General features: G+C 42.6%; 1 protein-coding gene across 1 annotated transcript; it reads left to right on the forward strand.

Moving 5' to 3' along the window:
• Positions 1-17,926: 17,926 nt before the first annotated feature.
• On the forward strand, positions 17,927-231,382 carry LOC126144848 (solute carrier family 22 member 7-like). The gene is made up of 11 exons (XM_049915516.1): positions 17,927-18,064; positions 65,072-65,187; positions 120,429-120,616; positions 126,758-126,849; positions 152,484-152,646; positions 173,495-173,652; positions 184,550-184,718; positions 193,003-193,224; positions 207,543-207,757; positions 222,741-222,928; positions 230,902-231,382. The coding sequence occupies exons 2-11, from the start codon at positions 65,092-65,094 to the stop codon at positions 231,142-231,144; spliced, it is 1,734 nt and encodes a 577-aa protein (XP_049771473.1). The 5' UTR covers positions 17,927-18,064; positions 65,072-65,091; the 3' UTR covers positions 231,145-231,382.
• The last annotated feature ends 37,396 nt before the right edge of the window (positions 231,383-268,778 follow it).

Below are 268,778 nucleotides of genomic sequence, written 5' to 3' on the forward strand. Positions count from 1 at the left end.
GTTTGTAGCATTATGGGTAGAGCCCTCCAACCATCTCAAGATTTTGACCATCTAATGCTCCATTTGGACAGAATTTGGCACAATATCCTCATGATATGCAACAACTCTATCAACCAATGCGAAGCCGGATAATTGCTTTCATTTGGATCAGAGGTGGACCAATGCGTTACTGACTTGCTTAATTTGTGAAGCTCTTTCTCTTGAAAAAATCATCAAATTTTTCTGAAACCGTAATCATTTATTTGTCTGTGTATGTACTTCACATCAACCAACTGCCTTTGTAGTGCATTTTTTTTTCTTCTTGTAGTGTACAAGGGAGTAATAGCTATGAATAAGGAGCTGCACTACCTCAAGAAACATAAGAGGAGGACAATGTTGGCATTTCGGCTGGGCCATACATTGCTTTTCCAAGGATGTCCTCCGGCCATAGAAAACGTGAAAGCCAATTTTTGTTAAAGGCGTGCTCTCCGGCAATGCTGGGTGATAATGTTTCCACCGTGTTGACATTTTTCTGTGTTGCATGAGAATCAGTTGCCCCTTTCGGTTATGCCTTTTTTTCTGTTTTATGGAGGTGAAAAGTGCCAGTCTGTCACCGAGCCTGGGAAAAGATTTGGTTGCTTGTTTGTCTGTGCCCATTGGTTGACCCAGAAAATTTCCCTAGGGGGGAGATGTAGCTTTGCTATTGAACTTTTCATTCTACTGAAATTAGCCCTCGGACTGGCAGATGAAGGTGCACTAAACTACAATACCGCAGTCTGGAGCAGAGAAGCAGAGGAGCCCCGGGGAATTGCATAGTGGGCACTCTTGGAGTGCAGTTGTGTCAGTTTCTGCCTTTCATGAAGCACTCTTCGTAGTCACCCCGAACTTAGAAAAATTTGTCGCTGATGAGCTGCAGAGGCGGAAGAACGTCGGAGATGCGGGACATCAGGCTGTCCCACAATTATGTTTTAGGCTCGTCCGGTTGCGGCAATGCACGTCTTACAGCTGCAATTTCCAGTACACAGCTCTTAAGACGTGTCTGCGCCTTGAGGCTTCGAGACTACGATGAAGTTTAAGCGTGATCGGACCGCAAGTTGTTTCCAATCTGAAATCGTCATTCAGTATATGTAAATGTTGGTGTGGCTCATTTATAACAGCACAGTTAGATTTGTGTAACCAGCCTCCTATTACTAGCACATTCGTGCCACCCTTGAGTTGTACTGATTAACTGCCTCAGTGTTTGTGTGTGGTGTGATCTCATTATTCCACCATATGTCATGCGACGCTAAACGACAGGGACTAAATTTGCAAATTGCTATGCCTTGGTTATCTCATGTGAACACAAACAATCAAAATAAACCTTATAATTCCACCGAACCTTGAATTTTAATTTAAGTAATTAGAAATTTTATCCCATTTCCTGGCAGGTAGCTGTTGTAAATGTAGAGGTACCGACACAATAACCCAACTACATGGGCCTATTTTGATATCATTTATGTAACTAATTTTCATTGAAATAATTTGCGTTTCTGTTTATGGTGGCGCGAGAGTTATGGTGATGTATACCGTGAGTCAATTATGGTAAAATAAATGTCTTATTAATGCTGTGGAAGCAGATATGCCCGGTGTATCGCACAACATCATCGAGCCCACAAACAGCTTCAAGCTATAAAGTCTGTCAGACTCAGTTATCTACATTGCCGAAGCTAGTACCACTGTAATAAAGCTTTTAGTAGCCTTTGCTAGCACACATAAAAATATGTAATAAAGTTTGAGAACGTTGATGTTTCAAGCAGCAGGTAAGGACGTGATTATCGCCGATTGCCGAAACAGCAGCTGCTGGCAACGTGGAAGATTTTCTGCGGAGTTCCGTCCTATTCAAACGTTACGCTGTGGCGCTCGTTAGAAGGGAATAATTGTGCAGCATAAACTTTACCTGTGTCAGTGAAAGCTTCAAATGTACCACAGTGGCCTTTTACAAATAAAAAGAGCACAATGATAAAATCTTCACCACTTAAATAAGTACGCTAGATTATTGATCTCACACTCTTTTATTTGTCATCTCTTTACGCATTTCAGCGCTTTTACTATTCTCGCAGCAATTTTCAGGTATTGCGACATTTTTTATGTACTACTTCACACAATGTGCAAAAAAAAAAAAAAAAAGCTGCACATCCTTACACTAATATCAATCGGCTGGAATGGAATATATTAATTTTCTTGTACCATCCTGGTGAGGCAACTCCCCTATCCTTTGCGGCTGTTTGTCCGTGTAATTTATTGTGCCTTCGAGACTTCTTTCGTGCGTATGTTTGTTTATCGTCAGTTTATTGTGCCTTCAAGACTTCTTCTGTGTGTGTGTGTGTGTGTGTGTGTGTGCCTGTTCATCGTCACTGTCGCCATCTCGCCACTGTTTCGTCGCCGTTCCACCGTCACCGGCCTGCCGGTGTGGCCGAGCGGTTCTAGGCGCTTCAGTCTGGAACCGTGAGACCGCTTCGGTCACAGGTTCGAATTCTGCCTTGGGCATGGATGTGTGTGATGTCTATAGGTTAGTTAGGTTTAAGTGGTTCAAAGTTCTAGGGGACCGATAACCTCAGATGTTGAGTCCCATAGTGCTCAGAGCCATTTGAACCACCGTCACCTCCGCCACCGCCACTGCCACCACCGCTTTCGTTAAGCATTCAACGCCACTATGCCTTCTCCAACCACTATCATTGTTTACACTCCTCCTCCCAATCCCCTACTACTATCACTTGGAGCACTTCCTCTTTCCATCAGGACTATTCCCCTTTCCCAGTGCTCTTCTCTCTAGGCACAGGATACTCAGTAGCACTTTCTTTAGATCCAGCACAAGGACCAGCATCATTATGTACAACTGGGTCACGAGAACTGCTATCACCATACCTCGATCCACCTGAGCTGTCACCAATGACTCAGCAAGATGTTTCCGCAAGAGCTTCCTGTACTGTGGTACCCTCTTTATCCAAGCCTCCTTCCAAACAATACGATTATCTGTTACCCCCCCCCCCCCAGTTGTGCCCATCATACCCTGCTTACCCACATCCATCCGCAAGATCACCAAACCACTCAGTATTGTTGCTGCCCCACCCCTGATCTCAAAAAGCACCAGACGTCTTGGACTGCCAGGTCATCCATTACGTTTACTGAATTGCAAATCTTTCTTATCTCCCATCGTGAATCCACATTCCTCAAATCCAAAACCCTCCTCCTCGAAATCAGAAAATATATCCTTTTCTTATCCATCAATCAGCTCATCCTGAGAAGAGACTCCATCCTCATCAAATCCTCTGAACCAGAATTCCACAATAAACTATTTCAGAAGATCCTCTGTGTCACTTTCGTTCACTATGACTACCACGCGCACTTTCCCACAGCCACCCAGACCAAACAAGCACAACCTCTTTGCTATCCCCTCATCCTCACCACCATGATCAAAGTGATCGACTCTGAGAGCAGGATAGAGGTGGTGGTGTCTGAGCTCAACTCCTATTCTTATCTCTTACTCCAGAAAACACTCAATATCTCCAATGATTCTGCCTCAACCTTCAAAGTTCACATCTTCACTGAATCCCCTTCCACAGTCAACCACCTTCTCCTCAGTGAGACACTGATCTACAAATGATGACATGCTTTTGAGCCATCCAAATCCCATCCTCAGTCCTACCACTGGCAAAGAAGCCTAATCTATAATGACCACCTAACCACTGATTGTAAAAACCCACCCACCTGCCCCTACTGTAAATCCCACAGTTTCCTAAGCAATATCCTATCCTTGCTTCCCCTCTCTCAAGTAATACCTGTAGCCTGCATCAACCAACCAATTTTCCCAAGTGCAAGGCTCACCCTACACCTTCGAAACGTGAGTTGACAGTTCCCATCAAACCTACTGACAATCCCCTCCACCCCAACAACTGCCTCCATCCTCCTCCCACAGCTGAAGACATTATTTGCTTTACGACTATAGTTCTTCAAACGAGTCACCCTTTCCAGATGCCACACACCTTACACCAAATTTTCCTTGCTGCCCACACTGTCTTCCACCTCAACACACTAGTCACCTATTCCTGCAATGAGGTCCAGTACCTTTTCCCCCAACTCGATACTTTACTTTAAACCTATCTGAGCCATCCATCCTCACCACCCTTTCTCTCCCTAAATCAAGGCGCGACAGCAGTATAGTATCCTATTCCACAATATATCTGCACCTTTTCAGCCAAGGAACACCTCTTCATGCACACACCTTCTCCTAGTGCACACACCATCTCCTGAAACCATGTTGATGCTTTCATCCTGAATGAAAGCTTCCTCCAACCTCATCATAGTATCTGAAGTTTGCCATACATCCTCCACCAAACAGATAATCCATTTCCCATGGCCTGAGGTGGAGTTGCTATTGGCCATCACAAGAATCTCCCTGTTTTGCCACACTCCCTCTACAACACTCCTACTGAACACCTTATTCTCATCCTCTTCCTCAAAACCGTAACTATTACCTGCGCCGCTAACTATATCTGGCTACGCCATCCCACTCCATACGACTTCCTCACCTGCATAGACCATACCATTTCAACCTATATTATTGCTGCTGTCTTTAACATCCATAGCCAGTCCCATGCTGATTTCCAGTGGTGGTATCTCTCTCCCACTACATACCTACACTGAAAGCAGTTCCAGTGCTGAAGTTATCCTCGACTCTCCTACCCTCCTTTGGAGCATTACTGCAACAACTCTCGACCCCATTGTAAAGGATCATCTTCCTGTCCTAATCACCATCCCCCACACCACACTCCTTACCAGTGCACTCACTCCTCCCACCTCTCCCAGACGCATCCAGGACTACTCCTGTGCTAACTGGGATACCTAGAGCGAATGTACTGTCATCAAACTCAGAAGCTATTCCTTATCTTTCCAAAACTGCCATGACATCCACCATGCTGCCACCCTCCTCCAACAGACCTTGTCAAACGATGTAAATCAGACGCCATAACACCGACGAAACCATCTACCCGCACTGTCCTATACCCCCTCTATGTCCTCTTCTACTCCTATGCGAATCCCGTCGCATTTGCTGACCATTTCTGCAGACCCATGACCTAAACACACTCACATGCCGCTGGCAACTACTACGACACATCCGAAATCTGCTGAATGTAAAGAAACGACAACTTTATCGCCAAACATGCACAAACCTCAACACTACGCTGCCCATAAACTCTTCCAGATACTGGAAGGCATTTCACCACCACATGGAAACAGCTCTGCTTCCTCCTAACCCTCCTGCATGATAATCACCCTCTTCCCAACAGCCTAAGCCAAGACAACCACTTTGCGTCCTACCTCTCTGACACATTCACCGTCCCTGATGACCCCCACTTCGATTACTCCTTATCCCCAACAGTCTACGAGCGTAGCAATACCTCCTTCCAAATATTCGCTCCTAGCTTCCAGTACCTCAGTAATATCCCAGAGACAGAACTCAATACTCCATTAACAGCACATGACATTCAAAACAAATACTCCATTACAAACGCAACATGGCTCCCAGTCATGACTGCATCACTTACAGACATCTGAAATAATGCCCTCTCTCCTTCCTGGAAATCCTAGCCTCCTTTTGCAATGTAATCCTCCACACGGGTTTCTATACTGAGCTGTGGAAATCAAATCCTCCTCTTCCTCACACTTAATAAATCTGCCACTGACACCTCCTCCTACCGTCCCATCGTCCCGACCTCCATGTTTAGCAATGTCCTTGAGTCAGTTCTATCCTGATGTATCCATAAACACCTACAGCAACACCTAGCCATTCCTGTCCACCAAAGTTACTTCCTTCCCATTTTTACTCTGATGGACAACTCCTGTACCTTACTCATTTCATATCTCACCAAATGAACAACTGAAATCCGCCATTTCTTTCTCCCTAGATCTTGAGAAAGTTTATGATTGTATATGGCATTGTGAGCTCCTCTTTAAATTCCTGATCTATGCACTTCCTATAAATTGTGTGCGCCTCATCCTCTCCTTTCTCTTTAACCACGTGTCTTATGGCACCATCAACAACTCCAACTCCCATATCTTCTATCTCACTGCTAGTGTGCCCCAAGGTTCTGTCCTCTCATCTCTCCTGTATCTCATCTACACTGACGATATTGTCCAAGGCCCCTCCTCCTGTTCATATCGTCCAGAATGTCAAGGACACTGCCTTCATCGCCCTCTACCCCGCCTTCCAGAAATCCCGACGATTACTCCAGCTCCATGTCAATCAGTTCACCTCCTGGCGCAACCAGTAGTTCCTCAAAATCAACCCTACCAAAACACAGGCAACCATTAAAGGCCAAACAACCTGCAGCTTCTGTCACCACGACTTTTAACTCACCATTTACGAGCATCCTATCTTGTGAACCAACATACTAAAATACTTCAGACTAACACTTGATCGCCAACTTACATTGAAGCCTCATCTACTAACTATTCAACAGAAAGCACGCAATAGACTAAAATTACTAAAACCACTAACCAGCCAAACATGAGGATTGCATCCTTCTACAATCCTCTGCTCCACACATATTCAGCCCTAATCCAACCCATCCTCTTCTATGCTAATGTGGCATGGATTTTCGCTCCTCTCTCATCGCGCCTTACAGATCCTCGAATGGCATGCACTCTGCTTAGCCTTTTTGATCCACTTACGTACCCCCACCTGCGTCCTCTACCAATTTATCAAATTCCCCAGTCTATACTTCCGTCTTGAACACATCCAAACACCATTTCGTTATCTGTAAACTCGACAGTGCCGAACCTCTAGTTCCCCCACTGCTCAGGATCTGGTACTCTGCCACACCTCTACCACAGCACTCCCCCAACACTACACCTCCGTGCCCTCCACATCCTCTCCCAAAGAAACTTTAATTGCCTTCCATTACCCGACTGTGAGATCTGCAGAGTTATACACCCATCCTACCAGATCTAGAAGATCCCTACCACCCTACCTGTAGTTAGGACTCCCTTCCCTCCATTCCTCTCTGCTCACTTCCTAAGTCTGGGTTTGGAACTACATCACTCTCCACTCTTTCCCCATCCCTTTCCAGACATCCACCCACAAAGCCCACTCCTATACACTACCTTTAGGTACTATGTTCCCCTGATTCCCTTCTCCCTGGCAGTCTATTTTCACTCATATTTTCACTCATCCATATATCTCTTGTAATAAGTGATACATCGGCCGTTCCTTTTTAGTATAGGCAACTGTCTATCTGTTTTCATATTTTCATGTGCGACACTCATTGTCCATATTTTAATTAATCATCGAATCAGCCTTTTATCATTTAACATACGCAACTGACGATTTGTCTTTTTATTGTACAAAGCGTTTATTTTTTCAAACGTCATGTTCAGTTTTTACATTATGTTTTTTTTTTTTAATTTTCTCTCATGCCGCTGAAGAGAGGCAAATTGTATCCTCTGACAGCCCACCCCCTTCCCTTATGGGGCAGGGGGTTGGGGAGGGGGGCTGAGGGTGGGATGAAATTACAAAAAAGAACACACACACACACACACACACACACACACACAGTCTCCGCCATTATCCATCAGATCATTTGCATGTTTCGGCAACAGTAAGAGCCGTACAAAACTCTTGTTGAGTGCACCTGATGTTACTTTGACATATGACAATTTCGCCCTATATGTCTACTTTCAACAACACGATGCCCAACTCCCTGGCGTCCACATTATGTCAAAAGGATTCGAAGGAAGATTAGGAGTTAACATAGCGTCGACGGAACTGACATTTGTTAGCGTTCATCCCGTCGTTCGGCGTCCACGTCTTCGTAATTTGTCAACTTGTGTATTATCTGAACTTTGTAGCCGGAAGCCGCTTCCTGGCCTACAGACGTCAGCTAACGTAAAGGGGGTAAGAGGTGTGCGCAGTTGTGTGAGAATAGCTTTGATCAGTATATTGTTGTATTTAACTCTTTATAAGTTACATTGTATTTTCTGAGTCTGAGATTTGGGACCAACCGAGTATTTGCCTAAACGAGCATCGAAAACCACCTGCAGTAGATGGGCACCACTGTTGTGGGCCGGCCGTAGGAATCCAACGGACGTCCAAGACGTTCGAGTCCTCCGACCGGTCCTCACCGGTGGCCAGCCCAGTTACTGCTCGCACTGAGGCTGGCCCCTCACCTGTGGTCGAGTGGGAGATCGCACCGGAGCGTAGCAGGCGGCGAAACACTTCCCAGACGGTCGCACGTAAGGCCTCCTCGGTTTATTTGACAAATAGGTTCCAGGTAATGTCTGTGGCTGATACTATCGCTATCGCTGAGCCAGATGCTGTCGCCTGTCCTGTTTCAGAGGAAACCTCTCAGCCTGCAAGATCCGGACAGTCACAGAGGGTGGGATTATTGATAGTCGGGAACTCCAAAGTTAGGCGTGTTATGGAGACCCTTAGGGACATGGCTGCCAAGAATGGAAAGAAAACCAGTGTGCACTCCGTGTGTATAGCGCGTGGAGTCATTCCAGATGTGGAACGGGTCCTCCCGGATGCCATGAAGAGCACAGGGTGCAGCCAACTGCAGGTGGTTGCTATGTCGGTACCAATGATGTGTGTCACTTTGGATCAGAAAAGATTCTCTCTGGTTTCGAGCGGCTAACAGAAGTGGTAAAGGCTGCCAGTCTTGCTTGCAAGATGAATGCAGAGCTGACCATTTGCAGCATAGTCGACAGGACCGATTCCGGACTTCTGGTACAGGGCCGAGTAGAGGGTCTGAATCAGAGGTCAGACGGTTGCTGATTCCTCGACTTGCGCCAAATGGTGGTTGGGTTTCGGGTTCCGCTGAATAGGTCCAGTGTCGACTACACGCAGAAGGCGGTTACACTGGTAGCAGGGTCTGTTTGGCGTGGGCTGGGTGGCTTTTTAGGTTAGAGGGTCTCGGGAAAACACAAGAAGGACACGCCGAACACAAGAAGAACGTCGATACAGGAACCATCGGTATAACAGTTGTAAGTTGTCGTAGCTGTGTTGGGAAAGTATCAGAGCTCCAAGCGCTAATTGAAAGAACTGATGCTCAAATCGTTATAGGCACTGAAAGCTGGCTAAAGCCGGCGATAAGCTCAGCCGAAATTTTTGTGAAGGACCTATCAGTCTTCCGAAAGGATAGGCTAAACACGGTTGGCGGTGGCGTGTTTGTTGCTGTTAGAAGTAGTTTATCTTGTCGCGAAACTGAAGACGCTAGTTTCTGTGAGTTAGTATGGGCAGAGGTCATTGTTGGCAACCGACATAAAACAATAATTGGATCCTCTTACCGACCTCCCAATTCAGATTATACAGGTGCTGAAATGTTCAAAGAAAACTTGAGTTTGATTTCAAACACGTAACCGAGTGACAGATTATAGGCAGTGGAGACTTTAATTTACCCTCGATATGTTGTCGAAAATACGTGTTTAATTCCGGAGGTAGTCATAAAACATCATCCGAAATTGTGATAAACGCATTCTCTGAAAATTATTTCGAGCAGTTAGTTCATAAGCCCACGCGAGTAGTAAACGGTTGTGAGAACACACTTGACCTCTTAACAACAAATAATCCTGAATTAATAAAGAGCATCAAAACGGATACAGGTATTAGTGAATACAGGGCTGTCGTAGCGAGATTGAGTATTGTAACCCCCAAATCCACGAAAAATAAACGAAAAATATACCTACTCAAAAAATCTGATAAAAATTCACTTGACGCCTTCCTGAGAGACAATCTCCATTCCTTTCAAATTAATAATATAAGTGTAGACCAGGTGTGGCTTGAATTGAAAGAAATAGTATCGCCAGAAATTCAGAGATTTATACCAAATAACAAACGACGGAGCTGATCCTCCATGCTACACAAAAGTGTCAGAAAACTGTTGCAGAAATAACGAAGTAAACATGGCAAATTTAAACAGACGCAAAATCCCCAAGAGTGGCGATCTTTTTTAGAAGCTCGATATTTAGTGCGGACTTCATGCGAGATGCTTAAAACAGTTTCCACAACGAAACCTTGTCTCGAAACCTGGCAGAAAATCCAAAGAGATTCTGGTCATATGTGAAGTATGTTAGCGGCAAGAAACAATCGATGCCTTCTCTGCGCGATAGCAATGGAGATACTGTAGAAGACAGTTCTGCCAAAGCAGAGGTACTAAACACAGCCTTCCTAAATGCCTTCACAAAAGAAGACGAAGTAAATGTTCCAAAATTCGAATCAAGAACAGTTGTCAACATGAGTAACGTAGAAATAAATGTCCTCGAAGTAGTGGAGCAACCTAAATCACTTAATAAAAGCAAGTCTTCTGGTCCAGACTGTATACAAACTAGGTTCCTTCAGAGTATGCTCATGGATTAGCTCCATACTTAACAATCATATACAACCGTTAGCTCGACGAATGATGCGTACCCCAAGACTTGAAAGTTGCACAGGTCACACCAATATTCAAGAAAGGTAGTAGGAGTAATCCACTTTATTACAGACCCATACCATTAACGTCGATATGCAGCAGGATTCTGGAATATATATTGTGTTTGAACATAATGAATTACTTCGAAGAAAACGGTCTATTGACACATAGTCAACATGGGTTTAGAAAACATCGTTCTTCTGAAATACAACTAGCTCTTTATTCGCATAAAGTATTGAGTGCTATTGACAAGGGATTTCTGATCGATTCTGTATTTCTGCATTTCCGGAAGGCTTTTGACACTGTACGACACAAGCGGCTTGTAGTGAAATTTCGTGCATATGGAATATCGTCTCAATTATGTGACTGGATCTGTGACTTCCTGTCAGAGAGGTGACAGTTCGTAGCAAGTGACGGAAAGTCATCGAGTAAAACAGAAGCGATTTCAGACGTTCCCCAAGGTAGTGTTTTAGGCCCTTTGCTGTTCCTTATCTATATAAACGATTTGGGAGACAATCTGAGCAACCGTCTTTGGTTGTTTGCAGATGACGCTGTCGTTTATCAACTAATAAAGTCATCAGAAGATCCAAAAAATTGCAAAACGATTTAGAAAAGATACGTGAATGGTGTGAAAATTGGCAGTTGACCCTAAACAACGAAAAGTGTGAGGTCATCCACATGAGTGGTAAAAGGAATTCGTTAAACTTCGGTTATAAGTCAGTCAAATCTAAAGGCGCAAATTCAACTAAATACTTCACAAGCAACTTAAATTGGAAGGAACATATGGAAAATGTTGTGGGGAAGGCTAATCAAAGACTGAATTTTACTGGCAGGACACTTAGAAAATGTGACAGGTCTACTAAGGAGACTGCCTACACTTTGCTTGTCCGTCTTCTTTTAGAATACTGCTGCGTGGTGTGGGATCCTTACCAGGCAGGACTGACGGAGTACATCGAAAAAGTTCAAAGAAGAGCAGCATGTTTCGTCTTATCGCGAAATATGGAGAAAGTGTACTGAAATGATACACGATTTGGGCTGGACATCTTTAAAAGAGCGACGGAATCTTCTCACGAAATTACAGTCACCATCTTTCTCCTCCGAATGCGAAAATATTTTGTTGGCACCGACCTACTTAGGGTGAAACGATCACCACGATGAAATAAGGAAAATCAGAGCTCCTACGGAAAGATATAGGTGTTCATTCTTCCGCCCGATATGCCAGATTGGAATAATAGAGAATTGTGCCGCGCGGCTGCCCCCGTCGGAGGTTCGAGTCCTGCCTCGGGCATGGGTGTGTGTGTTGCCCTTAGCGTAAGTTAGTTTAATTTAGATTGAGTAGTGTGTAGGCTTAGGGACTGATGACCTAAGCAGTTTGATCCCATAAGATCTAACCACAAATTTACAATTTAGAGAATTGTGAAGGTGGTTCGATGATCCCTCTGCCTGGCACTTAAATGTGATTTGCAGAGTATCCATGTAGATGCAGATGTAGATGTAAAATCGCAGTTCGACTGGCCTGTGTGGCAAGTGCTGAGCAAGTGTTTGAGGTGACCAAATAGCTAAGGTCATTAGTATCCTATTCACTCGTTCCCCCAAACTAGGGCAACTTCCCTATACTGACGTGAAACTGATAGTTGTGAATAAAGCACCATCGCGCAACTATACAGCTTTTGGAAACAAGCCATGATTCTTGAATTTTTTTAATCGTAATAATTTTTATGACAATTTAGATTGTTAATGTTTGTTGAATGTATTTTTATTGTTATTCACAATTTCTGAGAGCTGTGGATGCCATCATAGAGCTGTTTGCTGGGAGGAGACGGAAAACAAAGATGGATACAGTAGGTCGTAGAGGGTGAAGAGAGACGGATGTTGGAGGAGTTCCGGGTTGAAAGGCACGGAGAGGTTACGAAGGCTAAGTAGTGGCTGCTCTCTCAAATCGCGGAGTCGCTGTGTCTCCTCCACACTGCTCACAGTACATTGAAGACTGTGGTAAGCATAGCTTACAGCTCCGGTATATCAGGGCAAGCAAGTGTGTATTGCAGTTCAATTGCAAGATAGCCATCACTGGATCATATTTGTCAGTGCTTTCGAAGATCTTCGGGATTATTGAGTGTTGGTTCCAGACAAAGAGTCACCGTGATTGTTATAGAGGGGTTGCTGCACTCATTCCGCGGATTTAGATACAAGATATTATGCGACTCCATCTGTTTCAGTAACTTTGCCAATTAAGAACATTATTTTGCAGTTCTTATAGTACGGTACATCTTTGGACGAGGGTCGTTCAATAAGTAACGCAGTACATTGTTTTCCTCTGGCAAATTCGGTTGAAAAAAATTCAGGATTTGTTGCGAGACATAGTGGAATATTTCACTTCATCTCCTGTAATTTCATGAAGTTTCGATACGTGGCAGAGCTGTATGTAGGCTTCAACATGGCGTCTGTGATGGGGGTGCGTTCCAAGCAGAAAACTGTCATTGAGCGTCTTTTGGTAAAAAAAAAATTAATGTATCGCAGATATTCACAGGCGCTTGCAGAATGTCTAAGGAGATGTGGGAGTGAACAAAATCACTGTCAGTCGTTGGGCGAGGCGTCTGCCATCATCACAAAGAGGTCAGGCAAACCTGTCCGAACCGGCTGCGTTGGCCGAGCAGTTCTAGGCGCTACAGTCGCAGGTTCGAATCCTGCCTCGGGCATGGATGTGTGTGATGTCCTTGGGTTAGTTAGGTTTAAGTAGTTCTAAATTCTAGGGGACTGATGACCTCAGAAGTTAAGTCCCGTAGTGCTCAGAGCCATTTGAACCATTTTTTGAAACCTGTCCGGTCTCCCCTGTGGCTGCCATCCGCACACAGCTGTGATTGCTACAGTGTTGGAACTCGAGAACACTCTCATTGGAGGTGATGGACGGATCACAATCAAAGACCAATGCTGACACACCCGTCCACCAGTTGAGGTGCCACCTAACAACAGACCATAAAGAGCAAAGAAGAGCCACCTGTGGGGAATCGCTTGCGCATTACGAGGCTGATCGTGGGGCTTTCTTGTCGAACACCGTCACAGGCTACGTAACGTGAGTTCATCACTTCGAACCGAAACAAAACGACAATCAGTGGAGTGGTTCCCTGTCACCTCTCCACCGAAGGAAAAGTGTAAAACTTCACCTTCAGCCGATAAAGCCCTGGCGACGATCTTCTGGGACTTTGAAGGGCTTCTTCTCTGTGATGTCCTCGCTCATGGTGCAACGACCAACTCTGAAGTGTATTGTGCTGCCCTCAGGAAATTGAAGACGCATCTTCATTGTGATCGTCACCACAAAAATACAAACGAACTTTCCCTCGCGATGACAGAGCGAGGGCTCAGAGAAGTCCGCTCACCAGAGAGGAGCTCACAAAACTTCTTCGAACTGTTTTTATTCATTCACCCTACAGCGTGGGTCTCGCAGCTTCCGACTTCCATCTATGTGCCCCAATGAAAGGGGTGCACTCTTACTGGAAGCAGTACGTGGATGATGGGGAGGTTAGTGACGCAGCAAGACGTCGGCTCCGACATCGACAAATAAGAGTGGCACCGTGCGTACCTACAAACCCTCCCAGTAAGGTGGTGTAAGGTCGTCACAATGAACCGAGGTTATGTTGAAAAATAGGATTTTGTAGCCAAACGTGTGCGGAATGGTATGGCGTATTGGAATCCTGAAGAACATGATTTCAGCAAGGATATGTGTTGCGTTACTTACTCAACGCCCCTCGTAAAGTTGTTGCCCACATAATTGCGTTATGTTGCATTACTATTCATGTATGTTTCATAATAAGCTACAGTATTATAAAAATGTTTAGTTAATTATCGCAACCTCTCCCTTTAAATGATAAATATTACGTCAATACCTCAGCTTTAGATTCATTTCTGTTGTTGTTGTTGTTGTGGTCTTCAGTCGTGAGACTGGTCTGATTCAGCTCTCCATGCTGCTCTATCCTGTGCAAGCTTCTTCATCTCCCAGTACTTACTGCAACCTACATCCTTCTGAATCTGCTTAGTGTATTCATCTCTTGGACTCCCTCTACTATTTTTAGCCTCCACGCAGCCCTCCAATGCTAAATTTGTGATCCATTGATGCCTCATGACATGTTCTACCAACCGGTCCCTTCTTCTTATCAAACTACTCTTCTCCCAATTCTATTCAAAACCTCCTCGTTAGTTACGTCATCTATCCATCTAATCTTCAGCATTCTTCTGTAGCACCACATTTCGAAAGCTTCTGTTCTCTTATTGTCCGAACTATTTATCGTCCACGTTTCACTTCCATACATGGCTACACTCCATACAAATACTTTCAGAAATGACTTCCTCACGCCGGCCGAAGTGGCCGCGCGGTTCTGGCGCTGCAGTCTGGAACCGCGAGACCGCTACGGTCGCAGGTTCGAATCCTGCCTCGGGCATGGATGTGTGTGATGTCCTTAGGTTAGTTAGGTTTAACTAGTTCTAAGTTCTAGGGGACTAATGACCTCAGCAGTTGAGTCCCATAGTGCTCAGAGCCATTTGAACCATTTTTGAACCTCCTCACACTTAAATCTGTACGCGATGTTAACAAATTTCTCTTCTTCAGATACACTTTCTTTGCCATAGCCAGTCTACATTTTATATCCTCTCTACTTTAACCATCATCAGTTACTTCGCTTCCCAAACATCAAAACTCATCTACTACTTTAAGTGTCTCATTTCCTAATCTAATTCCCTCAGCATCACCCTACTTAATTTGACTACATTCCATTATCCTCGTTTTGCTTTTGTTGATGTTCATTTTATAATCCTCCTTTCAAGACACTGTCCATTCCGTTCAACTGCTCTTCCAAGTCCTTTCCAGTCTCTGACAGAATTACAATGTCATCGGCGAACCTCAAAGTTTTTATTTCTTCTCCATGGATTTTAATACCTACTCCGAATTTTTCTTTTGTATCCTTTTACTGCTTGCTCAATATACAGATTGAATAACATCGGGGAGAGGCTACAACCCTGTCTCACTCCCTTCCCAACCACTGCTTCCCTTTCATGCCCCTCGACTCTTATAACTGCCTTCTGGTTTCTGTCAAATTGTAAATAGCCTTTCGTCCCTGTATTTTACACCTGCCACCTTTAGAATTTGAAAGAGAGTATCCCAGTCAACATTGTCAACAGCTTTCTCTAAGTCTACAAATGCTAGAAACGTAGGTTTGCCTTTCCTTAATCTATTTTCTAAGATAAGTCGTAGGGTCAGTATTGCCTCACGTGTTCCAATATTTCTACGGAATCCAAACTTATCTTCCCCGAGGTCAACTTCTACCAGTTTTTCCATTCGTCTGTAAAGAATTCGCGTCAGTAATTTGCAGCTGTGACTTATTAAACTGATAGTTCGGTAATTTTCACATCTGTCAACACCTGCTTTCTTTGGGATTGGAATTATTATATTCTTCTTGAAGTCTGAGGGTATTTCTCCTGTCTCATACATCTTGCTCACCAGATGGTAGAGTTTTTTCAGGACTGGCTCTCCCAAGGCCGTCAGTAGTTCTAATGGAATGTTGTCTACTCACGGGGCCTTGTTTCGACTCAGGTCTTTCAGTGCTCTGTCAAACTCTTCACGCAGTATCGTATCTTCCATTTCATCTTCATCTACATACTCTTCCATTTCCATAATATTGTCCTCAAGTGCATCGCCCTTGTATAGACCCGGTATATACTCCTTCCACCTTTCTGCTTTCCCTTCTTTGCTTAGAACTGGTTTTCCATCTGAGCTCTTGATATACAAGCGGCTCTCATTTCTCCAAAGGTCTATTTAATTTTCCTGTAGGCAGTATCTATCTTACCCCTCGTGAGATAAGCCTCTACATCCTTACATTTGTCCTCTAGCCATCCCTGCTTAGCCATTTTGCACTTCCTGTCGATCTCATTTTTGAGACGTTTGTATTCCTTTTTGCCTGCTTCATTTACTGCATTTTTTAAATATTTTCTCCTTTCATCAATTAAATTGAATATTTCTTCTGTTACCCAAGGATTTCTACTAGCCCTCGTCTTTTTACCTACGTGAGCCTCTGCTGCCTTCACTACTTCATCCCTCAGAGCTACCCATTCTTCTTCTACTGTGTTTCTTTCCCCCATTCCTGTCAATTGTACCCTTATTCTCTGCCTGAAACTCTGTACAACCTCCGGTTTAGTCAGTTTATCCAGGTCCCATCTCCTTAAATTTCTACCTTTTTGCAGTTTTTTTCAGTTTTAATGTACAGTTCATAACCAATAGATTGTGGTCAGAGTCCACTGGAAATGTCTTACAATTTAAAACCTGGTTCCTAAATCTCTGTCTTACCATTATATAAACTATCTGATACCTTTTAGTATCTCCAGGATTCTTCCATGTACGCAACCTTCTTTTATGATTCTTGAACCAAGTGTTAGCTATGATTAAGTTATGCTCTGTGCAAAACTCTACCAGGTGGCTTCCTCTTTCATTTCTTAGCCCCAATCCATATTGACCTACTATGTTTCTTTCTCTCCCTTTTCCTACTCTAGAATTCCAGTCACCCATGACTATTAAATTTTCGTCTCCCTTCAATACCTCAATCATTTCTTTTATCTCATCATACATTTCATCAATTTCTTCATCTGCAGTGCTAGTTGGCATACAAACTTGTACTACTGTAGTAGGCGTGGACTTCGTGCCTATCTTGGCTACAGTAATGTGTTCGCTATGCTGTTTGTAGTAGCTTACCCGCACTCCTGTTTTTTTTATTCTTTATTAAACCTACTCCTGCATTACCCCTATTTGATTTTGCATTTATAACCCTGTATTCCCCTGACCAAAAGTCTTGTTCCTCCTGCCACCGAACTTCACTAATTCCGATTATATCTAACTTTAACCTATCATTTAGGGACATTAAATTGCAGTCTTAGTAATTTCGTTGAGTACATTTTATTCAGCTCTGTATCTCAAGATGGTATCTCATTCTTGCTTAAATCTTGTTACATTCTCACACAAACGCAGTTTTGCAAGCTCAAAAAACTTGTGGACTCTCCTCCTCGTCGAATTTGAGTAATTATAAAAATCAGAGGCTGAGATACACGGCTTAAACGTGTCGTCTCCTGATGGTGACCAATTTTTTGACCACTGTGTTAGCTGCACGCATTGAGACACGTGATTCCAGTTTTCCTCTGCTGTCCTGAAGCACAATGCCGTAGACGCTATCGACAGAGAGTTATTAAACCCCGACAGGAAATGAAAAGAAACTTTCGTTCCGAGGCAGAATGCCTGTTTTACGGCGTGAGTACGGTTCTACGCGAAGAGGACAAAGCAACCATTCTATGGCCGCTTGGTGCTACCATGTTATCCGCGGCAGATATAACGAAGGCCGTCAATTTAGAGAAGAAGTGATAATGCGCTGCAACAACGTTTTAGTGCGTAACTTAACAACCAGCAAGGCGACCCGGGTATTGAGAACCGCAAGCGGACAAGGTAATACGGCTGTATCGGAGCAAGTCTGCCCGCGATAAGGCTCATAACGACAGGGGAGGTGGCGGTGGAGGTGCCTCGGCGCCCGCCTAGCGAGTAGCGCTCCGCCTGCCCAGTTAGTCCTCACCGCTCACCCAGTTCAAACCTGAGGCTGCCGAGGTCCACGCAGGTACGTCCCGCTCGCGTCTCTGCTGTTACGTTTTACTCTCTGTGTGTATGTGTGTGAGTGTGTGCGTCAGTCCTTTATTTTAATGGCTGTAGATAACAGCTCCCGACCAGAATTTTCCGTTCCACTTCGTAAAAATATGTGACGGAAGAGAGATAATAGAGTTTAACGTCCCATCGGCAACGTGGTCAGGAGAGAAGTAGCACAAGCTCGGATTGGGGAAGGGTGATGTAGGAAATTGCTTTGAACAATTCAACGAAATCACGGAAAACTGAAATCTGGATGGCGAGACGGAGAACTGAACCGTGGTCCTCAGGAATGCATACTGTATGTGCTAACCACTATAGGCTCCCGTCTGATTGATCAGTAGGGTGGCTCACATTCGTAGATCGCATTTGTTGCTAACAATGATCGTGTGCCGTTAACAAATACGTTCAGGTGCGCCGGATATAGAAAATTAATGTTGTTGTTGTTGTTGTGGTCTTCAGTCCTGAGACTGGTTTGATGCAGCTCTCCATGCTACTCTATCCTGTGCAAACTTCTTCATCTCCCAGTACCTACTGCAGCCAACATCCTTCTGAATCTGCTTACTGTATTCATCTCTTGGTCTCCCTCTACGATTTTTACCCTCCACGCTGCCCTCCAATAATAAATTGGTGATCCCTTGATGCCTCAGAACATGTCCTACCAACCGATCCCTTCTTCTAGTCAAGTTGTGCCACAAGCTCTTCTTCTCCCCAATTCTATTCAATACCTCCTCATTAGTTATGTGATCTACCCATCTAATCTTCAGCATTCTTCTGTAGCACCACATTTCGAAAGCTTCTATTCTCTTCTTGTATAAACTATTTATCGTTCACGTTTCACTTCCATACATGGCTACACTCCATACAAATACTTTCAGAAACGACTTCCTGACATTTAAATCTATACTCGATGTTAACAAATTTCTCTTCTTCAGAATCGCTTTCCTTGCCATTTCTACATTTTATATCCTCTCTACTTCGACCATCATCAGTTATTTTTATTCCAAATAGCAAAACTCCTTTACTACTTTAAGTGTCTCATTTCCTAATCTAATGCCCTCAGCATCACCCGAGTTAATTCGACTACATTCCATTATCTTCGTTTTGCTTTTGTTGATGTTCATCTTATATCCTCCTTTCAAGACACTGTCCATTCCGTTCAACTGCTCTTCCAAGTCCTTTGCTGTCTCTGATAGAATTATAATGTCATCGGCGAACCTCAAAGTTTTTATTTCTTCTCCATGGATTTTAATACCTACTCCGAACTTTTCTTTTGATTCCTTTACTGCTTGCTCAATATACAGATTGAATAACATCGGGGATAGGCTACAACCCTGTCTCACTCCCTTCCCAACCATTGCTTCCCTTTCATACCCCTCGACTCTTATAACTGCCATCTGCTTTCTGTACAAATTATAAATAGCCTTTCGTTCCCTGTTTTACCCCTGCCACCTTCAGAATTTGAAAGAGAGTATTCCAGTCAACATTGTCGAAAGTTTTCTCTAAGTCTACAAATGCTAGAAACGTAGGTTTACCTCTCCTCAATCTTTCTTCTAAGATTAAAATTAAATTAATGTGGGTGCTCTAAACTGCAGTTCACAAATGTGTAAGTGAGTGCTGGGTGCTGGGTCAAGCGGAAAAAAAGTCTGGCTTAGAGACGATCAGCAAAATGTGTATAGGAGCCATACAGAAGCAGTGTAAACGTCGTGGGTCGCGACACGAACACAATAACTATACAGGTTTCATTAAACGAATTCGCAATTGCGAATGACAACCATCAGCTGTAGAATGAAATGACGACATAAAAATGTGTGCCTGACTGGGAATCGAACCCGGATTTCTCCTTTATCGCGAGCTGTCCGTAAGGCTATCCGAAAAACGGCTTATGGCCAGACCCCAAACACCTACATGTCGTGAATCTACGACCTGTACTCGTATACAGGTCAGACGTTGTACTTGAACGTCGTTTACCAGGTATCGGCAGATAAATATGATATTACAGTGGCTATGTTATTCTGAATACGATGCAAAGTTCCTTTATACATGTATGCATGTCGAATGGAACTTCGCATCGTAATCAGAATAACAGAGGCACTGCAACATCGTATATACAGGTTTCATATCATATAAGTGTTTTTATTCTACGTTATTAGGTTTAAGAGCAAAATTATACAAAATTTTAAGAAAATGAAACGTTCTATATTCAATGGTCTTAACATAAATAACAGTACAAGTGCCGTCATATCCATTTTCACTCGGTTCACAAGATTCTTATTTTCCTATTTTACAAATGGAATCAATTTACCAAAATCCCTTTTTGTTTTCTTCAGACATCCTAAGTTCATGGTGCAGTGTTTCCAGCTGCACCTGTTGAACATCAGAAGGCTCCACGTTCCTCTTCAAGATTGTAATGTCCTTGAACTCGTCACCTGCATTGAGAGTTGACCGAATTTTCAGGATCTCTAGCCGTTCGGCAGTCAGTCTGGTCCGCTGTGCTTTTGAAATACTCGTATTGGTGAAATTCATGTGTTGTGCGCGTAGATTCAGCGACGAGGCTAGCTAAATGTTTCGAAACGTCACACGTGCTTATCCTCTTTCGTTTCTCAATGTGAGAAAAATCACGATCGCAAGACATAAAAGGGTGTCCTTTCGCCAAAAATATATATTCCGTTCCCGTAAAGTAACCCTTTTCTGTTAGGGAAGTAAATGAACCTGAACAAGTAGTTAACTGTAGCCCCATAGCATTAAAATACTTTAGATTTACTTGCGTTGATTCCAAGTTTTATAAAAAAACATTAAAATGACGGTCAAGGTCTCCTGGTGCTTGGGAGACACATTAGCTGAAACCACAATATCGTCATTTCGGGTGTATTCCTTTCCTTCGCTGCCTACTTTCTAGTTTTCACTTTGAGCACTACCTTCGCTTCTCTTCCTCCGTTCTGGCGCACTTTTCCTTTCCATATCGTGCGTTATTTACATATAATAATTACTTCACAAAAGCCCTGTTGCTACATACAAAGCAGAGAGCTACTTCAGTTGTCATCAATTCACAGAAGAGCAAGCCAAGGCACTAAGAGAGAGTTGGTGCGTGACTCATTAACTGAACATCGATGTTGGTCTTAGACACGAGTACAGTATTTAGACAGCTACAAACACTGTTTCCCGCTGTTTTGGCGCTTGTGTCGGAACATATGTTATTGGCCTTGGCATTTACATCGGAAATTCACCGGTAACTCGCATATTACTTTTTTGGCGCTTGCCACAAATCTTGAAAACTAACCCCTTCTCAAAAACCTGTTTCTGTATTTTTGAATGAGCACCGCTTGATAAAAGTAAACAAACTATTGTTCACCACGTTGTTTTTCCACAGTAGCTATTTAACACAAAAATAATCCACACTATACATATAATTGTTTTATTTTTTTCAAATCTTTGTGTAATTTCTAACTCACAAACAATGTGTTCCTACTAATAGTGGATCGTTCGACGAAAATGTTCGCCACGGTTTTATGCTTCTTGTTTATGGAGATGCACGATGGCGTTGTAGTTCAGTTTCTCTTGCTTCATGGTGTTGGCAAGTAAGTTTTCAATCTTCTAAGGGGGGCGAAAGAAAGTTTTGCTGTAAGTTTTGACACTCGTATAGGATTAGAGCGATCTTTATCAATTCACCGACGTGCAATGTTTAAGGAAAAGGACCTCACTAAGTCTTCCGTATTTTCAAAGAAACAATTTTTAAATTTACACTCATTTAACGTCATATTTCTGTGCAAAGTAAATCTTTCTAGGCCAAAGTCGGCTTTATAAAATTCTGTTCCGTATCTGCATGCAATCTTTAGTTTTGGAAAGAAGAAAAGTTTACGTTTCTTTGAAGTGACTCAAAGCAGCTTTAGAAATTCGATTCTTGAAACAGTGAATCAGAATGTCTGAAACCTCAAAATAAATTCTACGGTTATAACAACGGAGGCAAGATAAATCTCTCGAACTTTTGGAAGTTTCGGATCTTCAACATCAAATTTTTTGGCCAATTCCAAGCGAAAGCTCCATACCTCATGGAAACTTTCTTCAGTTCGAGATAACTTCACAACAATTAAGACTCTACTGATATTCCATGGCCTTTTGGAGCTGAATTTTACAGAAAAGCGTTCACATATCCAACTGGCTCTAAAATTTCAATAAGATTTGTACTGACAAAGATAAATGCAAAAGAGCACATAAAGTTTCAGAAACCTTTAGCCTTAATACCTGTATCGGATTTTTGGAGCTCGAGCTCCTCGGAGAACAAAATGACGCTCGTAATTCTGGAAAATAGTTTTCAGCGGACTTATTCAACAGCACCGAATGACATGGCAAAAAGGTCGAAGAACTATACGATGCACAAAGCTAGCACTTAGGACAGCTTGCAGAGATTTAAATATTGCCAGTCGCTTGGCTGGGCGAGTACAAAATTGGTCATTTCTTTCACATTTGCGATTCTCGCCATGGTCTCATTCGAAATTGTGTCTTGAATCACATGGTTCAAAGAATAAGCCAGACCGTGAACATGCAGAACTGGTAGCTCACTTTCCCTGATTTCTGCTTACAACCCAGAAAAAGTTCCGGTCATATTTGCCTCTCCGTCAGTAGCAATACCTCTGCATGACATGATATCTAGAGAAAAGCGAGTGAGAACATCCATTACAATTGTCAACAGTACTGCAACTACAGTAGATTCAGTATTATAGAAACCAAATAAATAATTCATTAATTTGAAAATCATCACCACTGAGACGTCTAAAGCAAATCTAAACTTTCCCGTGTTGACAGACGCCGCTAGTTTCATTTAAATGATACCGTGTTACGCAAAATATAAACTAAAACTTACTACTCCACAAAGGATGGTACTGTGTGAATAAATATCTATCGACGCAAAGCAGGCTGCTTAAATTTCTGTTGGCTGTTTTCCGCCAGACAGATAACGCTGATCACTTATTAATTGTTTCTGGAGAACTGAGAAGCCTGATTGCATGGGCCAACGTGACGTCAAAATTGGCATAATTGACAGATTTGAATTTTTCCTCAGTTTTTCTCTTTTTTCATTTATGGTATTTTCCTTCCACACTTTGTGTGCGTGAAAAAACTTCGGGGTACGATCATAGTTACGAAACTTCGTGCTCATTGTTGTGTGCCGGATGGATTACCCGAAACTGACGCCCCTTTTATTTCGTGAATCTTTGGAAATATCGAATCGAAGTTTTTGGCTAGTGGTAGAAGGCAGAGGGCGGGTTGCTTTCGTTGTATAGGCAGTATTCTCACCTCTTGTACCAACCGAGATACTGAAGCAAGAATGTTATTTTAAGTGGAACAACGAAGTGTTTTAGTGGTATTCGAAAGCTCTTGGAAACAGGAATCCAACGATGTAACCCAAGTCACTGTCGACGTTGAAACTCGTAGCACAGATATCCGAGAAACGTGCTGAAATGCCGCCGGATACGGCTATTGTCACACCTCGAAGGGTGGCTCCCATTCCAAGCTCCGCTATTGTTTCAAGGACTCTGTCTATTCACCTTGTTTCCACATAAGCTATTCACTTAAACATGAGTATAAACACACAGCTGCAGTAAATATGTTGTGTAGGTGGAGATGGTGAGATTTCTTTTGCTGTAAACAGTTCTCTACCTGCCTAGATGTTCTCATTCTAGTTCTAATGTATACCATCATTGTTGTCAGTGACGTTAATAGAAAAAGTTTGTTACGTTTTTTTCTAGAAAACAATTTTCTGATTTTTCAGTCGTCTGATGTAAGGTACCTCATTTATATTACTCTTCTTGCCTCAGTTACACTTAGAATAATGCTACTTTTACATATTAGATGTTGAAAACACGTATTTTGGGCTAAAAGTATAGTTCCTTGTTGTTTCTTTCGATCTGATAGTTTCATGTGCCGATAGGAAAAGTGGTCAGTGACTTTCATATACGATACGTAATACTACATGCATCAGGTTTACCCGTATACCGTTGTATATACAAAATTATCATGCGTCATTGTATACTTTTGTGACGAATTTGAATTAATTTATCAATAAATGACTCATGGAACCAACCGCTTGCATGAAGTCTATGTAACTTTTTGGCTGCATAAATCATTTATCGAAAGTCTTTTTTTATGACTGTTGCTGTCAGACACGTTTAAAATTGCAATTAATTTGTATTATTTAAAACCGTCTCTGCTCTGTTGTATTCGACCTAATACAAGTAAGCGACTGCAAACGGTCTGCTGCAGTCACTTGACGTTGTTACACATACTAGAGCAAGAAGGTGCTTAGAAAATATATCCGGAACTCAGAACAATCAACATGGAGGGGGGCCCCGGCCGCATTATCCCCTTACGCAGGGAATGTAAGCCTTCGGAAAAATGCACATAGTTCCTATAAATTATTTTCTTTTTCACTTAAAATATTTGGTATGATACGTTACAATATGTAGATTCGAAATGTGTAAGTGACAAATGTCTATCAGTAATCATAGTTTGGTAAAACTTCAGTCTCGCTTAGGCGTATCGGAGTATCGTCTCAGTTGTGTGACTGGATTCGTGATTTCCTCTCAGACAGGTCACAGTTCGTAGTGATAGACGGTAAATCATCGAGTAGAACAGAAGTAATATCTGGCTTTCCACAAGGTAGCGTCATAGGCCCTCTGCTGTTCCTGATTTACATAAATGACCTAGGTGATAATCTGAGCAGTCCACATAGATTGTTTGCAGATGACGCTGTAATTTACCGTCTAGTAAAATCATCAGACGATCAGTTCCAATTACAAAGTGATCTGGAGAAAATTTCTGTATTGTGTGAAAAGTGGCAATTGGCACTAAACATACAAAAGTGCGAAGTAATCCACATGGGCACTAAAAGAAATCCTATAAATTTTGGGTGCACGATAAATCGCACAAATCTAAGGGCTTTCAATTCTACTAAATAACTAGTAATTACAATTACGAGCAAATTAAATTGGTAAGACCACATAGATAATATTGTGGGGAAGGCGAAACAAAGACTGCGCTATGTTGGCAGAACACTTAGAAGATGCGACAAACCCACTAAAGAGACAGCCTACATTACACTTGTCCGTCCTTTGCTGGAATATTGCTCCGCGGTGTGGGATCCTTACCAGATAGGATTGACGGAGGACATCGAAAAATTGCAAAGAAGGGCAGCTCGTTTCGTGTTATCGCGCAATAGGGTTGAGAGTGTCACTGATATGATACGCGAGTTGGGGGGGGGGGGGGGAGGCAGTCACTGAAACAAAGACTTTTTCTTTCGGCGAGATCTATTTACGAAATTTCAATCACCATCTTTCTTTTTCCGAATGCGAAAATATTTTGTTGATACCCACCTACGTAGTGAGAAATGATCATCGTAATAAAATAAGAGAAAACAGAGCTCGAACGGAAAGATTTAGGTGTTCCTTTTTCCCACGCGCCATTCGAGAGTGGAATGGTAGAGAAGTAGTATGAAAAAGGTTCGATGAACCCTTTGCCAGGCACTTAAGTGTGAACTTCAGAGTAACCATGTAGATTTAGATGTAGATGTAGATGTAGGGGCACACTTCACCCCACATTCCCTAACAGAGTAGTACTTTTCTGAATGTTCTGAATGAGTAAGCATTGCAGTTGTGGAATTCACAGTTAAACAGGTCTTATGACCCGCCGGTTGTCTGAAATTAACCGAAATCAGTAGTCAAAAAATTAATTATGTGGTACGGGCATGTGTTGTATAAAGCAGCTCCTAACAGTTTAAATATTTTTACTAACACCATTCTGATAAGCTAATAGTTAACAGAGTTCCGTTTACATGATTGGTAGCTGACCCTTTATATGTGTCGTGCAAAGTAGAGGCCAACAGGATACACGTTTTATCTTGGCAGCGAAGGCCCTATCTTTTCGTTGTGTATAAGGACAGAACCTTGTCCCACATGGCGGAGTTTACACCGGTTTAGCCGACTCCGGCAGTCTGTCCTTTCAAATTTAGTATACTTCTCTGACAATTTTGCGAAAAACATCAACGAGAGTTGTGTCACCTTACGATGCGCACTAGCACACCACTTCCGGGCCAACTCGCTTCAAAACCTGGTCATTATAAAAAAAATGGCTACAATATTCTATAAAACTGTGTTTTTATTAGATCCTTCGGGCTGCTTATTAGGAATTCGATGTCTGAATTATAAAATTCAAAATGACATCTCCAGTTTGGCAGATCAAAAATTTGGATTTAGTGGATTGGAATAAAACTTAGGGTATACAGAATTGAGATCGCTGACAACGAATCAGGAGTTAAATTAGCCGTATTGTAGTATTTTATTCGATACTTCCCGTTTTTCAGTCTAAATCACAGTCACATTCGTCGCTTGTGTCTTTATTACTTCCGGAAGGGCCACTGTTGGATTGTCCACCGGGAGAGGTCCGAACAGCAGGTGTCATATGTTTATCTTCTTCAGTTATTATTTTCTCGACTCTCGGGCTGAGTCGATATGAAGATGCCAGAAACCGATGGAATGCGACATCCATCGTTTTATCAAGGGAATATTTGCGTGTAAAATCCCCTTGGTAAAGTTGGCTTCAAATGGCATTGAGCACTATGGGACTTAACTGCTGAGGTCATCATTCCCCTAGAACTTAGAACTACTTAAGCCTAACTAACCTAAGGACATCACACACATCCATGCCCGAGGCAGGACTCGAACCTGCGACCGTAGCGGTCGCGCGGCTCCAGACTGTAGCGCCTAGAACCTCTCGGCCACTCCGGCCGGCTCGGTAAAGTTGGGTATCCTATTCCCTGCTTCCTAGGCATCTTCAGACGGTCGATCAAACGGGAACGGAGCAACTTCGATTAAAGCATATCGGGCGTCAAAACTATGTCGACTCATGTCGCCAAGGGGCATTACTGCAGAATGTTGTGGGTCCGGCGATGCTGGCACCCGACTTTCGAGAAATATAGACTTTTTTCGTTCTTAATATACTTACTTTAGTTTTAGATTTCTCTTTACAAAATTTCAATAATTCTGCAGCATTTCGCGAAAAAAAAACAATATTACTCAGGAAAATTTTAACCTTGTAAAAAATTATTTGCCAATTTACGAAAAAGTATGATTACAAGAATTACGAATGTCTCTCCAAGAATTCTACAGGAAACCCTACAGCATTTTTTGTGCAGAAAATAATTTACGGGATGAAACTTCCTGTCAGATTAAAACTGTGTGCCGGACCGAGACTCGAACTCGGGACCTTTGCCTTTCGCGGGCGCTATACCAGAAGAGTTTCTGTGAAGTCTGGAAGGTAGGAGACGAGGTACTGGCAGAATTGAAGCTGTGAGGTCGGGTTGTGAGTTGTGCTTGGGTAGCTCAGACGGTAAGAGCGCTTGCCCGCGAATGCCAAAACTCCCGAGTTCGAATCTCGGTCCGGCACAGTGTTTTAATCTGCCAGGAAGTTTCATATCAGCGCACACTCCTCTGCAGAGTTAAAATCTCATTCTTTACTTTACGAGATAATTGCAATAATGAGGGGCCCATTTTTACCGTGTGGCACTGCTGCACGGTCGAAGAACGACCGTCTCCTAAAAACGTGAAAAATGTGCACACGAATACATTTCAACTCGGTAACTACACTATTAAGGTAGCAGGACAGCCATTCACAAAAGTGGAGCAACGTAGAGGAAATTTTGTAGCCAACGATTCTGAATATCGGCAGTAGTTTAATGTCGATATACGCCACTGCATATTATAAACATATATTTTGGAGTGCTATGCATCCTATTTTGACAACCAGGGAGGATCATAGTCATGTATTAAACAGGCCACGCTAACAGTACCTGAAAAATGTGTCGCTGTCCGATTCACTGTTCGCTGTCCAGTGCCACGGCAAGTATTAAATCGACTGGAATGACACCACAGCATTGGACAAGTACGCACTAGTGCAATCTACACAAGACTTCGCGGGACTAAAGTCGAAAGGGGCATATTTTTTTTTCCTAATCTGTCCATGATTTGAAGCCGGTTGGCCCATTGCGAAGCAGATTAACGAGTAGGACCAGCGTGGAGGCGGTTTTTAGGCTGTTTTCCACATCCGACTGAGTGAACGTCGGTCTGGTACTCACGTCCCACCTCATTTACACAATTCCCAAAAGTATCGAAAACGTTCTCACAGTTTCACGTGGGATACCACTAGACGTAGACAGATGGGGGAGGGGCGTTGGTGACATGAACGGCATCCGACCAGCATCTTCCCCTAAAATTTTCAAATGCAGTTCAGAATGCCGGCCCCGTGAAGATAAGGGAAAGGCCAGGAAGATGCTTGCGAATGCCATAACAAAGATTCACTTTCCTTTGCTGGTGATGGAAAGGAGTGGAGCCCGCGGCAAGAGATTGTAATTGTGCTGAGATCAAAAGTGGGCATGTCACTGAACAGCAGTTTTGAAATATATTGATAAAACTGAATAATCATGAACAGTATTATTCTTAAACCTTATAGTTACACCTACAGGCTCATCAGGAAAAGTACAATCGTAAACCAAAATAAGCAATCATACAGTAAAGGCAAATAACAAAAAATGGTAATATAAAATGACTGACATGTTTCGTTTTAGGTTTAAAGAACATTCATTTTATCATAAATAACATGTAACTGAAAAAATAGTAGATTTCCAAGTAAAATATTCTTTTTAATCATGTCAACATATTCATAAACATTCCTATTATTTGTATAAACGTTCATACTTAAACAATACACATCAAAATAGACAAGATAATGGAAGTCAATATCATTTTTAGTGCCTTAGCTTCTAGCATGGGAGTGTTAAGTTCACATTTCATTATTTGTTAAACAACCATGTCTATTTTGACGCACACAGGTATGTTCATATCTTGCCACTCTCAATCACTGTCCCAAACTTCTATTCGAGATTCATTCTCTTCCTCTCCACCAGTCGGTTTATTAATGACACATGTCTTTAGAATATTATCAAAATACTCACGAAACTGCAAAGTGATAACGTCAGTCATGTGTGAAGCATTCTATAGTGTCTATAGTTACAGAGAAATGACGTCCATGTGTGCTTTCAGCACATTATGAAGACGAGGAACTATCCCAATCTTAACTAGAGGAAATTCAATTTTCATCATTCCACTGCTGTTGGATCAAAAGAGGAACATTTTGGCTGAATAGTGTATTCAAATATTTTGTATTGTGTAACAGGCCAATTCCGTCCATTCAGTGTTACAGATTTCTTGAAAAACGAATCTAGATGTTTCTGATAGTAAAGAAATGCGTCTTATGTGTACACTTCAACATGCATGTGTTTCCTTAATTTCTGTAGTGGTGTAGACCGTTGGGGGGCGGGGGGGGGGGTGAATATATACTGTTTCCTGTTTTCTTTTTCATAATTCCAAACTTGTCATATCCCTGTCACAAGCATTAAGGAAATGTCCACGGGTTGGAAACACGTGAGAAACGTTGGAGAATCTTCCACTATGAACTAAAGTGTGCCAAAAATGGATCATTGTGTGATTACTGTTCTGTCCTGTACAGGAATCTGAAAATGTACACAAAGTTTTCACACCAGAGGCCACACGTTTTTGTTATGAAGTCCATAAAGAGAGAAACCACTGCATTAGGACTCTTCTTTGAGGTTACTTCTTAGTTCATGAAAGCTTTCTTATCAGAAAATCTATGAATGCTTAAATCATGTAAATAGTCCCGACTTGTCTGACGGTTCCATCACCGAAGCCATTTTGAAATCTTGCAGCTGTTTACTGCATCCCGCTACAGAGATTTCGTGCAATGTAATGACTTGTCTCTGTGTTAACTCCTCTTTCTGTACGAAGCAAAAATTTCAACATTGGTTTCGACAGCAAAAAAAATCACTGAACAACTCTCAATGTACAACCAACAGATGTGGAATCTTGCGAAAACAACAACTAGAGTAATAACTTATGTAACCCAAAAATGATGAAAAGTCCTGTTTTTGATCTCAATGCCTCAATTGCACCTGTCGCCCTCAGATGTTGCCGCGATAGGTACATGACACAGGGTTATTCAAAATGATCTAGCCACTTTCAAATGATTGTGTCGAAACGTTTGTATTGAGGTTAGGTACTATATGGGTACATGTATGGAAACAGCAACTCATGTTCAGAAATGTTCAATGTTTGAATCGTCATTCTCAAGGCAAACGTCCAGTCGATCAAGACCCGCGTCGAAGTGTCCACACCTCTCTTTTAAAAAGTATTACGTGACTCTGGCTCAACGTCATCAAAAACTTTTAAGTGTCATTTTGTTTCGACGCGACTACCATTTGTAACATGACAAACACTCCACCAGTAATCTGTTTCTTCCCACACTCGTTGCTGCAAATCGGGCATATCTTATGCAATGGCAGCGTACAATCCATTTTTCAGGCCTGTCTTTAGTGAAACACCAAAGAAAGAAATCTAGTGGTGTCAAGTCCGAGGAGCGAGGTGACCATGCGACTGGCACTTCACTGCCAATACACCGATCTCAGAAGCGATTATCGAGTAAACCGCGAAGAAATGAGGTGGTGTACCGTCTTTCTTGTAGTACACCATCCCGGCTCGGCCTTCTTCATCGATATGTGAAATTAAAAAGTTTTCCAGCATATCCAGACACGCAATACATACAGTTTTCTTCATGAAGAACAAAGACTCGCACACTATAAATTTGCTAAGGGCACAAAACACATTACCTTTGGGGCTGTCACGAACGTGTTTCAGACTTGCATGTGGATTTTCGCTGCCCCACATTCCGCAGTTCGCCATGCCACTGTTATGAAATGTTGATTTTTAGCTGGAGATTAAGCTTCTGACAATGTTGACTGGAATACTCTCTTTCAAATTCTGAAGGTGGCAAGGGTGAAATACAGGGAGCGAAAGGCTATTTACACTTCGTACAGAAACCAGATGGCAGTTATAAGTGGTCGAGGGACATGAAAGGGAAGCAGTGGTGAGGAAGGGAGTGAGATAGGGTTGTAGCCTCTCCCCGATTGTATTCAATCTGTATATTGAGCAAGCAGTGAAAGAAACAAAAGAAAAATTCGGAGTAGGTATTAAAATCCATGGAGAAGAAATAAAAACTTTGATGTTCGCCGATGACATTGTAATTCTGTCAGAGACAGCAAAGGACTTGGAAGAGCAGTTGAACGGAATGGAAAGTGTCTTGAAAGGAGGATATAAGATGAACATCAACAAAAGCAAAACGAGGAAAATGGAATGTGGTCGAAGTAAGTCGGGTGATGCTGAGGGAATTAGATTAGGAAATGAGACACTTAAAGTAGTAAAGTATTTGTATGGAGTGTAGCCATGTATGGAAGTGAAACATGGACGATAAATAGTTTGGACAAGAAGGGAATAGAAGCTTTCGAAATGTGGTGCTACAGAAGAATGCTGAAGATTAGATGGGTAGATCACATAACTAATGGTGAGGTATTGAATAGAATTGGGGAGAGGAGGAGTTTGTGGCACAACTTGACAAGAAGAAGGGACCGGTTGGTAGAACATGTCCTGAGGCATCAAGGGATCACCAATTTAGTATTGGAGGGCAGCGTGGAGGGTAAAAATCGAAGAGGGAGACCAAGAGATGAATACACTAAACAGATTCAGAAGTATGTAGGTTGCAGTAGGTACTGGGAGATGAAGAAGCATGGACAGGATAGAGTAGCATGGAGAGTTGCATCAAACCAGTCTCACGACTGAAGACCATAACAACAACAACAACAGCTGGAGATTATTGTGTTCAGGAATGTGTCGCCATCCTGCATCTGACGCAACATTTCCGCAAAGGATTCCCCAGGAGGAGCCTAATCTGCATCACTAATGTGCTTTGCCATTGTGGTTCCGTATGATTTCAACTGCAAACTTCTACATTGTACTCCGCAAATAGTCTTTTGTGGAATGCCAGTCTCGCGAGACGCACGTCGCGTTGATTTTTGTGGACTGAGGGAAAAGCTCTCCCTAACCTGTTCAACAAAATCATCAACATGTGGGCGACCTGGTGATTTTTCATGTCGTCTCAATAAAGTTCTTGCGCCAAGAGTCAACTGTAGGCCTTCTTGGAGGTTCTTTAACATATTCGGCGCGAAACTGATGCCGAACAATTGTTTCAGAGTTCGTATTATGAAACTAAAACAAACAGCTAACACGCCCAGCACCAGTGAATGTAGTAGTCTGGCGCTCCTGGTGGCGTAATGGTGTACTTACGCGCTACGTGAATCAAACTTAGGGTGTTTGCTGCAAAATGACATACCTACCGCTTCTGTAAATTATCTCAATAAATTCCTATATCATTCCAAAGTTGTGAAGTCGGTTTTGACTCGCCCTGTATGCCATTTTGGCACAGATAGAAATCTCTCCATTCGAACAGGTCTCGGAAGGTCCAACGGAACCGACCGACCTCCGTGTCACCCTCAGTCGATGAGTGCAACTGGGTGCGGATACGAAAGAGCATGTGGGCAGCACACCGCTATCCCCGGCAGTTTTCAGCTTTCGTGACCGCTGTTTCTCACTTAAGTAGCTCCCCAGTTGTCATCACAAGGGCTGAGCGCACCCCGCTTACGAACAACGCTAGACAGACCTGGAAGGTCACCTATCCAAGTGTTAGTCAAGCCCGATTGTGCTTAACTTCGGAGATCCGACGAGAACCGGTATCACCACAGCCGCAAGGCCGTTGGTTGGTGGAGACCTAGGGCATTTTAAATATGGTGGTAGAAAACCACAGACCAGCTTCTTGTAATATAAACCAACGGTTCTACGTTGACTTTGTCTATTCCGAGTCTGAGAATTAATAATTAAATCTAGTTTTTGTAAGAGGGAATCGATAAATTCCCTAGTTAGCAGAAAGCACTACGTCGTTGACCAAGTGTCGAAATCGAGATTGGAAACGACCGACGAGGCCACTGAGCCTTGTGGTAGGCCGATAGAGAGTGACATGGGCCCTGTGGCAGTCCGATATAGAGTGATATATGTGTCGAGTGATGGTATCAACAGTGAATGCAACCGTCAGTGTTCTCGGCACTCATGGATGAATGCCGATATCAGTCCTCCCCTTGACCCACTCTCTTTCATGTCGTACATATATGTCCATGAAAACTTCTATATTTTGTGGTCTGGATGAAAGGAACTTATAGCTAGTTGTGCGCTGTGTTGGTGGCTAATACATCCCACATGAGGGTCTCCAGACACAAAAAGTATGATGAAGCAGATACAATATTCCAAATCAAAAATATTTGTACTTTTTAAGGTCCCAAACGTGTATCTGAGCATTTATGCCACCCTTAAATCATTATCTTTGTTTAAAGTAGTAAAACTTTGTATCAGACATCATTTGTAGCTCACCACACAGATTCATTTCGTATCCTGAGTAAAAAATCTTATGTGTTGTAGCAAAATGGGAAGGTTTCAGACATTTACATATCTTACTGACATTTTTGGTGCGTAACAAACACAAATAAAACGATATTCCATGCTTGCGAAAGAATGATCACGTGAAAAATTTCTGAATTCGTTTGTCACAGTTACTGCATTTATAAATATCGGGTTACAGTTTCATTATAATCGTAGTCGTTAATGATATGGTGTATAGCTAAGAAATGCTGCAAGACAGCAGTTTGTTGAAGCCAGATCACGCCTATACCAAAGACGATGATGGTATGAAGGTGATCAATGTCTGTGTTGCCGGTTTCTCAGTGAATCGCAGCGACCTTTCTGAAACCTGTTGTAAGCGTTTTTCTGTGTCCCAAGCATTCTGCTTTCATAATGCTTGAAAATGCCCATGTGTCGGAACTGCAATCTCATTAAATAATGGAGCCAAAAATAATAGCCAAGAGTGGAATGATTTCATTTAAAATTATGCGATGTGCTTTCAAGACCATGTCGCCAGTGCCGTATTGATGGCAATGGTCGTATATGCAGTTTAGCCATCCAAGCCCAATAGAGGCAAAACGTAGAACACAATGTCTTACAAGAAGATATGTCTTTTGTCTGTAACAGCTTTTGCAAACTGGAGAGTACTGATGTCTGAGGACGATTTGTGTGATGAAATGATCGTATGGCACTGATAGCCGGGTGTCCCCATTTGGGGAGTTCGATCGGTGAGTTGCAGGTCTTTTCTGTTGGCGCCATATTGGACTGCTTGCCTGTCGAAGATGCTGAAATGATGATGAGGACAATACAACACCCAATCCCTGAGCGGAGAATATCTCCGACCAGGCCGGGAAACGAACCGATGCCCTCTACCTGGAAGTCAGACACGCTGAGCGTCACCTAAAAGGACGGCCAATTCAGATGATAATAGACTTGAATAAAAGAAACAAATTCTACACTTCCTGGGTAACTGTTTTTTATTCACGACAATGTCGCAGCTTGTGAGAGAATATTCATTCTTGGCAAATTTTGTAATAAACTGACGCAAAGTCAGTCTTGGTGCACTGTCCTTGGTGAGACACGTGGGAGCCCACTTGCCAAACCCCATGGATCAACAAAGATTACCTGTATCTCTATCCATATCATCTCGTTAAACATCCTGACTACTCTTATTACCATACCAGAACGCTTCCAAACAGCATCTCTTTCGATTATCTGAACCGGAAGTACCTAAGCTCTTTTACACATAGCGATGTCTTATCACGCAATACTTCTAAAGTAACTGCCACAAAAGTTCTCTAGGCTGGGCTGCACAGCTGCGCGTTCTTACTCTTGAAGCAACTAAAATGCCTTCCATTCAGCATTCTTCGCCGGAATTCTCCAACACATTGGAAAACCACATTCAGCAGTTGCCCAGCGACCAATTGCGTTGCTTGGAGGTTTAGCTTTATAGTTTCCTTCATCACACTGCAATTACCATTTCATTCGAGCCAAACTAAAGGTGTTCATTCTGTAATCTTTCAATGCTCACAATTCACTTGTCCTTGCTATGAAGTATAGACGACAAGACCTTTAGCATCAAAACCCATTGTTATACCTCAAACAGCACCTCTGCATTCTGCTCAACCATATGTATAAAATAAATAATGTGAAGTATTGATGTGTCACGTACCCAACCGGATAGCCCCGTATGTTAGAATGCTACTTTCCGGGATTCAGTGCCTGGCAGATTAACTTCGGAGGTTGGTCGGCTGGCCAGCGTAAATGTGGTTTTAAAGCGGTTTCCCACATCCGAGTAGGTGAACACCAGGTTGTTACCGACGTTCTGCCCCAATTACACGATTCCTAAAATTTCGAAAACGTACACACATATGGATAGGACGATACTAGATGCAGACAGATGGGGCACACAAATCCCGTGCCTGAGCACCTAGACCTTGAGGGGCTATGAGCACTTGTTCATCTTCACAACCGTGCAACACGTCTCCGCTATTGTGGTATGCATTTTAAAGCCCCAGTTTACTGAATGTTTTTTCTTGTTTTGGCCGTACCATCACCTCTGAGGGATGCTTACCCTACAATCTTAGCAACAGCAGTATCTATACATGTATGCCACTGTCAGAAGTATAAGAGGCATTTTGCTTATACATTTCGACTCCTCCGTTTTTCGAACCAGTGCCCCCTACCTCAAGTAGATTCATTTACCCTTCTATGTTATTCCTGACGGTTTGTTACATCATCATAGATTCACACTGTACGTACATATACACTATTTACAGGCGCTGGCGCCTATAATTTCGACGCTCTGTAGCGTCACTGGACGATGATTCTGGACATGATTCCTGTCCCCATTTTGTTCCTTAAGACACCTTCTACATACACCTTCTACATACCCTCGAAGTTTGTCGGTGTAATTTTTAACATCCTGTATAATAAAACTTCCTGGCAGATCAAAACTGTGTGCCGGACCGAGACTCGAACTCGGGACCATTGCCTTTCGCGGGAAAGTAGTCTACCATCTGAGCTACCCAAGCACGACTCACGCCCCGTCCTCACAGCTTTACTTCTGCCAGTACCTCGTCTCCTACCTTCCAAACTTTACGAAGCTCTCCTGCGAACCTTGCAGAACTAGCACTCCTGAAAGAAAGGATATTGCGGAGACGTGGCTTAGTCACCCTGTATAATATATACAATATACAGGGTATTTCAGCACGGCTGTTGTCCGTTGAGCTTATGGATTGCACATCGCTATCCCCGCCATTTTTATGGCTATCTCAAACCAGGACCGGTATTTCCCCTTCAAGCATCCACTAAATTGTCTTCATGAGGTTGCGTACACTTCATTTCAATAAACGGAACGCAACCTATGAAGTCGTTTTAGCAACGGAAACGCGATTGCTTTTGTAGACCTGTCGAGCTTGCGTAACGCACGAGTAAATGGACAACCTGTTTGTGAAGCCATCACTCGCGAAGCTATGAACGTCATTATATGTTATGTACATGTTGCAGTGTTATCGTGATGCAAGAGTAATAAACGGGATCCGCTACGTGCAATACTCTACCAAGTGCGTTTTCGTCGCATTATGGTTATTCGTCGTTGTACCACTCCCTCGACGCGGTGAATCTATAATTCTTATACATAACCTTGTACGTCTCTATATCAGCTCGTGAAGTATCTCCACATCCGCTCCGGTAGAATCGTCGTCCAGTTGTCCGGTCCGAAGGCTACAGTTATCAGCGAATATTCATGGTCACACCTGAAACTGTGTCGACACTGTTTCGTACCTTGCGCGACTAATCTTAGGAACCAGTTTGTGTTCACTATCAGCTTTTAACTCTTTCTGACCAATGGATACTTCACGTGTTTCGACTAATGGTGACGGACAAGGAGGAGAGGGGGTGTGTCGAGTAAATGTACATGAAGTATTTCGAACATGTTTTTATGAAGTCTAATGGCCTAACTTAATTCAGAACATGAGTGGAATGGTACGGAACATCGACATCGTTCCAGAAGCTTATGAAGTCTTTATCGATATCATATCACCGATGCATCCTATGCGGATGCAAACCCAAATGGTACAAAATTTTGACATCAGTGCTATGGAACAGCTAGAGGAACATACTTTGATTTATGAAGAAATTCTTTCGGCGAAGAGCAAAGGAGGATGGCTAACAATTCATCCAGCCTATACACAACATGAAGAGGGAATATTGAATCTAGCTGATGATTTCTGTAGGAGATGCATAGAAGTCTGGAGACTGATGAGAGATTGGACAATGACCCTACCAAATTGTCTGTCTACATTGGCTAATCATCTAAGCCATCAATTACTGGTGAGTGGTTAAATAAAACGCTAGAAACGTTCATCAAACCTTGTAAGAGATACAGATGAAGAAACCTCTGAACTATCGCAAATATTTTTACTGGGCTCCAGGAAAACGTCATTAGAGTATATGGTTATGGGAGGCATCAGATCTGGACAAAATTCTTGTGGAATAGAAGGGACATTTTAGAAATGTCCCTAAAAGGTAGATACTGCAATCTTTTATCTCTGTAGAAGACCATTAAATGCTGGAAGTCTTCATAAAGACTGTTGGAATTTCTATGAGATTAGAAACAAGGGCGTTAATCCAAAGAACATCCGACGATCTCGCTCTTACATCATACGCAGAAGATATTTGAAATAATGCACTTTAACCCTATAACACACTTGAATGAGACACTTCTAATCCATCTTCAGACCAGAAAGATACTAGCTAAGAATCTATTAATATAAAATCTCCCCCAACTTTCAGAAGCTGGTTTCTAGTCATGAAACATCACCGGAGGGGTCTATGGTACCGTATAGCACCAATTTATTATGTACTAAGTTGGTCGTTATTTTTGACATGAGGTTTCGACAGATATAACTATAGTATTCTGGTCTGTAATATAATTCATATGCATGGTATGTATCTCTTTTTATGATCTGCGAGGTAATATTTGACAAATTATTTTTACGACATTACAAACAAGGGAAATGGAAATGGAGCATTTACATGCCTTCAAATATGTTTTGTTACAGTGTGATTTGGAACCTCATACCATGTTGTCATTATGGTGGATAAGATATAGCACGTTATACAAAGATTTGTCAGAAATAAAACATTTACAATTATAAAGCGCCTTGGCACATGGCCATGTACGTCTACGTAGCGCTCACAGATGATTGTAAATTCTAAAAATCACAATATACAGTAAAATGGGCATTTGCACATTTGTCTACGTTGCAGGATACGTTCCATACATCGAGCCAGTAAGACGCTGTACACGCTTTATCTTTGCCACACTGTCATCGGTTTGCAGCATATACTTCCTCTAAGGTTTAACCTCAATGTATGGAACATGTCACGCAAACATATGTGCAAATGCGCATTTTACTGTGTACTATGATTTTTAAGAATTAATTATTATCTGTTCAAAAATGTGTGAGAAATCTTATGGGACTTAACTGCTATGGTCATCAGTCCCTAAGCTTACACACTGCTTAACCTAAATTATCCTAAGGACAAACACACACACCCATGCCCGAGGGAGGACTCGAACCTCCGCCGGGACCACCTGCACAGTCCATGACTGCAGCCCCTTTGACCGCTCGCCTAATCCCGCGCGGCTATCATCTGTGAGCGCCAAGTATATGGACATGACCATGTGGACATTGTGCTTTGTAATTGTTAAGTGTTTTATTTCTGATAAGCCTTTGTACAATGTGCTATATTTTATCCACGATAAAGACAGCATGGCATGAGGTTCTGACTCACAATCATAATGTTTTGTAAAAAAATTGAAAAACTTTTCTGAAGGACGTAAAAGCAAAATTTCCATTTCCGCTCTTTGTAACGCCGAACAAAAATGTTTTTGAGAACGAAGTCTTTAGTACTCCATACAAATACTTTCAGAAAAAGTCCCTAACACTTAAACGTAGCCGTGTATTGAAGTGAAACATAGACGACAAACAGTTTAGACAGGAAGAGAATAGAAGCTTTTGAAATGTAGTGCTACAGAAGAATGCTGAAGATTAAATGAGTAGATAACGTAACTAATGAGAAGATACTGAACAGAACTGGGGAGGAAAGAAGTTTGTAACACAAGCTGACTAGAAGTAGGGATAAGTAGGAATCGGTTGATAGGACACATTCTGAGACACCAAGGGATTACCAGTTTAGTACTGGAGATAAGTGGGGGGGGGGGGTAAAAATTGTAGAGAAAGACCAACAGCTGGACACAGTAAGCAGATGCAGAAGGATGAAAGTTGCATTAGTTATTCGGAGATGAAGAGGCTTGCACAGGATATGGAAGCATGGAGAACTGCATCAAACCAGTCTTCGGACTGAAGACAACGAGCAACAACAGCATGCATTATGTTACAGACGAGCAGATGACAGATTTGTAGAAACCGGTTGTCAAAAATAAAGGCGAATTTTTGTGATATTGTCTTTTGCAAGTTTTTTTACCCATTGAAACATAGATCCCTCCTTCTAATTTCTCAGCATGAGAAAATTCAATCATATTATGTATGAACTTCGCAGCCTAAGAAAATATTTCAATCTGTTGCCACCATTTTAAGGGACCTTTGTACCCTTGTAGTAAGGGGAGAGGACTGACGAACAGCCTACCACAGAACAGTGTCCTATTTTTTCCTTTAGTTAATTTATATGCCAACGATCAGCCACTTCTCCACAGTTCCTGTGCGTCAGTGATCAGTCGCTTTTAGATCGGAGCGAGAGTTTCAACAAAGTGATTCCAGGTTTATGGGCTTCTCGTGTATAAGACATCCTGAAGAAGGCTGCCTGCAATGGCAAGCCGAAACGTCGGTAGCTTTACCACACGCAGTGGCAAACCAAGGACTCCGGCCGCGAAAGCCTGCGGCTTCAGCTCAGCATAGTAAACCTGATTATTGTAAGGTTTACCATTCAAATTAAATCCACTGAAGAAACAGATACGTGTTTTGCAACTGAATGAAATTAGTGACGGGAGTGAAGTCGGTGGGGAACGACCCGAAGGAAAGCGAGTCACTGAAATATTTGGGTGCAAACTTGGACATCTTATAAGAGACAGTCAAACGGAAACAAGACAGATGGAAAAAAGTATGCAAACTGTTCATTATTTCAAAAGTAATCCCCATAAGTGTTAATACACTTATTCCATTGTGAGACAAGACGTTCAATTCCTTCATGGAAAAATGTTTGCGGTTGCCTACGAAGCTTATGACAACACCCAGTCACGCACCTCTTCGTCCGAAGCAAATCGATGCCACGAATGTCTTTCTCCAGGATTCCAAAATATGTAAATGCTTGGGGAGAGATCAGGACTGTAATGGAGACTGTGCCAGACCTACCCAGCGAAACATCTGCACTGGAGACAAAACAGCCTTGTAAACTTGAGGGCAGGCGTTATCCAGCAAAATAATGAAGCCGTCCGTCAACATTCCTGGGCGTTTGGGCATGATGGTGGGCTTCAGTGTTTGCAAAGCGTCTACATACTACTGCGTTTTAATTATGGCTCTGTATTCCAGGACCTCAAAGTGCAGTGGGCTTTTGCAGTCAAAGAGAAAGGCCGTCATGACTTTCCCAGAGCTGCTGCAACTGCTGTTTCGACAAAGCTGCTGAAGTTTCGCTGGGAAGCCCTCACACATCCTCATCCAGTCCTGATCTCTCTCCGTGCGATTTCCATATTTTTGGAGCCCTGAAGAAAGATATCATCGATTTGCTTGGGACGAAGAGACGCCTGCCTAGGTATAATCATGATTCTACATCTACATCTAGATCTACATCCATACTCCGCAAGCCACCTGACGGTGTGTTGCGGAGGGTACATTGAGTACCTCTATCGGTTCACCCTTCTATTTCAGTCTCGTATTGTTCGCGGAAAGAAGGATTGTCGGTATGCCTCTGTGTGGGCTCTAATCTCTCTGATTTTATCCTCATGGTCTCTTCGCGAGATATAAGTGGGAGGGAGCAATATACTGCTTCACTCCTCGGTGAAGGTATGTTCTCGAAACTTCAACAAAAGCCCGTACCGAGCTACTGAGCGTCTCTCCTGCAGAGTCTTCCACTGGAGTTTATCTATCATCTCCGTAACGCTTTCGCGATGACTAAATGATCCTGTAACGAAGCGCGCTGCTCTCCGTTGGACCTTCTCTATCTCTTCTATCAATCCTATATGGTACGGATCCCAGACTGCTGAGCAGTATTCAAGCAGTGGGCGAACAAGTGTACTGTAACCTACTTCCTTTGTTTTCGGATTGCATTTCCTTAGGATTCTACCAATGAATCTCAGTCTGGCATCTGCTTTACCGACTATCAACTTTATATGATCATTCCATTTTAAATCACTCCTAATGCGTGCTCCCAGATAATTTATGGAATTAACTGCTTCCAGTTGCTGACCTGCTATATTGTAGCTAAATGATAAGGGATCTTTCTTTCTATGTATTCGCAGCACATTACACTTGTCTACATTGAGATTCAATTCTATTCCATACAATATACAAAAAATATTCGAGTCACTTCCTACTGTAAACATTTCAGCACTACAGTTCTTCTCGTTCGACCATCCCCTTCGTCAGTAGATTTCACTTTCCTACGGTATGACCGAATGGCTTTATTGGCCGGGAGACGCCGTCTAGGATTGTTCGGCCGTCTGGCTCAAGTCTTTGTATTTGGCGCCACTTCGACGAGTTGTGGCTCTATGAAGATGAGACGATATGATTAACACAGACACACAGTCCCCGACGGAACAAAAGCTCTGACTCAGCCGAGAATCTACCGCGTGACTCTACGAGTTGGAGATGATAGACAATAGGCCACGAGCTGCGGACACACATTCGTGTACTGTCTATTGTACGTTTCATAAAGTATTTGATCTTGCCTCTTTCACTTTACAAGACGTTCACACTGTTCTCCCACTTCAGTATCACTATCTTACACGTCTAAAAGCAATTTTCGATAAATTGCTATCTCGGTACTGGATTCGACACTAGTACGCTCGTCTCTGCGCCATATACAAGCTACATGTACCTAAGGTGACATCGCCTAACTCATATGTTTGGGGAGTATGCGCTCTTCCTCCTGAATGACAATTTCCAGAATTGGAGTAGGGGATTTAGAGGATCCTTTCTCTACCTATTCTGAGCTACTCGACCGCCTGGCACGGCCTGGAATGGAATGACCACCTAAAACTAGCTGTAGCAAAAACAGTTGCCAGGTTGACATGCGGTGGGAGACTCTGAAGGAAATGTAACTCACCCACAAAAAAGGTGATTTGTAAATTCCTCGATTCATCAGTCTGCAACCCTCACCAAGTAGGCGTAGTAACAGAAGGGCTACAGAAAATCCAACGCAGAGCAGTTTGTTTAGCAGGCGCGAAAGCGTCACAGCGGGTTCAGCGAACTCGAGTGTCGGACTCTACAAGAGAGGCAATGTGCATCACGGTGTAGTTTACTGTTAAATTTCGAGAGCGCATGTTCCAAAAGTTATCGGACAACACACTACTGTCACCAACATATGTCTTCCGAAATGACTGCATTTCTCCCCTGCATGATTACAGATTGGGACACGGATGAGGAGAAATAATTGTGATGTCAGTAGTAACCCTTCCTGCCCCCTCTCCTCGTTCTCCTCCCCCCCCCCCCCCCCGTCCCACCAAGGGACACATCTCAATGTAGCTTGCGGTACAAACAGGGTGTTTCACAGAGTTTATGTTACACGCAGGAAAAATGTACTGTAAACACGGGCCATAAAATGAATGCCTGAGGAGCTATGAGCAATTGTTCATCTTCGCTACTGTGAAACATATCTCCTCTATTGAAAAAGTGCTCAAAGCTCCTCAGATATTGTTTTAGATCTCATGTTTACTGGCCATTTTTTCTTATTTTGGTCCATACTGCCACCTGTAAAAGTTGCCTACCCTACAATCATAGCAATAACTGTACCAGTACATGTCAGAGGTATCAGAACGGACTTGGCTTATAACTTGCGACTAGTTCGTTTCCGCTACAAGGGACTCTTACCTCAAACTGACGCATTTATCCTTCTCCACCGTCCTAGTAAGTTTGTCACATTATCATGGAATCACGCTGTATATAGATTTACAGGCACCGGTGCCTGTAACTTTGACCCTCTATAGGGCCATTGGATGACGTTTCCGTACATGGGTTACTATGTAAAAGTTGATGTAATAAGTCTCCTCGACAACGTTTAGCAGTGTGTAACATGAATTGTGAAGCACCCTGCAGATGTAAATAAGCTCATGGTTTGAAGGCCAGTGATGACCGATATGGAACATACAGATTAATTACAAGGTCTCTTAAACCAGACTAGACATGCAAACTATATTGCCTTTCAGGGATTGCTCCATTTGACATTCAACGTGATATTGCTGCAAGGTACCTCATTTGATCAGTTCCATTCCACATCTGATAATGGCCATTGACCCCCAACACACTGACTGATGTAAGGAACTCTTCTCTGCGCTTTACAACATATATGGGAAAGAAAACCAGTGTCTCACTATGAAGCCGTAATTTTTCCTTTCGACCGTGGGCCTCGAAGGGAGACTGCCCCTTGGTATGAATCACAGGTTTCTTGGAAGTGACCGTGAACCGGAATTGGCAGAACCTAGATCAGTCCGTAGCAATCTAGTACCCTAAGGAGACTTGTTGATATTGTGGTGGTAAGCCTCAAAGAATAGCGCACACCATAGGTTGAAAAGGTGCGCCTAAATAGATGTACAACGCTTGATTAAACTCTGGCTGGTACCGGTGACACTAGCGCAGTCAGTGTTCTGGCTGACTCATTGTAAAAAAGATGCGAGTACGTAAATAACCGGCACCCGTATAATACTTTACATTAGTAAGAAAACATGACTGATTGCCCAATTCATACAGTATAACAGGCGTTTACATACAGGTATTAAAACTACTAAAATATAAAACTGAATGAAAAGTTTAATAGTCTTCTGTAGCTATATATATTTAAGTCAATTAGAGACACAAACAACCGGTTTCGTTACTTTTGAGTTGCACCTTATGTTGTGTTCAAATAGATCAAATGGCTCTGATCACTATAGGACTTAACTTCTGAGGTCATCAGTCCCCTAGAACTTAGAACTACTTAAACCTAACTAACCTAAGGACATCACACAAATCCATGCCCGAGGCAGGATTCGAACCTGCGACCGTATAGGTCGCGCGGTTCCAGACTGTAGTGCCTAGAAACGCTCGGCCACCCCGGCCGGCTTATGTTGTGTACCTGTACAGAAAATTTATAAATTAATGCTTTAATAATGGGGAAATGAAGTTATCTCAGATATCTTAAAGTGCTTAGTGAATTGACAATGAAGGAAATATTACGCATCTAATTAGGAAACTAGGTGTGGATCACTTACGCCCCACAAACAACGGGCCTAAACGTATTTAATAAAGAAGATTTTTAATTTCATACCAAAAGAAGCATACTTACAATTGCTGTATCACAGAGTACAGGGAGCAGTTACAGAATGCCGCAGAGTAAAATCTGACGTAACTAGGCAAAGCTCTCAGCCTTCCTCAGTTAATAAAAACATAGGTTTGCACATGAATATACAAAAATTAGTTAAATTGTCGTCTGTTGCATTGAGTGAAAGATTCGTTCCTCGGTCTGTTGTACATCGTTCGTTAAATTGTTTCCTCTCGTAGCGCACAATTTTCACAAAACGTAGCGAGTTTGTTTCGACATGATTACTTACAAAACTGCCGCGCGGGATTAGCCGAGCGGTCTAGGCGCTGCAGTCATGGACTGTGCGGCTGGTCCCGGCGGAGGTTCGAGTCCTCCCTCGGGCATGGGTGTGCGTGTTTGTCTTTAGGATACTTTAAGTTAAGTAGTGTGTAAGCGTAGGGCTCTAATGGCTCTGAGCACTATGCGACTTAACTTCTAAGGTCATCAGTCGCCTAGAACTTAGGACTAGTTAAACCTAACTAACCTAAGGACATCACACACATCCATGCCCGAGGCAGGATTCGAACCTGCGACCGTAACGGTCGCGCTGTTCCAGACTGTAGCGCCTTTAACCGCTTGGCCACCACGGCCAGCTGTAAGCGTAGGGACTGATGACCTTAGCAGTTAAGTCCCACAGGATTTCACACACATCTGAACACATCTGAACTTACAAAACTGTCGTTATTCACGCTGTTACTCCTCCACCTCTTGTCCTCAGCTGCTCACAATTTACATCTCATAACAATACGTTACTGTGATTCAGTGGAATGTTGTGAATACGTACGGTTATATCTTGACTGGGTCAAATTCTTTTGGCGTTAGTGCTAATAAAACCTGTCTACTGACCGTACATAAAATTCTATTGTTCTCAGACTTCAGAAAAAAGACTAAATAGCGCCTACCGTTAAAGTTAGTAACGCAAAATGCCACTATCAGCTCACCGGCTGGTACTACCTTCTCCATGACAAACATGTGCCACCAGCTGCGATAACTGAGTCGTGAATATTGTTCGCAGCGCCAACAAGCTCGCTTTTGAAGGAAACCTATAACTATTTCACGGCCAGGTTGACATTACACGTGACGCAACGAGGCAATCAGCAGTTACGCAGGTAGTTTTCGTATTAGGACAGACACAGGTAATACAAAAATGTAGGCTCTTCCGTTAATTGTTGGAAGTGCGGGATACAAATTGCAGACTGATTGTTCTGCTCCGGTGCTTTCTCAATATCACTTCAAGTAAATGTCTGGAAAGTTCCTCGGCAAAAAGCGTCGTTCCTCGTGTCTGATGATGTAAGCTTGTGTTCTGTCTTCAAAAATAAACCTTAACCTTGATTTTTTTCGTCCTCCGAATTAATCAAATCACGAACTTTTATCCGTAAAGGCTCAGTCAACAAACACGACATCTGTGTACATCAAATAATGTAATATAGTAGCATGGAATGACACTATTAACAGCTGCGTCAAGTATTCCTCTAAAAATCTATAAAGTGAAGTAAATTCGGTTAAATACGAATATAAGATGTTCAATTGAGTTTACTTTTGCCATCTTGGAAGACATTAGCGTATACACTCAAAAAATCGCTTCCCAAAGAAAAAAAAAAAAATCTGACAGACCAATTACGATCTTAGCTGCGAACGTAGAGCGTGAACATGAGTCCGGACATTGGAGCAGTAAGTGGAATATTTGACAACAGCGTCGTGTACGTAATTCACTCAATGATAGCACCGCTCATTCCCAGAACCCTTCAGTCAAATCTAAGTTTTCTGCCTTTCTTACCTACTACCGATAGACATGATTCGTCTGTTTCACACAGTTTGATAGTGTAAGCCATAGAAATTTAGAAATGTGACTCACTTCAGACGTTTACTGCTAAATTTGAAATCGTTCACTGTCGGCTTCTTTCTGTGCTTGTTATGAGGCTACGTCACATGTATCCAAAAGTAAAGAGTGCATCGTTGAGGACACCAAATGATGAGTCTAACTCGTTAAGCACCCCATTGGAGTTATTCGGTGATGACATTTTCCCGTAGACAGCTAGTTTCTAAACTGTGGGTATTATGAGTGACAATTTCGTTTGTATTTTAACTCAAAGCCAAAACAACATAAAATAAGAAATTAAGAGACGTCTTGGAATGGAGGTAAAATTTGATGTGGAGTTTGAGAAGGTGAGTGAACAGTAGGAATGCAACGGCAATTTGGGACCAAATAAGCACACCAGCCAGTCCTAGGTCTATGAGAGGTAGAGGCAGGTCAGGGCGTTGGAAGCAGATGGCATTATACCCCTCCTCTCCGCCGTCTCCCCTCTCCACTGGCGTCCTGTCCCTTCCGCTATCCTCTCCAGCAGTCAGAGCCCTGTGTTCCTCCGACCATTAAAAACGAAATAGCCATCAGTATGTACTCCTTCTTGTTCTCTGCTCTCCACACCTGAATCTATTTTTCTATTCCATCTTAAGGTATGCCTCTTTCTTGCGAACACATCAACAAGAATGCTTGTAAGCCAACAAATGATGTTTCCGCTTTGGAAATTCAAAAATGAATGATAGGTCTAGCTAAGTAGAAAAAAACACAACCTCGACCTAAATCCACAGATTAATTGCCATTTTCAAATACGACAGTATGTGTAGGACGCTATAGGTGGACTGGACTGTATTCCGAGATATGAACAGAAACGATCATTTCAAGCAATAAAATCTAGTAAACGTGGGTCCTAAAATGCATAACTTAAAAGCTATCAACACTTCATCTTCGGTACTGTAATACACATCAATTTTAATGAAAACTTGCTTATAGCTCTTCAGGTATGCGTTTTAGAGCCCATGATTATTAGACAATTTTTCCTTGTTCTGGTCCATACTGCCTTTTCCCAGAACAAGGAAAGCAAAGAGCTTTCTATAGAAGAGATTTGTTTCACAAAATCGAAAGTGAGGAAATGCTCATAGCTCTTGAGGAAGCATTTTAGAACACACATTTACTAGACTTTTTGTTTAGAATGTTAGTTCCCATCATATTCCTGAATATCGACCATTCCTCCTGGAACAACTTGCATAGCAATCGCTATGGAATATGAAAGTAATTCATCTCAAGGTAGCATTTGCATCCTACATCCTCAATTTTTGTGTGGTGTATTCAAATCTCTGTCTTCCCTCTAGTGTATTAATACATGTCCTATCATCCTGTCACTCTTTCTTGTCAGTGTTTTCCATATCCTTTCATCGCCAGTTTTGCAGAGGCCCCCTCATCTGTCTCCTCTTATCTGTCTATATGATTTTCAACATTATTCTGTAGCACCACATCTCTGACGTTTCGATTCCTTTCTATTCCGGTTTCCCCACTGTCCATGTCTCACTTCCATACAATGCTGTGCTCCAACTGTACGTTCCCAGAAATTTGTTCCTCAAATTAAGGCCTATGTTTGATACCAGAAGGCTTCTCTTGGCCAGGAACACCGTTTTTGTCAGTGTGGGTCTGTTTTTTATGTCCTCCTTGCGCCATCTGTCATGTGTTATTTTGCTGCCTAAGTAGCAGAATTCTTCAACTTCATCTAAATCGTAATCACCAATTCTGATGTCAAGATTCTGGCTGTTATCATTTCTGAAACTTCTCTTTAATTTCGTTTTTCTTCAGTTTACTCTCAATTCATATTCTGTATTCGTTACACTGTTCACTCAAACGGCTCTGAGCACTATGGGACTTAACTGCTGAGGTCATCAGTCCCCTAGAACCTAGAACTACTTAAACCTAACCAACCTAAGGACATCACACACATCCAAGACCGAGGCAGGATTCGAACCTGCGACCGTAGCGGTCGCGCGGCTCCAGACTGTAGCGCCTAGAACCGCTCGGCCACTCTGGCCGGCTACACTGTTCATTCCTTTCAGTGAAACTTATAATTCTTTTTCACTTTGACTGAGGATAGCAACGTCATCAGTGAATCTCATCATTGATATCCTTTCACAGTGAATTTTAAAGCCAGTCTTGAACCTTTCTTTTACTTCTGTCATTGTTTCTTCGATGTATAGATTGAACAGTAGGCGCGAAATACTTTATTACTGCCTTCCACCTCTTTCAATACGATCACTTCGTTCTTGGTCTTCCAGTCTTATTTTCCTCCCTATTTCTTGTACATATCGTATATTACCTTTCTTTCCCTATAGCTCTTGAAGTATTTCTTCTGTTATACAAGGTTTTTAGCAGTTATTCTCCTCATGACTATGTTTGTCTATGCAACATCTGTGATAGCCGTTTTACAGATGTCCGTACTTTTTCAAATCAACTGCCTAATCTGATATTTCTCATCGCAGAATCCACATCCTTAGCGAGCTCAAATGCGTCTCATCATTCCTCAGTATTTCAGTATACTCCATCCTTCCACACTTATTTTTCTGTACGATGCTCTTAAACTTCGGTCTACTCTTCACAATTACTAAATTGTGTTATGAGTCTGTATCGGTACCTCGGTACGCCTAGCAATCCAACATCTGATTTTGGAATCTCTGTCTGTCATGATGTAATTGAGCTGGAATCTTCCTGTGTCTCCAGGTCTTTTCCAAGTATACTTTCTTCTGTCACGATTGTTGAACAGAGTGTTCGCTGTTGCCATCTGAAATTTATTGCAGAACTCAATTAGTCTTTCTCCTATCTCATTTCTACTGCAAAGCCCATTTTCTCCCATAACCCTGAAACGTCCCCTTGGAAAAATTATAAATGACTGTGCCTAAACTGACACACAATATTTTTAGCGCAACGCAATCTGTCTTTCCGTAATCCCTACAAAAGAATGGCCCTGATTAACAATAACCTATACCTTTCATGAATTCTTACCTCACAAAAATCTTCGTTACTCGAACAACTGCAATACAGCGAGCGCCAGTACTGCCAGCTAAATAAAAGATTCTAACTAGTGAAGACACTAACTACTGATAGCCATAGTCAGCAAATGAAAGATTTGGATAGAGAACAAACAACGTATTTACCTTAATAGTGTTCAAAAGTCATAATGTATATATCAATTCATGACATCCAGTCTTACAAATTTACTGTCTCTGTCCAGATCATCCGCTCTCAAAACTCCGCCATTTCGCTCCCCACATCCACCACTGCTGGCGGCTCACCTCTAACTGCGCAACGTTACGCGCTGTTAACAGACGACTGCTCAACACTACAATAGCAAATTCCAACAATGCAAACCCAGCCACAGGCTGCACACAGCACATTCAGTGATTTTCATATAGAGCGCTACATGGCGTTACCCACATAAAACCATAAACAGCCTACTTACAACCCTTTCTTCTATTCGTTCCCCTACGACTGGGTTCCAGTCCCCCATGACTATTATGTTTTCATCTCCTTTACATACTTAATTACCTGTTCAGTATCATCATGTACTTCCTGTATCTCTTCCTCTTCTGCTTGCGACCTTGGCATATATACCTGAATTGTTGTCGTCGGCTTTGGTTTGACGTCGAATCTGATGAGAACAATCCTATCACTGAACTGTTGAAAGCTGCTCACTCTCTCCCTACTCACCCTTTCATAACGAGTCCCACTCCCGTTATACCATTTTCAGCTGCTGTTTTGTCGATATGTGTTAAGAGGGACAGTAAAACATATAGAATAACGAGTACTCCAGCAACGAATGAGCACCGCTAATGCGTAGTGGTAACAGTCACTGCGGACTACGGCGGTGCTGCCGCTGCTGGTTAGTCTACGCGTTTTACTGTCGCTGTTAGTGCATATGGATAAAACGAAAATCGATAAAGCGGATAGCGTTCTCGACTTACTTTGAACCGTTGTATCGAATGGGAAGTAAAATTCCGTTTTAAAAATCATTTTGTTTGCAAAGGAAAACAAACCGACGCTTTCTGTCGATACTGTGGGTCTTATGAACGATGAGACGAACAATATTTATTTGGGGTGACTCCAGCTACACATTGCAAGAACGAATAGCAAATATTTTCCGAAACACCAGAGAAGATGCGTCTGACTACCCTTAGGAGAGACCCCAATGATAACCCAGTATTTTACAAGGCATTTAAATGTAACAGCCAATCACATCTCTATATTTTACCACCAAAGCAGTCAAGCTTTATCGATATTCTCTGTATGTCCCTCTTGTCAACAAGCATAATTCATTCTTTGTACCACAGAATGGATGTAAGAATTAAATATTTCCAAATTAGAATGTCTTTATTATTTATCAAAATACAGATGGATCTCTTATTGGTACTAGTGATCTGATTTACAGATTAAGGTGCATTTTTCAATGAGGATGGTTCCATCATTGTACCATACCTGGTGTAAGCCGCATTGTAGCCTCAAATAAAATATTTCCACATCTAAATTGTCTGTGTTATATTTCTATAGCTGTATAAAGCTCATATTAACTGAAATAATGTTTTAGCTAGTGGAATAGTGCAGTTATTGTCTAACTAACTCTTGGTAGCTGAAACATGACTGTAGATTCTCTAATTAAGGCGTCAGTGTTGTTTCCATGTTTAATCGACTGAATTATTGTTCTGTGGAACACAAGTTATCTAAATTAATGTGACAGCTGCTGGAATAGGGTACGTATTGAGTAACTTACAACTGACGCCTGGAACATGATTGGACTCTCAAATTAAGTGCCACAATGATATTCCACGTCTAAATTGTTCTATAATAATACAAAACTCATGTGGCTAAAACGGAACATGCTGCGGTTGACAGTTCTTTTGTGGCCTAAATGAGGCTATGTTGCAAAAGTGAACATACGAAGTGCCATTTTAGGGGCGAAGAAAATAATACATCAAGAAATATATGTATAATTTTACTGACTTACTAAAGCAGTTTTTCTTTAATTACATTTGATCTTTGAAATATCTGTGGTAGTATGTTTATCCACCGATGTCTCATTTCACGACAATGTAACACAACAAAGTGTACTGTAAGTAGTGCGTTTTAATGAGATCTTTAATGCGTTGTATCACTTAAACTAAGAATAATTTCATAATTCACCAAATACGAAATTTTATCACAACGTGGTGAAAGATAATAACGGATGAAGTTGTTCCACACAGAGAGGGAAGTTCGATATCTCAAAGTTCAGTCTTTGCACCAACTAAAAATTGTCTGTATTATTTACCGAAATATGTAAAGGTTTTGAGTAGAAAAATCGATGCAGGTAGCTCATCATAATATGCAAATACAACTGCAGATCACAAATTATGAACGAAATTTTGATCTTGGCATCAAAATGAAATTGGCTACCTTATTTATAAAAATATGTGAAGATTCGTTTTATACTATTACAAAACACATACGGCACTACTGATTTTCATACATTTAGACAACATAGTCTATCGAGAACAGCGACCTGATGTCATATTTAAGTCAAGATCTCAATAATATTTGTTTATTTACCAGTTCTGTTAAAGCAATCTTCATAAATTTTGCCCCCCTATGGTTAGTGCTGGCGACTCTTAGGTTGTCTCGTGATACCACGGTTGTACACTCGACTCTACGATCGTGGTATGACGAGACAACCGAGAAGCCGCCAGCACCATCCACAGGTGGCGAAAAATTCTTAAGATGGCCTTTACATAACCCGAAACCGGTCAATAAACAAATGTTATTGCGATCTTGTCTGTTCCTTCTAACTCAAATACTACAGATTTTTCTTACAAGTTAAACTGCACTTTCTGAGGACTGAATTATGCTATCATACAGTGGAAACTTCATTCCACTTCGATGAAATAACATATTGAACAATAGAAATACACAGTAGTATAGTTAACAACTGTGGGTTGATTTCAGTTTTTTCGAAGTCATTTATGTTTAAATCAGTCGCTACAATGTTGGGGTGTCTTTGAAACGTTGTTTAAAGTGGTAAAATAATTTAAAGAATTGTGAATAAATATATATAATTACCTGAAATTATACGAGCAAGTAATATCGTGGAAGTCCGACCAGTGACACTGAAATGTCACTGAAACTCGTTTAAATGAGACTAACTCTCTCTGTCACTGTTGGTAGCATATAAAACGGTTTAAATATGATAACAATAATAATGATATAATGCTAGTGACTCATTTCCTATGTGCCTTACGATACTGCTTCGAGAACTAAAATACCTGCGATGCGTGCTGGGATGACCACCTGGTGCCACTGCCAGTAACAAAGCTAAGTCAATTCGCTCACTGCAGTTTTACTAAATAATAACTACACAAGACTTAAGCTTGTGTTGAACTTTACTACCCTCGCTCATGCTTTTGTCTATGACAGGTTACACAAGATATGTATGCACACGTTCATATTCACATGAAAACAGGTACAAAAATGAAATCATAATGACGTGTGTACATGTAAGTACTTGTGTAGAAGAACTGTTTCTCTGGATTCTTTTGAATCATAATGTGTTGATATGATTAGTACGGCTTTTACGGTATGGAAACGAAGGTGTCTTATTAACTGTGCATGAGCAATCTGTACGTTATATGGCAATATGAATAAGGTACGCAACAAGTATTGCCTATTGAATCGTTGTTAGTGTGTTAATATACGCGGACCTACGTGAATCAACTCACAGATGGATAAATATGAATTTTTAAAATTCTAAGCTACTTTCGCTTAAATTTAAAGATCAGAAGGAAACAATAACATGAATCTATTACGGAACTTTGATTTTATGTCTTAGGATCATATCATTCAAATTGCTTTCGTTAAATATATGTGGACTCGAACAGCTATAAAGGGGTGTATGTACAAAACTATTTAGAATTTACAGTATTATCCACTGGTGTAAAAGCAAAACAATGTTCTTTTATTTAGTATTTATAGTCAAGCATGCATGGTTTCATAGTCAAGTTAGGTAGACTGACAACTTTTAACTGTTAAACACGTTAAGTTTGAGCGACAATTAAAACATATTTAGCATAATTATTATGTTTGGATAGCTGACTTTAGCATTCACTGTCTTTTATATTCATATAACTTTAATTAATGTTTAACCAAAAATTATTTTGCAAGATACCTGTTTGCAGAGCTGTGGAAAACAATGTCCGTTTCCAAAGGCGAATATTCTGTAAATATGCATTTTTGTATTTCCTCTGTGAAATTATGCATTCTATGTAAACATGTGTTCTCTGTGGCTTATTGGAGTAAAAACCCTGGGCGCCAAAGGCAACAAAGAAACAAATAATACTGCAATTTCCCTTGGGTCAGCTGGGATGCTGTTGCTGTCGTTCACAAACGTTGTAGTCAGTCCGGTAAGTCTTTGGTGGACCTCAGGAGGAAGATTTCAAGATGTTTGGGCGCTGTCTTGTCAATAAATACATTATTTTAGCAAATTGAGAACAGTAATTCCAGCTGATACTTTGAATCGCAGTCCCGTCTTAGAACTTTCATTGTCAAAATAACATTTTAAATTCATGTAGAAAGGGTATGGGACTAGGGTCTTCCGGGGTTGAAAAATGAACACTACTGTAAGCATACAACAATGGATGTCCAAGCAACGATGTATTTCAGTAGTGCAACGTCAGTTTTTTTCCCAGCTCTCACTTTTCAGATTATGTGCCCTGCGGTACTCATATCAAATAAATTAAAGCTAGAAAATCCGCCCACAGGTCACTCTTTCAGATACCAAATAACCCATAGTAGTCACTTTTCGCAACACTGTCCTTACTACCACTGTAATTCTCTCTCGCTCTTCAACGAAGAGAAACCTGATAACTGTTCAGTACGCCGTCTCAGCAAATTCATCGCATACTCACATTTTGTGACGGCGACTGGCCCTTCTCGTACATGCAATGTCTTGATAATCTTCCGAGCTTCTGTATAGATCCTCCACCAAATCATATGGTTTTACAACCATGCTTCTTCCGTCCTCTTCTTTTTCCTTGAAACCGTTCCCTCTTACAAGTCCTGTTCTTCGTCGCAAATATCAAAGTCGCATTTCTTCCAGAAACTTCTTTCACTGCAGCAATGCTGCTATGTTAGTTTTCTGCAAACTTCTGTGTCCTGCTCGTTTCTACATATCAGATTGCTTTCTCCTGCTCACAACTGTAATACTCTCGTCGACATATGTCCTTTTAACTTTCACCACCAAGAAAACTGCTTCTCTTTCGGCGAAATCGCCTCTCTTTTCGCTAATTAAATGATGTGTGCTCGTCTGTACACTCTTACGTTACCGAGATCTCACACCGACTAACTCCTTTCTTTTGTCACTTTCTCATAAAAAAATTATTGGGAGATAAATTTTTTCCTACCGAATGAAAGAAGATTCTTTCATTTCAATTTCGTATAATTAAAGTTACATGTAAAACTACAACAAATTTATAAGACACATTACGTTTCATTCAAGCTAAAATAAAAAAATACGAGTGGTGTCCAGAAAGTAAGTTGCAGTCGGTCGCGAAATGGAATACACTCCCAAAAACGGATGAAAAGTTGGACATATGTGTTGAACAGTATATCTAGTATGACCGTCGATTGCGTCACGTTACACATTACGATTCTGAACGGACAGTGATCATGTAAACATGACTAGGAAATAGTGTCTCCCACGAAGTATGGGTTCCTGTCGAAAGATTCCATCTGATTTCATCCAACCCCCCATAACGTAAGTGTAATGCATTTCCCTCTTCGTAATAATTCATGGCACCCCACTGAAGGGGCTATGAAGACCCTCCTGCAGCATGTTTTCGATGGGAAGCGTTTGATAACATAGGCCAACGATGGAAAAACTTTTTTGCTGAAAATACCTTATTATTATGTTTTTAGGGTGGTAAATCCAAATATGATTCTTAAAAAACTGTATCGCCCACCATTTACTCACATTTTAGAGTTAAAATTAAGCGATTTTTTAAATAATTTAACAGCTTTTATACAGTTAAAAGTATTTAAAAAGGAGGTGTAATGAATGTAGATGACGTTGGTAGTAGTGCTGAAAAACATTTGCTGGAAGAAAAGGTCGATTCTATTTTTGTGTTAACAGATGGTTTTTTGTTTACTGTCAGCCAAACCTCACTTTCCCATTTCCTATACATGTGCTCAGTACAATGTCTTATCGTGGTTGTAAAAATTCTGCTGACAGTGTCTGTTATATTTGTGGTGAATTTGTGATTAAAAAACACCAAAGAAACATTACAGACTAAAAAGGTTTATCTATCATACTTTGAACCTAAACTTGGTGATCAAGATAAATCTTGGGCGCCGCATAAGGTATGTTATGTGTGTGTTGAAGATCTGAGAAAATGGTCCAAAAAGGAGAAAAAAGCCTTTAGATTTGCTGCTACTATGATACGGAGGGAGCCACGAAATCATTCCGATGATTTCTGTTTTTGCAGTGTTTATATTACTGGTCATAATTCGAAAAACAAGAAGGTAATAAGCTGCCCCAACCTTTCGTCCGCCATCCGACCAGTAGAACATGGTGTAGACTTGCCAGTTCCTGAACCACCAGATGATTTAAGTTCTATTCCAACAGAAGTATTTCCTGATGTACTAGCTGATTTAGATGAACCAGATGATGATGAATTCCATTGTAATACAGAAAGTCTAGAGCCGAAATTGTTTTCTCAGATCAAGCTTAACGATTTGGCTAGGGGTATTGGCTTAACGAAAAAAAAGCTGAATTGCTTGGCTCTAGGTTAAATATTCCGGAGGTAAAATAGTCCCCCATTCGGATCTCCAGGCGGGGACTACTCAAGAGGATGTCGTTATCAGGAGATAGAAAACTGGCGTTCTACGGATCGGAGCGTGGAATGTCAGATCCCTTAATCGGGCAGGTAGGTTAGAAAATTTAAAAAGGGAAATGGATAGTTTAAAGATAGATATAGTGGGAATTAGTGAAGTTCGGTGGCAGCAGGAACAAGACTTCTGGTCAGGTGACTACAGGGTTATAAACACAAAGTCAAATAGGGGTAATGCAGGAGTAGGTTTAATAATGAATAGGAAAATAGGAATGCGGGTAAGCTACTACAAACAGCATAGTGAACGCATTATTGTGGCCAAGATAGATACGAAGCCCACACCTATTACAGTAGTACAAGTTTATATGCCAACTAGCTCTGCAGATGACGAAGAAAGTGAAGAAATGTATGATGAAATAAAAGAAATTATTCAGATTGTGAAGGGAGACGAAAATTTAATAGTCATGGGTGACTGGAATTCGAGTGTAGGAAAAGGGAGAGAAGGAAACATAGTAGATGAATATGGATTGGGGCTAAGAAATGAAAGAGGAAGCCGCCTGGTAGAATTTTGCACAGAGCACAACTTAATCATAGCTAACACTTGGTTTAAGAATCATGATAGAAGGTTGTATACATGGAAGAACCCTGGAGATACTAAAAGGTATCAGATAGAATATATAATGGTAAGACAGAGATTTAGGAACCAGGTTTTAAATTGTAAGACATTTCCATGGGCAGATGTGGACTCTGACCACAATCTATTGGTTATGACCTGTAGATTAAAACTGAAGAAACTGCAAAAAGGTGGGAATTTAAGGAGATGGGACCTGGATAAACTGAAAGAACCAGAGGTTGTACAGAGTTTCAGGGAGAGCATAAGGGAACAATTGACAGGAATGGGGGAAAGAAATACAGTAGAAGAGGAATGGGTAGCTTTGAGGGATGAAGTAGTGAAGGCAGCAGAGGATCAAGTAGGTAAAAAGACGAGGGCTAGTAGAAATCCTTGGGTAACAGAAGAAATATTGAATTTAATTGATGAAAGGAGAAAATATAAAAATGCAGTAAATGAAGCAGGCAAAAAGGAATACAAACATCTCAAAAATGAGATCGACAGGAAGTGCAAAATGGCTAAGCAGGGATGGCTAGAGGACAAATGTAAGGATGTAGAGGCTTATCTCACTAGGGGTAAGATAGATACTGCCTACAGGAAAATTAAAGAGACCTTTGGAGATAAGAGAACCACTTGTATGAACATCAAGAGCTCAGATGGAAACCCACTTCTAAGCAAAGAAGGGAAAGCAGAAAGGTGGAAGGAGTATATAGAGGGTCTATACAAGGGCGATGTACTTGAGGACAATATTATGGAAATGGAAAAGGATGTAGATGAAGATCAAATGGGAGATACGATACTGCGTGAAGAGTTTGACAGAGCACTGAAAGACCTGAGTCGAAACAAGTCCCCCGGAGTAGACAACATTCCATTGGAACTACTGACGGCCTTGGGAGAGCCAGTCCTGACAAAACTCTACCATCTGGTGAGCAAGATGTATGAGACAGGTGAAATACCCTCAGACTTCAAGAAGAATATAATAATTCCAATCCCAAAGAAAGCAGGTGTTGACAGATGTGAAAATTACCGAACAATCAGTTTAATAAGCCACAGCTGCAAAATACTAACACGAATTCTTTACAGACGAATGGAAAAACTAGTAGAAGCCAACCTCGGGGAAGATCAGTTTGGATTCCGTAGAAATACTGGAACACGTGAGGCAATACTGACCTTACGACTTATCTTAGAAGAAAGATTAAGGAAAGGCAAACCTACGATTCTAGCATTTGTAGACTTAGAGAAAGCTTTTGACAATGTTGACTGGAATACTCTCTTTCAAATTCTAAAGGTGGCAGGGGTAAAATACAGGGAGCGAAAGGCTATTTACAATTTGTACAGAAACCAGATGGCAGCTATAAGAGTCGAGGGACATGAAAGGGAAGCAGCGGTGGGGAAGGGAGTAAGACAGAGTTGTATCCTATCCCCGATGTTATTCAATCTGTATATTGAGCAAGCAGTAAAGGAAACAAAAGAAAATTTCGGAGTAGGTATTAAAATCCATGGAGAAGAAATAAATACTTTGAGGTTTGCCGATGACATTGTAATTCTGTCAGAGACAGCAATGGACTTGGAAGAGCAGTTGAACGGAATGGATGGTATCTTGAAGGGAGGATATAAGATGAACATCAACAAAAGCAAAACGAGGATAATGGAATGTAGTGGAATTAAGTCGGGTGATGCTGAGGGAGTTAGATTAGGAAATGAGACACTTAAAGTAGTAAAGGAGTTTTGCTATTTGGGTAGCAAAATAACTGATGATGGTCGAAGTAGAGAGGATATAAAATGTAGACTGGCAATGGCAAGGAAAGCGTTTCTGAAGAAGAGAAATTTGTTAACATCGAGGATAGATTTAAGTGTCAGGAAGTCTTTTCTGAAAGTATTTGTATGGAGTGTAGCCATGTATGGAAGTGAAACATGGACGGTAAATAGTTTGGACAAGAAGAGAATAGAAGCTTTCGAAATGTGGTGCTACAGAAGAATGCTGAAGATTAGATGGGTAGATCACATAACTAATGAGGAAGTATTGAATAGGATTGGGGAGAAGAGAAGTTTGTGGCACAACTTGACAAGAAGAAGGGATCGGTTGGTAGGACATGTTCTGAGGCATCAAAGGATCACCAATTTAGTATTGGAGGGCAGCGTGGAGGGTAAAAATCGTAGGGGGAGACCAAGAGCTGAATACACTAAGCAGATTCTGAAGGATGTTGGTTGCAGTGGGTACTGGGAGATGAAGAAGCTTGCACAGGATAGAGTAGCATGGAGAGCTGCATCAAACCAGTCTCAGGACTGAAGACCACAACAACAACAACAACAGGTTAAAAGAAAAGAACTTATTGGCAATTGGAACCAGCATATACATGTATAGAAAGAGGGAGCAGCAATTTTCCAAGTTTTAGGTGATTTAGCGTACTACTCAGACATTCCCAGTCTGATGAATGAGTTTGGTATTGAATACAAAGAGGAAGACTGGGGGCTGTTTATTAATTCATCCAAAACTAGTTTAAAGTCTGTTTTATTACACAGTGTTAACATGTATGCATCTATACCTATTGGACATTCTGTACATATGAAAGAAAGCTACGAAAACCTTGAAATAGTGCTAAATAAAATAGGCTATTCTGCTCATGGTTGTACGATATGTGGCGATCTAAAAGTAACATGCATGCTCCTTGGTCAGCAAGGTGGCTTTACCAAATTTCCATGTTTCTTGTGTGAATAGGACGGTAGGGCTAGGGATCAACACTGGTGCAAAAAGAACTGGCCTGTGAGGGAGTCTTTGAAACCTGGTGAGAAGAGCATTCTGCACAAAAACCTTGTAGATCCAAAAAACGTACACCTACCACCTCTACATATAAAGTTAGGCCGCTCTGTAAAGGCTCTGCCTAAAGATGGACCATGTTTTAGGTATCTCTGCCAAACGTTTCCACACCTTTCAGAAGCCAAACTAAAAGAAGTCGTCTTTGTCGTACCCGACATTAGAAAATTGATGTTTGATGTTAACTCTGAATCCACAATGACCTTAAATGAGAAATAAACTTGAGTATCATTCAAGGAAGTCGTTAGAAAGTTCTTAGGACGTGAAAAAGACCCAGAATATGTTTGTATTATAGCTACAATGTTAAAGAAGTTTAAAACTTTAGGATGTTTTATGAGTCTAAAAGTTTACTCTTTGCACAGTCACCTTGATTACTTCCCGGACAATATGGGAGATGTTAGTGAGGAGCAAGGAGAGCCTTTTCGCCAGGACATTAAAGTGATGGAAACACGCTACCATCTCCGCTGGAACACCAACATTATGGGGGACTACCGTTGGTCACTTCACTGAGAAGTTCAGCAAGCGACTCATCTTAGAAAAAGCGACACAAGAGGCTTCAAAGAAAAAAGAGAAATAAAATCCAAACCAATTCCAACTGACAAGTGAAACCTCTGTTAACACATATCATTGTTTTAAGTAGCCTACTGTAAATACAACAATGTTTATGTTGTAACAAAGCGTTTCATTAATTTCCCCGTTTACCGTAGAGCATAGGATATTTATTCTATATAATAAAAAGCATATTGATCGAAAAATATGGGTGATACAAGAAAACTAAGGCTAGATTTGGATTCAGCTGATAAAAATGTATAAAGGTCAGCTATCAAAATAAAAAACTTTTTTTTTTTAAAAATTTCGATGGCTTGTGTAACCCGCTACTCAGCCCGGAGGTGGCTGGGAGCCATGGGTACAATTAATTTTATCTTATCTTGTTAAATTTTAACATCATTAGACACTTTTATTTTATTTAAAGATTGGTATTTCTTAAAATTTATCCACAGGTCTGATGATGGTTCTGTAGAAAGAACCGAAACCGGTTACCTGTATCATTAAAACATACATGAGTGATCAAGACTGAACTTTAGTCAAAATATAATAATTAATTGATCACTGTTTCCAAAAATGTTTACCAAAAATGGTTCCTGATAAGTCCGGTATCGTAACATTGCCTCATTTACACGAAAGATGAAATGACAGTGCAGCTTGTTATTTCTCAGCAACGTCTGTTTTACGCTTTTATAGAACGATTTAGACGTGGAAATCTTACTGTGGTTCTTAATTTGTGAGTCCACAGTCGTATTTAATGCGTTCGATATAAGGTGCATGACAATTGCGCTCTTCCAGAAACTGACACATTATTTTAGTTAGTATGTGTTTTTAGAACAATAGTATAGACACTTACAATGTAATAATAACATTTAAATAGCCATTACTTATGTGCTTATGTAATATATCTGATAAATAAAACACGCTGTAGGTATTGACAATACTGGTAGTTACAACATGATTTCAATATCTTTATGCATTTTAGATGTATAAATAATATTGTCATGAACAATTTGTGTATATTTACGCATGTTTGATAAAGCTTTAGGTAAGGCAATAACACTTGACAAGCATATAATTTTAACTAAGTTGTGTTTTTTAAGGGTATACAACCGTCTCATGGACAATTTAGATGTGATAATATTTACTTTGTGGTTCCATGGGCCTCACACCAAATGTTGTACAATGATTGAACTGTGCTCATTTACAAGTGGGATGCACAGAGAACAAAGCTAGTGACTGGCTGTTTCATTTTAATAGAAGATAAAATACTGTGTCTTTATTGGAAGAGAAAAGTGTACTTATGAGTGCATCTGTGTGTGTGTGTGTGTGTGTGTGTGTGTGTGTGTGTGTGTGTGTGTGTGTGTGTATGTGTGTATGTGTGTGTGTGCTGCCTTCTGTTGGCGAAGACAAACAACAAGATCGCCGCTGTGTGGCACTCCATTCGTTAGGAGCACAAGGCAGCAGTTTACTTTATTTCGCATTTTGAGATTTTGCAGAACAGTAGTTGAAGAAAAACGTATCTCCAGCAGCAAATAATTTATAATTCGTTAATACAACCCTGCATAAGCGAATGCTTTCCCTTAAGTATTAATGGCGAGAATGTTCACAATCATTCTCATATTTCATAGCCAATGCTACATGGTTTCGAACATTTTAATGTCGGATGTCAGAGTAGCAATTAAGTCGATTTGCACCAAGATTGTGTTTTTTGTTGTGATCTATACCTCTCATGCCTGTTTGAACTCCATAACAGACTGGATATTTTATGGCTTAGAAGGACTGTGATTGATCTGTTACCAAAAAAGGCAGTTAGCTTGTGCTGTATGTTGCATATGTATTATTGTTATGAGAATGCAATGTTCTATAATGTACTGATACTCTATCCCAGTGTTTTTTCTTGGGATCTGTACTTATTATGCTCGTTCAAACTTCCATAAGAGACAGACTATTTGCAGGCTTCTCAGCACCCTGAGTGATTTGTTTCCAAGAAAGAGGCCTGGCTTAAGATGAAATTGAAAAATAACGCCACATGTGTATTACAGATAAGAAGATGCGCTACATAATGATGGGTTGTTTCGTCTTCATTGCCAGTAAAATACTGTGCAATGATTCGTGGAGATGGCAGGGGAAGGTATGTGCGGTGAGAGGGGGGAGCGGAAGAGGGTAAGGACATGACAGATCGCTGCTGAGCCCACCCTACTGTCTCTTCCACCTGTCGCCGTCTGAGGGAAGGCTGATCTGCGTATTTGGTCCCAAATCAAAATTGCATTTTTACTAAGGATGTTAAGTAACACGGTTGGATACGAATTAATTTTAGATGTTGTAACCACTCTATTGCTGAGAGGTACCTAGTGTAAAAGATGCCGTGTAAGAAAACAACGAATGCGCAATGCTTAATTTTAGTAACTGTTACACACACCAGCTCAGGATGCGCACGTGCGCACTAAAGGGTGATACTGTGAGTATATTTGCTTGGAAAATAGAGAGGGCATAAAAGAAATGGTGAGGAAAAGAGAGAGGGATTGAAATGAGGCGAAGATTAATCGATGAGTTTTATAGCGTGCGAGCACGTATAGCTTACAGATCTAATTATTTTTAACGTTGCAGAACTGTTGTTACAATAGTGTTAAAATACTTAATACATTGGTTTGATTCCAAAACAGGCTGAACATCGTAATGTTAATAATAAAAAAATGAACAGAAGCTGTTTTATTATTAACGTAGTAGGTACAGTAAAATTACGCTCTCCGACAAAAACGTTTGTTGATGCCTTAGTGTAACTGCACTGAAGAGCCAAAGAAACTGATTCACCTGCCTAATATCGCGCAGGGCCCCACGAGTACGCAGAAGTGCCGCAACACGACGTGGCATGGACTTGAATAATGTCTGAAGTAGTACTGGAGGGAACTGACACCATGAATCCCGCAGGCCTGTCCAAAAATCAGTAAGAGTGCTAGGGGTCGGAGATCTCTTCTGAACAGCACGTTGCCAGGCATCCCACATATGCTCAATAATGTTCACGTCTGGCGAGTTTGGCGGCCAACGGAAGTGTTTAAACTCAGAAGAGTGTTCCTGGAACCACTCTGTAGTAATCTCGACGTGTGGGTTGACGCATTGTCCTGCTGGAATTGTCCAAGTTGGAATGCACAATGGACGTGAATGGATGCATGTGATCAGACAGGGTGCTTACGTACGTGTCACCTATCAGAGTTGTATATAGACGTATTAGAGGTACCATATAACTCCAACTGCACCCGCCCCACGCCATTACAGCGCCTCCACCAGCTTGAACATTCCCCTGCTGACATGCACGGTCCATGGATTCATGAGGTTGTCTTAATACCCCTACACATCCATCCGCTCGATACAATTTGAAACGAGACTCGTCCAACTACGCAACATGTTGTTCCAGTCATCAACAGTCCAATGTCGGTGTTGACGGGCCCAGGCGAAGCGTAAAGCTTTGTGTCATGCAATCATCAGGGGTACACGAATGGGCCTTCGGCTCCAAAAGCCTATATCGATGAAGTTTTGTTGAGTGGTTCGCACCCTGACACTTGTTGATGGCCCAGCATTGTAATCTGCAGCAGTTTGCTGAAGGTTGCACTTCTGTAACATCCAACGATTCTCTTCAGTCATCAATGGTCCCGTTCTTGCAGTAGCATTGAACGATTCTCTTCAGTCGTCATTGGTCCCGTTCTTGCAGGGTCTTTTGCCGGCCGCAGCGATGTCGGAGATTTGATGTTTTATCGCATTCCCGATATTCAAGGTACACTCTTGAAACGGTCGTACGGGAAAATTCCTACTTCATCGCTACCTCGGAGATGATGTGTGTCATCGCTCGTGCGTTGACTATAACACCACGTTTAAAGTCACTTAAATCTTGATAACCTGCCATTGTAGCAGCACTAACCGATCTAACTGCGCCAGACACTTGTTGTCTTATACAGGCGTTGCCGACCGCAGCGCCGTATTCTGTCCGTTTACAGATCTCCGTATTTGATTACACACGCTTTCATCAGTTTCTTTGGCGCTTCAGTGTAAATAAATTTGCTTGCCAGGAGGCTCTTTCAATAGCAGTGACATACCACAAATTTCATGTTCGACTTAATTCGAACGCAAACTTTCATAGAGGCATCAACCAAAGATATAGATGTTCTGTCATGAGAGCCAGATGTCCATGAAAACGAAGAAGTAATCGAGAACTTCATTGGAGATTAATTTTGTGTTTTAAAGTCACAGGTCATTGATCAGTTTTGGAAGTGTGTCGAATTAATCATATTCTGCGCCGTTTTTAGCTTTCCCTTTGAATTTAATTTCTTTCAAAGCACATCATAATACACATAAAATTATGTGTCTTGTGCTTTCCTGTTTTTCTTTAAAGAACTCTGCGTCCGCTAAATAATGAAGCTTTGTTCTAATTCCCACCTTTCAGTGTCAAATTAATCCATTAGCTGTATCCATGAGTGACTACCTGACATTCTTGATGCCACAATGTGGTATAATATGTCAAAAATTTTATGACTGCACCTTGGATGTTTCGGGACAAACCGAATTTATGCGCTCTGCTGGACGTCACTTTCGATATAAAGGACATTTTGAATATTGATTAGAGATAATTTTATTGATTTAACAGCTGAAGAGCACTGAACTAGTTCTTGAATCACCAGCGGCAAAGTTGTAGGAGGGGAGATTAAAAATAAAGGAGAGCATTGTCAGACCTTTATGAAAAACAGTTATGTTTTGAAGATGTGAGAACATATCACCAAAGCTGCAACGCTTCGTTTAATAATGAGAGTTGGACTTTTATTTCCGGGAGAATAATAATCATTTTCTCTTTTATTATTCTTGCAGTAAAAATTTCTGCATTAGTTGTGTGAATTACTTGCGGCAAAATCATAAAATTACAGTCAACAAAATGATTTACAGGACCCTACAACTTTCTGGAGATGGTCTGTACAACGAGCACTCAGGGGAAACAAGATGCAAACATTCCAGTACCCGAAGATTCTTCTGATCCAGGAATCGAGTCAATCATCCAACAGGTCTGTAATGCATTCACACCAGTTATTCTTTTTCTAATGAAATCATCTTCACAGCTTCTTAGCGCGATTATTACTTGCTAAAGCAGTTTAATATTAATTTTGATCTGAAAATTATGCTTTAAACTGTTGGCTGTGGTGAGCAGGAGTACTAGAGGAAGACTTAACCAATATAGTTGACTTCATCCTGGTATTTTATCGACCTCTGGCTAAGTGTAGTTCAAAACATAGCATAGATCCTAATACAGTCAGTCACAACGACTACACAACAATGGGCTCTGATACTGACTTCCTTATTCTCCTAAATGGAAATTTCGTACTACAAACTATTTAGTTGTTTGTAAAGTTTCGTACTTTATTTTTACGTGTTGTGGTTGACCATGGTGGCTCGTGCTCGTGTTATAACGACGGACAAAATTTTTGTCTGTATGGCACCAATCTTTACAGGTAATGATAATATTACATAACCACGTGACAATATTACGTAGTTCAATGGAGGTTCCAGTTATTATTAAATGTAAGACACACAGAACACCGCTAATGCTTTCCTAGTACTCACGACGGCCGCGAAGATTGAGATATGGACGTCAGGAAGGAGAAGTCCCCACATCAGCTTTAGCAATCGTTAAATCATTAAACTTATCCCTCATCATCGGCAGTACAATGGAGTGAAGTACGAAGGTGTGTTGAAAAGCAATGTCTCTCAGTTTTGTATTTGAAAACTCTTAAAACTTTTTAAATAAAATAAAGGTTATTAAAATTCTACATCTTCATTCCTCAAGTCTACATATTTATTTCTCAACACAGGCGCCATGGTGACGAGCAAAGTTTTTCCAACGAGACACCAGTTTGTTGAAAGAATGTTTGACTTCGTTGACGGAGCCACAACCTCACCCTTGCTTGCACCGATTCCTCACTACCAAAGTGAAATCCTCTACAACTACACTACTGGCCATTAAAATTGCTACACCACGAAGATGACGTGCTACAGACGCTACAGATCAGTTTGCATACAGATGAATTTATTTATGAAAATACAAAGTACAGTCACCAACAAACTTTACATATTCACATACTCCTTCACCTTTAACCCAAATGAATACAGACTCATTTACAGATATTTTTCTCTTATTACGAGTATAGAAAGACAATGCAGAAGGCGACATATAAGATGATTTACCAAAGTTTTTATTTGCAAGTTCTGCCATATGGTAGGTACGATAGGCGATAATGTCTCTATCAACAAAACTTTCAAGTCCAGGTACGTTAGGATCTCCCGTACCTCCACGTACAATGGCTACAGTGAGCCAACCATTACCATGGTCGAAAGTATCATTAATGTCAATACTAAAATTAAGTCTACAACCACAGAAAAGACAAGGTCCGTCGACAAGTGCAGTAGCAGCAACACTCTTAACTGGTATGCGATTCTTCTTGTCTCCAGATGTTGTGGCGAACTTGATGTTCTCGATGGTTTTATAAACTGTCTGTTTAGAACGACGTCGATGGTTCAAATGGCTCTGAACACTATGGGACTTAACATATGTGGTCATCAGTCCCCTAGAACTTAGAACTACTTAAACCTAACTAACCTAAGGACATCACACACATCCATGCCCGAAGCAGGATTCGTACCTGCGACCGTAGGGGTCACGCGGTTCCTGACTGAAGCGCCTAGAACCACACGGCCACACCGGCCGGCTTACTATCAGCTCGGAGACCACGGCTGCGGTTACCCTTGACGCTGCATCACAGACAGGAGCGCCTGCGATGGTGTACTCAGCGACGAACCTGGGTGCACGAAAGGCAAATGTCATTTTTTCGGATGAATACAGGTTCTGTTTACAGCATCATGATGGTCGCATCCGTGTTTGATCACATCGCGGTGAACGCACATTGGAAGCGTGTATTCGTCATCGCCATACTGGCGTATCACCCGGCGTGATGGTATGGGGTGCCATTGGTTACACGTCTCCGTCACCTCTTGTTCGCATTGACGGCACTTTGGACGTTACATTTCAGATATGTTAGGATCCGTGGCTCTACCCTTCATTCGATCCCTGCGAAACCCTACATTTCAGCAGGATAATGCACGACCTCATGTTGCAGGTCGTGTACGGGCCTTTCTGGATACAGAAAATGTTTGACTGCTGCCTTGGCCAGTACATTCTCCAGATCTCTCACCAACTGAAAACGTCTGGTCAATGGTGGCCAAGCAGCTGGATCGTCACAATACGCCAGTCACTACTCTTGATGAACTGTGGGATCGTGTTGAAGCTGCATGGGCAGCTGTACCTGTACACGCCATCCAAGGTCTGTTTGACTCAATGCCCAGGCGTATCAAGGCCGTTATTATGGCCAGAGGTGGTTGTTCTGCGTACTGATTTCTCAGGATCTATGCAACCAAATTGCGAGAAGAAGTAATCACATGTCAGTTCTAGTATAATATTATTGTCCAATGAATACCCGTTTATTATCTGCATTTCTTGTTGGTGTAGCAATTTTAATGGCCAGTAGTGTACATACACGCATACATAGCAAGCTACCATAAGGTGCGTGGCAGAGGGTACCCTGTGCTACTACTAGTCATATCCTTTCCTGCTCTACTCTCAAATAGAAATAGAGAGAAACGGCTATCTATATGCCTCCGTAAGAGACCCAATTTCTCTTATCTTCGCGGTGAAATGTACGTTGAGGACAATAGACTCGTTCTGCAGTCAGCCTCAAATGCCGATTCTCTAAGTCTTCTCACCAGCGTTTCTCGAAAATAGCGTCGCCTTCACTACAGGGATTCCCTCTTCCCGAAGCATCTCGGTAATACTTGCGTGTTTTCGAGCCTACTGGTAACAAATATAGCAGTCGGCCTCTGAACTGCTTCGATGTCTTCGATCTATTCAACCTGGAGTGAATCCCAAACACTCGATCAGTACTCAAGAATGGGCTGCACTAGTGTTTTATGCGTAGTCTCCTTTACAGGTGAACCACATTTTTCTAAAATTCTCCCAACCAACCGAAGTTGACCATTCGCCTTCCCTTCTACAATTCTCGAAGATGTTCTTTAAGTTTTGGAAATAGATGAAAATCTGGTGAGGGCATGTCGTGAGGATGATCGATGAGAATCAACCAAAGTGTCGTATTGCTGCAGATGTCGCTGCGATTGTATGACGTCTGTCATTGTCATGCTGAACGAGAGGGGGCTGTATGTGTGGACGAATTCTTCAAAATCGAAACTCGGTTACAGCACGCTGTTTCTCAAGCACCGACATAGTTACGTTATACACTATCAGTTTATACGTTACAATTTGGCGGCCTCTACCTGCAGGGAGGGGAGGGGGGATGAAAAATAATTAGACATGAAGAATAAAGACGTAGAACATTGATACCGTTAGTTTCATTTAAAAAAGATTCCTTATAAAAAATTCAGCATGCCATTGTAGGTGTAGCTTTAGGACGGTACTAATATTTTTATTGTGTATGTGTACTCATGATGATGAGTCGCATTTCAAGTTTATTGTAATGCATCGCTCTCTCAGTCAATAATTACTTGTGAATTACTAAACAAACAATATAACTTATCTATTTAATTATTCATCTTCGACCAAATGGCAACGTTTCAAAACCGTACAACCATTAGTTTCACATCTCATCATTTTTCTTCACATTAAGATGCCAGGTGGTTCATGGTGTGGGTTCCTGTAGTCATGTCCTAGTTCATGAACCACGGACAACGTTTGAGTGGCCAAGTAAGTGGTCTCGACAGTCGGGATACCAGTTACTTTGGAATAAGGCTGGGCATCTCGGACATATTCTGAGTCGTGGTCACCTTTGCACTCATACGGCAAAGACTACCAAATCCACCGGTTAGTCCCTCAGCCGTAAGGGGTAAAACTCAATGGGACTCGGGGCAAGTAAGGCTAGCAACCTGCTTCCCTGGTACTTTAAATATGATGCTGGCTACAATCAGAGCAAAATACCTCGGACCTTTGTAGGTGACAGAGTCCCACCTCTAACAGACAAACCAGGGACTCCTAAGATACGACTTGGCAAACAAATGGTAATGAGATGGGGAGCTATTAATATCAATGGGGGCTATTCTGGGAAGAAGGTAGAGCTGGCAGAGGCTGCAAGTAAGATGGGGCTGGACGTTTTAGCTGTTAGTGTCATTCGGGTAAGGGGTGAGAAAGAAGAGGAAGTGAGAGAATACAAGGTCTACCTGTCAGGCGTCAAAGCAGGAATAGCACAATGGGGTGTAGGGCTTTACATCAGGAAAGAAATGGAACCCAGCGTAGTTGCAATAAGGTATGTAAACGAACGACTGATGTGGATAGATTTGACAGTGTCTAGCAAGAAAATTAGGATTGTGTCAGTATATGCGCATTGTGAAGGGACAGATCAAGATGGATAGTTTTTATGAGGCGCTCAGTGATGTAGTTGTTAAAGGACAAGGACAGTGTTCTGCTCATGGATGATTTTAACGCCAAGATTGGAAATCGAACAGAAGCGTATGAAAAGGTTATGGGTAAATTTGGAGAGGATATGGAGGCCAACAGGAACGGACAACAATTCTTGGATTTCTGTGCCAGTATGGGCTTAGTAATGACAAACTCCTTTTTTAAACATAAGAACATTCACCGGTATACTTGGGAAGGCAGGCGAAGCAGATCTGTCATTGACTATATAATAACAGATCAGGAATTCAGGAAGGCTGTGAGGGGATTATTTGATGACACTCATCATTATTTAATCTGCAGTGAAATTGGGATTGTGAGGCCGAAAGTGCAGGAGGTCAGGTCCATACGTAGAAGGATAAGAGTGGAGAAACTTCAGGATAAGGAAGCAGTAGTATCGCGTACACAAGGTATAAAAGAACAGTTCGTTGGCTGAGCTGCACAGTGCCAAGAGAGTGTTGAGAATGCCAAATTCCACCTCTCACCACGGAAAACGCTGTGGCCGACGTCCTTCACTTAACGACCGAGAGCAGCAGCGCTTGCGTAGAGATCCCAATGATAACAGACAAACAATACTGCGTGAAATAACTGCAGAATCAATGAGGGACGTACGACAAACGTATCCGATAGAACAGTGCTGCGAAATCTGGCGTTAATCAGTCATGGCAGGAGTCGACCGATACGAGTGACTTTACTAACAGCACATCACCTGCTGCGCCTCTCCTGGGCTCGTGACCACAGCAGTTGGACCACAGATGAATGGAAAACCGTGACCTGGTCAGATGAGTCCCGATTTCCGTTGGTAAGAGCGGATGATTGTTGGGTTCGAGTGTAGCACAGACCCACGAACGCATATACCCAAGTTGTCAACAAGGCACTGTACAAGCTGGTGGTGCTCCATAATGGTGTGGGCTGTGTTTATATGGCATGGAGTGGACAGGGTTACGTTCGGCCACTTGAAGACAATCTGCAGCTATTCATGGACTTCATGCTCCCTAACAACAATGCCATTTCTTAGGGGCACACTTGTTCGTGACTGATCTGAAGAACTTTCTGAACAATTCGAGCGAATGATTTGGCCACCCAGATGGCTCTACACGAATGCCATCCAACATTCATGGGACATAACAGAGAGGCCAATTCGTGCACAACATCCTGCACCAGCAACACTTTCGCAATAATCGATGGCTACAGCCCACTTCTGCAGGGGACTACTAGCGACTTGTTGAGACCACGTCGGGTTGCTGCACTACGCCTGGCGAAAGTGCATATATGTGTATATGTTATGGCGAATTAGCGTACCAGATCTGCAGAATGAAAACATGGGTCACAAATAAGAGTTGAAGTGAACCTACATTTTGTGGAAACCCTGGTTTATACTATCCCTATGTAGTAGAGTTGTGTTAAAATGTTTGGTTTATGCTACAACTACATAGTTCATCGTACTAAGTTACTTATTTCTCACTCTCAATCGGCATCGACATTCCGATGTGCATGTGCATACTTTCTGAAAAAAGTGCATTTTGCTGTGTGGTACAGTAGAATGTGTGTCATTCAGGAGTTTGATACAATCAAACAGAATTTTTACGAAAGTCAGCACATGAAGTGTCTTGCAAATGGGTGTTAATTATGATTATTTTCTTTACAGTTTCCTCACTAAACATGTTCTTTTTAAGAGTCCATATGGCATTTGTGATAGGGAGCACTCTTTCTGCAGCAGCATTAGGTCCAGGTACAGCTAGTACAAACATAGTAATGAGTTACAAATTTTTGCAGCTGATATCTAGGATGTGGGAAATAATAGACGATTTTTCAGCAGCTTACTAAACGGTTCTTGATTTACGGTTTTTCACTTTATATATATTTCTAACGTGGTTCATTTCCTCAAAAATTCGTCTTCACTCTGCTAAAATTTTAAAACTTTGCTGAACCATCTTCCAGAGAAGAGAATATTTGAGCTGAATCCGATTAAGTGGTTCCAGCACATGAAATTGGTAAGACTATTTTTCAATACTGTCAATTAATGTTTCACAAAGTGAATTTGAAATTTCCAAGAAATCAGTGTCTTTCAGCGAGTCATCTTATTGCAGTGTACTTATTAGAGACTGAATTCTTCCCCGATTTCATTTTGCTTATCAATATTTCTAATTCCTCCGAAACTTCATCTGCTAACGTAATTCCTGCCTCAGCAATCCTTATTGCTGATGAAACATTTTCAGTCCGCTCTGAATAAAATAAAGCCAAGGATGTGATCACTAAAGAATGCTTTTAAGATAGTAGGGCATTGTTCTTAAGACAAAAAAATAAGGTTTTCGTCCCCTGTATATACACGTACGTAATTCTGTTAATTCTCCAAGGAAAGCCATCCGCTTTTAACAGTACCAAGCACCTGTTTATATTACACTTCAGGAAAGTCTCGAAACTCTTTCAGTCCTTCATCACGAATGGTTTAAATGTGGAAATGTTGAAACATTTTATTCACAATGGTTTCTATGTCTACTGGCGGAATATCAACACCAGTTTTTATTGCATTACGCACCGTATGCGCTGCACAAATTACACCATTATGTAGCTCTTCAGCAAAGGCTTAAGTCTTGTAAAAACATGATTTTATTCCTTTCCTTCTACAACTCCAAACTTGGTGTTGCTGCTGTCACCACAGAATGCAATTATTTTATCCTTCAGATGAAATTTATTAGAATTTCCATTTGCTATAATATCAGCCTTTCCACCTGTTATGTTCTGGAAGTCTTTCACCTTTACTTGCCTGCTCTTAACTGACACAAAATATCGAAGAAACATTATCATAAATTTTACGCTTTTGTTATTAGAAGTAATCACCATATCTGAAACGTACTTCACATCTTTCAGCATCTGACACAATGCGTATCGAACTAAAACATTTACTGTTATAGATTCACACTTTGTTCTGGGCTAGGTCAATATCTTCTCAAACAGCTTTCTGATGATCGCAGCAGTATAGTTCACTGAACTGTTTGAATTGTTAAGTTTCATTTCATGAAGGCTAGGCGATCTTCCTCAGCAGCAACACGCTTTCTTCGTCTTTTGTAATGGCTTCTTTTACAAGTCTTGTAACAAAATACATCCTACTTTGTGAAGAAGTTTTTATTGAAACAGGAAGAGGAGGAGGAGGAGGAGGAGGAGGAGGAGGAAGAGAAAATTAATGTTTAATGTCCCGTCGACGGAGCACAATGTGCAAAATATTTCTCGCTTTGCTGTCCTACTTACAGAAATGGAAATTCAGCTTTAATTTTGCCAGGAAATAAACCGCTTATTTTGTTCGGTGGCTTTCCTGTGAAGAGTTTTCAGCATATCTCATCAAGTAACATAACAGTGACTCTAACGGTCTAAAACCAAATTTTAAACACGACCACCTGGAACAAAGGACAATGCGTATAGAAAATGGACGTGGAGAAGTACTCGCCATTTCGAAGTACCAACCAAAGTACTCAACAAATCTGCCTCGTTGAGTCTATTTTAATCAAACAAGTATTTTCTTTATTCTTTAAATGTGATCACATTTGTCCACCAGCTGCTAATGCTACACGTTAGTTAAAATCACACTGTTTCGAAATATAGGGGACGGTTAATGAGACACGAGACAATATACTGTGCATCCCAAATGTGTTTTGTTGGGAATATCCTGTGAGAAAATGGACGTCTGATCACCCTGATGTGTGTTCCAGATCTCCTTCTAAACCAGTGGGTTGATTTTAAACAAACCTTGTGCACGTATCACTTATTGTCTGGAAGCATGTACTGCCGGCGTTAAGAACCATCTTCCACTCGACTGGGAGTGGTGTGAAACCTGGGTTACACGGAAGGTGAATAGAGCAGGGGGAGAGTGGGGGGGGGGGGAAGAGGGACAGAGAGAGGTGGGAAATTTAGAAATTTGTGGTAATTTATAAGGGACCAACCTGCTGAGGTCATCGGTCCCTAAGCTTAAGCACTACTTAATCTAACTTAAACTAACTTACGCTAAGGACAACACACACACACACACCCATGCCAGAGGGTGGACTCGAACCTCCGACGGGGGTAGCCGCGTGAACCGTGACAAGGCGAGAGAGGTGGGAGGCGGAGTTGGATAGGGAAAGGGGTAGGAGGAGAAAGACGGACAGAAGGGAGAGAAGGCGATAGAGGGGCAGGAGGATAGACAGACAGAGAGGGAGGAGGTGATAGACAAAGTGAGGGAGAAGACGAGATGTTTGCAATATATGTGGCATACATAGGGCAGGAAGCTAGTCATATCACATATATACAGGGTGTCCCGCCTCGGAGTCATGAAGCGCATTTTCTGTGATGTTTAGACAGGTACTTGCAATTTCACGAAGAGAACCAGTGCTAGAGCAGTCACAGCACCTCCCTGGCCTCCTCTGGCTGCTACGACTATGCAGCAGCGCTGCTCAGTCGCTGCTGGGGTACTGGTTGTTCTTTGTGTTTCATTGCTTCTGTCAATGGTGCTTCAGTAAATATTTGCAATATTGTTTTGGAATATGTTACTGGAGTCAGCCCGGAGTACTACTGCTTCTGCGAAGACCAGTGTCGACAGTAATCATCGACCTGTTTCCCGCTACAAACAAGTCTAGTGCAATTGTGTGAATGCATTGTGTCGCAGCTAAGTGAATTTGAACGTTGGCAAATGTTGGTGCTCGTATGGTAGGTGTTTCTGTAACCATGGTAGCCGAAGTGTTTGGTGTGTCAAGAGAAACGGTATCAACAATTTATGCTGCATACGGGAGAAACAGAAAAACATCATCCACTAAGTAACATCGCGGACGGAAGCGTGTGAAATGCGTGGCCCAGCAGGCCAGAGCGGGCTAGGTTGTGGATAGGGGCCAAAATAGGTTGCTGTCAATATACAAACTTTATTTATCAACACACAGTATTACAACAAGAATGCAAAACACTGAAAACTTTAATCGACCTCCTTGATTAACTTTAGATTGGCTGAAGGCCACGCTGAAAATGGAAGATACGAGGCCTAAGCAAAAACTGAAATACAAGGTTCTTCTGGAGGTTTCACCCAAGAATATTTTCTAAGTCTTCAATATAATCGGCTGAGGGTCTTAGCAATCTAATTTTAATGGAACTTGGCTGGAGGTCGCATATTAAGCAATAAGAAGAGTTTCAATCGAAAGGTAGAAGGCCTTATCTTAAAACATTGAATGCAAAATTCGGCTGAAGGCCCATACAAGCATCACAGTCTTATGCCTTAACGGCAAAACAAGAACATTAATTTAAGAGATGTTAAAACATGGCTGAAGGCCACACATCAACACAATAATTTAACGGCTTAAGACCTTAAATTAAGATTTGATGTAAAATTCGGCTAAAAGCCCCAAAAAGGAAAAACAATCCTATGCCTAAAGGGCAAGAGAGGAACATTAATTCAGTATATATAAAAACTCGGCTGAAGGCCACACATCAACCAAATAACTAAAACTCAAACACGGAAGTTACTATGTAACACACAAGGAACGGCGCTGAGAAGTTTCCAAGAGTCGGCCTGGGATTGTGACACTAACGCCCGTTTAGGTGAGACAGTCAGCCCGTCCAACGACTTCTTAATCTGGAGGCACCCCAAACGAGAGACAGCCGACCGACAAATCAACCAAACCAGTTCCGTTCCACGCAACTAGCAAAACGACCAAAAGATTTCAATACAACGACACACAGCATACTGGCGCCCACGACGACTAACAATACCTCAGCCGTCAAAGTACACGCCGCGCTGGACAGCAACAATGCGACGAGGAAAATACACTGCCTAAAATTATGTCAACGACCAGGGCAGGTAACCGGAACATCAACGGCCACAAGGCAGAAGATACCATTACTGAATCTCAATAACAGAGAATAAATTAAGTTAAATTCCACAGGAAGACGGCTGGAATCTTAGCCGACTTAAATACACACATGTTGTTGCTCCCCGGTATGTGCCAAAAGCGACAACCAGAATCAAACGAAGAAATGTAAACTCTTGAGGCTCGATAGTCACTTATGTGAAGACTCAACTTTCATGTCCAAGATCGGTGGGCGACGAACTTCGCACTCGCAAGCAGCGCCTCGCACTCCAACCGTGCGTGCACGCTGCCAGCGGCTCCAGCCCGACCTAGCGCGACGGGGACTTGTTTGCTGCTTCACGCCAATCGACCGACTGGACTGCTGGTCCGTCCGCGACTGCTGCTCCGTCGCAACTGCACTGCTGGTGCGTCTCCAACTCATTGACTTCCTTCGGACGGACGACGTCCCGGATACACTGGCTCGGACCCAACCATGCAGAGGGAACACAACCGACATCTCTCCACAGGAAGGAACCGACCCAAATACACATCGTCGATGAGATGGCCGACCGAACGACCAACAAACGGTCGATGCCACTGGTATTGGCTGTGCGGACCTCACAGGGGCTCTGTGCTCGACTGCACTGGTGCTGCGTCGCGACCGCTCTGCTGGTCCTTCTCTAACTGACTGCCAGACACACGACGACCAGGAAATACTATGGGTCGCCCAGAGATAGTACGACAATGCACTTATCGATACACGCTGCTGCTGCCGCTCACTGGCAGGCAAGACAGCAATTCAGTGACACCAGTAACTGAAATGACGAGGCGGCCATATGGTAAAAACAAGATGTTAAATAAAGATGGCACGAACATGAGCCACGCACAGCTCTGTAGGTATTGAGTAATAGAGACCGATGATCACTGAAGATGATTATGACGAAAAATAAGAAAACGTCAGCTGGCAGTCATTGCAGAACTGAATGTCGCTCTCATGAACCCTGGCCGGTCGGTGTGGCCGAGCGGTTCTAGGCGCTTCAGTCGGGAACCGCGCGACCGCTACGGTCGCAGGCTCGAATCCTGCCTCGGGTATGGATGTGTGTGTTGTCCTTAGGTTAGTTAGGTTTAAGTAGTTCTAAATTCTAGGGGACTGATGAAAAAATGGTTCAAATGTCTCTGAGCACTATGGGACTACTCAGGTCATCAGTCCCCTAGAACTTACTACTTAAACCTAACTAACCTAAGGACATTACACACATCCATGCCCCAGGCAGGATTCGAAACTGACTGTAGCGCCTAGAACCGCTCGGCCACTCCGGCCGGCGGGACTGATGACCTCAGATGTTAAGTCCCATAGTGCTCAGAGCCATTTGAGCCATGAACCCTGTCCGCATCAAAATACCACGAAGGGAACTCCATAAGCACGGATTTAGTGGGCTAGCCCTAATTCCAAATGGCTCTGAGCACTATGGGACTCAACATCTTAGGTCATAAGTCCCCTAGAACTTAGAACTACTTAAACCTAACTAACCTAAGGACATCACACACACCCATGCCCGAGGCAGGATTCGAACCTGCGACCGTAGCAGTCCTGCGGTTCCGGACTGCAGCGCCAGAACCGCTAGACCACCGCGGCCGGCCATAATTCCAATATCAGTCATCAGTGATGTAGGTGCCTGTAACACGAAAACGTCGAACCGAGCCATAAAATCTGGACTGTAGAGCAATGGAAGAAAATCGTTTGAGCGGATGAGTGTTGTTTCACACTGTTTCCGACTTCTGGTAGAGTTTACTTCCCAAGAGTGGAACATGGAGCGATGCAATAATAATTTGGGCAGCCATATCATGGTATTCCATGGGCTTCATGGTTATTCTGCAAAATCTCACTACTTCCAAGGACTATGTGACCATGTTGGCTGATCCGGTCCATCCCATGGAACACAATTTGTACCCCAGTGGCTACCACAGTCACCAGACATCCATATTACTTAGGTTTTGTGATCTATTTTGTAGAGATGGGTCGATGATTGCAGCCACCTCCCATCATCATTATCTGATCCTGCCTCTATTTATCAGGAAAATAGCTATTAGATTCACTTGAAACCATACAGGATCTGTATTTATTCATTCCGAGACGACTGGAAGCTGTTTTGAATGCCTATGAGTTTTCTGCAATGTATTAGCATGGTAATGTATCGTATTTTTGTTGTTTGCATAGTTTCGTCAACCCCTGTATTTATGTTCTGTACTTCCTTCTAAATTACTCAATCGATTTCGAACATATATCACACATACCGCTTACTGTCTAGAAGAAAGCATTGTGGGGGTAAGAAGCACCTACCACCCATTGGGGTGTGGGTGCCGGGGAAAATGGGGTGACATAAACAGATGAACCGAGAGAGAGAGATTAAGCCAAGATGGACAAAGAAAGGGGGGAGGAGATGGATATAGACTGTGGGAGGAGGAGGTCAACCGAAAGATGAGGTGGTGGAGATGGTCAGAGAAATGGAGAGGAGGAGATAGACACAGAGATTCGGAAGAGGAGATCGTCACAGAGGGGGGGGGGGGGGGGGGAGGAAATGGATGAGACATGGGGAGGAGAAGGTGGACAGAGAGAAGAGGAGGAGGAGATGTTGAAGTGAGTGGGAGGAGACGGGTTGACTGAGAGGAAGGAAGAGATGAACGGAGAGAGGAAGAGTTGGACAGAGGGGTGAGAATGGACAGAGTGTAGGAGTAGGAGGCAGGTGGAAAATGGATAGTGGGCAGGTGTAACTGTAAGAATGTGTGAATAGGCAGATGGAAGAAGGTATGACATAGAATAGGGTGAGGGTGTGAGGTGGAAGTGGAAGAGTGTGTTTTTGGAAGGTGGGGAGGGGGATGAGGCAGGTGGAAGAGGGGAAGGTTGTGAGTGTGATCTCATTTATCGATACCAACCTATCACTGTCTTACAGTTCGCAATGGAATTACAAATTTTCGTCAGACACCGGCAACAGTTATGTGGGATCCAGCGAACCTAATGGTTCACGCCTACTGAGCCATGCGTTCAGCGGCTCTGGATTATGGGTGCTCTCTGCCGTCATAATATAGGATAGCGCGTGGAACCTCTTCACTACGTGAGGCTACACAGACACCACCTAAGCTCCTCTCTAACTCCACCGTTCGTGCTTTAGTACAGAGGATCTCTTCCTTGTTGACAAAGCTGGGCCCTGTTTCTTGTTCTGTTATTTGTAATGAGTCTTCGTTCGCTTGGAGAAATACAAGTTAAGTAGATCTTCTGCTTACTGTGTTAACTTGTTCGCTAATCGTTTCTGCTTCTGTCTAGCTTTCCGACTATGACAGTTTCTGCACCACTATGTAGCCCACATCTCCTCACCATTGTGTATGTTGTCGTACACAACAGTTATAAGGCAGGTGGAAGAGGGTAAGGTTGTGAGGAGGTGGGTGGGACATGTTGTGGAGAGGCAGGTGCAAGTGGGAAGAGACAGGTTCAAGAGGGAGATAGATTAAGGAAGAGGTTTAAATTTTTCTGGTTGTTGAAAACATGTACCATCATGGATTTGATTCGAATACTTAAAAAATATTTAGTGCGGTTGCCTTTTGTTTGTGAAGTTCAGTTTGTCAATCAGGTCGTGAGAATCAGCACTTCAGCTGGCCAATCTTTTTGTCAACGTGTTTCGGGACGTAAGTGCATGCCACACGATATAGTACCACAAGTAAACTTAAAATCCTCTCTGGAGTTGTATGGCAGGGTATCAGATACGTATGTGTGCAATACATCTGTCATTCTCGTACGTGGGTGAAGCTGTGGGTAAAAAGTTAATATCATATATTTGTTTATTTTCCTTACAGTGGCCTAGGAGTTAATAAAAACCCGAATTGTGGGTTAACTACAGTCTTGTATCATCAATGTCCAATCATTCCAGTTTTCTCTTCATTCATCTTAACGAACAAAAATGGCAGCTAAATGCATCTTATCAAAACAAAATCACACCGCTGATTATACACTCCTGGAAATGGAAAAAAGAACACATTGACACCGGTGTGTCAGGCTCACCATACTTGCTCCGGACACTGCGAGAGGGCTGTACAAGCAATGATCACACGCACGGCACAGCGGACACACCAGGAACCGCGGTGTTGGCCGTCGAATGGCGCTAGCTGCGCAGCATTTGTGCACCACCGCCGTCAGTGTCAGCCAGTTTGCCGTGGCATACGGAGCTCCATCGCAGTCTTTAACACTCGTAGCATGCCGCGACAGCGTGGACGTGAACCGTATGTGCAGTTGACGGACTTTGAGCGAGGGCGTATAGTGGGCATGCGGGAGGCCGGGTGGACGTACCGCCGAATTGCTCAACACGTGAGGCGTGAGGTCTCCACAGTACATCGATGTTGTCGCCAGTGGTCGGCGGAAGGTGCACGTGCCCGTCGACCTGGGACCGGACCGCAGCGACGCACGGATGCACGTCAAGACCGTAGGATCCTACGCAGTGCCGTAGGGGACCGCACCGCCACTTCCCAGCAAATTAGGGACACTGTTGCTCCTGGGGTATCGGCGAGGACCATTCGCAACCGTCTCCATGAAGCTGGGCTACGGTCCCGCACACCGTTAGGCCGTCTTCCGCTCACGCCCCAACATCGTGCAGCCCGCCTCCAGTGGTGTCGCGACAGGCGTGAATGGAGGGACGAATGGAGACGTGTCGTCTTCAGCGATGAGAGTCGCTTCTGCCTTGGTGCCAATGATGGTCGTATGCGTGTTTGGCGCCGTGCAGGTGAGCGCCACAATCAGGACTGCATACGACCGAGGCACACAGGGCCAACACCCGGCATCATGGTGTGGGGAGCTATCTCCTACACTGGCCGTACACCACTGGTGATCGTCGAGGGGACACTGAATAGTGCACGGTACATCCAAACCGTCATCGAACCCATCGTTCTACCATTCCTAGACCGGCAAGGGAACTTGCTGTTCCAACAGGACAATGCACGTCCGCATGTATCCCGTGCCACCCAACGTGCTCTAGAAGGTGTAAGTCAACTACCCTGGCCAGCAAGATCTCCGGATCTGTCCCCCATTGAGCATGTTTTGGACTGGATGAAGCGTCGTCTCACGCGGTCTGCACTTCCAGCACGAACGCTGGTCCAACTGAGGCGCCAGGTGGAAATGGCATGGCAAGCCGTTCCACAGGACTACATCCAGCATCTCTACGATCGTCTCCATGGGAGAATAGCAGCCTGCATTGCTGCGAAAGGTGGATATACACTGTACTAGTGCCGACATTGTGCATGCTCTGTTGCCTGTGTCTATGTGCCTGTGGTTCTGTCAGTGTGATCATGTGATGTATCTGACCCCAGGAATGTGTCAATAAAGTTTCCCCTTCCTGGGACAATGAATTCACGGTGTTCTTATTTCAATTTCCAGGAGTGTAGATCAACTAACGTCCTATCGCAAAACCAACAGAAATGGCGATTAGGTTCCTTAGGTTCCTTAGGTTAGAGACAGATTATCTGTCATACGTCCACCTCCCCATGGAATGTTACATATAGTGCCCAACAAACTTCCTAACTAGTACATCACTAATGTGAAAAATTTAGTAAAGCGTAAGTCGAAAAAAAGATTCCACCAGACAAGACACTCATCAATGGTATCCTTACAAAAGGTAAAAAACGTCTGTGAGCAGTCCTTGACACACTGGTAACAGTGACGCGTAGAAGCAAGCCGATCTCGGTCTGAGCCGACAGATGCAGCCTATCAGCACCTCATGGCCTCACCATTCCGACTTCTTGAATAGATACGGGAAAAGAGATATCTTGTTTAGGAGGTTCAGTACATTTAAAGGGGACGATTATAAAATAGAGAGGCACGTATAAGAAATTTTCTTAGCTTCAGAAGCAAGCCTAGAATGAATGGGCGCGAAACGGAGACATGACGGAACGTTGTAGATGGATCTCTGCCTGATGGAGTGCGTGTGAGTGAAGAATAACACGACTAGAAAAGTGATTCATTTTCTAAATGCTCATGGTTTCTTTAACTCTTATTAAGTGAATGGAGTTAATGAATTCACCACACTGATCATATAAATATAATGGCTATCAATGAACGGCCCAAACAAAGAATGGCGAAGACAAAATAAATTATAACGAAAATATTTAAACAATATACGTTGATGACATTCTCTTCGAAAAGTTTACTTCGGGATATCATGGAAAATAAGGGACAGACTTTTTAGTTATAAATCTGATTTAGGTGATGGGAAAAACTTTCGTTTCGCCTTGCACAAAGACAATCACCGACTGCATGTGAGGGTGCTTGCAATACAGGTTTCAGAATTGAGATGCAAGCCTGTACCTCAGTTTTCGTGGATATCCTAGGACGATAAACGGTTGTTGATGCTAGTGAGTCACATATATGCCGCGACAGAAATTATAAATCCAGAGACACATGGACACAAACAACCATGTTTGTTACAAAGTCAGTTCCGAAAACAGCCAACTGAATTGCCCATAAGACATTCGTGCATCAGTGTATGCTCACGAAAACCAAACATAGGTGATTTCTGGATTGTTTTGAAACGTATCATGCATGTGCACGGTCGTTACTAAAAACGTTCTTTAAACTTATTATAGCTTTGAGTAAAATAACAATTGTATGGAATGGATGTTGTTGTTGATAGTTGTTGTTGTCGTCCAAAGACTGCTATGATGCAACTCTCCACAATAGCCTATTCCTTGCAACCCCCTTCATCTCAGCATAGTTATTGCAAACTCATTATCGATTTTAGTAAATTACCAGCTGTACAGAATGGAGCTATTGTTGTAGTTGTTGTTGTTTCTCGTTGTTGTCCGAAGACTGTTTTGATGCAACTCTCCAACCTAGTCTATCTCTTGAAATGCTTTTCATCTCAGCATAAGTATAGCAAACTCATTTTTGATTTGAGTGAAATACAGTTGTACGAATTTGAAGCCATTTTGACTATTTTTCGACCGTGACTGTCTCAAGAAATATGTAAAGGTTTTTTTAAATTACCGCTATCGCTACCTAGATATAATCAAAAATAATTTATTAAAAGGTCAGACTATGTCCACAGCTGAAGTGGTTGAATTAATAGACTTGCTAGAGCTTGTTCTTTCACACAATTATTTCACATTTAATGGCAAAATGTACAAACAAGATGTAGGCTAGTAATGGGAAGTCCTCTAATTGTAATCATTGCAGAATTTTTCATTAACGACATTGAAAATAAACTTCTCAACAACAAAGACATAATAACCAAGAAAATAGTACACTATGCCGATATGTTGATGACACATTCATTGTATACAATGGAACTGATGAAGAAATAGAAACGCTATTAAACAAATACAATAATTTACACAACATCCAGTTCACCCTAGAACATGAGAAAGATAACAAAATTAATTTTCTAGACATGACAATAAGCAACGCAGACCGAACTCTAAATATCAATGTATACAGAAAACCAACATACACAGACACAGTCATTAATAAATCTTCAACACATCCCAACTCACATAAACAAGCTGCATTCAGATCCTTGTTAGACAGAGCACAGAAATTCCCACTTAATGCTGCCGACTATCAGACAGAAATGAAATCAAATATCGTACATTGCACATAATAATGGATATCACGAACATGAAATAGACACACTATCACAACGCACAAAAAAAAAATAACAACAATGTGACACAGCTCCCTCACACAACATCCAAAACCCAAGTACATAAAGTTACCATATTTAGGCGTAATATCAGACAAAATATCTAAGCTGTTTAACAGACATGAGGATCAACTTTGCCACCAATAACACCTTAAAAAAGAAACTGATACATCTCACATCCCACAGAGAAACTTAACAAATCAGGAACTTATAAAATTACATGCAGTCATAGCAAAAAATATTAATTGGCCAAACGGGAAGAAATTTTAAAACACGCTTTAAAGAACAAATTAACTGTTTCAGAATTGCCAAACCGAATAAATCAGCTTTAGCGAAACAAATAAATGAAACAGGACACAGTGTTACAATAGACAACGATCTCAAAGTACTACATAATTTCGAAAAGAGCTGGAAAATGGCCCTCTTGGAAGAAATGAAAATATTGATCCATGGTCACATGGGGAGTAACGAGATCCTGAATGAAATGACAGACTTCATAAATGCATATTTCTTTTCCAATTTCGCTACAGAACTCTTAGAATAAAAGATACATAACATGACAGTCGTTTGACTCTAGCCCCAGCAATAGCTTAGCAATATCTAAAATAAATAGTTTATATCATGCTGTGTTCAACCTGCATCTGTAATACAATAACAAGACGTGCAGAAGACATGTAAACATCTGACACCACATACATCGACAAATCGATAGTCAAATCGAACCCAGCCGTGTTTCAACTGCCGTCTTGTCCACTGCACTGAAGATTTGTTTGTTATCGTGTTTCCAAGTTCCTGTTACGTTAATGAAAATTTGTGAACAGTGACCAAGAAAGCCAAGAGAGCCACGGAAATGGAAACACCTCAGCGCATCACAACGAGACTGCCACACCAAAAGAAGAAAGTGAGTGACTGTTACAAAACATTTTCATGTAAACATCAGTCCAGCTTCAAAAGTGACATCGCCTCTTGCTAAGTCTTCTCTTCTTGCACAGGATAACCACTGCATTTCTGAAGAGACTATGTAACATCGGTATGGGCTTATTGTAAAATGGTTTTTGTAATGCCATGTAGCCTGAAGATGGGGTATTCCCTCAAAAAAAGTCGCTAAATAAATAAGGAATACAGTAGTTGACAAAGTTTGTGACTGGTAGGGGTAATTTAAAAAACCTTTACAATTGTACGAAATGCTGCCTGTTGTTGTTATTTGAAGCCTGGTTAGATGCAACTCTCCACGCTAGGCAAACCTTTGCAAGCCTCTGTATCCCACCATAATTATTTAAATCCGCATCCATTTAAACGAGCTTACCTAGGTCATCCTCTGCAAATTTTAACCCACTCCCACACTCTCACACACAATCAAGCTGACCATTCCTTGACACCGCAGGGTATGTCCTATAAACTAATCCCTTCTAACAGTCAAGCTGAACACATCTTCTCCTTAGACACTTAAAACTTTGTAAGCCAACCATGAAAACCTTGCCGTTTCTTGCACTGAAGAACCAGAGAAACTGGTACACCTGCCTAATACCGTGTAGGGCCCCCGAGAACACGCAAAGGTGCAGCAACACGACGTGGCATGGACTCGACTAATGTCTGAAGTAATGCTGGAGGGAATTGTCGCCATGAATACTGCAGGGGTGTCCACAAATCGGTAACAGTACGAGGGGGTGGAGATCTCTTCTGAACAACACAAAATGTATTCTTCCAAGCGCAAAGTGTGTACAAAGCAACTAATGTTTCTTTATTTACTATCGTTAAATATGTTAATTTTATTGACCTGCATTATATGTACTTCCCTAAGTCTTGATCATTTACTCACATGACTATTTTTACAGCTCAACGGACGCCTTTGGCGGTGTGCTGGGAGATTATAAGGGGTAGTCAAATGAAAACAGAACACACGCCACAACGGGACCATGAAATCGTTCCATTCAAAAGTAATCAACACACGCATTAAGACATTTACTATCCCACTGGGAGAACGCGGTCGGCCGCTTGCGAACCCACAATTGCACCCACCCTTGCACTTACTCGTTCGACTGAAATCGACGTCCCCGCATATCTCTCTTCAGGTCACCAAAGATGTGAAAATCACACAATGAAAGATGCAGGTTGTACAGAGGATGTTGCAATGTCTCTCAACCACATCGCTAGCATCCAGCCTTGGTGTGCGCTAATATGAAACTTCCTGGCGGATTAAAACTGTGTGCCGGACCGAGACTCGAACTCGGGACCTTTGCCTTTCGCGGGCAAGTTGAGTGCCCCGACCGGGACTCGAACACGGGGCCTCCTGCTTACAGGGCAGACGCTCTATCCATCTTTTTTTTTTATTTATTTATTTTATACGAAGGAAGGTAGAAGAAACAGAAAACTTTATTATTCACAAAATAAACATAGTACGTCCTGACACATGATAACTGTCCGGTAAGGAACCTCGCTGCCGTCCTACCATGCAGCATGAAATAACAACAAAATCTAAGTGGGGCCACCTCCGGCACCCTAAAGAAAAGTATTTATGGATATGAAAACAAAATTTGAAGGACATCCATTTGCTAACTGTTCAAGCCTGTGTTTTTCGTAGGTCGCATGTTCGCATAGTGTTCTTAGTCGATCACATTACGTGGTCGGTTTCACAACGAAAGCACCGCCGCTCATCTTTACGCATCCGGCACACCCCAAGTATATGGCGGGTCCGCAAAAACCGTTACTAGGAAATTGGCATACCAATCCTTGTACTCTTGTAGCCGTAATAGTTTTGTGTGTCCATATTGCAAGTATTGCCAGTAATCCAGGACGTTCAGTAAGTTCGTACGTGTGTCTCTATAGATGTAATGGACCGTCATACCTGTGATCCACGCCACTGCGTTCGTCTTATGACACGGAAAATAGGTTTCCTCTGGAAAAAAGACTATGTCAGAACAGACTGCTGTATAGATAGTGCGCCGCATGAACGCTATTATCTTTCTTGCGAGAGTCCAGACAGCCAATGCCTCGCCGCAGACCAGCCGATGGTCGTCCGTATCTAGCACGCCGCATTGGTGACACAAGGGCGAATCCGCCAAATGTATTGTGTACTTTTTATCATTTGTAGGGTATTTTCGGTTGACGACAATGTACCATGTTGATCTGACTGATGTAGGTAGGTGGGGGTGGTGGACCGTGCGCCACACCACGTGCGACTGAGCTACCTAAGCACGACTCACGGCCCGTCTTCACAGCTTTACTTCCGCCAGTACCTCGTCTCCTACCTTCCAAATTTTACAGAAGCTCTCCTGCGAACCTTGCAGAACTAACACTCCTGAAAGAAAGGATATTGCGGAGATATGGCTTAGCCACAGCCTGGAGGATGTTTCCAGAATGAGATTTTCACTCTGCAGCTGAGTGTGCGCTGATATGAAACTTCCTGGCAGATTAAAACTGTGTGCCGGACCGAGACTCGAACTCGGGACCTATGCACTTGTCCGAGAAAGGCAAAGGTCCCGAGTTCGAGTCTCGGTCTGGCACACAGTTTTAATCTGCCAGGAAGTTTCAGAATGATTCTGTACGACAGCATTCCTGGACGTTTTGGTCTTTATGGCTCATCACAGTTTCTGCAAAGTGTCCTCATAGCACTGTTCACTGATTGTGGTTCCATGCTCGTGGAACTCGACGAGTAGAGGGCCCCTGCATTCAAAGAAGGAGGTCAACGTGATCTTACCGGAACTTCTGCGAACGGCTTTGGATTTCTTTGGCAGAGAACATGTGGGATGTTTCCATTGCTGGCTTTCCCGGTTGCCCTCGGGCTGTCGGAATGCTGTTGGACGGAATCATCCTGTTACGCAATAACCCCCGCATCAACACTGCCAGTCGGACGAAGGCTATGCTTCAGTAATTTGGGTGGGAAACACTGTAACATCCTCTGTAGAGCCCAGATCTTTCACAGTATGATTTCTTTGGCGTCCTGAAGAAAAAAATGCATGGACGTCGGTTTGAATCGGACGAGGAAGTGCAGGAGTGAGTGCTGTTGAGGAGCCGTCAGAGGCGTAAATGTCTTAACGTGTGAGATGATCACTTTTGAGTGGAATCATTCAATGGCCCCGTTGTAGTGGGTGTTCTGCTTTCATTTGAGTGTCCCTCACATTTAGGTTAGGACCGATAAACTGCCTCTTCGCTGCATATACATGATAAATTGTGTACATTACAACACGAGTCCAACACAGACGCTTTCCGGACACATTTTCGTATTCTCTTCAAACCAAAATTTTCTAAAATTTTTATGAAGATCTCGTCCGGAGATTCCTCACCTGGCATCTTCCTTCACAAGCGCAGTTGTAGACGTTGTGAGTCAGGCAGTGAGTAATGGTTCAGATGCCTCTAAGCACTATGGGTCTGAGGTCTTCAGTCCCCTAGACTTAGAAACTACTTAAACCTAACTAACTTAAGGACACCACACACATCCATGCCCGAGGCAGGATTCGCACCTGCGACCGTAGCAGCAGTGAGGTTTCGGACTGAAGCGCCTAGAACCGCTAGGTCATAGCCGCCGGCAGTGAGTAATGTTTTCTGTCCTACGTCAGGCACCTTATGAACCACTACAGAACTTAGAGTCCACTATCGCTAAACAAGTCAGCAATGAAGGCCACTGAAACAGGCTGGCACGGAGAACAAAGCCGATAGCGATATCAGTAATATAGCTCTGTGTGTGTTCTGCAAGTGCTGCTGACGCACGGCTGGTGAAACAGCCAGGCCCGACCTTAGTCGCTATAGCGTTGCACGACACAGTATCGAAACCATGAATCCCAAGTATCACATTGCAGCTGTTGTTCTCTGTCTTCCAATCTCTGACCAGCAAAGCAAGTGACGCATTTATTTTGTCAGTGCAGTGGAATCCGTTGTTGAGAGTTTCGAAGGAAGTATAGGGCAATGATTGACTGAAACAGGACAGAAGAATAAAACAGAAGATGAATGGGTACCTTTGACGGAGGCAGTAGTGTTGACAGCAAAGGTAGAAGTAGGCCAAGAGACAAGCCACGTAAAAATCCTTCGATAACACACGAGGTACTGATTTGAACTACAGAAAAGAGATATTATAAAAACGCAGCAAATTGTGTCAGAGACGGCAAAGGATATGAAAGAGCAGTTAAACGAAATGGGTAGCGTCTTGAAAAGTCGTTATAACTGGAATAGAAAAAAAAATAAAGCTAGGTTAATCGAATGTAGTCGAACTAGTTCAGCCGATACTAAGCAAATTATGCTAGAAAATGTGACACTTAAAGTAATAGTTTAGATTTGTTATTTTGGCACCAAAATAATTGACGCTGGCTGAAATAGAAAGGATACAAAATGCAATCTATCAAAAACAGAAAGTGTAAATAGGATGATACTAACGTGGAACACAAAATTAAATGTTAGGAAGTATTTCCTACAGTCACTCGTCTGGTTAACTTTTTCATATTGAGTAATAACGGGCCATCTGTAAACATAAAAGATATGAAGGATTACCTCTTCGACACATACATAATGAGCTACATATGGGGCTTTATACAGTACAACCACGTCATTTAGTAGGGTTCTGAGTGCAAGAACTTTGTCAATAAATGCTACTGTATGAATATTTTGTATTGTATCTGATGTTGTACATAGACAGAATTTTGCTATACGACTTACGTTACTGTCTTAACGACATGTTGCTTTTTTCAAATGTTCAAATGTGTGTGAAATCTTATGGGACTTAACTGCTAAGGTCATCAGTCCCTAATCTTACACACTACTTAACCTAAATTATCCTAAGGACGAACACACACACCGATGCCCGAGGGAGGAGTGGAACCTCCGCCGGGATGAGCCGCACAGTCCATGACTGCAGCGCCTCAGACCGCTCGGCTAAGCCCGCGCGGCTTGCTTTTTTCGACTTACAGTTTAAAAAGCAGTCGTAGGTTTCATAACGTTCTTTATTAACTCAAGAATATGTTTCTCGCGGATAGGACTTCATCAGGTATCCGGGCGAAACGCGTCGCTCTTGAGTTCTGTGGAATCTGCGACTGGTTTTTTTTCATTAGTAGCAACGATAAGGTTGCTGTACCACCACGCCAAAATGGAATGGAATAACTTCTTAGACTTCTTAACTCTTCTGTTATTAGAAAAAATTGTAGCTTTTACCTCACTACAAATAAAAATTATAATTTTATACCAGTTACCACAGTTTTCTGTTTTTAGAAAATAGTTTAGTTTTTACGTGGTAGGAAGGTAGTGAACTGCAAATGGAGCTCTGTACTCTGCAATCCAGTCGTCTACTAGGTTCCTGCTGTGTAAGCATAATGTCAGTAAATGTTACTGCGTGATTACTTTGTATCATATCTGACGTTGTACATACGATTATGAAATACAACTCAAGTTACAGTCTTGACAACATTTTGTGTTTCGACCTATTGTTTTACTTCTGTATGGTTGTAGTTTTAACGGCATGGTGTGTTTCGGCCTACTTTTTTTTCCCACTACATGATTATGTATACTTCTCTGTTTTTAGAAAATATTTTAGCTTCCACCTGCTCCAAAATAAATTATGATTGTATACTAGATACCAAATTTTTCTGATTTTAGAAGATATTTTAGTGTGTAGGGCACCCGCGATCACGCAGAGAGTTTTCTGGAATATTCCACAAGGATATGGGATGTTCCGGGATGTTCCTGAACATTCTGGAATCTTCCAAAATGTTCCAATATTCCCGAAGATTCCAGAACATACCGGATAATTGTGGAACATTGCGGCACATTCCGGAGCATTCTGGAATGTAGTGGAATGCTCTCGAATACTCTTGAATTTTCTAGAAATTTCCAGAGGGTGAATCCTCCCCTGCCCTTATATCTTCAAAAGCACTATCAGCAGGTAAATACGAGAACCTTCTTCATGGGTTCGGGATAGAGGGCATACAACTTCCGTGGTCGTAGAGGGACCCGTTTCTGAGTTTAGCGGCACGCACATTTTACACTTATATATAGTGATTTGTCAGTGGATACAACACAAGGCATGGTCTCCATTTCTATCAACGCCAGCAAACTTGGTACGATATCTCTTGTATTTCTTAACATTGCTTTCGCAAAATTCAGATATGCCAATAGCTGAAGGAAGAGGTATGAAAAATTGAAGCATTTCTTCGTATCCTTACAGCCTTACATTAGAAATTCAACACAAGTTGCAGAAAAATGTAATTTCAACTTTTCATTGCGAATTTCAGGCTGGTAGAGCATTTTCCTAACATCAACGTCGACGTGCATGTTTTCCTGGAGTCAACGAAGAGTTTCAGTGGCCTGGATCGAGTGTGTTCAAATCAGTTTGATAAATATAACCCTTGGACATGTACGACTCTAACAACTCTTGGTAGTCTGTAGAGATTCTGTCGTGGAAGTTCATAACGGCAATAGACGACGACTGGAAGTGTTCATTCAGCCTGGTGAATTTAGGGAGGATATAGCCCAGAAAATAATACAGGGAGCGAAAGGCTATTTACAATTTTTACAGAAACAAGATGGCAGTTATAAGAGTCGAGGGGCATGAAAGGGAAGCAGTGGTAGGGAAGGGAGTGAGACAGGGTTGTAGCCTATTCCCGATGTTATTCAATCTGTATATTGAGCAAGCAGTAATGGAAACAAAAGAAAAATTCGGAGTAGGAATTATAATCCATGGAGAAGAAATAAAAACTTTGAGGTTCGCCGATGACATTGTAATTCTGTCAGAGAAAGCAAAGGACATGGAAGAGCAGTTGAACGGAATGGACAGTGTCTTGAAAGAAGGATATAAGATGAACATCAACCGAAGCAAAGCGAGGATAATGGAATGTAGTCGAATTAAATCAGGTGATGCTGCTGGAATTAGATTAGGAAATGAGACACTTAAAGTAGTAAAGGAGTTTTGCTATTTGAGGAGCAAATTAACTGATGATGGTCGTAGTAGAGAGGATATAAAATGTAGACTGGCAATGGCAAGGAAAGCGTTTCTGAAGAAGAGAAATTTGTTAACATCTAGTATAGATTTAAGTGTCAGGAAGTCGTTTCTGAAAGTATTTGTATGGTGTGTAGCCATGTATGGAAGTGAGACGTGGACGATAAATAGTTTGGACAAGAAGAGAATAGAAGCTTTCGAAATGTGGTGCTGCAGAAGAATGCTGAAGATTAGATGGGTAGATCACATAACCAATGAGGAGTTACTGAATAGAATTGGAGAGAAGAGAAATTTGTGGCACAACTTGACTAGAAGAAGTGAACGGTTGGTAGGGCATATTCTGAGGCATCAAGGGATCACCAATTTAGTATTGGAGGGCAGCGTGGAGGGTAAAAATCGTAGAGGGAGACCAAGATATGAATACACTAAACAGATTCAGAAGGATGTAGGTTGCAGTAGGTACTGGGAGATGAAGAAGCTTGCACAGGATAGAGTAGCATGGAGATCTGCATCAAACCAGTCTTTGGACTGAAGAGACAACAACGACAACATAGCCCTGAAAAAGTAGAACAGTTTGATTAGAGGATTGCTGAGAGCATGGACAATCCGTTCAACACGTAACAATCTCATTGTCTGTAAAATGCAATTCTAGTGCCGTCCATTGTTCCCTTCTCATAGAAACAACTGCTTTCAAAGATAACCAAAGCGTTTGTGCTGGGCGAAGCGTTCCGTGGACATCGATGTCTAAAAATGTTTGAAACTTTTGAAACAAATGTTGTTGCTTTGCACTGTTCTTAAATACACCGAAAACATTTCGTGCTAGATCTTCGCAACTCCTTGGTAAGGTAGCACAAAGACGCAATGAGTGATGTATACACCTTAAAATGTAAACGCCAGGGCGCTTTTCGAGGAATCTTGAAGCTACTGAATCACCTTTTCCCGTCGTTGTCCTGGGTTTATCCTATACGAGTCCGATGATGTTCTCGAATAGTATTTCATAATCTTTAAAGGATTTTGTCAGTATATCGAGGATATGTCTCAATCTAGCACATTCCACGTCCGAATCTTGCTAAAAACTTGGCAGAGATCTCAAAATTTGCCGACTACTTGACCCTTTCCGGCATCAAAAGACCTGTTTCACACAGTTCCAGATATAAGAATACAATACGAATACTTATAATCAACAAATATTGTGAAAAAACAACTACTATCTCACAATGACACACACCATTTGCATGTTCCCAATATCAGTGGACTCATCTAGGAAAATTCTAAACCGACTGATCTGCTTTTTTGTTGTAGTAGTTCTTTCTCGCTTGAGTTTTTTTATATTTCAGTTCCTTTTGTTGCCTCTAATTGCATGTTTCTAATAATTTCACAAGCAGGCACAGCACTCTTCAACTGTGCTGTCAGATAGTCAAAATAATGAAGGGAGTTATCTGTTCAACTAAAAAACCATATAATTTTATTTTAAGAGGCTTGTTTTTTGTCTGATTCCATCAGTCTTTTCGACGAGTCTTTTCGATGAAAAAAGAAATCGTCGACTGTGAGAGTACCAAACTGCGAACATGAGTTTTCGAAGTCATATGATTTTTCATCACAGTCAGCTATGCTCTTATTATTACGTTGCATGTACGACACTTAGAATTTGTACTGATTTTCAGGTATCTTTCTACGCTACTGTTTATAATCTTCATTTCTGAGCCATGCACTCTGAGTTTTTATTGACGATGTTTATTGCTAATTTTGGTGATTTTTCTTGGAGGTGATTCCGTTCGCTGACTGTCACTATCTTCTCCTGAAGGGTTCATATTTCTTTCTACACAGAAAAATATCATAGAGTGTAACGATATATGTATATGTATAATACACAGATGAACAACAACCACATTTGAGAGATACACTTACTTATCAGTGCAAAAACAACCACTCGTCCACTCAGAATATCACTACCTTTAATGAACGTGAAACATCCGCGCCACCAACCACTCATGAGGCCGCACGCTTCAAACACGTTTAACGCAACTGCCAACACTCCAATTGAACTAAATATGCGAAATGTGTAAAATACGGACATCAACAATCAAATTATTGATATCAAACAACGTCATTATATTTTTGCTCACCGAGCGGTAGACTGTCACAGCCAGATTAAAGCGACAAGTTTACTTAGGAAAACAATAAGCCAGTAGAGCTGTGAGAAAAAAATGCTTTTTTGTTATTCAATTGTTGTCGAACAGTGAAGAGCAAAGTGTATTATCAAATTTTTTACTACTTTTGAAGTTATCGTATATCTGCAAACGACAGAAACATGCTTTCTAACGTCATACCGTACACAGATATGATATTATCGCAAATGTACGATAATTATCCTACTGTAGTGCCGGCCGTTGTGGCCGAGCGGTTCTAGGCGCTTCAGTCTGGAACCGCGCTGCTGCTACCGTCGCTGGTTCGAACCCTGCCTTGGGCATGAATGTGTGTGATGTTTAAGTAGTTCTAAGCCTAGGGGACTGATGACCTCGGTTGTTAAGTCCCATAGTGCTTAGAGCCATTTGAACCTATGGTTGTCAACACTGTTCCGTCCTCAGCCTGTTCTTCTTATGTTACTCTTCTTTCATTGCCATAATAATTAACATCAGGCATTTTCACTTGGTGAAATCTCATTTGTAAGGGCTTTTCATAATTTTGTAGAGACTTCTTCACGCCACACAGCTCTTCACTCAAACCAAAGGTCTCAACAATCACTCAAAGCTCCTATAGTGCTCGTAGCGTTTATTCAGTTACCATGATAATATTATCAAAAAATTAAATTTTCATCCCTTCATACGAACTTCATAAATGTACATGTTGTGCTATTTATTTACATCGAATATTAACACTTATCGGATAAAAACATAAATTACTAATTTAATTCTACTGTATTGTATTGTATGGAACTGGGACATGGAAACGACGGAGAGGCTTCGTCCCCGCCGTAGCCCGCAATGGTTCACAACAATACAACAGGCTATAGCAGTCCACTCACCCCACCGCCTTCCCACACCGAACCCAGGGTTGTTGTGCCTTTCGGGTCCAATTGGACTCCCCCCCCCCCCCCCCCCCCCGCCGCGGGAACGTCTCACACCAGACTAGTGTAACTCCAGTGTTTGCATGGTAGAGTAATTATGGTGTACGCAAATGTGGAGAAAGCGTTTTCGCAGCAATCGCCGACATAGTGTAACTGAGGCGGAATAAGGGAAACCAGTCCGCATTCACCGAGGCAGATGGAAAACCGCCTCAATAACCATCCCAGCCTGGCGGGCACATCGGACCTCGATACTAATCCGCCGGGTTGATCCGTACCGGGGACCGGCACATTCAAAAACATACATATCGTGCTATTTCATTAGATCCATTACGTTTTTCATATTAGGTGCATTGTGCTGCCACCTACTGCCAGGTGTTCCATATGAGCGACCTCAATAGTCATTAGACATCGTGAGAGATCGGAATGGGGCGCTCCGCCGAACTCACGGACTTCGAACGTCGTCAGGTGATTCGGTGTCACTTGTGTCATAGGTATGTACGCGAGATTTCCACACTCCCTAACATCCCTAGGTCCACTGTTTCCGATGTGATAGTGAAGTGGAAACGTGAAGGGACGCGTACAGCAAGAAGCGTACAGACCGACCTCGTCTGTTGACTGACCGAGGCCGCCGACAGTTGAAGAGGGTCGTAATATGTAATAGGCGGACATCTATTCAGGCCATCACGCATGAATTCCAAGTTGCATCAGGATCCACTGCAACTACTATGACAGTTAGGTGGGAGGTGATAAAACTTGGATTTCATGGTCGAGCGGCTGCTCATAAGCCATACATCACGCCGGTAAATGCCAAACGACGCCTCGCTTGGTGTAAGGAGCATAAACATTGGATGACTGAACAGTGGAAAAACGTTGCGTGGAGTGACGAATCACGGTACACGATGTGGCGATCCGATGGCAGGGTGTGAGTATGGCGCATGCCCGGTGAACGTCATCTGCCAGTGTGCGTAATGCCAACAGTGAAATTCGAAGGCGGTGGTGTTATGGTAGTGGTCGTGTTTTTCATGAAGAGGGCTTGCACCCCTTGTTGTTTTGCGTGGTACTATCACAAGACAGGCCTACATTAATGTTTTAAGCATCTTCTTGCTTCTCACTGTTGAAGAGCAATTCGGGGATGGCGATTGCATCTTTCGACACGATCGAGCACCTGTTCATAATGCATGACCTGTGGCGGAGTTGTTACATGACAATAAAATCCCTGTAATGGACTGGCCTGTACATAGTCCTGACCTCAATGTTGTAGAAGACCTTTGGGATGTTTTGGAATGCCGACTTCGCGCCATGTCTCGCCGACCGACATCGATACCTTTCCTCAGTGTAGCACTCCGTGAAGAATGGGCTGCCATTCCCCAAGAACCCCTCCAGAACCTGACTGAACGTATGCCTGCGAGGGTGGAAGCTGTCATCAAGGCTAAGGGTGGGCCAACACCCTACAGAATTTCAGCATTACCGGTAGAGGGCTCAACGAACTTGTAAGTCATTTTCAGCCAGGTGTCCGGATACTTTTGATCATAAAGTGTGTATGTTGCTTATTAATACAAAGTTAACGATTTTCTCTACAGAGAACAGCACAGACTTGACGCTACTTCTTCTAGTGCTACAAAGACTCGATACATTTCATTACTTGTACAGATCTACGGTAACTACATTGAATAACCAAAGAAACTGGTACACCTGCCTAATATCGTGTACGGCCCCGTGAGTACGCAGAAGTGCCACAACGCAGCGTGGCATGGACTCGACTAATGTCTGAAGTAGTGCTGGTGGGAAATGACACCATGAATCCTGCAGGGCTGTCCATAGATCCGCAATTGTACGACGTAGGGGAGATGTTTTGTGAACAGCATGTTGCGAGGCATCTCAGATATGCTCAATAACGTTCATGTCTGGGGAGTTTGGCTGCCAGCGGAAGTGTTTATACTCAGAAGAGTGTTCCTGGAGACAGTCTGTAGCAATTCTGGACGTGTACAGTGACGCATTGTCCTCCTGGAATTGCCAGATTTCGTCAGAATGTACAATGGGTATGAATGGATGCAGGTGATCAGACTAGATGCTTACGTACGTGTCACCTGTCAGAGTCGTATCTAGACGTTTCAGGAGTGCCATATCACTCCAACTACACACGCCCCACACCATTACAGAGCCTCCACCTGCTTGAACAGTCCCCAGCTGTCATACAGGGTCCATGGATTCATGACGTTGTCTCTACTCGTGTACACATCCGTCCGCTCGATACAATTTGAAACGAGAATTGCCCGACAAGGCAACATGTTTCCAGTCGTCAACAGTCCAATATCGGTGTTGACGGGCCTAGGCCAGTCATCAAGGGTACACTGGTGGGCCTTCTGATGCGAAAAACCATAACGACAATGTTTCGTTGAGTGGTTTGCACACGGACACTTGTTGAAGACCCAGCACTGAAATCAGCAACAGTTTGCGGAAGGGTTGCACTTCTGTCATGTTGAACGATTATCTTCGGTCGTCGTTTGTCCCGTTCTTGCAGGATCCTTTTCCAGCCGTGGAAACTTCGGAGATTTGATTTTTGTTACGGGATTGTCGACATTCACGGTACACTCGAGAAATGGTCGCACGGGAAAATACCCACTTCATCGCTGCCTTGTAGATGCTGTGTCCCATCCCTAGTGCGCCAACTACAACACCATGTTCAAACTCACTTAAGTCTTGATAACAACAGTAACCGATCTGAGAACTGAGCCAGACACCTTTTGTCTTATACAATAGGCGTTGCCGACCGCAGCGACGTATTCTGCCTGTTTACATATCTCTGTATTTGAATGCGCATGCCTATACCAGTTTCTTTGGCACTACAGTGTACTTCAGACCTTTGAGTCCCACCAACATCAAAACAAATTTTCTTTTAAAATTTATCACAAACCTAATCTTCACTATCGCAGCAAACAACGAACACAAGAAGAAATAGTCAAAAAGTAAATCCTCACTTATTTTCAGAAGGTGTTGGAATGTAATTTTGACTTTTTTCATAATAACCTTTTTTATCACAGTAAACAGTGAATTCAAAAGAAATCGGAAAAAAGGCAAATAATAAATTTATACAAGGAAGTGGTTTCACTTTGGAACCACAAAAACAAGTACCATTTCATGTCATAGATATGAATGAAAATTTGCGTTTTACCTATAGTTCCACATCTAGAAACTTCCATTAACTCATAATTCCTAAAATAAATTATAGTCCTAAAAACAAGCAAAAATGGACCTAAAATGTAATAAATTTTGAAAACTACATACACATACCGTCGCAGTGGATTCATTTCGAAACCATTCGCAAAAGCAGTAATATAAACTCAAATTTACGTTACATTAACTATAGGTATGCTTATTTTGACTGCCAGTGACCAACTCAATGTGGAAACTGTTGTGGATTGGCAAGACAGCCAACCCACTATGAGGAAGACGAAAGGCACGCGTTTAAGCTCACGCAGGCTGGTGAGAGGTCTGGAACAGGACACGGAAATGAGACTAGTAAAAAAAGTACGTAGTTGCTGGAATACTTAACTTTAATCCATAATTGGTGAACATCGCTCTTGACGGTACATGTTTTAGAGCATCAATAGTAACTGGTAATGGCGCCTTGCTAGGTCGTAGGAAATGACGTAGCTGAAGGCTGTGCTAACTATCGTCTCGGCAAATGAGAGCGTAATTTGTCAGTGAACCATCGCTAGCAAAGTCGGCTGTACAACTGGGGCGAGTGCTAGGAAGTCTCTCTAGACCTGCCGTGTGGCGGCGCTCGGTCTGCAATCACTGATAGTGGCGACACGCGGGTCCGATGTATACTAACGGACCGCGGCCGATTTAAAGGGTACCACCTAGCAAGTGCGGTGACACCACAGAAACGATTAAAAAAAAAAAATACCGGCATGCCACAATCTCCTGCAGTCACGTAGCGCTATCTCATAGCCGGCTGTTGCTTTGAACGCTACATGTGACGGAATGCACTACATTGGTGTGTAGACTTTGATTATTGAGACGGCAGGAACTCGAAGGGCATGAATTATCTCACGGCCGCCGAGTAAGTGAAACCAGTACTAATGAGGAACGTAATAGGCAGTGGCACCAGTGCAAGAGATAAACGACGCGAGGAAGCACAAGTATCGCACGTGTGTGTGGAACAGTACGCTTACTAGAGACGACTGAAGATGTCTGTGTAACTTCTGTCTTACTCTGTACCACTATATAAAGACAAGTCGTTATTTAGCTTTGTTATCAAAAATTTCGCCCATTTTACGTCAAATCTTTACACGTACATAGGCTACATTTTTCCAAAATGTGTGTGATATATAAATACGTTAAATAATAGAGATAAGTCGTGTGTTACCAAAAATCTCGGAAAGATCTTGACCGTTTTATTTGAAATTTTTAAATGATGCTTCAATAAACGGTCAGATTGACGTTACCTGTATACTGACTAATTTATCATCGCCTAGGTCAAACCGCTAAGGACAGAAACTTGAAATTTGGAGAAGATGTAGATCTTATACAGTAGGCGCCGTTTAAGAAGGGATTTTTCGAAATTCCAACTCAAGGGGACGAAGTTTTTTTTCTTTTGTAAAATGACTCTATTAAGGCAATTTTGAAGCTCGGCCTACGAAAATTAGTAATTGCTTTCTCGGTCAGAAATAAAGAAAGGTTGTTTCAGCATTTTTGAAAATTTAACCCCATTGGGAGTGAAATGTATATGACAACTTTTAATGAAAATATATCGTTATTAAAGAACTACTAAAGTGTTTAAAGCTGCATCTTTGATAACTGGTATTTGGCTTCTCGGTTAGAGATGAAAACATAGGTGTTTCTCTGTTTACGGAAATTCAGCCCCTAAGGGAATGCAAGAAAATTTTTAAGAAAGTATCTCGTTACATTAAAAAAAATTAAACCTAAATTTATGAAAATTGGTATATCACCTCTCGGTTAGGCATAAAAAAATATTTGTTAGGGGACGAAAGTTGCTATGGAAATATCTCCACAAGAACGCAAAAGGCATGATCAACTAAATGTTTGGAATGCAGCTACCAGAAGTACATTTGGAAATTACCATGCTTATGTGACCTTAATATGCGTGAAAAGCCTAGAAGGTGTTGCAGTTTGTAGGCATAAAAACAAAAATATCACTGCAGACCATACAGTCAATTCGAGCGAAGTCGTGGGCGCTATCTCGTAAAGTTCTTCCCTAATCTGCTTGAAATTTCTGTGCGATACTCTAATACACATTCAGACAGATGTAAACTGTATATTTTGTTAAACAACAATGTACAGGTTTTCTGTTGAAACTGACTGCGGGAAAGAAACTGTTTTCTATGCTGTGCTGTGAAAACATGCACTTTCATTTTCTTTGCTGCTGTCAGTTTAAACCACAATACCAGGGCATTTAAACATTAGCCAAACTCTTTCTCCCATACATATTCTTTCTCCTTATATTTAATTTTCTACGGATATTGTGTACATATCTGCGTGCTGTTTCGTTGTCTTCCTCGCAGTCGGTTCCGACAGAAAATAGGAAAGTTATGTTTATGGCTTATCGATTGATGATTAATGGCTTATCGGTTTATGATTAGAAAGCTACTACGGAATCTGAATCGTCTGAAACTTTGTTATCCTACCAGTTCGTAAATTCAGAATTATGTAAAATAATGTAGCTGAAGCTACTATCCTCCCAGATGCAGCAGAAAGGGAAGTCTGTCATACCCCGTATACAACCGACCTATTCATTTTAAGCGACTTCAATTCCCAATTAACAAAGCTGAAGGTGAGAGAGAGGGGAGAAGTGGATATGGACAGAGAGGGGGTTAGAGGAAATCGATAAAAAGAAGGGGAAGGAGGAAACGGACAGAGAGAGAGTGGAGGAAGTGAAGAGAGGTAGGGGGGGGGGGGTACGAGAATATGGACAGGGGGAGGGAGTAGGAGGTGATGGGCAGAGAGGTGAGGAGAAGGTGGAGATGGATAGAGAGGAGGTGGAAGATGCGATGGACAAAGAGGGGGGAGAAGGAAATAAGGACATAATGCCTGATCCAATAACTATGTAGCAACTGTGAAGCAATGCTGGGTTCGCCAGTAGACATTAAAAACATCAAAATGCCCGAAGTGATCAGAACATACACAACTTAAAAATGCCTGAAATCTTCGTAGCAAAGTGTCCACAGAAAGCGATCATAACACTATTGAAAGTCATAATTGTTGTTAAATTAGTACAAATTGGATAATAAGGCAGAATGTTCATTCTGATGATTAAAAACATCATTTAAATACAAAATAATAATATGTAGAAATAAACTAAAAGGTATAGTGGCAATATGGAATAGTATATCGGATAGCGACCTGCGAATGTGTAATGATCTTCGTTTTAAATAGTCAATGGAAAATAACTATATTGTTTACAGACTGATACCGAAATAAATCACATACTATGTGTAGCCGTGGACAAAACGAGCGAGACCCCTCGCCTTTTCGTTATGCTGATCCGCACAGCTTTAAAGTCCGCTACACAGCATAACAGGAAAGGCGACAAAGTGCTACCAACATACGATGCACAGGCGTGAAATTCACAAACCATCGGAACTTTGTCACACTGTTTTCAATCATGTGTAAGACTATATTAATGCTGATTAGTGTGTTAAACACAACACGTGAATATAAGATATAAATGAAAGAAGAAACTCTAATTAGTGTGAACTTTACAAATGAAAATGAATTTCAGCTTATTGAGATAACATAACTGTTATAGTATGATAAAGTACCCCAGATAGTTACGAATTAACAAAATATCATGCGCATTCGGCCGCGAAATGGTCTGTGTCAACGTTCAGACCAGTTATACTGGATTACCGTTGCTGAACTACCATGAAAGTGTGCAAATTTCGCAATGCGTGAAGATTCATAACGAAATTCAGTTAAAAATCATTCAGTGCCACAATTAAGTCAATTCAGTTACTGACAGAAGCGGAAAAAGTAGGCCGTAACAAGTATGAAATTCTACAAGAGTTTCATATTGACATCTACAGGGCGCCGGTACAGGATAAAGGTAGCAATAAAACGTATTGGGGGTGCGAGAATTTCTTAAAATTGCTTTACTGATAGTCTATCTGCCTCCATCTAGATTAGAACCGAAAACAAACCAGACCTCCCTTGCAGTAACAAACGCCTTTCACTACGCTAGCACACAACCCATTCAAATAGCCCTCTATTATTACCCTAGACATGAAGAAGCCGGCAATTTTGCAATGAAAATGGCCAAATGATCTGCAGTTTTTGCTGCATAGAGCTTTCTGGACCCTAAAAAATCAATTTTCTACCTTCATTTCACCGCTTATGTGACAATCATTCGGGATGGCTCAAATGGCTCTGAGCACTATGGGACTTAAACATCTGAGGTCATCAGTCCCCTAGAATTTAGAACTACTTAAACCTAAGGACATCACACACATCCATGCCCGTGGCAGGATTCGAACCTGCGACCGTAGCGGGCGCGCGGTTCCAGACTGAAGCTCCTAGAACCGATCATTCGGGATGTTTATCGAAATAACAAAAATCTGTTATTAGCGAGTGAATTTAGTAGGATAATTCTGCACCACCCCAGGAAATAAACGGCTGTATAGCTGCCAGACGTATTCTGCAATGTTTCGAATTCTCCATTAGACTCACCACAGTCAGAAAACGTTCATTAGCCGTAGTGTTTCTTAAGCTATCTAGCAATAGGAATGCTCGTACTTCTAAAACGAGGTGGCATTAATACTGGAATCTGAATTACCACGTGTATAGGCAAATGGATTTTATTTGCATTCCTGTAAAAGTGATTTGGATCGAAAGCGTAGCTACGATTAATATGCTGATGTATCGACTGCAACTAGAGCATTTCGAATAAAGAGTACGGGGAATTATTCATGCGGCCCTCATCTTCAGTAAGTGTCGTAGCTATTTTCGTTGTTAGGATTTCGTCACCTAAATCGGTAAAAGTGGAACCCTACTAGTCTCACTTTCTTGACCGTCTATCTGTCTACCCAACCCTTAAAACCCGTTTACCTAGAGTACGGGTAGACTTAATGATCGGAAATATATTGCACTTCCTGCGTTGTAGGTATCTTGGTGGTATAAAAAAGTGATCTTCTATGTCAACTCAATCTAAAGATACAGCCGCGTATGTAAAGAAAATGTACGCGAAAGGTCAAAAAATGACTCTAATAACTATGCGACCAAACTGCTTAGGTCATCAGTCCCCTAGACCTAGAACTACTTAGACCTACCTAACCTAACCCACATCCATGCGCGGGGAAGGATTCGAACTGACGGCGCAAGCAGCCGCGCGGTCTGCGATACGACGCCTTTGAACGTACGGCTAACCCGCGCCGGCAAGCTGTTAATATCATCTGGTGTTGCTAAAAAGTTGTTCACTTCTGGTGTATGATTTGCTGCGTAGTTCATTTAAGATAGAATAACTAAAATATATTTGATGTTACGGAAGAGAAAGGACGCCTAATTCATTTCCCCTTGTCTTTATTTATGATGTTAGAATCGCAATCTGAGCATACGTACTACCTATAACCACAGTTTAGCGCCAAGTCACAGTTACTGATATGCGAATACAACACATTGGCTTATACTTGAGGTATTTCGTTTCCCACAAAGTGGCGGCAGACGATGCTGTGGCATCTTCGAAGCGCGAGCTTCGCTAGTTCTATCTCAGCACATCAGCTGACTGCTGCTAGACTAATGCACAATGGCAACTCCGCAGAATACGTTTGACAACTATGTGACCATCGATTTACGTTCTTGTGTGGTTCATAATTATGTTAGTAAATCCACTCGATATTTTTATGTCCTTTAAATTACATTTGCTACATGATTCACACTGAAGACGTAGAAAATGTATTATATTTGGTCCAAGAAGCACGTTCCAACAGAAATTGCTGCTTACATTGACATTTATGTTGCGAATTAGTCGTCTTAAGCATCACATGGACAACGACGATGCTCTGTTTTGCAACAGTTGCTACATAGCTTAGTGGTATTGTTTGTTGGTGGCGTGCATGAAACACAAAATAAAAGCGCTGGATGCCTACAGTAATCAGTCTACTTGAAAAACGTTTGTTGTCATCGTTATTTATGTAACTTGCTCTTCGCCCTCCGATTTGACAATTTGTGGAAAAATGTTTTACCTTGCTAGTCCTAGTTTCAAACATTGTCTGACGGAGAAAACGTAGGCATGAATTATTCTCTATTATAGCAAACTTTTGAATTTACTGGACACTTGAATTCTCTATATTGATTCTGAGAGTTCTGTTATTACTCTTGTTGTTTACTGTCTCAGTGTCATCCGTGAGAATAAAATTAAAGGCAGTGAGATTAGATTCCTGATCTATACACTGTCTATTAATATTCTGCACTGCTACGTAAATTTTAAAGGTTATATTCTTTGTGTAAAACAGAGTATTGGTTTCAGTCCTAGGATCGACGATAAACTTCAGAAATACAATTACAGAATAGTCGCATATCGATTATGGCTCCTCACCATCAACAATAGTTGTTACCCACAGTTTTGTATTTGCTATTTGATCGTCGTCCCCTTTAGAGACCAACCTGATCTTTCCACAATGCCATTTTTGACTTGCTTCTAAATATGTCCTATAACTACAGATTTGTTGAAAATATTGACTGTCTAATACGCTAGTCTACAAATTAAAAACTTCCAGATATTCTTTATACACTCCTGGAAATTGAAATAAGAACACCGTGAATTCATTGTCCCAGGAAGGGGAAACTTTATTGACACATTCCTGGGGTCAGATACATCACATGATCACACTGACAGAACCACAGGCACATAGACACAGGCAACAGAGCATGCACAATGTCGGCACTAGTACAGTGTATATCCACCTTTCGCAGCAATGCAGGCTGCTATTCTCCCATGGAGACGATCGTAGAGATGCTGGATGTAGTCCTGTGGAACGGCTTGCCATGCCATTTCCACCTGGCGCCTCAGTTGGACCAACGTTCGTGCTGGACGTGCAGACCGCGTGAGACGACGCTTCATCCAGTCCCAAACATGCTCAATGGGGCACAGATCCGGAGATCTTGCTGGCCAGGGTAGTTGACTTACACCTTCTAGAGCACGTTGGGTGGCACGGGATACATGCGGACGTGCATTGTCCTGTTGGAACAGCAAGTTCCCTTGCCGGTCTAGGAATGGTAGAACGATGGGTTCGATGACGGTTTGGATGTACCGTGCACTATTCAGTGTCCCCTCGACGATCACCAGTGGTGTACGGCCAGTGTAGGAGATCGCTCCCCACACCATGATGCCGGGTGTTGGCCCTGTGTGCCTCGGTCGTATGCAGTCCTGATTGTGGCGCTCACCTGCACGGCGCCAAACACGCATACGACCATCATTGGCACCAAGGCAGAAGCGACTCTCATCGCTGAAGACGACACGTCTCCATTCGTCCCTCCATTCACGCCTGTCGCGACACCACTGGAGGCGGGCTGCACGATGTTGGGGCGTGAGCGGAAGACGGCCTAACGGTGTGCGGGACCGTAGCCCAGCTTCATGGAGACGGTTGCAAATGGTCCTCGCCGATACCCCACGAGCAACAGTGTCCCTAATTTGCTGGGAAGTGGCGGTGCGGTCCCCTACGGCACTGCGTAGGATCCTACGGTCTTGGCGTGCATCCGTGCGTCGCTGCGGTCCGGTCCCAGGTCGACGGGCATGTGCACCTTCCGCCGACCATTGGCGACAACATCGATGTACTGTGGAGACCTCACGCCCCACGTGTTGAGCAATTCGGCGGTACGTCCACCCGGCCTCCCGCATGCCCACTATACGCCCTCACTCAAAGTCCGTCAACTGCACATACGGTTCACGTCCACGCTGTCGCGGCATGCTACCAGTGTTAAAGACTGCGATGGAGCTCCGTATGCCACGGCAAACTGGCTGACACTGACGGCGGCGGTGCACAAATACTGCGCAGCTAGCGCCATTCGACGGCCAACACCGCGGTTCCTGGTGTGTCCGCTGTGCCGTGCGTGTGATCATTGCTTGTACAGCCCTCTCGCAGTGTCCGGAGCAAGTATGGTGGGTCTGACACACCGGTGTCAATGTGTTCTTTTTTCCATTTCCAGGAGTGTAGCTTGAAACTTACTACCGTTCACTTTCACTGAAGAAAAGATTCTTAATAATAAAATGAAATCATAGATTTGAACCTCAATGTATACTGTGAATGGTTAAAATCAAATGAGCCAAAAATCATCTTCTTGTCAGAAAAACGTTACTCTTCCAGAGAACTTCGGCAACTCTGACTATTTTTTACACCTCTGATGTTTAGCCGCTTGTGGATAAATAGTGAGTCTCATGAAGCAGCACTGTTTAGCCGTCACAAAATAAAGTCTCAGAAATCAGTATATAAAACTATTCTTCTACTGTTGCTCCGAATCGCATATACCAAGCGCCCTCTGCTGCGGCAACGACTCGAAATCTGTTGCGTATTTGATTTTTCTCTTCTTCATCGGCCCCCCTTTCCTCCCCTTCTAGCCCAACCTTCGCTCTCCAATTACGCCTTCATCGGCGAACTTCTCCTCAATATTTTTCATTTGTGCTGAATTGTTTTTTACCCTTCTTGGATATACACGTGTCTCATGTATCTTTTAGAGATTGCATGAATATATAACGTGAGTTTTTCTTCTCTTAACAAATTATATATTACATATCTTGTTGTGAATTAATTTGTTTGTTCAGATTCCACTTACTGCGTTTCCTTACAATTATATAAAATATACGTCTGTAAAAAAAAAAAAAAAAAAAAAACTTGAAACATCTGTTGCAGCTGATTGGTTAAGGGCTGAAAAAAAAAAAAAACACCTCTGCTGATGCTGCTTAGTATCGCAATCGCATATACCCTCCTTCGGCTTCCACAACGGCTCGCAGTCTGTTGGGCATTAAGCCCACAGCTCTAGCCACATAACTAGGAGATTCAAGTAACTCATTCCAAGCGTCATGAATCACATCAGAAAGCTGTCGGCGAGTCGACGGTGACTATCCCTTTTCCCGTGTTACTCTGACCATTTCTGCCCAAATATTCTCAATTGGATTCATGTTAGCTCCTTTAGGTGGCCATTCCATTTTCTAAATATTACTGTGGTCGTCGAACCACCTCTTACCACCCGTGCCATATGAAAAGGCGAGCGGTCTTGTTGGAACATGATCTGATCATCACCAAATTTTGCTATCACAGAAGGTAACACCACGTTCTCCAGAATGATACGTAACTGGGCGCATCGAGTCTTCCTTACACTTTCCACAGGAGCCCACACCCTTCTCTCGATATGCCCACACCGTTACCGACTCCCTGCCACTCCTTCGGCAACTGTAAATATAATTTGGATTATATCTAGCACCTTTTGGCCGGTAAACAAGTACTTTTCCGGTTGATGCAAGAGAGAAAACTTTTTCATCCTTGAAAATCACTCGCCTCCAAAACTGGAGAGGTTTGTCGACATTTTCGGCATTAAAAGCTCGGTGGGAAACAGTCAATGTCACGTTCACAGCAGCGCTTCTTGCTCTCAGTTCACCTTCCCTTGTACGAGTGACGGGCTTACTGCTAACATTGAGACCCAAAGTCTGCTGAATTTGTCGTGCGTTAACAAATGGGTGGTTCTCACTGAAACGGCGTATCTGCCGATCCTGAGCTACTGTTGTTTTGCGGCGACCGCCATGAGGCCTTCCATTCAGGTTACCACCCTCTTCCTTTCGTCTAATCCACCTGGCTGCCATCGACTTTCGAAGACCCATAGTTCATGCTATATTGCCATTTCAAAATCCCTCTGCGTGGAGTGCTATTATAGCGCCCTTGTCTGCCTTAGCCAGCTACTTAGCGTTGACTGAATAATTCGTCGCGGATAATATCTGGTTCATGGTGTGGGTTCCTGTAGTCATGTCCTAGTTCATGAACCACGGGCAACGTATGAGTGGCCAAGTAAGTGGTCCCGACAGTCGGGATACCAATTACTTTGGAATAAGGCTGGGCATCTCGGACATATTCTGAGTCGTGGTCACCTTTGTGCTCATACGGCAAAGACTACCAAATCCACCGGTTAGTCCCTCAGCTGTTAGGGGTAAAACCCAATGGGACTCGGGGCAAGTAAGGCTAGCAACCTGCTTCCCTGGTACTTTAAATATGATGCTGGCTACAATCAGAGCAAAATGCCTCGGACCTTTGGAGGTGACAGAGTCCCACCTCTAACTGACAAACCAGGGACTCCTAAGATACGACTTGGCAAACAAATGGTAATGAGATGGGGAGCTATTAATATCAATGGGGGCTACTCTGGGAAGAAGGTAGAGCTGGCAGAGGCTGCAAGTAAGATGGGGATGGACGTTTTAGCTGTTAGTGACATTCGGGTAAGGGGTGAGAAAGAAGAGGAAGTGGGAGAATACAAGGTCTACCTGTCAGGAGTCAAAGCAGGAATAGCACAATGGGGTGTAGGGCTTTACATCAGGAAAGAAATGGAACCCAGCGTAGTTGCAATAAGGTATGTAAACGAACGACTGATGTGGATAGATTTGACAGTGTCTAGCAAGAAAATTAGGATTGTGTCAGTATATTCGCATTGTGAAGGGACAGATCAAGATAAAATGGATAGTTTTTATGAGGCACTCAGTGATGTAGTTGTTAGAGTAAAGGACAAGGACAGTGTTCTGCTCATGGGTGATTTTAACGCCAGGATTGGAAATCGAACAGAAGGGTATGAAAAGGTTATGGGTAAATTTGGAGAGGATATGGAGGCCAACAGGAACGGGAAACAACTCTTGGATTTCTGTGCCAGTATGGGCTTAGTAATCACAAACTCCTTTTTTAAACAGAAGAACATTCACCGGTATACTTGGGAAGGCAGGGGAACCAGATCTGTCATTGACTATATAATAACAGATCAGGAATTCAGGAAGGCTGTGAGGGACACACGTGTATTCAGGGGATTCTTTGATGACACTGATCATTATTTAATCTGCAGTGAAATTGGGATTGTGAGGCCGAAAGTGCAGGAGGTCAGGTCCATATGTAGGAGGATAAGAGTGGAGAAACTTCAGGATAAGGAAATCAGGCACAAGTACATAACAGCGATCTCAGAAAGGTACCAGTTAGTTGAATGTAGCCAATTACAGTCATTGGAAAAGGAATGGACAAGGTACAGGGACACAGTACTAGAAGTGGCTAAAGATTGTCTTGGAACAGTAGTGTGTAAAAGTAGGAAGAAGCAAACAGCTTGGTGGAATGATACAGTCAAGGCAGCCTGTAAAAGGAAAAAGAAGGCGTATCAAAAATGGCTACATACCAGAACCCAGGTAGACAGAGAAAGTCATGTTGAAGAAAGAAACAAAGCCAAACAGATAATTGCAGCATCCAAGAAGAAATCGTGGGAAGACTTTGGAAACAGGTTGGAGACTATGGGTCAAGCTGCTGGAAAACCATTCTGGAGTGTAATTAGCAGTCTTCGAAAGGGAGGTAAGAAGGAAATGACAAGTATTTTGGACAGGTCAGGAAATCTGCTGGTGAATCCTGTGGATGCCTTGGGAAGATGGAGGGAATATTTTGAAGAGTTGCTCAATGTAGGTGAAAATGCTATCAGTAATGTTTCAGATTTCGAGGTAGAATGGGATAGGAATGATGATGGAAATAGGATCACATTTGAGGAAGTGGAAAAAATGGTCAATAGATTGCAGTGCAATAAAGCGGCTGGGGTGGATGAAATTAAGTCGGAACTCATCAAATACAGTGGATGTCAGTTCTTAAATGGCTACACAGGGTAATTGAAATGGTCTGGGAGTCGGGACAGGTTCCATCAGACTGGACAAAAGCAGTAATCACACCAATCTTTAAACATGGAAACAGAAAAGATTGTAACAACTACAGAGGTATCTCTTTAATCAGCGTTGTGGGTAAAATCTTCTCAGGTATTGTTGAAAGGAAAGTGCGAGTATTAGTTGAGGACCAATTGGATGAAAATCAGTGTGGGTTTAGGCCTCTTAGAGGTTGTCAGGACCAGATCTTTAGCTTACGGCAAATAACGGAGAAGTGTTATGAGTGGAACAGTGAATTGTATCTATGCTTTATAGATCTAGAAAAGGCATATGACCGGGTTCCTAGGAGGCAGTTATTGACTGTTCTACAAGATTATCTAATACGAGGCAAACTTTTGCAAGCAATTAAATGTCTTTACATGGATAGTCAGGCAGCAGTTAGAGTTGACGGTAAATTGAGTTCATGGTTCAGAGTAGTTTCAGGGGTAAGACAAGGCTGCAACCTGTCTCCACTGTTGTTCATATTATTCATGGATCACATGTTGAAAACAATAGATTGGCTGGGTGAGATTAAGATATGTGAACACAAAATAACCAGTCTTGCATATGCGGATGACTTAGTTGTGATGGCAGATTCGATTGAAAGTTTGCAAAGTAATATTTCAGAGCTAGATCAGAAATGTAAGGACTATGGTATGAACATTAGCATCTCCAAAACGAAAGTAATGTCAGTGGGAAAGAAATATAAACGGATTGAGTGCCAAATAGGAGGAACAAAGTTAGAACAGGTGGACGGTTTCAAGTACTTAGGATGCATATTCTCACAGGATGGCAACATAGTGAAAGAACTGGAAGCGAGGTGTAGCAAAGCTAATGTAGTGAGCGCTCAGCTACGATCTACTCTCTTCTGCAAGAAGGAAGTCAGTACCAAGACTAAGTTATCTGTGCACCGTTCAATCTTTCGACCAACTTTGTTGTATGGGAGCGAAAGCTGGGTGGATTCAGGTTACCTTATTAACAAGGTTGAGGTTACGGATATGAAAGTAGCTAGGATGATTGCAGGTACTAGTAGATGGGAACAATGGCAGAAGGGTGTCCACAATGAGGAAATCAAAGAAAAACTGGGAATGAACTCTATAGATTTAGCAGTCAGGGCGAACAGGCTTAGATGGTGGGGTCATGTTACACGCATGGGAGAAACAAGGTTACCCAAGAGACTCATGGATTCAGCAGTAGAGGGTAGGAGGAGTCGGGGCAGACCGAGGAGAAGGTACCTGGATTCGGTTAAGAATGATTTTGAAGTAATAGGTTTAACATCAGAAGAGGCATCAATGTTAGCACTGAATAGGGGATCATGGAGGAACTGTATAAGGGGGGCTATGCTCCAGACTGAACGCTGAAAGGCATAATCAGTCTTAAATGATGATGATGATGATGGTGATAATATCTGCTGCGAAAACAGCGCTAGTAGGAAAGAGACTGCCTTCTCTACGACCTCAGCCACAACGCAATGGCCAAGTATGTGTAACACGAAATCGATGGCATAAACGAGAGATCGAAAGCCCGTACCCGTGTAATTGCATTGTGGAGCAAATTAGGATCTGTAATTTTTCTCAGAAGGGAATGGTCCGCTCTTGTCATATCTTATCTTGATAAGTATTACATGAAATGAAATGTTTACGTTTTGCATATACGGCAGGCCTAACGCAAGAAACGTTTCTGAAATATCTGAGGCAACCTGAAGAACACTCCGTGAATTTTAGCTGTAGAACGTTGCCTTATAAGAAGGAAAACTTGTTTACCCCCGCTCGCCATGTTTGCAAGTGGCACAGTTTACTCTGAGGCATACATAGTTCTCGCCGGACGTAGGAAGCGACTCGACTAACGAGGGGAACTCGCCAGGTGCCATACGCTGATTGTCCGGAAACTTTGCTCAGTGAATGAGAGGACAAAAGAAGCGAACATGTGTTTCGGCTTATCTGCAGACACTCGACCGTTTCCGAGAAAACGACGATCAAAGTTATCAACGTGCTGTTGCTATAGTTCAGATACCTTTTACGCCCGAGAATGCAATTGAAGCGGTGGCTAAGTGGCTACCGTCGTTCCTTCTTAATTTTGATTCCCAAGTTCGAGACCATATTGGTTTTTATTATTATTATTTTTTCCTCCCTCTCTATCACAATTATCTACGAATGTTTTTTTCCAATTTATGTTGAAATAATGTTGTCGTTATTCGTCAATTAACTTTCCGTGTGATTAATGAATTTAAAAAAATAATAAACGAATGAGAAAACAATGTGAAATATTTTTGAATCTCTTACAACCTGTAAGGTTGCAAGGACATACACAAATATTTCACATCATTTTCCCATTCATTTATTTTTTTAAACTTCTTTCATTACACAGTAAATTAATTGACGAATAAAGACAACATTAAAAAATGGTTCAAATGGCTCTGAGTACTATGGGACTTAACAACTGTGGTCATCAGTCCCCTAGAACTTAAAACTACTTAAACCTAACTAACCTAAGGACAGCACACACATCCATGTCCGAGGCAGAATTCGAACCTGCGACCGTAGCAGTCGCGCGGTTCCGGACTGCGCGAACGACAACATTATTTCAACACAAATTGGAATAAACATTCGTAGATAGTTCAGAGAGTGAGGGAAAAAAAGGAACAAACGGATTTCGAACTTGCAGCGCGAATTTCTGAAGTTGCGACGGTAGCCGCTGAGCACCGCTTCAATTGAATCCTTACACGCTAAAAGGTATCTATACTATAGCAACAGCACATTGGAAACTTTGACGGTCGTTTTCTCAGAAGCGGTCGAGTGTAAGCAGATAAGCCGAGACACGTGTTCGCTTATTTTGTCCCCTCTTTCACTGAGCGAAGTTTCAGCAAAATCGGGTTATGACACTTGGCGGGTCCCCTCGTAAGTGGCGTGCGTTGCGATTCAGTAGACAGAATGTGTCCACTTCCTCGACTACTCATTGACATGTTTGGAATCTTTCGTTCTCGTAGTGGCAGTTTATATTATGACGGCTGGTTTTCCTGATAACGATCTACTAATGGACTTTGCTCCTAATTTACGTTACTGTGTAGTAGACCTACTGCAACGACTTGAACCGGAAATGTTTGTTTATTTGGATAGTCCGCTTCTTAGTTGCCATATTTCGCTACAATATTTTCCTTTGTTTCAAAACGGCAAGTTTAGATGACCACTGCAACTTGGTAACATCGGTAACAATTTAATACTTTGAAACAGTTACGTGTGGTGTACGAGGAGTGAACTCTGTTGAATGAGGAATACACTAAACGCGAAAGCTGCGTCCAGTAACAATAATCAGCTTTCGGTTACATGAAAAAACACAAGTCGAAGAACTGTCAGTTCATTTCAGTACCCAGTAAAACTTAAACTGGAAAGATCGCAGACATACTTCTGTGGGGAAGCAAACGAAAGACTGCGATTTATTGGCCGCACACTAAGAATACACAACAGGTCTACTGAAATAACTGCCTACACTACGTTTGTCCGTCAACTGCTATAGCATTCCTGCGCGGTATGGGATCCTTGACAGACGTGATTGACGGTGCACGCCAAAAACGCCCAAGGAACGGTAGCACGATTTGTAATGTCACAAAATAGGGGAGAGTCCAAGATTTAATAAGCGAGTTGGGGTGACATTAATGAAAACAAAAGAGTTTTTCGTTGCCGCGAGATCTTTTCACGAAATTTCAATCACCGACTACTGTTCTGAATGCCAAAACATTATTTCCTCGGGAACTCACACAGGAAGAAATGACCGTAGTAATAATGTGATTCAGGGCTCGTAAGAAAAGATTTAAGTGGTCCTTTTCCCCGCACGCTGTTAAAGAGAGGGACAAAAGAGAAATAGTCCGAAGGTGGTTCGATGAGCCATCTGACAGGCACGTAAGTCTGGATTGCAAAGAACTCCTATAGATGTAGTCATGTAGATGTAACAACGGAATTATGTTGTAATGGCGACATGTGAGTTACATTTGATTTGAACATCGAAGTTGTTTCCTGTTTATTTATTTTTTGTTCATTATCTTCGGACAGAGACAAACACCTCGGAGCGTTAAATTGATACTGAAATAAAGTGTCATGCATGGACCATTAACAATAAATTCTTAACTACTTGTTATGGTACTGCAATATCTGTCAGCGTCTTCAGAAGCGGATATCGCATACGACATTCCTAGGGTGTTCATAAGTGGATATTGCAGACGACTTAGAGCAAAATTTGTAGCTTCGTAAAAGTTCTGAGATCAAACGATCTGAGTTGCTGGCGAATACATTTTATCCTCACTAGACAGTATATATATAATCATTATGCACGACGTGAAAAGATTTTCGCCGGGTGCGATGGCCGATCGGTTCTAGGCGCTTGTCACGAAACGCGCGGCTGCTTCAGTCTCAGGTTGCAATCCTACCTCGGGCATGGATGTGTGTGATGTTCTCAGGTTAGGTAGGTTTAAGTAGTTTAGGTCTATCGGACTGATGACTTAAGCAGTTTGGTCGCATAGTTCTTAGAACCATTTTTTTACCTTTCGCGTCCATTTTCTTTACATAAACGGCCGTATCATTAGACTGCGTTGACATAGAAAATCACTTTTTATGCCACCAAGGGACCGTATAATGCAGGAAGTACGATACATTTCCGTTTACTATGTCTACCCGTACTCTAGGTAAACGGGTTTTAAGAAAGTGAGACTAGTAGGATTCCACTTTTACCGATTTAGGTGACGAAATCCTAACAAACGACACTTACTGAATATGAGGGCCGCATAAATAATTCCCCGTACTCTTTATTCGAAATGCTCTAGTTGTAGTCGATACATCAGCATATTAATCGTAGCTACTCTTTGGATCCAAATCACGTTTACAGGAATGCAAATAAAATCCATTTGCCTATACACGTAGTAATCCAGATTCCAGTATTAATGCCACTGCGTTTTAGAAGTGCGAGCATTGCCATTGCTGGCTAGCGTAAGAAACATTTCGGCTAATGAACGTTTTCTGGCTGTGGCGAGTCTAATGGAGAATTCGAAACATTGTAGAATACGTTTGGCAGGTATGTAGCCGTTTATTTCCTGGGGTGGTGCAGAATTATCCTACTAAATTAACTCGCTAATAACAGTATTTTATTATTTCGATAAACATCCCGAATGATTGTCACATAAGCGGTGACATGAAGGTAGAAAATTCATGTTTTTGAGTCCAGAAAGCTCTATGTAGCAAAAACTGCAGATCATTTGGCCATTTTCATTGCGAAACCGCCAGCTTTTTCATGTCTAGGATAATAATAGAGGGCTGTTTGCCTGGGTTGTCTGCTAGCGTAATGAAAGGTGTTTGCTACTGCAAGGGAGGTCTGGTTTGTTTTCAGTTTTAATCTCGATTGAGGCAGATAGACTATCAGAAAAGCAATTTTAAGAAATTCTCGCGCCGCCAATACGTTTTATTGCTACCTTTATTCTGTACCGGCGCCCTGTGGAGGTTAATAGGAAACTCTTGTAGAATTTCATACTTGTTACTGCCTACTTTTTCCTCTTCTGTCAATAATTGAATTGACTTAAGTGTGGCACTGAATGATTTTTAACTGAATTTCGTTATGAATCTTCACGCATTGCGAAATTTGCACACTTTCATGGTAGTTCAGCAACGGTAATCCAGTATGACTGGTCTGAACGTTGACACAGACCGTTTCGCAGCCGAATGCGCATGATATTTTGCTAATTCGTAACTATCTGGGGTACTTTGTCCTAGTAAAACAGTTACGTTACCTCGACAAGCTGAAATTCATTTTCATTAGTACAGTTCATACTAATTAGTGTATCTTCTTTCATTTATATCTTATATTTACGTGTTGTGTTTAACACACTAATCAGCATTAATATAGTCCTACACATGATTGAAAACAGTCTGACAAAGTTCGGATAGTTTTTTGAATTTCACACCTCTTCATAGTATGTTGGTAGCACTTCGTCGCCTTTCCTGTTATGTAGTGTAGCAGACTTTAAAGCTGTGAGGTTCAGCATAACGAAAAGGCGAGGGGTCTCGCTCGTTTCGTCCACAACAGTACCTCAGCGTAAAAGCAATGACATCACGCAGAAGCTGGTGATATTCTAGTTCTACTGCGTACGTATCACTTGTGGTAACGGTAAGTATAACATTTGCCTTTCTTCGTTAAAAAATCTACGAGTGACCGACGAGATACACTACACAAGATTTAGCTTTAAATTTGGAAAATTGTGGTAACGACTATGGGACGTAACTGCTGTGGTCATCGGTCCCTAGGCTTACACACTAATTAAATTATCTTAAATTAAGGATAACACACACACCCAAGCCCGAGGGAGGACTCGAACCTCCGACGGGGGAGCGGCACGAACCCTGACAAGACGCCTCAGACCGCACGGCTGCCCCGAGCGGCATTTAGCTATAGGGAGCGATGAAATTGGCGTATTGTAATATGTCGGAGAAATTAGAGTCTCAGTATCATTTACGGGCCATATTGGGATGGATCGTTTGGTGAAGCGATGTCGTGGAGGTAAGACCTTTGCAGATGCGTGACGTCAGTTACTGTGGCGCGTTTGTAACTACTAAAGTTATTTGAAAGTTTTGGTGCCACAGGTCTATTGACGTGAATTTTTTTGTATTAACTACTAACTTCTTCCACAGTCGATATGGTGGACTTTGAATAGCGGCATGATGCTCAGGACTTAGTAAATTCTCAAATCAATCTGTCACTGCACTTAGAAAAAGTGAATGAAACGTTTTTATTCACTATACAGTACCCACACTCTGTTAAGGAAGTTTTAATTTGGACAACGGATTCATGCCTGCAATTCAGTCAGTTATCAGGAAGTTCCCGCAACAATATTAAAAACAGTATTCGGGCAGTGCGAGATGTGTGTGACCGCCCCGTCGACACCATCGTTCTCACAGAACTTTTGAGTGGGTCACACACCTCGTATCACCCAACTGTGTGTAGAAGAGTGGTATGCTTGCAGTAAGCATGGCTGCCTTTATTTGATCTCTGCTTCCTTCACACAGTAAGCTCCTGAATATTTGGTTTGCTGATTATTCCTACATAATTAAAAAAAAAAATAACGAAACCTGATGAATTCTGTTTTAACTGGAACACAAATTCTACTTGGGACACACAACTATGCATGTGACTCTTGTTTTACTACCAGAAGACATTTCGGCCCAAATCCCACCGTCGGATTCAGTTTTTCCTTGTTTCCTATTTCCTCTTCAGGTTGAAAGCCTGCCCTCCTAGTTGAACCTGCGAATCTATAAGAAATTATGACCCTGGTTTTTATGCCCTGAAATATTACACTTTATATCGAATCGGACACATATCCGAATAAATGCAATCTGACTGAAAATATTAAAGTTTCGGGGTGCCAAGAACTTTAGAAGAGCGGAATGAAGTAATAAAAAGGGGAGGAGGAGGGATTTAAACTGGGTTAAGCAAGACAAAACTGAAATTAGAATTTTCTCTGTAGACCTCATGAAGCTACTAAATATGCGCGTAACGGAATTGCATCTTATGGTTGCAATTCATGCAATGAAAGTGTTTTTGCAATCTGTGCCCTACTTCATCTAACAGTAAGCTGAAAACCCTGGGCTAGTGTGGCAGCGGGCGTTGTAGCGATGTCTCCGTCTCCGATGGCTTATGTCTCGAGTTAATTGCAGCACAAAATTTGGTCCATAAATAAAAATTTTATGTAATAAAAGAGCGGTTTCTGCTCGTGGCAGGACATTTCTTCACAGCTTACAATACATTTAAACTGAATGTGGTACATTTTGAGACATGGCTCTTGAATGAATTCGTGTGGAAGTATGGAACATGTGAAAGATTAACTCGAACAAAGACTAGGAAAAGTGATAACAAGCTCATAAAAATCTCAGTTATACGAGGTATATTCAAGTTCTAAGGCCTCCGATTTTTTTTCTCCGGACTGTTTTAAAATGAGGCCGTGTTCATTGTCAATACGTCCCAGAGATGGCAGCACCGTACGGCAGATGGAATTTTACCGCCAGTGGCGAGAATGAGAACTGTTTTAAATACTTAAAATGGCGACGTTTTCCTTAATTGAACAGCGTGCAATCATTCGTTTTCTGAATTTGCGTGGTGTGAAACCAATTGAAATTCATCGACAGTTGAAGGAGATATGTGGTGATGGAGTTATGGATGTGTCGAAAGTGCGTTCGTGGGTGCGACAGTTTAATGAAGGCAGAACATCGCGTGACAACAAACCAAAACAACCTCGGGCTCGCACAAGCCAGTCTGACGACATGATCGAGAAAGTGGAGAGAACTGTTTTGGGGGATCGCCGAATGACTGTTGAACAGATCGCCTCCAGAGTTGGCATTTCTGTGGGTTCTGTGCACACAATCGACGGACGACCACATGGCTGCCTGTGTGGCATGTTGCCAAGCAATGTTGACGCGCAACGACAGCATGAATGGGACTTTCTTTTCGTCGGTTGTGACAATGGATGAGACATGGATGTCATTTTTCAATCCAGAAACAAAGCGCCAGTCAGCTCAATGGAACCACACAGATTCACCGCCACCAAAAAAATTTCGAGTAACCACCAGTGCTGAAAAAATGACGGTGTCCATGTTCTGGAACAGCGAGGGCGTAATCCTTACTCATTGCGTTCCAAAGGGCACTACGGTAACAGGTGCATCCTACGAAAATGTTTTGAAGAACAAATTCCTTCCTGCACTGCAACAAAAACGTCCGGGAAGGGCTGCGTGTGTGCTGTTTCACCAAGACAACGCACCCGCACATCGAGCTAACCTTACGCAACAGTTTCTTCGTGATAACAACTTTGAAGTGATTCCGCACCCGCACATCGAGCTAACCTTACGCAACAGTTTCTTCGTGATAACAACTTTGAAGTGATTCCTCATGCTCCCTACTCACCTGACTTGGCTCCTAGTGACTTTTAGCTTTTTCCAACAATGAAAGACACTCTCCGTGGCCGCACATTCACCAGCCGTGCTGCTATTGCATCAGCGATTTTCCAGTGGTCAAAACAGACTCCTAAAGAAGGCTTCGCCGCTACCATGGAATCATGGCGTCACCGTTGTGAAAAATGTGTACGTCTGCAGGGCGATTACGTCGAGAAGTAACGCCAGTTTCATCGATTTCAGGTGAGTAGTTAATTAGAAAATAAATCGGAGGCCTTAGAACTTGAATGCACCTCGTACTCAGAGTATTACAATGACCAGTATTTGCGCACAAGATAACATATTTCATGTACAAATAAAGGGCTATTTGAAAAGAAGAAACAAATTTCAAAATTTTTTTGCTTCCAAACTACAAAAGATACAAACACAATTTCAGCGTTCCTGGAAAGACAAAAGTTAAAATTTTTATGCATGCAATGTGAGCACCATGTGTTGCACGACAAGTATCAAAACGGTGGCTCATTTCCCGCCACACACGAAGCACCTGGTCTATCGTAATCGAATTCACAGGTTCAACAGTGCGATGTCGCAAACTTGCAAGCGTGTCAGACGGGGGATAAAAACGTGGTCTTTTGCGTAACACCACAGATAAAAGTCGCAAGGTGTGAGGTCTGGAGATCTGGGAGGTCACCGGTGATTATGTTCATTTTCTGGTCCTCCTCTTCCAAGCCAACGTACTGGAATGGTGTCATTCAGGTAACGTCGGACGTGCTTACAGGAATTCTCTAAGCAAATCCAATATGCTGGATTGGAAGAGCGCGATCGCTGGAACCCACGCAGCGCTGAGCTGCAAGCCACCGTCTCTATTCAGGGTGTTTGCGGTAATTTTTGTTTCAATAGCTTCTTTTATTAAACTGTCCCAGAAGCCGTTAGTGCGAGCCACGACTGAGGTACCGTCAAATTTTATGTGGTGGCCGTTTTCTAACGCATGCTCAGCTAACGCAGATTTCACTGGATAGCGTAGGCGATAATACCTCTCATGTTGTTTCCTGCGTTGTTCCACAGTGCGCACTGTTTGTCCGATGTACTTCTGGCCACACTCACAAGGTATTTCGTAGACTCCAGGTGTTCTGAGACCTACTGCGTCTTTAACTGGTCTCAGTAATTGACGGATTTTCATTGGAGGCCTGGAGATTGATTTGATCTTGTGTCTTTTCAACAGGCGGCTTATCTTGCCGGACACAGAGCCACAGAATGGCAGCAAAGCAAGTTTCTTTTCCTGCTCTTCATCGGTGGTCTTATTCTGATATTTCCCAGAAATCACTTCTTTCACTTTATGGGCGCTGTAGCCGTTATTCCTGAAAACCTTGCGTAGGTGACTCAGTTCGTGGGGCAGGTTGTCGTCGTCCGATAGTTTAGTAGTTTTAAGCAATTGACGCGGTTGGAAACCCGAGAACATTTTATTCAATGTTATCGCCTCGAAACTGTGCATGCGTACAGAAGATGATCTTCATCGCTGATAGCCTCCCAGTTCTCCAGATTTCATACCTTATGACTTTTAATTGTGTGGTTACGTAAAAGACCGCGTTTTTATCCCCCACTCCTGTGCCTGACACTCTTCAAAGTCGGCGACATCGCACTGGTGAGGCTGTGATTTGGTAAGGAAAGACCAACTGCTTTGTGTGATGCAGGAAATGATCCACCGTTCTGATATTGGTCGTGTAACGCACGGTGCTCACATTGCATGCATAAAAATTTGAACTTTTCTCTTTCCAGGAAGGCTGGAATTGTGCTTGTATCTTTTGTAGTTTGGAAGCAATAAATGTTTGAAATCTGTTCTTCTTCTTGAATAGCCCTGTATATTTTCATCATGCCATGAGGCTTTATATTACTGCCGGATGCAATAGATGCATATTAGATATTAATACTTGAAACATCATTTCACCCGTATATTCTAAAGACGCCTAGTGCGCGAACGAAGACCTAACATTGACGACATGGAAGAGAACTGCAAAACATACAGGGGAAAGAGATCAGATGCACCACAATCTGAAAAGCTACTAGTGTACAATCATGTAAATGCACTACAAATGTGCAAAGTCAGCAACAGCCACACCATAACTCAACACGAAGTCAGATAAATACGCCCCTTTTCACAATCACAAGACAAAGTTTGACGTCAGATCGACACTCCGTCATCACGACAGGAGGAAGAAGAGAGTATCTTTGAGACTCTATCGTTGTAATGGGCCCACAGCTGATTTTCGGTCTATATGTTTTACTAGCCCTTTCCGTAGGAGACAATAGCCGACAGTGTCCAGACCATTGCTTTCGTCGAGAAGGGCGTTTAATGCAATCGTTTTCAAATCTGACATGTAGAACGTTTCGTAACGACAGTAAATAGCAATTTCTGGTAAAAACATGTGTATTCTGGATTATATGTGTTTTCGGTTGTTCATAAACTTGCGGATCAGCATTAATTCGAAAATCAGGAGCTTGTATTTGACTAATTTTCGTGTATGCTTTTTGCAGGCGGGAGGATTTGGCCGCTTCCAGAAGCTGTTTCTATTTATCTACAACTTTCTGCTGCCATGTGCCATGGGGATGAACTACGTGAACATCGTGATGGCGCTCACTGCCCCCGACCACTGGTGCCATGTTCCAGGCAGAGACGAGGCAAACCTCACCGTCGACCAGTGGAAGGCGCTCACGTTGCCCAGGTACGCAAAGACGTCTTACGTCAGCTTTTTCTTCCAGTTAGCATATGTCCCACTGTCTCCGACAAACATGAAATGAAAGTCGCAGTAGACAGTCCATTTTTGTGAATGTTTTTTCAGTCTTTCTTTAAGAATTACTTGTCATTTGGCAGGTCTATGGAACTTTTTAAGTTTATTCTCTAACTTCCATCGCGTCAGATACCCACCACCAAAGATACTTTATATCACTTATACTACTTAGTAATCTGTTCTTCTGACAAATACCTGTCTGCGAGCTGTGCTTCTATACCCCTTTCCTACTGTGTTGCATTTGAATTTCGTATGGGATCATAGACAAAAAAGAAATGAGGCGTCCTTCATTTACAAGGGGTTGGGTTGTTTCGGGAAGGAGACCAGACAACGAGGTCATCGGTCTCATCGGATTAGGGAAGGATGGGGAAGGAAGTCGGCCGTGCCCTTTCAGAGGAACCATCCCACCATTTGCCTGGAGGGATTTAGGGAAATCACGGAAAACCTAAATCAGGGATTGAACCGTCGTCCTCCCGAATGCGAGTCCAGTGTCTAACCACTGCGCCACTTCGCTCGGTGGTATTTATAAGGTACTGTGCCATCAGGCTTCTGACTTGCCTGATTCGGCGATTCGGCCCTCCAAGAATTTCACTCCTTGACAACCTCTTCGTCTCTGAGTAGCACTTCCAACGTACGTCTCCAATTATTTGATGGATGTATTCCAATCTCTGTCTTCCTCTGCAGTTTTTACCCTCCACACTTCCCTCTAGTGCCATAGAAGTTATTCCGTGATGACCTACCATACTGTCTCTTCTTCTTGTCAGTATTTTCCATGTATTCCTTTCCACGTCGATTCTGCGGAGAACATCTTCATTCCTTACCTAATTACCGGCCGCTGTGGCCGAGCGGTTCTAGGCGCTTCAGTTTGGAACCACGCGACCGCTACGGTCGCAGGTTCGAATGCTGTCTCGCGCATGGATGTGTCTGATATCCTTAGGTTAGTTAGGTTTAAGTAGTTCTAATTTTTAGGGGACTGATGACCTCAGATGTAAGTCCCATGGTGCTCAGAGCCATTTGAACCACCTAATTTTCAACGTTCTACTGTAGCACCATACATCAAATGCTTCGATTGTCTTCTGTTCCGATTTCCACCCGTTCATGTTTCACTACCATTCAATGCTGTGCTCCAGACGTACACTCTCAGAAATTTCTTCCTCAAATTAAGGCCTATGTTTGATACTACACTCCTGGAAATTGAAATAAGAACACCGTGAATTCATTGTCCCAGGAAGGGGAAACTTTATTGACACATTCCTGGGGTCAGATACATCACATGATCACACTGACAGAACCACAGGCAAATAGACACAGGCAACAGAGCATGCACAATGTCGGCACTAGTACAGTGTATATCCACCTTTCGCAGCAATGCAGGCTGCTATTCTCCCATGGAGACGATCGTAGAGATGCTGGATGTAGTCCTGTGGAACGGCTTGCCATGCCATTTCCACCTGGCGCCTCAGTTGGACCAGCGTTCGTGCTGGACATGCAGACCGCGTGAGACGACGCTTCATCCAGTCCCAAACATGCTCAATGGGGGACAGACCCGGAGATCTTGCTGGCCAGGGTAGTTGACTTACACCTTCTAGAGCACGTTTGCTGGCACGGGATACATGCGGACGTGCATTGTCCTGTTGGAACAGCAAGTTCCCTTGCCGGTCTAGGAATGGTAGAACGATGGGTTCGATGACGGTTTGGATGTACCGTGCACTATGCAGTGTCCCCTCGACGATCACCAGTGGTGTACGGCCAGTGTAGGAGATCGCTCCCCACACCATGATGCCGGGTGTTGGCCCTATGTGCCTCGGTCGTATGCAGTCCTGATTGTGGCGCTCACCTGCACGGCGCCAAACACGCATACGACCATCATTGGCACCAAGGCAGAAGCGACTCTCATCGCTGAAGACGACACGTCTCCATTCGTCCCTCCATTCACGCCTGTCGCGACACCACTGGAGGCGGGCTGCACGATGTTGGGGCGTGAGCGGAAGACGGCCTAACGGTGTGCGGGACCGTAGCCCAGCTTCATGGAGACGGTTGCGAATGGTCCTCGCCGATACCCCACGAGCAACAGTGTCCCTAATTTGCTGGGAAGTGGCGGTGCGGTCCCCTACGGCACTGCGTAGGATCCTACGGTCTCGGCGTGCATCCGTGCGTCGCTGCGGTCCGGTCCCAGGTCGACGGGCACGTGCACCTTCCGCCGACCACTGGCGACAACATCGATGTACTGTGGAGACCTCACGCCCCACGTGTTGAGCAATTCGGCGGTACATCCACCCGGCCTCCCGCATGCCCACTATACGCCCTCGCTCAAAGTCCGTCAACTGCACATACGGTTCACGTCCACGCTGTCGCGGCATGCTACCAGTGTTAAAGACTGCGATGGAGCTCCGTATGCCACGGCAAACTGGCTGACACTGACTGCGGCGGTGCACAAATGCTGCGCAGCTAGCGCCATTCGACGGCCAACACCGCGGTTCCTGGTGTGTCCGCTGTGCCGTGCGTGTGATCATTGCTTGTACAGCCCTCTCGCAGTGTCCGGAGCAAGTATGGTGGGTCTGACACACTCCATTTCCAGGAGTGTATTAGACTTCTCTTGGCAGGAATGACCTATCCGCCAGTGCTAGTCTGCTCTTGATGTCCTCCTTGTTCCGCCCATCATTGGTTATTTTTCTGCCTAGGTAGCCGACTCCTTAACTTCATCTACTTCGTGATCTCAGTCCTGATTTTAAGTTTCTCCCCTGTTCTCATTTCTTCTACTTCTCATTACTTTCGTCTTTCCTCGTTTGCTCTCAGTCCACATTCTGCACCAATTAGACAATTTATTCCATTCAGCGGATCCTGTATTTCTTCTTCACTTTGATTGAGGATAGCAATGTCATTAGCGATCTTATCATTGATATCCCTTCATCCTGAATTTTAATTCCATTCTTGAACCTTTCTTTTATTTCCATTATTATTTTTTCGATGTATAGATTGAACAGTAGGTTGTCTTTCGTTCTAAGACAGGTACCTACACCTACATCTACATCTACGTACATGCGCCGCTTGCCAGATACGGTGCATGGTGGTGGGAACCCTCTACCTTAACTGTCGTTTCCTTTCCTATTCCATTCGCGGAGGTACTGGAGGAAAAACGATCGTCTATATGCCTCCGTATGAGCCCTAATTTCTTGTATCTTCGTGGTCCTTGAGTGAAACGTGTGATGGCTTCAGTAGGTTCGTTTTGCAATAAACTTCAAATGCTGGTTTTCTAAATTTTCTCACTAGTGTTCCTCGAAAAGAACATCGCCTTACCTCCAGGGATCCCATCTCCGTAACACTTGCGTGCTGTTCGAACCTATCGGTAACAAATACAGCAGCCCACCTCTGAACTACTTCTGTGTCTTCCTTTAATTCGACCTGGCGCGGTTACCAAACACTTGAAGAAAACTCACGAATATGTTCCACTAACGTCCTATATGTGGTCTCCTTTACAGTTGAACCACACTTTTCTAAAATTCTCCCAATGAATCGAAGTCGACCACACATCTTCGCTACCATAGTCCACAAATACTCGTTCCATTTCATATCACTTTGCAATGTTACGCCAAATATTTAAAAGATTTGGCTGTGTCGAGCAGGACACTACTGATGATGTATCCCAACATTACGGGTTTACATTTTTCTACAATTAGAGCCAGCTGGCATTAATCATCCCAACTAGAAATTTTGTCTACATCATCTTACATCATCCTACAGGCACTCATCTTCGAAACACAGCATCATTAGCAAACAACCGCTGATTGCTGGCCATCTTGTCTTCCAGATCATTTATGCATACAGAAAATTATAGTGGTACTATCGCACCTCCCCTGGGGCACTCCTGATGATAAAGTTGTCTCTGATGAACACTCGCTGTCAAGAACAACATAATGGGTTCTATTACTTAATAAGTATTTTTGCCACTCACATATCTGGGAACATATGCCACATGCTCGTACCTACGTTAACAGGGTGCAGTACGGCACCGTGTCAAATGATTTTCGCAAATCTAGGAATATGGAATATACCTATTGCCCTTCATCCATATAGGGCCTGTTGTTCCATATTTGACATGGTTAGAGACAATGGAGAACCGGAAGAAGGAATGAAGAGGCCAGGGCAGAGCCACCGCAGTCGGCATGCCCAGAGATCAGCTGACGATGTGGACGTATCCTACACAACCACAATGGACATGGTCATCTCCAGACATCAAGAAGCAGCAGCCACCACTAGCGAACTGACAGAAACTATGGGATGACACGGCACGTACACCACGCAGCGTCGTAGATGCAACTGCGATAAACGCAGCCACAATGCCTAGGTTCCTCACCTCCTGTTGAAATACACAGGGGATCAACCATGGGCAGAACTGAAGACCACCATCATAGCGGCCTCACAAAGGGGCTTCAGCGCAAGGGCAAAGGTGACAGCGGAGGTGTACACATTCCACTTTGAAATCGCCTGTGCTCGCCTGTTAGCTAGTCAGGCAAGCTGCCCCACGTTTTCAGCCGAACGGGCAGGTTGCTTTACTCCCGTCCGAGCCAAGCTATGCCAAACCCAAGTAGGATAAAGGAATCTTGCTTGCTTGCTCGTTTTCCCGCCGTGCTACGCTACGTTAGAGTTTATTGTGTGCGCTTTCACTTTAGTGTTTTGACTTGTGCTTGGACGTTTTTTACCCTAGTACCGAATAACATGGCCCAATATACTATATATATTTATTCTGGTTCATTGTAGCCCAGAAAACTGTGGATTTCATTTGTCTCTTTTTTCGTTTTCGGCGAATTTCTCACTTATTTATTTCCTGCGACATGAACGGTTTTCTTTGCGACTTCACCCTCTTTCAACTAATACTGTCTATTCTCAATTCTAACCATCACCGAGTCACCTCCAATACACGTTTTCGATCGTAATGAGAACCATATCTAAAAGTCAAGATTCTTTGCAATTAAGAACCTGAAGATGTCTATTATACTGCAACGGCAGCTAAAGTAAGGTTTCGGAAGTCTACTTTCTGTAGACTTAGTGTTTTTCAGCCAAATATGAAACCAGTGATGCCAATCTTAATGACTTTTCCCAGGATATGTATTGTGGTTTCGCCGAATTCATTCTAAGTGGCCAAATAGATAATTCTACAGTCCCAAAGTGCATTTTAGCAAACAAGAACATGTCTGAAAGAAGAAGCTTTCTTTCATACTAAGCTTTCTCCGCACTACGTTGCATATCACCAGAATGTGGATTTTAATATCCACTGTATCATATGTTTTTCCTATTTCTCTCTGCCACTCCCACTCTGGCGTAACGCCAGCACGGCACAGGACAAGAATTTGTGGCGTGCCGCATCAAACCAGTCTAAAGACTGACGATTTAAAGAAAGGCCAGCACACGTGGCTGACTTTGTCAAAACTCCACTCTCCATTGTTGGTGGCGGACAGTGTGAGGTGAAACATTGACAATACGAGAATACCAGCCACTCGCGCTGGCGTAACGCCGGAAACATTGTCAAACGAACGTCGACCGAAGAACCCAAGATAGAAGCCAACAGGCAGTTTGTCGACAAGTGGCCAGAGAAGGCTGAACAGTTTCGTATTAAACTCATCATCAGCTGACATTAGGACCAAAGCGACAGTCTTCTGTTTCCACTTTGTATATTGCAACTTCCCGTTTGCTAGCTTAGTAAATCTGAGTCACCATCCATTTATCATGAGTGAGGCATTTTTCTTAGAAAAAGGTTTAGATGTTAGCATTATACAATGGATATCTCTGAGAGGAGTAAAATCTTTTGGAAAAGAATAAAGAGGTAAGAATAAAGAGGTAAGCGGCTATTATCGACGTAAATCGGTGAGAACGTTATCTCTTCGAACACGAAAGACGGTCTACATTACAGGCTCACGTGTATTTTGCCATTCTCGCTAGAGTAAGTTCAGAATTTCAACAGCGCAACGAACCTAAGAAACTGCTCTGTAACAAGCATCATGAAGATGATGTTTATTCTATTGAATACGCTTACCAAATAGCCAAGTTAATCCTGTGTTGTTTGCTTGTATGTTTCAGGAAAGCGAACATTTACAGTCGCTGCAGCATGTATTCCGATCCGGGAGAGAATCCTCATATTATCGGGTCTTCCATAGAGGAAAACATAACAGGTATTCAGCATGATGAAGTGCATGTAGTTAAAGAGAGAGTTATATGATAAACGTAACGGCACATTTACGTGCTTTAGGAACACTGTCCTAATTCTATTGTGTGTCAACAACATAGAGCCTAACTTTCTATGTTATTCCGAAGATAAAAAGAGAAGAAGAGGAAAAGATTACTGAAAACTGTAATAATGATGGTAACAGAATATGTGTAGCGTACATTTTCATCCCCACCTCGTATTCCTTCTGAATAATACGACCCTGCATGAAGTCATCACTCACTGACCTCACTAACCTAGCAAACCATCTTCTGGCTGTTTTGATTTTTCCACATCTCAAAGGCTGTACCTCCAAAACTCCCGTCAGACAAGGGCTACCAAACTACTTAACGTTTTGGGCCCTCTGACTACTTCAATTGCTAAGCAGGGATGGCTATAGAACAAATATTGGGTTTAGAGGCATATACCGTGTCACTAGGGGAAACAGAGGTCGCCAAGAGGAAAATTAAAGAGGCATTTGAAGAAAAGAAAAGCAACTGTATGAGTACCAACAGATCAGTTGGAAAGCCAGTCCTAAACAAAGAAGACAAAGCGGAAAGGTGGAAGGAATATACAGAGGGTTTATAGAAGGGAGATGAACATGAAGGAAATATTATAGAAAGAAAAGAAGACGTAGATGAAGATAAGCTTAGTCGGGCATTTACATATTGTAAAACTGACCTTTGTGTGAATTTTATCTAACAATCTTGCGATTGTAACAGCATAAAATAAACAATTACATTGTTGTACTCGTCATATCTTCTGACGACGAATCTACTGTGCTTATAACACTTAAGTTTTGATCGAATTGCCAACGTAATTGGTTTTAGCGTAATGTTTACAAAAGTCGTTCCTCTTTCATTGTAGTCGTGGGTGTGTTTAAATTAATAATAGCCCAGTCAACAGAGACCAAAGAAGGTCGAATATCGGGAGTAGTTTGTGTAGTCGGAAATTTTTATGCTTTGGTAGGAGGCAATGCCATGAGCAACATAATAGAAATCCTGACCGCTGACGAATGTGTGAGGATGGATGTGCGTCTGTAGGTCACCTTTTGTACGTTTTTCTTGACTGACTCGAAAACGGTGGCCTCCAGCGAAAACGTATCCCACTACAAAATTCAATTACATTAAATTTTCTACAGAAAGGTCCTGTTCATTTTTTCTGTACGACTAATAGTTTGCTCGTAGGGAGCGAGAAATTATGGAAATCTCTCGCATGGTTTTTGAAGGCCACATACAACATTGTGGGTTGCATAAAGCGACATCAGTTGGGGCAGCTCAATCACCCAGTATGATTGGTGTCAGCTAAATAAACTAAAAGTAGCTGTACAAAAACGGTTCATATATTGATAAAAGTACTCTTATCGCTGACAAGAATTCCTACCAAAAAATTAGTAATATTCTTGATGAACTGTAAAATTTTCTAGAACATGTTAAACAGATTAGTTACAATGCCGTCTTATTTATGGAAAAGATTATCAATGTACACAAATTAAGTTTAAACTGTCTTTTCAAATCATATGAACTTACTGGAACGTATTTTAGCAGACGTCATGTGATACAGACCAAACGTATAGACTCACAGATTGAGGACTGCGATATTTGCCCTGGCAATCTGAAGACCACAGTGAAGTATAACGATGAGATTATCTCGAGCATGTCGAACGATACCAACAGAAGGTCTTTGTTTTATTATTGGGGTCTGGAAAAGTGACTACATTATACGCTACAGAGGTGCGATGGACTGAATAAGGAAAGGGGAAAAAGAAAGCTAAAGCCATCGCAGGAGAGTAGGCAGACAGAACGTTCCAAATAATGAATAAGCTATAATTAGAGTGGCGAGGAGCCTGGAGAAGCAGTGCTACTGGCAAATGACTCTCTTACATATTTCCCGATTTTGAGGAATATTTACCCGTTAAGAGGTTTTCTACTTTTTGTAAGTGGGCATGGTCCATATCCCAGGAGCTGCAGTCGAGATGACAGGCATCTTATCCGCATGGCTGTAACGGATCGTGCAGTCACGTCTCCATCCCTGAGTCAACAATGGGGACGTTTGCAAGACAACAAACATCTGCACGAACAGTTCGACGACGTTTGCAGTAGCATGGACTATCATTTCGGAGACCATGGCTGCGGTTACCCTTGACGCTGCATCACAGACAGGAGCGCCTGCGATGGTGTACACAACGACGAGCCTGGGTGCACGAATGGCAAAACGTCATTTTGTCGGATAAATCCAGGTTCTGTTTACAGCATCATGATGGTCGCATCCGCGTCTCGCGACATCGCGGTGAACGCACATTGGAAGCGTGTATTCGTCATCGCCATACTGGCGTATCACCCGGCGTGACGGTATGGGGTGCCATTGGTTACACGTCTCGGTCACCTCTTGTTCGCACTGACGGCACTTTGAACAGTGGACGTTACATTTCAGATGTGTTACGACCCGTGGCTCTACCCTTCATTCGATCCCTGCGAAACCCTACATTTCAGCAGGATAATGCACGACCGCATGTTGCAGTTCCTGTACTGGCCTTTCTGGATACACAAAATGTTCGACTGCTGCCCTGGCCAGCACATTCTCCAGATCTCTTACCAATCGAAAACGTCTGGTCAATGGTGGCCGAGCAACTGGCTCGTCACTATGCTTGATGAATTGTGGTTACTTGTTGAAGCCGCATGGGCAGCTGTACCTGTACACACCATCCAAGCTCTGTTTGACTCAATGCCCAGGCGTATCAAGGCCGTTATTACGGCCAGAGGTGGTTGTAATGGGTACTGATTTCTCAGAATCTATGCAACCAAATTGCGTGAAAATGTAATCACATGTCAGTTCTAGTATAATATATTTGTCCAATGAATATCCGTTTATCATCTGCATTTCTTCTTGGTGTAGCAATTTTAATGGCCAGTGGTGTAGTTGCATAGTCGGAAATTTTAATGCTGTCGTAGGAGGCAATGCCAGGAGAAACATAATAGAAATTCTGACAGCTGACGAATGTGTGAGGATGGAGGTGCGTCTGTAGGTCACCTTTTGTATGTTTTTCTTGAATGATTCGAAAACTGTGGCCTCCAGCGAAAACGTATCCATCTACAAAATTTAATTACATTAAATTTTTTACGCAAAGGTCCTGTTCATTTTTTCAGTACGACTAATAGTTTGCGCGTAGCGAGCGAGAAAATATGGAAATCTCTCGCATGGTTTTTGAAGGCCACATACAACATTGTGGGTTGCATAAAGCGACATCAGTTGGGGCTAGAGATGGGGGATCCGCTCTTGAACTGATTCATAGAGTTGAATCTTTCAAAGGAATGAACAATCAGTGATTCAGAAAAAAAGAACGGTAGCTCCAAACGTTTCCCACGGCAGAGAGAGAGAGAGAGAGAGAGAGAGAGAGAGAGAGACGGAGCATATCAGCAGCGCCTCTGCTGGTCACAGCACAGTGCACGCCACACAACACTGCCAGCGCCGGCCTCTGCCCTGCTTCTACCTTGGCTGCCTGCATTGTGCAGTGCCCCATTGGATTTTGTGTTTCACATGTGCCGTGCCGTCTCTGTGCGTCCTCTGCCGCGTGCAGTGTCTGGCGCAGCTTAACTTAGCATCGCACTCTGGCGGCGATCGTTTCAGTCGCACGTCCTGCCCTCTGGGCAGTTGATGCGAGCAACAGGACAGAGAGCCACCTAGCGGATAACATAGGAACTACTTGCAACAACTTGCTCGCAAGGGAACGGACGATTTGTCTCGGAGCGGGTGAGTTCACCACTCCCCCCACCCTCGGAACTCGCCCGCTCAACACTCACCCCACCATTCTCGACTCTAGCCAGAGCGTTGAGCAAAGCAACTCAGGTGTCACTCTGGTCTCTACGGTCTTAGCTCACGCAGTAATACAGCTCGCGGCTCGACCTGCTCGACTCAGTGCTTCTGCATCGGAGTTCGTCTCTACTGGATATTGTTCTTCGTAGTAATACCGCTATGTATATTACATTATTATGTTATGTATACATCATTTGTTTTTATTTTATTTTTATTTGTTTAAACTGATCAGATTAGGTTCCTGACGACTCCTCTTACTATAGGATTTTTATTATGGACACCCGAATTTACGCTTTAATTACGAGCGAACCGATAAACGTATCGCAAAATGTGATACACCAATATTTTCCTTGTTTTATTCTGCGTAAGGCTATATGCAGCACTTTCGTTTTACAGTCAAATTTATATTTCTTTTTTCTTATTCTGGTACGGATTTTGCGATTTTAGGCGTCTTCGGAAGGAAACATTCAATTAAAAAATATATGGCTTGCGATGTATTTGTATGAGGTTAATGAAATTTTAATACATTATAGCCAAATATATTGTTAATGTAAATCTCAAGTTACAACATTTTCCGATCACCCAAAAAACCACGATAGTGCAAAATAAATCAATAATCAAAAACTTTGTCATATCGTGGAAATTTCAATAAACAATACAAAATTCTTACTCATTATCTGTGTTACTTCAAAATAGGATCAAATAAGATCAAAATACAGGTATAGTACTGAATAAACCAAGTTTAAAGGGCAATGTGCCTTCCATTTATTTTCTATTGTAAATGAGTGGTGAGTCACGAAAAAGAGCTAATTCATTTCAGGGAGTGAACAGTTCTGATCCGATCTCTGAAAAGAACAGTTTTGCCCATCTCTAGTTGGGGCAGCTCAATCACACAGTATGATTGGTGTCAGCTAATTAAACTAAAAGTGGCTATACAAAAAACGGTTCATGTATTGAGAAAAGGACTCTTATCGCTGACAAGAACTTCTACCAAATCATTAGTAATCATTCTTGATGAACTGTAAAATTTTCGAGACCATGTTAAACAGATTAGTTGCAATGCCGTCTTTGTTATGGAAAAGATTATCAATGTACGCAGAATAAATTTAAACTGTCTTTTCAAATCATATGAACTTACTGGAACGTATTTTAGCAGACGTCATGTGATATGGAGCAAACGTATGGGCTCACAGATTGAGAACCGCGCTATTTGGCCTGGCAATCTGAAGAGCACAGTGAAGTATAGCGATAAGATTAGCTCGAACATCTTGAACGATACCAACAGAAGCTCTTTGTTTCATTATTGGGGTCTGGAAAAATGACATCATATGCTACAGGGGTGCGATGAACTGAATAAGGAAAGAGGTAAAAAGAAAGTTAATGCCATCGCAGGAGAGTAGGCAGACAACATGTTCGAAATAATGAATAAGCTATCATTATAGTGGCGAGGAGCCTGGGGATGCAGTGCTACTGGGAAATGAGTCTATTAAATATTTCCCGATTTTGAGGAATGGTTGTTAATGGACGAAATTTACCCGTTAAGAGGTTTTTTACTTTTTGTAAGTGGGCATGGTCCACATCTCACCTCCATTAAATGGAAGGGAATGTAACATTTGCGTTCGTGGGCTGACAGGAACTCTTAAGCATGTCGTTATCGGGTGTGAACTACAGGAAGATATCACAGATGGAGAGGGAGGACTATTGGAAAATAATAGTATTTTGCTATAGTTAGGGGCAGTGGGATATATGGTACTAAACAGATTATCTGAAAAGGTGTCGTAACGTGAACTGGAATTATATTTGACAAGACAAGATTCAGCTTCAAGACAATAACAGGTACCAGTCAGCCCAAGTGAAATAGCGTCACATATAACCCTAGGATAGCAAGAAGAGCATCTGTGATACTTCGGAAGAGGAGCTGCAAAAATCAAAGTATGGGACTACGCTTTGTAACACGAACATACTGCGAGCTGATACCGGGCTGAGATTATAGTTTTCATTTCGCATGAGAATAATTTCAGACTGTTTAGAGTGGCTATATAGTAATTCCAAGACGGATGTCCAGTAGTACAAAGATGGTGCGCCTCCTGTTTTCCGGCGTGCAAATATAAGAACTGCGAGTATTTTAATCAGTTTTGCTGTTAATACAGACGTCTCCTGGAGCAGCTTGTGTAGCCCAGCATGTAACGTTTTAATGCCCTTATATGGTGGTCAGGAACAGTCGGAAAAGCTTGTAAGGGCGTTTCAGTGGATTTTGTACTGAGAAATGTTTGCTAAGGAAAAAATTCGATTCGTTGAACCGTTTCCGAGTTATTTAGCACAGAAGTTAGTCAATCAGATCGTCGAGCGCGCAGCCTACCATAGACACTGTCGCCTAATTTGTTCTGCGTCTGGTTTCCTGAAACAGAGCAAGCACAGCTTCCGCTCACCTGGCTTAAATTTATAACATTCAAAAGAGACACATTTTAACTGGTGATGAACATTTAACAAGTGGTAACTCAAGGACCCACAGATGTTTGTAAATTATGGCATTTTAGTGCGTAAAGTGCTTGAATCTGAGCGCGTGACGACTTGATTGGTTAACGTTAGTGCCAAATAACTTGAAAACGTTGGAGCGTATCGAATTTTTTTGCTAACTATTACTTCTCAGCGCAGCCTACCCTGCAAAATCTTTACAAATTTTTCAGACTGTTACCGACCTTATTGTACACTCCTGGAAATGGAAAAAAGAACACATTGACACCGGTGTGTCAGACCCACCATACTTGCTCCAGACACTGCGAGAGGGCTGTACAAGCAATGATCACACGCACGGCACAGCGGACACACCAGGAACCGCGGTGTTGGCCGTCGAATGGCGCTAGCTGCGCAGCATTTGTGCACCGCCGCCGTCAGTGTCAGCCAGTTTGCCGTGGCATACGGAGCTCCATCGCAGTCTTTAACACTGGTAGCATGCCGCGACAGCGTGGACGTGAACCGTATGTGCAGTTGACGGACTTTGAGCGAGGGCGTATAGTGGGCATGCGGGAGGCCGGGTGGACGTACCGCCGAATTGCTCAACACGTGGGGCGTGAGGTCTCCACAGTACATCAATGTTGTCGCCAGTGGTCGGCGGAAGGTGCACGTGCCCGTCGACCTGGGACCGGACCGCAGCGACGCACGGATGCACGCCAAGACCGTAGGATCCTACACAGTGCCGTAGGGGACCGCACCGCCACTTCCCAGCAAATTAGGGACACTGTTGCTCCTGGGGTATCGGCGAGGACCATTCGCAACCGTCTCCATGAAGCTGGGCTACGGTCCCGCACACCGTTAGGCCGTCTTCCGCTCACGCCCCAACATCGTGCAGCCCGCCTCCAGTGGTGTCGCGACAGGCGTGAATGGAGGGACGAATGGAGACGTGTCGTCTTCAGCGATGAGAGTCGCTTCTGCCTTGGTGCCAATGATGGTCGTATGCGTGTTTGGCGCCGTGCAGGTGAGCGCCACAATCAGGACTGCATACGACCGAGGCACACAGGGCCAACACCCGGCATCATGGTGTGGGGAGCGGTACATCCAAACCCTCATCGAACCCATCGTTCTACCATTCCTAGACCGGCAAGGGAACTTGCTGTTCCAACAGGACAATGCACGTCCGCATGTATCCCGTGCCAGCAAACGTGCTCTAGAAGGTGTAAGTCAACTACCCTGGCCAGCAAGATCTCCGGGTCTGTCCCCCATTGAGCATGTTTGGGACTGGATGAAGCGTCGTCTCACGCGGTCTGCACGTCCAGCACGAACGCTGGTCCAACTGAGGCGCCAGGTGGAAATGGCATGGCAAGCCGTTCCACAGGACTACATCCAGCATCTCTACGATCGTCTCCATGGGAGAATAGCAGCCTGCATTGCTGCGAAAGGTGGATATACACTGTACTAGTGCCGACATTGTGCATGCTCTGTTGCCTTGTTCTATGTGCCTGTGGTTCTGTCAGTGTGATCATGTGATGTATCTGACCCCAGGAATGTGTCAATAAAGTTTCCCCTTCCTGGGACAATGAATTCACGGTGTTCTTATTTCAATTTCCAGGAGTGTATATGCTTGACCTGTTAGTAATTTGTATTTTGAACCATATGTTATGTCTGTTATTAAGTTGCTAGCGGTTTTTACTGCACCGTGTAGCATTCGATGTTGTAATGGGTATTTCAAATTCCAAGAGATTGCCAGATGTTCAGCCTGGTAGCGGTAGAAATTCTGCCCCGATATAGATTAATCAGCACACCGTTTAATGTCGATATATTCAAGAGCCAGTTGCAGTAGTGGAAATCAAATATACATTTACATCTAAGCCTACATGATCGCTCGGCTATTCACAATTGAGTTCCTAGCAGAGTGTTCGATGAATCACCTTTAAGCTACTTCCCTACCGTTCCACTCTCGAACAGCGCGCGGGAAAAACAAACACTTAAGTATTTCCGTGCGAGCAATGATTTCTCCCATTTTATTACGATCATCATTTCTCCCTATGTAGGTGGATGGCAAAAAAAAGTTTCACTCTCTGAGGAAAAAGTTGGTGACTAAAATTTCATGAGAAGGTCCTATCGCAGCGAAAAACACTTCTGTTTTAATGACTGTTACCCCTAGTTGGTGTATCACATCCGTGCCACTCTCTCCATTATTTTTCGATAGTATAAAACGAGGTGCCCTTGTTTGAACTTTTTCGATGTCCTCCGCCAATCCTATCTGAAGTGGATCCCACACAGCACAGCAGCATTCTAGAAGAGGGCCAACAAGCGTAGTGTATCAGTCTCTTTAGTAGGCCTGTTACAATTTCTTTCCACCAATAAATCGCAGTCTTTGGTTTGCTTTTGCCACAACATTATGTATGTGCTCTTTCAAATTTAAGTTATTCGTAACTATAATTCCTAAGTATTTAGCTGAGTTTGCAACCTTTAGATTTGTGTGGTTTAGTGGCTTCTTTTTAGTCCTCGTATGGATGACTTCACACTTTTCAAGATTTAGCGTCAATTGACACTTTTTGCGCCATGTAGATACAAGGGGGAGTCAAACGAGAATCTTAAATTTGTAATAACAAATCGAAATTTCGCGCCGTTATCCTGTAAGTTGGTAAGCGTGCTACAGACAGCGTGCAGAATGGCCTGTAGGTAGCAGCATAGTGCAGATGCACACATACTGTGGCAGTATCATTATAAAGATGGCCGCCCCATTTGCGACTTGCACCAGGAAAGAACAGCGTTCTGTTATTCGGTTTTTGCGTAGTGAAGGTGTGAAACCTATTGAAATTCATCTACGAATGAAGGTTCAGTACGGTGATGCATGTTTGTCACAGCAGCAAGTCTACGAATGGAGTAGGAAGTTCGTAAATGGTGTAACTTCAGTGGAAGATGCTCCTCGTCCAGGTCAGGCACAACGAGTTGTCACTCTACAGAAGTTGTAGAATTTTGGAACACGTATTATGTTCGAGTATAATGACTTTTCTGGAGACTAGAAATCTACTCTGTAGGAATCAGCATGGGTTTCGAAAAAGACGGTCATGTGAAACCCAGCTTCCGCTATTCGTCCACGAGACTCAGAGGGCCATAGACACGGGTTCACAGGTAGATGCCGTGTTTCTTGACTTCCGCAAGGCGTTCGATACAGTTCCCCACAGTCGTTTAATGAACAAAGTAAGAGCATATGGACTATCAGACCAATTGTGTGATTGGATTGAGGAGTTTCTAGATAACAGGACGCAGCATGTCATTCTCAATGGAGAGAAGGTGTGCCGCAGGGGAGTGTCATAGGACCGTTGCTATTCACAATATACACTCCTGGAAATTGAAATAAGAACACCGTGAATTCATTGTCCCAGGAAGGGGAAACTTTATTGACACATTCCTGGGGTCAGATACATCACATGATCACACTGACAGAACCACAGGCACATAGACACAGGCAACAGAGGATGCACAATGTTGGCACTAGTACAGTGTATATCCACCTTTCGCAGCAATGCAGGCTGCTATTCTCCCATGGAGACGATCGTAGAGATGCTGGATGTAGTCCTGTGGAACGGCTTGCCATGCCATTTCCACCTGGCGCCTCAGTTGGACCAGCGTTCGTGCTGGACGTGCAGACCGCGTGAGACGACGCTTCATCCAGTCCCAAACATGCTCAATGGGGGACAGATCCGGAGATCTTGCTGGCCAGGGTAGTTGACTTACACCTTCTAGAGCACGTTGGGTGGCACGGGATACATGCGGATGTGCATTGTCCTGTTGGAACAGCAAGTTCCCTTGCCGGTCTAGGAATGGTAGAACGATGGGTTCGATGACGGTTTGGATGTACCGTGCACTATTCAGTGTCCCCTCGACGATCACCAGTGGTGTACGGCCAGTGTAGGAGATCGCTCCCCACACCATGATGCCGGGTGTTGGCCCTGTGTGCCTCGGTCGTATGCAGTCCTGATTGTGGCGCTCACCTGCACGGCGCCAAACACGCATACGACCATCACTGGCACCAAGGCAGAAGCGACTCTCATCGCTGAAGACGACACGTCTACATTCGTCCCTCCATTCACGCCTGTCGCGACACCACTGGAGGCGGGCTGCACGATGTTGGGGCGTGAGCGGAAGACGGCCTAACGGTGTGCGGGACCGTAGCCCAGCTTCATGGAGACGGTTGCGAATGGTCCTCGCCGATACCCCAGGTGCAACAGTGTCCCTAATTTGCTGGGAAGTGGCGGTGCGGTCCCCTACGGCACTGCGTAGGATCCTACGGTCTTGGCGTGCATCCGTGCGTCGCTGCGGTCCGGTCCCAGGTCGACGGGCACGTGCACCTTCCGCCGACCACTGGCGACAACATCGATGTACTGTGGAGACCTCACGCCCCACGTGTTGAGCAATTCGGCGGTACGTCCACCCGGCCTCCCGCACGCCCACTATACGCCCTCGCTCAAAGTCCGTCAACTGCACATATGGTTCACGTCGACGCTGTCGCGGCATGCTACCAGTGTTAAAGACTGCGATGGAGCTCCGTATGCCACGGCAAACTGGCTGACACTGACGGCGGCGGTGCACAAATGCTGCGCAGCTAGCGCCATTCGACGGCCAACACCGCGGTTCCTGGTGTGTCCGCTGTGCCGTGCGTGTGATCATTGCTTGTACAGCCCTCTCGCAGTGTCCGGAGCAAGTATGGTGGGTCTGACACACCGGTGTCAATGTGTTCTTTTTTCCATTTCCAGGAGTGTACATAAATGACCTGGTGGATGACATCGGAAGTTCACTGAGGCTTTTTGCAGATGATGCTGTGGTGTATCGAGAGGTTGTAACAATAGAAAATTGTACTGAAATGCAGGAGGAACTGCAGCGAATTGACGCATGGTGCAGAGAATGGCAATTGAATCTCAATGTAGACAAATGTAATGTGCTGCGAATACACAGAAAGATAGATCCTTTATCATTTAGCTACAAAATAGCAGGTCAGCAACTGGAAGCAGTTAATACCATAAATTATCTGGGAGTACGCATTAGGAGTGATTTAAAATGGAATGATCATATAAAGTTGATCGTCGGTAAAGCAGATGCCAGACTGAGATTCATTGGAAGAATCCTAAGGAAATGCAATCCGAAAACAAAGGAAGTAGGTTACAGTACGCTTGTTCGCCCACTGCTTGAATACTGCTCAGCAGTGTGGGGTCCGTACCAGATAGGATTGATAGAAGATATAGAGAAGATCCAACGGAGAGCAGTGCGCTTCGTTACAGCATCATTCAGTAATCGCGAAAGCGTTAAGGAGATGATAGATAAACTCCAGCGGAAGACTCTACAGGAGAGACGCTTAGTAGCTCGGTACGGGCTTTTGTCAAAGTTTCGAGAACATACCTTCACCGAAGAGTCAAGCAGTATATTACGTATATCTCGCGAAGAGACCATGAGGATAAAATCAGAGAGATTAGAGCCCACACAGAGGCATACCGACAATCCTTCTTTCCACGAACAATACGAGACTGGAATAGAAGGGAGAACCGATAGAGGTACTCAAGGTACCCTCCGCCGTCAGGTGGCTTGCGGAGTTAAAAAAAAAAAAAAAAAAAACATTATGTCAGTTGAAGCCATAGTGAAGGAAAACCGCCGAGTGACACTGAATGACATTGCAACATGTTGAAAGATTAGCCATGGGTCAGCACACCACATTGTGCATGATGAACTCCTGTTCCACAAAGTGTCTGCAAGACGGATGCCATGGCAGCTGACTCCTGAAATGAGAGAACGACGTGTTTATGCTTGTGGAGAACCTCTTCGGCGCTTTGAACGTGATGGTGATAGCTTCCTTGCAAGAATCGTTACTGGGGACGAAACCTGGGTTCACTTCCACCAACCTGAAACGAAGAGAGCGCGCAAGGAATGGCGCCATTCCTCATCACCAAATTCAAAGAAGTTTCGAACAGAACCATCAGCAGGGAAGGTTATGCTGAAACGTCCGCTTAGAACAATTTATACAAGACTGTGCTTAAACTGACACACAATGTTTTTAGCGCAACGCAATCTGACTATCAAAGGTCCCTGCAAAAGAATGACCCTGAGTAACATTAAACTATACCTTTCAGAAATCACTTACCTCACAAAAATCTTCATTACTCGAACTACTGCAATACAGCGAGCGCCACTACTGCCAGCTAAATAAAAGATTCAAACTACGGAAGGCACTAACTACTGATAGGGATACTTAGCAAATGAAAGATATTAATAGAGAACAAACAATGTATTTACCTTAATAGTCATAATATATATAGCAGTTCATGACAAATTACAAAACTCCGCCATCTCTCTCCCCACATCCACCACTGCTGGCGGCTCACCTCCAACTGCCCAACGCTACGCACTGTTCACATCCAGCTGTCGCTGCCCAACACTACAATGGCAGACAACAATGCAAACTAGCCACAGGCTGCACACAGCACAGCCAGTGATTTTCATACAGAGCGCTACGTAACGTTGCCAATAAGAAAATATAAACAGCCTACTTACATAGCCCCCATGCTCCCCACAAAAAATTTTACAAAATATTTTTGGGCAGTGGCCAATAATGATTTGATAAAATTTTTCATAATTACAATAACAAGGAAATCAAATGCACACACTTATTTATATAATGTTGGTCAAAAGCTAAAATTTTCTCACAGTCCATAAAGACAGTCCTGATCATTCATCACAGTAAAACTGCCGTTTCTTTTATCAAAGTCTGAGCAGTAAAAGACAATGCACACGGAAGTAGTGGATGTCCATGCAGTCTTGAAGAAGTAGTGTTGTCCTTCCAACAGAAAGACAGTGCTGACTCTTGACATGCTGACAGGTAATGGGCCACAACAGAGCAAACCCACAGCAGAGTCATTCGACGTTTTGAAGAATATTGGTAGGTAGGTCATCACAGAGCAGACCCACTGTAGTCCTGGTAGAGAGTATGGTATTGGTGGGCCACCAGAGGTGTAGACCCACTGCAGTCCTTGTAGAGATGGCTAGCAGCCATCCGTTGCGACTGTGCAGGTGTACAATCACCATTGAAGAGTCTTGTGGATAATAGAGCAAGTCCATAACCACCACTTGTGCACTCACAAAGTTATTTGGAATTGTCCTTAGAACCAGCAGTGCTGTTATCCAGTCCCTTGCTGAACTATTAACACACGTGCAAACACTAACAGTCCCTGAAACTTCCTGGCAGATTAAAACTGTGTGCCCGACCGAGACTCGAACTCGGGACCTTTGCCTTTCGCGGGCAAGTGCTCTACCAACTGAGCTACCGAAGCACGACTCACGTCCGGTACTCACAGCTTTACTTCTGCCAGTATCTCGTCTCCTACCTTCCAAACTTTACAGAAGCTCTCCTGCGAACCTTGCAGAACTAGCACTCCTATAAAGTTTGGAAGGTAGGAGACGAGATACTGGCAGAAGTAAAGCTGTGAGTACCGGACGTGAGTCGTGCTTCGGTAGCTCAGTTGGTAGAGCACTTGCCCGCGAAAGCAAAGGTCCCGAGTTCGAGTCTCGGTCGGGCACACAGTTTTAATCTGCCAGGAAGTTTCATATCAGCGTACACTCCGCTGCAGAGTGAAAATTTCATTCTACTAACAGTCCCTACTTCTCACATATTGTCCATATACTATGACCAACAGAAACGTGTGCAGTGAAATGTAACGTACAAGTTACTTAATTAGATGAACTGGTGTCAATTACAATATTATAACATAAGAATACAATTACAAAGATACAAAATACACCATTAAAAACATAATAATACAGATAACATTTGTGGTAATATGGGCTTTACAAAAGAATTGAACTAACATATACATCAGTGTTACAGGAATTATGACATGAGTACATACATAAAAGATCAGAATAACTTGCGAAACATCAACTTCACACATGAGCATTAAAACAAAACAGAATAAATAATGTCTAAACATCTTTACAAAGAAAATAACATATTATTAATGCCAATTATATTCGAGGATAACAGTATTCCTCATCATAGTGAATGTAGCTTAGTATTAGAAAAATTCTACAACATAAGTCTTATCAGATAAACATATAAAGACAGGAAGAACATAATTACACACAGGTACCCAAACACATAGTGGGATAACACAAAAGGAAAGGACAGGGTTTGTTTCATTGCAGTATTTTGCAAACAAAACTTTCTTTGCTTCTTGGAGATCTCCCTCCATTCATCATTATTCCCAAAAGTCCTATCTAAGCCTGCCTTCTGTATTCTGTTCACATCCTCTGTCAAAAATAGTTTTACTCCACTGTACAGTATCCTTTTTTTCTTTTTCCTTTTTTTTTTTTGCCCAAACCATTTTCATATAGCTTCTCAATACATTTCTTCCAAGTCATCATAGTTAGTTTCTTATATAGTCTACCCCTCTTAAGCTAACTTAAATCTACTGAGCTCAGATATATATACCAAGGGACGAGGCAATGCAGCATCACATAAAACAATTAATATAAACAGCAATGAAAAAAAAACGCAGATTTGTGAAGCAAGCCACATTAAGAAATTAGCAAAGCAATTGCAATATTACAACTAGTATAAGGCAATGTGCAGCAAACAATAAAAATAAAATAATTAGTAAAACTGGCTTAACAGAATAATACAAAAATTCAAATTCAATAACACTATGCCTGGCAAACAGCAGCAACTTATACCTAAACATGACATAGCTCAAGCAGAAAAAATATTACAGTAAAAACAACAATGCAGATAAGGGAAATGTATATTCACATCTTAATGTCTATGTAATTAAAGTGGTGCACCACAAGAAGTTATTCTACAAAAAAAAAATTACCAAGTAGTTGAAAAGAAAATTATATATGTAGTTATTCTTATCAGTCCCTTCTTATTGTTCTTTCCAGTCCAAGAGCTCCTTTTTCGAAGAATGTGGATCAGAAAATAATTATTTAATAAATCTGTTGACAGAAAGTGTTCACATTAGCAGATGCATCTAAGTTTATTTTATAAAACTAATGCTGCAACACAGCTGGAAACCAAATATTAAATGAAATAAGCAATTACGCAAACCAAAGCATAAAAATATCATTCAGTAGTCATGTGACATTTCGTAAGTCAGTAGCTCTCAACTCTCGTAGAAAGACACTTGTCATAATCAGGTGTGCAGATGTACGAATATTTCCCATCAATTCATAAGCATTTCAGTAATTAGCACAAAGTACGAGTAATCATATGTTTTCAAGTAACGAGCGTGTCACATTAGCAATGCCCTTTGCAAAGGAATGTCAACAGGGAGGTTAATGGCCTCTTTCTTTCTCCACCTAATGACTTTCTTTTGTCAGACGATTACCTCTCAGCTGGGTGCCCACGACGCATTACGTGCAGGTGGTCACTTAACTTTCTTACGGAAATATTTACGACAGCAGTTTCCGCTACAGTGACAGTCTCATATAAAAATTTCACAGGTCGAGAATTTACGTTGCAAATGTGTAGAAACAAAATCCTATGAATATAACAGTGTCCAAAAAATTTTCGCCGGCATTGTGATACATTCACGCATTTACACACATTTCATAACTCTTAAAGTACGATTCTTGGCTTCCAACATCCTTTTTCACAAGTCAAGAGTCCCTAACTTCTATTCATTATTCATATACATATAAACACGTAATCACATTCCTCATATATGGTAGCATCATCTTATTGACATAAACATACCTCAACAGCATAATACACATCGTTGTCGTAAAAATAACATCATAACACCTCAGTCAAATCTCAAAAAAGTCGTAGCTTTCTGCAATAATTTCAAACCATAAAAAATATTCTCTGCTCATTTCAATAGTGTCATCTGCCTCAAACGTACTTTAAAAATCATGATCTCATACCAAATACATCATTCAAAGCTCTCATAGTATCACAATGGTTCCGAAAAAATATGAACAGTTCACAAAGTGCAGACAAAATACAATTTCGTAAGTGTGAAGTTACCCAGCGGTGTAATTACGTAAACGTGTGTCACTGATGTAGTAAAAAACATGTTTATCTCTCAGTTAAATGATCAGATAGCTGTGTAATTTATGTTTTAGAGAAATATGGTACCGATGTGTAAAGTTGTATAAGCAAATACCATATTAGCTAGGGTTTCTTGTGCTTGCCAAACACATGGTACACAAAGTAAGCATGTACCCCCCTGAGGATTAATGTAATTATACCCTCAGGTGTTACAGATTACAGCAATGGAATGAAATGTATCACGGAAAACTTTCTTTGTAATTCAAAAATCTTTAAAAATAAATGTTTTAAGTACAAAATTAATCACTCAAATACGTGTCCTGTAGCGCTAAATGTGCGTCTTGCTGTAAGAAAATCTCTGTGGAAGTGTCGTATTTATCGTCCTCCAAAAGCTAAGTTCTGCAGAAGTCAATGTACTTACCTCATGATAAACAAAAGTGAAATGCTTTGCGTATAGATATCTTACTTATTACGCTTATTGCCGTTATGAAGAAAGTACTGTGCTGTAACGTATTGTTGTGCTACGGAAAAGGCTGTCTCATTGTAGCTGTACCACAAAAGTTACTACTAAAACATGTTTTACTTTCCAGAATAATACAGAAAAACTGTGCAGATATAAAACAGATACACCGCAAGAGCAATATTGTAAATTGTCATTCATTAGTAGCGTCGTGATAAAATCGTGTAGCTGTCACATAAACTAACCACTGTGTCATCTGGTATCTCACAGAAAGTACTTTAAATCCAGAATGTATTTTCAAGTGAACCAAAATGTTGCATTAAAATCTCATTAGCTGTACCAGATATGTTCTAAGTATGTGAGCCTTATAGTCGTTACGTAATCGTGCAACTAACAAGCAAGAATGTACACACACAATAACACTGTGTCGTCTGTTCGCAATAACAATGCATTCGTAATTTCTGTTTAAATAAGTTCTCTTGGTTCTTGACTGGATATTTAACTTCAAACATTGTTGAATGGTAACTGTTTCAAAAGCATACTAGTAACGTGAAGTGAAACGTTTTATGGCAAAGTTAAAAAGCAGATTATCTTTCAATAAACGGTTTTACATGTGAGATGTGGTGTAACCCTTTGCTCTTCTCAGTACGCAGAGTTTCAACTTGAATGGAATTATCATACAGTATTCGTCCATAAAGAATAATGGAATTTTGCTCAAGGTTAGCATCATGTTATTTTTCCCTGAGCCAGCGGGCGCACGTGGCTGCCTGCGGTGCGAGTCATTGTCTGTACCTTTGTTGGCGTGTGTCGTTATTGGGGTTAGGAGACCTAGCTTCTACAAATTCACTATGACGAGAATCCCGCCAGTTCTGATGCAGTTCAGGTCTGTCGTTACGATCATATCGTCTGTCGTCATGTCGGTAGATTCCATAGTTTCTTTCTTGTTGGTCAAGTGGTGGAGAATTTCTCCTTGAATCGTAACTGCGCACTGGACCGTTGCGTCTGAAGTTATTCTGTCTCCCGTGATAATAATTGTTTTGGTTCTCATATTGTCTGTTTCTCTGATTGTCTCTGTGATAGTCATTACCGCGGAGAAGTGATCTTTCCCTGTAATTATTACTACTCTGCCAACGGTTGTCATACGGGTGGTGTCTGTTTTGGTCACGATTTGTGTTGTGAGAATAGCCTTGTCGTGTCCAGTTATTATTTCTGTCGTCACGGAATTGTGACGGATGTGCCCTGTAGTGATTGTTTTCCCGTTTTCGCATCCCGTGACTGTCTGTGTCAATTTCTAATTCTTGTAAGAGTCCCTGAAAAGCTTCAATGTCGTCTTTGCAACGTCCTGCTAAAATAATATGTCGTAAATGTTCAGGCAGTTTGATTAAGCAAATGCGGATGAGTTCTGAGGGACTGTATGGGTTTGACAGGTACTGATTCTTGTGCAACATGTCTTCAATATATTTCACAAGACTGGAAAATTCAGATTGTTCGAAATGTTTCATCATTATGATGCCATGTTTTACTCGGTCTAGTGTGGCTTGAGACCAATATGCTGAGAGGAAGGCATGGTAAAATTCTCCTTCACTGTGGCAATCGTGAATGACCGTCGCATTCTTACAGCTGGTTCATTCTCTAAGTAGCCACACACAAATTCTAACCTGTGCTCCAATGACCAGTTGGGAGGGAAACAATGAGAGAATTGATGGAGCCACGCTTGTGGATGAATGTCATTGGCAGAATTCTTAAACGTTTTGAATTTACGTGTAGTAATGAACAGCTTATAGTCAAAATCATCGTGTCGGCGAGTAGCATATCGGTCATTGTTACGTCGTGTCGGCGGTTCCATCTCAAAATTCGGTGTACCTTGCCAATTCCTTTCATAATTACCGAAATGCCCTGTGTTATTATTTTGTGGCTTTTCCGTATTTCTATGTCCCTCTTCCCGTGTTGGAGCGCGAGTGTCCTCTGAAATATGTAATTCTTGTATTACCTGCGTCAACTGATCTTGTACTTCCCGGATTTCTCTTTTGTACTGTGTATTGATTTGATTTTGATTTTGTTTGAATTTTCTTATTTGTTCATACTCTTCTGTGTCAGTGAAGGCTACGGGTCTTGTGTCATTGAGATCATCATCTACCTTTGTAGATAAGTTAGTGACCTGATCCGAAAGTTCGGCTACTATCTCCGATAGTGTACTTATTTCCTCCAAGTGTCTTTCTGAACCAATTTTCAGGGTATCTACTGTGTCCTTTAAATTTTCCTGAGTTTTAAAAGTTGCGTAACCAAATCGGTAGATGCAACTGAGTCAATTTTAGCTTGCAAAGTCTCATGATTTTCATGAACAATAGTTTGCAGTTCTTTTATGGCTGCTTCGTGATTCTGTAATGCATTTTCATGACATGAAAAAATAGGTTGGAAATGCTCACAAATTTGTGTTTTTACGTCATTACAGACTTTTTGACATTTCGATTCGATGTTATGTAACTCAGTAGTTAAATCTTCACGTGTTTGTTCAAGTGTGGTGTCTAACTTTTGAAGCTTTTGCTGTGTTTGTCTCTGATTTTGTACCATTGTGTCTAACTTTTGAAGATTTTGTCCCATTTGTTGCATTAATTGTAATAACAATGCATTAGTGTCTGGAATCTGTTCCTCTACGCTTTTCGGCAGTGCATTTGCACCAGCAACATTCACATTTTGACAAGCAGAAAATGTGTCTTGACTTATTTGAGAAAACGGTGAGGACGCAAAACCTGAATCTACAGAATTTGCAAAATTGTGTCCTGTCATTTCGGATTCCTGAGGCGAGCTGTTGCCAACCGATCGATCGATAATGCTTCCCTGTTGACTAATTGTTACACTGTCTACACCATTGTTTGCAGCCCGCTCCATTTCCCTATGTACAATTACCAAATTACTACTTTCAACATTAGTTAATTCAATACTCGGTGGCGCTAACACACTGCTTTCGTCTTCACTGTCATTTCTCAATTTACTTTGGAGCCTAGTATTACGTTTTTCACACACCATTATTGTCACAATATTTCACACGACAACACAAAAAAAAACACAATTTGAAGAGCAAAAATAAGAGAACACATTAACATAGAACTGAAAATAATATCTAGTTAATTGCAAGCGCAGCTGCGAAATACTTGGTGCAAATCTACATGCATGCCACAACTGTTTTACTGTGCAACAATGAAAAACCACAACTACCAAAGAAATTCTCTCTATAATTATGCACTAGCAATAAACAAAAGCTACACTAAATACACAAACTACAAGAAAAAATCAGAAGATTCCAGTGAGGTATCCTGGCTGGGTCGTCATATGAAACGTCCCCTTAGAACAATTTATACAAGACTGTGCTTAAACTGACACAAAATATTTTTAGCGCAACGCAATCTGACTATCAAAGATCCCTGCAAAAGAATGATCCTGAGTAACATTAAACTATACCTTTCAGAAATCACTTACCTCACAAAAATCTTCATTACTCGAACTACTGCAATACAGCGAGCGCCACTACTGCCAGCTAAATAAAAGATTCAAACTACGGAAGGCACTAACTACTGATAGGGATACTTAGCAAATGAAAGATATTAATAGAGAACAAACAATGTATTTACCTTAATAGTCATAATATATATAGCAGTTCATGACAAATTACAAAACTCCGCCATCTCTCTCTCCACATCCACCACTGCTGGCGGCTCACCTCCAACTGCCCAACGCTACGCGCTGTTCACATCCAGCTGCCGCTGCCCAACACTACAATGGCAGACAACAATGCAAACTAGCCACAGGCTGCACACAGCACAGCCAGTGATTTTCATACAGAGTGCTACGTAACGTTGCCAATAAGAAAATATAAACAGCCTACTTACAATGCTGACTCTCTTTTGGGATGCAAAAGGCGTCATTTTGGAGCATTACATGCCTAGAGGGACCACTGTCACCAGTGCATCATACACAGATCTACTAAAAACTCATCTACGGCCTGCAATCAAATCAAAGCGACGTGGATTGCTGTCAGCAGGTGTCCTTTTGCAACATGACAATGCAAGGCCCCACACCGCCCGTACAACAGTTGCAACAATCACAGACTTACATTTTGAGTGTCTTCCTCAGCCACTATACTCACCAGACCTTGCCCCAAGTGATTTCCATATGTTTGGACTACTCAAAGACGCAATGCGAGGAAAGAAGTTCCGTTCTGGTGAAGAGGTACGCCACGCGGTGCATGAGTGGTTGTGTGGACTACCAAAAGAATTTTTTTCTAAAGGAACTTATGCACTTTGTAAGCGCTGGAGGTCTTGCATTGAGCGTGGGGGAGATTATATTGAAAAGTGATACAGCTTTGTGCCACTTCTGCACAATAAATAATATTTCAAAATATATTTCAGGTTTTCATTTGACTCACCCTCGTATCTTGTCTAAATCATTTTACAATTCATTTTGATCATCTGATGACTTTACACAACCGTAAAGCCTTCTGGAAATCTAAAAATATGGGATCATCTGTGCCACCTGCCACAGCCACCTCAGTTTGGTTTATTTCACTGTTCTTCTACACTGTCCAATTACATTAATGTGACCACATATCAAAAGCCTCAATAACCCCGTTTTGAAGCGCGAACTGCTGCGGGACGTGCAAGAACAGAGTCATTGAGGTTCTGGAAGGTGTCAACAGGGATGTGGATCCATGCTAACTCCTGTGCCATGGCCAGCTACCATAGGTTTCTCTGTTGAGGGTCCACGGCACGTACAACCTGATCGATGTGGTCACACAGACTCTCTAAAACTAAGACTAAACTCCCCCCAACAGGTCATGAAGGCCCAACGGTACCGACCGGCCGCCATCCTCAGCCCATAGGCGTCACTGGATGCGGATATGGAGTGACATGTGGTCAGCACACCGCTCTCCCGGCCGTATGTCAGTTTCCGAGAGCGGAGCCGCTACTTCTCAATCAAGTGGCTCCTCAGTTTGCCTCGCAAGGGTTGAGTGCACCCCACTTGGCAACAGCGCTCGGCCGACCGGATGGTCACCCTTCCAAGTGCTAACCCAGCCCGACAGCGCTTAACTTTGGTCATCTGACGGGAACCGGTGTTACCATTGCGGCAAAGCCGTTGGCTACACAGACTCTCGGCTGGGTTTAAATCCGGTAAGTTTTGTGGCCAAAGGAGTACGTTTAACCTATCCTGGTGCTCTTCGAACCATGCACGCACGCTGCGAGTGGTGTGACACATTGCATTATGCTTCTGGTACACACCATCGTGCCGAGGAGAAAACAAAAACCTGGATGCAGGGGTGGACATGGTCACCAAGAATAGATGCATACTTATGTTGATTTATTGTGCCTTCCAGAATGACGAGATCATCCAGGGAGTGTCGCGAAAACATTCCTCAGACCATAACGCTCCCTCCTCCGGCCGGGACTCTTCCGACAATCCTGTGGACATCTGTCCGATGGAGGAAGTGAGGTTATTCATCTGCAAAGGCCGCCTGTCGCTACCCGGTGGAGGTCCAGTTGTGGTACGGGCGTGCAAATTCGTTCGTCGCCATTGACCAGCAGTCGGCGTGCGTGCGTGAACCAATGCCTGTTGCGAAGGCTCATACACGGCAACGTTCGCTGGACGGTCGTGCAGGAGATGGTAGCCCCTTGGTTCATCTAGGTGGTCAGCTACTCAACAGTTTTCACGTATATTATCCCGTACACGTCTCCACAGCCGCCGTTCACTCCTGTCATCTATGATCTCTACTGCACCACTGTTGCCTCGGCGCTGGTTCTGCATAGCACCATCTTGCCACACACAGTATATTTCAACTGCGACGGCACGCGAACAGTTTCCAAACAAGGCCATTTGAGAAACGCTGGCCTGAAAAACATTGATTATGCCCCTTCGGACGTCAGATAAGTCTCTCCATTTCCGCCGGCCGGTGTGGCCGAGCGGTTATGGGCGCTTCAGTCTGGAACCGCGAGACCGCTATGGTCGCAGGTTCGAATCCTGCCTCGGGCATGGATGTGTGTGTGATGTCATTATGTTAGTTAGGTTTAAGTAGTTCTCAGTTCTACGTGACTGATGACCTCAGATGTTAAGTCGCATAGTGCTCAGAGCCATTTGAACCATTTTTCTCCATTTCCGCATTACGACAACGACCGGACTGTTTTTCATGTCCCCCACCGCCCCACGCTTTATATACCCTCCACTGCTAATGGTGCCCGTTCCGTCTGTGATTGGTTATTGCACATTGACTTCGAACAAAGGCGGTCGTCGCATTAACGTATTAAGGTGCAGTTTGTTTTTGCTAATTCTAGAATTGAAAACAACTGTGTAAGGTGAAATGACAAGTTTAATGTCGTAATATTTCTCACAAAATTACAGCTTTTACACAGTTTTCAACTCACTAACATAAAAACAGCGCAATGGGTAATGCATGTTGCCAACATTAAAAAGTGAAATAATTTTATACACAACAATGTAAAGTATTAACTCTTTGAAAGAACATTAATCCTAAGTAGAATAATATGAAAGTTTCATTGGAAGTTTCTTTACCAAATTGCTCTTACACAAATGTTATGATGTTGGTTAGTACTATGAAAATCGTCAGATTCCGGTTCAAAGTTCGGTACTATTTAGGATGACAGTCAAGTGTGACAAATTTGGGCGCAAGATTACCCAAGGCCGCTCGAGTTTACAGTGGATGCAAGTTGGTGAACCAACAAAGTTTACGCCTCTGCACGCGGTATTTACCTTAAGCTGCCACGTGCTGCTCTCTGCAAGGCCGCTCTCTCCCACTGAAATTCCTATAAAACTAATCTGGCATTTGCTAAACTTTCCTGCAGAAACTTTCCCTATGTTTCTTGATATGCAAGAAAACATGTACTCAGCCCTAGTCTTATTACGTGGCGATATACACGCGCATGGTTGGAGCAACATGCATATTATAGTGCCTCTCGCAAGAACGATTAACTAATTCGGCTGGTTCATTTCTCCACAGTTGGAGCTAAACGTAGCTACAGCTAATTTCTAGCTGGAGTGCAGCCGCTGTGAACGCAGTGTCCACACAAATTTCTTCTCTGAATCGTATGGAGCGTTAAGCACTCCGTTCTGTTCTTGACGCCAGTTCAGAGAAGAGTCCCTGAAAATTTCTCTCTTGTCCTACTCATGGCAGGACTACCTCCCTCCACTTGGGTTCCTTTATCACGTCCCGGCTTTTGTCGGTCAATAGGAGCGTTCCTCTTATTTTGTAGAAACTGTCTCTACCAATCGCAATGTCCCTTCTATCAAACTGCATCGAAACTTCAGTATTTTTCTCGTTCCTAGTGCGTTTCCGCCAATTGGACGTTTTGTTATAGACGCCAAAGTACATTGACCTTTCCGTGTGTTGCACTCGCTGGACGAAAATGCGTCACTTGCTTTTGTTCGTATCCCGTTGGAATTCCGAAACGCAGCTTTCTAAAGCTTTTTCTCTGTTTCTTGTGGCGCCACTACACGCGGTCCTCTTGCCTGAATCACTTGGCCTGGGGTCGCTGCCACCCCTTTTAAGTGGTTTCTGTCGTAATTCCCACAGCGTGGCTTCGCTACACCGTTGTGGGCCTGGCTTTTCAAAACTAAAAGCGACTCTCGTTCCCTGTTCCACCTTCCGCTCAAAGACATGCATCGTATAGGAACGGAGTGTTGATTACCGTCAATTGGCTGTTATCCCTTTTTGCATTACAGACAGTGAAACGTCCCCTTAGAACAATTATACAAGACTGTGCTTAAACTGACACATAATATTTTTAGCGCAACGCAATCTGACTTTCAGAAATCCCCACAGAAGAATGGCCCTGACTAACATTAACCTATACGTTTCACAAATCACCTACCTCACAAAAATCTTGGTTACTCGAACTACTGCAATACAGCGAGCGCCACTACTGCCAGCTAAATAAAAGATTCAAACTACTGAAGGCACTAACTACTGATAGGCATAGTTAGCAAATGAAAGATTTTAATAGAGAACAAACAATGTATTTACCTTAATAATCATAATATATATATCAGTTCACGACATCCATTTTTACAAATTTCAAATCTCCGCCATTTCTCTCCCCACATCCACCACTGCTGGCGGCTCACCTCCAACTGCGGAACGCTACGCGCTGTTCACATCCAGCTGCCGCTGCCCAACACTACAATGGCAGACAACAATGCAAACTAGCCACAGACTGCACACAGCACAGCCAGTGATTTTCATACAGAGCGCTACGTAACGTTGCCAATAAGAAAGCATAAACAGCCTACTTACAACTGATAGACAAATGTTCTCGTAACCGCCGAATTACATAAGGGGTCATCTTTACCTTCTCGTAGCAATGGTCCGCCGCTCGTGGTCTCGCGGTAGCGTTCTCGCTTCCCGAGCACGGGGTCCCGGGTTCGATTCCCGGCGGGGGCAGGGATTTTCACCTCCCTCGAGATGACTGGGTGTTTGTGTTGTCCTCATCATTTCATCATCATCCAGGAAAGTGGCGAAATTGGACTGAGCAAAGATTGGGTAATTGTACGGGCGCTGATAACCACGCAGTTGAGCGCCCCACAAACCAAACATCATCATCATCATCATCATCATCGTAGCAATGTGTAAAGGTCTCATGTAAGATGCAAATCTGACCATTTATTCTGCCACCTTACAATGTGACTGGACCATATAATAAGTGAATCTTTCTATAAAAACTTTAATTTACGTTTTACTGTTATTGTTAATGTGTATTTTGTTAATGAGTAAAATATGGTGTGAGAAAACATTAGGATAGTAATCTGGCACTACACATTTGTTGGGCAGAGTGTCAGTTCGGCTGGGAGTACGACCGCACGTGGTACACGCAGACTGCGGTCTCTCAACACGACTGGGTGTGCAACGACGCCATCAAAGCGTCCATCGCGCTCTCGCTGTCCAGCCTGGGGCAAGCCGTGGGCCTGCTGGTGTTCGGACAGCTGTCTGACGTGTGAGTACCGCGCATCTCACTGGCTGCAGCTCAGCAAATTAAAGCGAAGCACTCAGACGAGTCAGAGATCTAAACTACGCTCTCCTCATTAAATGGTTTCCACAATAAAAAGGAACGTAGCAGCCTCTGCCTTTCAAATACTTTAATTGCACAGGGTAATGGATAAATCTCTACCTATTATAAAAAGACTGAGCGCATTACAATATGTTGCAAAAAGCTGAACGTCCAAATGCGTTTTTTTTTAGGAGTTCGTATCTTGGGTTCTACTGATCACAGGAAAAGGGGTCAAGTGTTTTGAACAGCGCTTGTCCCGACGGCCATTTGTATACTTGTCGGAAGAACAGGCAACTGTAGCCATCCCACAGCATAGGGCCAAAATTCAAACATTACAACCTTCCTCCAACACAGAGAAATTGAGTAAATCGGTTGGGTCTTTTACATTAGGTGTGGTCTAGGGTGGACCTTGGGCGGCTTATAAAACTACCATTTGTTCATCAGCAGTTCCTGAGAAAACTCTGAAAAAAATACGATTTTTGGACACGAAAAATACCAATTGTGGGCGAGGCGACATCTATAATTTCTATTCATGGCAGATCGTCAATATTTTGACCATATGTTCTTAAGGTGACATTCTCGGGGAACTTCGAAACATTTTCCGACACCATTATCAGTTACCAATATCCAGAGTTTCAAAATTACCGTACGTATTCCAGTAAAATATGCACATAATATCCGGTCTCAAAATTAAATGTAGTTTTAACTGGCGTAGTTGGTTCTAGAATCATCGCAAGGATTCTGAGGTCACCAAAATATGTTTGTAGTCAGCATTTTTTCACCAATTTCGTGACGTGTTCTCTCTGTATAATGGGCACTTCACGCCTATACAAATAAGCCCAGAGTGCAGTGACAAAAATGGGCGGAAATGTTCTTAACATGTCTGAAAAGAACTTAAAATTATGTAAAACAGGGAAGACTCTAAATTTAGTAGAATATTTGTAACAACATTTTCACTGTTCCAATAAAAAATTATAAGCCAGTAATTTTCGATGAGCATAGGGAAAACAATATCATAATTGTGAAGAAAAAAGTTTAGAAGATGAAAACATGCTTACGTTTTGTAAGTGAAGTTATAGTGCAATTTCCTGTATGTGATCATATAAGAGGAAACACAGATGCCAACCAAAAACGCAAAGTACTGTAAATAATCACTTATTTGTGTGAGAAACGAGACGTGAACTGTTTTATGACCTACAATTATCACATATCAAAATAAAAGTGTATCTTTTTAGATCCCACTGAAGAAGTCTAAAAGTAACAGGCGAAACGCGTCTGGAAGAAATAAAATACACTGCAGCAAGTAAAGGCGGTTTTTATTTACAAAACGAATATATCTGTGCTTGCTGCGGATGATGGTCACGCAAAGAAAGCATTTAATAAACAGTTTATTTACTTTTTTTATCATGGCTCACAGCTTCCATCTCATTCCAACGGGAATTCTTGGACAATTGTTTCCCATTGAGGTGGTGTTTCATTTAATTGAAACGTTACATCGGGCTGTATCTCCTTGAACCGAGGTGTAATGTAATTTTGAAGCATTTGCAAGTACACAGTATCAGTAACATACGTTTTACAGATGAAGAATGAGCAGATATCTTTGTCGTAGATTAGTGTACACCGCACCCTGGTCTTCAGGCTGTCCTTTAGGGCGTGCTGCTGCACCAGTCTCCAAACGTTACATCTATTTAGAACGCCCCCGCAAAAAAAAACAAAAAAAAAAAACAGAACATTGACAGTGGCGACCGGTGATCATGAGGGTGTGGGACGAAGCTCACCAATTTGGCTCAAGCTTTGTGAGTACAAGCAGGTAGATGTCCCTTTCAAGTTCCAAGAATGTTTCACCTGAGTTGGCTGTAGGAAAACCTAAAACGCTTTCTGAAGATTTACAAGTAGAGTATAAGGCATCTGTGACAAATACTTAACGTATTGCAAGGGCCTAGAGCACAGAACGGACATTTAGTTAGCTCGGGTTAGATTCTCGCTGCTATCACGTTTTCTTATTTCATTCATTTTATTTTATCCCTTGCAATGCTAAGCTGTTAACTATAAAATTTAAATATATTTCATCATTCCCAGTTACATACATGAAATTAATATGTTCGATTTAGTTACGATTACTACCCCTTTAAGTTAAAAGGGTAATAAAAGAGAATATATCAGGAAATTTAGTATGAAACTACGAAAAGATGATAATCGTTCCAGGCATGCCATTTTTGTTAATCAACGTAGTTTTTGCAGTTACATATAAAGAATCCATACTGTCCATTCACTTTTATTTAAAAATGTTGCAACTGGCAATAGAATAATGTGCAGGACTTCAGAAAGTTTACTATTGGTACCACCAATTTCATCACGTGCTGCATGCCTGCAAATTTAGTACAAAGTGCTTCTTGATGTATAGAACAATGAATACTGTCCGTCAATCGTTATAATTTCTTGCTTTTTCATTGTCAACGAAATCTTTAAATACTTTCTGCATTGTACAGTGCATGGGGGCTTAATTTAAATAAAGATATAAGAATGCAATGCAAATACTTTTTAATTTTCTGTCGCTGTATGTCCGATTACGCTTTGTCGTAAACGGCTGGCCCTGACTGGTTTTTGTACGCAATCTGACTGCATGGAACAACAACAAACAATGAAAGAAAATTTTCGTTAACACAGTTAATTAATTAAGTCCCCAGCAACTATAAAACCTACGAAACCAACAAAGCACAAGTGTAGCTGTTCTGTATGTGGTAGTATGACTCAACGCACATCTGGCACAGTTCTTCTTCAACAGGACAAGAATTTTTACATACCAATTATACTGACGTGATAAAAGAAAATTAGAAATACTATAGTTGTGCAAGAAAACCAGAATTACACTCTAATACAACAACACACGCCAGATGCTTTGTTGACTGAACCTGTAATGACACATTATTCAGGTCACTGAAAGAATAAAAGAATAAAAGAAAATACCTCCATATATATTGACGAAATGCACTCTGACCATTACAATATCTCCATTAGAACAACATCTGCTATCTCTCCCATCAAACCACTGCATAGAACATGGAACAACACTCTCCACTACCACATCTCACTCTGACTTCACGACAAGCAGTGTCCACCACAACTTCTCGGTAAGCACTGCCTGCCGCTACTTCTCAATAAGCACTGCCAGTGGAGGCGGCGGAACAATACTCTCTGGCGCGATCTTTGGCGCTGTGGCTCAGTGTAGCCACCTTTCATATGCCCTTCCTCCACGGGCTAGAATTTGATGGTATTTTTGCCAGCATTGGTGGTGAAAATACCACCAAATTCGTCAAAAAAAAATACAGACAAAAATAAAAGATAATATTAATACATAAATATCATATAACTAGATAAAATTTTGGCTTTGCACTGACCTTTCAATAGCCTAATATATAAAATACACTAAGCAATACAAGTTCTTTCATACATGTGACTTTACATAATAGTTCACACAAGTATTATGTGGTTAAACAGTTCAATCAATAGCGTCAGCAATGACAAATATGAGCAGGTAAGAGTCTTATAACTTTTCACAAACAGTAATACACAAAAAATCAGTTTATACAAATATTCACATAAAATGCTTTCATAACAAGAAGTTGACAGTTCCAGCAGTAGCACCCAGCATTGTGGAACAGGTGCAGACTCCAACAGGTGGCATCATTTCAGTAGAAGCAGTTCATCAGTGGCACCCAGCAATGTCGAGTAGGTACAGACTCCAACAGGTGATATCATTTCAGTAGAAGCAGTCCATCAGTGGCACCCAGCAATGTCGAGTAGGTGCAGACACCATCAGGTGACATCATTTCAGTAGAAGCAGTCCATCAGTGGCACCCAGCAGTGTTGAGTAGGTGCAGACACCATCAAGTGACATCATTTCAGTAGAAGCAGTCCATCAATGGCACCCAGAAATGTCGAGTAGGTGCAGACACCAACAGGTGACATCATTTCAGTAGAAGCAGTCCATCAATGGCACCCAGCAATGTGGAGTAGGTTCAGACTCCAACAGGTGACATCATTTCAGTAGAAGCAGTTCATCAGTTGCACCCAGCAATGTCGAGTAGGTGCAGACTCCAACAGGTGACATCATTTCAGTAGAAGCAGTCCATCAGTGGCACCCAGCAATGTCGAGTAGGTGCAGACTCCAACAGGTGACATCATTTCAGTAGAAGCAGTCCATCAGTGGCACCCAGCAATGTCGAGTAGGTGCAGAAAGCAGTCCATAATATTCACTATCACTGATCACACTGTTCATCAGCAGAAATTAAACATGTCCTAGTGGCACCAATCATGTAGAAAAAGTACAAGTAACAGTCCATAATATTTACTATCACTGATCACACAGTTCATCAGCAGAAATTAAACAACTATCACTGATCACACTGTTCATCAGCAGAAATTAAACATGTCCTAGTGGCACCAATCATGTAGAAAAAGTACAAGTAACAGTCCACAATATTTACTATCACTGATCACACAGTTCATCAGCAGAAATTAAACATTTCTAAGTGTCACACATCATGTTGAAAAGTGCAGGTAACAGTTCATAATATTCACCAACACTACTCAGACAGTTCAAGCATGAACAATAGTTTGAATACATATACAAATGCTTTTACACTAAACATACAAATCATAACAAACACACAAATGATGTCAGATAATTGTCATATTACTATTACAAGTACACAAACATCAGTAAACCTATAATATTTATGGGTGTCAGTGCAAGCCACTACAAACAAATAAAATAATATTTAGGAGATAGGTGGGTAGGATTAGGAAAGGAAAACACACAAAACACACTCACTCATCTTTCATCCACATTAAGTACTACTGTGTAATTGAATAGTGTTAACTGTGTACATGCACTTCTGTCAAAATTTCATGTTCATCATGTGTATCAAATAATAGTGGCAGCAATGTATAACAGTCAATAATAGTTAAGTCAACGTCATAGTCATCATGTCAAGACCAATGTTTGCCAAGCCAGATCAAAATGTACGGTTGCTGAACAACTGTCAGTGTGCCAAGATATGCAACTTCCTCTCTCCAAAAAAAAGTACATACTGCTTAGTGATTTAACAAAGTGTGTGTAGACAATCTTCCTTCCATTTTAGTGTTCTAGTCTGCTATCTTCATCCTCCTTGTTCCATATAGACCAACAAAAAAAAAAAAAAATATGCACCTCACTTACTTTACCTCTTATACACCAAAACTCCAATCAACTTCATATAATCTCAATACCTCAATAATACCTCTTCAATACGTCGATACATATAAACCTTATTGCCAGTATCATTTCACTTCCATAACAACTCTTTCCTCTAGTCAGTCTCCTCGAAAAAGTACAGATAAAATCCTAATGCAAACCTCCTCATCCCATACAACCCGAAGACACACTGTCAACACACAACCTCTGTGTAATCCATCTGATCAAATTCTTCTACTCATTATGAATTATAAACAAAGAATGCATACATGACCTCTAACAGACTTAGTTCGAATAACTCTCAGTAATTAAGTACAATTACGGAGTGTGAATGATCCTAATATTTCACAGTGTGTACACGACTTCAAGAATTATGGCAAACAAAAGCAAACATGTGGAGTATTTCTTGTGTCAAGTGTCACTTCCTATTTCAATTGCTCACGAAAAATGCAGTGTAATAACTGTCAATGGTCTAAACCTAGTTTTGCTATGTCATATCGTTAGCTTCCTTCCTATTAGCATAAATTTATACAGCTTCCATAAAACCTCCAGCTCATGTGACTTCTGTGATGTTTCTTGTACTAAAGTCGCTCGTCGAATTACTGCAGTTCATTTTCTTATGTTAAAATATAAAGCACTGAGCGTAAGCAAAACAAGCAATAACGAGTAAATATACCAGTAGTGAACAGAATGTCAACAAGTGGATGCTGCACAATTCTTACAACGAGGCTCTGCCAAGCGAACAATCTGTAATTAATACAATAGTGTGACCTAAACTCTATGTTCATACACAGTATATCAGCATTTCTATATACCAAATTAAAGTATAGTTATGACAACAAGCAGAAATGTGTAAATGTGCAATCCATACGCATAGCAGTAAACATATATCTTACGTACTAAACAGGTCATTAGCATCATATCATCATAAGCAAATAAATGTTCATATGTAATCTTAATAAGTAAACATGAAGGCGCAAGCAGATAAATCACAAAGTATAACTTACATACCTAACCACATCAGCACAATTAATCAGGTGACAATTATAATTTAAATAAATAAGCACAGCAGGCACATAATTAAAAAATATGACGTCAGTGAAAAAGCAGTGCAGTCAAGCGATGCATAATATACACAAGTTACAACCCAGTTCATTAATAATCATTGTCAAAATCAGTTAATGTATGCAAGCACGTCGCTTCACAAGTAAATTCATAGAACATGAAATTAGTACAAAGTATGAATCACGTAATCACGAGCAGCAAATTACGTCTAAAGTACGTACCTAAGTGGAAATATGTTACCTGAAAAATAAACTCAATTAATAGTTACCTTTTTTTTAGTTTATTAGTTTCTTCTTGGAAATTACATTCTTCCTGAAAATTTCTCGATAGCAAGTCGTCTTAACGTCGGACACACAGAATTTACCTGAAGTTCTTAAATATCTTATAGAACCGTATCCTGAAAAATACTGAATGTTAATAACATAATTCATCAAGTCATTATAGGTTTATACTGATTTTATTCGGAGAAAGACTGTGTATTTGTTTACGGCTGTCAGTGCATTCGCACCGAGCGCTCGATCAGCTGTAGGCGCGTGACGTAGGAAGTGATTGTTTGCGGTCAACGACTGCCCTGTGCGGCGCGCAGACTTGACTGTTGCTTTGAGTATATGCCGCCGCCAAAACACAGCGCGGTATCCTTGTATTCTCCGCATGTTTACATGTAGCTGTTAGTTTCTCACAAGTATGTCATTCTACAAAAATTTTTCAAAAGTATATCATTCCACAAAAATTTTAACGTTAGATATATGATGTATTCCCTTAGAGCATCGTGATTTAAGAGTTTCTACTTCTATAGTGTTATCATGAATAATTTTGCGAATTCTATATGGGCCGTTATAAAGCAGAAAAAATTTGCGACACAAGCCTTTTCCTTTGTGAGACAAACGATGAGACTTAATTAACACTTTTTGACCAACTGACAAGATTTTTGAACGACCAGGACGCTTAGCTGATTTCTCTCTTCTAGCAGCCGCAGATGCAATATTTTGTAGAGCCAGATTCACAACTTCAGAATGCCGCAGTTTCCGTGAAGGCGGAAAAGGAACGATTTCAGATATGCGATTTGTCGGTGCTTTGTTTTTTAATATCAGTATAGGTGGTAAAGAAGTTGAGTCATTAGGAAGTTCATTCAGAATGTTTTGAAAAATATGAAGATACTGATCCCACGTTCTGTGATTCTGATGACAATAAAGACGACACAATTTATTGATTTCCTTCATCCATCTCTCTGAAGCGTTAGATTGGGGGTGAAAAAGTGAAATGAAAATTGGTTTAATTTTACGACGCCGTAGAGTACGAAGCCAAATTTTAGAATGAAACTGTGATCCATTATCTGATATAACCTTATCAACATGACCAACTTCTTTAAGAAAATGGTTAATGAAAGCATTAGATACTGAACGAGCTGTTGCTTTGCGTAACGGTGTAAAACACACATATTTTGATGTCAACTCCACTGCTAGGAAAATGTACGCAAAACCATTAGAAGATCGAACCACTGGACCGAACAAATCAACTGCAGCCATGTCCTTTAATTTCGCTGGAATGATAGGAAACAACGGTGCTCTGTGAGAAACTGTTGGCGGCTTAGCCTTTTGACATAATTTGCATTTGGCCAGAACAGATCGAATACGTTTTTCCATATTACTGAAGTAGCAATTTTCCCGTAATTTATGGAAGCATTTTCTGGGACCAAAGTGTGCATAACTGAAATGCGTATACCAAATCAGCTTATTAACCCACTCATCAGGAATACAAACTAACCAAACAGAGTCGTCGACCGATTTTCGTTTAAAAAGAACTTTCCAGATAGATCGCAAAAACGAGGTGTGGCCAAATTGTTCAATCTAACAAAGTCTCTAAGAAAATTACAGACACCAAGGAAACTACGAACATCACGTTTTGTGGTAGGAACAGCATAATTACGAATAGCGTCTAATTTCTCTGGATCAGGAAGAATACCTTCTGTAGAAATAATGTGACCGAGAAATTTCACCTGAGAACGACCAAATTCAGATTTTTCTAAGTTCACCGTAATGCCAACTCTTGCAAAAATACGTAATAATGAATCCAAAATTTTGTTATGCTCACTCCAAGAACGTTTAGCAATAAGAATATCGTCAACATATGAAGTAATATTGTCACGAAGATAAACAGATAGAATTTCATTTAAGCTACGAATGAATGCTGCAGATGATACAGTAAGTCCAAACGGGAATTTCCGAAATCACTTTTGGGTAAAATAGTCATATCCGGTTATTTTTTACACGCTCTCTAGATAGATTGATAGTCGAAGAGTTGTTTCGATAGATGCAAAGAATAGTAAAAGAGTAGGCAGCGGTACAGAAAACTAAAAGAGAAATAGCACCACTACAGCTTGGGGCCCTATGCTCGCTACGGCACATATTCACTTAGAGTAGTGAATCCCCTGAGGACTTTAATAGCCGCACATAGTTTTCAGTTTGTGACTTAGTGGCAAATTTTGCGGAAGTGCGTACAGAAATTGAGCTAACCATGAACATGGATGTATGTCATTCTTAGATTTGCAGAAGATCTTAAATTTCCGAACAGTCAAAAAATGTTTATAGTCAAAGTTTTCGCCTCGTGGCGACAAAGACCTACCGCGTCTGTCCCAGTCGGAATGTCGATTATTGTCAAGGTCGCACGCCTGGCGCTCTCTTGTTGCTTCTCGTAAATGAAATAAATTACTTTCTTCAAACCCTTCTGCTATCTGTGATTCTAAATTTCTTCTGCTATCTTTTCCCACGATTTCGCCTTCAATTTGTTTGACTTGCTTCTTTAATGCCTCAACTTCCCTTTTAACGCGTTCATTAAATTTTCCCTGATTTTCAACATGCTTATTTATGTTCTGGTACTCTTCGGTTTCTGCAAATGGCAATGGTGCTGTATCATCTGAATCTCTGTCCCCACTTAAATTAAGACTTGTCAGTTTATCTGAAATCTCCTCAACTCTTTCCGATAAATCACCTATTTGTTCTTTCTGTTTATTTACGTCTTCCGTAAGTGTCGCGACTCGGGTTTCGGTATTACCACATTTAGTAGTTAACTGATCATACTGTTGTGTTAGGTTATTTAATCTGTCATTTGGTACGGATTCCCCAATTCTCTCAAATATTTCTTCCTTATCTTTTGCACGTTGTAAATTTAACTCTGAAAATTTCTGTACTATCACGCGATCTCTTTCTTCCTGTTCTCTATCCTGTTCCCTTTGTCTAATCTCTACTGCAACTAATCTATTATTGTGAGCATTCAAAATCGGTTGTACTTCTTCTCTGATTTCTTTCTTTAATTAATCTTTCATATTTTTGAAACATGTCCCTATTCGTGAATCTAACCGTGTTTCCAAAGTTCCCATCTCTGTTTTAATTGTTCCAATCTCTGTTTTTAATTCAGATCCAAACCGTGTTTCCATTGTTCCCATTTGTGATCCCAGTGAGTCTAACCGTTTTTCCATTGTTCCCCTATCAGTTTTAATTTCAGATCGCAAAGTTCCCATCTCTGTTTTAAACTTAGATTCCAACTGTGATCCCAGATTTAATATTGCACCCATCAACTGCTCCATATTAGCCGGTTCGAAATTCTTTTCTGCCCCTAACATTTCCCGCAAAACTAACTTCCTTCTGCATAGCCATAAAGCTATCTGTGTTCGATACTATTTCAGAATCTTCTATCGTTGATCTCGTATTCTGTGAATTTTCTGATTGAGAAAAATTTTGAAATGGTTCCGGACTATTTTCCCGATTTATTACATTGTTTTCCACTTCATTATTCATCACACTGTTCTCCTGTGTTGGCGAGTTCGCCATGTCAACAATTTCGTCATTCTGACTATCCATCATTTTCGCCTTTTTCATCGATCGCGTAATCATTTACAAAGCGTACAAAACTCGTCACTGTACGAAAATTACACACAATGACTCTTTATCTCCAACAATACCATTCACACGAGATCTTTCCCTCAAACACGATTAACGAACAATTGAAATAATTGCACTAGATTGTCAAACGCGTATACAAGACAACAAAATTAAATTATGAAATACCATTAGAAGAATGACAATTACCAAATCTACACATGCAATCTAGACTACAATTACTAAACTACAAATTACTACAACAATACTACTGTCTACTATTTTTACAATCAGAAGATTCCAAGGGACGATCCGAAGCAGCGGTCGCCACGTGCATGGGGGCTTAATTTAAATAAAGATATAAGAATGCAATGCAAATACTTTTTAATTTTCTGTCGCTGTATGTCCGATTACGCTGTGTCGTAAACGGCTGGCCCTGACTGGTTTTTGTACGCAATCTGACTGCATGGAACAACAACAAACAATGAAAGAAAATTTTCGTTAACACAGTTAATTAATTAAGTCCCCAGCAACTATAAAACCTACGAAACCAACAAAGCACAAGTGTAGCTGTTCTGTATGTGGTAGTATGACTCAACGCACATCTGGCACGGTTCTTCTTCAACAGGACAAGAATTTTTACATACCAATTATACTGACGTGATAAAAGAAAATTAGAAATACTATAATTGTGCAAGAAAACCAGAATTACACTCTAATACAACAACACACGCCAGATGCTTTGTTGACTGAACCTGTAATGACACATTATTCAGGTCACTGAAAGAATAAAAGAATAAAAGAAAATACCTCCATATACATTGACGAAATGCACTCTGACCATTACAATATCTCCATTAGAACAACATCTGCTATCTCTCCCATCAAACCACTGCATAGAACATGGAACAACACTCTCCACTACCACATCTCACTCTGACTTCATGACAAGCAGTGTCCACCACAACTTCTCGGTAAGCACTGCCTGCCGCTACTTCTCAATAAACACTGCCAGTGGAGGCGGCGGAACAATACTCTCTGGCGCGATCTTTGGCGCTGTGGCTCAGTGTAGCCACCTTTCAACAGTAATGTCACGACAGGTCTTTATACTGCCTCTTTTTGTGAAAAAAGGCACTGGATCTATAACGTCCTTCATACCAGAACAAATAGCGTAGGTTAAACGGCGCTGACGTCACGATTCTGCCGAAACTAAAGCCGTCGACACACGGCCCGTGCAACCGAACGTTCAGCGTGCCGAGTTTCTGACGTCACAGCGTGAATAGCACGTTCGGGAGCAATATCTAGCATGTCAGATATTCTGAGCGTAAGTCTGAGCGTTGACCAATGAGATGGCACAACGTCACCAACGTCACGCACATGTCGTCTCCCTTCAGTACAGAGCTGTTAGGCGCCATATTGGCATTCATTTCAAACCTATATTTACATATGCCATTTCTGGGGACCAGCAAATTGAGAATCACTCAAAAACCCGTTGTTAACTGTGTGATTCGTTCCAATAAAATAATGAGAAACATCATATTCGTGGCAAAAAAGTTATTGTAACTTGCTTATTATGAGAGTGTGCTATTTGAAAGCAGCGACACAGTGAAGATACACCCAAAACGCATTGTTCTAGGTACAACTTGTTATAATTAAATTTCAGTTAGTAACATACGTACGATTATGGATTTCAGCAAGTGCTAACATTCTATGATTGAGGTCCAATAGTGTGTTGTTGCTTTAGCGAAGTGAGTACCGTCGCTGATCCTCTATGAGGTAACATAGTTGAGCTGTGCTTCGCCACTTAACACTTCCAAATTTTTTTCCTAGCATTTGGGTTTTTATTAGGTTCTGATACTTTCTTGTTAGTTTAACATAAGTATATACTATAATATTTGATGTTATGTAATTATAAGTTCACCTTTCTTTGAGGGGTGACTTTGTTCGATTGGCTTAATCTAGCTTGCGCCACTTGTATAAAGATATTTTGCTCCTTTTTCTTGTAAGTTTCGTAATTCACATGTTGCAAAGATTCTGCTACTGGGTAGGAACAGTGATCAAGTAAGGCTAACCTTGGGTTTTTACTAAAGTGTGGGAATGATGAGATAATGTTTATTTTAAGTGGAGAAGTATTGCAAATTTGTATCGCACTGTTTGTAATGGAACTTTTATAAGCGTGTGTCATTGATTGGACATGGTACTTTCCTTTTCGTGGACGATGGAGGAAATGGGCGTTTTAATTGAGCTAACATGGGAATTCTACGCTTGCCGCTGGAGTGCGTTGTGATCGCTTATACCACGCTGGGGCCCACGTACCGTATGCACAAGTCGCATCATTTCTGAGCGTTCAGCAGCACGTTGAACTTGGCACGCTCAACGTTCACGTTCGACAGCACGGCCCGTGTGCCGACAGCTCAAGAGAGTTGTGCCGACCGCTGTTCCCGTTACTTCCGAGAAGGACCGAGCAAAGCCGAGTGACAGGCCGGGCCTTGGTGCGCATGCGCCCCACACATGCTGCCCGCGTGGTCTGGCACCACGTAGCTGGACATCACAGTATGATGCAGAAAGAATTTAAAGATTTTAGTGCATTAGATTAACCTAACGTCACAATAATGTTACGTCGCGCATATCATGATGACATACTGAAACTAAGTCCGTTTGTTTTTGTCCCATTGTCGCACGTTGGTAAAATTTTCCACCAGGAGCCAGTGAATGTTGACTCATCTGAAAACGCAATTTTATTGTTGAAGACGATGAACGTCTTACGATGCCATTCTTCTATTCAACTGTACCCGTATGTAGAAAGAAAAAAAGGATGTTTGCGTGCCTTAGTCAACTTAACGTCTGTTGGCAGTTGCCTATAAGTTGTTTTGTTTAAAAAATGTGTGTGAAATCTTATGAGACTTAACTGCTAAGGTCATCAGTCCCTAAGCTTACACACTACTTAACCTAAATTATCCTAAGGACAAACACACACCCATGCCGGAGGGAGGTCTCGAACCTCCGCTGTGAACAGCCGCACAGTCCATGACTGCAGCGCCTGAGACCGCTCGGCTAATCCCAGGTTGTTTTGAATCTCTGTTGCACTCAGATTGGAGATTTTATCTCAACCAGCCACATTTTTGCTTTACCCTACACTGATGCCTGTATTTTGTGTTTTAACTGGTATTGGAGCTCCCGGGGACAGGTTCAGGACCTGAATCGCACCATCACTGAAAATTAACGACTTTGTGAATATACGGGGTGTCCAAAAAGTCTCTCCGCAGTGCCGTATGATTGTTAGCCGCGCGTGCCGTATGATTGTTCGCCTGCCTGGGTTACTTCCCTTCAAGTGGACTCTCCCCACATTCCACTGTTTTGTTTATCTCAGCCAGCGTCGGTAGTATCGTTTCGTTGGCCTGTGTCGTTGCGTGTTGACGTGAACGTTTAAGTTTAATTCCTTTGCTCGTTTATTTCGTTTTTCGCCACTTCCTGGACTCGGGTAGGAGCGCCGGCCCCGGATCGAATCCGCCCAGCGGATTAACGATGAGGGCCGATGTGCCGGCCAGCCTGGATGTGGTTCTTAGGCGGTTTTTCACATTCCGCTAGGTGAATAACGGGCTGGTCCCCATGTTCCGCCTCAGTTACACGGCTCACAGACATCTCAACAGATTCGCACTACTCCATGGATTACACTCGATGCAGACAGTTGGGGTACAGTAATTCTGTCCCGGGGGGTACGGGGTGGCGGAAGGAAGGGCATCCAGCCACCTCTTTACCATTAACATGCCAAATCCGATTAACGATGGCTGACCCTGCATAACTGCGGGACAAGCTCAAGTGATAGATAGAGTTCGTTTATTTCGGTTTTGTCACTTTTAAAATGCTAACCATTGAAGACCGTGTGTTTTTAGTCAAACAACAGAGCTGGCAGTAAATACACGAGTTTCAGTTCGTCAAACATTTAATTCAGTTTTCCCGGAGACAACACTCCCACACCGCGATACCGTGCGAGATTTGATTAACAAATTTCGACGTACGGGTTCAGTGACAGAAGCACCGAGATGTGGTCGTCCTAGCTATTTGCTCAGGATAAACTACTCGATATTTGCGATAAAATGTCCACGAATCTGAACAAGTCAGTAAGAAAACTCGTCCAGGAAATCGATGTTAGTGTCACACAGCTGCAAGGAAAAAATTAGAACTTTTCCCATACAAAGAGACAGTCGTGCAAGAACTGAAAAATACTGATCATGGCAAGAGAATGCATTATTGTCAATGGTTCAAAAATTTCCTTCAAAAAAATGGAAGAGATATTCTTACTGAAACGCTTTTCACTGACGAGATGTGGTTTCATTTCTCCGGGTACATGAACTCGCAAAATTCTCGTATGTGGAATACTGCAAATCCATTGTGTATTCGTGAGGAACCACTTCATTCTGTGAAAATAGGAGTTTCGACTGCAATTTCTAGACGTCGGATTGTGGGTCCCATATTTTTCAACGAAACAATAAACGCGCAACGATACTGCAGTGATATTCTGTACCCATTCATACGAGAGCTTGTGTTAAATACTGAACGGTTATTTTCGATAAGATGGTGCAACCGCGCATACAGCTCGCGTTTCAATGTCACTGCTTGCTGATGTTTTTGGTGATCGCATAATTTCATAGGGACTTTGGCCTCCACGATCGCCTGACCTAACACCACCTGACTTTTTCTGCTGGGATGCAGCGAAAGCAACTGTCTATAAAAACCGTCCAAAATCCATCAATGAACTGAAAACTGCAATATCCACTTTCACTGCTAATAACAGTATGGATGAAAGGTATCGTATTTTACGGACTATAAGACATACTTTTTTCTTCGAAAATTGCCTCCAAATTCATCTACGTCTATATTCTACATGGATACTCTGCAAACCACATTTAAGTGCCTGGCAGAGGGTATGTATGTATGTTAACTGGGGACCTAGAAACGACGGAGAGGCTCCGTCCCCGACGCAGCCACAGTGGCCCACAACCCCACGACGACTACCGCAGTCCACTTCATCCCTCCGCCACCCCATACCGAACCCAGGGTTATTGTGCGGATCGTCCCCCGGTGGACCCCCCATTGAACGTTTCACACGAGACGAGTGTAACCCCTATGTTTGCGTGGCAGAGTAATGGTGGTGTAGCAGCCGCAGTGGTCCACAACCCCATGACGACTACCGCAGTCCACTTCATCCCTCCGCCGCCCCACACCAAACCCAGGGTTATTGTGCGGATCGTCCCCTGGTGGACCCCCTATGGAACGTCTCACACCAGACGAGTGTAACCCCTATGTTTGTGTGGCAGAGTAATGGTGGTGTATGCGCACGTGGAGAACTTGTTTGTGCAGCAGTCGCCGACATAGTGTAACTGAGGTGGAATAAGGGGTACCAGCCTGCATTCACCGAGGCAGGTGGAAAACCACCTAAAAACCATCCACAGACTGGCCGGTTCACCGGACCTCGACACAAATCCGCCGGGCAGATTCGTGCTGGGGTCCGGGTGCTCCTTCCAGCCCGGAAAACCGTGCGTTAGACCGCAAGCCTAACCACCGTGCGGGCTCTTGCAGAGGGTTCATCAAACCACCTTCACAATTCTCCATTATTCCAATCTCGTTTAGAGCGTGGAAAGAATGAACACCTGTATCTTTCTGTACAAACTCTGATTTCCCTTATTTTATCTTGTTGATCGTTCCTCCTTATGTAGGTCGGTGTCAACAAAATATTTTCGCATTCGGAGGAGAAAGTTGGTGATTGGAATTTCATGAGAAGATTCCGTCGCAAAGAAAAATGCCCAAATCCTGTATCATTTCTTTAACACTCTCTCCCATATTTCGCGAAAATACACAACTTGCTACCTTTCTTTGAACTTTTTCGATGTACTCTGTCAGTCCTGTCTGGTAAGGATCCCACACTGCGCAGCAGTATTCCAAAAGAGGACGGACAAGCGTAGTGTAGGCAGTCTCCTTAGTCCGTCTGTTACATTTTCTAAGTGTCCTGCCGATGAAAGGCAGTCTTTGGTTAGCCTTCCCCACAACATTTTCTATGTGTTCCTTCCAATTGAAGTTGCTCATAATTGTAATACCCAGGTATTTAGTTGAATTTACGGGTTTTAGATTAGACTGATTTATAGCGTAACCGAAGTTTAACGAATTCCTTTTAGCACTCATTTGGAGGACTTCACACAGGTGCGTCTTATACTCGAAATTAATGCAAAAATGTCGAGTGTTCGATTTAAAATTCCCGCCAGAATTAAAAATGGCCTGTCTCTATCTGGCAACACTGGACTCAACTGGCAGCAGCAGCAGAGCAGCGATGCGACGAACGTGAGTTGCGGGGATTTACAAGCTTCCTAATACTATCTCCCTGCCGCTCTGCCATTACAAACAAAGCACTGTCTAGCTTATAATGCGCCATTGCACTTTCCGGTGCCAGTGAACTTGAATTCAAAGTGATTTGTGTTTTCGGTAACAGTATCTGGTTTCGTAATGGAAAAAAATAAAAGGTATTCGTATGACGAGGGCTGTAAATTGGCAGTAATAGCATATGCAGAAGAACATGGAAACAGAACAACTGAGCACGAACACAAAGAACCACTCGCTATTGGCTGGCTATTGAGGAAGAACTGAAAGGAATAAAAATACTAAATGTGCAAATAAAGGAATGAATGCAAATTGGCCAAAACTAGAAGATGACGTATTGAAGTGGATTCAAGGGCACAGTCAAAATGGCATCGGAATTAATTAAAAAACGATTCAAATACACTCTTGTAAATTAGCACTACATTGGAACTTAACAGACTTTAAGGTTGGACTTGGTTGATGCTACAGCTTTATGAAGCTTCATGGACTTAGCATGCAAATCAAAATCAAAATATCTCATAAAATGCCACAAGAATTTGAAGAGGAAATATTATATTTCCAACGCTTTATTAGTCACTATCGAAAGAAACCAGAGTCGACCTAAGCCAAATAAAGAAATTCCTCTGACATTTGATACGTCGAGTAACAGAAGTGTTGCCATGAAAGGTGCTAAAAATGGTTCAAATGGCTCTGAGCGCTATGGGACTTAACATCTGAGGTCATAAGTCCCTTACATTTAGAACTACTTAAACCTAACTAACCTAAGGACATCACACACATCCATGCCCGAGACAGGACTGAAGCTCCTAGAACCGCTCGGTCACTGAGGCCGGCGAAAGGTGCTAGAACTGTAACTATAAAAACAAGTCGATATGAAAAAATGCACTACACTTTTGTCTGTTCATGTTGTGCTGACGGTACTAAACATAATTCAATGATCATTTTCAAGCGCAAAACAATGGCAAAACCTTGTGAAATACCGCCACTTGTTGTTCTTGTTGTTCATGTCCATAACAAAGGTAGGATGGACGAGGGTGGTATGAAATTATGGGTTAACAGAGTGTGGGAGAGAAGGAAAGGTACTTCATTGCAGAAGAATTCTCTTTATTCTCTAGATTAGTTTTGTAGTTTGTTTTATTATATTATATTAAGTGTATAGTCATGGTATTCTTTTAATCATTGACAAAGGTCTTCTTAGGCACTTGTGGGTTTTATTGTTCTGAAGAAGGTGTAGTTATCTACGCATAAACCTAGGTTAACGCTTAACAATAGGTGCTTTTTTCGCAATCCAGGCGGGTTTTTACTTTTTTAATATATTAACCAACGATTGCTGACGCGCTGCGATGTTGAAGGTTCTTAAGTTTTGTAGTTATTTGAAAAATTCTGTGAAAGAGTTAGTGAGACAGGGAAATTCAGAGCTTGCTGTTATTCTGGGAGGACTTACTTCACAATTACAACCTCTTGATGTCCCGACAAATAAACTATTTAAAGCGTATATGAGAGAGAAAAGGAACAAGTGGATGACGGATAAAACACAACATGGATTCACGCCGAAGGGAGTTTCAAAACGACCTACAATCAAACAAGTGTGTTAGTGGATTAAAAAGTCGTGGTCTAGAGCGAGAGAAGACATTACCGTTAATTCTTTCAAGAAGTGTGAAATAAGTAACATCTTGTGTACGAAAAAGATAACAATGAGAAAGAAGAAGAAGAAGAAAAAAAAGAAGAAGAAAATCCAGATGACGATTTTCAGGGATTTTAAAGGTCAGTTCGTTTTTATGAAATAAGACTTTTTTCATCTGGCTTTGCAATGTAAATATGTTATTTAAAAAAAAACTGCTTTAAAATTAAGGTGTGTCTTATAATCCGTAGCGTCTTATAGTCCGTAAAATATGGTATTCACAACTGAAAACTTCTGTATGATCGATATATGGTTTTCAGGTAGAACATCATTTTTTTAGACTTTTAGTGGCATTATTATTCATCTGCTGGAAATTATTATTAAACTGTAAAATGTGTGAAGTTCGTTCATGTGTAGGTTTACTAAAACTGGTTTCCTGAAGAGCGAGCTGCCTCCTTAGGGCTTCTCACACTGTATGAAATACGCAACACACCCATAACAGGTGACCTACTGTTTGTTCACCCTCTCCACGCGTACAAGCAGCACTTGGGGCTAGCTTGAACCAACGATAGTGAGACACTAATTTTCCATTCTCGTTTAACACTGTTGTAAGATTAGATGACTGCGGTAACCTTATGGGAAGACGGCGTTTATCAGTAAGGATAAAAATCTTTTACGATCGCCCCTTTCTTTCTGAGTGCATCTTAACTTTCTTCTGATCACAGAAGAAACGATTCTGTTGTAGTTTTCTGTTGCGTTTTCTAGAGTTGCTTGTTTGGCTAGTGCATTCCCAGGATATCCCACATGTGCTTTTGCCCATTAGAAGTTTTCTTTCCATTTCCTCTGACGCAATTCCCTCATTTTGATTCTGACCTCTATTAAATATTTATGATTCCTGGAATGTTTTTAATGAATCCAGCGTAATTCGAGTGTATGTGCATATTACAGCTGCCATTTATTTGTTGTAAGTTCTCTAGTTTATCGAAGACTCACAAGACTGCCGGTTGTTCTAGTTGGTTAATGGTGGACCCATTCTTTAGTGCAGGGCTGCCCAACCTGTGGTCCGCGGACCCCTTAGGGGTCCGCCAGCTCTTTCTAGGGGGTCCGCGGCCACCTTTCACCAAATCGTGTAAAATAATGAGTAAAATTATTGAATAAAAATGTGAAAATCAAATTCATCACTATTTTTTTTTTCGTGTGAAAAACATGTGTACTTTTACTTCAGGTCGTATCCCCGAGCAGCCTTTGCGGTTCCTAAGTGAGAACGCATACACAGTTTAGTGCCGGAGAATGCGGCTTCTCTGATCGACTGTTTCGCAACAATATGGGGGTCGTTTGTGCGCCGGCTCACGGCGCTAGATGCACTGAAACCTTTTACGCATGCGTAGAGCGAGCTATGTCAACCAGTCACAGCGCTCGCTGGCACGTATGCGGCCCCAGGCATCATTAAATGTTAAAATTCCTTTGTCAGTGCACTACCTATTTCACAAGTCGACTTTTGACCAGGTTATTACTTCTAACATGGATCGGTGGCTGAAGTCAGGATCATTGAAGAAGGGTGCAGTTTCTCCATCGCCTTCACAACAAGGGAAGTTTCCAGTTGAAATGAATGAGGAGGGAGGACGACCATTTACATACATTTGAACATTTTTCTTCGGATTTCACGAAAAACCACACACACACACACACACACACACACACACACACACACACACACACGACTGTTACGAAATATGCATGCTCCTTACGCAACAGTAGCCAAATAGTGGAAGTGAACAGACCATAAGCGACAGCTTGTCAACATCAAACAGTTTGGACGTGACGTTGATTGCTCTTGGAGGAAGAAAGCTCCATCGTGTGAAATTTCAATTACCAAGAAATTTTAATCAGGCTATACTGTGTTGAACGTAGGGAGTAAATCCACTAGTAAGTGTCTGGATACAGTGAGAATTCAAATTGGATCGTTAATTTCAAGTTATTTTCATTCATCTCTAAACCAAAGACTATTGATACTTCGAGGGGGGGGGGTCATTGGGAACATGGCACCTGCATTAAGATGCTTTCAGTTCTCATGGGTTTCGCTCTGAAATTTGAAGTTACTGTGCTGTTGACTGACTAGGGGTCCGCCATGGATTTTCGACTGAAGAAGGGGTCCGCCAGCTGAAAAGGTTGGGAAGCCCTGCTTTAGTGTGTACTTTAACTGATAGTAAGATGTGCCGTAAATGATTATTACCACTCCTGAATCTGTTCCTTTCTCTGAATAGCTAGGCAGATGTGCCGTATATGATTATTACCAGTCCTGAACCTGTTCCGTTCTTTGAATAGGTCTCATAGGTATAAACCTATTGTGAATATTCCTTGAGTTTTAAACTTTCTTCTAAAGTTATTGTACTTGCTGGGCCGGCCACTGTTTGAAATCTAAAGGAATATCTGCGTGTTCGGTTTTTATAATATTATTCAGCTCTTGCCTGGGGTTTAATAATTGATGGTCTAAGGCCTGTTAGAGTGCACACGCTTAAGTAAACAATTACTTGTGTCTCTGTTATTTTGTTGTATCCTTTTGATGACTAACGGCGTGCGACCACACCGCTGCGTAACTGCGACCGTGTCTTCCTTGCCCGCCAGCGTGGGCCGCCGTCCAGTGTTCCACGTGGCGGCGGTGTGCGTCCTGCTGGGTCGCATCGGCTGCGTCTTCTCGTCCGACATCTACTGGCTGTTCGCCGCCGCCATCTTCCTGGGCGGCAGCAGCTACGGCGCCTGCTACAGCACCACCCTCACCCTAGGTAGGTACCAATGTGTACCGGCTGAATACACATACAAATCAGTGAATCCGTCCTCACAATACTTCATCAGTGCAGTCTATTTTGTAATGTAAGACTATTCAAAAAATTTTATGAAGTACTTAATACAGGGTGGTCCATTGATAGTGACCGGACCAAATATCTCACGAAATAAGGGTCAAACGAAAAAATTACAAACAACGAAACTTGTCTAGCTTGAGGGGGGAAACCAGATGGCGCTATGGTTGGCCCGCTAGATGGCGCTGCCATAGGTCAAACGGATATCAACTGCATTTTTTAAAATAGGAACCCCCATTTTTATTACATATTCGTGTAGTACGAAAAGAAGTGTTAGTTGGACCACTTTTTCGCTTTCTGATAGATGGCGCTGTAATAGTCACAAACGTACAAGTACGTGGTATCACGTAACATTCCGCCAGTGCGGACGGTATTTACTTCGTGATACATTACCCCTGTTAAAATGGACCGTTTACCAATTGCTGAAAAGATCGATATCGTGTTGATTTATGGCTATTGTGATCAAAATGCCCAATGGGCGTGTGCTATGTATGCTGCTCGGTATCCTGGACGACATCATCCAAGTGTCCGGACCATTCGCCGGATAGTTACGTTATTTAATGAAACAGGAAGTGTTCAGCCACATGTGAAACGTCAACCACGACCTGCAACAAATTATGATGCCCAAGTAGGTGTTTTAGCTGCTGTCGCGGCTAATCCGCACATCAGTAGCAGACAAACTGCGAGAAGATCGGGAATCTCCAAAGCGTCGGTGTTGAGAATGCTACATCAACATCGATTGTACCCGTACCATATTTCTATGCACCAGGGATTGCATGGCGACGACTTTGAACGTCGTGTACAGTCCTGCCACTGGGCACAAGAGAAATTTCGGGACGATGACAAATTTTTTGAACGCGTTCATTTAGCGACGAAGCGTCATTCACCAACAGCGGTAACGTAAACCGGCATAATATTCACTATTGGGCAACGGAAATTCCACGATGGCTGTGACAAGTGGAACATCAGCGACCTTGGAGGGTTAATGTATGATCCGCCATCATGGGAGGAAGGATAATTGGCCCCCAGGTTATCGATGGAAATCTAAATGGTGCAATGTATGCTCATTTCCTACGCTATGTTCTACCGATGTTACTACAAGATGTTTCACTGCATGACAGAATGGCGATGTACTTCCAACACGAAGGATGTCCGGCACATAGCTCGCGTGCGGTTGAAGCGGTATTGAACAGCATATTTCACGACATGTGGATTCGTCGTCGAAGCACCATATTATGGCCCGCACGTTCACAGGATCTGACATCCCCGGATTTCTTTCTGTGGGGAAAGTTGAAGGATATTTGCTATCGTGATCCACCGACAACGCCTGACAACATGCGTCAGCGCATTGTCAATGGATGAGCGAACATTACGGAAGCGAACTACTCGCTGTTGAGAGGAGTGTCGTTACACGTATTGGCAAATGCATTGAGGTTCACGGACATCATTTTGAACATTTGTTGCATTAACATGGTATTTACAGGTAAGCACGCTGTAACAGCATGCGTTTTCAGAAATGGTAAGTTCATAAAGGTACATGTATCACATTGGAGCAACCGAAATAAAATGTTCAAACGTACCTACGTTCTGTATTTTAATTTAAAAAACCTACCTGTTACTAACTGTTCGTCTAAAATTGTGACTATTACAGCGCCATCTATCACAAAGCGAAAAAAGTTGTCCAACTAAAACATTCATATTTCTTTACGTACCACACGAATATGTAATAAAAAATGGGGGTCCCTATTTTAAAAAAACGCAGCTGATATCCATTTGACCTATGGCAGCGACATCTAGCGGGCCACCCATAGCGCCGTCTGATTTCCCCCTTCAAGCTAGACAAGTCTCGTTCTTTGTAGTTTTTTCGTCTGACGCTTATTTCGTGAGATATTAGGTCCGGTCACGATCAATGGACCACCCTGTATAATGAATTTATGTAATGGCAACTTGAGTCAGAAGGCTGTGGGTCAAAGACTAATGATGAACTGATCAACGAAAATATCTCCGTTAATAATCGTTGGGGTTGCAGCTACTTTACTCGTGAGCCAGCATAGTGTGGCGAAGTTATTTGAAATATCTCCGAACAACCAAAGAGCCATCCGTCGTAAACAAAAAACACTCTAAGGAAAAAGTGCAGTGCGCTGACCACACGCCACTCCTATCCGTATCCTCAACTGAGGATGACACGGTGGTCGGATGGTCCCGATGGGCCACTTGTGGCCTGAAGACGGAGTGCTAAACAGGTATTACACATAAAAAGGACCTGATTCATTTACATCAATTGCGATGCTATTTTTATATACCATACGATATTAATTTGTGAACGTTTGGTCTAGGGTGCTAATATCAGTCAACTTATGATCGAAATCTCTACGAATGCGGAACAAAGATGGATTTTGTGCATAGAAACATGCAAAAGGTGACACATTCGTATACTACACAATATGATGTTACTTTATCTGGAAAATTACTGACAACGGTCTTCTTTTGCTTGCTAAAGAGCACTGGCTCATTTGGACCAATGGTGCAAAAAGCAGCTGATGAATACGCGCACAAATACAAAAACGTTATGATGAGATCTTCTAAATCTATCAAACTCACAACAGTACTGTACAGGAAATTTCTAATTGACATCTTGAGGCCGTGCGGTTCTAGAAGCTACAGTCCGGAGCCGAGCGACCGCTACTGTCGCAGGTTCGAATCCTGCTTCGGGCATGGATGTGTGTGATGTCCTTAGGTTAGTTTGGTTTAATTACTTCTAAGTTCTAGACGACTGATGACCTCAGAAGTTAAGTCGCATAGTGCTCAGAGGCAATTGAACCATTGACATCTTGAAGCCATTCGTGAGAGACGAAGAATTTCTTTTGCTCCTCATGGGGAGGACAAACGAACTCAGTTTTGTACAACGGAGTTTTTCAAGATAGAGGGCGTCTGCCAACGTGCAGTATTTAGGCCATTCCTCCAAAACGTACTCCGCTGGTGCAGTCCTGCAACGTTTATTTTTACAGATAGGTGAAAAACCTTATATAAAATTGGTCGTACATCACCGAACACTATAGAGATAGCGACAAGAGAAGATGCATAAAAATTCAGTCAATCGGTGCCATCAGTTTGCTGCATCACTGTTCGACGATATGATCAGATACGGGTGGAACGCCACGAAACTATGTGGTGGGTGTAAATCAAGTTTGTTTTGCAGTAGGAACATTGAAAAAACAATGGTCATGAAAAAGTCTCCGTTCTTTACGTGTGCTGTGTGTCGCAATAATTATCATCCTTATTCGCGCAGTTCCCCCACACGTGTAAGAAATGTAAGTACAACAACAATGTCAGATTACTCTTATTTGGTTCAAAATGGTCGTGTATCCTATTTTGTTTCCAGCGTCCTTTTACAAATATTTTGTTTTCCTATTTTTGAGGACAAATATTACACAAATAATATGTGAATCATTTAATACTGACAGTTTTGAGATTCATAATAAGTCTGTTGTTAGAGTTACAAGGGAATGAAAAGAAACACCAGCAGCCAGGTTCGATCCAGAGACCTTACTCCTATGACACTAAGCACTTAATCACTTGGCTATGGTCTCTCTGCCTAAATCTTTGAAACATTGTCTCGGAATCGGGAGAGAATTGCGCTTTCCTCTTTACATAAGTTGAAGTTCCAGCTATGTTCTAAACCCACTGTCAACGTGAATCAAATCCGTGAGCGCAAGTACGTACGGTTCCCTTGTGAACGTTAATGTACTTCCTTCTTTCGTTGAGCAGTTGAATTATTTCTTCCGTTAACAAAATTTTCTTCGACATTACCTTCCTTGTACCTACTAAGCAAACCTGCGCCTTTTTTGGAGGTTGATAGGTGGTATATAGGGATCCTGGTGCGTTAAGCGGTCGGGCGATGAACTAATTTTTAATATTTAAACACATTTATTAAACAGCAACAGTGTACATTGGTACCTGAGCAATATACAACTTAAACTGATATGTTGATAGCAGGTCTCAATGCTGCGGGGAATGAAAGGGCCAAGTCGATAGAGGATTCTCAACAACAAACTTTATTTACCAGGCATCGAAACAACCACCAATGGTAATAACACATAGACACAATTTTATTACAACTTACTAATTGTTCAAATAATAAATAAAGACAAAAATTCAGAAAAATCTTACAAAGCAATAAGCGTAACGTTTAAGAACACATACTTTAATTTAAGACTACAGCCGGTGATTTCCTTCAATAAAAGAATTTCTTTTTAACTTGGAACTTATGTTTTAGCTTGTGACAAAACTTAATTGCACAATACAATTTTCTTTTTTTAAAAAAAGAAGAAATAAGTTTTAAGGAAAGACTTTAGACATATTCTACTTGTTCGGTGCAAATATTTTAGACGAAATTATCTGACAGAGGACTAACAAGCCTGGCGGCTCCGAAACGGGTTAAATTCTTTGAATAGTTTAAAACAGCAAAAACCTGATTTACAAAATTTCGTAGATTTAGAATACATGCATCACTTACAGTAGTGCCCAAACTCAGCAGCCTTCCGCGGTCGTAGTGCCAAGACCGAAGTTCTTAAAGTATATTGCAATACTAAAGCACGTAAGACATTATTATTGCAACTTTAACCATCAAATGACTTAAGTAGGAGGCTTGCTTAAATACTCTAGCAGTGCGCAAAGCAGTAAAAGCGTAATTCATTACAGGGTTAAGATGAAATTACATCTTTGGAATGACAACTAAAATGGCATTGTATAATTTGAGTTGCTTGGGCACAAAGATGAGCAGAGGTAAGAAGTACGTAATCAAGTTCTGCAAGAGAAGCCTTTACCAGTAATTTGGTTGACTTACAATTAAGATTACACATGCTGCTGTTCAGCACAACAGACTTCAAAAAACATGACAGAATTTGCCACAGTCGCGCTTATAGAACTTGCCAGGCATTGGGCTTTAAATAAAGAAATAATACTGCAGCAAATTTTCCCGGACGTACGCTCTACACAGTTTGAACAATTTGCACAGCTTTCGTAAGTTAGACAAAGTAAATTACGCAATAGGCACAGGTAGTACTTGTAAGTACTGTAACGTTCCCTTTGGATGTAAAGAATCACAGTGCTGGAAAAACTCTTACGTTATTAGATTTTCAATCAGCTGAGCAAAACTGAACGTACTCAGACATTTCTCTCTTTACTTATTCTGATCATCACTAAACTGACACACAATATTTTTAGCACAACGCAATCTGACTTTCAATAATCCCTACAAAAGAATTAATCTGGCCAACAATAACCTATACCTTTCATGAATCACTTACCTCACAAAAATTTTCGTTACTCGAACTACTGCAATACAGCGAGCGCCAATACTGCCAGGTGAATAAGAGATTCCAACTGCTGAAGGCACTAACTGCTGATAGGCATAGTTAGCAAATGAAAGATTTTGATACAGAATAAACAATGTATTTATCTTAATAATGTTCAAAAGTCATCAGATATATATGAATTCAAGACATCCATCTTTACAAATTTCCTTTTTCTGGCGAACACACGTCCAGATCGTCCGTTCTCAAAACTGGCACCTCTCTCTCCACATCCACCATTGCTGGCGGCTCGCCTTCAACTACACAACGCTACACGCTGTTCATATCGAAATGCCCAAAACTACAATAGCAAATATTCCAACAATGCCAACCAGCCACAGATTGCACGCAGCACAGTCAGTGATTTTCATACAGAGTACTACGTGGCGTTACCAACATAAAAACCTAAACAGCCTATTTACAGTACAACGGCACCTACAGGGCAAGGAACTCCCATACACAAACGCAGCAGCACATTTGAGGTAGCGCAGCTCAACGCGAAAGTCGTAAAGGGACACCCAACAGTTAATCGTACAAGAACGATCTTGGATGGGGAAACAGCTTACCCACCACAATATACACAGCTACAGGTGGCAGCGGCAGACAGAAGTGTTGGCACGGTGATAGCATGCAGACGGTTGTATTCGTCTACTCACGGGCGCTGCTTCCGTACTCGGCCAAAACAAACTACGGGCTCGCACGGCCCACCACCGACCACGGCACGACCAGTACTGCAACGATGACGACTGACAGGGCCTCTGCCCCTTCTCCGTAACCAGCGTGACATCCTCCGCGTCTCGCTGTTGCGCCGACCCCCGCTGAATTGTTTCGCGCGTGCATAAATAAACGATTGCGACCAATCGCACCGCGGCAAAGCGCGGGTGCGAGAAAGAGCTGACACACTAATCAATCCAGACATAAGTTACGGTTCGTAAACAATTAGTAAACAACTCTTGCCACTTAAGCTGTTCAGAAAACTGATAGTTAATGCCCCAACGCTCTTCCAGTTCGTTCACTTAATTGACACAGGGTAAGATTACCTGGGACAAGTTCCAAAAACATGGTTCAAATGGCTCTGAGCACTATGGGACTTAACATCTGACGTCATCAGTCCCCTAGAACTTAGAACTACTTAAACGTAACTAACCTAAGGACATCACACACATTCATGCTTGAGGCAGGATTCGAATCTGCGACCGTAGCGGTCGCACGGTTCCAAACTGAAGCGCCTATAACCGCTCGGCCACACCGGCCGGCACAAGTTCCGACCATTAGCCTTTCCTCAAGTTGAAATCCACGACAGTAAATGTAATACTGGTCGGAAACTAGACTCTCAAAACGTCAAAATGGTTATGATATAGCAAGGTAAACGGACAATAGTCCCTGCAAGATGTTACGCCAATTTAAATACAGAAGTCGAGCACTGAACAATTTTCACTACTACATAAAGCGACGCTGGCCCCTTTCAACGATTAGTGACTTAAGGCAAGCAATACGAAATCAGCAAGTAAATGTTGCGCACTAGCCCCTTCAAATGTTAACCAAATTCGAATATAGAAAGGTTGAGCGGGCACTACCCCCTTCGAATGATAACTGATTAACAACAATTAATGCAAAAAAAACAGCAAATAAATGCCGGGCACTAGCCCCTTCAAATGTCAATATAATTTCGATACGGAAAGTGTAAGTAGGCTGTTTAGGTTTTTATGCTGGTAACGCCACGTAGCGCTCTGTATGAAAATCACTGACTGTGCTGTTTGCAATCTGTGGCTAGTTGGCGTTGTTGGAATATTCGCTATTGTAGTGTTGGGCAGTGGGGGTGAACAGGGCGTAGCGTTGTGCAGTTGGAGGTGAGCCGCCAGCAGTGGTGGATGTGGGGAGAGAGATGGCAGAGTTTTGAGAGCGGACGATCTGGACGTGTGTCCGTCAGAAAAAGGAAATTTGTAAGACTGGATGTCATGAACTAATGACTTTTCAACACTATTAAGGTAAATACGTTGTTGTTCTCCATCAAAATCTTTCATTTGCTAACTATGCCTATCAGTAGTTAGTGCCTTCAATAGTTAGAATCATTTATTTAGCTGCCAGTATTGGCGCTCGCTGTATTGCAGTAGTTCGAGTAACGAAGATTTTTGTGAGGTAAGTGATTCATGAAAAGTATAGTTTATTGTTAGTCAGGGCCATTCTTTTGTAGGGATTATTGAAAGTCAGATTGCGTTGCGCTAAAAATATTGTGTGTCACTTCAGTGTTGATCAGAATACGTAAATGTCTGAGTACGTTGAGTTTTGCTCTCCTGTTTGAAAATCAAATAACGTAGAGGTTCTCCAGCACTGTCATTTATAAATTTTTTCAAAGGGGATGTTTCAAAAGAAAAGCGGGCGCTACCCCCTTTAATGAGTAGTGATTAAAAACCATTTAATGCGGGAAATTCAGCAGTAGATGCCGGGCACTAGCCCTTCAGACGGTAAACAAATTTCAGTATGGCATGAATAAGGAGGCACTAACCGTTTTAAATGATTGGTGATTAAAAACAATTAATACAAAAAAATCAGCAAATCGATGCCCCGAACTAGCCCGTTCAAACATTAAACGAATTTCAGTACAGAAAACATAAGGCGGGTGCTAGAGCTATTTGACCTTATCTGACACACTATTAAATGGGCAATTGACTATTACTCGCAATAAAATAGCTACGAGTCAACAGAAATTTGCATCAATTTCACGTCACTAAGGGAGTGCTTGGAGGATTTTACGAACCAAACCTTCAAGCAATTTGTAACTACCACAAGTGCAGTGTCGAAAGTGTGGAGCCAGTTAGCAGTCGTCAAAAACACTTCAGAGTGGTGGGGTGGGGGGTGGGGGGGGTGGGGGGGGGAGGGAGGGTACATGGCGTTGGAACTGACGCTACTGCCCACAGCAAAGTACCACAGCTGTTGTGTCTAGACAAGACAGCCTAGACACAATGAGAGGAAGCCGAAAGGCACGCGCTTAAACTCACGCAGGCTGGCGTGGTAATGGCGCCTTGCTAGGTCGTAGCAAATGTAGCTGAAGGCTATGCTAACTATCGACTCGGCAAATGAGAGCGTAGTTGTCAGTGAACCGTTCCTTGCAAAGTCGGCTGTACAACTGGGCGAGTGCTAGTACGTCTCTCTAGACCTGCCGTGTGGCGGCGCTCGGTCTGCAATTACTGACAGTGGCGACATGCGGGTCCGTCATATACTAGCGGACCGCGGCCGATTTAAAAGCTACCACCTAGCAAGTGTGGTGTCTGGCGGTGACACCACAACAGCAATACAACTTGCCGCGTAGTTAACAGCCAACACATTACATAAACAACCAGTTTGAGTTCTAAGAAAAAAAAACTATATGAGATAACGCATTTCAAAGAGAAGAGGAAATGCGAAACCTGCATAATGAACAATGATCTAAAAAAAAAAAGGAAAACCGGTTTGTGACTTGGTACTGCTCGGCGCAGGGGAAGTGCTAAACAAGAACAGTGCCTGGCTCAACCAGAATGGGGCGTGGTCGGACACCTCGAAGTCCAAGAATAATAACACCTGTCAAAGAGCCTTTGCTCTTCCGGACATGGCTACAACAAGCGGACTGTCACTTATTGTGCACTCTCATTTAATAATGACAGACCACAGGACTTCGTCACGAGGAATATAACGGTTCTCACCACAATTCCTTCCAGTGCTGCCGCTGACAAGTTCCGTGAGCCACAATTAACTGCTGTCAGCGATATCGTACATCGTGCTCTTGCGAGCGAGCAGACACTTGCGCTCCCTTCTCGTCCCCTCGGCATGAACCCTCTCCCGGATCCACCTCGCTTCACCCGTGGCTCGCTCTAGCGACTGCCATCGGCACACGCAGGCGACTGGACACGGTTCTAACTCACACAAAATTTTGTACATGGCTGCACGTTCAGAGACCGTAAATAGTTATAACTGAAAGAAAACAGCCCTTGGTCACTATTTTTAACGAATTAACCGGGTCTCGACACTGCTAGGAGTGTCTTCCTCAGAATTTAAATGAAAGAATGGTCTATAACATGGTCACAGAATTATGACTAAAAACGTATGATACAGATTATAAGTACAGAATCACCGTGCAAGAATGGCAGTACTTATATGTCATTTATAAAATAATAAATATGCCAAAAGGGCATCAGTCACAAAGAAATTTAAGATAAAAAATTGCTCGCCATCACAATTTTTATCTTAAATTTCTGTTTTCCACACTGATTTTTCTGGACGATTCTCTTAAATTTGGTGTTTATTCTTCGTCATTAATAGATTGCGATTTTTCGAAATCTATATCTCACCATAATGGAATCCAGCTGGTGTGTTCTCATGTGTACGGGTCTTTTTTAAGTATGCCTACGCGTCCTGTGATTTTTGAACAGTGGGTTTTGTGGTGTCACCGCCAGACACCACACTTGCTAGGTGGTAGCCTTTAAATCGGCCGCGGTCCGCTAGTATACGACGGACCCGCGTGTCGCCACTGTCAGTGATTGCAGACCAAGCGCCGCCACACGGCAGGTCTAGAGACACGTCCTAGCACTCGCCCCAGTTGTACAGCCGACTTTGCTAGCGAAGCTACACTGACCAATACGCTCTCATTTGCCGAGACGATAGTTAGCATAGCCTTCAGCTACTTCATTTGCTACGACCTAGCAAGGCGCCATGACCAGTTTATATTGAGATTATATAATGTATCAACAAGAGCGATGTTCACCAATTGTGGATTAAAGTTAAGTATTCTACCAGTTACTCTTGTTTGGCTAGTCTTATTTCTCTGACCTGTTCCAGACCTCACGCCAACCTGCGTGAGATTAAACGCGTGCTATTCGGCTACAAGTCCTAGTGGATTGGCTATCGGGTCAGTCCACTACAGGTTTGTTGTTAATAGCTGAAATTTATTGCAGAACTTAGCCGTTCTCCTCTCTCATTCGGACCACCAAGCTCATTCTCTCGTAACTGTGTCACCCATTCCTTTCCTTTCTACCGCGTTCCAATCCCTCATGATTAGGCTATCATCACTCATGGACATGGACATCATAGTATCACATACGAACACTTCAAATTTTGCATGATTATGTCTTAGCGTGTACATGTCTTGGACCTATACTAGGGTTGATCGTTTGTGACACCCACTCCGATCCAAGGTAAGACAAGCTGTAGCCTTTTAGGCATGCCCTGGACGACAATACTCACGGCGACGGCTGCTGGAAGGCTATTTCCAGTTCATATATAACATTTCAACTGTCATTGTTCTGCACTTAACGTTACACTGTTTGTGAGCTCATCCTGGAGGCCCATTAAAACTGTAACGCAATTTGTCTTACTGTCGGACTGGTCCCGTTTGTTGATGTGTGCAGTATGACAGCTGGTGCCAGGCCAGGAGACTGGCGTGGTGGTGATGCTGGAGGTGGACACGCCACGAGACTGGTGACTTTTGTTTACAGCGGGAGAGCTGGTGCCGGGCAGCAAGCGCGGCCTGGTGACGATGACGCAGCTGACTGGTTGGGCGGCGGGCCACATGGCGGCGCCACTGGTTGCGCTGCTGCTGCCGGACTGGCGACACTTCACTGCCGCCACCGGCGTCTCCGTGGCTCCCTTCCTGCTCGCCATCTGGTGAGTGCGACCGCCGAGCAGCTACCCCTGCTACTGCACGATGCGCGATGCAAGACGCGATATGTCGCAGAAACAACCTGTGTTGGCAGTGTGCAGAGAAACGTAGTGCAAGCGACTTAACTGGTTCACAATGAGACAACAGGGGTACAACACCGACACGTGTCTCTATCGTACCACACAGCGCTACACAGAGTGTCGGTGGCTCCACGCGACTTGTGTCGCATCATACATGGGGAGAGAAATTTTTGATTATCCGGTGTGCCTAAAAACAAATTAAAAGGAAGGTTCAGCGTTGGCCGTAATATTGATGTTTTATTGATAGCAGAATGGACTTTCGGTAACATAGTGATCATCTTCAGTGCTCATAACTCATTGTGATCGCTTCTCAGTTTTGATTATTGATAACGTGATCCCAGTGTCCGAGTTTAATTTGTTCACCACAGCTTCCAACACTGAAGATGATCACTATGTGATCGAAAGTCGATTCTGCTATCAATAAAACATCAGTATTACGGCCAACGCTGAACGTTCCTTTGAATTTAACATATATGGTCGTTGTGCACACAGCACTCCATGGAGTCGCCAATCAATAAAAACAAATTGTTTTATGTAGATGAACTAAATGTACATCCGTCTAAGTAGTTAGCTTCACTGTAAAAAATATGATTTTCCCATAAAATACTAAAAACCACAGTTTTGGGATTTGTGGGTGTTCTCTGCTATGTAGCCTCTCTAATCCCATTATGAGAAAAACAATCAGTAAAAATAATCATTTTTGTATAGCTTAGAGTCTCACATCAAAGATTAATAATAAATTTTTTTTATTATTTCCGATAGATATCGTGAAATCTACATCTGCATCTACATGGATACTTTGCAAATCAGACTTAAATGCCTCTGCAGAGGCTTCATCGAACCACCTTCACAATTCCCTAGTATTCCAATCTCGTATAGCGAGCGGAAAAAACGAACACCTGTATCCTTCCGTGCGAGCTCTGATTTCCCTTCTTTTATTATGGTGATAGTTTCTCCCTATGTAGGTCGGCGGCAACAAAATATTTTCGCATTCGGAGGAGAAACTGGATGACTGAAATTTCGTGAGAAGTTTCCGCAGCAGCGAAAAACGCCTTTGTTTTAATGACGTCCACCCCAAATCCTGTATCATTTCAGTGACACACTCTCCCCTGTTTCGCGATAATGCAAAACGTTCTGCCCTTCTTTGAACTTTATCGATTACTTACTTACTTTGTGTTCTGCCTTACGGCAGGTCTTGTCATGGGGAAGCCTCGTCAGAGAGTTCCACCGCATGAGCGTCCAGGGAAGTGATTCCAGTGGTGCTTTCCCGTTGCCTTCTACTGATGATGATGGAATGATAATGAGGACAACATAACAGCCATTCCCCGAGCGGAGAAAATCTCCGACCCAGCCGGGAATCGAACCCGGCTTTATCGATGTACTCCGTTAATTCTATCTGGTACTAATGATCCCACACCGCGCAGCAGTATTCTAAAAGAGGTCGGACAAGTGTAGAGCAGGCAGTCTCTGTAGTAGATCTATTACATCCTCTAAGTAATCTGCCAATAAAACGCACTCTTTAGTTTCCCGTCCACACAACATGTGGTCTTTCCAATTTAAATCGTTCTTAATTGTACTTTCTAGGTATTTAGTTGAATTTACGGCCTTTAGATGTGGTTTATCGTGCAACCGAAGGTTAACAGATTCCTGTTAGCACTCATGTGGATGACCTCACACTTTTCATTATTTAGGGCCAGCTGCTAATTTTCGTGCTATACTGATACCTTTTCTAAATCGTTTTTCAATTTGTTTTGATTTTCTGATGACTTTGCTAGGCGGTGAAGTATACAATCATCTACGAACAACCTACGACGGTAGCTCAGATTGTCTTCTAAACCGTCTATGTAGATAAGGAACAGCAGAGAGCGTATAAAGAGCCTATAAAATTACCTTGGAGAGCTCCAGAAATCATTTCTTCCGTCAATTATTACGAACTTTGGCCTCTCTCATACGAAAACATGACTGAGACGGTAAAGAAAAACGCCGCGCATGTTTTGTAAACTTTGCAGTGAAGAATGTAGTCGCTCGGCAGTTTACGTTCGGTGCGTTTAAGCCATATATTATTGCGCATGGAGTGTCGCTAGCATATCGAAATGTCCTTAACCCTGGAAGAACGACAATACCTCTTTCAGTTCTCGATAAAGTACGTGAGGTATACTGGGGCTTGTGCTTGACGAGGTTGGCAGCTAAGTGCCTCACATGTGGCTGTTGCTACACACTGTGCCCATATATGCAGAGTGTGGAGCTGCGGCTGCATCGTAACAGGAATTTAGATTTCACATCTCTTTTACGCCTGCTACAGAGTATCCTGAAATCAGGAAACATAGACCGAAGACAACATCGTAAGCTGATGATGCTGACTCGATGTTTTTTTCAGTTTGTGTTTCCTGATTTCACAACACTTTGTGAAAGGCGTGAAAGAGATCTGAAACCGAAATTCCTGTCAGTGCTGAACGAGCAGCTGGATAAAGCCAGGGAGAACCTTTCGGCGTTTTCCTTAGCGCCATGGGGTTCTTTTATTTCTTTAGTAACGTTGTCTACCCCTACACAGAGTGTAGCACACAGTGCTACACCATCGCTAGCAACTTATCTCACTTCAAACCGAACCAAGTTTCTTCTGAATACTCCTCAAACTGAATCATATGCTACTCTGCAAAAGTGAAAGGTTGTGAAATTCTACCCTAGATTTACAAATCTGTAAACATTTCTCTGTATGTATCACACTGAATAAAATACCATGGTAGACTGTCTTACAAAAAATTAGCTTTTCGTAATGGCTCTTTTAACGTCATTCGCACACTTTCATCAAATTACCGTATCGTAATGAGTAGATCCTCAGCAGGAGAAATAGCTAGTAGAAAATCTGTGTCCTGCTTTGCCAGAGCAATTGCTCCAAAAAGTGGAAACTGGCTGGATTCACTCTGTCGAACTCGTGGAATTTGTATTCGTATTGGGACAACCCACGAGAAACAACTGTTGAATAATGTTTGATATTTATATTATCGTATGGGTGCACCCAGTACTTCTTTTTCTTTTCCAGTTCCTTGAGCAGTAAATAATGATAAGCCACAATAAATTCCGCTCAGAACAGCTCCACGTGAGTGCTAAAAGCAGTCCACTAAATTTCCGTTACACGATAAATCACACGAATCTAAAGGGTGTGATATCAACTAAATACTTACGGATTACGAATACGTATAAATTAACTTCAACGCTCACACAGATCATGTGAGGGAAGTGAACCAAAGACAGTGACACAGTGGCAAAACACTTAGAAAGTGCAACATTTCTACTGGAGACTGCCTGCGACACGCTTGTCCGCACTCGTCTGGAGAACTGCTGTGACGTGTGGGATCCGTGTCAGATAAGACTGACGCAGGACATCGAAAAAGTTCAATGAAGGGCAGCTCGTTTTCTAACATCGCGAAACAGTGGAGAAAGTGCCAGCGATGTGGTTGAAATAATTAAAAACAAGGCGGTTTTTTCGTTGCAGCAGTATCTTCTGATGAAATTTCAATCACCAACTTTTTCCTCCGATTGCGAAAACATTTTGTTGGCGCCCATGTACACAGGGAGAAGTGATCATCGAAAAGAAGTAAGAGAAACTGGAGCTCGCACTGAAAGATTTAAGTATTCGTTTTTCCCGCACGCTCTTCGAGAATGGAACGGTAGAGAATTAGCTTGACGATGGTTCGATGAATCCTTTGCCAGGCACGTAATTTTAGATTACAGTGTAATGATGTAGATGTAGAAGTAGACGATTGCAGATGAAACTGGAGCATTATTCGTACTGTCTTGTTGCTTGTCGCATGGCGAGTCGCATCTCGCGTCGCATATCCTACTCATATCGTATTATCCCAATGCCAACACAAAAATGTCACAATGATAGGCGTCGTGTCTCCTCGCGTCACCTTCATTGGAACGTGTCATATTGCGTATCGTGCCGCGTGCGTGAACCGCGCTTGTGTTGCATGACTCTGTAGACTCAACCTCTTTCAAAGCGGACAGCGAACACCGCCGCTACGACCCCCCCCCCCCCCCTCACTCCACGAAACACACACACAGACACACACACAAATAAGCACGCGCGCGCGCGTGCCCGCGCACACGCACATAGCGTGCTTGAATGTAATTAAAGATAATGGAGCCAACGTGTGAAATACTGACTGCATATGCCATTCAACTACTGAGGATTCCGGCCTGTCTATTGCGCAAACGATAAATCTTTTTTTATAGCCAAGCGGTTAAAGGCGCTACAGTCTGAAACCGCGCGGCCACTACGGTCGCAGGTTCGAATCCTGCCTCGGGCATGGATGTGTGTGATGTCCTTAGGTTAGTTAGGTTTAAGTAGTTCTAAGTTCTAGGGGACTGATGACCTTAGAAGTTAAGTCCCATAGTGCTCAGAGCCATTTGAACCATTTTTTTTTATAGCCCAATTACGTTTCAGCACCTTTGTGCCATTATCACTGGATACTTGTATTCACAAATGGTTTGTAACCTTTCCACTATGTTTTGTTTCTGTATGAAATTTAGCCCAGCTTTACCTCCCAAACACAAAAAGCCTACGTATTACGAAAATTATGTCCCCACAAACTGTGATCCAACTTAACCTCGTATCCTAACCTTTGACTAAACAGAACCCTATTTGAATTGAACTATAACTTACTGTAATTCAGTTTGTCTTTACATTAAATGCGCAAATCAACTAAAACAGTTATCTGGCCCTAATCAAACTTTCCACTTAACTCGCGTCTTGACAACATTGTTGCAGATTTCTGGAAAGCACAACAGCAAACAGCAAGGAGAGGGCGGCTAAGCTAGGTTCCTACTCCTGGTAAAATTTCCAAACTATACACAAACAGGTCCATACCATATGGTACAATGTGGCAATGCGTAATGATAAACAGTGGGATGGGGAGAGCAGCTATTCCTATGAAATGATATTCCAGGACAACGATTTTGGACTGAAGTGTGTATTCAAAAAGACAGAGTAATACTTCGCGTGAACTTCACACAAGACATTGGTCTCAACAGTATAATGCTTAACAAAGTGAACAACGATTTAAAGCGGATACAATGTTAACAGAGAATTTCTATAAAAATCAAACAGCTTGATCAATTAATATGTTAGTGTGTAACTCAGAGAGGTAGGGTGGTCCTTCTTTCAGCTCTGAGCAAGTTATCTAGCTAAAAACAATCATTCCGACAAGCTAACTGCGCAATGTTGCAGCCCAGCCTCAAACTTCTTCTCTTCAAAAAATAATAACATTATTCAAAATTTATATTCATTTCACCTTTTAACGTGTACATCGTCTTCAGCCTTGCTGTCCTCTACAATCAATCTTTCTTCATCTAACATATACCATCACAAGTCCACACAGCACTACAGAATACGTCCGTCAGCTACCGCATTTCAACTAAGAATGTATCAAATTGAGCAGAGGCAAAGACTGTGTCACGACAAGACAACAGATATTTCACAGTAACGTAACTTGCTCTTTCTCTTACATGCACATCGATAACATACAAAAATCAAAATGACACGACCATCTTACACATTCTTTAATTTTGAATCTGTGTTGGATCTTCAGTATGTTATTTTTTTGCTTGCCATAGTTATTTTTTTTTTGTTCCTGTCCTCACCTACATGCTCTTCTATCATAGACGTGTACAGGAATCCGAACAGCTCTCAAAATGAATATATGTGACAGCCAATCGTGGGGCGGTACCTCCCTCCAAGTTATTTTTGCAGTGAATGCAGTTCATAATGTACTGTAACCTCACAGTTGACCTGGTGGGAGACCGACGCTGTTTGTGATGAGCTGATGTAATAATTTTTGAAATAAACTGAACATACGTGAGCTACATGCATAGCTGCGAATCTTGGACTCAGTTTTTGGTAAAATGTGATGTTTCTCAGGCAGACAAAGCCTGCTGGAATCCCACCACTGGCGCTAAACTTGTTCCCCCTTAGTTATGTTTTCTGTGTCACAAGGAAAGGTATCCTAGGTTACACTTTCCGTCTTGTTTATACATTTGAGTATACTATGCTTGTAAAACTTGTTTGATGTCGGAATCAGTCCCCTGGGCCTACGTAACTTTGTACCAGGGTACGACTTAAACTGATATCTACTTTGAATATCAGACTGGATTCTTACGTAAGTATCAACTGTCAGGGTAGTATCTAGACGTATCATGGATCCCATATCACTCCAGCTGTACACACCACACACCATCACAGAGCCTCCACCAGCTTCAACAGTCCCGTGCCGACATGCAGGGTCCATGGCTTTCAGGACTATGGAACTTAACTTCTGACGTCATCAGTCGCCTAGAACTTACAACTACTTGAACCTAACTAACCTAAGGACATCACACACATCCATGCCCGAGGCAGGATTCGAACCTGCGATCGTAGCGGTCGCGCGGCTCCAGACTGAAGCGTCTAGAACCGCTCGGTCACTCCGACCAGCAGGGTCCATGGATTCATGAGATTGTCTCTATACCTGTACACATCCATCCGCTCGATACAATTTTAAACGAGACTCGTCCGACCAGGCAACTTGTTTCCAGTCATCAACAATCCCATGTCGGTGTTGACGGGCTGAGGGGAGACGTAAAGCTTTGTGTCGTGCAGTCATCAAGGGGACACGAGTGGGCCTTCAGCTCCGAAAGCCCATATCGATGATGTTCGGTTGAATGTTTCGCACGCTGACAGTTCCTGATGGCCCACCATTGAAATCTGCAGTAATTTGCGGAATGTTTGATCTTCTGTCACATTGAACGATTCTTTTCAGTCTCCGTTGGTCCCGTTGTTGTAGGATCTTTTTCCGGACGCAGCGATGTCGGAGATATGACGTTTTACCGGATTCGTAATGTGCACGGCACAGTCGCGAAATGGTCGTACTGGAAAGTCCCCACTTCATCGTGACCTCGGAGGTGCTGTGTCCCATCACTCTCCCGCCGACTACAACACCACGTTCAAACTCACTTAAATCTTGATAACCTGCCATTGTAGCAACAGTAACCTATATAACAACTGCGCTAGACACTTGTTGTCTTGTATTGGCGTTGCCGACCGCAGCGTCGTATTCGGACTTTTCACATATCTCTATATTTGAATACACATGTCTATAGCAGTTTCTTTGGCGATTCGGTATATAAATGTGCAATAACATGACACTAGCAGTGATATCTGGGCATCATGGACATTGAATGCTAGGAAATAAATCAAATAAAATATAAATAAAGAATGCCGCAATGTTTTACGACCCACCCGATATCGGATCCATAATGTAATGTTACTTGATTTACGTAACCATTATGGTACCTCACCTGAACCTCATACCAGCAATATTTTACTGTGTTTCTGTAAAAGTAGTTAACATATTTCTGAGACAACATTCAGATTTGATTTCATTAATGTAGAGGTATTTTGATACATCGATATGTTTATATTGCAATGATATTAATCCTATGTGTATTATTTCTTTTGTCACTATGATCTTTGACGTACTTGTAACTCTGATTTTTGGGCGCGTAAGCGATTAATAGTTTAGTTAGAGAGTCGGACCTTGAGAAAGTCAACTCTTGGACGTCATGTTGGAAAGACGCATATTGTAGTCAGCTTATAAAATGTGAACTTTAACAGTCAGGAAGATGTTTTCAAGTATGTTTTGTATTGTGAAGTGATGTTTTGTGTGTTATATGATATTGCCACAAAAGCAAAAAAAAAGGAAGTGTAACTTAAATTCGGAGTGCTGATTATTTTTTTACATCACCATTGTCCTGCAAAAGTATAATCTTCAAGAATGGTTTGTGAAACACATCTATAAAACTTTTGAATATAGCAGAATAAAACCTAGGCCTCTTTGCATCCGAGCTTGGAATCATCACCACCTAGATTTTCGACGATTGAGCCATGATAATACGAGACCAGCGTGGGAAACACAAAAAGATGAGTGTCTAGTTTATTCATTATTACATGAAATGACTTTATTAACTGTGCTCTAATGTCACCTGCCACATAATAACTTTGTTGTTGCCCGAAAATGCAGTATTTAGCAGCGTGAGCAACACCACAATAATTATTAAATTTTGACCTTTGTTGTGGCAGGGTTGTTCGCATGAGACACTCACGATATTGATCTTCTTGCATCAGCTGCGACAGCTTCAAAGGCAAGACGTCAGTTTTACCTGTTGTGGTCAGGTGGTTCCCGGAGTCGCCGCGGTGGCTGGCGGTGCACGGCAGCGCGGAGCGCGCCCTGTCGCAGCTGCAGGCCATCGCCAAGTGCAACGGCTGCCAGCTGCCGCCGGACACGGAGCGGGTGCTGCACAAGCTGGCCAGCCGGCGAGAGCGGGTGTACGGCGTGCCGAGCCTGTTCGCCACCCGTGACATCGCCATCACGTCCACGCTCACCTGCGTCGCTGGGTGAGTCGCCGTGTTCCTCCTTGTCTCATAATGTAACTGAACCACTCAAAGTAGTGAGAAGCGACTCTTGTTACGACGTAGAACAGTACGAGGGCAGTTCAATAAGTAATGCAACACTTTTTTTTCTGAAACAGGGGTTGTTTTATTCAGCATTGAAATACACCAGGTTATTCCCCAATCTTTTAGCTACACAACACTATTTTTCAACGTAATCTCCATTCAATGCTACGGCCTTACGCCACCTTGAAATGATGGCCTGTATGCCTGCACGGCACCATTCCACTGGTCGATGTCGGAGCCAACGTCGTACTGCATCAGTAACTTCTTCATCATCCGCGTAGTGCCTCCCACAGATTGCGTCCTTCATTGGGCCAAACATAAGGAAATCCGACGGTGCGAGATCGGGGCTGTAGGGTGCATGAGGAAGAACAGTCCACTGAAGCTTTGTGAGCTCCTCTCGGATGCGAAGACTTGTGTGAGGTCTTGCGTTGTCATGAAGAAGGAGAAGTTCGTTCAGATATTTGTGCCTACGAACACGCTGAAGTCGTTTCTTCAATTTCTGAAGAGTAGCACAATACACTTCAGAGTTGATCGTTTGACCATGGGGAAGGACATCGAACAGAATAACCCCTTCAGCGTCCCAGAAGACTGTAACCATGACTTTACCAGCTGAGGGTATGGCTTTAAACTTTTTCTTGGTAGGGGAGTGGGTGCGGCGCCACTCCATTGATTGCCGTTTTGTTTCAGGTTCGAAGTGATGAACCCATGTTTCATCGCCTGTAACAATCTTTGACAAGAAATTGTCACCCTCAGCCACATGATGAGCAAGCAATTCCGCACAGATGGTTCTCCTTTGCTCTTTATGGTGTTCGGTTAGACAACGAGGGACCCAGCGGGAACAAATCTTTGAATATCCCAACTGGTGAACAATTGTGACAGCACTACCAACAGAGATGTCAAGTTGAGCACTGAGTTGTTTGATGGTGATCCGTCGATCATCTCGAACGAGTGTGTTCGCACGCTCCGCCATTGCAGGAGTCACAGCTGTGCACGGCCGGCCCGCACGCGGGAGATCAGACAGTCTTGCTTGACCTTGCGGCGATGATGACACACGCTTTGCCCAACGACTCACCGTGCTTTTGTCCACTGCCAGATCACCGTAGACATTCTGCAAGCGCCTATGAATATCTGAGATGCCCTGGTTTTCCGCCAAAAGAAACTCGATCACTGCCCGTTGTTTGCATCGCACATCCGTTACAGACGCCATCTTAACAGCTCCATACAGCGCTGCCACCTGTCGGAAGTCAATGAAACTATACGAGACGAAGCGGGAATGTTTGAAAATATTCCACAAGAAATTTCCGGTTTTTTCAACCAAAATTGGCCGAGAAAAAAAATGTGTTGCATTACTTATTGAACTGCCCTCGTATTTCAGTTGTTTCCTTCATAACTGAGTCCAAGGTAGAGGGCAAAAACAGAACGAGTATAGCTCGCGCAAGATATGGTGGCCGATGCGCAGTGGCCTTCGTTCGAAGCACTGGGCGAGTTCATTCGTTAGTTCAGAAGGGGAGGCCGATAAGTGTTTTCCACCTTTCGGCCGGTCATCGCTGACAGAATCAAGGTGCGCACTCTGCAATCTTTCTCATGCTAACTATTAGGTAAAAAAGTTTCATTTTTGCTTAACTTATAGTTTTATGTCAGGTTCATATGCCCATCACTTCGTCATCGGTCATAGTTATTGTGACATTTCCGCGAAAGTAAGACACAGGCCACCGTTCGGAAAAGTGTGCTACCAAAAAAGAGGTCGCTTTGATTTTGCTTTTGGCGCATATTACATAATATGTTGTTGTGTATGAAACTGAGCTAAAACATTGAATTTTTCTTTAATATTGTTAGCAGCCAATCTAGAGAAAACTGATCTGATGTAGAACACTCATTTGTGATCGCGCCGAGCTAATGATAAAGCCAGATTGAAATATCCACTACATTTCTCATATTTCATAAACGATTTGAGATATCGAAATGGGATTTTTGGCAAATGATGCGATGCAAAGCGGATAGTATTTTACCGTATCGTTATTACGTAAAACTTTATCTACCGCGTTTTTCCTATAACTACCGACTTTTTTGGTGAAAGAATGTAATTTTTAAGGACCATCGATAGCTGATGAAACGAAAAATGCTATGGGCTTTGGAACAACGTAAGTGAAGATATTACACGTTTATTTTGTATCAAGAATGTGCTTTTTCATGAGCTACTCCCCTTACTTTTCCCCTGTTCCCCATTCAATAGACTTAATATAATAATAAACCACTGTTTCAGAATTCTCGGGTAATTGTGTCTGCACGACATGTTAGTGAGACAAGACCAAAAAATGGTTCAAATGGCTCTAAACACTATGGGACTTAACATCTGAGGTCATCAGTCCCCTAGGCACATAACTACTTAAACCTAACTAACCTAAGGACATCACACACATCCATACCCAACGCAGGATTCGTACCTGCGACTGTAGTAGCAGCGCAGATCCGGACTGAAGCGTATAGAATCGCTTGGTCACAATGGCTGGCTGAAATGAGACAGTGTAAACTCTGTGTATTTTCTCAAAAGAAGAAAATTTTGACTTGCCAACCAGACAAATGTGTAGGTTTTAGTCAAAATTCGCCACTCATGACACTTCTCTGGAAGTTTCAAATGGTTTACAAGCCAGGTGAAAATAAATCTCGGTATTTTCGGCGGAATTCTTTTGAGACACTAACAAAAGCAGAGGTGCAGTAGATATTATTGTATGGTCACCGTGTAAGTGTGGGCACTGAGGGGCCCCCACTTAATATTTACAAAAAAATGCGAGCATAGGCTACATTTTAAAATGACACTTCCCCTCTAGCGCTCGGCATCTCCCCTACAGCCCTCTGAGCGACCCCCACCACTACCACTCTCCCCACACTTCCCCAACTAACTGCACATCTACTGGCCACGGCATTTTGCGTACGCTTTACAAGCACAGTGGTGAGGTTTTTGGACAACATGGTTGTGGAGAGAAGCAGCGATTAGCATGATTAATCAATAATTCAAAAACAGTCTTAATCATATTTATTATTATTATACCGCCAACCGGTTTCAACCCGACGTAGGGGTCATCTTCTGAACGTTTACACCATTGCTCAACTGCTGGTGGTGTCACTCCTGTCCTGCCCAGAAGATGACCCCTACGTCAGGTTGAAACCAGTTGGCGGTGTATTAGTAATAATAATAATAAATGCGATTAAGACTGTTTTTGAATTATTGACAGTGGTGAGGGTTGCATTTTTTTTAGAAATCAAGGTGTCACTGTTATGTCGTTGCTATACTGGATTCCTTCGTTCCCACTGTGGTTTCATGATTACGTCGCGTCTGAGAATGGTGGCACTGCAGTCACTTCCTACTCATCGCCTCGCTCTCCCTTACTAAAGGGTGCAGGAGGGTGAAGCCGTGACGTAGCATGCACACTGTGTGTATGTTGCTGCTGTTGTAGTGTAGCGCAGACAGAGTGAAAAATGACCGACTTTCGGAATCCTATGTCCTCTAACAAAGCTATGTCTAGGGTGCAGAGAGTGTAAGACGAAATTTAAATGATGTGATGAAACACAGCTGCAAATTTACTCCATAAGAAGAAGAGTGATATCTAGAAAAAGTTTGATTCTATAGTCCGCAATTCAGATCGGAACAAATACTAAGTTCGTCCACTGCAAACAAAATTGTTTATTCTTGTTTAATAAATTTACAGTTGCATATGTAGCGGCCATATCGTGTGTTATCGTTTCCTTCCAGACTCGTGAACTCGCTCTACTGTCTATGTTGCCATGGGCCATTTGTACCCGACAACAGACGCAAGCGAAGAGTTTTCAGTTAAATGGGCGGCAATGCATACTGGCGAGTCGAGTCTTCAATCGTACAGAGACGGCAAGTTTGCGGGCCAACGAGACATACGGGCCCTGCAACGAACTTGTGACGTCACACTAGTCAGCTTGCCGCCACACTTCGCGAACGCTCACCTTCGTGCAAGGCCCACGGGAAATCCATATTGGACTGAAAAGGTACCCCGAAAGGTCAAAATTGTCGCGTGCCATCGAGGACTGCACTTAAACGTGCAGTCTAGATCTATTAAACTCGTCTAAAGAAGTTACCCGCTCTCCGCCTGAGACGGCTGCTGGTACTCGTAAAGCCGGCCGCAGTGGCAGAGCGGGTCTAGACGCTTCGGTCCGGAACCGCGCGACTGCTACGGTCGCAGGTTCGAATCCTGCCTTGGGCATGGATGTGTGTGATGTCCTTAGGTTAGTTAGGTTTACGTAGTTCTAAGTACTGATGACCTCAGATGTTAAGTCCCATAGTGCTCAGAGCCATTTGAACCATTTTTGGCCTGCAGTGTCACGTGCTGTGACGTAAGCGCAACAACCTATCTTCCTCGTGGGCTCCAGCGAGTTTAGAGATGACGGCATAAGACCTGCTGGCGAGTTTAAAGCTAACAGATAGACCTTATTGCTGACATCTAGACCAGTACTGTGAAATACTGAGTGGAGACATGTTTACCCTGATGTTGTAACTTTACACAAGACTTATTTTTCCCTATTGGCCAATTTCGACCTCACTCCCATTATCAAGCATATGTGTGTAAATACCGCACTAAGTTAGAGCGTCAGCTCAAACATGTCTTCACTAGACCATCTGTGGATGATCCAGTTATGAAGAAAACAATTGAAAGTTGCGTGGCAAGACGTTCAGGGCTTTCATACCTTATCAACAGACAAAAATTAAAATGGTTCGAAAATGCTGGCTTCAACATGCCTCGATATTCTTTCCAATATATTAATTTTAATCTGCGTGTATTGTCTACAATCAGTTGACATGTGGCCACTTGCACGCAAACACTTGATAACGACCATGATATTGAAATTGGCCAGTTGCAAATGAAAATGTTACGTGATGTTACATCCTCAATGAAAACATGTTTTTAGATAACCACCGTAACGATATATTTGGGAATGATTTGTTTCATATTTTACGCTGTAATAAAATTTGAATGGTCAGATTATGAATAGAAACTCCACAGTTGATAATTGTAACTGGGTAGATCTACCGGAAAAACTCATTAAGAAACTAATAAAAGATGGTGCTAATCAAACTCCTAATGGGAAACGATAGATTCAACGCGAAAGATTCAAAAATTAAATTATCAGTTGCCATCTAAGAAATAATACTTCCTGTCATTCAATTTCCCATTTTAGGGCTTTTCTTTCTTCCTTGCTCAGTAAGAATCTTTTGATAAATTGCATTCTCAGAGATTAATTTCGTTTTGTTCTCGGATGCTATGTAAATAGCAAAGCAGATAGGACAGTTTGAGAAAGGGCAGTGTGGCCAACCCGTGTATACTCGTACATCGTCTTCTCGGACTTTTATTATCTATCGTAATCCAGTAAATGACTTTCTTCGTCCATCTACCAGCCGTTCGCCTGATTATATGCCCAGCGCACTTGTTTCCTCTCCATTACAATAATACAGGGATAAAAAGTGGAAAGTCTTATAGTACGAACACCTTGACCGAACGCTGTCAAATTGGTATTCCAGATTTTCCATGCTTATGGGATATGTAGATTAATCTTTCAGCCGCACGTGAGCATATTTTCAGTACAGAAAAAACCATTCCTACAACGAAGAATTTTTTGAGTGCATGGTGGTTGTTGAGTGTATTGGAAATTTTCAAGTGCGTATTGCAACACACTGTGCCCAGAGAAAATGTCCAATCATTGGCATGAGTGAAATGGAAGCATCAGACCGACTGACTGCGCAGACAGTTGAGTGTAATGTAATGACTGCAGAATGTTTGGTCAAGAGATGAATCCCGAACAACAGTGTGGTAACAAGAGTACTCACTGTTTTTCTAGAAGGGTGACTGGCTCGGAAAAATAGACGGATGATAATAGCTAAAATCCAAACACATGTTACGGGAACTGTGTCAGCACCAACTGTCGGGAACATATTACTGAAAGCTTGCTTAAGTTTTCAATTTACTATGCGCCGTTTAACGCTGAAAACATAGCACTGACTACAGGGACTGGAATGCGGTAGGGCCAGTGCCGTGGTGTTAAACGACCAGTTTCGCTTCTGTTTGTGGCGGTCAGATCTACGATGACGTGCCCGTGAACGATGTGGTCGAAACCGGAAGGAAGCAGTGATTACCGAGACCTTCTCTCTAGAACTCCTGGCATTTTGTTGTAGCGTTGGAATGGTGTTTGTGGGGGGAGAGGCTATGTTCTCGCCATTATATGGCAAGAACGGTGAAACTATATTTATATCCATTATGAACAGGATAAAAATGGATACCCCAGTGCCGGCCGGAGTGGCCGAGCGGCTCTAGACGCTACAGTCTGGAGCCGCGCGACCGCTACGGTCGCAGGTTCGAATCCTGCCTCGGGCATGGATGTGTGTGATGTCCTTAGGTTAGTTAGGTTTAAGTAGTTCTAAGTTCTAGGGGACTGATGACCTCAGCAGTTAAGTCCCATAGTGCTCAGAGCCATTTGAACCATTTGATACCCCAGCAGGAAAATCCAAGAACACACACTGCATTTCTCACTTTAGACGCCTTGAGGAATGTACGCATCCTTGACTTTTCGGTTCCCCAATTTTTCACCCATAGAGCACATCACGGACCCGATCGGGAGACGTCTACTTTCAAACCAGCTTCCAGGCATCAACCGTCATGAACTGATACAGCACGTATTTCATACATGGCAAGGTATTGCCCACGATGGCATTCAGATGTCAAGAGGACTACGAGAGTGTATTTGCGCCTGTGGGGGTCACAACTCATAGTAATCTTGATAATGGATATCAGCTCCACATGGAATAAAAGTTTAATCGTTTAATAGCAGTTTTGTTTAGGTCATCGCTACCAAGTTTCATAAATATCGAAGTAGTGATGTATGGTGTAACACTTCCGATTTCTGCCAATGTACCTTTGGTCATATTTTCCACTCTACTTTGGTTCCTGATCTGTTCGTTTGTTTTCCAGTATCTCCTAATTGTTGCATATCTTCCTTGCTCTATTTACATATATCAATGAACATCGTTCAATTTTTCTGTAGTTTCAGCATTAAAATTCAGTGATTGTGAGCTTTCCTTTTAAAACACAATGGAAACTTAGCTTTGGAAACGACATGTAGCACTTCAAGTGGACGAGGTTGATCTGTGGTCACTGACAACAGTAATTCGTACAGAGTTTAAAAATAATTATGATTGACAAGATTGGTAGCTCGTCTCAGGTACCTCTCGGTTAGAGTCCTTTTCACGAGCTTGCGCCGTGTTACACGCCTGCAAACTGACACATTTGGCAGTCCACTTTGATACATAATAAATCGGTCAATTTAAATCACGCTTTTTTCAAAACTGGACATACTCGTCACAGGGTGTTATCCAGCATCCATATTTGTAGAAAATACGACAGTGAAAGTGGAAGCTTCGTTAAGGCTGCTTACTCTGTAGTTAGGAGAAGAGATCTTAAGACGGACAACACTGCCCTAAATGGGCAAAACAGTCACTTACAAACGGAAATTAAGTCTGTTTTGTGGCCGAGCGGTTCTAGGCGCTTCAGTCTGGAACCGCGCGACCGCTATGGTCGCAGGTTTGAATCATACCTCGGGCATGGATGTGTGATGTCCTTAGGTTAGTTAGGTTTAAGTAGTTCTAAGTTCTAGGGGACTGATGACCTTAGATGTTAAGTCCCATAGTACTCAAAGCCATTTGAACCATTTTTTGAAGTCTGTTTTCATTCACTATATATTGAGGAGCACGTCCAAAAACAGTAGTCGCTCTGGTCTTAAAGTCAATCCACCTTACCGTGCTTATTCCATACAAAGAATTTGCACAAAAACACCACTTCTGAGTAATGACCTACATTACCAGCGCACTGTCAAATGACCCCTGGTATACGTTACAAATCATCTACAGTGCTCCAAAGCTGACAGTGTGCTCTTCTAATGGGCAAACACATATATTGGCTGGTCAGCTGAAAATTAGGTTTTATATTTAAAATTGTGTTTCTTATTGTAACGATGTAATCAGGTTAAGGTACTTCTAAGACTCGATATTCATACAGTTGTTCTCTTATTTTTATGGACTTTGTTTTCATGTACTTTGTTTCGTTTATATGTTGCCGTTTTAAATTTTTTAGTCATCGGCCTTCTGACTGGTTTGATGCAGGTCTTCACGAATTCTTCTCCTGTGCCAACCTCTTCGCCTCAGAGTAGCACTTGCAACCTACAACCTCTATTATTTGCTAGATGTATTCAAGTCTCCGTCTTCCTACACGGTTTTTACTCTCTACAGGTCCCTCTGGTTCCATGGAAGTCATTCATTGATGTCTTAACAGATGTCCTGCCATCTTTTCCCTTCTTCTTGCCACTGTTTTCCACATTTTTCTTTCCTCTCCGATTCTACGCAGATCATCTGCTTTCCTTGTCTTATCAGTACACCTAATTTTCAAGATTCGTCTGTAGCACCACGTTTCAGATGCTTCGATTCTCTTCTGTTCCGTTTTTTCCTAGCGTCCATGTTTCCCTGTCATACAATACTGTGCTCCAAGCGTACATTCTCAGAAATGTCTTCCTCAAATTAAGGCCTTTGTCTGATACCAGGGACTTTTCTTGCCCAGAAAAACTCTTTTCTCCAATGTTAGTCTGTTTTTGATGTCCTCCTTGCCTTTCCGTCGTGGGTTATTTTGCTGCCTAACTTCATCTACTTCGTGGCCATCAGTCCTGATGTTAAGTTTCTCGCTGTTCTCATTTCTGCTTCTTCTCATTACTTTCGTCTTTTTCAGATTGTCTCTCGATCCATGATCTGTACTCATTAGATTATTCATTCCATTAAGTGGTTCCTCCAGCTCTTCTTCACTTTCACTGATGATAGCAATATCATCAGCGAATCATATCGTTGACATCCGTTCACCTTGAGTTTTAATTTCACTCCTAAAGTCTTCTTTCATTTCTATCAATTTCTTCGATGTATATATTGAACAGTAGGGGTAACAGATACATCCTTGTCTTGCACTCTTTTTAATCCTGGCACTTCATTCTTGGTCTTCCACTCTTATTGTTACCTCTTGACTCTTGTACGTGCTGTATGTTACCCGTCTCTCCCTATAGCTTAGCCCTACTTTCCTCAGAATTTCGAACATCTCAACAGCATTTGACAATGTCGAATGCTTTTTCCAGGTGACAAATTCTATGAACGTGTCTTGATTTTTCTTCAATCTTACTACCATTATCAATCGCAGCATTAGAATTGCCTTTCTGGTTTTACATTTCCGAAAGCCAAACTCATCATTATCAAACACATCCTCTGTATTGTTTTCTGTTGTTATGTGTATTATTTTTCTCGGCAATTTGGATGCATGAGCTGTTAAGCTGATTGTGTGATGATTCTCGCAATTGTCAGCCCTTTTAGCTTCCGGAATAGTAGGACGATATTTTTGCCGAAGTCAGATGGTATAGCGCCAGACTCATACATTCTACATCGAACGTGACTCGTTTTATTGCCACTTCCCCCTATGATTTTCGAAATTCTGATGGAACCTTATTTATCCATTCTGTTTTAATTGATCATAAGTCCTTCAAAGCTCTTTTGAATTCTGGTTCTAACTCTGGATCCTCTATCTCTTCTAAATCTACTCCTGTTTCTTTTTCTATCACGTCAGACAATCTTCCCCCTCATAGACGCCTTTAGTGTATTTTTTCCATTTGCTCGTCCTCTCCTCTGCATTTAACAGCGGGATTCGCATCTTAATTTTTACAATCATTGCTTTTAATTTCACCGAAGGTTGTTTTAAGAGTCAGTCCTTTCGACATTCATTTCTTTTTCGATTTTTCACGTCTTTTTGCATGCGGCCATGTCATTTTAGCATCCCTGCCACTCATGTTTATTTCCGTCCTCAGCGATTTGTATTTTTTAATTCCTGAATTTCCTGGAACATTTTTATACTTCCTTCTTTCATTTATCGACTGAAGTATTTCTTCTGTTACCTATAATTTCTTCGGATTTTGTACCATTGTTTTTCTTTTCAACTTCTGTGATTGCCCTTTTTAGAGGTGTCCATTCATCTTCAACTGTACTGCCTACTGAGCTATTTCTTATTGCAGTATCTTCAAGCGTATCTCTTCATTCCTTAGTGCTTAAGTATCCAACTACTTTGCGTACTGATTCTTCCTGACTAATCTATTAAACTTTAGCCTTCTCTTCATCATTTCTACGTTGTTTTCTGAGTCTATATCTCGGTACGCCTTAGATTCAGTATCTAATTTCTGAATATCTGTCTGACCATGATGTAATATAACTGAAATCTTCTGTATCTCCCGGACTTTTCCTATTACACCTCCTCCTCTTGTGATTCTTGAACAGAGTGTTCGCTATTATTAGCTGAAATTTATTACAGCACTCATTTAGTCTTCATTCTCTTTCATTCCTAGAACCAAGCCCATACTCTCCCATAACCCTTTCTTGTAGTCCTTCTCTACAACTGCATTCAAGTCCCCCATGACTATTAGATTTTCATCTCCCTTTACGTACCGAATTAGCCGTTTAGTATTCTTATATACTCTCTCTCTCTCTCTCTTCATCTTTGGCTTGCAACGACGGCACGTATATCTGAACTGTCGTTATATGACAACTAACTATCCTTGACGGTGTTGGTTTGCTGTCGATTCTGATGAGAACAACCCCATCATTGAACTGTTCACAGCTACACACTCTCTGTCCTACCTTCCTCTTCATAATGAATTCTACTCCCGTTATATCATTCTTCTTTCCATTTCACTTCACTAAACCCCACAATATCTAGACTCATCCTTTCGTTGGTTATTGCATCTTTTTCTCATGGTCACCTCCTCTTTGGTACTTCCCTCCCGGAGATCCGAGTGGGGTACTATTCCGGAATCTTTTGCCAATGGAGAGATCATCGTAACATTCTTTTCTATTATAGGCCACATGTTCTGTGGAAACATATTACATGTTTTTAATGCAATAGTTTCCATTGCTTTCTGCATCCTTATGCCGCTGATCATTGCTGATCATTCCGCCTTTAGCGGCAGTTTCCTACCCCTTTGGGCAAGAGAGTGCCCTGAAACCCTGTTCGCTCCTCTGCCCTCTTTGACAAGGACGTTGGCAGAATGAGGGTAACTCCTTTGCCGGAAGTCTGCGGCTGCCAATGCTGATTTTTATTCATAATTTAAGCGGTGGCAAGGTTCGAACCCCGGGCCAAGGAAGTTCTCATTACTAGTCAAAGACGCTACCCCTAGACCACAACCTAGTAGCCATCTACCAGTAACTCACTGACATAATTTAAGCCACCTGACAGGGTATGACTGTATAAACCTTCTCGACTTATTAACTGATGATATTGTCGTCAGATCTGCGGAAGGATCTTACAATCATCTAGGCATAATATTTACGCGGTTGTTCTGAATGCCACCTTCACGTCAGCAGGCAGTTTACTAATCTCGCCATAGCTAATACCGTGAACGGCAGTCCTTCTACAAGCCACGAAGAACCAACAGTGTGCGTGCTAGAAATCGTTGCTGTTGCCCCTGAGCGCTAGTAGAGATGTACAGGGCCACAATGGTAGAAACAGGCAAAAACGACGAATCTCTGTCTAGTATCACTGTCAGTATATTCTGCCCCTTCATTTGAATATAACATAAAACAAGGTTCTTAATCTTGCTTAGCTGTCACTTGACACAACACTGTGGAGTAATACATGTGGCGCAGCGAAAACACTGACAGCAACGAGAGCATCAGTCACAGATCAAACTTTGTACATGTAAGAGTAAAACAAAGCAAGGGCAGTGTATGCTAAGCCCACTCATAACGATCTGTACTTGGAGGCGCCAAGCTGAGCGTAGTACATAAAACTTTACTACATTGTCCCATGTTGTGTCCATCACTGGCAGCCTACAGGATTAATTGATACACTTGGAAGAGGTAGTCAGTAAAAAGTGTATGTGCAAAACATCAAATTGAGAGAGTTCTGCAAGAGTAAACATTAGTCCGACGAAAGAAAGAGGCAGAAGAAAGAGATATTGTCTACAGTCTTTCTACGGCACATTGGAAATGTTTCCTCAGAAACTGACAGAATAATGAAGAAACATAAAGTGGATGTGATCCTCCTCCCACCGGCCATGTCGGCAGTTCATTTAGGAGTTCCGAAAGTCGAACTGCTTTTACGAAAGGCGGGAGTGTATGAAATTAGCTGTGAGAGTAGTAAAAGACACCTAGGACAGACAATACACCCAATCAAGAGCGGAACATCGAACATTAGCGACACACCCGCTTTCTACAGCCCAACAAATCTGCAATGGCTGAACTTCCACAGGCCATTCCAAGGATTACGGCTAAGTCAAGATAATGCCCACAGCCTCATCCTACTGGGATTCAGTGGTTAAGGAAGCTAAGAAAATACAGTTGGCACATAGTCTGCTCAGCCGAGAACAGGGTTTCCGCTTCGACAAATGATGGAAGCCATTCATTTCACAGTTGTGTTCGCAGAGGAATGATTGTTCTGAGTCTTCGCAGCCAGGCATTCCAACATGCCCTTAAATTTAATAACCAATCACATAGTTCGTAAGAACTATAGATTTTGTGAATCTCCATTTACTTTGATTCAGTTTTAGATGCGTAGAGCTTACCTGTGAATGACGCTCTTGCCACAGACAGTATTGTCTTTGATGCAAGCGTGTTTACTCCGCAGTATTGTGTCAAATGGCTCAGACTCTGCCAGCTACTCACCTTGAAGACGGCTGTAAGGTTATCACCTGAAATATCGGAAGAAGGAACGATACTACCCGGATGCATGCCCGAAAGGTAATAGAATAAACAAACGTCCTGTTTATATGGATAACGATAAGTCACATTATTGTATCTAGACAAACGGGCTTTTCCTAAAACCATTATCAATTAAAAAAGTTCAAAAGATCTTCGTGAAGCTGACATCTACATCTACATCTATATCTGCATCAATACTCCGCAATCCACCTGACGGTGTGTGGCGGAGGGTACTTTGAGTACCTCTATCGGTTCTCCCATCTATTCCAGTCTCGTATTGTTCGTGGAAAGAAAGATTGTCGGTATGCCTCTGTGTGGGCTCTAATCTCTGTGATTTTATCCTCATGGTCTCTTCGCGAGATATACGTAGGAGGGAGCAATATACTGCTTGACTCCTCGGTGAAGGTATGTTCTCGAAACTTCAACAAAAGGCCGTACCGAGCTACTGAGCGTCTCTCCTGCAGTCTTCCACTGGAGTTTATCTATCATCTCCGTAACGCTTTCGCCATTACTAAATGATCCTGTAACGAAGCGGGCTGCTCTCTGTTGGATCTTCTCTATCTCTTCTATCAACCCTATCTGGTACGGATCCCACACCGGTGAGCAGTATTCAAGCAGTGGGCGAACAAGTGTATTGTAACCTACTTCCTTTGTTTTCGGACTGCATTTCCTTAGGATTCTTCCAACGAATCTCAGTCTGGCATTTGCTTTACCGACGATCAACTTTGTATGATCATTCCATTTTAAATCACTCCTAATGCCTACTCCCAGATAATTTATGGAATTAACTGCTTCCAGCTGCTGACCTGCTATATTGTAGCTAAATGATAAAGGATCTTTCTTTCTATGTATCCGCAGCACGTTACACTTGTCTGCATTGAGATTCAATTGCCATTCCTTAACCATGCGTCAATTCGTTGCAGATCCTCCTGCATTTCAGTACAATTTTCCATTGTTACAACCTCTCGATATACTACAGCATCATCCGCAAAAAGCCTCAGTGAACTTCCGATGTTATCCACAAGGTCATTTATGTATATTGTGAATAGCAACGGTCCTACGACACTCCCCTGTGGCACACCTGAAATCACTCTTCCTTCGGAAGACTTCTCTCCATTGACATGCTGCGTTCTGTTATCTAGCATCTCTTCAATCCGCAAGAGGTGTTGAGGTCAGTAATACAAACGGAGAACGGTGGTTGCGATTTAGCAGCCACGGTTCGCCCAACTGCTCCCGTTGGAGGTTCGAGTACTCCCTCGGGCGTGGGTGTGTGTGTGTTGTCTTTAGCGTAACTTTGTGTAAGTTAGATTAGGTAGTGTGTAAGCTTAGGGGCCGATGACCTCAGCAGTTCAGTCCCATAGGACTTACCACAAATTTCCATTTTGCAATTTAGCAATGTTTATTGTTGGCTCCAGTGTCTATGCTCAGATCAGATAACTGAAGTGCAGCTTGGGCTCATTCTGCATTTCAGCACGACGATGATGGTACTGTACGACTCGACCCTGCTGACGATGACGAACGCTGTGGACAACAGCCCCGTGCTGAACCTGGTGGTGCAAGCGGCCATCGAGGTGCCGGCGTACATGGCGGGGCGCGTCGCCAGCGATCGCATGGGCAGGAAACCGGCGCTCTACTGCGCTCTGCTGGCACTCGCCATTCTCAACACCTGCACCGCCGCCATCGCAGGTACGTCGCAAAGCGCTGCAGGCGCGTCGCCAGTCCAGCTGTTCTTAATTTGGTTACGGTGCGCGAGAGAGAGGGCAGATTAACTCCCATAGGTTGGCGCCGAAACTGGTCGGCGCTATCTGGCCTTCCGATACAGTCGCGCGAACAGCGCATATGAAGAAGGGGCGGTCGCTCTATTCTGCCTACTTGCGTTAAGGCAGAGAAGTCTGAAGAATGGGCTCGCGATGCGGTTCCTTGAATCGCCACCCAAACTGTATTGTGTCACAGCTAGCCACCACGTTTCCTCCGCCATGTGGTACACAACGCGCCTTCTAATATTGTGTCGCCGGCCGGAGTGGCCGAGCGGTTAAAGGCGCTTCAGTCTGGAACCGCGTGACGGCTACGGTCGCAGGTTCTAATCCTGCCTCGGGCATGGTTCTGTGTGATGTCCTTAGGTTAGATAGGTTTAATTAGTTCTAAGTTCTAGGGGACTTATGACTACAGATGTTGAGTCCCATAGTGCTTAGAGCCATTTGAAACATTTTTTCGTTCCAGTCGCGCATCGTTCGCGGGAAGAACGACTGCCGGAAGCCTCCGTGCGCGCTCGAATCTATCTAATTTTACATTCGTGACCTCCTCGAGAGGTATAAGTAGGGGGAAGCAATATATTCGATACCTCATCCAGAAACGCACCCTCTCGAAACCTGGACAGCAAGCTACACCGCGATGCAGAGTGCCTCTCTTGCAGAGTCTGCCACTTGAGTTTGCTAAACATCTCCGTAACGCTATCACGCTTACCAAATAACCCTGTGACGAAACGCGCCGCTCTTCTTTCGATCTTCTCTGTCTCCTCTGTCAATCCGATCTGGTATGGATCCCACACTGATGAGCAATACTCAAGTATAGGTCGAACGAGTGTTTTGTAAGCCACCTCCTTTGTTGATGGACTACATTTTCTAAGCACTCTCCCAATCAATCTCAACCTGGCACCCGCTTCACCAACAACTAATTTTATATGATCATTCCACTTCAAATCGTTCCGTACGCATACTCCCAGATATTTTACAGAAGTAATTGCTACCAGTGTTTGTTCCGCTATCATATAATCATACAATAAAGGATCCTTCTTTCTATGTATTCGCAATACATTACATTTGTCTATGTTAAATGTCAGTTGCCACTACCTGCACCAAGTGCCTATCCGCTGCAGATCTTCCTGCATTTCGCTGCAATTTTCTAATGCTGCAACTTCTCTGTATACTACAGCATCATTCGCGAAAAGCCGCACGGAACTTCCGATACTGTCTACTAGGTCATTTATATATATTGTGAAAAGCAATGGTCCCATAACACTCCCCTGTGGCACGCCAGAGGTTACTTTAACGTCTGTAGAGTCTCTCCATTGAGAACAACATGCTGTGTTCTGTTTGCTAAAAACTCTTCAATCCAGCCACACAGCTGGTCTAATATTCCGTAGGCTCTTACTTTGTTTATCAGGCGACAGTGCGGAACTGTATCGAACGCCTTCCGGAAGTAAAGGAAAATGGCATCTACCTGGGAGCCTGTGTCTAATATTTTCTGGGTCTCATGAACAAGTAAAGCGAGTTGGGTCTCACACGATCGCTGTTTCCGGAATCCATGTTGATACCTACAGAGTAGATTCTGGGTTTCCAGAAATGACATGACACGCGAGCCAAAAACATGTTCTAAAATTCTACAACAGACCGACCGATGCCAGAGATATAGGCCTATACGTTTGCGCATCTGCTCGACGACCCTTCTTGTAAACTGGGACTACCTGTGCTTTTTTCCAATCATTTGGAACCTTCCGTTCCTCTAGAGACTTGCGGTACACGGCTGTTAGAAGGGGGTTCAAATGGTTCAAATGGCTCTGAGCACTATGAGACTTAACTTTTGAGGTCATCAGTCGCCTAGAACTTAGAACTAACTAAACCTAACTAACCTAAGGACAGCACACACATCCATGCCCGAGGCAGGATTCGAACCTGCGACCGTAGCGGTCGCTTGGTTCCAGACTGTAGCGCCTAGAACCGCACGGCCACTCTGGCCGGCTTAGAAGGGTGGCAAGTTCTTTCGCGTACTCTGTGTAGAATCGAATTGGTACCCCGTCAGGTCCAGTGGACTTTCCTCTGTTGAGTGATTTCAGTTGCTTTTCTGTTCCTTGGACACTTATTTCGATGTCATATGCAAATGGTCTCTAAGTAGCTGAACATAACCATTCCCAGTCAATGATCGGTTCATTTGGACCTGATGACCCAGTACATTCCACGTAAATACAGCCCACACCATTGTGGAGCCACCACAAGCTTGCACAATGCCTTGTTGACAACTTGGATCCATTGCTTCGTGGGATCTGCGCCACATTCGAACCCTACCATCAACTTTTACTAACGATAATCGGGACACATTTGTCCAGATCACGGTTTTTCAGTCGTCTAAGCTCCAACTGGTATAGTCACAAGGAATGGTGAAGTGCAGCAGGCGATGTCGTTCTGTTAACAAAGACACTCCCGTCGCTCGTCTCTTTCCATAGCCTATTAACGCCAGATTGCACCGCACTTTACTAACGGACACGTTCGGTGTACGTTCCACATTGATTTCTACGATTATTTCACGCAGTGTTGCTTGTCTGCTAGCACTGACAACTCTCCATAGACCTTGCTGCTCTCGGTCATTAAGTGAAGGCCGTCAGCAACTGCGCTGTCTGTGGTAAGAGTTAGTGCCTGCAATTTGGTATTCTTGGCATAGTCTCAACATTGTGGGTCTCCCTAACGATTTCGGAAATGGAATGTCCCATGCGTCTAGCTCCAGCTACACTCCATGAAAATCTGTTAACTCCTGTCATGCGGCCATAATCACGTCGGAAACCCTTTTACATGAATCACCTGAGTAGAAATGACAGCTGCACCAATGCACTGCCCTCTTATACCTTGAGTGCGCTATAATACCACCATCTATACACGTGCATATCACTGTGCGATAACTTCTGTCACCTCATTGTATACTCGAGAACATGGTGCAGAGATCCGGACACACTGAGATTCAAAAAATACAGATTCTGCATCAGTTGTTCAATGCACATCAAAAGGCAGAGGGTGCATATGGTATGGCCTTATTTTCTCATCTTAATTATTCTGAAATTCGTGATGGTGTATTCAGGCAATAGCAGTCATAACACCTCATGAAAGAGCAAGTATCCCCGACAGTACTGGCAAGAAACTTCCTGGCAGATTAAAACTGTGTACCCGACCGAGACTCGAACTCGGGACCTTTGCCTTTCGCGGGCAAGTGCTCTACCATCTGAGCTACCGAAGCACGACTCACGTCCGGTCCTCACAACTTTACATCTGCCAGTATCTCGTCTCCTACCTTCCAAACTTTAGAGAAGCTCTCCTGCGAACCTTGCAGAACTAGCACTCCTGAAAGAAAGGATATAGCGGAGACATGGCTTAGCCACAGCCTGGGGGATGTTTCCAGAATGAGATAGTACCGGGCGTGAGTCGTGCTTCGGTAGCTCAGATGGTAGAGCACTTGCCCGCGAAAGGCAAAGGTCCCGAGTTCGATCCTCGGTCGGGTACACAGTTTTAATCTGCCAGGAAGTTTCATATCAGCGCACACTCCGCTGCAGAATGAAAATCTCATTCTGGAGTACTGGCAAGCTTTTTAAGTACGAAATAGACGGGAGAGAGAAGTGATCAGTTTTTCTTATTTCTTTATTTATCGTATAGTGTACTGTAAGAGCTTTTGAATCACAAGAACCGCTATATACATACAAAGATTACTAAACTAATACACTTCGGCACAGCTCTCCAGCTTAATATAACACAAATGGCAACTGCTATATGCAAATATCAAGGTAATTTCCATAGTTTATCACACAACTTGTAACTGTCAGATAATCTTCAAAAGGACCTTCGAACGTTGTTGACACAACATGAGTAACTGTCGTTCACCACGACTGTCAAAAGATGGCGATGAAAATTGTGGAAAGGGTCTGCACACCTTTCAGACCCATGCAGATGTGATACGGAATAGCCGACACTGCCTGACGCTGATCAGATCCAGTGGCTTCTCCTGGATGCGGGGCAGTTTCAGGCATTATGGAGGAAAGTTTTGCAGCCAACAGCAGCACCCTCCACCATGCGCAATCTGGTGTATTGCGGAATGTAGAATATAGATGTACGTAGAATAATGTAGTGATGGAAGGACAGAAAAGAAGAGAATGGAAGCATTTCAGACGTGAATTACTGAAGCACGTGAAAACACGTCGTCGTCCGTGCGGCGAGATTACGAATGTATCGTCTGCATATCGAAAAAAGCAAGAGGGCATGTAGGCTGCCGACTCGAGAGCTTCTTCTTCAAAAGCCTCCATGAACATATTGGCCACTACTGGTGATAACGGACAGCCCATTGCCACTCCTGTTTGTTCATAGTAGTTCCCATCCAACAGAAAGTATGTTGACGTAAGTACGAATTCGAAAACTTTCGTTACTGATGGTCCGAATTTTTCTCCTATGAGGCTTAGGGAGTCTCTTAGAGGTACTCTAGAAAAGAGGGATACCACGTCAAAGCTCACCATGAGGTCTTCTTGGCCCAATCGGGAGGTCTGGAGCTGCTGGACGAAATGCGCGGAGTTTCTGATGTGGTGCTGACATGTGGCCACAAAGGGACTGAGCATCGACGTCAGATGTTTTGCTAATTCATATGTTGGTAGTCCGTAAAGTCTAGGAGGTGCAGCTGCTCGTGGACGAAGTTTCTTCACCGTCTTCTTGTCTTCGAAGGTGTGCTGCAGAAGCTCAGTAGTCTTCCTTGTCACTCTGTTGGTAGGATCGTCTTCGATTCTCCGGTAGGTGTCGTCTTCTAATAGGTCGTACAATTTTTGCTTGTATACATTACATGGTAATAGGACCGTGCAATTCACTTTATCTGCTTGGAGGACGACAGTCTCGGCATATTCTCGGAGCCGCTTCAGTGCTTTCCTCTCTTCCTCGGAGATCTTTGGCTTCGAGGGAGCCGCCCTGGTGAGTACACGGCATTTTTCCCGTCGTACTTTCTCTGCGGCGTCACGTGGGAGTGCAAGATCTGCCGCGGGGCGCCGCACTTCCCCCACCACCCAGCGCCACCCTTCCCCCACCACCGACCGCGGACCGCTCGGAAGCGCCCAGACGGAGGCTGCTGGAGAGGGGTGGAGATTATATAAAGTCGGCATCCATCAGAGATCAATCACTCGCTGAGTAGCAGTCGAGGGTTGAGCATCGCTCCTCTCACTCGCGTACTGTCAGCCATAGGCCCCCGCTTGCACGGGAGTAAAAACAGAAGTGTTCTCCGGCTCTGTTTTTATTAAAACATTGACGGGCACTTGCGCCTAGGTCTTTGCACGGACGGCACTGGGAAAAACATTTGCATGGCGTCGCCTGGGAAAGTTGTCGTGTCTTCTCGTCGTTGTGGTATGCCGAGCTTAGGTGGCGCCTTGCGGTCGCGGCGATCTCTTTCCGCCGACGACGCAAGGCGTGCTTTCTTGTTGCCGCGGGCCGCGCGGCCGGCCGTCTCTAGCACCTCAGCTGCCGCAGAGTCAGTCTCTGCCCCCCCCCCCCCCCAAGAACAGGGAAAAAGTAGGCCAGGACCTGGAAGCGGGCCGCGGAACCACAGAAATGTTTTCCGCCGCCCCCGTTCAGAATTCCGCGTCTGCCATCGTTATAGTAGGGTCAGCAATGCCACCGGAAAACCCAACGGTGACAACAAAAGTGGCAACTGACGATAACCTGGCAGCAAGCCCCCTTTCGGCTACCGACATGGCAAAATTACACAAAACGCAGACAGACAAATACATCGTCAGGATTTGCGATCCCGCCCCTCCCTCCCCTCTCCTCAGCCCTCTCCTGCTTGCCCACGGCTGTAACCGCCTTGCCGACCACATCCGCAGCCTGAATGGCAAGCAGAAGCCCAGTCAACCGACTAAAATCCTACCCAAACCCGCAACTGCCACCCAACCTCCTACCCGATCCCAGTTCCTCAAATCCCCCCCACTCAAGTCCACCACATCAAAGCAACGGCGTGTAAGGAAAGACCAAAAGGAGAAGCTCTCCAAGGGGAAAAAGCACTCCACCACCACCACCCCCACCCCAACCACTTCCACACCCTCTGAGGAGCCAGCGCCCCCGACAGCACCTGTCGTCGCACTGGGAGGGGACCAGGAAACACCGGCACTGGAAGGGAACCGCGTAACCGGGCAGGACTCGGATGGTTTCGTGCTGGCGAGGAAAACCTTTCGCCAGCCGAGGGCCCCGCTGGCCCGGGGAGTGGAACCCACCCCGAACAGGTTCCAGGCGGTGGCCGATAAGCCAGAGGCACCTCAAGACACAACAACACAAACACAAAACCAGGTCACCCACCACCTCCCTCCGATCGTCGCTGAGTTCACTCAGAACTACGAGGAACTGTTCGAAATGTTAAAGACATAAATCGGGGGAGGAAATTTCACGGCAAAACCTGCTGGTGGTGACAAAATAAAAATAACATTACTGACACTCGAGCACTACACCACAATAAAATCACTTCTCTGCAACAAAAACATACCCCACTACACTTTCCCCACAACAAAAACACGTAATAAAACATAGTTATCAGAGACCTACCAAGACGAGTGGCCTCCCAGGCGATCAAAACAGACCTGACTGCCCAGGGGTACATCGTCAAGGCGGTCCAACAAATGGGACACATAGGGAGCAAATGGCCCTTGTATCAGGTCACACTTCCAGACGTCCCACAAAATAAAAGGGACATTAAGATGATCCTGGCGGTCCCTGTGACCACTGAACCACTGCGCCGCAAAAACAAGACGGTGCAGTGCTTCAGATGCCAGGGCCTCATCCACATTGCGGCACACTGCTCCATGGCAGTGAGGTGCAGGAAATGCGCCGAGGCCCATGACACGAGAACTTGCAACATCAAACACACGGACCCGCAAATAAGGTGCGTGCTGTGTGGGAAAAACCACACAGCGGGTTACCAAGGTTGCGAGGTCCATAAAAGACACTCACAGCAGGCAAAGGGCGCAAAGGCCGCCCCAAACACACGAAAAGTAAACACCACGAACCCATCCAGACACACAAGAAACCAAAACATGACAACACACACAGACAAGGCCTGGGTAAAACCAAGGCCAGATACACCAAGGGCAACATATGCGGAAGTGGTTTCTCCCCAGAGGAATCATGAAAGCATTGCCCAACCACCCCAACGCCAGACAGTCGCGATACACAAACCAGGGAAAGACCCTCTATTCCCGCAGCATGACAGGCCGATTAGCCTCTTGCCAACTCTCAGCAAGATCTATGAGCGCCTCCTGCTAAGACCCATACAAGAACATATTACCAGAGAGCAAATTCTGCCGGATTTCCAATTTGGATTCCGGCAGAACCACTCTGCCCCACAGCAGGTCATGAGAATGATTGAAGCAGCCACAGAGGGCTTCAACCACAGAGGCTACTGCGGGATAGTGCTACTAGACGTAGCCAAAGCCTTTGATTCAGTATGGCATAGAGGGCTACTCTACAAGTTGTACACACAAGGGTTTCCCGGGAGAATAGTTCAGCTAATCAAGAGCTACCTCTCGAATAGGACTTTCTCCGTCAAAGTAGAAACTGCCACCTCCACCAGAAGGCGTATTCGTGCCGGGGTGCCGCAGGGATCGGTCCTGGGGCCCGTATTGTACAGTTTGTACACTGCGGACACTCCAACGGCCCCCCTGGTGCACACCGCGCAGTACGCGGACGACACAGCCTTCTACACAAGAAATGCGAACAAGGACCTGGTCATTCGTAGGCTACAAAGGGTTTTAGACGACACAGAAACCTGGGCCCGTCGCTGGCGCATCACCATCAATTCTGAAAAGACGCAGGCAATGCTGATTACCCGAAGGCTCGGAAGGCGCAAAACTCCTCAACGTCCCCACCTCCACCTAAATGGAACCCAACTCCCCTGGCGCAGAACCGCCAAGTACCTTGGCGTAACCTTGGACTCTCGTCTTACGTGGAAACCCCACATAGACGAGGTCCACAGGAAGGTCTGCGCCAGAATGTCCATCCTATAACCTATCCTGAACACAACCAGCTTCCTTCCCTGCCCAGTAGCAGTAAATGTATACCAGGCCCTGATCCGGCCGGTAATGGAGTATGCGTGCCCTGTCTGGGGATAAGAACCGCGCCCTCAGAAGGGCACTACATCTACCACTTGGATTCCCCACAGACGACCTGCACGCCGCAACCGAAATCCCACTCCTGAGAGAGCGTTTCCAGGATCTGGCAAGGGCCTTCTATGAAGGTTCCTCCAGATCCGGAAATGCACTCATCCACTCCCTAGGTCGGTATGACATGTCCCGCGATAAGCACAAGCGCCCTATGACGATCTTCGACGATTAAGTCGAAGAGAAAATCCCAACACCCAATCCCTAATCCAGTTCCTTCCCATATAACACCAATCATCTCGCCTACCCCAGGCAAGCACCAGACACATTCACAACAATTCATCACATATCACAGACACCAAAAATATATAGAAAAAACACACACACACGTACACAGGGGAGTAAAAGTCAAAAGGCTACAAACTCCCCCTCACACTTCCCCAAAGAGGGGAATGTATTAGATGAGAGCAGCAGCAGAGATCAGATCAATCAGACACCAAGAACGCCTGAAGATGGCAAGAAGTCGGCTTGCCGAAATATCGAGCCTTTTGGACGACGCTACCCGGCTGAATACCCGAGAAATTTTCAAGATTTCTGTACGCCGGGAAAACCTCAGATCACACAACTGTCTCTGTCTTACACGGTGTTGCTGACTCTTTCAGATGCAGTCACGAACTGGGGCTTATCTCTTGCACGCTCAACCCTCTATTGACCTGCAGTTTGAGGGCGCTGCTGTGCTTACAAGGGAACCTCCCCATCGCAACCCCCTCAGATTTAGCTATAAGTTGGCACAGTGGATAGGCCTTGAAAAATTGAACACAGATCAATCGAGAAAACAGGAAGAAGTTGTTAGGAACTACGAAAAAAATAAGCAAAATATACAAACTGAGTAGTCCATGCGCAAGATAGGCAACTTCAAGGATAACGTGAGCTTAGTAGCGCCGTGGTCCTGGGGTTAGCGTGAGCAGTTGTAGAACGAGAGGTCCTTGGTTCAAGTCTTCCCTCGAGGGAAAATTTTACTATCTTTATTTTCGCAAAGTTATGATCTGTCCGTTCGTTCATTGACGTCTCTATTCACTGTAATTAGCTTAGTGTATGTGTTTTTCGACAGCACCGCAAAACCGTGCGATTAGTAGACGAAGGGACGTGCCTCTCCAATGGGAACTGAAAACATTTGATCGCTAGGTCATAGGTCAACCGATTCCTCCACAGGAAAACACGACTGATATATTCTATACGACACTGGTGACGGAATGCGCGTCACATGACAGGAATATGTTGTCGACCCACCTAACTTGTACACTTGGCGCATGGGTTCAAATGGCTCTGAGCACTATGGATCTTAACTGCTGAGGTCATCAGTCCCCTAGAACTTAGAACTACTTAAACGTAAGTAACCTAAGGACATCACACACATCCATGCCCGAGGGAGGATTCGAACTTGTGGATGTGGTATGGAGGGGCAAGTGATGAGTACACCGCTCTCCGGCCATTTTGTCGCCTTTCCAGACCGTGGTGAGGCCACTTTTCTCACACAAGTAGCTCCCCAACTGGAATCGCAAGGATGAGTGCACTCCGTACGAGACCCCCTACCGAGGAAAAATCGTTGACAGTACTGGGAATCGAACCTGGATCCCCCGTATGGCAGCCATATGTGCTGATCATTTAGCTATGCAGTCGGACTGTTTCTTCTACCATGTAATAAAAATCACTAAACAAGAGACGATATCCGCATTTCCGCTACAAACCTGGCATATTGGGTTATTTTTTTCGTCAGACCAAACAAAGTAAGTAACGTTAGATTTTCTACTCCTGTTACTGTACAGCTTGGCTTTGTGCACTATCATTGTGAGAACAACCGAGTTTTCCCCGAATCCGGTGATGCATGTTGCAAGTTGTCACTGGGTCTACGGATATACTTTTTCCAAATGCTTTTGACAGCCACTCAGTATCCCCTCTAGATGAGCAGGTCGCCTCACCCCGATTCAAATGCATGATAACGATGTAACAGCAAGGAAACGGAAGCGAAGGTTGGCCCTCACATGTGAATCGTAGCTATGGGTATTGTACAAAATTAATGAGCGTGGAAGGTGCACTGCAGACAAGTGGCTACTGGAACCAAACGAGAATTCAGAAACAGTGCGATTTATTGACAAATTAGTCACATTTGTATTTTTAGTTGACAAATACAAGTAAATAAATTCTGTATTTTAGAAGAACTGAGTGTAGAATCTGAGTACACTTATATAATCACGTTAAATGTTAGGTTGAGTGGTATGGTTAATAAAGGAATTGAGATTACTCTGGCAACAAAGCTTCGCACAGAATCTAGCTGAATTTAAACATTAGATCGTGCTCATCATGATGATTGCATCGACGTCACAAGTGGGTTGGATCAGCATGCAAGAAAACGCAACAACAAAGTCATAGGCAAAAGGTCAATTACAAAACGTGATCGATTAATTACCCAGTGTCAAAACGCGTCTATTTCCTCCTGTATATTACCTGGTCGCCACATTGGCACGTAAACTTACACAAGTTGAACTGTGCTGAGGTGAGATGATGTTACAGCAGGTGATGGAGTGATACACGCCACGTTACATCAGCTACTGCTCTCTCCACCTCAGGTGTTTTTGCGAAGTCCACGATCAGTGTGCCTCAGGTGGAGGCTTAGTTCCATCATTAAAAAGTTGTGGCTTCTGTTCCTGCCCTCGCGATGCCGCCAAAATTGTGTGCAAGCCAATCTAAATGAACGACTCTAGCTCTGCCAGTGGGAAATATCGTCTCAAAAATGGTGCGTTCACTACGCAAAGTAGCCTGATGATTTTTGAGAAGTTGCGAATTCCGACGAATGGTAAGAATAGTCAGCCACTGTTCCCATACGCCGCCCAACGGTAACACAGCCTCACCTGTCCACTAATACTCCATGTGGAGAGTGTTTGTCACAATGTTGACCAACAATTTACAAGCGACATATGTCCTTAATTTTATATTACCAGTGTTGTAGCAAGCGACATTTTAGGCTACGCTGCAGTTTTTACTCCTTTTTCTTGTTTTATGACATTTCCTTCTGGCAGCACGTAGTCGATACAGTTTTGCTTTGTTTCATCCTTTGCTAAGTGATTATTTCTTTTTCGGTACTCTGGTGAGAAACCATTGACTCTGAAGGTCTTAAGCGTGTATCAAAAAGAACTGCGCAAACTTACACGGCTGAAAATACACGATAACTGAAGCACAAATGTCCCACTAAACACCGGTGCGCAAACGAGGTGCTTGCGTGATACTCACTACTGTGTCGTTCGAAGCCGCCACTGACGTCATTGTAAACATCGTCCGGTTTCTCCCTTGCGCACTCGAGGCCGTCCTACGTTCGCTGTTTACACAATGGAACATTGCCCAGAGGTGGAGTTGGAATCACACCAAGCGCGCAGAACGTATAGGACGGATACAGTACTCAGTCTCAGAGGGTAACAGTCGCGTCTCAGGAGTGCTACTTGCTCAAAAATGTTCAAATGTGTGTGAAATCTTATGGGACTTAACTGCTAAGGTCATCAGTCCCTAAGCTTACACACTACTTAACCTAAAACATGACAGAAACACACGTTCCCATCATAATAAAATCCTCTCTGTTCCACTGCATCGCTCAGTCGCCTTCTCCAAGTCCTTTACAGTAGCGGGAACCCGACTCTGGAATAACCTCCCTCGGTATGTTAGAGAACTTAAAAACATGTCCAGCTTCAAAAAACAGTTAATGACGTATCTACTTAAGCAACAGTAATGCTTTCCTTTGTACACAAATGCACTTCATCTCATTACTTCCCTCTTTCCCCCTCCTTAAGTCTCCCTCCCCAAAAACTCGCTATACTAGTAAACATCTACCTTACACACCAAGATATTAATGTACATCTGCACAAATCTTCATTACTATTGCCAATTTTTCTCATGTTTATCATTATTATTTAACTTTTTTTTTACTGTTACTATTATTAGTTTTATCATAATTTGTATGTATAGCACCTGTCGTAAAAATACTGCCAGTACTTACTTTATTAGGTCTTAGTCATTATTCTTTATTCATATTGTGACTAGAGTAATCTAATTTTCTTATTTAAAGTATTGTCATCATGTAACTCTGATGTGTGAAATGCTGCATGTGTGAAACACTGGTCCGATGTAAGAGAGGGCCTGATGGCCCTAATCTGATCAGGTTAAATAAATAAATAAATAAATAAATAAATAAATAAATAAATTATCCTGAGGACAAACACTCACCCATGCTCGAGGGAGGACACGAACCTCCGCCGGGACCAGCCGCTCAGTCCACGACTGAAGCGCCTAAGACCGCACAGCTAATCCTGCGCGGCAGTGCACCGTCTGCTGTGTTGTAGTTACAATGGAACCGTACAGTAACGAAGAGTATGCGGATATGCATTTCGTGTACGGTAGGGCTAATAGCACTGCACGGGAGGCTGGACCCTTGTACCAAGAAACATATACTGATCGAAGACACCCCGAAAGTCGTATATTTACAAGGGTCCATCAGCGCCTAAGAGAACACGGGGGTTTTGCACATGGTAGAGCAGGAGGTAGGCTTGCTCGCATTACGCCTGAGGTTAAGGATATGGTGTTGGAAGCAGTGCAGCCCTCTGCAGGGACTTCGAAGAGAAGAATTGCCACACAAGTGCCTGTTCTAAGTCACAGTTGTGTATAGAAAATTTTACATCGCAATTTACTGTGCCCTTACCACCTCCAACGAGTTGAATGTCTCAATGATGTGGACTTAGTTTTGTCAGTGGCTGCAACAGCAGGCTGTAGTCGATCCTCGTTTCACATGTAACATTTTATTTAAAGACGAAGCAGGATTCACATGCGATGGTGTGTTTAACTATCATAATACACATTTCTGGTGTGATACCCACGTGCTGTTCATGAGTCACCACATCAGCAACGTTTCTCACTTAATGTGTGGTTAGGGGTACTAGGCGATCAACTCATTGGGCCACACATTCTTCCACCACAACTTAATGGACGGAGGTACCTTAGCTTTCTGCGGCGTCATCTTCCAGGATTGTTTGAGAACGTTCACCCACAGCAACCTCAGAGTATGTGGTACATGCTTGATGGAGCTCCGGCACATTTTGCTGCTGGCGCGAGACGGCATCTAACGTGCAGATACTGGCAAAGATGAATAGCTCGAGGCGGACCTGTACCTTGGCCTCCAAGATAACCTGATCTAAATCCTTTGGATTTTTGCGTTAGGGTCACCTCAAAAGCAAAGTATACACCACACCAGTTAACACGGTTGAAGAACTGGAGCAGATAGTTGTCCGTGCTTGTCAAGAATTCCAGAATGATCCAGCGGTTTTCGAAAGGAATGAAATTCGTTGCAGAGACAAGCACAGTATCGCATCCAGATGCAAGGAAAACACTTCGAACACTTCCTTTAACAGGTACCCCATACGTCAAATGCGAACTAATTGCGACGTTCAACCCAATAGTAAAGTCTAAATTTCAAATTAATGTGTACTAACTACGACGATGTTTGCAATGACGTCAGTGGCGGCTTGGGACCATACAGTCGTGATTATCTCGCAAGCGGCTCGTTTGCTGACCAGTGTTTACACACTTACACACTTACGAACTGTATCTTACAATTAAAGGGAAACACGCATAGGCTTCAGCTGTCAGACTGCACCTCCGATACGTCGGTCGTTCACAATGGTACCCCCCCCCCCCCCTCCACCCACACACCTAGCGCGTGTCTGTGAAGCTACAAGCCAAGTTACTTTGAGCGCAGTCTTCTACATAAACTGCAAAAGTAATTTTACCTGGTAATTTAATTACAGAACGTTAATGAAATTTGAGGAGATCGAGAAAGCGTTATTTTTTGCATTCTTCGTTTAATAAAAAAAAATATTTCGGTACCCTTAGTTTCGGGTTAAACGTTTTTCACTGTATGTGCATCAGAATTTTAGCTATCATCGTAATACATGCATTCATACTGGTGGCCTTTAGCGTAAGCGGTTACTACGAAAAATGGTTCAATTGGCTCTGCGCACTATGGGGCTTAACCATCTGACGTCTTTAGTCCCCTAGACTTAAAACTACTTAAACCTAACTAACCTAAGGACAGCACACACATCCATGATTCGAACCTGCGACCGTAGCGGTCACGCGGTTCCAGACTGAAGCGCCTAGAACCGCTCGGCCACACGGGCCGGCGATTACTACGACCACAGATTGTAGCTTTAATTATGTCTATACAAAACCAAATAATAAATACTCTTGCATGTGTGGTGTCTGTTTCTTCTCACGTTTCAGAATAATAGTAATATCTAGGCCCTGGCAGCACTTCACGATATATCCAGTGTGGATGCAACCTAGGTCCAACATGTTGCAGGAACCATGAGAAATACTGTGAGGAGTGAGGAAACTGAACAGGGGGGGGGGGGGGGCACAACGAAAGTAGTGTGCGACAAGCTGGGACTTCAGGTTGGGTGCGAAGCGTTCCTGGGTAGCCGACCCGTTAACGCGACCGCTTGCATAAAATGGGAAATCAGGCAAAAATTTTCACTTGTCGCCATTGAATTATTTCAACGCCTTCGTGTGGCTGACGTCGGTATTTCTCTTTCTTGCAATATAATAATTTCCGACCCTTAGATCCTTTCTTCAGTCAGTGTAGGCTCCTCTACTGCTGTACAAGTTTCACCCTTACGAGACACCAACGAAGCGCGTGGGAACGTTGGCGCCGCTCACCATTAGGACAGCAGAGCAGTACAGTTGCTGGTTTGTTGTCAGGCTGGGACATGGTGTGGGCGGAGATGACGCTGCTGGCGCTGAGCAAGGCGTTCATCTGCGCCGCCTTCTGCCCGCTGCACGTGCTGGCGCTCGAGACGTTCCCCACGTGTCTGCGCCAGACGGGCATCTCCTTCTACAGCATGCTGGGGGCCGCTGCTAGCGTCGCCTCGCCCTACCTCGTCTTCCAGGTAACCCCTCCTCTACTTCTGTCTCTTCACAGGCGTCTCATTCCCCCCTCACCCCACATGGGTGGAGGGGCGGACTGTCAGAGCACCACAAGTATCCCGCTTTTCAACCATTTGGACTTAAAATGCATAAATTCGAAACGTAATTAAAAAGGTGAGATGCTTACGAGTGCTTAAAGAACTACACTACTGACCATTAAAATTGCTACACCACGAAGATGACGTGCTACAGACGCGAAATTTAACCGACAGGAAGAAGATGCTGTGATGTGCAAATATTTAGCTATTCAGAGCATTCACACAAGGTTGGCACTGGTGGCGACACCTACAACGTGAGGACATGAGGAAAGTTTCCAACCGATTTCTCATACACAAACAGTAGTTGACCGGCGTTGCCTGGTGAAACGTTGTTGTGATGCCTCGTGTAAGGAGGAGAAATGCGTACCATCACGTTTCCGACTTTGATAAAGGACGGATTGTAGACTATCACGATTGCGGTTTATCGTATCGCGACAATGCTGCTCGCGTTGGTCGAGATCCAATGACTGTTAGCAGAATATTGAATCGGTGGGTTCAGGAGGGTAATACGGAACGCCGTGCTGCATCCCAACGGCCTCGTATCACTAGCAGTCGAGATGACAGGCATCTTATCCGCATGGCTGTAACGGATCGTGCAGCCACGTCTCGATCGCTGAGTCAACAGATGGGGACGTTTGCAAGACAACAACCATCTGTACGAACAGTTCGACGACGTTTGCAGCAGCATGAACTATCAGCTCGGAGACCATGGCTGCGGTTATCCTGGACGCTGCATCACAGCGCCTGCGATGGTGTACTCAACGACGAACCTTGGTGCACGAATGGAAAAACTTCGTTTTTCCGGATGAATCCAGGTTCTGTTTACAGCATCATGATGGTCGCATCCGAGTTTGGTGACATCGCGGTGAACACACATTTGGAAGCGTGTATTCGTCACCACCATACTGGCGTATCATCCGGCGTGATGGTATGGGGTGACATTGGTTACACGTCTGGTCACCTCTTGTTCGCATTGACGTCACTTTAACAGTGGATGTTACATTACAGATGTGTTACGACCCGTGGCTCTACCCTTCATTCGATCCCTGCGAAACCCTACATTTCAGCAGGATAACGCACGACCGCATGTTGCAGGTCCCGTACGGCCTTTCTGGATACAGGAAATGAACGTCTGGTCAATGGTGGCCGAGAAACTGGCTCGGCCCAATACGCCAGTCACTACTTGATGAACTGTGGTATCGTATTGAAGCTGCATGGGCAGTTGTATCTGTACACGCCATCCGTTATTACGGCCAGAGGTGGTTGTTCTGGGTACTGATTTCTCAGGATCTATGCACCCAAATTGCGTGAAAATGTAATCACATGTCAATTCTAGTGTAATATATTTGTCCAATGAATACCCGTTTATCATCTGCATTTCTTCATGATGTAGCAATTTTAATGGCCAGTAGTGCATTAAAAGATGAATTTTGTCTACGGCAGGTAAGCTGTAGCATCTCTTTATTTCGTGAATAGTTGAAGTTATCGGTAACTGGTAATATATGGAAAATAATGTAATTTTGTTTCACATTTAATCCTCCTAACTACTGTGTGAACCGAGATACTGAAACACTATTAAAAACAAAACCATTTTGCTCCTTGGTTGTTGTACAATCACTATCATTTGAGTCATAAGATCAGCTGTTTTGGTGATGTGACATTTTCATTTGCTAGTTCGATCATTGTAATTTTACCCTGTCTTGCTGTAGTTGGTGTATGCGGAAATGAGTCTGTTATTTAAATACACTCGAATGAGAACGATGCTACATACTCATCAATGGTTTAAAATAACATTACTGCTTTAGTGGTGCACACGAGAAATGATGGGAGTCGATCTTTGTGACAACGGAACAACTGGCAGAGCTTCTACACAGCTGATTCCCATCTCTCTCGCTTGATTGCTTTCGTGATGGTTCGCTGCAGACTCTCCATCTTCTTGAGCTTCCATTCCCAATGATGGCAACAGCCACTCCATCCTCCATACACACTGTGTGCCTCTATCACTGGCTGCCAGAAGCCAATCACACCCATTTTGACAGATGCGAATGCTCCGTGGCCAACTTCCGGATGTAAACAAGACCAGACGATGTGCTATGGATGACTGGGTGCCACATGCAGAGTCTTGCCCTGCCGTTACTTCCCATGGCGCTGGCTCCAAGATGTTGACACTTCCTTGCCCCACACCAGACTGCTCTCTTCTGTCACATACGGCTGCTCCTCGCCTTGCCTTGGCTTGCTCAGCTATTTTGCAATTTTGTATTTGCCGTGACGTGGCTTGAACGCATCACCAGCACTGACGTCAACAGACAAGCAGGATGGTACTTCAGCTGAACGTTCAATCACTAATTCACCACACAGTGGCATATGTGAGTAAACATTAACACTCACATTACACAAAACACTGCATTACGTGGGTGGGTTCGACGCATACGGGGTAGTGTCAAATATATCCCTGTAGAGCAATGTGCTGTGTGATGCATTTCGAGTTTCTATGGTTGTGTATGTATGTCACTACGGGAGTAATGTAACTTCAAATTGTTGATGAGCATTGAATGCAGTTCTCGCTCGAGTCCGCTATGACAGCGGCAATATATATTTCAACGACAGAAGCACATTTGTATACACCCATCACAGTGTAACATTACAATGATGATGATGTCTGGTTTGTGGGGCGCTCAACTGCACAGTCATCATAACCTGTGCAAAGTCCCAATTTTTTCACAGACGAATTTTTGCACAGTCCTATCTAGTCACTGTCGCGAATGATGAGGATGATGATAAAATGATGACGACAATACAAACACCCAGTCCCCAGGCAGAGAAAATCCCCAACCCTGACGGGAATCGAACACAGGACCCTGTGATCCAGAGGCAGCAATGCTAGCCTCTTCTGTTTTTTAAATCTCATTTTGTTCGTTTAAGTTGTTGCATCTGCTCGGGGCTGACGTCGCAAGACACCCGTTTAAATTCGTCGTCGATCCATTAACTCAGTTTTTTCATTACAGAGGGAAGCTAACCCTCTGACCGAACAGGCTGAGCTACCGTACCGGCGTCTCTAGACCACGACCTGCGGACGTGTAACATTACGATGACAGGTCTAGCACTTGAAAATGGCATATTGCCGACATCAGCTGATAACATGATACAGGTGAATGTGGTCGTACTACAGCCAGGAGGAAAATTTAATGCTATTTTAATAATTTTGTGGCTCCGGCATCCTATATGGAAAATCGTTACTGAAGCTCTATGGTTTTTTTAAAAAATAGAAGCATTCGAAAGCTGTTGATGACGTGAGTACAGTGACGTAAAGCTTGCTATAGTGCGTGTAAAATAAGTTGCGACTTTTGACAGCTCAGTACGGAGCGAGAGGAGGGAAGCGTAGTTGCCAGAATGTGCTGGGCGCGTCACCAAGGGACCACAGTATACGGTATGCTAAAGTATACTCGGCACGGAACCTTCCAGGCTCGCTTGACAGTGTTAACTGAAAGCCGTGCAAGCTTACCTATCTTTCTCAAATGTTTTTGAGGAAACCATTCGGTAAAAACTCCAATCCTCTCACTTCTTATAATTTAATTCGTCAGCTTCGTGATGAACCGGCTATTATTTCGTTAATGGTCATAGTCATTGTGATATTTCGATAGTAGGTAATTTACTGCAAAAAATTCTTAATTTGCAGTGAAAAATAGGTATCGCTATGAATTTGTGTTTGGTGCGTGATAGGTCACATGTTGCTGCATATTAAATGTAGTAGGTAGATAATTATCCTTTAAACTTCTAAGGATATTGCCGTTTGTATCCAATTTAGAGAAAATTTAATGTATTTAAAGCGCTCCGTGACGAACTCGTGCGTCACTGAAAAAACTAGAATAAAACATTCATGAATCTCTCGTGTCTCATAAATGGTTTGAAGTATCCAAACAGGATTCTGGCAAATGATAGCGCGCAAAGACGAGAGTGTTGTGCCGTACGATTAATATGCGGAACTTCCATATCTACTGCGATATTCAAACTATAATGTAATTATTGAGAGCTATCGATACTTGGTGAAACGAGAACTGCTGTGGGTTTTGCGACAATGTAAGTGAAGAAATTACAAGCTCGTTTTTATACTAAGAATGGGCTGTTTCATGAACTATTGACCTGACTAGCATTCAGTTGCTAGTATAATATTACACTCTTTCAGGATTCTGTCGCAATTTCAACTGCATTAGAATGTTAGTGAGATCAATATTTATGAACTCTGCTGTGTTTTGACAAACGAAGCAGATTTGAACATGGCAACAAGAGAAGTAAAGTATTCATTGAAACTCGTTACAGTCCTTCATGAATCAATGTCTCCTGAACTACCTTCTTGGTATGGCTGACAAATCAAGACCAGTGCTGTCGCGGAACATTTTCAGTGGCTTCTTTGGTCAGCATTTAAACTTCACTGAGAGTAAACTTCTTGTTTCTTTTTTTGCCACATTACTTTTCACCTAGGCCCATATGCTCTGTCGCATTTAAATGAGCATAATACGGAGGAAGCCTGATTAAATTATTATCTTTACCGTTAGCCAGTTCGCTGCTCCGGTAGCGTGAAGTTTTGGCTTGTACAGCAATACAGGTTCCATTATCTTCGCCTTATACATGCTAGGTTCCCCGTTAGCCAGTTCGCTGCTCCGGTAGCGTGAAGTTTTGGCTTGTACAGCAATACAGGTTCCATTATCTTCGCCTTACACATGCTAGGTTCACCTTTTCCTTATGGAACATTTCTTTGTAGCTGAAAAATATCCGTTTTCCTTCACTGTATTGTTGAAACTTTATGCATCACGACAGAGTGATAATGCGTTTTGTCGATTACATTTGTCGGATTCCGGGAAATGTTTTGCAGCAGAAAACGTTGATGCATCTAATGCGTCCTGTTTATTCATGGTCTGGCAACAGGGGCGCTTTACTAGCCGGTCCACTGGTGGCATGGTGGGGAAACCCGTCTCCCCATTGGTGTTACCTGGGCAACAGCGTCACGTCCCGCTCCAGTCAGCCAAACGTCAAACCTCGCAACTAATTTTAAACACACTGTAACTGAGGCGTTGATACTGTTCTCAAAAGTATCTGAGACATGGATCTAAATTGAAAGGCAAGGCAATCGGAGTCGGCTATTGCAGTGAGAACACCGGCAAGTGTGGCTCTTGGGCCACACTCCGTCGTTGTATCGAGCATTTCCCATGTTTACTTGTATTCACAAGAGTTGTTCGCTTTGACATGAGTATGTACGTAACTTCTGAAACACTTTCCCCGAGCACCTTCTGATACACTAGAAGCTATAATATAGTTTACAACTCTTGTAGCTGATCCTGTATCTATGATGTATAAAGTAGGGCGGAAAGGCAATAGTTTTGGTCTTAGTAGTGCAGGCTTCCCATCTTGCTGCATATAACGACAGATTCTCACATGACAGGCCTGCTTGGGGGAGTTTATGCCGCAAATAGAATCCACATTCCTTGCGATTAAGTTTCAGCACGTATTTCAGTCTTAAGAGAATTAACTAAATGACGTGCCCCTCTGTATACTATGGTTTGCCAGAAACCCCACTTTGCTATTATGAACCGTTCACGAAACAAAAGGGTAGTTGCATCTCAACAGACCTCACCCTTTATTCAAATATAGTAATTAAAATTATAAATTTGAAACTTGACATGTCTGCTTCTGCGTGGAGATGTATAACAGTGGCTTCCCTATAACACATAATTCCACAACATTACCAGTTCAGAACTCTCACTCTGCATTCGTAATAATTTCCTGTCGGAGACTGCTTCTATTCATGAAACTACAATCAAATTTAGTACAGCTTTTTGGTAATGATAAACGACATTAAGGGTCAATAAAATTATTTATTGTCATCAAAACACCAGTCTTAAAAAGGTCGCTGCTGACCCTCCAGAGACTAACATCGGGTATAATTAATATAAAACAAATATCTTTGCAAGATGAGACGCCTAATATATTTGTTGTAGATAAATAGTCAAGAGAGATACCCTTGTTCATTTATGAATCACCTATGGTTGTAACAGGTCTACTCCAAATAAAGCTTAAGTAAAGTGCTTTATTAAAGAAACCTCTCAGATTTTATTGTTTGAATAGATAGTAATGATAGGTACTGAAGCTCTGGGAAAACTATATAATTGTATGTACTGTGTCTTGCCAAAATTTAGTGTTAATCTAATTTGTTGATATTTTCATAGTCAGTAGTCATATTCATATCAGTAGGATGTGTTACTGTTTTTTTTTAATTTCCGTATATGTATTTTACAAGTCGAAAATAATTAACATGTATCAAGTAGGATAGAGGACTCGAATATAAACCTACATGGTTGCTTCAAATTCAGAATTCCTGCCACCAAGTAATGGACATGAAAAACATACACAGCCATTTCTATCGTGTGCCTACGTTGATTACTATCGTATCTTACCAAAATGTAACGACAGTCTTTTTGTTCTGAACATTTGGTCGATGTTTTAGACTTTTCCGTTACCTGTCCTTTCTATAAGAGGAATAGTAGTATCTCTCTCAAACTACCATAATTTTATCAACTGTATTAAGGAAAATATTTTCACCTGCGTCATTGCAAGTCGAAGTTCGTTAATATGTATTAGGAACAGCACAAAATACAAATGTGCTCTTCGATAGGCCATAACAGATGGCGTCAAATTCAGAAAGCCTTTGGCCATGAGATGGATATGAAACTCATTCACTATGTTTTCTATCACACCTTATTTACAGGATGGCCTGTAGTTATGTACAGTTCGTTTCACTGACTGTAGCATTTGTAATTCTGGATAGATAGTTTCGATATGGTAACAATGTGTAGTCTGAGCGTGGGGATAACGGTTACTGGACTTACAACCATTAGTGCAAGCCAGACAGCATGGCGGAGCAGTTGTCTCTGAAACAGGGTGCGCATTGAGGTGCGTTTGTATACTGCAACAAACAATTACGCGGAGGTGAGACGGAGGATGACAGTCGAGTTTGGAGGAAATGGCGCATCTGTGTTAACAATCGCTAAAAATAAACAATAAATTTGACACTACTGGTAGCATTTTGCATGCGATGGGAGAGGGTAGGCCGCAGAGTATGCATACTGATTATAAAAGGTCTTGTGTGGTGGAAGCCATTAACTCGTCCCATGATAAGCAGGAATCCCATTAGCGCATGTCCAAAGAGTTGAATATTTCACGCACAACACTGCAGGGAGTAACGAAGGATCTAATATTTAAGCTATATCAGCTTCGTTGGACAAAATATCTTAACGAGGATGATCCGAATATGCGCTTGGAGTATGCAGAAAAACGGCTGGGAATGGCGAAGGAAAAGCAAGGTTTGCAAGAACACGTCGGAGTGTTTTGAAGGACAAAGTGTATGAACACCACATACAGAATTTTGCCGAACTACAAGAAGCTATCACAGACGAGTTTTACCGGATAGCAATAGGGTCTGTTACGCTGTTTGTGACAATGTTGATCTTCGTCTCCAAGCATGTATCGATTTGGATGGTGTGTTGGTGGACCACGCCATGGAAAAGAGAAATTAAGTCTCTTTTAAGGCTATGAGAGTAATGTGTTTACGTTCAATTTTATGTTAAATTACTTTACTAGTTTCTTTCTGTAGTCTTTTAAATATCATTTACATGTTTGTGTGCCACAGATTACGTTAAAATGCGTTATAATAACCCAGTTGTCGCTGATTTTCTCTCCTTGACAGTGTCTGGAGCGTTCATAAACCAAAAGTGATATGGATCGTTAGCTTCAGTTGTACTTTTCATTTACATAACTGACAGTGATAAACGTCTTTTTTTCGTCTATTGCATTAAGACCTTCTGTGTAATGTGGGAATATTTCTAACATTGTTCTGTATGTTACAGGGTCAAAACAAAGATGTTCAGATTCCGTTCCTAGTAATGTCTGCACTAGCTTCAATCGGCTCAATTCCCGCCTTCTTCCTCAAAGAGACGAGGAAACGGCAAATGCCAGAGACCTTGGCAGACGTCAACAGAATGAAAAAGGCATTGAAAGTGAGGAAACTCTCGGCGCCAGATCTGACACCAGAGTACGTCAGCAACGGCAACGTCGGAGAAGATGGAAACAGCCAACGCGGCCTACCTTAAGTTGCTGTTAGGGTTGTAGAACTGCAGAAGTACTACCACCGTGAAAACAGAAAAGTAAAACTTGTAACAAAACTAGATACAATTTGTGAGTATGGTTAATCACGGAGACCGCAAATACTGAGCTCTCCTTCAAAAATCCAGACTGTTTCAACTCTTGTATTATTTTAATACTCTGTACACAATAAGTTTTCTAACATTGTGATCTCTAACAAGAATTAAAAAAGTTGTGAATTTGAAATATTGTTCCTCAGTGAGCTATGAGCCTAGCCCCATGTCGTGGTGGCTGCGGCGTTCTGTCCATTTGATGTTGTGTTTTGTTCCGTTTTTCGCTTTCTTATCCCTCTCTCTCTTTTTCCTTCGCCTCACGACATTGGTAATGAAAATTTTGTTTCATATTTCATTCAGATTCTTTATGATTAAAGCTAAATAATTACAAATGAAGGTAGAAGATTTCTTCTTTCTGTAATCTCTGCAACAAATTAATAGACATTTTGTCTGTGTACGCTTTCACCTTTTGACCGGTAATATTGTACAGCCCCTCTTTTCTGACAGCCCCAAAATTTATTTAAGACACAAGTATTTCTCGTGTGATGTAGCATGTTAAATTTTTCTTTTTATTGCAAGGACACACTTATGGTAAACTGAAGCAGCTGGCAGAAATGATGTAATAAATCATCAAGTAAGTACGAAATTGTTTTCGAAGATAAATGTGGAAAAAAAAACGTGAGATACAGCGATATAAAAATCAGTTTTCACTGCGCGGTTATGGCTGTCCACACACGTTTGCACTAGAGAGCGAGAGAGTGAGAGAGAGACAGAGAGAGAGAGAGAGAGAGAGAGAGAGAGAGAGAGAGAGAGACAGACAGACAGACAGACAGAGAGCGAAAGAAAAGAGAGAGAGAGAGAGAGAGAGAGAGAGAGAGAGATGCGTGCACCCACATAAGAAAATAGGTGCATGTCATAGAGGAAGATAAGCTCAACAGCATTGAGAGTCGTATGGAGAACCGACAAAGCTAAGCACAAATGTAGACAGATAAAAATGAATACTGAAGCAAAATAGGTTATTCTGATTGAGGTATGTTTTTTCAACATTCGGTCCTTATACAGTAAATAAAAAATTCAATTAGTTTCAAGTACGAAAATGAACAAGTAACACCTGCACAACTAGAAAAAAAGGAAAAAGAAAAAAAAAATTACATTACCATACCTGGTGGAGATTTTTTGGAAAAATATGTAAGAGATTTCGTAACAGTAATCTTAAAATAAGCTTTGGCTCAGAGAATAAACTGAGACTAAACACAGAGTAAACAAAACTAAAAGGTATGACCAGTCAGCTACTGTGACATGTTCTATACTATACAAACAGGACAAACATTTATTACAATATATAACCTCTCCACTCTAAATACTCAGCTTAGATAACAACAGCAGTCTTTGGTAGACAGAAGCCATAATCTTTTAGTTCTTCACATAAAAGAAAAAGGAGAATTATTTGAATATTATGGTGTCTTATTACAAACAATACAAATCGAACTTCAAAATAATGTATTGAACATTTTGAAAATATTCTTCTTAATGCACGTAACTAAGATCAAAAGACAGCTGTAAATTTGCATTCAATAAAAATCTACTTAAATAGTGGATGATAAAATGTGACAGAGTGTATCTCTGATATCATAAATGTAACAAAACAAAATATTATTATGGTTCACATACACCGTTAAAGATATGAAAATATTAGTAAATATAAACATACAGTCAATAAACGTATGTTTATAATGGTTTGATTTTCCACAGGTAAGTACCAATTAAAGAAAAATAAAATAAAATAAAAAAGAACAAATTACAGTTATGACAAAATACACATATAAAAATGCATTTCATACAATTGATTGAGGCTATGGAACAACGCATAGAAAAAATATTCACTTTAGATGTTTAATTTCGTTGATAAAAGGAATGGAATATCATGTACATATATTGTTATTTGATGTTAAATCTGTGAGATGACTGCCGTCTGCTTCGCGTCTGTTGTGCAGCGAGCTAACTTAAGTATTAACTGTATTTTTCTTACTTGTCACTTCTTCTTCCGTGTGTATTTGCTTTTAGGAAGCTTTAATTGTCTGGTGCTATTAATAGTGTTCCATAGATTTCGTGTTTGTTTTGAATACAGTCAGAGAGAGTCCCTTTAGTCAGCCATAGTCAGTGTCAGTGTCGTCGTAACTGCCGTCTGCTTCACGTCTGTTGTGCAGCGAGCTACCTTAATTTAAGTATTAACTGTATTTTTCTTACTTGTCACTTCTTCTTCCGTGTGTATTTGCTTTTAGGAAGCTTTAATTGTCGGGTGCTATTAATAGTGTTCAATAGATTTCGTGTTTGTTTTGAATACAGTCAGAGAGAGTCCCTTTAGTCAGCCATAGTCAGTGTCAGTGTCGTCGTAACTGCCGTCTGCTTCACGTCTGTTGTGCAGCGAGCTACCTTAATTTAAGTATTAACTGTATTTTTCTTACTTGTCACTTCTTCTTCCGTGTGTATTTGCTTTTAGGAAGCTTTAATTGTCGGGTGCTATTAATAGTGTTCAATAGATTTCGTGTTTGTTTTGAATATAGTCAGAGAGAGTCCCTTTAGTCAACCATAGTGCCAGTAGTGCTAGTGTTTGTTTTCAATACAGTCCAGAGACAGGTAGTGCAATTTTCATTGTTTTCTACAAGAAGTGGCTAGCAACCCCAGTTTAGTGAATAAACAGCCGCCTTTAGTGAATTAGCAGTCTAGTTAAAGGTTGAACAACTCTCTTCAGTAAATTGATTCCTTAGGATGGATAGGATGTGTGACTGCTGTGTACGGACGCAGGAAGAGCTGGCCACTGTTCGCGGACAGCTGAGCGCGTTGATGGCCGCGGTCAGCCGTCTTCAGGCTGCTGCCTCGGAGTGTAGCGGCAGTGGGGAGTCTGGTGCGTCGCAGGGTACACCCCAGGTGTTACATGCTTCACACACTGTCCCTGCTGTCGAGACATCTTCGCGGGTACCGGGCGCGGTTGGGCCACCTTCTCCCCAAGGGGAGTGGCGGGTTCAGCGGCGTTCGCGGCGCACGAGGCGGAGGGTCAATGTGGAGGCTGGCCGTGTGGCATCTCCCGCTCTGCCTGTGAGTGGACATGTGGCTGCTCCTTCAGCAAGGTCCGAGCAGGCACACGGGGGAAGGGGTTTATTAGTGATTGGGAGCTCCAACGTTAGGTGGGTGATGGAGCCCCTTAGGGAAATAGCGGGAAGGTCGGGGAAGAAGGCCAGTGTTCACTCTGTCTGCTTGCCGGGGGCCTCATCCGAGATGTGGAGGAGGCCCTACCGGCGGCGATAGAGAGCACTGGGTGCACCCGACTGCAAATTGTTGCTCATGTCGGCACCAATGACTCCTGCCGTCTGGGTTCAGAGGTCATCCTCAGTTCGTACAGGCGGTTGGCGGAATTGGTGAAGGCGGAAAGCCGCGCTCGCGGGGTGGAATCAGAGCTAACAATTTGTAGTATCGTTCCTAGAACCGATCGCGGTCCTCTGGTTTGGAGCCGAGTGGAGATCTGGGGTGCAAATTTCTCGACCTCCGCTATCGAGTGGAGAAATGTAGGGTCCCCCTGAATAGGTCAGGCGTGCACTACACGCCGGAAGCGGCTACAAGGGTAGCGGAGTACGTGTGGAGTGCACATGGGTTTTTTTTAGGTTAGAGAATCCCCTCCCTAGGCCCGACAAGACGCCTCCTGAGACGCGGCAAGGTAGGAGTAGGCAAAATGCAACAGGGAATAACATTATTAATGTGCTAATAGTAAACTGCAGGAGCGTCTATAGAAAGGTCCCAGAACTGCTCTCATTAATAAACGGTCACAATGCCCATATAGTACTAGGGACAGAAAGTTGGCTGAAACCTGACGTAAACAGTAATGAAATCCTAAACTCAGATTGGAATGTATACCGTAGAGACAGGCTGAACAGTGAAGGGGGAGGCGTGTTTATAGCGATAAGAAGTGCAATAGTATCGAAGGAAATTGACGGAGATCCGAAATGTGAAATGATTTGGGTGAAGGTCACGGTTAAAGCAGGCTCAGACATGGTAATTGGATGTCTCTATAGGCCCCCTGGCTCAACAGCTGTTGTGGCTGAGCACCTGAAGGATAATTTGGAAAATATTTCGAGTAGATTTCCCCACCATGTTATAGTTCTGGGTGGAGATTTTAATTTGCCAGATATAGACTGGGAGACTCAAACGTTCATAACGGGTGGCAGGGACAAAGAATCCAGTGAAATTTTTTAAGTGCTTTATCTGAAAACTACCTTGAGCAGTTAAACAGAGAACCGACTCGTGGGGATAACATATTAGACCTTCTGGTGACAAACAGACCCGAACTATTTGAAAAAGTTAACGCAGAACAGGGAATCAGCGATCATAAAGCGGTTACGGCATCGATGATTTCAGCCGTAAATAGGAATATTAAAAAGGGTAGGAAGATTTTTCTGTTTAGAAAAAGTGACAAAAAGCAGATTTCAGAGTACCTGTTGGCTCAACACAAAAGTTTTGTCTCAAGTACAGATAGTGTTGAGGATCAGTGGACAAAGTTCAAAACCGTCGTACATTATGCGTTAGATGAGTATGTGCCAAGCAAGATCGTAAGAGATGGAAAAGAGCCACCGTGGTACAACAACCGAGTTAGAGGGCTGCTGCGGAAGCAAAGGGAACTTCACAGCAAACATAAACATAGCCAAAGCCTTGCAGACAAACAAAAATTACGCGAAGCGAAATGTAGTGTGAGGAGGGCTATGCGAGAGGCGTTCAATGAATTCGAAAGTAAAGTTCTATGTACTGACTTAGCAGAAAATCCTAAGAAATTTTGGTCTTATGTCAAAGCGGTAGGTGGATCAAAACAAAATGTCCAGAGACTCTGTGACCAAAATGGTACTGAAACAGAGGATGACAGACTAAAGGCCGAAATACTAAATGTCTTTTTCCAAAGTTGTTTCACAGAGGAAGATTGCACTGTAGTTCCTTCTCTAGATTGTCGCACAGATGACAAAATGGTAGATATCGAAATAGACGACAGAGGGATAGAGAAACAATTAAAATCGCTCAAAAGAGGAAAGGCCTCTGGACCTGATGGGATACCAGTTCAATTTTACACAGAGTACGCGAAGGAACTTGCCCCCCTTCTTGCAGCGGTGTACCGTAGGTCTCTAGAAGAGCGTAGCGTTCCAAAGGATTGGAAAAGGGCACAGGTCATCCCCGTTTTCAAGAAGGGACGTCGAACAGATGTGCAGAACTATAGACCTATATCTCTAACGTCGATCAGTTGCAGAATTTTGGAACACGTATTGTGTTCGAGTATAATGACTTTTCTGGAGACTAGAAATCTACTCTGTAGGAATCAGCATGGGTTTCGAAAAAGACGGTCATGTGAAACCCAGCTCGCGCTATTCGTCCACGAGACTCACAGGGCCATAGACACGGGTTCACAGGTAGATGCCGTGTTTCTTGACTTCAGCAAGGCGTTCGATACAGTTCCCCACAGTCGTTTAATGAACAAAGTAAGAGCATATGGACTATCAGACCAATTGTGTGATTGGATTGAGGAGTTCCTAGATAACAGGACGCGGCATGTTATTCTCAATGGAGAGAAGTCTTCCGAAGTAAGAGTGATTTCAGGTGTGCCGCAGGGGAGTGTCATAGGACCGTTGCTATTCACAATATACATAAATGACCTGGTGGATGACATCGGAAGTTCACTGAGGCTTTTTGCAGATGATGCTGTGGTGTACCGAGAGGTTGTAACAATGGAAAATTGTACTGAATTGCAGGAGGATCTGCAGCGAATTGACGCATGGTGCAGGGAATGGCAATTGAATCTCAATGTAGACAAGTGTAATGTGCTGCGAATATACAGAAAGATAGATCCTTTATCATTTAGCTACAAAATAGCAGGTCAGCAACTGGAAGCAGTTAATACCATAAATTATCTGGGAGTACGCATTAGGAGTGATTTAAAATGGAATGATCATATAATGTTGATCGTCGGTAAAGCAGATGCCAGACTGAGATTCATTGGAAGAATCCTAAGGAAATGCAATCCGAAAACAAAGGAAGTAGGTTACAGTACGCTTGTTCGCCCACTGCTTGAATACTGCTCAGCAGTGTGGGATCCGTACCAGATAGGGTTGATAGAAGAGATAGAGAAGATCCAACGGAGAGCAGAGCGCTTCGTTACAGGATCATTTAGTAATCGCGAAAGCGTTACGGAGATGATAGATAAACTCCAGTGGAAGACTCTGCAGGAGAGACGCTCAGTAGCTCGGTACGGGCTTTTATTGAAGTTTCGAGAACATACCTTCACCGAAGAGTTAAGCAGTATATTGCTCCCTCCTACGTATATCTCGCGAAGAGACCATGAGGATAAAATCAGAGAGATTAGAGCCCACACAGAGGCATACCGACAATCCTTCTTTCCACGAACAATACGAGACTGGAATAGAAAGGAGAACCGATAGAGGTACTGAAGGTACCCTCCGCCACACACCGTCAGGTGGCTTGCGGAGTATGGATGTAGATGTAGATGTAGATGAGTGCAACAATGCCTATTCCATAAAAATGTAAGTGTAACATGGTAAACGGAGTGACCCTGTAATACTGACATCTAATTTTTTATATCTGGTTGAAGACAATGAAACAAAGTTATGACAAGTATTACGTCATATGGTTAGTACGAGAAACGTTTTTATTTGTTAAGATACTGATGCTTTATAACAGGACAATGTTCCTTTCCAGAGTCACTTCGGTACCTCTTATGGACTCATTAATACAATGGTTGAAAATGTTCCCCAAACAGCCAAGCACTGTTCTCAGAATCAAAGCTACTTGTGCAGCTCACTTTCGGCTTTAGTGCCATAATAATCCCTCATACCTTAAGCTAAAACTGAGACCTTGTTATTGTTGCAGCACAGAAAGATAAAATATAAAATTTTTTGAAGTTTTCTCCGGCCAGTTAAGCCAAGTCAGACCAAGCCAGTGTGCCATATAGCAACGAGAATGACGAACAGGCAGAGAGCCGATACAGCAAATAATATTGCACGCCCAAAAACCTGTTACTTTACCTCATCCAACTGAAAAAATGGAAATGGAAATGTCGTGTGGCTAGGGCCTCCCGTCGGGTAAACCGTTCGCCTGGTGCAAGTCTTTCGATTTGACGCCACTTCGGCGACTTGCGTGTCGATGGGGATGAAATGATGGTGATAAGGATAACACAACACCCAGACCCTGAGCCGAGAAAATCTCCGACCCAGCCGGGAATCGAACCCTGGCCCTTAGGATTGACAGTCTGTCACGCTGACCACTCAGCTACCGGGGGCGGACATCCAACTGAAGAATATGTAATTCAGCAACATGACCTCACTGAGGGGGCATCATAATGTCATTCTGACATCTGAGCATAGTCCTGCAGAAACGAGTAAATGTTCCACGAGAACACTTATCCACCTGCTGACAGGGGGCAAAAGCACCATGCTGAAGCACTGGAAGCCACTGTTGCAACACTAAGATGCGGCAAAGAATGCTGATGATCCCAAAAACCAGGACACATGTGGTCATCTACAGCAAGATTCGTAATGTCATTACTTCAGACAGACTGTAACAAATACTGAGAATTCCAAGACCATATGCGATTCAGTTACAGCGAGCTAGTTATGATGCGGATCCTGTGACGTGCGTCCAACCGTTTGTTAGATGACTTCTACATTCGAGACTGCTGCAAGCTGGTCTCCCAAACCAAGTCGCTGTATGCTGCCAACACCTTATCAACTCATGTGAAGTTTTCAGGGGACTTCTACCTCTGGGTGGTTGACAGATAACTGATAGTGTTTGGTACACCGTCAATCTGTCGCTATATCTGGGAGGCATGCTAAAGGCTGCTACGCCTGATTTGCACCTACGTCCAGACAATGGTGTCCATGGCCTATCTTCGGTGGAGAGGCCAAGCTGTAACTTTTCACTACCATCAACATCCCATGCAGAGTTCCTAGACTTTACTTTGACCTCGACGAGAACAACTTAGTGAAATGCAGTCGACGATATTGTGGACGACGCCATTTTATGAGCTATGCATGCCGCTCCTACCCTGCATGGTGCCACAATCTTACATAAGCAGCTGCAGTGGAGACAACAATCTCGACGATCTGTTGTGGTGCAAGAGTCAAGGCTGCATGCTGCATCCACGTCCTCGCCATGGCCACTGAGAAGAGGATTCAATTGTAACACTTAAATCGAATGTACATATGTCTTGCTAGTGCTATTTCATTAGTACACAGAGCGCGAACTGCCCTTCACCACAGTATTCTACACTTCACCATCCTGCAACCATAAGGGCGTCAGTCCAGGCCCTTACTTTATTTTGCGAAATGCGCTCCTTAGACTAGTACAGCAGGACACTTATTAACGCTTGGTGATATGTATATTACGGCAGAATTCGAGTTCTTTCTTGTATTTTACGATAAGGATAAGGAATGGTGGCGACAGAAGATGAATTACATAATCTCTATTACTGTGTCACAAATGATTCATAGAGCTGAAGTTGTACTGAACATGTAAATAAATTGAAGACACAGGGAATAACATTTCTCCATACCAGATGCAGTAGACAAAGTGCTGATATGAATGGGACCTTTAGAGCACTATGTTTAATAATCCTAAGAACTTTCTAAGGATTGGGTCCTGAAAAATGTTCAAATCTTATGGGACTTAACTGCTAAGGTCATCAGTCCCTAAGCTTACACACTACTTAACCTAAATTATCCTAAGGACAAACACACATACCCATGCCCGAGAGAGGACTCGAACCTCCGCCGGGACCAACCGCACAGTCCATGACTGCAGCGCCTTAGACCGCTCGGCTAATTCTATGCGGCGATTGGGTCCTGAAAAATTAGCAGTTACCATTTTTTTCTAATAGGTTGCCAATTTCACTCTTTCTGCGAGGCAATAAGACGTAAAGATCGATAATAACGTATCGTACAACTAGGTTTGCTAACACACACACACGACCGCGCGCGCGCGCGCACACACACACACAGAGGTACACACGTACATCATTTCAGTGCTATTTATGAAGTGTGAGAGCAAATAATAGAACAGGCAGCTACAAAGAAGCAAGTTCACGATTTCTGAGGTCGGTAAATTCCCTGTGAAGTTGTGAATCAACTGAGTAGTGACCCCTGGAGGGAAATAGTGAACAGCACTACGGGTGTTGTCAGATGGGCAACCAAAACCAGGGCGTTGTGGAAGAATGCATGAGAAAATTAAATACACTTGCGGAAGGGAACATGACTAGCTGAGGCAGAGCAAAACAATTAGACTTCGAACAGCGATGTGAGTGAGTTTTCCATTACCATTAAAAATCTGAAAAGAGATCAACCGACAATACACCGTGAGTACTTTTTTCAGACTGTAACTGTTAACATACTACTAAATTATTTTGTTGTTGGATGGTACAAGAAGTTAATAATTGAAATTTTTAACACTTAAAAACTATGAGTTTTCTACAGTATATGAAAAATGTTTCCGTTTCCATTGTAACAAATTACATTAAGATATTTCATTGCGTTAGATACTGCACAGATCTTTTCCATTTGTCGAATTCAGCACCAGAGACTGTAGATAAATTTGCACTCACAGATATGACGCACATTGTCCCGTTTTCTGTTTTCTCTTTGCGGCTGGAGTCTGTGCGTTTTCGCGGCCGGGGTCCGTATGCCAGATCCGGAAACACAGTCATTTGACTACATTAACTTCCTATATGAGTGCCTGCGGTAAAGAAGAGGGTGGAACCACATTTGCTTCAACAGGTACAATGCTACATGTCACCAACGTCTATCACCATCGGTTGCTACTTTCTGACGTATCACAGTACTGCTTCGCTTGAAAGACTTGAGAATATATCGCCTTTTAGTTAAAAGAGCAGGGCAACTTTTTGTTGATGTTCAACGCATTACATTTTACACATCTAAAAGTAAAATACAAAGAAAAGCTTCTCTCATTTTCCCCTAAACGAAATACAAACTCTCAGTAGTCCTGGAACGTTGCGCAAGAAACTAAGTGTGCAGCGAAGTGAATGACCTGTGAGAACGAAACGCTCTGTCGTGAATTTTTCATATATATATATATATATATATATATATATATATATATATATATATATATATATATATATACACTCCTGGAAATTGAAATAAGAACACCGTGAATTCATTGTCCCAGGAAGGGGAAACTTTATTGACACATTCCTGGGGTCAGATACATCACATGATCACACTGACAGAACCACAGGCACATAGACACAGGCAACAGAGCATGCACAATGTCGGCACTAGTACAGTGTATATCCACCTTTCGCAGCAATGCAGGCTGCTATTCTCCCATGGAGACGATCGTAGAGATGCTGGATGTAGTCCTGTGGAACGGCTTGCCATGCCATTTCCACCTGGCGCCTCAGTTGGACCAGCGTTCGTGCTGGACGTGCAGACCGCGTGAGACGACGCTTCATCCAGTCCCAAACATGCTCAATGGGGGACAGATCCGGAGATCTTGCTGGCCAGGGTAGTTGACTTACACCTTCTAGAGCACGTTGGGTGCCACGGGATACATGCGGACGTGCATTGTCCTGTTGGAACAGCAAGTTCCCTTGCCGGTCTAGGAATGGTAGAACGATGGGTTCGATGACGGTTTGGATGTACCGTGCACTATTCAGTGTCCCCTCGACGATCACCAGTGGTGTACGGCCAGTGTAGGAGATCGCTCCCCAAACCATGATGCCGGGTGTTGGCCCTGTATGCCTCGGTCGTATGCAGTCCTGATTGTGGCGCTCACCTGCACGGCGCCAAACACGCATACGACCATCATTGGCACCAAGGCAGAAGCGACTCTCATCGCTGAAGACGACACGTCTCCATTCGTCCCTCCATTCACGCCTGTCGCGACACCACTGGAGGCGGGCTGCACGATGTTGGGGCGTGAGCGGAAGACGGCCTAACGGTGTGCGGGACCGTAGCCCAGCTTCATGGAGACGGTTGCGAATGGTCCTCGCCGATACCCCAGGAGCAACAGTGTCCCTAATTTGCTGGGAAGTGGCGGTGCGGTCCCCTACGGCACTGCGTAGGATCCTACGGTCTTGGCGTGCATCCGTGCGTCGCTGCGGTCCGGTCCCAGGTCGACGGGCACGTGCACCTTCCGCCGACCACTGGCGACAACATCGATGTACTGTGTAGACCTCACGCCCTACGTGTTGAGCAATTCGGCGGTACGTCCACCCGGCCTCCCGCATGCCCACTATACGCCCTCGCTCGAAGTCCGTCAACTGCACATACGGTTCACGTCCACGCTGTCGCGGCATGCTACCAGTATTAAAGACTGCGATGGAGCTCCGTATGCCACGGCAAACTGGCTGACACAGACGGCGGCGGTGCACAAATGCTGCGCAGCTAGCGCCATTCGACGGCCAACACCCCGGTTCCTGGTGTGTCCGCTGTGCCGTGCGTGTGATCATTGCTTGTACAGCCCTCTCGCAGTGTCCGGAGCAAGTATGGTGGGTCTGACACACCAGTGTCAATGTGTTCTTTTTTCCATTTCCAGGAGTGTATATATATGAGTGAGCGAATGTATCCGTGTGTGTGTTGTGTGTGTATGTGCTAATAATGCGTACGTCGTACGTTCACATTAGATATTCAATACAACTTCGTTTCACGGGCAAGTATTTTCATTTTTGATTTTGTTAAGATGTCCTAATTCACGTTCCCTATAAATAAATCACTTTGGAGTATGTGTTTAGACGTAAAATAAATTAGCAACAGCTCGGTGTGAAGCACCTTAATCTTTTACTTTTAGACATATCGTAGGTTCTCGTGGAAAAACACCTTTTGCATGGTACACTTATTATTAAGTGAAGGCCGAGCACTTTTTAACTGTAAAATTTTCCGCACTTGAACAACAGATAGCCATGAAGCGGCAACCATAAGATTCTGTCTTGATATCGATACCACTCTTCGCAAAATGAATGAAATTAACTTGACTTCAGTCTGTTTATTGAAGAAATTAATTGTAACCCATCTACTTTTTGCTTTACGCCACGTAATATTGGGGTAATTTAAAAAAGCCTCTGCCTTCTTGCAAATGGTGGCGAGCAGTACTAATTAAAACTCGTGCTGTACTTCATGTCATTAAACTCTGAAAAAATTACATTGAATTTTTGATACATGTAGGGGTGCTAATCCTACTGAATGAAAAGATTTTGTTATCATAAACGGCATATATTTTACCAGAAAACGTTACAAGATGCACACCTCTCCATGTACGTCTTTCTCATAAAAAGTTTCGAACCATAGTAAACAGATTATGAAAATCTATTTCTCTTGCTTTCATTGTTGTCAGTATCTTTGCTACAAAACATAGATTATCATGAAATATCGATACCGCTTTTCATAGACATCACAGTGAAATAATTAATACTTTTATGTACTCTTTTGTACACAGAATAACAGTTCGTTTTATTACCTAAATATTTCATGTCAACAATACATAAATGTTTCTCGTTCCCAAAGGGCCAGCACAATGGCCCCCTGTTATTACTGGACAACAATTATATGAAGTTTTATGAACAGGCATTCCACATGTACTGTCCGTTAAATAGTCACGTCACAGTTTGTCACAATGCACTCGTAAAAACAAAACGTCAAGTTCATAACGCTTTGTTACGTGAGCACTCTTAACATCAGTTGTGGGTTCGTTATCGTATTTGTTTTAACCAGTTATTAATTGATAAGTTCATAGAACATTTTCAGATACATAGTTTCACATTTATAGTGGGTTCACAACTTCATCTGCTTTAAGTAGTTATCAACTAATCAGTTTACCAAGCCTTGTCAGTTACACACTATTACATTGATTCCGAGTTGAAAATTATGTTTAAAAATAATCAATTAGTATTTAACGATAGCTACTACATAATAGTCTTTGTATTGTTATTTGCAATTACTTGCTCATTATATTAATGACTCTTTGCCCGTTTCTCACCACAGTACTGCAACCAATGAAAATAGTCTGGTAAGATTTAACATTCCCCGGAAATATACGTGTTAACTCCCCTGTTCGACCTACAGGCAGTGGTAAAAAACCAAGGATGACAAAAGCCAGCCCGAAGTCTTCAGACTGTTTCCATCTGAGAATTCGCACCATAGTTACCAATTTAGTTACCAACTAGGTTATTAAAGTTGTTAACGACGTTTTAAAAATTCAGACTACGAAGTTCCTGAAGCACCAGTACAAATACACGTTTCTTAAAAGAAGTCGTTGCACCTGCATTCAATTATGCTGTTCTTATAATATCAAGAATGCAAATATGTTGTAGAAAGTACTATATTTGTTGGAAATCTTGCAACGAAGTACATTAAGTTTCTTCTTCGGGTTTCTGTGCCGGAAATACTAACTCAAGGCACAGGAAAAGATACTAGTAGATCGACGTGGTTGGCCGGTGAGCTGCGATAAAAATACAGGACCACACATCATCGGAGATCAGCAGTTGCAGGCGGCTCTGCTTGCGTGCGGGGAATCCTGTTTCTGGCCTTGGAGGTTTCACACCTTATTTCTTCATCAGTGTCACTGGGAAGTTTCAAGGCATCTTGCTGGGCATCACTGCTGAGATCCTTGAAGGACAAAGTCTTTGGGAGTGCAAAATTTAGTCCGTTTCCTCAGTGTCACTAAGATGTTTACCTGTGAAAACAGCGCATTACGTCTGCATAGTTTATATTATTGAGATGATTGGCATGTAAGGCGATGGAACTTGGAAGTTTCCACACAACAGTCTGCTGCCGCTTTCAGTCCGGAAACACCACAATTAGAATACCGTTTAACGTTTCCAGTGCTTGTCAAACTTATTTACGCAAACAGAATTATGCAATGCTATGATGGGCAGCTCTCGGGAGGGAGGGGCTAGTTAACCAAGCAGGGTTCCTGTTAATTTGGTTTTGGTGGTGGGCCCATGATTTAACCGTTTTAGATAAGGGGTAACGGCTCTTGCATGGACGTTGGCAACAAGAACAAGGCTGCCAGCTAAAGGAGAAAGAGGGGTCTCTGACGATGATAAGACTTGCACTTATAAAGTATGCAAATGTCACCTGCAGTCTTTGTGCAATTGCCTTTGGCATTGATAAAATCTGTGCGAAATGGGATAGATGTGATGCCAGATGGCGTTAACAGGATGAACCCACTGTACCATGTCTAATGCTCACAGGGGTTGCCACAAATGTTTGTGGTGATCGCTTGAAGGAGGCTTCCATATTTAGGTGAGGCTGCTCACTGTATGTCACACATGAAGGTGCACCCCAAACATTTGAGCTTCTCCAGTAATGGCAATGGGGCCACACTCTATGCTAGAAGATCTCCACCAACGATCATTGCACCAGATTTTGCAAGATTCACATGGTTGCCTGCAGTACACCCATATCAAGTGGTGCATTGCGTTGCCTGTTGCACTTCATCCCCTAATCAAACCAAGAACACCAGGTCATTCACATATGCATGACAGATGAAAGCATGCCCTCTCATTGCGATCCTAGGCAGGCAGCTCCACAATCCGTGTAACAGTGGCTGAAGGGCGATGCCGTAAAGAAGCATCGATGGTGGTTATCCATGGAGAACTGACTGTATGATAGTAACAGGGCACACCACATAGCCATTGAACAGCACCCGCGATGTGGGACTTCAGAGAGGTTGAAAGACAATGTATATAAATGTGTGTGGGCGAAGACCATCTGTTGCAGCACTGTCATGACTCACTCTACCGAAGGTATGGTCGAAGTCCACCATTACTAAGGCATTGTGGTTCAAATGGCTCTAAGCACTATGGTACTTAACATCTGAGGTTATCAGTCGCCTAGATTTAGAACTACTTAAACCTAACTAACCTAAGGACATCACACACATCCATGCCAGAGGCAGGATTCAAACCTTCCACCGTAGCAGTAGCGCGGTTCCGGACTAAAGCGCCTGGAACTGCTCGGCTAATGCAGGTTGCTGCGATAACCATCGAGGGCTGTTTGATCATTAGAAATGTTTGGAGGGAGATGCCCCAAAAACGGTTGCCAATATCCCACGTAAGACACAATTTGACATCATCAACAGCCGATAATGTCCAACTCTCTGACACCTAGACGGCTTGTGGACCAGAACAAGTGGAGGGGCAGGTCATTGGTCATCGGTTCTTCACACATCTCAGTTCAGTGTGAAGCCATGGTTTTGTGGAAAGTGCAGTAAAACTCCAATGAAAAGAAATCAGGGCCCAGGAATTTGTTTGGCGCTCATTTGTGAAGAGCATCTGTGAAGTCATCAGCCATAATCATTCTTGTAAGAATGTCTGTAGCTGCGCTGTGGAGGGTTCCGGTCAATACATCATCCACCGCTGAGGTGTCCTGCTGCTCTATGCCTAGAACTGTTTGTAGTGACCCATAAAGGGCCCTGTGATACCACTGTGGGGTTTCAATTGGCCACAGTCTAGCATGTCGAGGGCTTGGACCAGCGTCTTCCAACAACGCTGCTTCTCTTGGACAATGATGCAAGGACGGTGGTTCTCCTTGTACCCAGTCCTGACATATCGCACATACCATTGTTCCCTCAGAGCGGTGAAGGTGGTGATGCTTAATCGAAATTATCTTTCCCTCAATCCGTTGAATGGTTTGTTGATGCCACTGCATTTTCTCGCAATCGTAATTCATCATCGATCGACTTAAAGCTGGCTTGGTGCACTCAAGTCACCACAAAAGCATTGAAGTATATGCTAGAACAATTGTTCCGACTCAAGTCGTTTTCATTAACTGCCTGCATTTCAGATCAAAGAGATGGACGACATTCAGCTTGCAAGTTTCTTGACCGCACCACACCTTTTCCTGCTGGATGGAAACAGTGCAGAAGTAGGTGGTAAGGCCGCAGAAGGCTGTAGGCCGCAGCTCAGTGTCAAACATGGCAGTTGTGATTCCTTGGGAAACATTAATGGGGTCAAGACTACTCGTTGAGTGGCTGGTGTCATACCTGTATCCAGACTGAGCACCATGCATGTGGTACACTAGCAGCTTGAGTTCCTGAGATGTGGTAAAATTGGATGTTGGTCCTTCTGGAATAGCACACAACTGAAATGCCACTAAGAATAATATGGTCATAATGGCCCACAGACAAAAGGATGACCTCTTTCAAATAAAACTGCAAATGTTCCCATCGCCTGGGTGTGCCCAAGGCAGCATGAACATTGATGATTTAGACGCCACTGAAGGTCACAGCAGGACCCCTAGACGATGGTAAGTAAGTCACTTCATCAACTTCAGTGCCTTCTTTTAGAAATAAAGCCATCCCACTTCCACTGTCGACACACAGCGTGAGATAAACAACATAAACGTAGGCAGCAGGAAAGGTCTCTAGGCGAACTTCGTACAGGAGGGCAATATCGAGATCCAACGCCATCAACATTTTGCGAAGCGATTTTACTATGACAGGCATGCCAATGGTGTTGATACTGAGTGAGCCAATCCTGTAAGCCTTTGGCTGAATTGTGACTACTGCAACGTTCACTGAGATAGGAAGAGCAGCAGCGTACAGGAGTGTCACCCCAGCTACTGGGACATACCTATCCTGTGCTTAGTCGATTACCAGTCATGAGCTGGAGTAGCTACATTCACTGCCGTCACAATGACAGGTGTTTCGGCTTCTATGTCATCCGATCACACAGATATGTGTGGATGCAATGCGTCCAAAGGTGTTGTGTCTGTGGTGGTAAATTGGCACTGTGGCACTGGCTCAGCTGCTGTTCAACGTCCATAGGCGCAGAACCCGGTGGGTGCGATGATAGTTTTACCTGCATGGGCTTGTGACTCCGCCACTGAATCGTCCATCTTGCTCAGTGAGATCTTCACTGTCTTGAGAGTGCGTCATGCATGTGCCAGGAAGGGTGATCTGACGTTCCCAATGTCTCTTTGGCAACCGTCTGTTGTGTATATTATCTTCAAAAATGGTTTAAATGGCTCTAAGCATTATGGGACTTAAGATCTCAGGTCTTCAGTCCCCTAGACATAGAACTACTTAAACCTAACTGAACTAAGGACATTACACACATCCATGCGCAAGGTAGGATTCGAACCTGTGACCAAAGCAGCAGCACAGTTCTGGGCTATATTATCTTCAGTGTCCAAAAGCACCTGGGGGGTCCAGGCACAAAAGCACTGGTAGTCATGACCGCAGAGCCGAGGTGAATACTGTAGATTGCCCACCACCCCACAAGACAGGCAGTGTAGGATAGGGAGTGGGCATGGCATCATTTGGTCCACAGTAGCCTGAGGCACTATTGGAGATGGCTATGGTTCAGTAACAGGAGTCTGTGTGGATCACGGTTGAAGGTCGTTTTGGAGGGTCTTGACAAATGTCAGCAGGAGCCTCTTTAGGGTGGTTGTGAACCATTCATCCACAGTCGACAACTGTGTAATTTTGCATTGCATACAGTTGGAATGGAGGCATCCTGCTTGGCCATATCTCACTTCTCTGGCTACCCATAATAAATTATAACTGCATAGCACCTATCAGCGTATATATGTAGGAGTGCACATGTTTGGTTAGCTTGATGCAGATCTGTCCTACCCCATTGAGAAGCCCACTTTTCGGCTGTATGGCTAATCGCCTTCCCATACAGGCAGAATGCAGGTACTACCATCTCTAAAGGGATCTCAAAAGGGAGTTCAGATACACAGATCATCTGCAGGCCAAGTCCCACATGTTCAACTGTTACGTCACAGATGTGACCATCAGAGTGATGGAATTCAAGTTCTAGTTTCATGTAGAATTCTATCACACACTTTCTCATTAAACAGTTTATCATACACAACACTGATCACTGTGGACAGATGGAAGCCAGCATGAACGTTATAATACGTCTTTACTTCATGTCATAAACTTTGATTTCAAGTGCTTTCGGTCGAGCATATTCAAGTGAAAAACTGATCCGCACTGTTAATTTGTAGTGGGCTTAAACCATTCTCCACGTAAGAAAATACAGGGCACTAAGACGACTAAATCGCATAAACAACACCGTGCACAACTTCCTGGTGGGGACATAAACGAGACGTCTGTGCCGCTATGCTGCTGATGGGAGACGGCCATTCAAGGACAGCAGAAATCTCCTTATGTCACTGAGTGTCTACCTCCTGCACTCACACAACTGCTGCGACTGCGCACAGGGTGAGACTTGTCTACGCTTGTCTGAAGGACATTGCATAGTACATCATTAAGCATGGACATAGCAAATAGTATTTTGTGCCAACTCAGATTGTGACAATAATAATAAAATCTCCTCCGTGGAGTGCAGGACGAAGATGGTTAGTCTTGGAGGTGTGCTCAGACAGCCTAAGTGGTTAAGACGACAGCTGGCAGACAGCAGGAAATGTAGGTTCGAATCCTGGCCCAACACTAATTTTCACTTTTCATTAGTAAATTGTACAACATCAATCTAATCATATTCCTAATTCCAAATATATTTCTTCCATTAGTGAAAACTGTATGTAAAATACACTAGTGCTACCAGAAATGGCTTCGTGATTATACATATTTATCATTGGGCCTTAAGCCATGTGTGCAGTTGCCAAGTATAATCAATTGATATTCAGTTATCTGTTAATGGGCAATGCTGTAGGGCAATTTACAGTTTCTTAGCTACAGCTTAGTACTTGGATTATCTGATAATTTCATTTTGGTCCTCCAATGTAGGGTGACCTTTGTTTTCTTTAATTATAATATTATTCTCATGCACTTCAAGGACTTTGTTTTACTGCATATTTTCTCAATGTAAATGGTTTAACTTTATTGTTAGCAAATTCTTTTCAAGTATAATTTATTTTGTGGTCCCTTTACCTTTTCCCTCCCTCACCAGTTCCTTACCACTCAGTTATATGAATGTTGCCATTTATGAAATCACCTGGTCCAGTCACTACAGTTTACAAATGGCTAAGCTCATGCAACTGCTCTAGACAGATAAGGGGTAGATAACATTATTGTTAGTAACCCAGAAATTTGTTATATTATTTACTAGCTTTTACCCGTAGATGCACCCGCATATGAGTGGATTTGTTGTGATGAGCGATAGTAAGTAAGCTACAGTATTCGCAATAACACCAGCAACCCTCACGCATTTGCCTGTTTGAATAAGCAGAGCTCATGATGTGCTCCCCTCCTCCAAGCTGTCCCAAAGCAAGTTCAAAGGACAAAGAGTAAGTAGCTTTTTCAAGCAATAAATATTATACTTTATATCGTAAACTTTTTAAATTATGTTTAAGGTTTTTTCCAAGTCACTAAGTGCCCTTGTTTCAAATACTGGATCAATAAAATCTTGGTGGCCTACACTCCTTTTCATTCCCCATCCCTATCCCTTTGAAAGGTAGTTGGTTCTTACCCCGACAGCGATTATTTACAGACAGTAACCGATATGTGTACTAAGTTTGATTGAAACTGGTACATTGGTTTTGGAGGAGATACAGAACATACATTGATCCATATGTACTTAAGTTTTACAATATATTTGGATATCTTACTCTACGTAGATACGGTGCTCAAAGCTATACTCAAGTTACCTGCGAAAATCCCATGAAAATTCGCCAACTAGTTTCGTAGATTAGCATGTTGACAAACAAACAGACAGACACGACTGTTTTACAGATTTATTTTGAATACAGATTATTGGTAACGATGGGCAGTCTGTGAAGCATGCTAAAATCAGTGATGATAGCCTATAATTCGTTTGTGTGGATTATCTTTTAAAATGGAATATGTACTGGCGCGATAGGCAGTCGTGGTGCGTTTAAAGTTCCCAAAGAGTTTCTGCTGCAAGTTTCCCAGTTTTCACCAACAGACTGTGGGAGCTGAAATGTATCACTAGTCTGTCAATTCCTATTTTTGTTTTCACAAGTCCGTCTTCATCACAAGGATTTATTACACTTTATTACAGGTTTCGGCATACTGCCATCCTCAGATCTGTTACAGAGATAAATATCGTGTAAGCGACAGGTTCAATAAATTAACTCTAAATCTAACAAGTCTTAGAGATACATAAAATGTAAAAGTATAAAATGTTTATAGCCACGTTTAGCAGCTATTCATACGATTTTTGATGTAAAATTATGACGTAAATCATCGTCAAGTTAGACAAGTGAATACATGGTACGAGTTGATAATACTCAGATTGCGTCTCGTATTTCTACAAGAGACTAATACCAACAGAGGGCACTTTAGCTACAGCACATGTTAAACCAGTGTCGCCAATGTGATGATTAAATTGAGGCATGCACAGGGTTAGTTAAATTTTTTTTTTACTTACTTCCCATAGCTAAACGAGCGTCTGAGAATAAAATGTAACTGATGTGAAATTTGATTTATACTTAAAACACCATAAAAAGTACAAATACTGATATAATAGAGCCACGAGCCTGAATAGGTAAAACATATAACCTGTATAAGCTAATATAAAAAGCGTAACAATATAATAAAATATCTGAAAAATCTTCCAACCTGACAGAACAGTAACCATAAGCATAATTGTAGTACAATTAATAAAAATAGTAACTATACGTTACAAGTCAAAAAATCGATATTCGATATAATATCCAGCGTGTGGTCTCGTTGGCGACATGTTGTAGTATCCTTGTTTTCCTGTGGTGGGGCTTACGGAGGAAGGCGCAGTCTCCTCGTCGTCGGCGGCAGGCGCTGCTCAAACTAGTAGGTCTCTGAATACACTAAAATAAGCATTTAGACTGAACTGATTCATTTATGTCGTCAATTAATAAGTTTGTGCCAAGTCAGGCCACGAATGAGGTAAGACTGTTCCTTAAAACAAAAATACTCATTATGAAAGATACGAAAATAAGATTCAGCAAATTTTGTTTGGATGAGGAGATTGTTCCTAAATACATTAATGTGAGGGTTAATAATAATTCTGCAGCAGCGTTACTTGTGAAACGTAAAAGTGAGATACCAAGGATAAGGACTGAGATTAGGGAAGCGTACAAGAGTAAAGAAAAGTGTAATTTGGAAGAAGTGAGACTTCAGTTACTTTTAGGCACGTTACTCTCGCCGTTACAGTTCGCATATATTTTTAAGTGTGTTAATAATGTAGCGGACAATGAACAGAGAAAGATCGAAATGAGGCATAGAAAGAAAATTTATAATTTGCAGGCGAAAAATAATGTAAAAATAGACAAAACGCTGGAAGGCAAACATGAATTTTCTGACAGTGTGATAAATGTCTCGAACATAAAAATGTAGGATAATGAAATGGATCTTTTGAACAAGGATTTACATTTTAGTATCACTCCGAAATTGATCCCAGGCATAATTAAAGATATTATTGTGGATGTGAAAGTTGCGTGTGACGTGGCCAAACTCAATAAATTCGATCAAATGGACGTAGCAGTAAAAAACTAGTAAATGTATATCCAAAATAGGCTTCTAAGAACATAAAAATGCAAAACATTTAGAAACACTTAGAAACCTAAATAAAAAATTGGAAATGGATAAGGATTTAATTACGAGAGGTGACAAAGGTAATTCGGCTGTCGTGATTTATGATTGCGATAACATTCATAAAACCGAAAAGTTTCTTGCAGTTAATAACGTAGTTGAGGTCAAGAGAAATCCTGTGAACAAATTTCAGTCAGATATAAGGAAAGTAATTGAGAGAAGTATATTTATATTTCCAGCTGTAAAAGAGAAGCGCAGATTAAAAATGATGAACCCGTCCATTCCTGTGCTTCGTTCGCAAAATTAAGTTACTCAAGAAAGGGGAACCGATTCTATCGATTGTCAATAATATGTCGTGTCCTAATTACAAGTTGAGCCGGGAGTGCAACAAGAAACTTAGAGCAGCGTATACTTAACAGAAAATCATTTAATGTCAGGAATAGTTATGAATTTGCGAATGAGATTAAAGATGTGCCAATCCCAGCTGGAGCTGCATGGGCTTCTTTTGACATTGTTCACCTATATACCGACGTCCCAATAAACGATACTTGGGAAATTATAAGGAAGAACCAGCTAACGTATAAGAAGATTAGTCAGGGTGAAATAGTAGAACTTTTGGAAGTTTTACAACTTGTGATGTCATTTAACCATTTGAAATTTAACAACAACATTTTTTATCGGAAGGACGGACTCGCAATGGACAACAGTTTGTCTGGTACTTCAGCTGAGATATTTGTAAATGAGTTAGAAAATAAGTTTTTTAAACAAAATCCTGATGTCTGCGAGAAAATTGTCTATTACAGACGATATGTAGACGATGTCATACTACTGTACAAAGGTGACGAAAGTGAAATACGCGAGATAGCGGAAAGAATGGGTGAGGTGCACGAAAAAATTAGATACACAGTGGAATTTGAAGAAGAAGGAAACATAAGTTTTTAAAATAATAAGTTAACTAAAAAGAGATAGAAGACGTAACATTAGCATATTTAGGAAGGCAACGGACATAGACACTACTGTAAATGCGAAATACTGTGACCCAAGAAAGCATAAATGGGCATACTTCAGAGCTATGACCAACTGGATACTAAAACTACAACTTGCCCATAATGATTAGGTGGAAGAATTAAGGGTGATTAGACAAGTAGCTAAGGCTTATGGATATAAACATCGCAATGTAATGAAACTTTATTACAAACTAAAATAAAATATATGTGACAGGAAGGAGTGAATAGAACCAAAGGGCAGGAAGTTTGTTGCTATGACGTACAGTGGGGCATTTTCCGACAGAATTACTCAGACTTTCAGAAAAACGAAAATAAAAATTGGGTTTCAAACGAAAGGTGCAACTGATTGTAAGTTACGGCACAAAGTTGACAACGACTGCAATAAATATATGGGGTCTGGTGTTTATAAGATCAGCTGCCGAGACTGTGACAGTTTTTGTATCGGTCAGACAGGAAGGAATTTCCAGACTCGTTTTAGAAAACATACGTATAATCAAAGCAAGAGCGCTTTCGGTACACATTTATACAGAGAAAGACATTTAGTATGAAGCATAGACAATAATATGAAAGTGTTGCATAGGGCACCAAAGGTACGTTTACTGAAACTACTCGAAGAAATGGAGATTTCTGTGCACAGAAAAGGACAACCGGAATTACTGTTGAATGATCAGAATGAGTTCAGTCTAAATGCTTATTTTGGTATATTCAGAAATCTACTAGTTTGAGCAGCGCCGGCCGCCGCCGACGAGGAGACTGGGCATTCCTCCGTAAGCTCCACTACAGGAAAACGAGGATACTACGACATATCGCCATCCAGACCACACGCTAGATACAATATCGACTATCGATTTTTTGACTTCTAACGTGTAGTTACTATTTTTATAAAACGTACCACAATTACGTTTATGGTAACTGATATGTCTGGTTGGAAGTTTTTTTAGATATTTTATTATATTGTTACACTTTTTATAGAAGCTTATACAGGTTGCATGTTTTACCTATACAGGCTAGTGGCTGTATTATATTAGTATTTGTACTTTTTATGGTGTTTTAAGCATGTATCCAATCTCACACCAGTTACGTTTTATTGTCAGACGCTCGTTTTGCTATGGGAAGTAATTTTTAAAATTTTTTAACTAATCACTGTGCATGCCGCAATTTAATCATCACATTGGCGACACTGGTTTAATATGTGCTCCAGCTAAAGTGCCCTCTATTGGCATTAGCCTCTTGTAGAAATACCAGACACAATCTGAGTATTACCAACACGTACTTTGTACTCCCATGTCTAACTTAACGATGATGTACATCAGAATGCGTTTGTCGTATGTATGGCTACTATACGTGTCATTAACTTTTTATACTTTTATATCACTAAGACTTGTTAGAATTAGCGTTAACTTATTCAACCTGTCGCTTACACAATATTTATCTTTGTAACAGATCTGAGGATGGCAGTATGCCGAAACCGGTAATGATGTGTAAGAAATCTGTGTGATCAAGACGGACTTGTGAAAGTGCCAAAAACGATTGCGGACTTATTTACCGTCTTTATGTCTTCAATTAATAAATTCTTATTTTGCAAGACAGATGCATATTCCAGAACATTATAAACGCAAGAATCATGTGAATCTCTTTAACGCTTCCACTCATAACCACAGAAATTTACCATTTGTGGTACACTAAAAACTTTCTAGACTAGAATGAAGTAGCGTTACTGCTTGTCATCTTTCATTTGGAGAATGTTAAGGCTGTCTATTACATCCTATAGAGAAGTTATCCGTGCACTTAGTTTGTTTTTCACAATTCAGACCAGTTTGAAGTAAAATACCGAAAGTGGAGAAAGAGTTCATTAACTTCTAGTCGAGTGACGAACAATTACAGCTCCTATTTGTCATACAGGCTGACTGTCCGCCCCCGGAAGCTGAGTGGTCAGCTTGGCAGATTGTCACTCGGCGGTAGGGTTCCTCGCTGGTGGTGCTGCAGCTATTGCTCGAACGGTCAAGAACACGCGAAACTCCAGAGCGTAGTTAGAAGAGGCAAGAAGACACAGCCGCATGATAGAAGCCACAGCCATCGCAAAAGGACTATACTTGAAATCGTACAGGAAAGGGCGTGGTCTATCCATAAATAAAAAATAAAAAAAAAAGCCTATAAGCGGTCCTACAAAATCGACCACTCACAAATATTGATCTTCTTAAGTTTGTTAGAAAAAAATTGAACATTCCAAGATTCCGTGTCGTCTTTACGCGGGATACATTACCGAAGACTATGTGGAAAACTGGTGAATATGGTGTTGTGAATTTAGATGTTGCTGGAGGCCCCGGCATCCACTGGGTGACCTTTGTTATGAAAAATGCTGATACAGTCTACTATTTCGACTCATTTGATGACCTGCAACCGCCAGAAGAATTATAAAGGTACTTCACTCATAGATGACGTGTTTTCTACAATTTTCAGCTCTATCGGGACTTTAATATACACCCCTGTGGGCATCTATGCATCTTGATTCTCTTGACGTTTACAAAGAAGGAGAAACAGACTATATAACGGGCAGCTCTAAAAATTCCGTCATCAGTTGAGGTTTAGATGCAATGTCGTACACTCTGACGTTAAAAGAACGATCATCGGTACTGTGCGCAAATTACTTCCCGCCAATTGATTTGATCGTTGGTGAATGGAGTATTGCATTGATTAGACTGGAGACACCGAGACTAACAACAAACTGCGCAAAGTAACAATGCGGACACGATCGAACCACGGTATTGACTGTCTATACATGGTTGAACTACAGACAACATGAGCCGTGTACCTGCTTCCTGGTAGAATGACTGGGAGTGATCGGCTGTCGGACCCCTTCCGTCTAATAGGCGCTGCTCATGCATGGTTGTTTACATCTTTGGCCAGGTTTAATGACATCTCTGAGCAGTCGAAGGAACTGTGCATGTGATCCACGGTCAGCGTCTATCTACAGGAGTTCTGGAAACCGGGGTGATAAAAAACTTTTTTGGACGTGTGTATTTACGGATTCTTCCCCTCAGTTGCAACAGGGTATAAGATTGTTGAGACTCCTGCCAATGCAATATACCTTCCAGTGACAGCCCAGACATTGGATTATTTGGAAGTGCGTATTGTGGACCAGAATAATCAACTGGTTGACTTTCGTGGTGAGGAAAACATTGTACAACGGAGGGGCGTAAAGTATAAAACCAGTTCATGAAATCCACAGCACATCGCTTTGCTGCCGAACCGTCCAGTGATAACACGTGCGAACTACGAGTTTCTTAAGGCAGTTGGCTTGAAACCTCGGAATGTCGTCCTCACTCAGTATAACCAGTCCAGTAGAGTCTGATGAGAGGATTATGCGTCAGGAATACTTCTCGAATAAACCTGAAGTAGAAGGAGGAGGGTGTCTACTCAGTTCACGGAAGTTCAAGGAGCTAGCACCGATAATCGTAACACACAGCTCGAAACAGAACGAGATAATTAAGACTGGACCTATAGATGTGCGAACTGAATTCGAATCTTCGAAAAATTTCCCAGAACATACTGCCGCGTATGCTTTAGTTCTACAAGACCGTGTGATCAACTACTGATGGCTCACCGGTGTTGTGCAACGAGCTTATAAATGAGCAGGTGCTACGCCATCATCAAGGCGTGAAAATCATTGCAGACGCCCAGGGTTTCTACGATGGTGAGCGTATACAGTTCATTTTAAGATGTTGCATTCGTGGCGTACGCAGAAGCTGCATAAATAATAGAGACATACTCAGCAACACATTGCATCACTGAGGTCTTTCAAATATGTGAAATGTGCTAAGACTCAGGAGAGTGCAAAGTAGTTAACACATTTCTACCATGGAATTCACTGGAATGATCCTGGCATACCGTATAAAGATATGGTGACGTTGCTTCAGTTATTCGACCACACGGATACCATCAACCACTGAAGGGGAAGGAGAAGATCTCATGGCTCCATCGAATCCTCAAGTTTGCCGCTATTCAAGACCTGGAATTCTATGGGTGTCCTCCTCTCCATCGACTCAAGAAGAAGAAGAAGTGTGAAAATAGTGTTGCTGTGTCTGCTTATGAAAATGTAAAATTACTTTTAAGTTGGATGAGGAATAAATGAATGTTTACCTCACAACCTCTGTGTTCTTTTTCTTTCAACCCTGTTCCCGCTTTGGCAGTGTACAGTTTTAACCACATGCTATGTCTACGGTTTTCTTCAAGTACAAGAGATAGAGTTTTAGACATGTCGCTATGTATCTTTGAGAGCAGACACGGTCACGTGCCCCCTGCTCCCATAGCCCAATTCGTGCTGCACGATAGGCATAATTCCATGTAACCATTCTACATTTTTTTATCTTCCATCTTAAACTTCACATCCTCAATAACACTCATCTTCAGCAAAAGTAATGTCATTTGTGACCTGCACGGCCTTTATATACGTACATATACATAATGCCCGCAAGGGATTGTTTTTTTTTTTTTTTTTTTTTTTGTAAATAACAATGAAGGCGTATGGTGAAGAATTTTTTCTTCTTTTATTCAGTTCACACAAATACAAAATAGTTCTTGAGGTACAACATAATTGTTGAGGTACAATGTAGTTTTTGAGGTACAATATTGTAGCCATGAATGACTCTGCTATTCCAATGCAGAAATACTTTTAACTTACGCGCTACAACAGTAACACTGGTCAGAATTTTTCTTTTACAAATGTATGCAAAAACCTAATGCACAGGTACTTTTTTACTACAACTAAATTCCACAGCACCAGTAGCATAGCTTTTACAATAATTGTGATGGATTGTGCATGCTTAGAATCTAATTTCAACAGCCCCAATAACAAATATGATCCTGGCATACCGTATAAAGATATGGTGACGTTGCTTCAGTTATTCGACCACACGGATACCATCAACCACTGAAGGGGAAGGAGAAGATCTCATGGCTCCATCGAATCCTCAAGTTTGCCGCTACTCAAGACCTGGAATTCTATGGGTGTCCTCCTCTCCAACGACTCAAGAAGAAGAATCTCCTTCCCCTTCAGTGGAAGGAGATAGCCTGGGTGATTTTAAGCAGCTACATACCAAAACTGAGACATTGCTGGAGATGACGATGATAAATAATGTATCTCCACTTATTCCACAGCACTGTCGTCAGTTCTGGTGTGGAGCCTCCTGGCAGACATAGTTGCTCTGGACGCAGCAGCAAATTGGCGTGCACAGCATGCAAGCTAATAGGGTATGTGATTTCTGCCTCCACCACACACCCTACATCAGAATCAGCTGCCATACCTCCCATGACTTTTACACCTAATTCCTTGTATTCGTCTTCGGACACCCATCGAAACTCACAAATTGGCAGTGATTCCTGCATGGCGTGCCTGAATAAGTTATTTACATCCAGGTACATTACGTAACGCGAATCGAGGGATGCACTGAACCTGTCACCCATCCGAGGGTTATTTTTCTTTGCATGCTTATGGACACATTCGCAAAGTCCTCCACAGATCCCTCACTCAAAGAAAAGAAGCACGTCAGCGTCGGTCAATAATTCAATGCAACTCTTCGCTTTGTTGAGCATTGCGTCCCAAGGCAACCCAGGTGCCGTGTACTAAAAGGCAGGATCCAGAGAATATGTGGCCATGCATAGACTCCTGAATTTATCGAAAACATCCGCAAGCAAGTGCACGTCTGTGTCCATGTAAAGCTGTGTACTCTCCTAAAGTTGATATACTGTATTCCCACCAGACATTCACGGCATGCTCATACTCTGCATCCGTTATGGCATCGCCAGTAAGGTTGCTGGAGAATGCAGTTTCGTTGGGTAGCCTGGTTTCGTCGAGTTTCGCCATACTATCCACATACTCATATGGCAAAACTCCCTTTCTAGTCACAAGTTGAAACTTTTTGCCGGCCGGAGTGGCCCATCGGTTCTAGGCGCTACTGCCTGGAACCGCGGCCGCTACGGTCGCAGGTTCGAATCCTGCTTCGGGCATGGATGTGTGTTATGTCCTTAGGTTAGTTAGGATTAAGTAGTTCTAAGTTCTAGGGGACTGATGACCTCAGAAGTTAAGTCCCATAGTGCTCAGAGCCATTTTTTTTTTAACTTTCCCTTGTCGAGTGGCGTGCTCATCCTCCCAAGGTAGAGTTTCAACAAGTTTCTGGAGTGACGCCTGCATACAATGTAGCTCATCAAGGAAGCGGAGTGTAATTCTTGGCGTCATTCAGTTGGAGAAAGAACTGTATTTCTCGACGCTGTCAGGTAGGACACTGACCTGACTTTTCTCCCAACCGAAATCAGCCAAGTGCTCAACTAGAAAGTCAGCGTCACACCCGCTTAAACCATGAAAGAAAACGGGTATGTGTCTTGGTATCTGGTATTTCAAATTGCTCGCATTGTGAGCTGCACCCCGGAACTTCCCTGTCAGATGAGAGTGGGTCCCTACAAGGAGTTTCCGCTTTTCTGTCTAACGGCAGCCCACAGATATGACAGTCCACCGCGTTATTGTACAAATCTTCATTCTCCTTCGATTTGGTCACGGGAACGTTGTCGCTGTAGAGCTAATCAACTTCCCATGAAAGTTTTCCGAGGTCAGTGAGCAGTCTAACGGCGGGATTATCCCTGGCATAATATTTTTAGCGGTTAAGACTGGAACCATATGACAATACAATTTGGTACGCTGCAGCATATGGTACGTGTTTTTCCGTATAGATGGCATGTGAGGCTGTATGGTCACCTTCACAGCGGGTCACAGGACCGAGGAGGCATTCAGTGTTGGCGTACACTACAAACGGGTATCGCCCCTGGTGGTGAATTTGTTTTCCTCAGTAAGTATAATAACACATACCGAGGTCTTGGAAGCACAGTCTACTAGATATGCCGCTAATAACTTTTCTGATGAGAAACAATTCAGGCACTTTGAGCTAATACGCTTTACTCGACAATTTCTTGACAATTGGGCGGAAAGGAATCGGGACATGTCTTTGATTCCAACATAGTGATAATTATTACCTTCAGAGAAGAGCTGCATGTTCACATGAAACTCAGGCTCACCAGAAAATTTTGAGAAATGGAGGGGCCTGATGACAGTATGCTTGTTTTGCTGACTTGCTTTTTTTCTCCAGGCCTTAAGTATGAACCAATATTCCGGTATTCTGAGCCTAAAAATTTATGTACATCCTGTATCTTGATGTGGAACTCGATACCATCAAAGCTGTAACATCCACGAATATTATCCCCTAAATGGTATGTACTGGGACGTTCAGGATGATCCCTTCAATTGTAATTTCTCTCGCAAGCCAGGATTGACCATGCAAAACATAGTTTGACCCTCCATTTACTTGCTCGTAGAGGTGTATATGGATGTCCAGCTGTAGTATTCGGCTGAGTGCTTTAACTAACCCTCTCACTTCCATCTTCGAAAACCGGGCCAATATAGCACTGAAGGTGGATTTACGAAACCACTCGGCGCTTGACATGTTCCACGTTATCACGCCTTCCCCCCCCCCCCCCCCCCCATCACAAGTTAATGAAGAGTTGTCTCTTCAACACCAGGATCAACTTCGGGAGGCTGCAATAATTCGATGCAGAGCACCGCACTGCATTTACTGGCGGGATACGGTGGATTATTGACTACTTTGAGAAGCTCCGTTTCCACGACAGGAAAGCACTCCCTTACAAAATCAACAGGGTCGCGGTACCCTTCTGCCGGGTTCTCGATCCTCGAGAACAAGATTCGCTCCTCAAAGGCGTCTGCAATCACCGAGTATTCTAATTGTGGTATTGTATCACTGATCTGATGTTCTTCACTAAAAGGACAGGCGAGAGAACTGCCACTAGCCACAGGATCTACTCCATGCTATTCTGAGTTCACCCGGTTGTGATGGTGTTTGGGAGAGGCAAGTCGGTATGCGTCAAGGCCCACATACCTTATGCTTACGCCGATTCTGACGAGGCTGATAACGATGATGATGGTGATGATGATGACGAAGGACGATACTGTGGTGGTACCGGGTCAGAACGATGGGAAGAGCCAGGCTGTGACGATGGTTCCCGATGCTGTTTCTGCTGATGCTACACACCTGATCCGGTAGCTTGAGGGTTGGTGGTTCGTTGATTGGTCCACGGACGCCAGAGAGGCTTTGCCGGGGCGGCGGCGGCGGTGGCTTCCTGCGCGCCGACTCACGGCGCCCTTATAGGCGATGCGCTCCTTGCAGGGCGCTGCTTTGGGGAGGAAGAACGTTTAGCCACAACAGGTATGTGCACCACACTGTGTTGCGGCTACGGAAACGTAGCCTCTGTCGAAGAAGAGATAAAATAAATAATAGTTAAGTACATTGCATACCACTGCTGGCATAGTGAAAGAAAGAATTCTGACGATCACAAGGTTATAAGCAGAGTGAGTAATTACCTTCTTCGCTCTGGCTCCAAGGCATTAACACTTCATCGGGCAACTCCCCCACACCCTCAAAGAGGTCATCATCATCATATAGTAGAGCCAGATCATAGCACCTTTCCTTCTCTGGTTCAGTGGCCAGTCCGTCTCGCCTACAACACCAACAGCAAACAAATTATATAAACCGAAAAAACAAGTGTGAAATAAGAAAATTTGAAACGTCCCCTTAGAAAAATTATAAATGACTGTGCTTAAACTGACACACAATATTTTTAGCGCAACGCAATCTGACTTTCAATAATCCCTACAAAAGAATGGCCCTGACTAAAAATAACCTATACCTTTCATGACTCACTTACCTGACAAAAATCTTCATTACTCAAACTACTGCAATACAACGTGTGCCAATACTGCCAGCTGAATAAAAGATTCTATCTACTGAAGGCACTAACTACTGATAGGCATAGTTAGCAAATGGAAGATTTTTATAGAGAACAAACAATGTATTTACCTTAATACCGTTCAAGTCATAATATATATATATCAGTCCATAATATCCAATATTACAAATTTACTCTTTCTGATGGACATACGTCCAGATCGTCCGCTCTCAAAATTCCGCCATCTCTCTCCCCACATCCATCACTGCTGGCGGCTCACCTCCAACTGCGCAACGCTATGCGCTGTTAACAGCCAACTGCCCAAAACTACAATAGCAAATTCCAACAATGCCACCCAGCCACAGACTGCACACAGCACAGCCAGTGATTTTCATACAGAGCGCTACGTAGCGGTGGCGTTACCAATATAAGAACCTAAACAGCCTACTTACATAGCCCCCATGCTCCCCACAAAAAAATTACAAACAGTTTTGGGTCATAGCCAACACAGATTTGAAAAAGTTTTTCATAATTAGAATAACAACGATATCAAATGCACACACTTATTGATACAATGTTGGTCAAAAGCTAAAATTTTCTCACAGACCATAAAGACAGTCCTGATCATTTATCACAATAGTTATTACAGTTTTTTTCACGAAGTATGATTAGTAAAAGAAATTGCTCACAGAAGTAGTAGATTTCCATGCAGTCTTGAAGAAGTAGTGTTGTCCTTCCAACGGAAAGACGGTGCTGACTCTTGACCTGCAGACAGGTAATGGGCCACAACAGAGTAAAACCACCGCAGAGTGAGTCGAAGTTTTGAAGAATATTGGTACGTAGGTCATCACAGAGCAGACCCACTGTAGTCCTGGTAGAGATTACGGTATTGGTGGGCCACGAGAGGTGCAGACCCACTGCAGTCCTTGTAGAAATAATGGTATTGGTGAGTCATCAAAGATGCAGACCCATTGCAGTCCTTGTAGAGACGGCCAGCAGCCATCTGTTGCGACTGTGCAGGTGCACAATCACCATCGAAGACTCTTGCGGACAATATAGCAAGTCCATAAACCACCACTTGTGCACTCACAAAGTTTTTGGAGTTGACCTTAGAACCAGCAATGCTGTTAACCAGTCCCTTGCTGAATTATTAACACATGTGGAAACACTAACAGTCCATTTTTTTCATATTGTGCGTATACTATGACCAACAGAAACGTGTGCACTGAAATGAATGCTTACAAGTTACTTAATTTGCTGAACTGGTGTCCATTACAATCTTATAACATGAGAATACAATTACAAAGATACAGGAAACTTAATTAAAAACATAATAATACAGATAACATTTGTATTAATACAGACTTTACCAAACAATAGAAATAAACATATACATCAGTGTTACAGGAATTATGACATAAGTAAATATATAAATTAATGAGAGTAGTTTTCGAAACATTAATTTCACACATGAGCATTGAAACAGAACAGAATTAATAATGTCTAAACAACTTTACAAAGTAAATAACATATTATTAAAAAAATTCTACAACATAATTCTCATCAGATAAACACATAAAGACACGAAGAACACAAATACACAAGGGTATACAAACACATAGCGGAATAATACAAAAGGAAAGGGCAGGGTTCGTTTTCAGTGTAACATTTGGTACTGCAGTCCAACCCAAAACTTCATTCCATAGATCTTTCGTCTTATTTCAAAATTTGTTTCCACCAAAAAAATCCTATCCAAGCATGCTTTCTGTATTTATATGTTCACATATTTCTTACCTCATTATTTATTTTCCATTATCTTACCTCATCATTTATTTCTAAGAAAATCCTACCTAAACCTATTGTCCCTATACCCGACTTTTTTGTTCGTATCCTCTTTCAAAATACTTTTTTGGCCAAACCATTTTCTTATAGCTTCTCAATGCATTTCTTCCAATTCATCACAACTCGTTCTCTTATATAGCATACCCCATCTTAAGCTAAATTAAATCTACTGAGCTCAGATGCTAAACTAAGGGACGAGGCAATGCAGCAGTACAAAACAATTAACACAAACAGCAATGACAAAAAATGGAAATTGGCAAAGCAAACAACAGTATTTCTAAATTAGCAAAGGAAATGCAACATTACAACTAATTTAAGGCAATGTGCAGCAAATAAGAAAAATAAATCAGTAGTAAAAGTGGCTTAACAGAGTAATACAAAGTGAAATTCAGTAGCACTATGTCTGGCAAACAACAGCAGCAAATGCAATAACTTATAACTAAACATGACAAACCCACAAACAGAAAAAATAGTACACTAAAGACAACAATGCATATAAGGGAAATGTATATTCACATCTTAATGTCTATGTAATTAAAGTGGTGCACCACAACTTATTTCTACAAAAAAATTACCAAGTACTTGAAAAGAAAATTACGTATGCAGTTACTGTTATTAGTCCCTTCATATTGTTCTTTCCTTTCCAAGTGCTCCTTTTTCGCAGAATGAGGATCATAAAATTATTATTTACTAGATCTGTTGACAGAAAGTGTTCACATTAGCAAATCCATTTGTCCCATTTGTTGTATTAATTGTAATAACAATGCACTGGTGCCTGAAACATGTTCCTCAGTGCTATTCGGCAGTGCATTTGAACCGGCAATATTCACATTTTGAAAAGCAGAAAATGTGTCTTTACTTATTTGAGAAAACGGTGAGGACGCAAAACCTGAATCTACAGTATTTGCAAGATTGTGTCCTGTCATTTCAGATTCCTGAGGCGAGCTGTTGCCGACCGATCGATCGATAATGCTTCCCTGTTCACTAATTGTTTCACTGTCTACACCATTATTTGCAGCCCGCTCCATTTCCCTATGCGCAATTACCAAATTATTACTTTGAAAATTAGTTAATTCATTACACAGTGGCGCTAACACACTGCTTTCGTCTTCACTGTCATTTCTTAGTTTACTTTGGAGCCTAGTATTACGTGTTTCACACGCCATAATTGTCGCAATACTTCACACGATGACACAGAAAAGCACAATTTGAAGAGCAAAATAAGAAAAAACATTAGCATAGCACTGAAAATGATATCTAGTTAATTGCAAGCGCAGCTGCGAAATACTTGGTGCAAATCTGCATGTATGCCACAACTGTTTTACTGTACAACAATCAAAAACTACAACTACAAAGAAGATTCTCTCTACAATTACACGCTAGCAATAAACAATAGCTACACTAACTACACAAACTACAAGAAAAAATCAGAAGATTCCAGTGAGGAGGTATCCTCGGCTAAGGGTCGACATATGAAACGTCCCCTTAGAAAAATTATAAATGACTGTGCTTAAACTGACACACAATATTTTTAGCGCAATGCAATTTGACTTTCAATAATCCCTACAAAAGAATGACCCTGGCTAACAATAACCTATACCTTTCATGACTCACTTACCTCACAAAAATCTTTGTTACTCAGACTACTGCAATACAACGTGCGCCAATACTGCCAGCTGAATAAAAGACCCTAAGGCACTAACTACTGATAGGCATAGTTAGCAAATGAAAGATTTTTATAGAGAACAAACGATGTATTTACCTTAATAGTGTTCGAAAGTCATTATATATATATATATATATATATATATATATATATATATATATATATCAGTCCATGATATCCAATATTACAAATTTACTCTTTCTCATGGACACACGTCCAGATCGTCCGCTCTCAAAATTCCGCCATCTGTCTCCCCACATCCAACACTGCTGGCGGCTCACCTCCAACTGCGCAACGCTACGCGCTGTTAACAGCCAACTCCCCAACACTACAATAGCAAATTCCAACAATGCCACCCATCCACAGACGGCACACAGAACAGCCAGTGATTTTCATACAGGGCGCTACGTGGCGGTGGCGTTACCAATATAAGAACCTAAACAGCCTACTTACAAATTTTAAATCGCTACTATACAAGAACAAATTACAATAAAAATTATACTCACATGGCAGCCCCGGTTGTGAACCCGCCACAGGAGGCTGGACTCAGAGCCTGACATGGTCCAGCCCACTCCTCTCTCTCCTCACATTCCAAGATAAAATCCTGGAGTTGTACTATAACAAGGAGACGGAATTAATAAGGTGAATTTAACATACACACGAAAATTGACACTCAAAATACAAATTATTTACTCACTTGGTAATTCTGTCTCCAGAACTCTACACCTCTTGCCACTACACTCTCAATCGTTGCTGCTGCTACCTCTCTTCATCTTGGGGAGAAAAAAACACGTACACACAGAGATAACAGTATGCACAAGGCGAACAGCAGCAGTCTGAGGCAATGGAGGTTGGTTTTGAGTTTCTATATGGACTGAGGTGACCAATGAGAGAGCTTCATTTGAATGTACAGCCAATGAGAAGCTTTTATGGAATGTCACTATTTCTGGAAGGGCTTGATGCGACCATCGCCTCTCTTTCCAGATAACAAGAATGCCTTTCTGATTTACGGTGTTTTTGCAATCATACACATACGTGATGAAGGGTTTTACTGTTTCTGAGATGAATGTTGAAAGCAGGACATTACGATTTCCAGGAAGCATAACACGTGATACCTCGTGAGGACCATCAGGAAATACGCAATCGGTATTATTCTGGGCTATTTTCGCAAACAGGTCCTGTTAGGACAAGAATTTCCATGCAGACAAGCTGAAACATCAAGAGAGCTCCTACAAAAGCGACTGTTAACTGTTTCTTCAGCACTTTACTATTTCCGAGAGGTAGACTTGGCTCTTATTTACATAGACATGTGACATCAGTGTAACACTGAGAACCTTTCAGCTGCACCTGCACAGGTGAGTCGCTACGCAGACGTCTCATGCTTGGCAATTAGGCCTGTGCTGGACAGGAAGGTTCACATGGTGGCTGGGTAATCATGAAAGTGGCTGGAGGCATCTCGCGTGTCCCATTAGGATCGCTAGAAAGAATGCACAGTAGCGAGTGAGTCAGTCCGGTAGTAGTCGTCAGTCCGTGCTAGTCCGTGAGTCGGCGGGAGTCGGCATGCATCGGCTGTGTGCTCTGCTCGCGACTCTGGTCAGGACTCTGGAGGATGAGTATTGTTGTAGAAGGTAAAGAAGCAGCCTTGCGCATATTTAATAATGTATGTTAATTGTAATTTAATTTGTTCAAAGAAATGCCCCAATAATAATTTTTATAATATAAAGCAACTTTTTTTAAAGAAAAGTATTCATTTCAATTTAAAGAATATTTCAAATGCATGATCATTCCTTCCAATAATAAAAAAAAAAAAAAATACGCCAGCATTGCACGAAGCTGTGTCGAGAAATTCCAATTTAAGAGCAGATATAATTGCGGTTTTTATTGAGGTAAGAATTTTTGCTTTTTTATCCAGAATACAGGGCCGAAGGTCAGCGCTGCTGTCCTCATAAAATTTATCAGGTTACAGAACTTTTTTTATTATTTTTAGTGTTTAGGAATTTTTCTATTTCGAACTTGACATTAAATGAGAAAAGAATTTTGTGGGAATGTTAAGTGTGAATGGATTTCTGCGCACGGACTAGAAATCGGAGCCAACTTTGTTCAGAGGTCACAATATAAAAAAAAATTCATTTAATTATTATTTTGTGGGGAGTTCACGCATGGCTCATATTTTTAAATATAAACAATTCTTTGGGGAGGTTACACTTGGCACATTTTCATTGACATTTATTTCTGCGGGGAGGTTACACTTGGCGACATCCGGCCAGGATCGTATTTCTTTGTGAATCTTCTGATAAGTAGTCATATATCTGCACTTATTTACTTAAACGTGGTTTGCATCGGGCGCAACGCATTTACTAATTTGTCACTCTTTCTTTCACAGATCATCGGCAATTTGTTGCTCTTTGTTGTATTTGTGTTTGTTGCATTTTGCATTGTCTTTGTTTTATTTGTGAATAATTTTGATTTGTGAAAAATGCCGCGAAAAACTGTTAACAGTACATCGCGATGTGTAATGAGTGAAATAGCCGACTCAAATAATTTGACCGATAATATTTGCGACACTCAGTGTAATGATGACAATCCTCCGTTTACTGACAATCAGTGCGTACCGACCACTAGTAATGATTTTTATCTTAATGATGAACAAACGAATTCAATTGTGTCCTCTGTTAATTTGACGACAATTGATGACGCGGGACGTTCTGTTACAATGAACGCTGCCCAGTTCGACATGCCCGATTTGCAAAATTTACGTAGCGAACAGATAATTGTTTCCAATGAAA

Source organism: Schistocerca cancellata, chromosome 2, assembly GCF_023864275.1.
Source record: "Schistocerca cancellata isolate TAMUIC-IGC-003103 chromosome 2, iqSchCanc2.1, whole genome shotgun sequence".
Lineage (NCBI taxonomy): Eukaryota > Metazoa > Arthropoda > Insecta > Orthoptera > Acrididae > Schistocerca > Schistocerca cancellata.

What these genes read in the sequence shown, in the direction of transcription:
- LOC126144848 (XM_049915516.1), top strand. Translation starts at nt 65,092, where the DNA reads ATGGTCTGTACAACGAGCACTCAGGGGAAACAAGATGCAAACATTCCA. An exon ending in TTCGGACAGCTGTCTGACGT is followed by an intron (nt 152,647 to 173,494) that starts GTGAGTACCGCG and finishes CTTGCCCGCCAG; the next exon opens with CGTGGGCCGCCGTCCAGTGT. An exon ending in CCCTTCCTGCTCGCCATCTG is followed by an intron (nt 184,719 to 193,002) that starts GTGAGTGCGACC and finishes TGTTGTGGTCAG; the next exon opens with GTGGTTCCCGGAGTCGCCGC.